The following is a 286747-nucleotide window of genomic DNA, read 5'->3' on the forward strand; positions in this document are numbered from 1 at the left end:
TAACAAAGAGAATGGAAAAGGTAGGTGGTATCTCCGGGCATGGAAACCACTCGGTAAGTGACAGTTTTTTGATCGATGGTGATCACCTCGATAGACACGTTAATGGGGATACGGTTGGAACGATAAAGGAAATGGGTACCTGAACAATGTAAAGTAAGTTTAAAATACCTACACAATAACTAAAATCGTAATAAACGAACTATAAAACAGCAGAGAAGTCGTGAATTAAATAAAAAGGCTGCAGTTATCAGCAGGGAGACGTGAATACCTTGGTGAAGCAAGGAAAGGAATGAAGAGACCGTAGCGACGGACAGCCTTATATAGGCAGGCAGCCAACAACGTGGGAGGCGTGGGGATAGGGGACCCAATGCTGCCTCACACGGCGACCGAGCTGCAGGCTATGGACGTATATATGTATGTAAGTAGGATTCAGTTAGAGTTGGGAACCTGCATACCAAATTTCTTGAAGATGGGCCCATAGGTAACAAAGACCATTGGAAAGTTCAATATGGCGGCCGACAGTGGTGTCATACAACCGAAATAAGTACGTACATCGGTTTCATTTAACACAGGGAAGCCGCCTACCAAATTTCGTGAAGATGGGGCCATAAATAAGAAAGTTTAACATGGCGGACGTTGTTGACCCTTATGACCGTTACACTTTTGTAAGTAACCTATAAGGAATGAGCCTGCCAAATTTCAGCCTTCTCCCTACATGGGAAGTTGGAGAATTAGTGACGTTGGAAAGTTCAATATGGCGGCCGACAATGGCGTCATACCACTGAAATAAGTACGTACATCGGTTTCGGTTAACACAAGGAAGCCGCCTACCAAATTTCGTGAAGATGGGGCCATAAATAAGAAAGTTCAACATGGCAAACCTTGTCGACTGTTACGCGTAGAATTTCGAAATGAAACCTGCTTAACTTTTGTAAGTAAGCTGTAAGGAATGAGCCTGCCAAATTTCAGCCTTCTACCTACACGGGAAGTTGAAGAATTAGTGATGAGTTAATGAGTGAGTGAGTGAGTGAGTCAGTCAGTGAGTAAGTGAGGGCTTTGCCTTTTATTAGTATAGATACCATTTTTTTATTATTTATCTATTATTTTAAACCCCTGTTTGCCAACCCTCCTCTGTTCTGTTGTTCTTCTTGGTAACTGAATGTGGCCCTTAGTGCCACTGCTCTCCTGCATTTGGAAAGGTCATCCTGTATAAAGGAGGGTTGGAATCATCGGATGTCACTGGATGGCCACCACAGACTCTACTTTAGAAAACCCAGGATCAGGTAGACTTCCAGTTTGCCGTGGCCTCTCAGGATTGTGGCTTTTTTTTCTTCTCTTCTTTTTTTGTAAATTGTTTTGTACTGTTTATTAATGAAGGTGCTTCTGTGTTAATTTCTGTCTTTCAGTATTTTATTGTTTTGTTTTTTTTTGTTTATAATATTTTTGTTTTAGTTGTTCATTTTGTAATTACTATATCTTATAATGTGTTCCTCTTAGTGATTGTATCGAGGCCAAAGGGTGCACCATTCCCCCCCTGCACTTTAGGCAAGAAGGTAACAGAGTGCTAACTGAGACCCTATTTAAGGATTCAGCAAACCCCTTTCTGCTCTGAATTAATCAGGCTAGTTTGCTTTTGTGAATTTTTAAGTTCAGTACTTTTGTTTTTCTATACTACAGTGATCCCTCGCTATATCGCGCTTCGACTTTTGCGGTTTCACTCCATTGCAGATTTTAAATGTAAGCATATCTAAATATATATCACGGATTTTTTGCTGGTTCACAGATTTCTGCTGACAATGGGTCTTTTAATTTATGGTACATGCTTCCTCAGTTTGTTTGCCCATACAAGGGACGCTATTCACGGATGGCTGAGAAGCTACCCAATCAGAGCACGTATTACATATTAAATAAAACTCCTCAATGATATACGATATGCTTCCCTCACGGTGCTTCGCACACTTAAAAGCTCTAACCACCCGTATTGATTTTTGATTGTTTGCTTTTCTCTGTCTCTCTCACTCTCTCTGATGGAGGGGGTATGAGCAGAGGGGCTGTTTGCACAGAGGCTGTTTGCTTAGAAGATACGGACGCTCCTCTAAAAAATGCTGAAAGACTACCTTCACGTTGATCCCTTCCTTGCGGCCGCTTTATCGTGGTACTTCGTATACTTAAAAGCCCAACAGCACTATTGATTTTTGATTGTTTGCTTTACTCTCTCTCTGACATTCTCTGCTCCTGACGTGCACTCCTTTGAAGAGAAAGAACAGCCATCTCTGTCTTGTCATGGAGCACAGTTTAAACTTTTGACTAAAGGGTGTTATTTAGTAATGTTAAAAAACGTGTTTAGAAGGTCATAAACAGGTTTTCTATGCTCTAACTGCGAAAATATTAGATTTATAAATAAAGAATCCTACTTCGCAGAAATTCATTTATCGCAGTAGAGTCTGGAATGGATAAACAAGGGTTTACTGTATTTGAATTCTGCATTTTTAAGCCTTTTTGACATTATCACATTTTTGCATTTTTTAAGTCTTTTTGATATTTTTATGCCAGTCAGTTTTAGGCTTTTGGACATTTTGGCCTTATATCTGTTTTGGGCCTTCAGCATTTTGGATGTTAATGTCTTCAGCGTAGCGTATTAATCAGTTTGTCTTATTTCCACTTGTTACTTTTACATTTCTTGTCTTAATCTTCTTAATTGTATTTTTGGATATTGATCTTTTTTCCTTTCAGGTAAACAAAGATTTAAATTTATATGCAGTTTGTTTAAAGTTCCCCATTTCTCCTTCTCTATCATTCCTTATGTAAAGAATTCATAGTAATGGCCTTCAAAAAATGTTTAATGTATGAAGCATTTTCTTAGTTTTCTTGGCTGACTCTCTCTTGTGAGTGGCAGGCGTTTTACTCCTGTCAGCCATCCAATCCACATTCTCCAAGCATTTTCCCCCCTGGCTAGTGTTCAAAGTTGTGTCTCTTCTTTGTTTTGTTTAATTGAATGCATTTTTTTCATATTATTGTTGATTTAATGTATTATATATGTTTTCCTATACGTGGATTGGTAAAGGGGAATGGCCTTTGCTTTGTGGGTGGTTCCCCAAAGGGCGGGGCCACCTGCCAATCACTGCAGGGAATGACCTTTCACCCTGTTTATGGGAGGACCTTCTATGGTTCCTCGTGGTTTATTGGACTCATTGTACACTTTTGGTTCTGAATGTGATAGACAGCACTTTTTAGTCTAAACCGGAGCTTTCAGCCAGCCAATCTCCTCCAGACATCAAAGATGGCATGTTCATTTACATTTATTGAATGATTCATTTATTCATTACTATGTTTTACAGGCGGTTGACTATTATTCGCTGTGAGGCTTGTGGTGGTGCTCAGTAAGCACAGTTTAAAGTAGGCATGTTGTTTTATATTGCCAGCTTTTGTACAGTGCCATTTAAGAGTTTTCCAGGAGTGTATTGTTTTTAACATTTTATTAATTTTATTAGAATCAAACAACAATCCATATAAGCAAGTCAAGTTTAACAAAACTAGGGTTTGAAACGGATCAACGGCACATGCAATCTACACTGAAAACCATACAGTGGATACTGAAACACATATACTGTATACTGCAGCTGTTGCACTGGGCCCAGAAACACAGAGGCAAATACAGTAGTGTTTTCACACAACCTGTGCACATCTCTTAATGACATTTTATTGGATTGACTGTAACTGACTTCAAAATATTTTGTTTGAAAGGTATTGACTTAATTGCTTCATCAACTTTATTAAGGTGTTTGACAGAGTCAAGCAGGAAATCCTGATGAAAACCATTCTGTAAAGAAAAGGTTAGTCTGATAGCAGATATATATAATAACCAACAAGACATTATGAAGACAGACACATCATAGAAGTGAAGAGAGGTGTGCGCCAAGGGAGTGTCCTTTTGCCTCTGCTGCTTAACGCCTTTTACAGATGAGGCTTTCCAAAGTATTTGTGAAGATATAGGAGTCGCAGCATATGAGGAGAAGATGATTCAAAAAATAAGTTATGCAGATGATATGGTACTGCTAGCGGAAACTGAAATGAAGTACTAAAAGAAGAAGCTGAAACAGGAAAACATTCTCAATCTAAATTAATATGCAAAAAATCAAAGCCATGGTAATAACAAACAAAGGGCACAAAGAGATAAAGCTGACACTTGACAATCAAAGAACTGAACAAGTAAATAACTTTTAATGCCTCGGAATTTGGATAAATGAAAACCTAAAGAATGATGTGGATGTTAAGGCAGGAACAATCAAAGCTGAGCAGCGATTCTGGAGACACAGGGAGTTGATGAAAAACAACCTAACTCTGAACACAAGGTAGAAACTGCCATATACACAAGTATGGTCCACTCTACTGTATGACACTCTTATTGGCACTTTATGGCATTACAGAAGAATACTGAAAATTAGCTGGATAAAGAAAACTACAAATGAAGAAGTGATGCCAAGATCTGGTATGACGAAACTTCTTCTGGTGGAGATAATATTGATGTGAAAAGCAAGAATCTTTGGTCATATTGCTAGGGGTTCATCTGGTGAAGAGCTGTGCAAAATCATGGAAGAGAACTGGAAAAAGAAAGGGAAAGGAAGAAGAATAGTGGTGGATGGTTGATGTAGAAGAGTTAGTTGATAGGCAGCCGAGACGTGAAAATTAATATCAAAATAGCTCGAGACAAAACCAAGTGGAAAGAAATGGCTGATGTAAGATTCCCAGTTTGAAAACGTAAAAGACCGCATGCGTTTGTGGTTGTGCAGTAGCAGTGGTAGTGGTATTGACAATAAATCAACAGTTGAAAACTGACGACATTCTGAATATCTGTGTGCTCTGCTTTAGGCTGTCTCAGTTTAGAGTGAGCCTTTTTTCCTATGGAGCCTCATAGGTGTCAGCCATAAAACTAAAATCTATTAAGTGTCAAGCCAAAAAAAAAAATATCAGAACAAATTAAATTAAAATGCGTAACTTATTTGAATGAATTAGTAACTTGTTCTAACAAATTACGTAACTTGTTCGAGCTAATTATTTTTACTTTCTGACCTGACTCTTATTTCAATAGTACAGATCCTCATTACATATTAATTTATTAAAACAGATTATTATTATTTTTCCCCTTGCAATCCAGTTCCTATTACAGAGCCCCATAAGATTTTCCTGGAATACAGTCCATTGAACCTTAAGGGGAACTAGTCGGAAGACCACCACTATTAAAGCAGTTCTTCTGAGGAGTCCTGAAATGAGTTTCAAGCTCAGGAGACGCTACAAGAATGTTTTTATGGAATTTTCTCAGAGAATGTGATATTCCACAACCAGTGATAGAAACATTAATAGAAATCCATAACTGCTTCTGCTTAAAAACATATCATTAGTAATCTGTAACGCATTTGAGGAATATTTTTTTATTTCATGTACACAATACCTATAAAGAGTATTTGCCTCCTTGGAAGTTTTCACATTTTATTGTTATACAACATTAAATCAGACTGGATTCATCTTTTTTGACACCGATCAGCAGAAAAATAGTCTTTAATGTCCAAGTGCAAACAGATCTCTGGCAAACTGCCTATATTCATTGCAACTTTTATAGGAAATATATTTTTTTGATTGTCCATCTGATCATGACATATGGCAGGTATTCACAAAACATGCTTCTCAGTGTTCTTAGGCTGAAGAAGTCTTGGAATGTGACAGTGAATTCACCTTACAGTAGTAAGTGTCAGATTCTACATGTCTTTGGTACTCTGTTGGTATCGCAGTGATGTTCCATGCCAGCGCAGGGTGATCTGAAGGAGGAAGGCTAATTTTTCATGTTTTTTAAACATTTGGTCCTAAAAAGGACCACTTGCTTAATCACTATGGATAGCTAACTGTGGCTGTGGCAGGACAAGCCTGACTTTTATAGCAGCACCAGAGCAGGCAGCTTTTCTGCATAGTGATTCCTCTGGTCCAAAACAGTCTGACATACATTTCTTACCCATGTTTTTAATAAGCTCAGGAATTTCTTTGTCAAGTTAGAACAACCAAGCTGGATGCCTCAGATCACTAGATGTCCTCCTGCAGGTCTGTTGTAACAAAAGAAACTTAGACTGAGCCCCATGCAGAGTGAGCGTAGAGTTATTATTTAAAAGAGCATTCATGAGACAGACATATTCAGTGGCCATGATAGGCTCTTCAAACACCAGGCTTTAATGGAGAACCTGTAGGATGATATGGTGTAGTAAACATTGACAATTAAGAATCTTCGTCCTAGCAACTATCCCGCGGTGGGGCAGGGTCCACTGTCAGGCATGTGTGTTTCTACTTGGCACAGTTGAGAGCATTTTTGGGGACTAAGCCGGTGTACTTCATATCGTTTTTAATTTGATTCATCCACCGGCGCTTTGGTCAGCTTCGTGTTCACCAACCACTTCTGCTGAGACAGAGCGCAGATTGCACTACTGAGTTGTTGGTGCAACGGATAAAATGGCCATACCATCAGAGCCTGGCTTTGCACATCTTCCCAGTGATGGGCGCAACACCTGTCATCTGTTGAACGTCCTCATTCATGACGCTGTCAAGTTTCCATGGCGTGAACATGCTCCAATGGTCACTAGGGCTCACCCAACTTGACTGCGTCATGAATGAGGATATCCAATGGATGAAGGGCCGGCAAGACCATCACCTCCTCCAAGTGGTGCCAGCCAGGCAACTAGGATCAAGTCAATCAATGGCTGACCTCAGCTAATGGCGATGGCTTCCATCTCACCAACATCAGATGGATAGGACATGTCGGTTGTCTCCTACAATAGAACACACCATCAGTCGTATCAAACAAAAATGGCATCGTCAATGATCATTAATAAGAAATCAATATTTAAGTGTTATTTGTGCCACAAGTAGCTTTGTAGGAATATACTATATTATCTGTCACACTCTGGATCAGTGCTGGATGGTTTGTGAGCAGCACCATTTAAGTTGTAACTACAACAGTCTGCCTATTAGGCCTTTATTGAAATCATGTCGTGTGGAGCCAGCTTGTTGACCACAGGAACACGCAGACTACAGAGCCAACATCAAAGTCTGAAGGTCATAACAAAGAGTTCAAAGCGTCACAAGTCAAATTCAAATAGAGTACAAACTGATAAGGAGAAGTTTATAAAATCTAAAAACTATGAGAGAGGGGCACAGACATCTTAAATAACAAATGAAACTGTTGTGATGCCTAAGTTATACCTAATGCCTAAAAGCAATATATAAACCAAAAATCATAAATGGAGAAACACATACAATTTTGTAGACAAAAGGGTTGGATAATGACTGACTGAAGTATGAAACACCCACCACTAACCCCGTGAATGCTCTGTTTGTCCAGAATCTGCAGAAAGCTGCACCTCTGACCTTTAACCATTACAAAGCTGATGTCATGCAGTGTGACTTCTTGTCACCACAAAATAACAACGAGACAAGTGTTGTGGCAGCTATGCTCCAAAGTGACAGTGAACAAACACATATAAAATGGCAGCACAGTAAGACATTAAAATAAAATAAGAATTATAAAATATAGTTTTAACCAAATATGTGATGAAATAGGCAAATTCAGTACTATGAAAAACCCCGGAGGGTAACAATATTTACAAGAATACATCCAATATAATCAAAGAAAAAATAAAACAAATATATAATAATTAAGGACACACTGATGTAAACACTATGAACGGATGGAATGCTCACTTAAACTTTTTAATTAGGTAGATGGAGATGATTACTATAAAGAAGAAGGCTAAAGCATTGTCCAAAACAAACATGAGTCATTATGTCCAAAGAGACTAAGAGAATAAATTGACTGAAAAAAATGAAGTCGAAATTTGTGCAAATCAATGGTCAAAACTATATGGTCGGACTTTGATGTAGCCAAAAGCAAACAAGAGTGCTATCCTGAGAGATTTTCAGAGTATCCAATAGCTTGCATACTGCTGCAGATACCACTCCACCATCTTAAATAGCCATCACTAATGACGAACAAAACAGACAAGTTTTTTTACATACAGTTTCATGAAATTGCCCCTAAAATGTTTTATATGTAATTTCACAATTATGAAATGCGTAAATCACTATGGTGAGATTTTTCTTTTTCTCTTGTTGGAATAAAAAGAAAATAATGTTAGTTCAAAGGGTCATTCTGCAGCCATAATTGCTGTCTCCTTCCTCGGCTGCCCTCCTACACTGTTCTAATGTTCCATGGCTCGAGGTACTCACTTTGCACAGCTCTATAAGTCAATTCTAGCAATTATACTTCCTGAAGCAACGACATATGCAGGTCAATACATTTTCGTGGAGTGGAAGCACCTAAGAAGTGCTAGCGGGTAAGTGCTCTCTAGCCATGACCTCCTTTCCATGATATGCAACAAACAAAATTTTGCCAGAGAACAAGGTTGCAAATGAGATGAACATAGACAGTATGTGTTCATGGCTGAAATTTCACTTCTGACAAAAAGTCCGTTTGTGTAGTAAAAACTCTAAAGTTTTAATGTGAAGTTGCTTTCATGCAAATCATTTTGCTCATCACTGATGACATCACATCCATGGCTTTGCAAAATTATCTTAAAATGATGGCACGTGCTTTGAAAGCCCATTCTAAAGTAACAGTATGATGACAAAATGGTCATAATGCTACAAGTAAACAACAGAAAAACTGCATAAATCTGCCTGCATAACAAACAAAAGGACAATCTTCATCTTCCTGATTAATTGCTTTTATCTTTAGGAAACAATGCAAAAGGCTTTTTTTAGCTATATGTACAAAAACGTTGGTTAGGTTCATTAAAGCACCAGCCCGACTTGCTCATAAAAGCTATTGTTTTCCTTTATCTAGCTTCTCATTGTGTTTGCTTGAAACTTTCCAAAAAAGCAATAATGATAACTGCAAACAGGGCGACACTGGATTTGGTTGAATTTGAGCTTTCTTACAATTGCTATTCTAGAGTAACACTCTTTGCCAAGACAATATATAGGCTGTTGAACGTAAGTGATACTAATCCTCCACATACTCTATCTGTATGTGAATCTGCCCTTTTAGTTGTCCCGTTATTTTTACATGCGAGGTCAGCTGTTCTCACAGTTTCATTGACAGCTATGCATAAATCATATCAGGGGAATTATTTTTTTACCTTTATATGGAGCAAATGTGCCACATTGATCTGGATTGGAAATAACATAAAGACACCTTTAATTGGCCCATTCGATGAGAGTAACTCAATTATAATACCCACATTTTAAATGTTTTAAATGTTAATTTGTGCACAACTGTACTTGTAATGTACTTTCAGATGGGATTTACTATAAACATTGTGGCTGCCAAAACAACTCTAAGCATTCAGTACCTGGCTATATCTATAAGCAATACAGTAAAACAGAATGAGTAAAGATTAAAATCCATCCATCCATTATCTAACCCGCTATATCCTAACTACAGGGTCACGGGGGTCTGGGTTTTGATAAATCACTCTGAAGGAACTTGATTATTTCAGACCCAAATCACATTCTACATATTGCAGTACAGGAGTAGCAGAGCAGTACAGTACAGACCAGTACAGAAATACGTAGCTCCATGGCCTTGGGTTTGAATTGAGGCCCGGCCACTTTTTGTCCAGAGTGTATATTTAGTGTTAGCTTGAATTTCTTTGGATGCCCTGATTTTTCTTCCACACATGATAGATTATGTGATGAATTTTAACTGGCCTGTATGTATGATGACATTAACCATGATTCCTACCTTGTGTCATTTCTCCACTGGCATGTTATGGCCATCGTGGATTCAGAAGTGGGTGGGTATTATTTAATATCAGGTACACTTCTTTTAAAATATATTTTGCTTGAGCATAGGCTACCTGTTGTTTTTACAATTGTTTTTTTTTTCTTTTTTTCCTTATACTGTCTCTGTATTATTATTATTATTAGAAATACAATTCACTAAGGAAAATTGGAACTGTTGCTCTCTCACTTTGCAGTTAACTGAGGCACTATAGTTCTGAGATTTTCAGGTAAGGGCGACAGAGGTGTTGAGGTAAGGTAGGTACTCAATAATCATTGTGCTGGAGAGGAGTAATATGTTACAAGCTGATTAGTACAAGCCATAAAAATGTCACAGTACTTTGTGCCTGTCACAGTAATACATCTGCAAATTCATCTACAAATACTCATTGGAGGTTCCCTGTGTATTTAAAGGCATTGGCACTGTTAGGCCTCTTAAATAAAAGTACATTTCCACAGTACCCCACTAGATGGTGCTGTGCAGTTCTCTACCCTGATGCTTTGATCCACACTCTCTGTCCCCCACTACTTATCATCTGCAGCTGTCTCTTTAGACAATCCAGCGTATTCTAGAAATTAACATCTGTACTCAATATTTTACTTCCTTAAAAATAAAACACTTCAAATATTGTGAAAAAGTACCTACAGCTTATTACTTTTTATGCATTGTTGTACATTTCCCTCAGTCAGTGGTAACACATTGTCAACCAAAGCAAGGGAAAAAATACACTAACACAAATGTTTGCTAAAGATTTAATATATTTATTAAGAAAAGGCACACAAAATCCAATGCCTCAGGTGAAAAATTAATTGTGCCCTCCATCTCAATAACTGGTTCCTCAGATTTACCACCAATAACTGCATCCAGTTGTCTTCTTGTCAGTGGAGTAATTGTGGCTCACTGCTCCCCACAGAGTAGTTTAATCTCTGTGACATTTTAGGGTTTTCCTGCTTGAACTGCTCACTTTAGGACCTCAGTGGTGTTTAGGTCTGGACTAATAGGCCATTCCACACTGTTGTTTCTGTCTTTGTTCATAATGTAGTACTAGCATTGCTTTGCTGGATGACCTCACCTTGCTGCAGTTTCAACTCTCAGAGAGATGATCTGAAGAATCTTCTGATGGAGAAGAGGATATTTGGTCTTTCATACTAGCAGGGGTGTTTTTGGCATGAAAATTCTGGTGGGGTTGTACCAGAATTTCCTGCTATGTAAGCAGACTTCTCTAACATTAGCATCAACTTAAATAACAAATAATATCCATTCCTGTTTTACTAATGAGTAAAAATACACGCAAGTTCACATGCCATTCATATCACAAAAAAAATTATCAAACAATGGAATGCTTGTCCCCCATCTGTCATGACTGGTGTCATGTCATTGTGGCACTGTAGGAGGAGAACAGGCATCCCGGGTGAGACCAGGAAAAATGCATTATACGGATGGGAGGCCAGTGTGACGACAAAAACAAATTGGCCAGTGGATCGGAGAAGTGATGGATGGACCACTGGAAGTTGAGATTCAGAAATGGTTCCATCCCCCATATGCCAGGTGACAGTGGTCCTCATATGGGAACCCAGTTGGAACAGCCACAGGGGTGTTTGAGTATTGGAGTTCAGAAATGCGGTCCTGTCAGGGTCCCTGGGTTTTGCTAGAGGGTGCTGTCGGGAGAGGGCCTCCCTACTTTCTTTATGGCCCAGAAGTGCTTCCTGGATGACAGGAAGTGACACCCGAAGCATTCCCAGGTCCTACATAAAAGGAGTCCACTGTCTTACATCAGGGGGCCAAAGTTGGGAGGCAATGGACAACACTCAGCAAACGTGGAAAAGTTAAGTGAATTGTTTGATTTATTGTATTATTGGGGCCGATCATTGGAAATATGTCTATGAAGAAGTGCCTGGAGAGACTAAATGCCTGTTATTGTATCCTAATAATGTGTGGAGCTTTGTCATGTCTGTGGTTTGGAGCTCTCTAGCTCCTCCTTCTGGTTACAGACACCTTCTGACTTTGTTATCATGTAACGAAATAAAGCAATATAGATATAAAAATTAAGTAAACTGAGAAGATTGCCACCACTAGGTGCCCACATATTGTGGCACTGTGTGGTGCTTGCCAGCACTGATGGGGTTTTTGCTCATTTTGTTGCTCTTTTACGTAGTTCATTACCTTTAGAATTGCTGCTCAGTTTAGCCACACAAATTTGTGATTATGTGACTTTGCCAGGTTTACCTTTTTATAGTGTACTGAATCTTCTCATTTTAATATAAATTGCCAGTCTACACTGCTAATAACTCAGTGGTCATTCATTTTTGGCTGATGCAATTGTTGGTACCATTACAATATAATGGCTATGAAATACCAAAGTTGAAACAGCAACATCCCAAACTTAGGGACTATGAGGTGAAAAAGAACAAGTCACAATAACATGGAAAGAATATGTAGACTGCACACACTAGATAGATAGATAGATAGATAGATACTTTATTAATCCCAAGGTGAAATTCACATAATCCAGCCACTACATCCACGACATGAGCATGAGACTCTGGGGCTGTCTAGTAGCAGCTCTAACTATCAATGGTTTGCTGGAGAGTGCAAGACCTGCAAAGAACTGAGCAAATGATTTTCTAAATACTCTTTCCACACCAGGCCTCTGTGCTTCGTTGAAACAGGGACTGATCACTGCTGGCTTCTTTTCCACAAAGCGTTAAGGAGCATTCTTAACAATTTCTCGCTGACTTTTCAAATTTAGTAACAATCAGAATTCTCCTGGAAATGCCGCTCAGCCCCATCAGCACAATGTCTTGTGCTCAATGCATTCCTAATATTGACCTTCTTTCTTAATTCCCTTTGATTGTATTGGACTTTTCATACCTCTTCATTGGCTGAGAAAAGATCGAATAAAAAAAAGTTAGTTTTAACACCAAGAAAAAGGGGCTCCAGTCTTGAAGCACCATCATTAAGATGGATAGTTCAGGTTATACACACACACCTAAAGGTTAACCTAGAACACTGCAGGGCCAATGGAGCTAACTCCATGAGTAGAACACACCACCCTGTACGAAGATAGTTTTACACGCCAAAAAGTAAGGTTTTCTACATAAGAAATTAGAGTATATGATGAAAAATTGAAAGAATGTGCTTACAAAGCCAACATGTAGGTTGTTATAAACATAATAATACATTAAATTACTGAGGGAGGCTTATTACTTATTTTGTACATCCTAAGGTGGGCCTGTGTACCATTTGCCTGTAATGCACATTCACATTCTAAAACTATCAATTACCACCACCGTGCTTGACCTTGGGTATGACGTTATTTATGTAGCATGCAGTGCCCACATCACCCAATGAGTCTAGTTTTGCTTCATTCAACAACTGAATATCCAAACTCTTGAAGAACTTAGAGATGCATTTTAGTATTATGATGTGAGCATTTGTGTTCTTATAAAGGAGCAGCTTGATACTCTCCTTGGATCTCCTTTTTTTTTTTTGTTAGAAGTCTTTCTAAGGGGGGGTCATGAGCAATATGAGAAAGGTCTTCATATCTCTGGATGTTGCTTTTGGGTCCTAGGAACATTTAACAATGTCTCAGGAACTGCAGGTCTGACATTGTGGTCAGCAGCACAGGAGCGCTGCAGGGGACTGTACTTTCTCCAGTCCTGTTCAGCCTATATACGTCGGACTTCCAATACAACTCGGAGTCCTGCCATGTGCAAAAGTTCGCTGACGACACTGCTATCATGGGCTGCATCAGGAGTGGGCAGGAGGAGGAGTATAGGAACCTTAATCAAGGACTTTGTTAAATGGTGTGACTCAAACCACTTACACCTGAACACCAGCAAAACCAAGGAGCTGGTGGTGGATTTTAGGAGGACCAGGCCTCTCATGGACCCCGTGCTCATCAAAGGTGACTGTGTGCAGAGGGTGCAGACCTATAAATAACTGAGAGTGCAGCTGGATGATAAATTGGACTGGACTGCCAATACTGATGCTCTGTGCAAGAGAGGACCGTGCCGACTATACTTCCTTAGAAGGCTGGCGTTTTTCAACATCTGCAATAAGATGCTGCAGATGTTCTATCAGACAGTTGTGGCGAGTGCCCTCTTCTACGCGGTGGTGTGTTGGGGAGGCAGCATAAAGAAGAGGGACGCCTCACGCCTGGACAAACTGATGAGGAAGGCAGGCTCTATTGTTGGCACGGAGCTGGACAGTTTGACATCTGTGGCAGAGTGACGGGAGCTGAACAGGCTCCTGTCAATCATGGAGAATCCACTGCATCCACTGAACAGGATCATCTCCAGACAGAGGAGCAGCTTCAGCGATAGACTGCTGTCACCATCCTGCTCCACTGACAGACTGAGGAGATCGTTCCTCCCCCACACTATGCGACTCTTCAATTCCACCCAGGGGGGTAAACGTTAACATTATACAAAGTTACTGTCTGTTTTTACCTGCATGTTTATCACTCTTTAATTTAATATTGTTTTAACAGTATGCTGCTGTTGCTGGAGTATGTCAATTTCTCCTTGGGGTTAAATCAAAGTCATCCAGACGATCTGGACCTGCATAATTAGATCTGGACCACCCTGTATAGTATGCCAACAATGCAAACCCAGCTCAGGATTCATTTGTAATCCCAGAATGTGCTTACTTGATATAAAGTACACTGGCATAGCTCAATGCCCATGTAAAACACGTCTTTGGGTGTCGAGCTGATGTCCACAAATATTGACAGACATCTTGCATTTCAGGGAATGCTGAGAGGCTGACAGTGCCAGACAGCTTCTAGACATATTTTATTTTAAGATACCTATTCATATTTAACAATTGCCTTCAAACTGCCACACCAACATCACACAACTTGCTCATCTGCTAGCCAGTAGGGTTAGGGTTAGGGTTAGGGTTAGTAGGTGTTAAGTCTCAAGATGAACAGACATCAGCAGCATGCAAAGTCAAGACAAGACATCAGGAGATGCATACTTCTGTTCTACCAGACGGTTGTGGCGAGTGCCCACTTCTACGTGGTGGTGTTACTTGTACGCGGTGGTGTGCTGGGGAGGCAGCATAAAGAAGAAGGACGCCTCACACCTGGACAAACTTGTGAGGAAGGCAGGCTCTATTGTCGGAATAAAGCTGGACAGTTTAATATTTGTGGCAGAGTGACGGGTGCTAAGCAGGCTCCTGTCAATCATGGATAATTAACTGCATCCACTGAACAGTATCATCTCCAGGCAGATGAGCAGCTTCAGCGACAGACTGCTGTCACTGTCCTGCTCCACTGACATACTGAGGAGATCGTTCCTCCCCCACACTATGCGACTCTTCAATTCCACCTGGGGTGGGGGGGGTGTTTAAACGTTAACATTATACAAAGTTACTGTCTGTTTTTACCTGCATGTTTATCACTCTTTAATTTAATATTGTTTTATCAGTATGCTGCTGCTGGAGTATGTGAATTTCCTCTTGAGATTAATAAAATATCTATCTATCTATCTTAACATCTTGACCATAGAGAGATACTGTGTGAACAGTCACTGCTGAGAAGAGTGACTGCTCTCCCACAATGCTTCATTTGAATAATATGACCTTGACCTCTGTTTGCATTGTAAGCTTTTTAAAGCTGATGATCAACAACTTTGATTTGAATAGCATGCCTCCAGAAAATGGCTGCTGAAACTCTTATGGTACATGACAAAATGATTAGATTGGAGCAGAGCTGGCCTGAACCGGGCTTGATAGGTAAGGAAAGTATTTAAGCTGCTCCTCTATGTACACCATTCATTTTTTTTAATTGATTAAGAAAGCATAACTTTTTTTTTGTCTGTTATGATCTTCCACATTAAACAATGAAAGAGATGCCAAGAATTGGCATGTTTCTTTTTTCAGAAACAGACTGAGTAAAATATGCAAACATGGAAATATTGTAAATGACAGCACTTTTATTATAAACCATAAACCTCATTTATACAAGAAGCACTGACAGTGGCCATCAGCGGACAGTCAGGCGGCAGCTATTCAGCAATCCTTCTGTCCATCCACTTCTTGAATGCACAAAATAGATCAACTTTGAGAATATCACAGGCAAGTACAGAAGCTACCGCATTTGTAATACATGTGGGCAAAATGATGCGACATATAAGCACTCTGACACAAAAAGAGAGAAAAAGAAGGTTCATTTCACTTATGTTCTTACTGATTGCTCAGAAACAAAATTGAAGGTAACAGCCTGCACAAAGCATTTTCAAAACTGTGGAGGCAGATAGAAAATAGGTGGGCAGAGCAATTGAAGCGCACTCAGTGTCAAGTGACCTCAGAAAGCCACTGAAACTGCCATTTTGGAACTAAATATAGACAAAGCACCCACATGCAGTTAGACAATATATAAAGTAGCATTTTACAGAAGGGCTCGACAGCACAAAACAGACAGAATGGCCTTTGAAGTTAAAGCTTACAAGGGAGAAGGGGAAAGAACAAGTGAAAGATTACACCAATTTAGCAAAAATGTTTAAATATGAACATATTATGTAAGAATTTGCTGCAACAAAAATAGAAAGATCAGCAAAGATTGGCCTGATTTGTCGGATGGTTCACACAATTTCCATTTATGCATATAGTACTAAAATAGGAAGAAGCCCTTGGCAAGCCCTTTTGGCCCATATTCACACCCAAGAGGCAACAATGACAATTAAAAATGGCGCCTTTCTTAACAAAGATAGTGAAGGCAGAATTAATCATAGGAATAAGACAAAATTTAAAATAATATGCAACTGTAATGAAAGCCTGCTGCCCCTGGGGGCTGACTGAGCAAGTTTTTTTCCCCCTTGCCCACATGCCCATCTGTCAGTAAATCACATAGCACTCCCTTTCTCATCCCCCTCTCTTTCTAGATCTTGTCCTCCTTCCTCTTGCCAGTTGAGTTTTCACTTCAGTTTATCTCCAAACTCAATGTGGCCCTGGCTGTGAGGATGCTTTTAAGTGGACCCTCTATACACTTTCAGCACTTTGCAGCCTCTAGCCGTACAAGGAAATATGGCCCGAATCCTGCCAATCTGAGGCTGTATGCTGCCACCCATAGTACTGGAGTATCACAGCTGCCGTCTTTCTGGTCCCATCTTTAAAAATGGCAGTATGATCCTGTTTCATTGCGCTTGGAAAAAATGTGCTGCCTCTTATCAGCCAAACCTTCTTGTCTACACTGGCTTGGTCTCTTGGGCTAGTGCCAATGCCTATTGCGTTTTCAGGGGAACCCAGCATGCTACGGTATGAGTTACGCCACTTGCTTGAGACCTCTTACTCTCATCTCCACTACTGCCATTGTGGCTGTCTCTGTTATGTGGAAGTTAGTCTTGCAGGGCCAATTCATTAAGATGTTTGTAGTGAGTAGCAGGAACAAATCGCCCTGATTTCCTCCAGTCCATGCACTTTAAAAGTTTTGGGGTTCCAGTATCCCATTTCTACTCATGTTTGAGACAAATTCTGTAAGATAACCACGAAAAGACATGGGGGTGAAAACCAAACAAGAAAGCTAAATAAGTTCTTCCTCTACCATTCTGTTTTTGTTTCCTAATTTGTCTGTTTTAAATTTTCCTGTATTATGTTATTGGGTCAGTTTAAAGGAGTATCTATAACAGTGTTAATGTATGTGATGCACCATCTGTTGGAATATGCATTGCATTTTACCACTGCATGTATTACAAAATACATTCCAATAAATGGTGTATGCCCAAAGTTACAGCTGAATATGCTTTTTGATAATAATATTGGCCATCACTCCATGAAGCCATCTTTCAGTGAATTGCCCAGTCACTGTCTGTTTAGGTGTTCATGTTACTCCCCAAGGTTTTCTTAATGTGCTCAGATTTCTTCCCACAATCTAAAAACATGCAGGTATGGCTAGATTAAGAAACCTGTTAGCAGCAAGATGGTCTGGTATAAGTGACCCCGGGCAGCTGTGTTACTGAGTGTTTGTTGGACTGGTGTGCTCTCTGTGGTGGTCCCTGCCTTCTTTGCAGTACAGTTGGGGTAGGCTCCAGTTCCCCATGTCCTTGAATGGGCTGAGTTTGGAAAACATATAAATAAGTGAATGAATGAGTAATAAAGTCTTTGATTGATCTTTAAAAAATAATATTCACAAGTCACTTTCAAAAATGTGAAATGGTTTGTTTTCTATGTTTTTGAACAAAAAAGTCTTTAAGTATACCAATGTGCTATAAACAGAATTATTTATTAAACAAGCTCTGTATGTACATGTTACCCTGCATTGACCCAAGTGGGCCTGTAAATGTAAGGATGGATGGATGGATAAATAAGTGCTGCTTATGTGCTGAATCTCCTTCACGACATTGTGTTATTTAAATTCTTGACAACTTCTCGAGGATCCTGCAGTTTTACGGCCTACAATATATGTGTGAAGGGTGTCCTCCAGGCTTGTGAAGATGCATTTGCATGTGATTGTCACACGGCCCAACCAAAACTACATGCTTTCTTGAATCAGAATATCATAGAGAACTCCGATGTGAGTCCACTGTAATGATTATCACAAAGACCCCCAGAGAGAATGAGAGAAAACCTTTAAAACTTTGGTAACACTTTAGTTTTGGTACTGCCCAAAATGTCATCTATTACTCATTCACTACTATGAAACAAAACCCACTAAGGCACAGCAGAATCATGCCAATTCTAAAGTTGAGGGCGTCAAAGGTTACATCTGAGTGCTATGAAGTGACGATACTGATTGTGGTGCCACTGGAACAAAACTAAGTCATAAAGGTTTATCTAATTTCATATTTGGAAATCATTCATTACAGTTGTTTATCACCTACCTGATAAAAAAATGCTCGATGCTTTATGGTCCACTGTGAAATGTTGACAAAAAGCATGATATCCTTGCGTATAAATATTACTTTCTTCATTTAATTTTCATTAGGGTTCTTTTGAGCAACAAAGTCACACACAGATATGTGGCGCTGCGTCAATGCACTTCAGCTCTTAGCTGCTGTGACTTCTATATGCACATGTCTGCTCTCCCTGTGTGTTGCAAAAACACACTGCTCACTAATTACCAAGGCAAAATGAAGTGCATTTAAGGCATTGAAGGTTTTAGGGTGAACAGGAAACTGAAAGCGAGAATGATGAGAGGTGGGGGGGACATAAGCCTTTGCTACCTAAAGAGAGATTTCAGCCTACACCCAGACGGAGAGAGATTGAGGTGTTGGACCTGGTGATGACCTCCGGTGTTGGTCTGGAAAGTCACATTTCTAATACAGCGAGTGAGGTTTTTCTATTAATGCTTTTGTGTAAATCTGTGGTCCCACACTGTGTAATGTCACCTTTTAATTAACTGCAGAGTGAACAGCAATAATGCAGGAGTAACAGCAGGCAAAAGGCCAGTAGGTTGCTAAGTTTGGATCAATGCATCGTCTTACTTGAATTTAAACTGAAGGACACTGAAAATAAAAAGGAGTAAATAAAATTCTTTATATAGAACACTTTTTAATCAGAGTATTGCATCACGTCAATGAAACTTCTGAGCTACTCATCAGGGGCCTCATGTATAAACGGTGCCTACACACAGAAATGTTGTGTAAGAACATTTCCACGTTCAAATTGCGATGTATAAAACCTACACTTGGCATAAAGCTACGCACTTTTCCATGGTACCTCATACCTTGTCGTACGCAAGTTCTCCACTCGGTTTTGCAAACTGGCAGCACCCAGCATCAAAGCAGTGCTACTGTTCCTGTGTGGTTACCCTTTATTTCTTAGAACCACATTTCTGACGCGGCTTTATAAATACACTGAAACTAACCGCATATTGTTTATTAGTGTAATGTATCTGATTGTAATTAACTCGTGACAATATAATGGCCCAGGGAACAGCCATAGTATTCCAAATACCATAACTGCTTTAGCATTGTTACTCTCACTGCACCTTCTTCTTCTTCTTCTAGCTCCTCCCGTTAGGGGCTGCCACAGCGGATCATCTTTTTCCATATTACTCTCACTGCACCACTCGGAGTATTTATATCACTGTATCTGAGTGGGGAATCACAGCAGCAGCTGATCGGAAAGAGAATTATCGGTAGACAGCTTTAAGGACACGCTGCCTCAGCCACGGCAAAACGTTTCAAAGCCTTTCCTGTACGGACCTCACGGTTCAGAAACAGTTTCATCCCAAGAACTATAAAAGCACTCACTCAATTGCTCCTTGTAGAACTGTTTGTACTTATAAGTACAATCACCCCACTGTAAACTTGCACTACAGTTATAATATCGCACAACCTGAGCCACTTTATAAAACGCATATTTACATATGATGACGATATCATTTTAAGATGAAATGCAGCAGAATATGTTGATTATATTATACAGATAAAACTTTAACTTAATTTAAATAATCTGTATGGTTAATAATTAAACATGTGAGGACACCGTGCCGCAGCACTAGCAAGTTCACGTATTGTTCCTGCCTCTCGCTGTATATTTGCTGAGGCTGGCGTGACACTGGAAGGATAGACGGATAGAATAATTAAACACGTATGAAGATATTTCAATGTTCCTTAAACGTTTTGAAGAATCGTCGTTGTAAGCTTACAGATGGCTTAACGTCTATTACAGAGCTGATTGTGTGGCAATTGGGTATCTGGAGAAAGAAAATTTAAGGACAGGAATTGGAGGTTAGTACGTTTGAAAGAGACAGTACTGCTATGGCGCAGCAGCATCTTGTGTGAGACATGCACAATCACTGCGCCACCGTGTTCCCATGTTTAATAACATGCTTTCATTCCAATCATCGTGAAAATGATATCACGTATACATCTCAGTATTTTAATTATTCAGAGAGCTGTAATATCACGAATGTCATGGATTCTGTGTCCTGTCGGAGAAAGAGAAAGAACGGAAGCACGTAGTGATTCACACACATAGAGCACATAGAAGATCAAATACAAAACAAAGCATTTAACATGCTACTTTAGTTACGATGGTATTGAGAAACTAGTAAATTAAAAGATTTTAAGATGAAGTTTATGATGTTCTACTTTAATGACAAAATAAACTATGTGATTAAAGTGGAAATTTCGTGCTTTTTTCCCCACAGTGTGACTATTTTTTTTTTCTGTACCCTAATAAGCTCAGACAGTGGGCTACGACTCCCTTTTCATGGTGACTTTGATATCTGACAACTTCTTTTTTATTTCCGGCACTGTGCGACTTTGTGAACGTGAGCTTTCGAGTTTCTCCGACACCCTATGTCACTCGATTAGCTTCCTTTTGTTGATTATACCACGGTTTAAATCAACAAATAGTATGTTTTTCCTTTGCCTCCACTTGGTATTCGCTGAAATTCTTATATTTTCCCCAGTGCCTTTCCCATTGTCTTTTCACAGAAGGCTGAGTTTAAGGGCTATTTATATTGATTTGCATATTCAAAGAGGCGTAATTCTGGGAGGAGCTGGGGCAGGACAGCAGGCGTGTGCACGAGCGTTACTTTTCACGCTGACCGGGATTTATGTAGCGGAAGAACGTGGAAGTTGGTGAACACACAGATTCCTGCACCTGGATTTTTCTGTGCGTAAGCACATTTTGGCTTGTGTGCTTTTGTCATGTTATAGAGTTCTACGCACGCCGTTATGCATGAGGTCCCAGGTCAGTTAAGTAGCAGAGGGGGTGGTTAATCAGTTTCAGCTGCTTTGGTACACAACAGGGGCAACAATGAGATGACCCCCAAAACAGGAATGAATGGTTTCACAGGTGGAGGCCACTGACATTTTCCCTCTTCATCTTTTCTGACTGTTTTTCCACTTGTTTTGCATTTGGCTACAGTCAGTGCCACTACTGGTAGCATGAGGTGGTACCGGAACCCTACAGAGGTGGCACAGGTAGTCCAGCTTCTCCCTTGGGAACAAATAAAGTATTATCTATCTATCTATCTATCTATCTATCTATCTATCTATCTATCTATCTATCTATCTATCTATCTATCTATCGATCATGCAAATGATGAATTTTTGGAAAGAAATTAAGCAGAAATGGTTTGTTGGATTATAAATCTGACTAGAAGTATACCCTTTCCAGGGAAGTTGTGTGGAGCTATAAAGATATTTAAAATGCAATTCAATGACATCTGTATTGATTTCTTCTCAATTTATGACATGATTTTATAACTTTTGCATTTTACTCTGCTAAAAATGTGTGCATAGACATTTTGTTTATTACATCTTAACCAAATTATCAGACCCTTTAATCCAATTCAGGATTGTGGTGATCTGGAGCCCAGTTTAACAGCATCAGACACAAGACGCAGGTCCTCCTCGGGACTCACTCACTCACACACATTCACACTTTGAAGGGGACATATTTGAATCAGCAGTTAAACTGTTACTCACGCCTTTGGGATGTGGCAGGAAAGCCTGAGTAACCAGATGAAAAGCCATACAGGCATGAGTATACAGGGGTGGGCAAAAGTCTGTTTACTGTTGTGCATATATCTTTGAGGTATTTTGAGCATTAATGAAATTGTAAGTGCCATTGTAGTGCATTCTTTTGAGTTATTAAAGTTAATAAAGCTATTAAGTTAGCACAGCTAATGTAATAATTATAATCTGCATATCTTTTTATATATGAACAAATGTAAACCTACTTTTGCCCACCCCTGTATATATATTATGAGTAAACCTAATACGCTAGTGAAGTGATGGAGCTGCTTTGTCTAAAGTTGCTTAAAATGTTTTCAGTCTTAGTACTATCATATATTAGAGTTTCCAATTGTGTGAGCTGACTTATTAGATATGATGGAAGCAAATAAACATTTACGTAGACTGTTTGAATAGATGCAGGCATAGATAAAAATATAAAATATATAATATTTATATCTACTCTCTATATATATATATATAAAATCCTAAGCCTAAAAGTGCAACGATTTTATGTGACTTTTTTTGTCACGCTTTAAATCGGGCTTATTTTAAAATCTACATATATATGTTTGGTATCATTCTTTTCAGAATTTATTGAGCTTTAATGTGATGTTGTTAGATTTTAAGATTTTTAAAATTATAAACTAAAAAATATCAAGAACTCACGTCCCACGAGACGAGACTTTGTGCCAAGAATTTTAAGCACACCCAGGGCTGGAAATAAAACACAAGCAATACAATGTTTTAAATGTTCAAAGCACTGCACGAGATGCAGATCACGCAGTATGGCAGCAGCAGCAAGCCAGCAGCTGACTGAGCAAAGAGGAGGTAAAAAAAACCAAAACAAAACTGTATTTATTTCCCATTGTATCGCCGTTTAAGAGGGGATTTCGGAGGCTGTGTCTCCTCTTCTCAATGTGAGCGGCCGAGATACGAAGTGGCTAGTGCATAGCGTAGGCTGGGGGGCTGGCGAGCAAAGCGAATAGGAGGTGACCCCCCTAGTAAAATCAATAAAACTATTGACTGCAGCTGTAGATAGAGTCTGATAAATTCCAATATCCAGACAAAGAGAAACCTGATTTACCAGATCCTTCCAATCATATTGTTTTTCGGTGTTTTTGCGTATATCCCGGCTTTGTGTTTTCTAGATGCCACTTGATGACTGGATGCTTTTATCACTGCCTAAGCCATTCCCAACATGTTTCGGCATCAAAAAGGTTTTTCAAATCCAACTGAGGGACAATTTTGAATGTTTGATCACGTGACTATAAAAATCTTATTGTCTAAAATTTTTTTTTTCATTTCATGTACTGTATAAAGCTTTGGCCCCCTTACCAAAATACTGACCATTATCACTATAGTATTTTTAGCATTTTAAAAATCAATACATGTTCTAAATGAAATACATCATAATTCCTGGAGCTCACACTCTTATTATAGGATTATGCTATTCAAGCTTGAGTAAGAACATAAAGCACATCCATCAATGAAACCGTAAAGACAAAAAGAAAGTATTCAACTAGTTTAAATAGAATTGTCACACCTTCACCATGATCATCCATCCATTGGCCAACCCGCTATATCCTAACACAGGGTCACAGGAGCCAATCCCAGCCAATACAGGGCGCAAGGCAGGAACAAATCCGCAGGCAGGGCGCCAGCTCACCACAGGGCACACACACCCCCACACACTAGGGACAATTTAGAATCACCAATGCACCTAATCTGCATGGCTTTGGACTGTGGGAGGAAACCGGAGCAAACCCACGCAGATCAACTCCACGCAGGGAGGACCCGGGAAGCGAACCCAGGTCTCCTAACTGCAAGGCAGCAGTGCTACCACTGCGCCACCCATCTCCAGTGTGCTGTTGGCATGTGATATGTTGGCATCTTTAGTTAGACTTCAATAAAAAGCTAAAAGCAGTGCCATGTAAGACTAATAGCTACCCAGTAGCCAGTTCAGGGTGGCCTGGACGGCTTGAGGAATCCTGCGGTCATTCATCTATATGTCCCTTTTCAAAGCATCTTATCTGGATCAGGGTCATGGAGAGCTGGCACCTAACTCAGTGTCTTTCCATGTACTAACAGCACAGCACTGGTGGCAGAGGTAAGAAGTTGGAAAATTAAATTGCAAGACAGGCAAGAGCTGATCAATCAAGCAAACCTGCATATGATAGAAAAAAAGAGAAATGACACTCAAGGAGCAAAGAATTATGACCAGAAGTCCTAAAAAAATATTTTTTTATTTTTCACTTTTGATTTTTAGTCTTCCCTTTATTTATGTAAAGCACAGAGTGTTAATTTCTGCAGTGCCTCCCTCTTAAATGAGATATTATTTGATATTATATCAACTGATGTATGTGCAGTGACAACACTATAATAGAAAATGGATCCCTCTAAACTCATTTAGCAGCATCATCAATAAAATGACTTAAAGAACAAACAATTAATAAGATTCATTTTTTTCATTCTCAAGTTGATAACAAATGACAAACTTTCCAAAAGTAAAAAAAAAAAAACTAAACCTCATAATAAAATTGACACTCAGTAGTATTGGATTGAAGTTGGGTGCCAGTCCATTGCAAGGCACACTCACCCACACCAAGCCAATTTAGAGTCAGCAGCAATGTTAACATGGAAGACCCAGTGCTGGACGTGTAAACTCCACACAGGCAGTGATTGGGCATAGGATTGTAATGTGGCAACCTGGCACCACTACAGTGCCACCCTAAAGTAACTCATTATAGGCTACATATGCTAAAGCATGACAGCACAGAGGAAAGAGGTGATAATAAAAGTATTATTAATGAATTCTGGTATGCAGACTTGATGTATTTTTACATATACACCTGCTTTGATTGAGGATTGACAAAAACTCTGCTTACTCCACAATTTCTCATCTGATCAAATACAATTCACAGATTTTTCACCAGATAGGTTTGTAATGTAAAAAAATCATAAAGTAGACTTGATGTCCCTTCTTCCAAAGATACTGATTTGGAAAAGAACAGGATGATGCAGTAGCATTTGATCCCTCTTACTTTTTTGAAGTAAATGCTCTACCACGTTATGCCACAGTGTGTCCTTCAAACCCCAAATGCAAAGCAGCTTATCCTTGTTGAATGGAAAAATAATTAAAGCTCTTATATATTTGCTTCCCTTTTTTGCATACTACCAAGGACTTAAAAGCTTCATGCAACTGTGACCATTATAAGGAACTCATTCACAACTTCAAGTATCTGCTTATTTTCAGTGCCTAAAACATGGTGCGGTAGTAAGCTGGATCTTAATCTGCAGCATTTATCATTTAATCACACATAATGTGGAAGGATTAAAACAATTTGTAGTGTGTCTTGGAACATGCAGAATTCAGGTAACAGGTAACAGTATAACCATAATCTGTGATTTGTTAGCATTTAAAACTGTACTGTATAATACAACTAATATATCCTAACCACTGGTTCCTTTATGTAGAATCTTAACAAAGCAGAACATATAAAAAGATCTTGGCATTTTTCACAAAATTCAATGAACCATTAAATAACGCTTGTAAAACTACCAAAACATGTTGCACATGAAAATGTGTTTTAGTGTATCCTGTCACTGCGTACTTTCATGGCTCCCATTACTCACTTCAACAGGTCCAGAATTTTATTTATCCAGCAAGATGCTCCTATTCTTGAATGAAGGTAAGATACAGAAAATGTAAGAGTCACAAAAATCTATCTATCTATCTATCTATCTATCTATCTATCTATCTATCTATCTATCTATCTATCTATCTATCTATCTATCTATCTATCTATCTATCTATCTAATCTACCATTGGCAGTAACTCATAATGTTATCTTGGAACTTCAGCCTTGAAGAGATTTCATTAGCTCTGTCATAGCACACCCCAGTGGTAAGACTGGAAATGCACATTATCAGCAGGTTTCTTTTATTTTCAGAGAAATGCACTCTTACTCATGCAGGAAGCGAAGATAAGGCATACTGTATGTAGACCCAGAAACAATGCTGCTTGACCTGTGGAATGTCATTATGCACCAGTCTCGTTGTAATATGTATGTTGTTATATTTTTCTTATATTTAAAAAATGTTATAAGTATTGTTCAATAAACCTTTATAAAGTAATATTTATTATCCAGGCATTTCTCTTCCATTCAGTTTGCTGAGTTTAGAGGTAACAGCAACACAGGGCACATGATGGATTTAGCCTGTGATGGGTGCCTAACCATCTCAGGAACTTTGAGTTCCATTTTATTATTCGTATTTACATTTTGTGGAAGCCTTTATCCAATTTGAATTACACATACTGTAATTCCACAAACATCCATCCATCCATTATCCAACCTGCTATATCCCAATTACAGGGTCACAGGGGTCTGCTGGAGCCAATCCCATCCAACAGAGGTGGCAAGGCAGGAAACAAACCCTGGGCAGGGCGCCAGCCAACCGCAGAGCACACACACACACAGCCACACACCAAGCACACACTAGGGACAATTTAGAATCGCCAATGCACCTAACCTGCATGCCTTTGGACGGTGGAAGGAAACTGGAGTACCTGAAGGAAACCCAGAACAGACACGAGGAGAACATACAAACTCCATGCAGGGAGGACCCGGGAAGCGATCCCCGACCCCCTAACTGCAAGGCAGCAGCGCTATCCACAAACATGGTTATATTTAATGATTACATTTATTTAAAGTACCCTTTTGCAATACACTGTTTTAAGTAATTTAATCATAAAATCACAGACTGCCATATTTACATTTACGTTTATTAATTTGGCCGATGCCTTTATCTAAAGCGACTTACAACATTGGAGATACAATTGGTTACATTTCTTTTGTTTTTCTTATTGGAGCACAGGCAGGTCATGTGACTTTCTCAGGGTCACACAGTGTCAGTGGCAGGAACTGTCAACCTCACGGTTTGAAGTCCCAAGTCAATATTTAATGCAGTGTGCCAGTTTTTCCAATTATTTTTATGTCCCTTTTTAGTATATGATATCTCTGGATAGTCGGAGTGCCTCTTTCTGAACACACATTCACCTATCCGTCTTTACTGACTTTAATAACCAAACACAGTGACGTGTCTAAACCATCTGAGCTTTTCTTCTCACCTTTTTATATCTTAGACTCCTCTCATCATTCAAGGGTCCATTAGTCTCTTGGTGTCACAAGTGATGCGTTTGTGATTCTTTGTTTCAACTTTGATAATTTGGTGGTTTATTTGTTAGTTGCTTTGCTCCTGGTACTGGATTAATAATTGTGTACTGTTGCTCTCCTTACAGTATGACTAGATGAATCTTGATGCACACACATGGAGATGAGCTGCAATGGAGAGTATCACATGGGTGAGTTGAGTGAAGATATTCTCTGTGTGGACGTGGACCACATTCATTCTACTGTGTCTTTACCGCATGTCGCTCATCTTCCATGTTATTTTTTAAATCAATCTTCCATTCTTCCTGCTTACTCAAAGCCAAATATCCTGCTTCCTTCTAGTGAACTTGCAGCTCAACTCTAATTCTGACTCCAAATTTGCTCCGCCAGCATATAATTATCACATTTCTTTCCTTTTTTTACTCACTCCATCTGCACCATTCTTTTTCACTTTCTCATTTTTTATATTTTATAGGAAGCAAAGTGGTTAAGTTTTTAGTGTTGCTGCCTTACAACTGACGGAAACTACATTTAAATCCCAGCTTGTGAGTATTTCTCATGGATACTTTGGTTTAACTGTCACATTCCGAGGACATGCAGATCAGATTAAAGAGCAGATTCAAACACTGACTGAGGATTTGAGTTCCTGCTCAGAGCCATCTTAATGTATGGGCACAATGGGCACTACGATGTTTCTGATGCCTATCTATGTTTCTGTTTTGCTATCACTACTGGAGCCCCAGTACCTTACTTTGCCCGGGAGCCTATGGTGCTGGTAAGATGGCCCTGTTCCTGCCTTGTGCCCAGGATAAATTCTGGCCCCTGAAATATGACAATTTTACTGATTTATTTTTCTATTGGTGAATAATAAGCTTGTTATATAATAGTCTTAACAAAAAATTTTACAATAAAAGAGAAATATAGGAAAAATTCCAAAGAAGGTGAGGGGTGACATAAAATAACTGAAGCATGTCTTCACAGAGGTCCAAGGCCCAAGTAGTCTCCTGCCAACTGGTGCCCCTTGTCATTCGTGTTTCCAAGAAATTACTGCCCCCTAAAATGTGTCAAGTACCCAGGAAACCCCTAAAGTGTTTGCTCAGCTTTTTCCAAACACATTTCTTGACGGTGTCTGTACTGAATTTTATAAGGAAGAGGAGAGGCGAATGGCCCTGCATGCTTTATGGGAGCCTCCAAGTTACAACATCCATCTGTACAGTCTGTGCATTTTCTTGGCCTCTGCTTTCTTTCCTGAAAGATCTGTGTTTTCTAAGCCTACTTGGACAATTTGGTTTTTGCCTATCTGGGTTGTCCACACTACAGTGGTTCCCCTTTGAGATACTTGAACCTAACAGTACCAAATGGCCCGCAGTATTTCAGGTAGATGCTCCTTTTAACATTCTAGCAACAGTTTATAGAAGAAACCCCATGGTCTTGAAATTGAGGCAATTCTGACTTACAAGGTGCCCATTTTCAACTGGAACGCCTCAAAACTGAGAGAACACTCCTTGAATTCATCATTCGCAAGTACAAAAGCCTCCAGACAGCACCCACGCAATAAAAAATATACCTTGCTGAAACTCATTTGCAAAACCTTTATGTGATTTAAAACCTTTCAATGGACAAATAAACCGAGCTGTAATTAAACTGCAGTGAGGCAAAGCACTAAGATAAAAGGACCCGTCTGTTGCCTACAGAGTCATGCCAAAGAGAAAATGAAGACTGGCAGTGCAGAAATGGTGACAAATTAGCCCAAGAGATCACTTAGCACATTGGCAGAGGAAAGGCAATCTGTAAATGAAATGGTAGGTTTCATGGAATGAGCTGAACAGTAAAAAAACATTGCAAGTGGATATGCATAGAAGGTGGAAAAAATCGGGCGTGTCGGAAGATCATGGGCTAAATTTTTGTAAATGACCATCATCACTTAAATGCATTTAGAGGGACTTAATCTGCATTCCTCTAGTAGTACTATACAGCAGATTAGGTTTGACAAAATGACTAACTAAAAGTGAAGAGAGGTTTGACTGTGTCCTAGCAGTGATGTTCTACCCACAACTTTCTCTAACTTAATTGTGATTTTCTGACTGATCAGAATGGTATAATAAATTCACAATGTATATGTAAAGCTCCTCTTCAAGTATTTCTAAGCCTCCTCAAATTCCAAAAAGTGTCTTAAGTCTAAAAGACATTAAGTTTATTATCCAAAATGTACAAGGTACAGAAGGACAGAGGAAAAACGCACAACAACTCCATCTCCACTCTACAAAGTCATTTTTCCAATTCTGTCCACAGAACCTTCAGAGCACCACCAAACATAGAGCTTTCTCATATCCAGATTCTCCTCGTGTGACTGTCTTCCTCTCACCTGTACATTTTCTGACTCTTGATTCAGTAGGCTTCTGGAAGATGTTGCACCTTAAATCCCAGCCTGTGGATACTACTGGAGCAAGGCACCTTTATAAATTATTGAGCTGAAAGATCAGAGCACCATCAGCTAACCAAGAATCCTCACACTTGGTTCAATTAGGTCTATAAGGCACCTTTCATCTTTTTAAGGTCCGTCTAGTCAACTCCCTCATCTTGTATCTAATGACCCAAAGAAGTTGTTCTGGCCTCCAGTCAGTTCCCTGTTTCCCTACCATGAAATAACTCCTCGGGAACTTTGTGTGCCTACAGGGTCCAAAGAGTTGAATTCCCATTTTACAAAACTCCTACATTCTGGTGCATTCCCACTGAAAAGGTGCATTTTTCTTTAATCTTCCAGCTGCCTTCCCCGTCCATTCTCTTACCACTGGCACTCCAGATAATCCCTACCAACTCAGTGAACCTCCCCACCTACTTTGTAAATGTTTGATTGAATTTATTGCTGTCACAGTTTTGTCTGTGTATGTTCTTCAGTCGTCTAATGGCATATGCAAGCTAATCAACTGCTTGGGCTTCCACAACTAATGGGGCCCTCCAACCCTGAATAGAACAGGATTAGGAAGGAAATGTACAGTCCTAAAAAAAGGTGTTCGCATAGGGCCTCAAAAAAGGCTGGACAAGTACAAAGTGTAAAGAAAGCAACACGATAGGACAAAAGAAAGAAATGCTACATACTGCACTTCAGAGACGAGGAGTCTGCAGGTTTCTATCATGATAGATAGATAGATAGATAGATAGATAGATAGATAGATAGATAGATAGATAGATAGATAGATAGATAGATAGATAGATAGATAGACTTTATTTGTCCCCATAGAAAATTAGAACTTTACAAAAGCTCAAGAGAGTAACATGCAAATAATATATAAATAATAAAACAAACAATAACTCCCTAAACACACTTAAGAACATCTGGCTTACAAACTGGAGAACTGCTGTAATCGATAACAGGACGATAACAGATGAAGTAATCTTAATGAATTTTCAGATCACAGTATGTCTGGATAAAAATTTTGCAAACAATCATACTAAAAACTGAAAATTACCATTTGAAGGATTATCAGTCCACCTCCAGAAACGTTTCCTTTTCTCACTACATTTTAGAGTGAGCAAATAGTACTAGGGTGTTGTACCGTGTTAGCCATTATGAATGTAGAGAAAAGCCAAGCAAAATGACACCTTTTGTTGGCTAACTAAAAAGATTACAATATGCAAGCTTTCGAGGCAACTCAGGCCTCTTCTTCAGGCAAGATGTAATACAGAAACTGAAGTTTCCTGTGTTAGCCTAAATGAACCTATTAATTTTTACATTTAAAAGTTTTCATTTAAAAATTTACCATTGTTGTTTCTTGTCCTAGTGTGTGGATATAAACACAGGAAACTTCAGTTTCTGTATTACATCTTGCCTGAAGAAGGGGCCTGAGTTGCCTCGAAAGCTTGCATATTGTAAACTTTTTAGTTAGCCAATAAAGGGTGTGTAAACTAATCTTACTGCCCTCTGCCATTATCCTTTCAGTTATACTTGACAGGAGTGTGACCTCTGAATTGCATACATTAAAAATGTCTTTCCACTACCTTCTGTGCATTGCATGAGTGTGATCCTGCCTTTCCGTCTCAGACGCAGTAATTCCCTCTCCGATTTCATTGTAGCTCATACTCAGGCTCTGAATTCAAACTCTGAGCAAACACAACAACTGCTTTGCTCCTCAGATTTATTATACTGGTAAAGGATGCACACGAGAATCAAGTTAAACTTAAATAACTGAAAATTCCAAAGCTCCATGCTTGTTATTTTTGCCCAAGCTCATCTGACAACAAACTTCTTGCTACCCAAAAACTCTGCCAATTTGTGGAACCCTCCTTTAGTGCGCCCTTCCAGATTACACTGAACATGATCTTCAAATTACATCAGAAAAACACACATTTTTTCTGTCTTACATTTTTATATTTCATTACTAAAGTGTAATTCTTTTCAGACCCACATTTTTGTGAAGACTCTGCCGTACTGTTAGGTAACTACTGTATATTCAGTAAAAATATTATATATTTTAATCATAGGAAGTTTCCCAGGCTCTCAATATTTCTCTGTATTTAAATTTCATTATAATGACAATCTATCCTGTATTGTGACCTTCAGTTGGTTTATATTGTTTTCTTGTTTGGCCTGTAAACTGCTTTAGGATGTTACTTATTGAGGCAGATACTATACTGCTCAAAAAAATTAAAGGAACACTTTTTAATCAGAGTATAGCATCAAGTCAATGAAACTTATGGGATATTATTCTGGTCAGTTAAGTAGCAGAGGGGGTTGTTAATCAGTTTCAGCTGCTGTGGTGTTAATGAAATTAACAACAGATGCACTAGAGGGGCAACAATGAGATGACCCCCAAAACAGGAATGGTTTAACAGGTGGAGGCCACTGACATTTTTCCCTCCTCATCTTTTCTGACTGTTTCTTCACTAGTTTTGTATTTGGCTACAGTCAGTGTCACTACTGGTAGCACGAGGTGATACCTGGACCCTACAGAGGTTGCACAGGTAGTCCAACTTCTCCAGGATGGCACATCAATACTTGTCATTGCCAGAAGGTTTGCTGTGTCTCCCAGCACTGTCTCAAGGGCATGGAGGAGATTCTAGGAGACAAGCAGTTACTCTAGGAGAGCTGGAGAGGGCCATAGAAGGTCCATAACCCATCAGCAGGACCAGTATCTGCTCCTTTGGGCAAGGAGGAACAGGATGAGCACTGCCAGAGCCCTACAAAATGACCTCCAGCAGGCCACTGGTGTGAATGTCTCTGACCAAACAATCAGAAACAGACTTCTTGAGGGTGGTCTGAGGGCCCAACGTCCTCTAGTGGGCCCTGTGCTCACAACCCAGCGCAGTGGAGCTCGATCGGCATTTACCATAGAATACCAGAATTGTCAGGTCCACCAATGGCACCCTGTGTTTTTCACAGATGAGACCAGGTTCACCCTGAGCACATGTGACAGACGTTGAAGGGTCTGCAGAAGCCATGGACAATGTTGTGCTGTCTGTAACATCATTCGGCATGACCAGTTTGGTGGTGGGTCAGTGATGGTCTGGGGAGGCATATCCATGGAGGGACGCACAAACTTCTACAAGCTAGACAAAGACACCTTGACTGCCATTAGGTATCAGGATGAAATCCTTGGACCCATTGTCAGACCCTACGCTGGTGCAGTAGGTCCTGGTTTCCTCCTAATGCACGACAATGCCCGGCCTCATGTGGCAAGAGTATGCAGGCAGTACCTGGAGGATGAAGGAATTGAAACAATTGAATGGCCTTCACGATCCCCTGACTTAAACCCAATAGAACATCTGTGGGACATTATGTTTCGGTCCATTAGGCGCCGCCAGGTTGCTCCTCAGACTGTACAACAGCTCAGGGATGCCCTCATACAGATCTGGGAGGAAATGCCACAAGACACCATCCGTCGTCTCATTAGTAGCATGCCCCGACGTTGTCAAGCATGCATACAAGCTCGTGGGGGCCACACAAGATACTGAAAAGCATTTTAGTAGCAGAAATTAAGTTTTTGAAAAAATGGACTAGCCTGCCACATCTTCATTTCACTCTGATTTTAGGGTGTCTACACAATTGAGCCCTCTGTAGGCAGAAAACGTTTATTTCCATTAAAAGACTTGGCATCCTTTTGTTCCTAAGACATTGCCCTGTTGTTATTTGTATAGATATCCAACTTCATATTGAGATCTGGTGTATCTAATGTGTTTCTTTAAAGTGTTCCTTTAATTTTTGTGAGCAGTGTATATAAAATATATAGTGTAACAGAGGAACAGAACAGGAATGAAGAGTTGGGGTGCCTTTAGGCAAAATCCTGATTTAATGAACTGGTTACAAAATGAAACAAAACAACAAAAACAAAAGGAGACCATTTTGGCTGAAATTGTGAGAAGCTGCTTCTGGAGATGAGCCTTTTTGCTCTCTGATGCAGGTCCAATACTGAAAACTGACTTTTGGTATTGTGGGTTCTTACATAAGACCAGAGTGGAAAAGAAGAAACTTCTGGGGAAGAAGAGGAAGTGACAGGAGATACCGACAGCTCCATGACTTGTGTTAAACTCAAATTACCCACCAGATAGGAACCCTGAAAATACCCTATAAGTGTAATAGATAATTTGGTTTATTAGCTAACTGGCTGGTTGATTGGCTTATTTAAAAAACAAAACCATGATTGTATATAACATGTGCTGCCCAAGAGAGGTAAATATCACAGTTTAGCAAACAACAAAAATATTTAAGATAAATTAAAAGCTGGGCAGCATGATGGCGCAGTGGGTAGTGCTGCTGCCTCGCAGTTAGGAGACCTGGGTTCACTTCCCAGGTCCTCCCTGTGTGGAGTTTGCATGTTCTCCCCGTGTCTGCGTGGATTTCTTCCGGGTGCTCTGGTTTCCTTCCACAGTCTAAAGGTTAGGTGCATTGGCGATCCTAAATTCTCTCTAGTGTGTGCTTGGTGTGTGTGTCCTGTGATGGGCTGGTGCCCTGCCCGGGGTTTGTTTCCTGCCTTGCAGGACTGGGCAGTCTCATGGTCTGGAATCCCTACAGATTTTATTTTTTCTCCAGCCGTCTGAAGTTTTTTTGTTTTTTCTGTCCACCCTGGCCATTGGACCTTACTCTTATTCTTTGTTAATTAATGTTGACTTATTTTCTTTTCTTACTGTGTCTTTTATTTTTCTATTCTTCATTATGTAAAGCACTTTGAGCTACGTTTTGTATGAAAATGTGCTATATAAATAAATGTTGTTGTTGAGCCCTGTGTTGGCTGAGATTGGCTCCAGCAGCCCCGTCCCCCATGACCCTGTAGTTGGGATATAGCGGGTTGGATAAAGGATGGATGGATGAAATTAAAAGCTAACTGTGAATTAAACCAAGGTCCTACAAGATTAAGAAGTGATTGTCCTGTGTTTTCCCTGTAAGCTTGAAGTGCAACAAGAGAAAACAACACAAGTACAACAATTTAATCAAAACCTAACTTTGAAATTAATTGTGAAGCAACAAAGTTGCTGGAAATTCCTGTTGGTGTTGCATCCATACACAAAACAAGGTAAATACAATTAAATAACACAATATAGAATACATAAGTAGTTGACAAAAAAAAAAGCTAAAAGAAGTGATGGCCCTTTAGAGACATGATTGCTATCCATCCATCCAATGTAGTGATTTATGTGTTTAAGCATCAGATAAAAACTTTTTACATATACTCCGAAAACTTTTCTTTTTTGAGAGGCTTAATAATTCCTTGCTTTTTGCTGCTGAATTTGAATGAGTTCTTTCTTAATATAATAGCCATACAACAAAATGTTACAAAAAGAGGGTTGATAATGCATGACTAGAAAGAAAGAAAGAAAATTCTAATTGATGTAAGAATGTCATTGGCATTTTCTTTAAAAAAAGAAAAATGTAGCTGAAAAACTCCAGGCCCAATACAGTTAACGTGAAACAAACTACTATACAATTTTCTTAAGAAAAAAATAATATTTAAGCATTGCTTGCTGTATGTGAATCTTTGCCATTTTAGTTTACCAAATGATTAAGATTAATGTAATATACAAAGCTGGATGTGTATTTGCGTGTTTGTATCCGTTGATCCCGTGCCCACCAAATCTGGCACACAATCCCCATTTGCATTGAGGAAGGCCTCGGACTGTTTCGTAAATGTTACTAGTGATCGAATCTGCGCTGTATTGTATAACGGAAGTGCCCCAAGGAGACATTTTTGGAACTTGACACAGAGATGCAGAGTTGCTCCCACCGTGTGTTTAAAGCTTGTTTTGGGGGTAAACAATTTCCCCGAGGAATTTGTTTAGTGTCCGCCCCGGCACTTCATCCCACCCCAGACAGCGCCTTGCTGCAGTATAAAATAGAAGCAATGTCAGAAGTGAATATCCCCCCATCATGCCGGCACACCCGATAAGGTTCCGGGTTTTGTCTCCCACACTTCCATAAATACATTTTAAAGTTTCCCCACGTCATCTTTCTCGTTTCAGGATCGGGGCGAGCCGCACCCTACCCTTGCTGCACTGGGCACAAGCAGGGCTCATTTTCGCACAGCCACTGACCCCGGGCATGTTTGGACTGTTCGGTGGTTACCTGAACTTCAAGTTGACGGAGCCCAGAGGAAACTGTGCGTCACATGTGCCATCTTTCAGAAAATTGTGGCGTTATTAAAATCAACGATCGCAAGAAACCGCGCTTGCATTTGCCCCTTAAAACTATCCCTGAAAAAATATGAAAGACAAAAGATAAATAACCCACCATTTGTAAACACTCGTATGCGTACAAAGCGGTCAATACTGTACTGTTTTTTTTTTTTCTCATAACATCTACCTTGCAGTTAAAAATGACTTCAGTTTGCTTAGTGAAAAGTGCATGCCGCTCCACGAAGTGCGCCTTCATGTCTCTAGGATGACTGGCTTTCTTACTGCGTACGCGTCGTGCCGCACAAAGACCATTATTACATCATTGCATTTGGAGCTTACACTTAGTCACATATGTATGTAGATTGGCCTTTTTGTAGGCATCACAATTATACATCGATGTATCATAACTTTAGAAATGAGCCAGACAATGAACGTTTTGTTTAAATATCAAAGCTCTTAAAATATGAAATCATCTTAGGTCGGCGCCTCTACACATTTGAAGATGTGTATTTGTTTCTAAGCTCTTCAATCTCTGCCCTGATTTAGACATATGTCTCTTCAAGATGCGCTTTCCTTGCCAAAAACTGCAAGTCGCCCCGGTGATGCCATCTGCTCTGAGCGCGTCCGGTGTTTCGGGCAGCTGTTGGCAAAGGCAGGGGGCGCAGTGTGGCGGTGTACCTTCCCGCTGAAACAAAACGTTTACCAGGCGTCTCGGGGCGACTAAACTTCTCGGTAGGGAAGTGCGGGGCATTTCACGTGAAGTTTCATTGGGAAAACAACATTTTAATTGCTCTGCGCTGCCAAAGGCAGGGAAAACATGAGAGATGATAACTTATTTCATTATAAGGACAGTCCGACTGCCTTAGATAAACGATTAACAAATGAATTTCCTTATTAAAAATCAGGAATTGTTGGCTCTTTTGATAAAGATGAGCATAAACTGTCATAAAACTTAAAAGGCATAGATATATTTTACAGTTAAGAAGTCTGAAAATTGCATACTTTTAATGCAATTGTTTCAAAACAATTAACGTTAAATTTTATTAAGTAATTTTGAGAAAATTTCTTTTTTTTTACATATAGTGTTAGAATTTACTGTGGCCGGGTCTGGAATGCATAAAGATACAACGCCTTATTCCAGTAATGTCTCTTTAGGTTGGAGAATATATGAGGATGGATGTGGGGCTATTTACCACCATGTTTATCCAAATTCTTGGAAGTCTGTTGATCTAAGCTTAAGGGGAACTCAGCCAGAACATGGATACACAGAAAGAAACTTGTTAGGGGAAGATTTTGCACAAATGGTAAAAACAAAAAAAAAAAGCATGGACACATTAAAACATCTACCATGTGCAGTGTTAAAGATGACAAAGTCGTTCTTCACAGTGATGCCACAGGGGAACCATTTTTGGTTCCCAAGAGAACCATCAACTCGAGTTTTCCAGAGAGAACCTTTATTTATTTAGATCTGTAACAGGTCCCATAAACTGCCATGAATAGATGACAACAGATTTATGTAATAGCAACAGTTTCCTGATTTTAAGAGGACTCTTACTGCACACAGCAATACAGGTCTTCTTGATTTATTAGTATCCTTCTAGGTAGCTCCACATTAGGTTTTCTGTTTTGTCCACACATTAGGATAATTTTCAAAGCCCAGAGAACCAATTAATATCAGATGGTTGTGGCGAGCGCCCTCTTCTACATGGTGGTGTGCTGGGGAGGCAGCATAAAGAAGAGGGACGCCTCACGCCTGGACAAACTGGTGAGTAAGGCAGGCTCTATTGTAGGCACGGAGCTGGACAGTTTGACATCTGTGGCACAGCGACGGGCGCTGAGCAGGCTCCTGTCAATCATGGAGAATCCACTGCATCCACTGAACAGCATCATCTCCACATAGAGGAGCAGCTTCAGCAACAGACTGCTGTCACCATCCTGCAACACTGACAGACTGAGGAGATCGTTCCTCCTCCACACAATGTGACTCTTCAATTCCACCCGGTAGGGTAAACGCTAACATTATACAATGATATTGTCTGTTATACTTGCATTTTTATTACTCTTTAATATTGTTTTTTATCAGTATGCTGCTGCTGGAGTATTTGAATTTCTTCTTGGGATTAATAAAGTATCTATCTACTGTATCTATCTATTTGTCTGTCTGTCTGTCTATGCAAAGCCCCTTCCCAGAATGAAACGGTTCTTTGTCAATCGATGGCTCTACAAGAAAGTACACAATCGGTAAAATGCCATTACAGAACCTTCATTTTTAAGAGTGCAGTGTTCAGAGAGCTTCAGAACTCAACTTGATGTTCTTTTAATCGAGGTGAAGAGGATGGACGAGCTTGTTGGGCTAAATGACCTGCTCTCATCACAATGGTTCCTATGTTCTAACTCAGGCCGCTGACTTCAGTCAATAAAGTCAAACTCTAGAGACTGAAACTGCGTACTCTCATGCTAAAAAGTCAACCAACTACTAAATCAGGTCTTCTCAGTAAAGGCAACCAATTTCTTTGCCAGACTATTAGGACATATAGCAGAGTTCGTGATGCCATTTATTTTAGCATACAAGAGTTAGTGACAGCTACATCATTAGTTTCATTGTGGCATTGAGGTTTTCTCTTTATGCTCAGTGTGAGTAACCAAAGAGTTTGATTTTGCTCTTGCCTGACCATAGTAGCTGGTTATGGTAAAATCCAGTGTTTGGCAAACTCAGCAGCTTCACATTTTTTATTCTGGTCAGTAACGGCTCCTCCAGAATGAACAGCCAGTCATGTAAGTATGGCATAATTGAGGAGCTGGAGATCTGGTGGCCCCAAGAATCTTTCTTGCCTTCCTCACCATTCATTTTCTACCTGATACATTAGTCACAGTTGTAATATTTCTGAGCTTTTTGATTATTGATGTAATAGTGCTAAGTGTCACAGTCATATTTTACTTTTTATTTGCAGTATTTGTTTTGTATCTGTTGTCAGATTTATGATGACCAACAATTATTTGTTTTTTTATGTTAGTTTTTTTAACTCTCTCTTTGGTGGTGAATGACAGTGGGTGCTTCTTCGTTTTTTTTTTTTTACCATTAATATAAAACTCCAAAGCAAAACATCAAGCTGTACTTGAATGAACAGAATGTTGTTGCAGATTTAATTGGATAATATGAAAAAATGGGGTAACTGATGATTGTGATGTTTTATTAAAAGAACTAATATTACATAGCATATGTGAGACCTTAATCAAGCTCAGAGCTGTGGGGGCTGCAGCAAGTTGTGGATTGGGTGTCCCCCCAGGGCCCACTCACACACCCTCACTCACATTAAACCAGAGCGCCTGGAAGAAAGAAAACTCATAAGACGATGGTGGGCTGTGCAGTCTGAAGCCGCGACTATCCAGTGTCATGACATTTTCTACCCCACTTAATCCAGACCAGGGCCATGGATGGGTTGGGGCCTGTTCCAGCCAGTGTAGGGCGCAAGGCAGGAAGAAACCCTGGACAGGGCATCAGTTCATTGCAGGGCAAACCCCCAGGCATACTCACAATTTACAGCCATCCATTCACCTAACCTGTATGTCTTTGGACCGTGGGAGGAAACTCATGTAGACACGAGAGAAGATGCAAAGTCCACACAGGGAGGACCCGGGACATGAACCCTGGTCTCCTCAGTGCGAGGCAGCAGTGCTACCAGTGTGCCATCCACCCAGTGTGCCACCTGAAAATATATCCCATTTTGAAATAATTGTATGAAAGTTAAAAAAAATTAACATGTTTTACCTATTATTATTGGTGTTATTTACCTTATTCTTTTTATTTATTTTTATATTTTGACAATAAGACTAACACCACTCTTTAGTAATGATAGAACTTTACACATAGGAAAAAATAATTACACATACATTATTACTGTTGTTGCACAAAAAATATAAAGAAGTGTTGCTCAATAAACACATAACAATACATCTGTGGGATGGAGTAGACCAACTGGCGGTAACGGCTGAGCGATCACATGAAGGTAAAGTGAGTTGGGTAGAAAGTTCAGGGAAAGCAGCCCCCTCACAAACTATGCCGGGGTGGGCAGTGTTGATCCTGGAGGGCCACATTGGCTGCAGGTTTTTGTTCCAACCCTGTTTCTTAATGAGAAGTCGGTTATTGCCGATGAAGCCCTTATCACCCAAGTGATGTTTTTCTGCATCATTTTTGGGGTCTCACTTGTTAAGGTTCCCCACCCTTAATTGCCTATTTCAGTCTTCAACAGCTGCATTTGCTGTTTTAATGGCTCCTTATTAGCAATAAGATGCAAATGACAAGGAGGCAGGAGTTCTCCATCTAACTTGTTTCCTTTTACACCTGTGTGGATTCATCATGCACTATTTCATTTAATAAATCACTTGAAAACTGTCTGTTTTAGGCTTCAAATCATTTGGATAACATCCTTGGAAAGTGTATAAGAACCTAACATTGCAGACTAATACGCCATAAAGTTAAATAAGGTCAGCAAGGATTGTTTTTTTAATTAAGCAATTGGGTTGGAACAGAAACCTGCAGCCACTGTGGCTCTCCAGGACCGACATTGCCCACTTATGAACTATGCACTCGTTTCTGAGGGGGTATTCCCTGGAGAGCCAGCTTCACAAAATGAAGGCATAGATGGATGGACAACATAAAAAATAAAAAAAGGAAAGAATCAGAACAGAAGTGAGGAGCAGTGCCAGAGTTACCCTACATTGTCACCACATGAAGAACAGTTGATAGGAATTTGGGGAGGAAACAAATGTGACGAAAGTGAAGACTTCAATGACATGCTCAACAACAACAACAACTCAGTGCAGGAATTATTTGCTATGAGTCAATTAGCAACATATTATGTGTGCAGTCCCTCTGGTTATTTAAAGTTTCTAACGAAGGAGTAAATTAGCAGAGTTTATTGTTCATTTCATGTGGTTAGTTAGGATAAAATATGTATGGTGGATGGGTGTCTGAAACTCTTCAGGCTGTTCACAGCTACTCACTTATGTTGCTGTGCTGAGTAATGTTGTGCAGATGACACTGTGAGGACAAGTTTCGTATACTTTTTTTTCTCCATATTGCAGGGTATTGTTTTAATAATGACACATTTTAATAAAGCATACAGTAGATAGATAGATACTTTATTAATCCCAAGGGGAAATTCACATAATCCAGCAGCAGTATATTGATACAAAAAACAATATTAAATTAACGAGTAATAAAAATGCATGTAAAAGCAGACAATAACTTTGAATAATGTTAGCATTTACTCCCCCGGGTAGAATTGAAGAGTCGCATAGTGTTGGGGAGGAACGATCTCCTCAGTCTGTCAGTGGAGCAGGACAGTGACAGCAGTCTGTCGCTGAAGCTGCTCATCTGCCTGGAGATGATACTGTTCAGTGGATGCAGTGGATTCTTCATGATTGACAGGAGTCTGCTCAGCTCCCGACACTCTGCCACAGATGTTAAACTGTCCAGCTTTATTCCTACAATAGAGTCTGCCTTCCTCACAAGGTTTGTCCAGGTGTGAGGCGTCCTTCTTCTTTATGCTGCCTCCCCAGCACACCACTGCGTAGAAGTGGGCACTCGCCACAACCGTCTGGTAGAACAGAAGTATGCATCTCCTGATGGCTTCTCTTGACTTTGCATGCTGCTGATGTCTGTTCATCTTGAGACTTAACACCTACTAACCCTAACCCTAACCCTACTGGCTAGCAGATGAGCAAGTTGTGTGATGTTGGTGTGGCAGTTTGAAGGCAATTGTTAAATATGAATAGGTATCTTAAAATAAAATATGTCTAGAAGCTGTCTGGTACTGTCAGCCTCTCAGCATTCCCTGAAATGCAAGATGTCTGTCAATATTTGTGGACATCAGCTCTACGCCCAAAGACGTGTTTTACATGGGCATTGAGTGCCAGTATACTTTATATCAAGTAAGCACATTCTGGGATTACAAATGAATCCTGAGCTGGGCTTGCATTGTTGGCATACTATACAGGGTGGCCCAGATCTAATTATGCAGATCCAGATCGTCTGGATGACTTTGATTTATGCGAGGATGATTCTAGTTCGGCGCAAAGATGATTCTTTGTGTCGTCTATTCGCACACTTCTTGATGGTCTGGGATTTTTCAGGTGATTTTCTATGTAATAAACTTAATAAGTTGTAGCGTAATGAAAATTGCATAATTAGATCTGGACCACCCTATAGATGTGTCTATGGCACCATCTATTGGCTCACAGTGGAAGTGTAAACTGTTTATGGCCAAATCACATGAAGACTGAAAGAGGGAATTAAAGGTGAAAATCTTAACTTATCAGAAAAACTGAAAAATGCCATTCTGTGTCAAACCAGGCTTTGACTTTTGTAAACTAAACCTATTTTTCTGCACAACATTCATGTATTTATTGATTGATTGATTGGCTGTATTATTTGTCTTGTGAGTCCGTGTCCTTGTTTTTTTTTTCTATTTCTACTGCTGCATGCACATGAATTTCCCCATATGATTAATAACGTTTATCTCATTTAATTTAATCTAATCTAATTTTGAATGAGTTACATTTTTAAGATGGCAGAAGAGAAACACAAGTAATAACCAAACAAATTAATAAAAAGCAATACAAAAGCAAAAGGAGACTGGACCTTCCTACTTGTCCTCTTAATGAACCTCAGCAAATAATCAGAAAGGTTAAGGAAATATCTGTGGACGAAATATAACAGTGTCTTGTTTGTTTGTTCACACTGGAGCAAAATACACTTAAACGCTGCATTAACGTTTATTTAAGTTCATCAAGCCATCCATTTACTTTAGCTTATTTATCACGTACATGATCAGGGGATGCTGGAGTCTCTCCAAAAGCAATGCATGCAGGACACGAGCAAATTCTATTAAGGTTGCTAGTTTAGCAGGAAATGGAAGTCCATGAATCATTGTATGCAGTAACAAGCTTGAATTTTGAATTTTGATTTCATCCTTTTTTCATACATTCTTTTTTTGAACATACTTTTTCAAGATTTAATAAGTAATGATAATGTATATATCTTTTTCTCTGTTACCAGATACAATTGTTTTTTAATTTCCTCATTGAACTGTGAATCTATAGAATTATTTGGTTGGTTTGCTGCTAGGGTAATGGAGAGGCACCCAGCCAACTCTCTGAAGACAAGCAGCATAGCATAAATTCTTATTTTTACCCACATAATCCAGGTTAGTGTGGCTGAATATTGAGTTCTGTACTGGCAGCATTGGCACAAGGCAGGAGCCATTCCTGATAAGGCAGTAGTCCATCAAAGAGTCCACTAATACACTGAGCCACATTAATGATCACCAATCAAAGGAAAAGCCACAAACTCACAGGACAACATACAACCTGAATAAAAACAAAGACCATTCAAAGCCACTGCATTACTGTACAGATTCAAATCAATGCTGCATATAGGTGTACAGTATATAACATCTTCATCAGATTTAGAAAACCCAGAATAGAAATTCGTCTTTCCTTATCTTTACAGACTTCTTATGTCTGGTTGTGGTAGATATGAACTACTTGCAGGATGAGATGACAAGCCATACAATATATACAGCGTCTGTCTTCAGTGAACTAAGGTACTTTACAAGAATAGAACACAGTACGACTGTTTACTTATGTATATCCACATCTATATACATTTCATTTTTTTTTTTTTTAACATTTGGTCATACAGACTAGACTTAATGATGGGAATTAAATGGACATCCTTGTGGTTCCGAGTCCAGCTCCTTAGTTACTTTATCAACTTACCCCATCGATCACACATGCTCTCTTATTATATTTGGATAATTCAATATATGCTCCAAATAATCTCAGACAACTGCAAACAAAATTGTGTGTCATTTTCGTGCCATCATAATAATATGTATTTTTTTTTTTAAATCACATTGACCTATAGTAATCATCCAATAAATATGTTAAACTGGCAGGTTTTTCAAAATTCATTCATTGTAAAAAATGATATTCGGTGTAATGAGGTGTCTAACAGTGATCTGATGCTCCACCATTAAAATCCAGTCCAGTCACTTTCAGTGTGAAATTGGTACGCTCTCTTCATGGCTTTTGAGTGGACACTCCTCTATGTTAAAAATGTACAGATAAAGGTGTTGGATTTCTTTAAATTGGCTCATGGTAAGTGGGTGTGTGAGTGTCCCCCAGATGAAAAGTTACTGCCTTGTGCTGCCCTGACAGGTAACAGAAGTGAAAGACATTATGTCATAAGGTTTATACGCTAGATTTAATCAGACGACTGAGTGAACGTTTGATTCTATCATACTTTTATTTTCATTTTATTGAATTTATTAAAAACAAATAACATTCCATACAATCAAGTCAAAGTTTACCAAACTAAGTTCTCATCAAATTAACCCCCACTCTATCATACTTATTAAATAAAACAAAAACTTTAAAGTAAGACAATAGTTTGCTTGCTTTGTTTTTTCGTTGAACACTTACAGTACGGTAACAATTCGTTACATTTCACTGTAAAGAGGATAGGTCGGCTGCTGGGCCGCTGCAAGGCACGCGCAAGCGTGCGCGCACCCGCGCTCAATTAGCGCTTTGCTAGAGAGCGGTGATTCCCGCGACAGCGGTGGGGTTCTTTGAAGTGTGCTGTTGTACACGGCAGAGGCTGCAGAGATGCGGGGAGAAAGATCACACCGAAAAAGGCATCTGAGGGCAACCTGCTGTGTACTCAGAGCACTCACAATAAGCACCCCTCTTTCTCTACTCTCTGATTTGATTTATTTATTTGCTTCTATTTTGTTAACTCTTTAGTAGTGAGCAACTTTGCTTTACAATACGAGCAGTTAATGGACGTGCAACCTTTTTTGGAAGTCATTTAGATTGATTGTAAAACGTGTCTTTACCGGAATTTCGTGTATATACGAAAATCCATTTCACAGCTTTGTCGCTTTATATTTATTAAAGTATTATACTGCGAAATTGCACATATATGGTGGGGTGCAAGGCAGAAACCAATCACGAATATGGTGCCTGTGACTACTCCCATCTTTGAGTTGTGGGCTATCACAGCTTATGCCAGGAAATTGACCTGCTGGATGTTAAAAATAGAACGTAATGAATAAATATAAAGGTGCTTTTGATTCTTTGGGGATTTTAGATTTCTGTGTGTTTATAGGTTTGTAGGGTCATTTCTGTCACGTGTGTAAATCGATTACTGTGGACGTCTTACTTTCATCCATTATCCATCCCGCTATATCCTAACTACAGGGTCACGGGGGTCTGCTGGAGCCAAACCCAGCCAGCACAGGGCGCCAGGCAGGAAACAAACCCCGGGCAGGGCGCCAGCCCACCGCTGGGCACACACAATTTAGAATCGCCAATTCCCCCAACCTGCATGTCTTTGGGGAGAACATGCAAAGTCCACGCAGGGAGGCCCCGGTGTACGAACCCGGGTTTCCTTACTACGACCCACTGCCGCCCGACGTCTTGGGGTAATCAACATACAACACGTTACCACTTTACGGAAATCATTAATCACTAAAATAAGGCTACCCCAAATTAATGTCATCGTGAGCAAGGGTATGACTTCTTCTCACGAACTGAACAATGAAATTGTATTTTCTAACGCTTTTGTAACAGACTTTGCCGGGGTTATTCGACGCATAGTCGGAGGAAACCCTGGACAGAACTCATGGGACCCATAGTACGATACGAGAAAATTAACTGATGGAATATAAAAATTAAAATAATTAAGACTATCTATCTATCACTTTAAGAAAAGTGTATAATGTTTCAAAAATACTCAGTTTAGTTAACTATTCTAAAGCTAACATATTAGTTATAAATCATTGTGTTGGTCGTTATTGGCGACTAAAATGAATGAAAGATGGTACTCGCAGATCGTTTCCTCTTTATCGCGCACTGTCCGTTTAAGAAGCGGATCATCAGCCTCCATTCCTCTGCCATTCGGAAGCAGCTCCTGATTTTCCGAGTAAAGCCGAGAAGAGCCGAAATGAGGCGCAGGGTCGGATCAGCTCTTCCTTACCCACCATTGCAAACCTCTCTTCTTGGGCTCCCCCACCCCTCTTCTCTTTTGGTTACGTTTTCTTTGTCATTATTTATTGCAACTGTCGCGGTGGATTCTGACCGCTTCGATACATCCCTTTATTTATTCAGCCTGGGCTTTAACTATTGAAACCTTTTTTTTCCAGGAAGAAGAAGCCAGCGCAGCTCGTTTTAAAATTAATATCCAACGCCTATGTGTGTGAGCGGAATGAGCGCCTGTCCACAGCTCGAGTGGATCGCACTGCCGGAGGCAGGAGGCGAGCGCTGGCAGCGCGGAGGTGCGAGCGGCTCGAGGATGTATGTGCGGCACTAAGAGGGGTTGACACCATGGCAAAATAAGGCTATGCACCAGGAAGTCCGAGCCTCCAAAACAGCCCAGCACGGCTGAACACGGCATTCTCTTCTTGTCCCTTTCTTTTTGATTTTAGTCGTCACCTCGGTTTGAGGCAGTGGTTGACAGAATGTGAAGCCGATTTCCACGCTGGAGACACGTCAAGGAAATACATATTGGGCTTGCGTTAATGTCTTTTTTATTGATATTTTGTAGAACCGGCATTTTCCTGTCCTATTGGAATATTGAAGTATGATGGTTTAAAACAAAATCCGAAGACATGACATGGGTTAGAAAGAAGAAGAAACGCTTAGCTTTGATGATTAAGATCTGCCAGTCTCCGTTAAGTTTCTCAGTATTGGCATATTTTTTAACTAATACCCCTTATAACGGGAAATAGCCGTTATTGTTTTGTGGGGTTCTTTCTTCTTCTCTTTTTTTTTTTTTTTTTTGCAGCTTTTAGTTGAGAGAGGATATATCTGACCCACCACCTATGAACACGGACTCATGTTTTTGTTATATGGTTTTGTTTTTTTAATCTTATTTGCTGTGTGATTTCATTTAAACGGAGCCACCCATTCTTTTTTTTTTCTAGGGAAATATATTCTTGTGGTGGGTGTTCATTTAATGAACTCAGATTTTTTTTTTCTGCTACCGCCACTAGCTGTAACTAAAATGGCCTGGAATTAAAACTGCAGCCTTTGTCTTCATCACAAAGGAGAGAGGTGGGTAATACCTTCTGTGGATTTTTGTGTTAGGCTTGTTCTTTCATACATGTTTCCAGTTTATGGGTTTATTATCTAATTTTTTTTCTGCAGGCATGGAATTATGTGGTACCGATTTTATTTGGCTGCACGGAATTACTCGTATTCAAGAGGGTATATGTAAAATATTTCTGTACAGTATGTCTGGTGTTGTGTATGCAAAGACACACACAGATGTGCATAGAATATGTGAGAAAAGGCTTTTATGTAGTTGCGGGTGTCTGAGAGTACATATACATTTATCTTATGTAATCATTTACTTGGCTGATTTCGTTCTATTATGCTGAATTGTCACAGTTCTGTACGCAATAATCTGTACACATCCCATTTTCTGGGCTTAATGTTAACTTGTTGGACGTATCCCCAGCTCGTTCAATGGTCATGTCTGTATTTTCAGTAAAGAATCAGTGAGTGCAAAGCGTTTCCTCTTTCTGCTCATGTTGGTGTGTTTGATAAATAAACGTTTTTTTTCCATGTTATTTTGCAGTGGAAAACATAAAGGACTCTATCTATCTATCTATCTATCTATCTATCTATCTATCTATCTATCTATCTATCTATCTATCTATCTATCTATCTATCTGCCCTGTTTCTTTTTTGAACTGCCATGTTTTCCTTATGTAATATATAAAGCTGATATTCTTTTTAAAAAGTCCAGTATTTCTACCTTCTATTTATTTCATAGTATCATACCAAAAACAAAATATGGTTTTGAAAAATAGTGTTTGTTAATGAGGCTAGCAATTGGGTAAATGGATTTTGAGTAATTGCTGTCTTCTTTAGCTTACAGTACTTGGAATTTTACATACATGAGTTTTCAGCTGAGGTGATTCAGGCTTGTGCGGTTGGTGTATATCTGGTCGCCCCCTCTCTCTGTATCCACGGAGATATATCCTGACTGTTGCTGTTGCTATCCAGCTCTCAACAAAAGCCCAGCCCCCCACTCACTGCCCCCCCCATCAAACACTCACATACACACGCACACGCATTTCTCTCCCACACACACATACACACAGGGAAAATGTAGCATAGTCCAACAGGCCTAGAGCTCGGGCCTGCAAACAGCAGAAAAGCATCATTTCTTTTACAAATATATTTAGCAAGGCTTGGTCTGTGGTACTTTATCTATCTATCTATCTATCTATCTATCTATCTATCTATCTATCTATCTATCTATCTATGTATCTCACATCTGGTCTTACATGATCATTTAAAAGACAACTTTACAGCTGCAGAACAATGTAGGAAACATTGAGGAAATATTCCTCTAGCATTTGAAAGGATCACTTCTTCAACACAAATGGTTGATGGCATATTTTATTGAATTAAAAGTGTAAAATTTTGTTAAGAGCATCAGAGAAAAGTGAAAAAGGAAGAGCTGCAAAACCAGTTCCTTAGGATGCTAGCTTCATGTTTATTTTGTCCTTGCTTTTTCTTGTATGTGCTAGGCAGAGGTTTCAAGTATATGTCTTGGTAGAAGAATAATCATATCATTTTTATTGTTTTTAATTTCCTATCAGTCATATATTTAAAAAGAAATATATTAAACAGAAGCACTTAATGTTCAATCCTAGTATAATGTTCATTTGTTAAAAATAGTGCAAGGTTTGAATAGAATTTCTGTGCCTACATGAACCTGTACCGGTTATCCAAAGTCAAAACTTTCTCACTAATTTGTAAATATTAGTTGTTGAAGTGACATTGTGTGACAGATCAGTCCTTTCTCCAGCCCCATAGTTCTCTTACCTATTTGATCATCACCAGCAGCTGCACCACACCTTGACAGGATTTTGCTCTTCTCCTTTCCAAGATGTCCATTTGATCGTTTTTCTAAGTGGGAGATCGTGTATTGAAGTTATGGTCAACTGATTGGGTACAAGTTATTGTACTCGTGAACATTTTGTAAAGATCAGTTGACTCATTACAAAATGATCAAGGATTCTGATTAAGGTCTCAAAAACCAGGGTGGCATTCTGAACTTTTTCGCTTACATCATTTTTCTTTCTAGTGTGGGCAGACAACGTGGGCTAGTGAGTCACACAAGAATAGGTAGAATAGCAGCTCACTTAGTGTGACTTGGTTTCCTTCAGAGAATGTGCTTAAATATGAAATGATTTTATGTTGCCGAAAGTATTAAACATGCTTTATAATTAAAGTAGCACTGCATTTTGAGTACTATTGTGTAGTTCAGAAACAATTGAAACATTAATGTGCAAAATTAAATAGCATTTTCACCGAACCTGTTTTACAGAGAATGTCTTAAAACAAACAAGTGAATTAATGAAAAAAGCTTAAGGAATAAGAGCTTGTGTTAATTTGTTAATTTGCATGTAACTCCCACACCTTGGGTGATTTTTGCTTCACTAGAAAAGACCGTTCGTGAAGCAACTATTTATTTTAGATTTTGTGCATTGTCAAGCTGAACTTCATTTCTTAGGTCATGTGATCTTCCTGTGATGCTCAGTGTGAGGAGGGTGTGATCCATCAGTGTGTGTTCTTTGTCGTGAAGTGATAGCACCCTTTCTCGTTGGTGTTCCTGTGTGTTTCCTTGAATTCCATCCATCCATCCATTATCCAACCCGCTATATCCTAACTACAGGGTCATGGGGGTCTGCTGGAGCCAATCCCAGCCAACACAGGGCACAAGGTGGGAAACAAACCCCAGGCAGGGCACCAGCCCACCACAGGTTTCCTTGAATTATGAACATACTGTATAATAGATTGTTTCAGTTGTTCACATTTGTTTATGCAGGAGGCACACCAAAAAGTAGCCCTCATATCACGGAGTACATGCTAACATGACCTTCTTGACATACCTGTCTGTTGAAATAATCACCACATGAACTTATGAAGACTTTTTTCCATGTAATTAATGTCACTGACCACCTCCTGCGGAACAGACTGAAGGGTTTCTAGGTAGCTCACATAATCAGTAGTGCATCACTTTTTCACTATTACCCAACTGTGCTCTGTGCAGGAGAACTTCCAATGGGAAATTGTTCCATGACTGCCCCACGTGTCAGCTTGCAGAAGCTTGTACAAACATACACTGTCATAATCGAAGTACGCTGTTTCAATGAATATGACACACGTCTTCTCTCCAGTAAGCACATGGATAGCACAACTAATAACTCCAAACGTGCACAGGGACTTTCTGCTAGCTTCACCAGACCATGTTTGCTGTCAGTAATACCAGGGTATGGCTGCTGTCTATGTAGGGGGCTACTTTATTGTCTACATCCTTCTTTTCAGTTTTAAATAAAAATTCATTTAGCTTCCATGATTGTTAAATGTATATCTATGGAAAAGATGGAACTCTTCTTTATTGGATAGGCCCAAATGAAAATTCTGGTTGTAGATACACAATATTACCTTTCACAGGTTACGTAACAACAAAACATCTTCAAGCCCACATAATACAATTCACAGATATGAGGGGCAGGATCCTCTTCCAGCAACACTGATTACGAGGCAAAAGCAACCTCGAATGGACTGCCATTTTATCATGAAACCAGCTCATGCCTACACTGAAGCAAAGGTAATTTAGAACCACCAATCAACCTAATATCCATGTCTTTCAGGATATGTGAGGAAAACCAGAGTATCTGGGGGAATCCTCATATAGACATGTTGACAGTGTGCAAACACTCCACAGACAACAAATCGCAGACTCTGGATCCATGAAGTAGCATTGCTAACCATTGTGACACCCCTGTTGTATTTAACTGTAGGCAGACACGTAACATAATGGGCAACATTCCCTCTTTATATAATTTGTACCGTACAGTACTTCTGTCCTTGGCAGTGGTGACTTTTGCTTTGGAGTTTGAATGTCCTCCTTTTGTTCAGATGTGTGTGTTTAAAAGACTCTGGAGGAAGATTTATACCACTAAACACTGTGTGCTATTACAGGTGTGCTTCAAATATGGATGTGACCAGCGATGGACTGGTAGATGGTCCTCTGGTAAATCCTTCCTTCAATTATATTGCTTCTGAGATGAAACTCATCATAAATTTGCTGCATAATTATTATTACATAATACTACTGCAGTGGTTTTCAGGTTCAATCCAGAGGTAACCTCTGTGGTTGTGAATTTTTCTTTCAACCAATTTCATAATCAGTGTGTCATTTTGTAATGAGTCAACTGATCTTTACAAAATGTTCACGAGTACAATAACTTGTACCCAATCAGTTGACCATAACTTCAATACATGATCTCCCACTTAGGAAAGCGATCAAACAGACATCTTGGAAAGGAGAAGAGCAAAATCCTGTCAGGGTGTGGTGCAGCTACTGTTGATGATCGAATAGGTAAGAGAACTATGGGGCTGGAAAAAGGACTGATCTGTCACACAATGTCACTTCAACAACTAATATTTACAAATTGGTGAGAAAGTTTTGACTTTGGATAACCGGTACAGGTTCATGTAGGCACAGAAATTCTGTTCAAACCTGACATTATTTTTAACAAATAAACCTTATGCTGGGATTGAACATTAAAGTGAGTTCATTTTTAGGCTACAATAATTAATTAGAAAATAATAACTGATAAATACTTGTATTCTTTTCCGTAACTTTGCATGCTTACATCTCTTTTTCCATTTTCTTTCTAGTTTATCACCTTCTGTACAGGTTGCTTACTTGTAACCAAATGCTGATGATTAACATCGAGCCCTGAAGAAGCATGCTAAAGGGAAGCAATGACTTCGTCATTCTCACTTGTCTGATCACTGGAAATCGCTTCTTACAAATGAGCAGATAACAGAATATGGTACAGAAGACATTGCTGCCCTTTAGCATTCAGTGTTGTTAGCATGTGGATACAATTAAGAGAGCAAACAGTCAGAAAAAGGTGAACTAAAAGCAAATGGCAAATGCAAGCATATAAAGCTTTGACAAATATTCAGAAAAAATAATGAGATTAATTAAAGTAAGAATGACACACTGATTCAGAAACTGGTTATAATAAAAACCTGCAGCCACATTTGCCTCCCGAGACTCTTAAACTTGAGAACCATTTCACTGTAGCAGTTGAAAGGTTTGTATTATTTTTTAAATTTACTAGGGGGCTCTGTGAGCTCGCTTGGCTCGCCATCCTCCGGACTTTGCATCTCTGCCACTCGCGTATTGGGGATTTCACTTTCACCAAACAACAAATCTTTTATTTCTCATGGATACGCCTCTTTATTGGGAAGAAACACTACTTTTCCCTGATGGCAACACGAATTAGATGATCTGTAAGTCTCCGACTTAAAGTTTAAAGCCGAACAATATCGGCATACTTCTGTCATATCACCTGTGTCCATATATTCACTCTCTTTTTGCAGTTCTGTAATAATAATTTCCGTTTGTTAAAGCTAATGCGATCTTTACTATCAGTTTTTTGAGACTTTTTAATTTTAGTACTTTCATAATCTCTAAATAACCTGCTCCGCATGAGTATCACATCGTTTTTGAACCTCTTTACAACATTCTACCTTGTCTTCTACTCTTTGTCTTTAATTTCCAACCCCGCTTGGAGCTGAGAGTGCAGGAACTATGTCTGCCAATAGCATTCACACAAATGAAAAGTGAGTGGACCGTGGGTGTGGTTGTAAATGTTTGAGTGGAGGATGTGACTTGTCAATATCTCTTGGCAAAAAGTTTCATCTCACGGGACCTGAAATGATCTCTCGCAGGAGTTGAAATTATCTCTGAGAAAGTCTCGTCTCAGAATTTCCTTTTATAATGGAGAGATATCAAAATTATAATAGTCATAAAGAATATTACATAGTAAAATGTATGCAGTAGAAATAAGGATATAAAGAAACATTACTACTGTATTTTATGATGCTACCGTTTGGAGAAACAGAGGAGTCACCAAGTTATGACTTACCTGTGTGGGAGATGAAGCTTCATGTGGAGGTGGACAAACATCCAGGCTGGAGAGCTATGAAGGAACTTTTATGCAGCATTTAAGTGATCATGTACAAAATGTATATGGTCCAGATTTCTTGCTTTTAAGGTTTAGAGTACAGTCCAATAATTAACTGCTGTCTCCATTCTTTATATGTGTTTTTCTTGCTGAATAGTAATTACACTTGATAAACATGAGCTGTGAAGCGTTGATTGTTGTAAATGTTGTTAGCATTATTTTTTTAATGAAAAAAAAAGCTGCTGACATACATTCATTATTGTCACACTGAATATTAAACAAATACATGTTAGCATTACTGTATCTTTTAAGGAAATGTCTTGTCTACTTTAGAAATTGAACAGTAAAATTGTGAAAGGAGCTGAATGTTGTTTTCCTTTTTAATGTATTCATGTTTTTAACTGTAAAAAAACACTTGGTAGTTCATACAAGTTTTTAATTTAAAACATCTTGCTGTAACCCAGATTGTAGTTTGAATAGTGCATTCCATTTCACTATAATAAATTCTACATATATAGCATGATGGCACACTTATGACACACACCGGCACACTGGGCTTTCCACACCTGGTGGTTGTCAGCATGGGGGTTTCATTTTCTGTGGGTGGCTATGTGTGTTTCTCGTGGAGGTTTCCAGCTTCCCTCCCATTTCAAACAAGGCTTACTTCACTGGCAGCTCTGAATGGATCACTTGTGAATGTGTGTTGGTGTGTGTTGGAGTGAGCCCAGCGGTGGTCCTGTGCCTTGTCCAGAGCTGGTTTAAGGCAGAAGCCAACTGTGTATGACATGTCGGTAAATTGCAAGTCACACTCGGACACATGTCCACTTCTGGTTACACCTGGCCAAGGAAGAATCACCAATCAACCTGACACAAACATCTTTGAGAATAAAGAAGAAACAAGTGTGTCCAAAGATGGCCAATAAAGTGCAGGGTGCACAGACACTAACTGGGTGGACATTTGAACCATCGTGCCTAGTGCAGGTGGGCAGCAACACTAACTACAGCACCAACCCAGTAAGATTTGTTTACTGTTCTGATTGCAGATTTATTTATTTCCTTATTATATAAATAACTAGCAAAATACCCGCGCTTTGCAGCAGTGAAGTACTGCCTTAAAATTTTTATTAAGAAGAAAATTAAACCTTTTTAAACTGAGGGAAAATATACCAATAATTATTTGTTAAGGACCTTTTTGTATACCACATTGTCATTTCGGCCCTCCGGTTGTAGTATGACCAAGCTGTGCGCTGAGCTTACTCTTGAGCATGTAACGTACAGTTGGCCATGTGAACAGTAATCTTGTTTCAAATCTCACAGCTTGGATTGCTGCTGTCATAATCAGTTTGAGTTTCGTGGTTTGTTTCAATTACGTTAGTATTTGCAGGACTTGTGTTGAAGAGACATTCGGCATCTGTCAAGCGTTGTAAGCATACAACCGGTTTCATCGATAACTTCACATCCAGCTTTTGAGAGTTTAAACATTCATAAACATCAAAGTGTCCACTACTCAAATCGTCACCTGTGAGTCTAAGATGTTTAACAGGCACTGGCAGTTGTCGAAAGGTGTAAAATATTTGGCCATTTCAGTACACTTGAAAGCGACAACTGAACAATTCAGCGGCAGCCATCAACTCACATGCAGAACCATAGGTGAAGGGCTTAAGCATTCCACTCTTATAGTGCTCCTGTGTAGTATAATTATCTTCTGTACCGTCATCAGTCCACACCTTGAACCTGTCCCAGTCATTCAATACATAAGACACAATGTTCCTCCGGATATCAAGAGTGAGCCTGATATGGCCGTGCAATATGTAACAAAGAGAATGGAAAAGGCAGGTGCCATCTCCGGCATGGAAACCACTTGGTAAGTGACAGTTCTTTGATCGATGGTGATCACCTCGATAGACATGTTAATGGTGGTACGGTTGGAATGATAAAGAAAATGGGTACCTGAACAACGTAAAGTAAGTCTAAAATACCAACACAATAACTATAATCGTAATAAATGAACAATAAAACAGCAGAGAAGCCGTGGATTAAATAAAAAGGCTGTAGTTATCAGCAGGGAGACGTGAATCCCGTGGTGAAGCAAGGAAGGGAATGTAGAGACTGGAACGACGGACGGCCTTATATAGGCAGGCAGCCAACAACATCCGAGCTTTAGGCTATGGACGTCTATATGTACGTAAGTAGGATTCAGTTAGCGTTGGGAACCTGCGTACCAAATTTCTTGAAGATGGGCCCATAAGTAACAAAGACCATTGAAAACTTCAGTATGGTGTTCGACAGTGGCATCATACCACCGAAATAAGTACGTACATTGGTTTCGGTTAGCGCGGGGAAGCCGCCTACCAAATTTCGTGAAGATGGGGCCATAAATAAGAAAGTTCACATGGCGGACTTCGTCGACCGTTATGACCATTATGCATAGAATTTCGAAATGAAACCTGCTTAACTTTTGTAAGTAAGCTGTAATGAATGAGCCTGCCAAAGTTCAGCCTTCTACCTACACGGGAAGTTTGAGAATTAATGACGTTGTAAAGTTCAATATGGCGGCCGACAGTGGCATCATACCACCAAAATAAGTACGTATATTGGTTTCAGTTATTGCAGGGAAGCCGCCTACCAAATTTCGTGGAGATGGGGCCATAAATCAGAAAGTTCAACATGGCGGACGTTGTCAATTGTTATGACCGTTACACGTAGAATTTCGAAATGAAACATGCTTAACTGTTGTAAGTATGCTGTAAGGAATGAGCCTGCCAAATTTCAGCCTTCTACCCACACATGGAAGCTGGAGAATTAGTGACGTTGGAAAGTTCAATATGGCGGCCGACAGTGGCGTCATACCACCGAAATAAGTACGTACATCGGTTTCGGTTAGTGCAGGGAAGCCGCCTTCCAAATTTTGTGAAGATGGGGCCATAAATAATAAAGTTCAACATGGCGGACGTTGTCGACCGTTATGATCGTTACGTGTAGAATTTCGAAATGAAATCTCTTAATTTTTGTAAGTAAGCTGTAAGGAATAAGCCTGCCAAATTTCAGCTTTCTACCTACACAGGAAGTTGGAGAATTAGTGATGAGTGAGTCAGTCAGTCAGTCAGTGAGGGCTTTGCCTTTTATTAGTATAGATTTAATTAAGAAAGTAAAGGGCTATTTGATATTAATGATTGTACAATTTCATATAGCGGATCAAAATAACATTTACAACATTAAACTTAGATGACAAGAAAAAGAGACATCTTTGATACTTTGTATTAGGCGAAGTAACCAGAAACACTTCAAAAAGTGTTTTTAACATTAGCGGCCTATTTAGTGTACATTTATATTTAACCAGTTTATATTTATTAAACAGATTTTTTTTATCCTAAGCAAAACTTAGGTATTTGAATACAAAAGTTACGGAGTGGTATGTGCACTGAACTCGTGACCATTGCAGTGTGTTAAGGCTAATCAGTGAAGTACAACACAGAAGGGAAATGATGATCATCATCTGAAAATCTGTCTAATTAAATGAATAAATAATACATTTTAAAATAATTTGTACCACAGAAAATGCAAGTAAAATTCATTTTTGGTATTGGGAGAGAGATACCCTGTAAATTTAACATAAGGGTGATTTTCAGACTGTTTTTATTTTTTAGTTTGTGGAGGTTATAAACAAAAGGTTTCAAAAACACTCTGAGATTAATAATGCAGGCATGTTTTTAAATGGCACAACTTATTACTGTATTTCTTATGATCGCAGTAGTTTATACAATTTTGAGTAAATACACTTTTTGAAAGACTGTTTGTTTTGTCAAATATAACTTACAGTCATAGCTGTCCAAAAAAAAAAAACAGACTTGCCAAGGAAAAAATGCACCAGTTGAAAAATACAAAAAAACTAGAGAATATAAAATAAAATATGCTATGAAAAGACCTTTTTTTATCAATACTGTAATGGTTTTCATGTCAGAGTATATTTTTTTGCAGCTTTAACACAGCTAAACAATCAGCATAAAGTTGTAAGAATAACTGTTGCTGATTTAAGAGGTTTTTGATATTTGTTGTAATAAAGTTAACAAATTTTTAGCTCTGGTGCCACAGTAGTTCCCACAGACTGGCACTGCCACTTTACAGGTCCAGTGCACTGCAGACCCTGACTATCTTTGTGAAATGTCCATGTGTTTGCTGTGTTTGTGTCAGTTTTTCTTCTGGGTGCTCCAGTTCATTTAAATGGTCCCAGTGTGAATGTGTGTGTGTGTGCGTGAGTGAACCCTGGGCTGTGATGGGCTGGTGCCCTGTTCGGGCTCTTTTCCTGCATTGTGTCCAGTACTGCCAGGATAGGCTCTTGCTCCCTGCTGCTTTGAACTGGAGTAGCTTGACAATAACTATGATTATTATTTGTTTTTTTTCAGTGTACATATTTTATTTTCTAAATATACATTTCTAATAGGCCATAATTGAATGTAAAGGTGAATTGTGGTATCCTAGGGAAAGTCCTAATTTTTCTGTTGAGATGTCAGAGTTAGAGAGGCGGCAGCTTTCCATAGCCATTTTCATAATGCTTGAGTTATCCTCGAGCATTGTTTGTAATCTATTTGTGTGTGATATTTACTTTTCAGATTCAGGTACACTATAAACATTTAAAAAAACTGAGGATTGTTTCTTTAAATTTCTCAACATAGTCATGAATTAGCAGCTGTAAGCTGGTCAAATAAAAAAGAATGAACTTGAAAATAAAATTTACTAAAAATTCCGAGTGAGTTTTCTGAATTGCTCTGTTATTGGTCAGCGGAAAATATACTTCAGTTTAACAAAGTTTAGTTGAGTTTCTTATAGCTTGCAGTTAAAACAAAGAACACCACAAACCCCATATCTTCGTCTCCTGCTGCACACTTGGGTAACTCCACTGGACCACCAATTGGTGAATTCCACAGCTGCACGTTTAAAAGCAAGTCAAACGGCAACTGCAACAAGAATGTGATATCCGATACATTCAACCAACACAAAGCGTAAACAGTGACAAAATAAATCAATTCCTAAGTAGCAGATCTGACATAATTATAAAATAGCATTTTAAAAATGCCATTGACTGTTCTTGCAACAAGTAAGAAGGAGTGCTACCAAAAAAATGTGTGGAAATTTCAAAAATTTGAATTTGTGGGAATTACCAGCTTTGTGCATGATGCGCACAATACAGTGCCAAATTTCAAGATTTAGAATGTCTTTTTTAGTTTGTGAAATTAGGCAGTGGCTATGCCTTTGTCAAAGACTATAGAATTTTTTATTAAAAGCAACAGAAATATACAAAAATATGGTTCCATTACTATATTCATATGTATGGGGCTATAGTGAAAGAATCACAAAACACAAAGGTAAAAATTTGGGGTAGCCACCCTGTATATTTGAAAATTAGCAATCAGAAGCAAAACAGTGGTGTCTTTTCAGACTGAGCTCAATACAGAACTGAATTGCAATGGAACAAGATGGTGGTTATAAAAAGCCACGACAGAAACTGAGGTCAGGAGAGCCAGGACAGGAAGTGAGGTCATCAGGTGGGATTTTTCTTCTGTAGGTCCACAGAGGAGGAAAGAGAGAAAGTATTCGCTTCCAGCGCCATCCCCTGGCCCAGTGTATAATCAGAGCACAGTAAAGAGTTCAGCCAACACGTTGGTGACCCTTATAATTGAACTGAAAATAAATACAAAAGATACACCCAATACTTGCAGAAATGTCTTTCCAGAACCGAGTTCCCAATTGAACCGTCTCAAGATAGCAGATCTTCTGGTCTTAAGTCCTTCTGGCAGTAAGAGGCAGGTCCATGTGAAACAGACACCAGAAGAGATGTCAATGGCGTTATAGCCATCAATCTTCAGGTCTGCAGAGGAAGGAAGAGAAAAGCCATTAGGATACCCCTGGAGCAGTGGAGAATTACAATCACCAGAGCCCTTAAGCTGTCCCCTATCGCATGCACATGACAATGCATATAAATGTTTAAAGATGACTCAACGGCCAGTGGCAAAAATATTTTTTGGTAAATAATTAGATCTAAATATATCTGATATTTAAACTTTTAATAACAATTTGAAACCTTTATGGCTTATTGACAGATATAATTATTTGTATAAGTACTTGGCATATCTTATGATTAAAATTAACCAGAGAAAGCAAGTTCTTCATTTTGACATAGTTATTATTACAGTATTGCTAGTCTCTACTATGAAATTTTTATTTAAAAATATTTTTTTCATTGTTTTTTCAAAGTATTGGGAGGAGGTTAGGAGCACACGCTGCTAGAGTGCATTGCTGCACCCACCACATGGCAAATCAACTCAGGATCCCAGATTAAGACCCGAGTGCAGCCATGCAATTGGTGACACCTCAGCACCACTGGATGAACAATAAATGTAGCGTTACAAGTAAGACTTCAGGTCTTTCATACCAAATTACAGTACATCTTAAAGAATTAAAGAAGCTATGCACAACAGAAACATCTCTGCATGAAGCATATGATTTGGGTTTTGTGACTAAGTGACACGTCTTCCCAGCACTTGGGTTTCTTAGCCATTAATTCTATGTTGTAGTCAGAAAAGGGGAGGACATATTTGTGTGTAAGTACTCAAGCTTCGGAGCTGATGCTAGAAATGTTGTAAACTGTACATTAGGCTACCTGCTTCAAAAATAGACCCCTAATGACCCCTGTGCCCTGAGTAATTTTCTAGCATCATATTAGTTTAACTTTGTCCACTCGCTGTCTAAAAATGTAAGTACAATTTTTCAAATTGGTCACTGAGAGGAATAAATCTATTACATTAATCAGAAATATTGCCTCTTGAGGATGTTTATATTAAATTTTGTTCAGTAGGGTGTGACAGTGATGATACTGCCTTGCAGTAAGGAGATCATGGGTTTGCGTCACAGGTCCTCCCTGAGTGGAAGCACTTAGAGTACAGAGAAAAGCGCTTTCTAAATGTAAATAATAATAATAATTATTATTATTATTAGCACTGCTGCCTCACTAATTCATTTTCTTAGGTTGGGTGCCTGTTAAATGTATATGTATAGCTTGATGCCCTCCCCTTATATCTGAAGGTGTTTTTTCTCTTTTTGCGCTCTGGTTTTATTTACACATTGCAAAGAAGTGTGTATCATGTTTTTGATGAATTTTAGATTGGGCCATTGTGCATGGTTGCATGTTTGGGCACTGCAAAGGACTGGCTTTCTCTCCAGGGTTGGATCAGACTTTTTGTCCAGTGCTGCTGGAATAGGCTGTGACTCATATCCCTGTCCAGGGTTAAGCAGGTTTCGGGATGTTATGTTACATTTTAGAATTTGCTTCCAAAAATGGTTTCAAATTAGGCCTGGGCAATATATCAGATTTTTGGTTTGATATTTAATAAAATCAATAGGCAAAAGCCAGATGTTCACTTACATTTGATTTTCCACAACTACTTGTGAATGTTAAATAAATCCTCAAAGTCTCACTGCTGTTTATAACTCTTTCCATGTTGCGTAGAAGAAATGAGCCGACAAAAAAGAACAAAGATCAGAAGAGGAAGAGTTTTGAACATTTAGGGTTAGCAAATGCAAACCTCTGAATTGCAAGGTAACTAACTAGGAGCTTTGTCTTTCCTAATTTAAAACAGTCAAACAGGGGCAGAGAGATAGCCATGTTTACTGATTGACAGACACTGACACCAGCATGGCAGGTAAGGTTTTGAACACAATACAGTATGTACATTGGAAATAGAGGAGACATAAAAAATTAAAATGGTTGGAAGAAGCATGTTATTTGAGATGTTTTTTGAGGCAAGACTATTCATGAAATTGGCAAATTTTGTGGGAAAAAACTGTTTTCTTTGCTAATATTTCATATTATTATTGTTAGAAAATATACTACATCTATGGAATATAGCGGTGATCTTCAGTCTTGTGTTGTGAGAGTATATCGAGATTTATCAAGTATGGCATTTTGGTTCAAAATAATCAAAATATTAATTTAAGTACATATTGCCCAGCCCAAATTCAGATATTTAATTTCAATTTATATATTTGATAACCAAGCAACACATTACCAAAGGCTAGTTAGTACAATAAATACTGTGATATTTATATTATTAATAATCAAGTCCTACTTAATGTGTGAATTGAAATTAATATTTGTAAATAATGAACAGAAGGATGCAGTTTTCAGATCAGACTACAGTCCATTATGATAAGACTTCTGATATTCAGTCTTTAATTGATTATACCTAACTAAATGATGACATATATTTTGAAAATATTTTCAGTATTGTAGGTTTATCTTTTGACTTACAGCTTAGGGACGTTCTTTCCTCACTGATTAATGGGAGGTGGGATGGGATTTCTCCAGCTGGGCAAGGTTTAACCATGCGCTAACAATGTACTGTAACTTATCGGGCTAGACTGTTAACCTATCCTGTGAGATTATTAGAGGATTTTATGAGCCCAATACTTTCTTAATAAGGTAAGAGCTGATGCAAAGAAGATCTGGTATAGGACATCGGAAAAATGGGTGAAACAGTAAAGCAGGGCCTGGCTTCATCTTTCATGATAAGGGTCTTGACCCAGATATATTTTGGAAAGTCAGGTTTAAGCAAAGGTTTGTGCAGTACAGTTTTGTGTTGAGCAGAATGAAGTTTTACATTAATTGTAAAGTATGTGTCATATCAAGAGCTGAACTCAGGTAAATATCTGAAAATCTAACTGAATGGTCCTTTACCCAATGATCTCTCATAATATTTAGCGGTGTACTCTTTGGAAAGCACTAGTATAGTGTGAAGGCAATACCCTTGTCATACAGTAGAAAGTGAGAGAAGGTTAAGAAAGTTGGCCAGATTTCTTTTAGCAATATTTATATTTCAGGCACAGGTGTACAAGGTATACATATCATTAGTCAATATCAAAATCAATAAGGGCCTCAAATCAATAACACTCATATTACATACATTCCATCTTGTATATCTTAGGTCTAGTGGAAATATATGGTTAACTTGTAAGTGTGTATATTCTACTCTAAGTGAGTGTACGGGCACTGAATTTCTATTTAGATGGTGGTAATTAGTATCTGGTGAACAGAGCAAATGTACAGTGCACACTAATTCAGGATTTCCTCTCTAAACTTCTCTCTAGACAAGGCAGTACAAATTGGTTTCTTTCAAATTCCATTCGGCCACAGACGTATAAAATGGTCCTAAACAAAATACAAAATAGTGCTGAGGTAACATATTTAATTGGCAAAAATAAATAAACAGCAAGTAGTACATTTATAAAATAAGAATTACACTGTATATATATATATACTGTATATATACTAGCAAAATACCCGCGCTTCGCAGTGAAGAAGTAGTGTGTTAAAGAAGTAATGAAAAAGAAAAGGAAACATTCTAATAATAACGTAACATGATTGGCAATGTAATTGTTTTGTCATTGTCATGAGTGTTGCTGGCATATATATATATTGTTGAGGATGCCACGATCCGGCCGGGATGCCTTGAAGGACCGGAAGTGGGCGTGTGCCCATCTGGGATCACGTGGGGGCTGCCTTCCTGGTTGCTTTGGGGGCCACGGGTTCAGGGCATGGAAGCCCCACCCTGTAGGGGCCCGTGGTCACCACCAGGAGGCGCCCCAATGCCTTGGGGACTTGTGACCTCAGCACTTCCGTCACACCAGGAAGTGCTGGGGGGAAGATTTATAAGGACACCTGGAGAGCTGCCGGGAGAACAGCTGGCACTTCCGCCACGCTGGGGCGTGGCCAAGAGGGGAATGCCGGGAATCACCTGGAGCTCATCCGGGAGACTATAAAAGGGGCCGTCTCCCTTCATTCAGGGCTAGAGTTGGGTGGAAGACGGACAAGGCAAGAGAGAGTGGAGGCGGCCCGAAGAGAGGCATTTTGTAGTCAGGACTGAGTGTTGGGGTTTGTGCACTGTATTCTGGGTCTGAGTGACCATATTATTTGTAAATAATTGTAAATAAACACGTGAGGTGGTGAAGAACAACATGCCCGCCTGTCTGTGTCCGGGTTGGCTCCACAATATATATATATATATATATATATATATATATATATATATATATATATATATATATATATATATATATATATATATATATATATATATATATATACACACACACACATATAGACATATATATATATGTGTGTGTATATATATATATATATATATACATATATATCCACATATATATACACATAGCAAAATACCCACGCTTTGCAGCGGAGAAGTAGTATGTTGAAGAAGTAATGAAAAAGAAAAGGAAACATTTTGAAAATAACGTAACATGATTGTCAATGTAATCAATGTAATTGTTTTGTCACTGTTATCTATATCTATATCTATATATATATATTGTGACAGATAGGGGGTGCTCTCGCTCCCTTGAACCCCTGTCCACGACTCCAGACACCAGGTAAAAGTCCACAAGTTGACTTTATTTAAATGCCACAGTGCACAAAGCACCGTCTCCTCCACAATACTCATATAATAAATCAATAATCACTAAGAAACAATCCTCCACTCCCAGACGCATTGCCACCCTTCCACCCAGCTCAGCTTGCCGACTAGGAGCTCCCACAATCCTTTTATATTCCATGACCCGGAAGTGTTCCAATCCCCAGTCCATGTGACTCTCAATCCCTTCTGGGTCAGGTACAAGTCCTTTTCTTCACCCCAGAAGCCTGTCATTCCCCTTGTCCACGTGTGCTTCCGGGGCGTAGGGAAAATACCCGTTTTTCCTCCCTGCAGCATCTCCCATGGCATCCAGCAGGGCTGCATATAAAAACTACATTGTCCATGATGCACTGCTGGTCTTCTGGGGACCTCCATACTGCAAGGAGGGCTCCACCTGGCGGCTTGGGGGTATTGGCCGGGATAAATGGCCGGCCATCCACTACTATATATATATATATATATATATATATATATATATATATATATATATATATATCCTTTGGGGTGCGAGCAGCTGTTGCTGGGGGTGCCAGAATCCATGAAGGAATAAAATGAAAAACATTATTTGTACAAAATCTTAATTTATTTATCCATTCCTAAATAATTAAATGGGCAGGCTATTTCGTATCAGTGCAATACGCTGCTTGTTAAAACGGATGACTCCTGCTCTTACGTGCACTTAGTGCTATTATGAACTATCGTATCTGTTCAAGTTCTATTTAAATTTTAAATATAAGTAATTTTATTTAGTCGACAGAAATATGTTTAGTAGGAATGTAAGTTAAATTTAGTCATCATTGCATAAATTTTTCTTCACCATAGAAATTTAAAGACTAAATTCAACTTCCATTCCTACCAAAGATATTTCTGGCGACTAAATAGAACCTACTTATATCCAAATTCGAGCTATTGAGCTGTCGCCTGCCTGCCTGAATAAGCCACCCTCGCTTCGCTCTTACTTTTTTACCGTTCATTTAATCATGGCTAGTGGCGGAAAAATTATAAAATGGAAAGAGGATTACACTGAGTATGGTTTTACCAAAACAATTATTGATGGCGAATAAAGTATCCATTATTCATAAAGCTTCAATTGGTGATCTGTTTTTTTGCGTTAACCTCATATTTTTTTCATACTTCTTCTCAAACCAAAGGGGTGCGAGGGTAAAATGAATCGGGAAGCACTGATATAAATATATTGAATATATTGAAATAGTTTTACTGTCAAATAATGCAAACAGTATGCGGCACATGTTTCGCCCTAATTCTGGGCTCATCAGACGTACACACTCACTGCACCCCCTCTCAGGAATCGAACCTCGGACGTCAGCGCTTGAGGCGAAGCCTCTCGTGTTGTGTCACGGCATGTGGTTTGTTTATTTGACTGTATGTAGATCGGGGTGTATATATATATATATATATATATATATATATATATATATATATATATATATATATATATATATATATATATATATATACCAATGTGAACAGCTGCTCCATGCTCTCATTCAGATTTTTCTGATGAAGGAAGTTAAGGACATCAGTGGGAGATTCGTCTGCAAAATCATCCATGGCATACATTACAGTCAGTTCTGTTTTTAGCCGAGACAGATCAAAAAGCGCTCTGTGGCTCTTGTGTTAAACTGGAGAAGGCTGCATGCATGAAATTTTTCTTGTATTCCCAAAACTTCTGGGGCTCGAGGAGCGTGACAAACATCAGGTTTTCATGGTCTTGAAATCTGGTCTGTGTCTGGCAAATAATATTGTCCAGAATCCTGCCATGGAGTCGGCCGTAGTGCACGCGACGATCTTTCTTTTGGAGCATTTGCAGTTCGTTCAATTGCCTCGTAGAGTCCCTCATATCGGCTTCTATCCAATCAATGGGTCTGAATATGGTGACGTTGCCGTACGCCTGCTATAGGGCCCTACTGACACCAACTCAAAATCTGATTGGTTGAAGCAACAGGTTAATCGACATTTATTCTGTGTTAGAGTGTCTCCACAACAGATTGTGAAAGCCTCTCTGCCTGGCAACAAATGATGGCTGAAATGTGATTGGTTAAATATTTTAATACGAAACTCCGCCTCCCATGGCCGTCGATCTGCATTCTATTACAGTATATGGATGAAAATACGTTCCAGTTATGACCATTACGCGTACAATTTCGAAATGAAACCTACCCAACTTTTGTAAGTAAGCTGTAAGGAATGAGCCTGCCAAATTTCAGCCTTCTACCTACACGGGAAGTTGGAGAATTAGTGATGAGTGAGTCAGTCAGTGAGTGAGTGAGTCAGTGACGGTTTTGCCTTTTATTAGTATAGATATATATATATAAATAGTATAGATTATATATATATATAAAATTTATAATAAGAAGAAATATAACAAGTCTCCAGGGAAATCATAACACAGATTCACAAAATTATGGAAGTAAAGAGTTTTGATTAGTAATATAAGACTCCATATTATACTTGCAGAAAGAGAAAGTTGGTGTTCAAGTCCACTTACAATTCCTTTAACTCTCTGGTTTACACAAGTAGATGCCAAAAGGGTTCAGTGGTAAAGATAAATAAGATTGGGAACAAAGAATATCTTTGTCTAATTCCACATTTTAAGACGAGGAGATCATAATTTTGTATCATTCAAAGTGAAGCTTATGGGCTTGGCTATGATAGTTTAATATATGTGCATATATTGGGTCCAGATCTGAATTTATATAATGTGTAATTCACCTCTATTAAAAGATAACACAGCAACACCTCAGGAAGCTCTTTTGGTGCGGGTATAATATATTTTATATTGAATATGCATTAAAGATTTAATAGTAATAGTCAGCACTTGATAAATGTTGCAAAATTATATAATAAAACACTTTGTGTACTTTTAATGAAATAACTTTGTCCAAAATATTAACATCAATGTCTAATAGGAAAATTGGTCTGTAGTGTGAACATGCTTTCCAATTCAGTTTATTCATTGAGTTCAAGTTGAGAGCATGTTCACATATTTACAACTAAGAAAAGCATTAACAGTAAATGAATAAACTATACAAAATTTATGTACACAAACACATTGTTATATTTGTAATAGTTGTCATTTTTCTTTGGGAAAACAGAAATGGATACTTGAAGAGTTTGTTTTTTTTTGTTTAGATATTAACTTTCCTTCTCTGGCTGCGGTAAACATAAATAGCATTGATGGAGACTTCATTTAACAGAGAGTATGTGTAAGATTCTACTGGACAGCCATCTGGGCTTGCATCTTTCCCACTTTGTAGAGATTTAACAGTGTCCTAGGTTTCTAATAGCATTAAATGTTTGTCCAGTTCTTTTGCATACTGCACAAAACTGTTGTATTTCTATTTTATTAAAAGTCTTCAAATAGATCATTATTTTCATTACAGTCTATCGTGAAGGAAGACCAGACAATATTTTTTCCTCGACATATATTCTTTTAAAGGCTAAAATGTTGGTTCAGCCAGTATTTATAAAGCTCTTAAAATTGTCCAGGATTTTGTTTTGCTCATTAGCTAGACTTTATAATCATTTATATGCATTCCTTGCATTACAGGTAGATATTTTAAGTTTGCAGAAAGCATAACTTGGTACTGTGTATACTGTATAGCAGATGCTGCTTGTCAAAACAAAGAGGTACATTTAAAGAACAACTTTGAAAGGCAGCTTGGCTTAGAGGACAGGGCAGAGCCTCATAACAAATGAAAACCAAAGCCATATGTACAAAAGATTCCCAATGATGCTGGCAATTTGTATTTCCTAAATGATGCTGGAAATCTGTGAATCTGTATTTCAGACCTGGGTGCAAAAGTGAGGAGCCCAATGTCCTATCTGTTCAGCTGGTGTGTATGTGCCTTTAGCAAATAATGACACTAGTGATGTAGAAGCTCATGTTCACTCTACAAACTAAAAAACTACCATTGAGTGAGAGAGCTTGTCAGCAAAAGTGACAGACTATTTTGTGAGACCAGTTAAAACAGATGATGCTGTAACTGCAGCCGCGGGTGTTGGCTTTTCATACGGTTAAGCATCATGATAGCTACAGATCAGTGGAAAGCCTAGTAGGTGTAAAGGGTTTGTGTGTGAGAGTAGCTGTTCTTATAGCCATGAGAAATAAAATATTTAACTTGTTTCATTATATTTCAAAATGTTTAATTAAACTTGATTATTTTTGCAATCAATGATGACTCTTCCTAAGTGAGTATAAATATCATTGCCTTAATTTTTTCCTCAGACTTTTGTTGTATTAAAAGGAAAAAAAAAGTTTTAAATTAGGTAGATGTTTTTCTGTTTATCAATTAAGTCAGAGAAATAGAAACCCTGCAACTTTTTAAACAAAGCAGATCATTTTCTTCCATATCTTTCTGTTCTCTGCATCTTGCTCTGTTACACCCATCACCTGCATGTCCTGTCTCACCAGATCCATAAACCTTCGCTTAGGCCTTCCTCTTTTTCTCTTCCCTGGCAGCTCTATCCTTAGCATCCTTCTCCCAATATACCCAGCATCTTTCCTCTGCACATGTCCAAACCAATGCAATCTTGCCTCTCTGACTTTGTCTCCCAACTGTCCAATTTGAGCTGACCCTTTAATGTACTCATTTCTAATCCTATCCATCCTCGTCACACCTAATGCATATCTTAGCATCTTTAACTCTGCTACCTCCAGCTCTGTCTCCTGCTTTCTGGTCAGTGCCACCATCTCCAACCCATATAACATAGCTGGTCTCACTACCGTCCTGTAGACCTTCCCTTTCACTCTTGCTGATATCCATCTGTCACAAATCACTCCTGACACTCTTCTCCACCCATTCCATCCTGCCTCTCTTTTTCACCTATCTTTCACAATCCCCATTATTCTGTACTGTTTATCCCAAGTATTTAAACTCATCCACCTTCACCAACTCTACTCCCTGCATCCTCATCATTCCACTGACCTCCCTCTCATTTACACACATGTATTCTGTCTTGTTCCTACTGTCCTTCAGTCCTCTCCTCTCTAGAGCATATCTCTACCTCTCCCGGGTCTCCTCAACCTGCTCCCTACTATTGCTACAGATGACAATGTAATCAGCAAACATCACAGAACACAGGTACTCCTGTCTAATCTCATCTGTCAACCTGTCCATCACCATTGCAAATAAGAAAGGGCTCAGAGCTGATCCATGATGTAATCCCACCTCCACATTGGATGCATCCGTCGCTCCTACTGCAGACCTCACCACTGTCACACTTCCCTCGTACATATCTTGTATAACTCTTACGTACTTCTCTGCCTCTCCCGACTTCCTCATACAATACCACAGCTCCTCTTGAGGCACCCTGTCATATGCTTTCTCCAGGTCCACAAAGACACAATGCAACTCCTTCTAGCCTTCTCTAAATTTCTCCATCAACATCCTCAGAGCAAACATTGCATCTGTGGTGCTATTTCTTGGCATGAAACCATACTGCTGCTCACTAATCATCACCTCACTTCTTAACCTAGCTTCCACCACTCTTTCCAATAATTTCATGCTGTGGCTCATCAATTTTATTCCCCTGTAGTTACTGCAGTCCTGCACATCCCCCTTTTTCTTAAATATCGCCACTAGTACACTTCTTCCCCTCTCCTCAGGTATCCTCTCACTTTCCAAGATTCCATTAAACAATCTGGTTAAAAACTCCACTGCCATCTCTCCTAAACACCTCCATGCTTCCATAGATATGTCATCTGGACCAACGGCCTTTCCATTTTTCATCCTCTTCATAGATGTCCTTACTTCCTCCTTGCTAATCCGTTGTACTTCCTGATTCACTGTCTCCACATCATCCAACCTCTTCTCTCTCTTGTTCTCTTCATTCATCAGCCTCTCAAAGTACTCTTTCCATCTGCTCAACATACTCTCCTTGCTTGTGAGTACGTTTCCATCTTTATCCTTTATCACCCTAACCTGCTGCACATCTTTCCCAGCTTGGTCCCTCTGTCTAACCAATCGTTACTGGTCCTTTTCTCCCTCCTTACTTCTGAGTCACCGAGTTTTGGACTGGGCTTTCAGCTTTATGATCAGTACGACATTTTTAGGTTACCTTCACTAATATGATGCTGTTAAACTAGCAAAGCATAATTTTTTTGTTGAGATAAATTCAGAAGTGGGTGGCAGAGTGGCACAGTTGGTTAGAGCTGTTGACTCATGGCTCCAGGCTCCTGGCCCAAACACTGTCTCTGTAGAGTCTGCACTTTCACCCCTGTGTCTGCCTGGGTTTTTCTCTGAATACAAATTTCCAAAGATGTGCAGGTTAAGTGGTTAAGTAGTGAATTCAAATTGGCCCAGTGCAAGTGTTTGTTTGAGTATGCTCTGTAATTCTGTAATGCCCCATTAAGGGTTATGATGGTGCCAGGAAAAAAAAAGGATTGGCTTTGCAATCATATTTTAATTTATTTAACAAAAGAGAAATGGAGCACCTTTTACTTAAATCATGTCATTCGTATTAAAAACATTTGGAAATGAGATACTAGTCCATCAAATGCATAACAAAGATGTCAGGAATGCTAAAACATAAATCAACAATAAAGAACTGAACAAAACATACTTAAAATAGAGAATTAAGTAATACACTTGAGGAATACTAAAAGTAGGATGACCATTCAAAAATAAAGATGAGGTTAACACAAAGGGTATATGACATTTGACATATTATTCTAAAGTAAAGAAACTTATTTATTTTTTCTGATTAAAATTTGAACAATTGAAACTTCTCAGTAAAGTGTTTAAACAAACCCAGCCAAAGGGGATGCACAAACCAGTGTGTTTCTTCGTGCCGGTCCCAAGCCCAGATAAATGGGGAGGGTTATGTCAGGAAGAGCATCTGGTGTAAAATTTTTCCAAATCAATATGCGGACAACAACACAAATTTCAATACCGGATCGGTCAAGCCTCGGGTTAATAACAACTGCCACCGATACTGTTACCCAACAGGGTGCTGGCAGAAATTGGGCTACTGTTGGCCAAAGAAGAAGAAGAGGGGAGAGACGTGTCCAGAGGCAGGAGGAGAGGAGGTAAGTAAAGATAGTGGAACTGAGGGTAGGGACTTTGAATGTTGGCAGTATGACTGGTAAGGGAAGAGAGTTAGCAGATATGATGGAGAGAAGGAAGGTTGATATATTGTGCATGCAAGAGACTAAATTGAAGGGTAGTAAGGCCAGGTGGATTGGAGGTGGATTCAAATTGTTCTATCATGGTGTGGCTGGGAGGAGAAATGGGGTAGGAGTTATTCTGAAGGAACAGTATGTCAAGAGTGTTTTGGAGGTGAAAAGAGTGTCGGCAGAATAATGATTATGAAGCTGGGAATTGGAGGTGTGATGATGAATGTTGTTAGTGCATATGCACCGCAAGTTGGGTTTGCAATGGGTGAGAAAGAAGATTTTTGGAATGAGTTGAATGAAGTGATGAACAGTGTACCCAAGGGACAGAAAGTGGTGTTTGGAGCGGATTTCAATGGGCATGTTGGTGAAGTGAACAATGGAGACGAGGAGGTGATGGGTAGGTATGGTGTCAAGGAGAGGAATGAAGAAGGTCAGAGGATAGTGGATTTTGCCAAAAGGATGGACATGGCTGTGGTGAATACGTATTTTAAGAAGAGAGAGGAACATAGGGTTACGTACAAGAGTGGAGGAAGATACACACAGGTAGATTACATCCTGTACATAAGTGTTGATGCGAAGGAGATTGAAGATTGCAAAGTGGTGGCAGGGGAAAGTGTAGTTAAGCAGCATAGGATGGTGGTCTGTAGGGTGACGTTGGAGATCAAGAAGAGGACAGGGAGATAAGGCGCAAGGTGAAGAGAGAGGTGGCGAAGGCTGAAGATAAGGTATATGATGAGTTGTATGAGAAGTTGGACACTAAAGAGAGAGAAAGAACCTGTACTGATTGGCTAGACAGAGGGACCAAGCTGGGAAAGATGTGCAGCAGGTTAGGCGATAAAGGATAAAGATGGAAATGTACTCACAAACGAGGAGAGTGTGTTGAGCAGATGGAAAGAGTATTTTGAGAGGCTGATGAATGAAGAGAACGAGAGAGAAGAGGTTGGATGATGTGGATATAGTGAATCAGGAAGTGCAACGGATTAGCAAGGAGGAAGTAAGGACAGCTATGAAGAGGATGAAAAATGGAAAGGCCGTTGGTCCAGATGACATACCTATGGAAGCACGGAGGTGTTTACGAGAGATGGCAGTGGAGTTTTTAACCAGATTGTTTAATGGAATCTTGGAAAGTAAGAGGATGCCTGAGGAGTGTAGAAGAAGTGTACTGGTGCTGATATTTAAGAAAAAGGGGGATGTGCAGGACTGCAGTAACTACAGGGGAATAAAATTGATGAGCAACAGCATGAAATTATGGGAAAGAGTAGTGGAAGCTAGATTAAGAAGTGAGGTGATGATTAGTGAGCAGCAGTATGGTTTCATGCCAAGAAATAGCACCACAGATGCAATGTTTGTTCTAAGGATGTTGATGGAGAAGTTTAGAGAAGGCTAGAAGGAGTTGCATTGTGTCTTTGTGGACCTGGAGAAAGCATTTAACACAGGGTGCCTCGAGAGGAGCTGTGGTATTGTATGAGGAAGTTGGGAGTGTCAGAGAAGTAAGTAAGAGTTGTACAGAATATGTACGAGGGAAGTGTGACAGTAGTGAGGTCTGCGGTAGGAGTGACGGATGCATTCAAGTTGGAGGTAGGATTACTTCAGGGATCGGCTCTGAGCCCTTTCTTGCAATGGTGATGGACAGGTTGACAGACGAGATTAGACAGGAGTCCCTATGGACTATGAGGGTTGGTTATGACATTGTGATCTGTAGCGATAGTAGGGAGCAGGTTGAGAAGACCCTGGAGAGGTGGAGATATGCTCTAGAGAGGAGAGGACTGAAGGTCAGTTGGAACAAGACAGAATACATGTGTGTAAATGAGAGGAAGGTCAGTGGAATGGTGAGGATGCAGGGAGTAGAGTTGGTGAAGGATGAGTTTAAATACTTGGAATCAACAGTACAGAGTAATGGGGATTGAAAAAGAGAGTGCAGGCAGGATGGAATGGGTGGAGAAGAGTGTCAGGAGTAAGTTGTGACAGACGGGTATGAGCAAGAGTGAAAGGGAAGGTCTACAGGACGGTAGTGAGACCAGCTATGTTATATGGGTTGGAGACAGTGGCACTGACCAGAATGCAGGAGGCAGAGCTGGAGGTAGCAGAGTTAAAGATGCTAAGATGTGCAATGGGTGTGACAAGGTTGGATAGGATTAGAAATGAGTACATTAGAGGGTCAGCTCAGGTTGGACAGTTTGGAGACAAAGTCAGAGAGGCAAGATTGCGTTGATTTGCACATGTGCAGAGGAGAGATGCTGGGAATATTGGAAAAAGGATGCTAAGGATAGAGCTGCCAGGGAAGAGGAAAAGAGGAAGGCTTAAGTGAAAGTTTATGGATGTGGTGAGCGAGGACATGCACGTGATGGGTGTAACAGAGCAAGATGCAGAGAATAGAAAGATATGGAAGAATATGATCCGCTGTGGCGACCCCTAACGGGAGCAGCCGAAAGAAGAAGAAGAAGTTGTTTTATTAATATTATAAATAAGTAGGGGGCTCTTTCCTCTGCTTGCTTCTTTCGCCAACCCCCATGCATCTCTGCTGCTCGTATATGTGTAAGCGGATGTACAATTTAAACAGATTGTTATTTTCATAGGAACTGTTACATATGCATATTAGAACTAACTTTTACAGTACAGCGAGTAATTAACCATAGTTCAAAATAGTAAAACGTAATAAATTGAACTAAAATTATGCTTCATGTTTCGTTAGAGGTATTCGTTGAGTTATGTGTTTTCGTTCTTTTTGGCTTTAAAATTAACACGCAAATACTTTCTGAACTTCTGACAATTCATCACATGTTGGTTTATTATAAATGCAACCGTGATGTTTCAGATTCATATAGAAATCCAAGAAAACTTCTTTGTCCGTGTTTTGCAGATAAATTTTGTGTAAAGTGCAATACTTTTGGACGTATGGATTTGTATCCATTATTGGCAGTAGAATTTCTAATATGTCTGATCGTTTAACTCTTTTGATTCTATGTTGCATCTCTTCTCTGTGATCATAAATATAAACCTGACTGAACTGTGGTTTCTTCGAAATTAAACTTATAGTAGTTTTAATTGTTTTGGGACCACGGATTCTCATAGCATATGGTCCTGAATTGTGTAAATCTACATTTTGAGCATTAAATGTCGCGATTGTGAACAGATAATTGTAGATTCAGATAATATTTTATACTGTATATTATGTAGTGTTTGTGGATTTCACTTTCAGCAAACAACAAATCTTTTAATTCTTGTGGATATGCCTTTTCATTGGAAAGAAACACTACTTTTCCCTGATGCCAACCTGAATTAGATGATCTAAAAGTCTCCAATTTAAACTTTGAAACGGAACAACTTACCTAAATACTTCTGTCATTTCACCTATGTCCATATATTCAATCTATTTTCGCTGATCCATTATTTCACTGAGTAATAATTTCTGTTTGTTAGTGCTAATGTGTTCTTTATTATCAGTTTTTTGAGACTTTCAAATTTTAGTACTTTCATAATCTAACCTGCTGTGCGTGTGTATAGCACCAATATCTTTGAACCTCTATATGACGTTCTACTTTGTCTTCTACTCTTTGTCTTTCATTTCCGACTCCGCTTGGACCTGCTAGGTTTTCAGTTCCACTTGGTCTGGGGTGATTATTACGTTCCTCATTTTCCGAATTAGCACTTAGATTATTACTGTTATTTTTTGGATTCTTTTCTTTCCAACGCTTTTGGACCTCTTTTCGACGCGCTGTCCTTTGTTCTTTGCTTAGTCGTTGACGAGTCATCAAAAACATATAAAATTATTGCCCAGAAAAGGACTACATCGATGGAAACGAATTGATTGTATGTCTAAAGATACTGTCCAGAAAATCTTCTTTAAAGGATGAAACTGAGGACTTTTCATAACGTAAAAATTTATAACAGCTGAGAATGCAGGAACTGTGTCTGACAAAATCATTCACACAAATGAGAGCTGTGTGGATCGTAAGAGTGTTTGAAAATGGTTTAGAGGAGGGCGGGACTTGACAAAACCTCTTGGCAGGAAGTCTTGTCTCATGATTTCCTTTTATAATAGAGAGACATTTCTGTCTGTGGTAATTTCCTGTGCAGTATACACCAAAATCACCAGTGTTAAATTAACACTTTAAGAGTATACTGTACATGGTTTTACTTTTTCCATATACAACACGTTTAAGGTTTACTTTGACACTATACAGTAAAATTTAATTTAATACTTGTAGTTTTTCTGTGATGTAAAAATCTTACTGTGCTTAATTTATACATTACCACCTGTGTTTTCCTTACATGTTGGAGACAAAATGCTTATTTTATGAACATTTCTTACTTCCTGGTTGGGTACCAGATACTTGCAATTTTATTGTGTGTAAATATCACAAAAGTTCAGTATGTTATTTTAGAGTTATGTGCCTGCATTTATTATCTGCATATTCCTTTATTAAAGCAATATATACATGTCATTTGAAGAAAAATGTATTTATACCGATATTTAATGATAGGTCAGATGTAGCTATACTCCCCTGTTAGATTACGTCCCAAATTTCAATCTTTATTTTCTTGCTCATTTCTGTTTACAGATATCCAAGAAGAAAGTTGTTTTTTTTGGTCTTGAATTGTGGGTACCCCTCCTATTATTAAATCTCGCATGATTGCTTAGTAAAGTTGGAAAATCACACAGTACTTTCAAAACAAAAAAATAAGCTTTCATTATTACTGATTTTATGCCAGTATAGATTATTCACTAGTCAGCCGCAGTAAAAGATTGAAGGATTGCACGTATCATCAGGTTGTGATGAGCCCACATATAAATGACTACAGTGTAGTATGTCCATCCATCCATCCATTTTTTGACTAACATCTCTAGTTCAGGGTCAGTGGCAGTCGGAGTTGGTGTCCATCTCAGCTATAACTAAATTTAACCTTAGACTGGGTGCCAATCTTGTGCATATAAGTCTACACATTATTCCAACATGAAATTTAGTTAGTGTTTCAAAACGTCCACATTGGCCAATCATTCGCTCATGTTTTAAGGCACAAGCCAAATCTCTCCAGTCATATAACATGCAGTGTGTTAATGGAAGTGCATAATCTGAGAGACTCACGATTAGTGTGGCTATTGAAATGGCATATGTAGCTCCTGAAAACAAATGAGCAAACGGTCAGTTCATATCATTTCCTTTTTTTTTGAAACAAAAGTAATGTTAATGTTTATTAGGTTATTAGCATATCAACTACAATTTCACTGAAGCACATACAACACCTATTTGGATGGTACCATTGGAGCGATCTCCAATGACGACTAATTTCTGCACTTACAGTCAGTCCAGTTCAATGACTTCTTCTACATTAATAGACAGGCATACGTAATACCAAAGTCCAACAACCTATGTGACATAGCTCTGAAAGGAAAATAACAAAGGCTGTTTTATAGAAAGTCTGAAATAATAACCTTAAAGTGCAAATGCTTCCTTGTGTTTGAGTATGTCCTAGAGCATTTCCTGGTAGTGTTTTATTAAGTTATTATTTTAGTAAAAATGCATGTTTTTTCCACATTGTAAGCACACAACGGGGTTACTTCATGTGGATTATGTGACATGAGTAACATGAGATTGTTTTTTGAGGTTTTTTGCTGTTCTCTACCATAGATGACTATGCTATTAGAAACCTTATCTCCATTTTGCATAAAAACATGAAAATAATTTTTTTCTTGAACTATACTCCAAAATATAATTTTTTGGTGAAGCATTTCTTTAAATAGATAAGTTTGATTTCACAAAGGTAGCCTTTTTAAAACCTGAACAAATTCAAAAAAAGAGAAAGATTTTAAAATAAAAGCATCAGATCTGTGGCATTTGAAATAATTTGACCTGTACATTAAATATCACTTTTCATAAGTGTTGTTAACTAGCTAATGTCTCCTCCGTGGACTGATATAGTCATAAATCTCACAAGAACAAATGTCACAAACCTAGTATAAAAGTGTAAAAAGAAAAAAATCCTGTATTATCTTGAAATTCAGTTAATCATATGGCAATGAAATAATAATAGATGAGGTTTTATTGTCAGTATTGATTTTAAGCAGTATTTATTTTTCATTTATTGGAGAAAAAGGGAATAAATTTAGTAGGTGCACACCCTGAGATAAATCAGGTATTCCAGGGTGATCATATCATTGTTTATAGACTCCATGCTGAAATCCCCCCAAAAACATTAAATACCCCCTTACTTCCTTTGTCATTTCACCAGTAGTAAATCCTCCTTTCAATTATCAATGAAACAGAAACCCTACCAAATTTACACTTAATGCATTTTTTGTAAATACAATTCTCCATTGTTTCCAGTAAAATGTTCTTGTTTTTTGGTGTCTAGCCACAGCGTGAATCTCAGTTATTATCAGCAACACAAATCATGACCAATTCTTTCAGCATTTTACATTATAATCAATCCTGGAAATGCTCTGTTCGAAATGCGACAACAGCAGCAGTCAGTTCTCTAGCCTGACCCGCCATAGTCAACTCATTTCACCCCAGGAAATTTCTAGCTTGAAACGAGTGGGTGAGGATAATTTTATAATTTATTTGTTTACTGAAAGAGCTTCTGCATAATTAAAAAAGTAAATCTTCTAAATCAAAGTGAATCACTGGGACCATCTAACTAATTTAGTTACCCACTCATTCAGAGATTTGTATGCAGCATCTCATCCAGTCCAGTACTTGATAGGTGCCGTGATAGATTTTTCAACAACTTTACATTTTGTTCCATATTTTCACCTCTTTCATTATGTTTTTAACCTGAAATGACCCACCTTGAAATTTCGGTGGTGTTTTTGTTGCAGCATTGTGTGATATGTTCAGAGGAACATAATTTGCATTTGAATGATTTTGGCTTGAATACTTGTATTTATTTATTGATTGATTGATTTTTTGATTCTCATGAATCTGATTGAACATCCAAAGGTGTTCAGGCTGCATTCTTGACAAAAAGTTAAATCTAATAAATCCAAGGAGCGTTTTTATACCCCAAAGGGAAAGTTTAACACAACATGCTATACACAAAGTTATTTTTTTACAGAAACTAAGTAGCAATAATTGTCATGTAAACTAATAGTGATTTTAATCTTTAAAAGTCTTTCTGTAACAGCCGTATAAATAAAGACATTGGCAGAATTTCATATTTGCCTCATCAGTGTTTTCTCTGTTAATCTAAAGTAGCTGCTTTCCAGATAATCACTGGAATAATTAGCCACAACTCAGACAAAACAAACATGTACCAAATGAAGACAAGCATCTATGTACTAGCAGTTAAAGATGGATGTGACTGTTTTTATTACTTTAAATCTTCACTTATGTGAAAAAGCTGTAAATCAAATTACTCTGGAATCTTTTTCTTTCAAATTGTGCTTGTCAAGCAGGACATCAAGCTCTGCCCAAAATGTGCTTAAAAACCCATGAGATGCTGACCATGCATTACAACCAGTGCTTTATAAACATGAACTGAAGTCATCAATGATGTATATGTTTAAATATTTATGTAAATAAAAATGTGTACTATTTTTACATATATACACAAGCCTGGATTAAGACTCTCAGGCCCAGGGTGCTTCACGGCTGGAGCTCCTTTATAGAGAGTTGATTACTGTATACTTTAAACAATGTAGCACACGGACATTCCACAATCGTTTCATCAAGCCTTGTCTTCCTTGGTGATTTCATTGGTGGTCCCCCCTGGTGGACAGTCGATTGTTGAAATGTCAATGGCCGAAAGAAGGGTTTTAACAAAAAGGTCCCTTGTCGTCAGAGTAAGCACCTAGAATGCCCGGGTGGTAGATCCTCCATTATATATTGACATATGATTTACTTTGTAGTTATTGGCACAAACTTAAGAAATGTTCATAGAAGGTGTGTACACAAATATTGTCCTACAATGGCTTTCCTGCAGTTTCCTTTGCTATGTGAAGACTGTTGCCTTATGACATCTGGTTTCTACTGCTGTGTTGTATAAAATAAAGCATGGGTATCATGAGTTGCTGCTATTTAAGTTTACTTTGATGTGTTTTGAATGTGTTTCCTTTGCTTTGTTTTCTTGAACTTATTTTTGATATGTTATGGTTATCACTTTGTTGATTATGCCATTAAGTTCTGGCATTGTAATGGTTTCCAGGAACGCTTACTTGTTGTGGTGCCGCCAGTACATGGGCATCAATGAATAGTACTGTAGACATCATTTTATTTAAGAGCAAAGCTATTAGAAAAATTCCGAACTCTACAACCAATAAAGGAAAAATGTTTTATATTCTCTGTAATAGCATGTGACATTGTATCAACGATGCAAAATGGCACCAGTGGTGATATCACTAACGGAACATCAGAAATAAACACAATTACAGTACTTAATTCATTAAAAAAACAGAAAATTATGTCAGAAGCAATAATAAGTGATGAAACAGTAAATATGAACAAAAACAAAATATCAAAAATTTTGATAACACAAGACGGAAAACTATTCATTTTTGACAGGGCCATGATCTTCCTGCATGTTGTGTTAATATGTTAATGAGTCAAATGGTAAAGAAATCATCCTATTTGAAATTTTAGGCTTTAGAGTTTTAATTGTATTAAATAAATAACAATACATTAAATACTTGCAATATCTTTTTATGGACAGTATCATTATTAGGGGTGTCATGAGTAATAAAGCTATGGTTTAAGGCAAACAAGCACAGATGAGGGTCACAGTAGGAAGTGTCATAAAGAGTCAGTGATTTGGGAGCATTTCGCTTTAAAAGAAAATGCGTTTTTTTCACAAAGCAGACAGTGTCCCTTGTTGAAATTTATATTTTAAAGATTTTTTAAGGGTGTACATAATTCCCAGTTTACAAGTCCCTTTTGAATTGTTCCCTTAATACTCCTTAGTTTTGTCAGTGTTAGGATTGGTAACAGTCGCTCTCTTCAGTCTTTGTCAAGTCCTTTTCCTGTTTGTTACCGCCATGTTTTCTAACACTCTAACAAGGAGCAACCCCTTGTGTACAGCCTTGCACAGTGTGCCCAATCTAAATTGAATTTCATATGATGAATGTGAAACTGCATTTAACACGTCTAACAGTGCACTGTGAATATCTAGTAATGCTTTATGGATTATATAGCACACCCCTGCAGTTTTTAGGAATGACTATTTTAGACGTATTTTGGGAGTTTGTATAGTAGTTTCCATTAATAACTTCCTGATTTCCTCCAAAAGAAAAGTGATCACATGCAAGAATTTTGCAAATTAGGGCTGTCAAAGTTAATGTGTTAATTAACACATGCGATTAGTTTCAAAGGCATAACAAGTTAATCATTTAGCACATGTATTATTTGATACTCCTGTCAGTCTGAACCAATGCCAACAGTCCTAGTGTGGTTGACATTCTTAAAAAAACAATTCCAATTCATAATAACTGGTATCCGAAATGTTCATAGTCTTATATCACAGTTATACATGAGAGCAGTTGTCATTAAACTGTGCAGCACACTGCCAGGTGGTATGCGAAGAAACAAAAAAAGTTTCACGTTGCTCCTCTTCCGTGTCTACTGACTGCTCCAAATCAAAGTCTTCCAATGCTCACATTAGCCCCAGGAACAGCTCTAGGGTTACCATGTCCTTCAAAAATGTATAGCCCAAGGACTGCTTAAAATATAGTGAATTTACCCAAAAAAATAGCCCAGTGCCTTTGGTAGACAAAATGACACATTAGAAATTAGGCAGGCCGTGTTGAGAGCCACAGGATTACTTACGTACCATCAAGATCTGCTTTCCACCTTACAGATATTTAAGAGTGATCTAAGAGTAATGGAGAACAATAAAATGGGCATGTACCACCACACAATGGGGGTCCCCCTCTGAGATCTTACTACCATAAAGAACATATATAAGTGTAAATAACAGGGGATTTGTGTGCCAGAAGGGTGAAAAAACATGGTAAAAATGCAAATGGTTTGAAAAATTGCCCAAAATATTGTGCTGTTTTTAAAAAAGTAGCCCGAAAAGTGCAACATGCAAAAGACCATTTTGTTCCCCACGAACACAAATCAAAATATCTAGTTGGGCAGAAAAAACATGGATCTCACAACACTGAACAGCTCGCTTTCACTGCAGACCTCCATAGCAGAAGACTGCCAGGGAACCACAAGCCAAGACCGATGTGTTTCTATGAGAGCGCGTCTCAGGTGAATTCTCTCTTTGCCTCAACCCCTCCACCTACTTGAACAGGCTGAGCAGCTTCTCTGTCTTACCAACATTACGAGATTTGTAGTTTTGGTGAACTTGTTTGGTGTACTGTCATTTTTAGAACAGTTTTAGAATTTGGCCAACTAAGGCAAAAGAATACACAATGAAAAACGTAGATTACATTTTTACAATTATTAATAATCAGATACACATGTCAAACATTTCATTTTAGCTTTATCAATTTTAATTAATCGCCATAAAACTTTTGTTTCCGACAGAGTTGCCAATATTTAGTAACCTTCATCTTTCCTTTAAGTACAGGAACAGGCTGAAGTTAGAAGCAGAACTCTGTGTAAATGATGAAAACTGGAACCTGACATTGAGAATAATGACCCTATAAAACACAAAAGCAATAATGACCCTCTAATACAGTACATCTCTCTCTCAGGCATCTTTAAAGTTTTAATTTCCTATTGGGACAAATAAAGTCTCTATCTATCTATCTATCTATCTATCTATCTATCTATCTATCTATCTATCTATCTATCTATCAATATCTAATAAAGAATCAACTTCTTTGTAACTGACTTTGAGTTGTTTTCCTCTTTGTTTTACCTGAAGTTACTTATAATTTTACTACTTCTTTTGATGTGGATTAATATGTAACAGCATATTGTTTGTAAACTAAAAATTGTGAAATTGTAGGCTTTCTAATTTTATTCCTTATCAAGCCATGCTACTGTTCTTGCATTAAAATAATTAATTGAAAAAGTACTAAAAAACTAAAAGAAGTACACAACCACATAAAAACACCTTGTAGTCAAATTAAAATCCCCAAGTGCAATATTAAGGGAAGCTTTGGAAGCTGAGTTGTCACCTTTAGTTGTGTCTAGTAAGAATTCAGTACTTAAAAATTTAGGACTGAAAGAAAATGATACTACTTCAAAATTTGTCAATTCCAGAAGTGGTACACCAAGAAAAAAGGTTGAAAACCTCTGGCTTAGAGATATTGTGTGGCATTTGATCACATATGTGTCTGTAATCTGCTGTAGTTGAGCATTTGCTTTCTTTAACAACCTCACCGTTATACAAAGTCACGCGGATTAAAACTACTGTTCGCAGTAGCCGAGATGTTAGAGTGTGCTCTTCTTTGCAGCATTGACTTTATACTATTGGGGTCCCTGACCAGATGATACAACATTTTGGGGGACCTTAACTTAAAGTTTGGGAACCCTTGCTCTGATTATATATAAATTACTGTTGCTCTCTTCATTTAAACAAACTAATTAACAACAATGCAGTTTTTTTTAGTCAAGCATTTGGCACAATTTCTTATCTAAACTGTGCAAACCATTTTACTACCAACAAATTGTTTTAAGTTTGTCTGCGGTTTGCTCATATTTGAGGATTTTTTTAAAACAGTGAAAAAAAACAGTCTCTTTTAAGTTGTATGGCTTTCTTCTATCATTACAGTTGAAACTAAAATGTGTCCAAACTGTTACATTTGGGTTTTGAAATAATATCAGTCTTTGATGTCAGTTCTGTGTTAGTATTCTTACATAAGTTTGCTAATAAAGGAGTGTCTTGTCGTCGTCTTTAGCTGTTGTGCCAAAAGGCACTTTAAGTGAGAGCACCTCAGAGCAGAGGTTCTGCCTGCCTCATATCATTTTATTTTGGAGGCAGGACTTCTGCGTTTTTCCCAGTTGATTCTGGGGTTCGTCAGAGGCGTGCTCTTACTCCTACTCTGCTCAATGCTTGTATGGACTGGGTGCTGGGCAAGGTTGTGGGGTCCAGCGGCTGTGGGGCATCTATCGGTGAAGAAAGATTCACAGATCTTGACTTTGCTGACGATGCTGTGATCTTCGCGGAGTCAATGGAGGCTCTGATCAGGGTGCTTGAGAGACTGAGCATGGAGTCTGAGTGTCTGGGCTTGCGAGCGTCCTGGATAAAAACCAAGATTCAGGCCTTTAATGACTTCTTGAGCACAGCCATCAGCAGTGTGTCTGTCTGCGGAGAGAGTGTCGACCTTGTTGAGAGGTTTACTTACCTTGGCAGTTACATTCATGTCTCTGGTGACTCTGTTTTGACTTTCTGTCGAATGAGCGGTTGCTCATGGAGTCCTGAATGAGGCACATTACCTGTATTTTGAGGGAGCGTCAGTTACGGCACTACGGCCATGTGGTGCGTTTCCCAGAGGGTGATCCAGCTCGCAAGATCCTCATTGTTGGGGACCAGGCCAAGGGGTCACACACGTAACACCTGGCTGTGGCAGATAGAGGGTCATTTCCGGTGGGTGGGACTTGACCGCATGTCTGCCTGGGGGGTTGAAAACCGGGATCCCGAGTCGTTTTTGTCATGTAGTGGGTGCGGCAACGCACTGTACCTGTGCATGCTCCCCAACTTGACTTGACTTGACCTCAGAGCAGAAACTATCCAGTCATCAGTCGGAAGAGTGTTTCTAATACAGCTGACTTTCTGAGCTTGTAAAGCTTGCTGAGACCAGGTGTACATTTGTTGGTCCAGAGTGGTCCGTCCACGTAGGATTGATGATACTTGTGGGTTGTTCACAGTTTGTAAAGTTCATTTACATATGTCTTTACAGCACAATTCATGTTTAAAATTAACATTTTAAATTGTTACAACTTGAATTCATTTAACCAATTCAGGATACTTTGATTCATTGTTCAAATTTTGTCTTGATTTAAGTTGTTTTAGTAATGGATGGATGCCAGTGGGAGTTAAGGCCGTTTCTGTACAGTGATTGATGTAAAAGCCAGACAGATACTTATCAGATACAGTACATTATAATGATTAAGATGACACAAACTACATGACTACTAAGTATGTTTTGATCTGACTGTCTCAGTATGGGTCTGGCATTGGCTAAACTGTGACATACTTTAAAGGTCTGTTTATGTGGTTAAAATGGAACAGCCTTATTTTTCTCCCTCTTTTTATAGTGAAAAACTATAGTGGGAGCTTTCAAAGAGTCATTGTGTGAAATGATGCAGCTGTTTTTGTAAAAATTGCCAGAAAGGAGTTGACGTCACTAATCTAGTATTAAGCTAGTGGAAGAAATCAATGCAGCAATGTGAATGGCAAGTCTGTCCTCTAATCCTCCACCTTAAAACGATCAGGAAGTAGCAGGCTTACGTTAATGCAATTGGAACTGATATGTTTCCTGAAAACATGTCTAAGTCCAACAGCTCATTTACTATACAGCTTCAGAGTTAAGACAAGTAGAAGACATCCATCCATCATCTAACCCGCTATATCCTAACTACAGGGTCACGGGGGGTCCGTTGGAGCCAATCCCAGCCAACATTGGGCGCAAGGCAGGAAACAAACCGCGGGCAGGGCGCCAGCCCACTGCAGGGCACACACACACACACACACACACACACCAAGCACATACTAGGGCCAATTTAGAATTGCCAATGCACCTAACCTGCATGTCTTTGGGCTGTTTGAAGAAACCGGAGTACCCGGAGGAAACCCACACAGACATGGGGAGAACATGCAAACTCCATGCAGGGAAGACCCAGGATTTTCATGGCAATAAATGCAACATATGTGCCAGTGTTAAACTGGATAAAGTACTCATCAGCTGCCATTCGTGAGTGGAACAGATGAAATTCAATTTACTGGTGTTACACCATATATGAGGTCAAGTTAACAATAGAGAATATGTAGACTGCAGCATACATGCATGTCCTGGTGAAGGGGTCCTGTAGTTGCTTATTATTTAATCACTTCTTACAGAAATCCCAGTGAAGATTTGGCCCTCCTCTGGAATTTTCATGTGGCATATGTCCCCTCAATGTGAATTCTCCACGAGGGAACCCAGATCTCTTCACACAGTGATTCACTGACTCACAAAGCAATTCATTATATTGATCAGAAATAAGCATCAATAAGATAATCATAGCTCAAGCACAAAAACTCCACAACTCCCTCCACTACTTAGGAGTTGCATTGAAAAGGGGGCCCTGAAATGAAACTAGCATAGGGCCACACACACAAAAAAAAAAACTTTATCCCTATTAATAAATTAGTATTGAATGTACCTGCCAAATACTTGGAATAATTGGCATGTTGTTATTTCGTTCAATAATAGCAATTATTATGTACATTTAAGTAAAATAAGTCAGATACCAGTACTTAAAATGTTATACTTAATAGTCTTTCAGGAACAAGGTAGTTGATGATATTTTTATCACGTCATTGCAAATTAGGTATTCTAGTTATTAACTGTATTATAATATTGTTGCCAAGGCATTTCCAAAAGTCTGCTGTATCTCCCATACATTTTTCTCTGAAGAGGTTCTGCTGTTTCACACATCTCCAGCTTTCCCTGCCCTAAGTAAGTTAGTCATCAATGGTGCTCATCCTACTATTCACCTGTGTTTCCTTGGAGGCTTTCTGGGTTCCTGATCAGCATGTTCTCCTTCTGCCTTACAGTACACACTGCCAGGGAAGAATATTATAAGTTATGAGTTGCCTCTGGGACTCTGTCTTCCTGGGCATGAGTAGGACTAGTGACCCCCTGGCATTAGCACTGTATTTGTAACTTGAAAAAAAGCTGAATGCTGTTATAGTGATACAAATATTTTACCTAAGCCTGGAGTTGGAACCCTTGAGGGTACAGCCATTGTGACAACTCGTACCTTTATTTTTTAAAGTTTTTATTGCCATGCTGATCTAATATGTGTGTTTCCAGTAAAATAAGATTATGAATGTGTAACAGCTCTTTTATGATATTTTGTTTTTTTACGGTAAATTCCAACTTTTTATTTATTTACTTATTGGATGTAGAGCATGCACTCGTTGTGTCCCAGTTACTTGAAACTGTTTTGCAGAATTCAATATGTGTTACATCAGCCCTGTTTTCTGTGCTTTAGAGGCATCCCATTATTACCTAACAGTTTCTTTGGCTAAAAATTAAACATTTTTATATTTTTTTTATTAGTTATTGTGGTCATGGCTGTCGCTCCTTCCAGGACACCTTCTATAAATAATATAATAAGTGAATGGCAAAATTGGCATGTCTAATGATTATGAGAAAACAAATTTTGTAAAATTAAGTTATGAAATTAAAAAATTACATCAACATTAAAACTCAATATTCCTTAAGACATACAGTATGTATATATTTACAAGTAGATCTTGACTGCTCCAATATAGCGAATATGTATTGGTAGTATTGCTAATAACAGGAAAAGCAGCTAATGCGGCATCTGATACATATCTATGGTTACAATCACGTTAATATTAGTCTTCCACTTCCTGTTTGTTTGGAGGGGCATGTTAGGTTAGGAAAAGCAGTGTTCCCATGAGCGTCCTCAGCTCTGCGTAATGATAGCTTTGTGGTTTGGGTCTCATGTTTGCTTAAGGCTGCGTGGGCCATTGCCGTAAGGTTTTTTCTTATTTTTATAAACCAATGCTTTCCTTTTGTTTTGGGATGGGCTAACCACACACAGCATAATTCATGCTGACTACATGCATTTTTGGGATTGCAGTTCTTCCATCAGCTCAATACCAAACATCACTGGTCTTCTCTTTACAGTGTTCATTTTGAAATTCACTTAGAGATCTGTACATAGACAACGTCTTTGCATCCTACGAACAATTACTCCAAATTTAACTTTCCAGCAACACATTTCTTTCACTACCTTCAAATTTGAAACTTTGTTAAACAGAACCTGCCCAATTTTCCTCACCTCCCACCTACCTCTATGCCAGAAAAATATTTCTCAGTCTTGAGGACTCAGACAGCATTTCCGTAATATATAAAACCATTTTACAGTCCCTCCCTTTCAAAGATCCAAGAGAACAGTGGGAAAAGGATCTCTTACTCAATATTTCAGAAAAGGAGTGGAAAGTAGCAACGCACAGAATTCACTCGCGCTCCAAATGCACAAAGCATACAATTATTCAACTCTAAATTATATATGGAGCGCATCTCTCTTGTTTAAAATGGTCCAAAATGTCTCCAGGGCAAGATCCAACCTGCGAACGTTGCAATCAAGTTCATGCCTCACTAAGTCGCATGTTTTGGGCCTGCACCAAATTAACATCATTTTGGACCAAAATCTTGACAGCTGTGTTTGGTGTACTCCCAAAATGGGCTTAAAGTGGAGAAGGACAAACAAACTGTAATCACCTTTACTACACTATTGGCACGTAGACTTATCTTGCTCAACTGGAAGAATCCTAACTCACCTATTCTATGTCAGTGGGTAACTGATGTTATATACTATTTGAATCTGGAAAAAATCAAATTTGCACTTAGAGGATCTGTGCAGAACTTTTTCAAAACCTGGCAGGATTTAATCAGTAACATTTTAGATTAAGCATTTAAATTGAGGTTCTCTCCCCTCTTTTACTCTGTTTATCTTTATTCATTTATTAAGTTATCTGTTTGCTTATTTTTACTAGCATAAAGATTTAACTACTGGCCTAGCTCTCTTTCTCAGGTGCTTAGAACCTTTTTTTTTTTGTAAAACCTAGTTATTTGTATGGAATGCTATTTGATTTTAATAAAATTAATACAATTATTAAAAAAATCTAATGCCAAACAGGTTTTTTAAACAAGTTTTTGTTTGACAAGCATAATCTTAGCATACCTTTTAGAAAAAGTTTTTTGAAAGGTTGAACTTTGTGTGACCAACTATAAACATTTTAAAATCAAAATTTGAATCACTTTGGACTTTAAAAGATTTGTCTGGTTATAAAAATGTAAAAAAAAGAGATGTTTGTTAAATTTTACTTACCATTCCATTTAAAAGAGAATGTTTTTATAGTGCATGTGTTCAATAACACAGTTGAGAGCAGGGAATGCAGAGGAAGTCCTTCTTTATTGGACCTACGTCAACAAGCACACACACGTTTTTATACAGCAGCCTCACAGAACACTATTGGCTACATATAGAGTATTTCGAAGTAAAAATTGCTATTGCAAAACATTTCAAAATAGTACATTATGATATTAATAACAGCCTAAATATAAAATGCATATAAATATTCTAATGTGGTGCTGTTATACAATTTCCATACCTCAGATTATGTATTTTACTGCAAAAGAAAGATAGATTTGTATAAAAATGAATAGAAATTGCATCACTTGTTTTCAGGCAGATTCATACTGTATATATCAAAGGCAAGTAAATTCCACATTTTAGACAAAATGTACATTCCCTTGCTGGAATCAGCGTACTAGAGTACAATGGACAATAGAAATCTAGATGCTACCTTTATTCCCTTAGGGATCAGCATACTAAATATGCACTGTTGCCTAAAGCACTCTCTTAAAGCGTCCATGAGTCCTCTGAAGCACAGAGCAATTGACATGGCAGCATATAGTCATGGTTGGCTTCATCTGCACCTGCACAAGTAAAAATACTTAGCGAAAATGTCATAATGCCGCATGATGATTGCTTTATTTTTCACATAGTGAAAGAAAAGTCTTTAAAGAAAATGTTAACGGAGTCTGTTGGTCCTATTGCAGCAGTAGTATGATTGCTTGAAATCCCCACATTTACTTAGCCTAACACATTTCGGTGTCTTGTATGTCTGATCCAGTACGGTGTTGTACCGTGTTAGCCATTATAGATGCAATGAGAAATCAAGGAAAATGACACCTCTTATTAGCTGCCTGAACAGATTACTGTATGCAAGCTTTCAAGGCAGCTCAGGCCCCGTCTTCAGGATACAACCTGCCTATTTTGCCATATTGTAATCTGTTCAGTTAGCCAATATAAGGTGTCATTTTGCTTCACATTTCATTAGCCTAACACAGAAATTTCAGCTTAGATTTCCAAATTCTGAACTTCCTTGTTTATTTTTGAAACTACAAGAACTTACGTTGCATATTTCATAATTCAATCCTGCATATTTTATGTGATGAATTTATTATCCTATATATAATAATCATATTGCTTTGATATATGTGTTTTATGTGGTGCTGCCCGTCAGTTGCATAGGCATTTGATTCTGACTGCCCTCACTTGTGTCTCTGTTTCTAAATGATATTGAAAAGTTAGATTTTCAGTACAGTGGATTCAGAAAAACTTTCAGACACTTTCACTTTCTGCAAATTTTATACATTTGCCACTGTTGCCCATCAATCTGCACTCAACAGCCCATAATAACAAAAGTAAAACATGTTTTTAGAAAGTTTTGCAAATTTATTAAAAATCTCTTTTATATACAGTAAGTATTCAGACCCTTTGCTATGGTCAGGTGCATTCTGTTCGCTTTAATTCTTCTTGTCTAGAACTTGATTGGAGTAAACCTGTGGAAAATTAACCTGATTGGACTGCCTTTAGAAAGGCACACATCTGTATATGTGAGGTCCCATAATTCACACTGCATGCCATGACAAAAACCAAGCTACGAAGTCCCAGGAACTCTCTGTAAACATCCACAATCAAATTATGATGAGGCCTAGATCAAGATATGGGTATAATATCATTTCTGAAGCTTTGAGTATTTCCAGGAGCACCCTAGCCTCAATAATTGTATAATGGAAGAAGTTTAGAGCTGTAAGGACTCTTCCAAGAGTTGGCCGTCCGGCCTAACTGAGCAACCAGGCAAGGTAGTTGTCGAAATACACAATGGTCACTTCAATTGAGCTCCAGAAGTCCTCTGCTGAGATGGAGGAACCTGTCAGAAGGACAACCACCTTAGCAACGCTCCATCAATTGGGTTTTTGGGACATAAAGGGGTAAACATAAGCCACACTTGAGTAAAAGGCATATAAAGAACCCTTAAGTACATGAAAAAATATTCTCTGGTCTGATGAGCCAAAAACTGAGCACTTTGGAAAAGAACTCCAAGCACTATGTCTGGCGAAGACCATGCACTTTTGTTCACCCACCTAATATCATCCCTACAGTGAAGCATGATGGTGACAGCATCATGCTTGGTGGATGCTTGTCAGTGGTAGGGACAAAGAGGCAGAATTGGGAGAAGGATACATGCAATAAACTCCAGCGAGGTACTTGAAGAACACCTGCTCCAGGGTGCACATGACTGGGTTGACAATGCACCTTTCAGCACAACAATGACCCAAATTATACAGCCATGACAATGCTATAGTGGTTTTAGGACAATTCTCTGACTGTGTTTGAGTGGCCCAGCCAAAGTTCAGACTCAAAGCCCTTAAAACATAAGTGGAGAGACCTGAGGATTGCAGTGTGTAGACACTTCCCATCCAATTTAATGGAGTTTGGGAGGATCTACCTAAAAGAATTGAATACACTGACCAAAAGCAGGTGTGCAATAGTGGTAGAGACTTACCCAAGAAGACCTGAAACTGTACTTTCTGTCAGAGGGGCTTCTACATGGTACTCAATTAAAGTACTGAAAACCTATATGAATGAGTGATTTCAGTTTTTGATGTTTAATACATTTGCAAACCTTTCAAAAAACTTTTTCATCTTATCATTATGGGTTATTGAGTGTAGGTTAATGGGCAAAAATTACAAATGTATCAATTTAAAATGAAATCTACAACACAATAAAGTGTGCAGATAGTGAAGAGGTCTGAATACTTTCTGAATCCATTGTATGTTAAGATATTCTTATGCTGATAACTTTAAATACCCTGACCATAAAAAGCTGGATTATAGAACAAAAATGCATTATTAAAGTGAAGTCAACCTGTGGGGCCTACTTTGAAATACTATGTTTTTTTTATAGTGTCTGATGCATAATGTCATTTTCTGTTTATTATTATGTTATATGTGCATGATTGCCTTGTTGCATCTGTATAGCCTGGTCTGTGTTGTTAATGTCTGCTGATACGCTTAAGAGGATCACTGTTACCTACCATCTTGTTCATTGTTGAATTTGGTCTAAAGCTGTACAATCTGTAGCTTTGAAAAAATTACCTACAGCTAAGGGAATAGTTAATTTGTTCATTGAATTTGCTTGTTTTGCTTATAGGAATTCCTAAGGGTGTTTGTATTTGATTACATACATCATTCTGTTTTGCATTTCAAGAGAGCATTTTGCTCTTGTGCTCTCTGTCAGTTTTTCTTCTGATACCTTTCTTAGTCATGCAGACAATCAGATCATGTAAGTCAAATTTATAACATTTTTCATTTAACCATGTTGTTTCATTTTACTGGCAAAAAACACATAACAAGCAGGTGAAAAAAACTGTTCTCTTTTCTTATTCAGACTGTATAGAGAAACACAGAATATGTGAAGATTTCAGTAAAATGATACTCAGCTGTACTAGCTGTACTTAGATTACGAGACAAATGTCTTCCTGTACCCTGTCAGTACCCACTCTAGTGCATGCTACCTGGCACACCAGATCATTGGAGGATATGTGGCGTGGCAAGCCAGGTTGACCATAAAGGCTGGACAAAATCAGTAAAATGAAAAAGTGGAAGGCAGTTGAAACATTAAACGCCCAAAGTCAGAGAGAAACTACCTCAGAAGGTATTTGGCTTAACAATACAAGAGAGGAAGGAAACTGTTTCCGTACTTTCGTGATTTGTATTAAATTGGCCGTAGATGACTGGTGTGTAATTGCCCTCATTAGAAATTACATGAAGTGTTAACAGTAGTTCAAGATGCATCTCAGAGAGGGCGGGCATGCAGGGTAGAAATTATTTTTTGCCGTGACTGAAGTCCAGGGACATTTTATAAACAAATAGAAACATTTTATACAAAATAACATTTTCTTATATGTAAAATAACCATTTTTCATCCATTTTTTACGCTTAGTAAAATTAGAAATTAAGTAGTGTATAGTTTCAATTTCATTTCTCTCTTATTAATAGTTTGTCAAAACATAAGCAGTGTAGGATTGATTCAATTTTATAATCATAAAAAGTTTCTTATGAGTCAGTCATACTAAAAGCGTTTCCGACTCTAATGGTATTTATTCAAAAGTACTGAATTTCTAACCTGGTGTTGCTGGATTTGTGTTTCAAAGATCTGGATTCCAGCCAGTCATCCAGAACAATCCCTTAGCCATGAAGATAGGGCATCAGCCAGACTGGACTGTTGCAGCCGAAGTGGTGAAAAATCACATGCTGCATATAATTAAAGGAATACAATATCTAGAGGTGGACTATTCAGGCAGACATCAAGGTGAATTTCGCAGGGAGACCTAGTATCTATCTATCTATCTATCTATCTATCTATCTATCTATCTATCTATCTATCTATCTATCTATCTACATAGCCTCTGAAAAAGAATGTACTAGAAAGGGACTGATCTGAAGGATCAAAGGAGAGAAGTAAGGAAACAACCACAAGAGGTAAGCAGGAGCAGGAAAGAGGAATAATACTGAAGTAAAAGTTTGTTACTTTAACATATAGCCACAAAACTCTGATTCTGGTGGCTCCAGTTTCCAGGTAGCTCCAGATTTTCATTCTAGCCAATTTCTTAGTAACCAGTTACAACAACAACAACATTTATTTATAGAGCAAAATGTAGCTCAACGTGCTTTACAAAATGGAGAATAGAAAAATAGAAGACACAGTAAAAAATAAAAATAAGTCAACATTAATTAACATAGAATAAGAGTAAGGTCCAATGGCCAGGGTGGACAGAAAAAACAAAAAAAAAACTCCAGACGGCTGGAGAAAAAAAATAAGTTACTGCTGCTAATGGAATATATTTCTTTTATTTGATCAGATTTTTAATTATACCAGTGCATTTGTGTATCTGTGTGTACGTTGCTCTCTGTCTTTCCAATATATGGCACATCACAAACATTTCTCTCTGTTATAATAAAAAAATCCTGGGACGTGACAAGACTTTTTAGCCTGGAACGAGACGTGACTTTTTCAGAGATACTTTCACGTCCCACGAGACAAGACTTTGTGCCAAAAGATTTAACCACTCCTGGGGCCGGAAATAAAAGAGAAAGGGTAGATGACAAAGTAGAACATCGTAAAGAATTCAAAAACGTTAGCGTGGTAAACATGCAGAGCAGGTTAGAGATAATGAAAGTGCATAAAATTCGAATGTCTCAAAAAATGATAGTAAAGATCGCATTAGCGCAAACAAATGAAAATTATTACTCGGTAAAATAACGGTACAGCGAAAAAGAGATTGAATACATGGTTCGGATTTAAACTTTAAGTCAGAGACTTGTAGATCATCTAATTCGTGTTGCCATCAGGGAAAAGTAGTGTTTCTTCCCAATGAAAAGGCCTATCCGCAAGAATTAAAAGATTTATTGTTTGGTGAAAGTGAAATCCACATATGCGAGTGGCAGAGACGCAAAATGGCTGGTGTGTAACGCAGGCTGGGGGTCGGCACACAAAGAGAGCAGGGGGTGAATCCCCCTAGGTTAGTAATAAAATGCAATGCATTGGTTATTCCATTAGATGATGAATCACAAACATTAACACTTCTTTTACGAATCCCATACCAAATAGCATATAACAGAGACATATGCATTACATTTGTCATTTCAACAAATAGCACATCAGAAACATTTGCCATAAATTATACTCCAGTCGATGGAGCACTGCAAATGTTATTGCCGAGGTGTACGTTGATTATTTCAAGTGCAATCTGACTTAGATAGATAGATAGATACTTTATTTTGGGTAGGATAACTAGTACATGTATAATTTGGTGATGTGCTGTTTTACTTTGGGAGGCCAAAAAAGTAATAGTACAGCTTAACTAAACTAGCAGGTTGTTCTTATCCTATAAGTAAAAACACAATTTTTGGAGTAATAAAACTGAGTTTGCAATTAAGTTTCTTATTGTGTATTTGTTTAAAAATTAATAACTTCACTATAAAATCAATGTAGAGCATACAATTATTATTTTTGTTTGCCTACATCAAGGTGACCAGGTTGCAATTTTGCTTTCTTAATTTTAAATAGACATTATGCTTTCATTTTATGTATGAGTTTCCTGTGTAATATTTTCTGAAGTTGTAGTGTATGTGTTTGTCAGTCTAACACTGTGCAGCCTAAAGTGACAAAAATAACAGCACAGAATTCTCCATATTGTTTTATACAAAATAGTCAAGTGGTTTATGTATACCAAAATTATAGACCTTGTGGTTTCTCTGGCAGTGCTAGTGGCTGTCTCTTTACTCGCATCTGGAGGCCATAACTATAGCTGAGATCTTTACAGCAAGTTAATGCTATATTGCATCCACTAGCTATTAATTCTTTGGCTCCAGTTGCCAAATTGCAGTGAAAAAATGGATGTTGGCCTATTCCACCATAATTTGGTTTCATAATAAAGCAGACTTAACAACCACAGCAACCTCCATTATATCCTGGGCTTTTCTTTGGAGTTCTAAAATAAGCATTGAATTTCTTCAGCTTGTTTACAGTGTTTAAGCCACACATTCTTAGGCTGTTCTTATCTGGTCCACTTCACATACCTGCAGAATGGTAAATGTTATGTAGCATGAGCAGTAAGTCTGCTGTCCTACAAATCTCCACTCAAGGGCATCCTCTTTTGAAATATGGCAGGATAGAGGACAGGTCTCCAAGTTTCAGTTGACTGACATCCGTGGCAAGCACTCACTGCACTTAAAGGGTCTGATTTGGCCATTAACCATACTGTGATGCAGAAGAAGAGAAGTGTTAATGCTGAGAAGACAGCAAGTTGCTGCCAGATTTGTTATTTAAATGTAATATTATTCATACCTATTTCCTTATATTTTATAATTAAATTAATCAATTTAACAAAGCTTAGTGTATCATTTTCTTAAAATGTCTATACTTATGGTTTTCAAGATTTTAAGGATAACATTTTCTTTTTTTTCTTTCTTTTGTACAAATTATTATGGGCACTGCCATGACACAGCATGTTGCTAGGCCAAAGTTTCATGTAATGTTATTTAAACTCTTACCCCATGTCAATTACCATTCGCATTTTCTACAAATAAATGAATTAGTTTGCCAAAGGAATAAATTCTTGAGCATTCTAGAAAGAGACACAAAACATAGTTAGATAATTTAAGGCTTGAACTGTGAATATCTAATCATGGAATTTTGACTTGTGACTGTCTCTTTTAAATTGACCTAAGCTCTGATAAAGAAATCCCTGATCCATCCTGTCCACACTGACCTGGACCAAATCACGGAATGTCCTCTTATCTCATAGGGCATCAGACGTTATTTATAAAATATAGGCTATATATATATTTTTTTTTGCATTACTCCTTCTGTGTTTCACTTTCTCATACATAATGTGCAAAACTACAGGAACCCTGCCTGTCTGTCTTTGAGAGGCCAGTCTTTGGCTGATGTTTCACGGTTTTTATGCATTATCACATTGATGTATATAATTTTTTTTTCCTGACTGTGTTAATTTTCTACTAGTAGTATCAGCAGTAGTAGTATGGTCATGTGTTCAAAGTATAGTGAAATTCTTACTTGCATGTCGTGCCAACATGCAATTTGTTACTTCATTTTAGCTAATGCAAAACACAAATCAGCTTATCTAATGCACACCTTACTAATACATTTACCATTAAAAAGATTCTGAATGTTGTACCCTGTAACAAACAGAATATACTTTAGTGACCCTTGTAGGAACCACAAAGGAAACCAGGTAAGCTTTTCGTGGATGGCAGTGCAGCTAATTAATACAATGCAGTAGCTACCATGTTTTCCCTCTCATCAGTCCGATGTTAAGGTCCAGGGCACATCATCAAAAGAAGAGAATCACAAGTGCCTACGGTGTCACCCACTACTCCACTCTCCTCTGTTTTTCACTATTCTGCCTCTGCTATCCTCCTGAATTTCCTGCGCTCCTCAGCTACTTGTTCTTTTTGTTCTCCAGGGCTCTGCCCCCTCTGCTTTGCCACCTCTGACAGGCTGCAGTTCAGATGCTTCTTTTCCGCTCCTGCTGTGGGCGCGAGGCGTGGGGAAGCCCAGTCAGCATTACAATACTTCCAACAAAAGAACCAGCAGACTGACGGATTTACAGGGAAGTGAAAAGGGTGGTTGGTTACAAATGCAAAACTGAAGAAGTAGGATAAAGCTGGATGAACTGTAATTGAGCACAATATGAATTTTTTTTTTTATTTAGCAATATACAAAGGTACAACATGGTCCTTTGCTCATTAAGGAGCAGATGATTGCCCTATAGGTTGCAGTCTTTAGAAAAGCCACACTTGGGGTTCTAACGAACCCGGCAAGTGGGTGTTAAATTCCAAAGTCATTTAAATTGGATTGTGTTGGGCTTTGATTGATAACAGCCTCAGTATGAATTTGCTTAATGATTTTTATATATAATACGCTACCATGGCTGTTCATTTGTCTGTCCAGGATTTTAAATCAACTGTAGCTCACAAACCGTTTGACATATTGATCTATATATAATCTGATTCAGCTACTCTGATATTACCATACTGTGTAACCATTGTCTACCAATTTATGGATCGTTCTATTAAATTATGACAGTGCTACTGAAGTGGTTTACTGAAGCTTTGGAGCAGTGGTCAGTGTGCAGTAGCAGCTTAGATGACAGCATCTGTCAGTCACAACAGTGACAGCAGCAATGAGCTACTAGTTTGTAGACAGTGTGACAAGACAGTGCAGGCTGTTGCATGGAGTGAGAAAGTCAGTTATGGGCTGCAGTGTTAATAGTGAACATACTGTAAGTTGTAACACTGCCACCTATCAGAAGTGCACAGTGGCTCAGTGTGTAAGTGAATGGCAAACGAAAAAACATAAAATATATCATTGATATAGGTGGACTCCAAATTCAGAACATTACTAAAGAACCACCTGAACGTTTTTGAGCCCTCCTTGACTATCTTTCAGTCATGTCACGTTACAGTGTAACCTAAATCCTGTACTAAACTGTACTGAGAATACAGTGGAAACCAGGATGACTGCTGTGGACACACGTGTGACTTGCTATGGTATAAAAAGGACCTTAAAGATCACACCTGGAAAAGATCTCTTCTGCTTTAGAGGAAGTTAATTAATTTTACTTGGGTATTGGTTCCTGGTGAATCCCAAACTTTCTTCTCTGCTGGAGTTGCACTCAATGTCTCACACAAAATAAAGAAATTAAGTTTGCACTACATGCTGCTATGTTTGGACCGATTGCTATCCATTGACCATTTCATAAGTACCAAATACATAAAGCATGGTTAGATGTTATTTCCTGTTATGCTTATGCATGATTATATATTGTGACCAGTAGAAGGCATTGCAGCTCCACAAACCCCAAAAGCAACCACACAGACACAAGCCCTCAGTGAACATGTAAGGTTTTTTATTAACAATTACCTAACAAAAATACTTTTTTTCATATAGAACACCACCATTATAAACTCTTCCTCTTCTCCCTCTCTTGCTCCTCTTCCACTCCTCTCAGGCGAGTGTTGCCTGTCTCATTTCCCTGACTCACCTGGATGCAGCAGAGCAGCTCCTTTATTCTTGGACCCAGGAGTACGTTCGGTGCTAGGGCACTGGCTGACGGAAGTACTTCTGGGTGTTACAAAGTGGGGTTTACTAATCACAATAGCTCCCACTGGTGGACCCCACAGGACTCAACCAGACTGCTCCACAAGAATACAACCCCCATTATACCTTGCGGGGAATCTGTGTGGGAATCTTAGCCTGGGTGTGCTGCCATCTAGTGTATCGTGGGAGCCACTACTCTGAATACAACATCTACCCATATTCCTCAATTACGTTGGCCTCCCTGCCTGGTAATGGATCATGTCCTGTCGCATATAAATATGTGTGTGTGTGTAATTAAAAAAAAAAATTGTTAAACAAAAATCAAGGTAAGTTATGCTCAGTTTCTGAAATACACTGAGACTGCATCAGGATGACAGCTTGCATTTATGGTCACACTTGAAATTGTGCAAAGGGCAACAACCTAGTGTACTGTATTTGAAGACAAGAGGGGCTCTGAGAGACTCATAGAATTAAATTTACAAAGTGTTAAGTAGGGAAGACTATGTGAAAACCTAATCAAGTTCTTCAAAATACTCAAAGGTAACTATAAAGTTGATCCAGCAGAATTTATTCAGTGAATTAGCAAATCACAAACTCAAGATCACTGTTGGAAAATAAAGGCAAGAGTGGAGTTGTTGAAGTTAGTATCAATGTACCAAGTTATGTAATTGAAGTAGAGGCTTTGGCCACTTTTAAAACGTATCTGGATGAGATATTGGCACAAGTCAGCTGTTACCAACCAAGTGAGCTTGATAGACTGAATGATCTCCTCCCATTTTTCAGACCTCTTAGGTTCTTTCTGTATGTATTGAAGTAGAATCACAAGAGTAACTGGTGCAAAAGCGATTGTTTTATCCAACCATGTGGCCTTTGGCGTGGGCATCAACAAGAGCTTTTTTGAAGTTACTGTGTTTGGTTAATTTTTTGCCAACATTATCATCTTTCAGGTTTTGACCCAGTTGATGGGACTTATATAAACCAAGAATTACAAGATATATGATGTCCACAGTATGTACCTTTTTTCTTTGCTGTACTTTATTTTGTTAATAACATGAAGATTTCCAGATTTGCCAGTGATGGGGTGATAAAAACATTGGCAAAGTGGCTCAGTGGTTAGTGCTACTAACTCAGAGCTTCAGTGTCCTGATTTTAAATCCTAGCCTGGGCACTGCTGTGTAGCATTTGTATGTTCTCACTGTGTTTGCATGGGCTTTCTTCTGGATACTCTGCTGTTGTTCTTACATCCCAGAGATGTGTATGTTAGGTTAATTGGTAGCACTAAATTAAACTATATGAGTGAGTGTGAATGAATCCCTAGCTGTACATTGTGATAGACAACCTTCCTGTTCAGGGTTGGCTCCTGCTTTGGCACTTGTACTATACCAGGTGCCCATGATCCTGAACCAGATAAACATGTCAGAAACTATAGATGGAAAGATGATAAAATATAGTGATTATAACAGTCAAATATGCAATATTATTGCAACATCTGCAGTTACTCCTAAATGATTTTTGATCCCTAACACCCACAGAACACTTTCACAGTAGAAAGGAAAATTGCAAAATACGTACTTGTTAACATTAAACTTTTAATTGTGAAAGCTTGTGTTTAAGCTTTGAAGTATCTCTCTTGTAAAGTAAAATGTGTGTGAAGAGTTTTATTAAATAAGTTCTCATATTTTAGGGATATCCTTTAAACTCCACTGAGAAATTATGAAAAACGTTTTTATGTAGCACATCATCACAAGGTATCAAAATCAAATGAGACCATAATATATATTAACATTATTGAATACAAGATCATTCAATACATGATCAGCTACAAGTAACAAACTTGTAAAAAGAGTCTACATGAGTAAAACTGAGCTGATAATAGTCATTTGACAATATGAGCGGACGTTAAAGTAGAATTGGGATCAATGGGTGTTATGATTTATGATCATTTTTAATTGATTACTTATCTCTTTAAGCTCTGGTTGTTACATTATATAAATTGATATAGGTTTTTGAGGTCAAAGAACTCAATCTTGGATCAGTTTTTGGATTAGATATAATTTTTCTAATGGTTTTATATGTTTTGCATTTTTTTCCAGAGCCATATTTGTTTTCCTAACCATCACCATTTTGAGCAATAATTGTTATGAGGTTGCTTTGCAATGACATTTGGACATGTGTGGTGTTGCTGGTATCGCTGGCATGGGATAAAAGGTTGCAGAGTTGGCAGATTAATTTAAAAGAAATCCCTGCACGTGGTGGTTAGCATTCATTATTCATTTTGCAGACTCCTTCTCTGGCTTCAAATTTTGATTCTTTGGTTTAATAGTTTGATTTAGATGAAAGATAGAACAGATTCTCAGTATTAAATTTCTTTAAGGTTTTTTGACATTTCTCCTCCTGGTCACCTGCGTTACTTTTAGTTTACTTTACTTTCTTTTGGTACATATAGCGATAGATATGGTACAGAAAAGTTAAATTAGAGAATATCTTTGGTGGTATATCTGGTTAAAATACAAAAAGTGTATTTAAGTGTAATTTGAATTTTGTGTAGCCATAAAGTTAAATACGTTTTTGTTAAGTGGTACATAACAAGTGTTTAGACTAGTGTGTCAAGGCGATTTTAGGTGTCTAATAGACTGGCATGAAGCAAGCAGTGAGGAGGACATGTAATTTGTAATTTCGAGGCATGATCATGTATTTATTATGATCGGTCCATGTCAGGACCCTATGACTTGCAGTTTTAAACTGAATTTAATTGTAGCAGGCATGAAAACTGAATTTTGTGTTATAAAGTGATAATGTGACCTAGCATATGCTATGAAAGCCATGACACACTAAACAAGTGTTTAATAGTGGACTTAAGGTATATTTTTTATTTTGCTTTTTTTTGCTAAAGTGATAGATAGATTTAGATTTTTGAGGTTGGAATAATACACTGTAGCTGAGTTGTGGGAAAGTTTGTCTTTGTCTGTCCTCTATTCTTAAAACTGGAGCAGGACCCTAATTTTATGACACTGATTACTGTGCAGGAACAGCATAATTGGTGCATTATGTTCAACAGGCTGATGATCTTCTTTGAGCTCTATGACTTTGGAAAAGAATTGGAGCTAAACAGATTATATCAATGTCTTCTTTAATGTCCAATATATCTTTTGCTTAGAAGCAAAAAGGCTTATCAATAAGAGGCAGAAATGCCCACAAGGGCAACCACTCAGGTGATTCTATTTTCTTTTATGTTTTTTGTGTATGTCTTTTAAGATTTACAATTAAAAATGAAAATACATCCCCAATTGCCTGTACCATGTTTTGCTACAGGGGATACTGGTACATGTTACATCATTAACTTCCAAAGAAAGTTACAAAATCAAAGAAATGTGGCCTAATCAACTTAATAAATGATCAGTTATCTAGCTATTCACCCATAGAGAAATGTGCATTCAGCTGTGCCCTTGAAGATGCCGTCAGCAAACTTCAATTCAGCGTCTCATTCTGTGGCATTTTCTGGCAATCAAGTTGATGTTGAAACATATAAAATATTTAAGCGTTTCCAAATACTAAAGGCCAGTCATTTTTATTCTCTACTTTATGCATATATTTTCGAAAACAACAATAATTATCTGCAAGTGCTACATGGGAGTTTGTTCTTTTCTGACAAATAACTATACAAGTTGGGAAAAATTAAACTAGTAATGCAGGTGAACCTGAAATGAATTAATCTTTCACTAAATGGATTCATAGAAATGACACAAGTCATAGAACTGAAAATGTTAAAGTAAATAAGAATGCAGTAGATGTCTTGTATTTTATAATCCATATTATAATGACTCTTCAGGTTAGACCATAAAACTAAAAAATTACATTGCTATTCTAGAACAAAAAAAAAAATCAGTTCTTTAAATGACCACTTCAAATTCCACCAATGCCATACTTAGGGTTTAGCTGGATAAAAAGAAAGCACAGAATATGTGTTCTATAGAGTAAAATCTATCCATCCACCCATCCATTATCCAACCCGCTATATCCTAACTACAGGGTCACGGGGGTCTGCTGGAGCCAATCCCAGCCAACACAGGGCGCAAGGCAGGAAACAAACCCTGGGCAGGGCGCCAGCCCACCGCAGGAGTAAAATCTATTTACTATTTAATGTTGGTCCAGATATTGTCACTGGGGTCAAGTTACTTTACTTAGCCCAGAAGCCTCTGTGCAGGTAAACAATAGCAACTTATTATTTCCGAATAGAACATGGATTCCAACAAGGCACACCGCTATCTCCAGTGTTATTTGTAATTGCTATTGAACCCTTGGCTATTTGTCTTCTACAAAACTCAAAAATAAAGGTAATACTAAGGGAAGGAATGGTACAAGACAAGATAACTCTATGAAGATGATAATGGTTCTGTTCATCACCTATATGTGTCATTGCCAATGTTTTAAATGTCTTTTACAAGGTCTCCGGATTTAAAATTAATTTAGAAAAAAGTGTGCTTTTTCCTATTAAACTCGTTATAACAAATAGAATATTAGAAGGATATCCTGTTACTGTTTCAGAACAGTTCAAGTGTCTGGCAGTTATGTTACAAGGAAGCTTAAATATATTTTTGAATGCAATTTTGACAGTTTGATGGAAAGCATTAAACAAGCAGATGGTTAACTCTTGACTTCTCTCTAGTGGGCAGAGTTAATATAGTGAAAGGAAATATTCTCCCCAAATTTGATTCCTATTGCAGAGTATTCTTTAAATCATTAATGTATTTTTAAACATCTCTACTCCCTTATTATCTAATTTTGTTGAAGGCAAAAAGACCACTTAGTAAAAAGTCAGGACTACAAAGATTGAAAGCAGAAGGTGGCATGGCGCTACCTGACTTTCAGCTGTACTGCTAAGATATGAATATTTAGAATTTAAAACAATGGAAAGAAAAAGAAAGTGCTGAATATGCACCAACCTGGTTGAACCTGCAGAGAATTTCAGAACATCTTGAAAAACGTCCTCTTTGTTTACGGTCTACTGCTCCATTGCACGATAATTCGTCATTCAAGTCCTTCCTCAGTTTCACAGTATTTATGTCTTGCAAGAGACAAGGAATCTCACCCTAGAGAGATAGTGATAATGTGTTTACACCTTTTTGTCAACACATTTTGTAAATACAGAATTCCGGCAGCACATTTATTTTTCTCTTTATAAGTTGGGAACCTTGTAAACAAAAATCCTAACATCACTAATCCTCTACTAATGCTTACACTTGAAAATATTTTTACTAGTAATGGGAAGAATATTGCATAATTTCAAGACTTCAGCAATTATTATAATAGTGCTCAGCTCTAGAACATCTACGGGAATCCTGGAGAAGAGACCTTTCTATCAATGCCTTGGGCAAGGTGTGAAAATCAATTATTCTATTAATTGTTCAACAAAGCTCTGTAATTCAGTTGAAAATATTATGATGGGAATGCCTCTCACTCTTTAAAAATATATATGGGATTAGACCCCAATTATGAATGCTCGCTCAGGCATTACTTGAGACTGTCTGTAATTCCTAGCTAGTTGAAGTATAAGATTGTTCAACTCCATTGATGGAGATATTGCGTATGAACAACAAGTCATCATTTCTGTACACCAAGTAAAGCTTCTCCATTGGAGCTGAGCAACTGCGTGCTCTGAATTCATTGGCTATATAATCCTGATGATACCGTCTAAGGGTTCTGTTATATGCAGCTCTACTTTGAGGTGTCCGGGCTGTGTGAGGATATGTGCCTCAGTAGATACAGTATGTACCTCTTAACATTAAAGTGAAAGTAGGTGCATTGGCGATCCTAAATTGTCCTTAGTGTTGATTGGTATGTGGGTGTTCTGCGGTGGGCTGGCGCCCTGCCCGGGATTTGTTCCTGCCTTGCGCCCTGTGTTGGCTGGGATTGGCTCCAGCAGACCCCCATGACCCTGTGTTAGGATATAGCGGGTTGGAAAATGACTGACATGACTAAATGATACCGATACAAGGAAATAAACCGATTCCTGGGAAAACATCTGTGAATTCTTCTATAACTGATTTGTTTTATGTTATTGTGGTAGATACAGATAAGATTAGTTTAAAGAGGTACATGTCCAACTATAATTTCAAATTTAGCAGTAAAGTTGGACATGCGTCTACAATGGAGATGCCCTGAAGCATTTCTTAATCATTGTTATTTACGTTTTAGCTTGCATGCACCTTTAACTTCCAGTCTGCTTAACACCAAAGTAAAAATGAAACGTTTTGCACCAAGCTGCTCACTTGTTTATTTCTATAGTGTTACATGTTTTAGTGCCTAATGCAAGGCCCTTAACCTGCAATTGTTCTGTCCTGGGTATGACGTTAATCTGCATCCAGCCCTGCATGTAGGCCCTCCAACCCACATGGGGGTTGGTGGCAGGATTGGCACTCCAGCCACTATAAAAAACCTCACATTGGTTCCGTTCCATCTGAGCTAGTGTGGTGCTGAGAGTGTCACCTGTTGCATGGCGGCACCGGGTCCTAATCTGAGATCCTGAGTTGGCTGGTCAAATGGTGGGTGCGGCAATGCGCTGTATCACTGCGTGCTCCTAAGTACACATGCTGATTTGCATTCTTTAGTGTACTACAAGCAGGCTGTGATTATCTGGAGATGCTTAAGAACATGGAGAATGTTGCCTTTTCAGAAGAAACAATGGCTGTGAACTAAGGCACAGGGTCTGTTATGAACATTTCCTTTTAGGGTTTAGACATGTCACTTGCTGCCTGTTGTCCATCTGAAGTAATAAGGCAGCAAAGGCAGAATATGAGGTCAGTTGCTTTCTCAATGCTTATCTTTAAGTGGACCTCTGGGGATCATTGCACGTTATTGGAAATTGGTGAAAAACCGCAAGGAGTCTGGCTATTATGGGCTACTTTAAAGACCGTGAGGTAGCTGCCTGCTCCAGGTTCATTGGAACACAGACCTATCCTAAACTGTGCATTGCTAGTAGGATGCAGTTTTGTTCTTTTTGTTGTATATTGTTTTGTCGTTTTCTCCTGTAGGTTATATTGTATAGCACAAGGGCTATCACATTCATAATAAATACATTCCAGTACATATTACAGCCTGAAATTTAGAAATAAGTGGATTTATCAGAATCATTAAAAATGTAAAAGAGTGCTCATCTTTTCACCTTTCAGCCCCTATATCTAGCATTGCTGGCTAACAATGTTTAAGTCTGATTTCCTATTTTGAGTATCTTAATTAGTATTTAACAACTACAGCACTTTGAAAGTATGGTGAATTGTGTTGCTGTTTGTTTAATAAACAAACTACGCCGATTACGAACTTGTACACTGAAGCATTTCAGTTTTTAGGCTCTGATTAAGAAAATTTAGTAAAACTGAAAGGGAAGTCAAATTGTGTGAAAGCAAATTTGCATGTTGCAAGAAAACAAACATTGTAATATTAGATTTGAAAAGTGCTCACCCATCTGAAAATATGCTGGCAAGAAAGGAGGCTGAATCAACAAAACAGTAAAATCAGAAATCATATTTTCCTCTACCCCCTTTATTTTCTTAACCTACTAACTGCCAAAACTCTATTACTTCAAAGCCTGCATTATTCATTTGCTGAGACATGTGTCCCTTAAGTACTGTGAAAGGAAGCAGTTTCAAAGACTTCTGGCAGGAAATGGAAAAAAGACAGAAGATGCCATGCAACACAACCATTATAAAAATAAATTAAAAACACTATGAGAGCACTTGTGAAAAGGCAAAGAGATTTCCCTAACAACTAATAACTGGACAAATATGGTGCTACACGCCTATGTTACAGACACAACAAAATGTGCTTCTGATAAATGGTTATGATTAAAATGTGTGCTTAAAGTAAGACATGCTCAGTTGAGAAGGTAGTGGCAATAATTTTGGCCATATTAAGAGACTATTGGAATTGTTTGACATCCACAATGTTAATTGAGGGCTGAAACATATTACCAGTGATTCTGTAAATATTCTGTACCATGTATGACACAGTCTTATTATTCAAAAAGGTCTTGGTTTTGAAGGATTTAAAACACATCTTAGCAAGCTAAATGAGCACCAAGTCATTTTAGACAATCACTCATTTACCAGTCCATCTTACAGGATTAAGTGGCATTGATTTAGACCGACACGATATGGTGCCATAAAAGGTAGTGGAAGCGTTCACATTTTATTATTATACAATACTAGCCGTACCCTGCAGCTTCGCCCACATAGTAATGAAACAGGACAAAATTTAAAAATCAATAGACGTTGACACTATATCTGATCATGTTCAGCTCTGACAGGAAAGCATTCCCCGTGTGGGGAGAAAAGCACATGGCTGTGATATCTCTGGCAATCAGCAGCTAACTTCTAAAACAGATGGAGCTCTGATCTCTCTCTCAAAAACGTCAAAGTTACTCCTTAACGATCTGTAGATGATAATGTCTGTTGAACAAACAGATATCGCTAGCTAAGCAGAGGCAAGGTGCAGTGCAACACATGGCGAGACATAGACTCGAACAGAGGCTTTCGAGTGAATGAGGAAGGCCCCGCCCCCTGCTCTTGGCCCACAGCCACTCTGTTGGATTTGCATAAATACATCGGTACCGCAAGTGAACTATGGTACTTAGCATGATGAAAGAAGTTGCAAAAATCAACCGGGAAGTTCAAGTAAATTATAGAAAACATCCAGATCTAAATCCGTTAAATAATTCTCTTGTGAAAAGCGGACAGAAAGCGCTTGGACTACAAAATTTTTAAAACCGTTTCTTAGCAAGCACCTATGGGCCAAGGATAACCTGCATTCCAAATTTCAAGTCCCAAGTCCTCAAGGTTCGGGAGATTTCATGATGAGTGAGTCTGTGATATTTGGGTTTTTACACATGTACCACACACCCTCGTGTAAGACGCTCACCCTAATTTTTACAAAGAAAATCGCAAAAAAGATTTTTGCCCCATGTACGACGCGCGTTGTGATTTTATAGGAAGCGGGTGAGGTTGGAGTAAGGCACCGATGTGAATAACTGTAATGGAGAATAATTATGTCTCATTTTAATTCTTTCTGCACATGATACATTATATTGTATTGGAGTACTAACTGTAAGCAGTACCCCTACTGTGTTTGTCGCACCATGCTGCGAAAGGTGGGAATGACAAATGACCTTGTGAAACGAGAAAAAAAAGAACCATATAGAGACAATTGGTAAAGGACTATAACAACATGTGGAAAATTATTGTGCTCACCAGACTATCCCAGTTTAATCATCATCTTCCGATTCGCTGCTGGATTCGGATTCGCCACCGCTACTGACATTGTCGTCGTCGCTTTACCATAAGGTGTCGTCTTCGCTTCCATCGATGCTGTTGGGTATGCTGCACTTTTTGAAGCTTTTCACGACCAAATCCTCTGGAATAAGCTTCCAAGCAGCGATGATCCAGGCACACATCTGTGCCAATGTTGGGGCTTTCATTTTGCCAGTTGGCATTGTGTCGTGTACAACTGTTGCAGCCCATTCGGTATACATTCTTGATACATGAGCTTTAAACGTCCTGATTGATGCAGAGGTTGGAGGAGCGAAGTCATCACTTGATCTGTTTTCCCATCTTTCAGTCTTTCTTTAACACCTTCAGTTAAATGGTCACGAAAGCTGTCCATGACCAACATGTTTGGCATTTTCAGGAGACTGCCCGACTGACGTTGCCACACACATTTCAACCAATTGATTACGAGATCATTGTCCATCCAACCCTTTTGTTGAGCTCTGACAATGATCCCAGGAGGAAACTTCTCATTTTTTGGCAAGGTCTTCCTTTTAAATATTACGTACGCCGATAGTTTCTTTCCATCCACAGGAATCGTCAACATCACGGTACATCATCGGTTGTCTCCGACTGCATTAACAGTAGTGTTTGAGGGGTTCTCAAAATAAACTGGCGTTTGATCAGCATTACCAATTTGCCCCATTAATTACGTTTTTGCTGCCTCAACTGAATAATGCGTTTTTGGAAAGCTAGTAACTTTTCTTCATATGCGTCTAGTAGACACTGCGAAATGGTCGTGCGGCGTCTTATTGTTAAGCCATTCCTTCTCATGAAGCTCGTAACCTATCCGTGGCTTGCTTTGAAATGAGTGATGGGTATTCCACGTTCTTTCGCTATATCACAAGCTTTCATCTGAATCATTTCCATGGACACTGCATATCCAAGCTGACGCCTGTCTTGAATGTAATCAGCGAGTGCAACTTCAGCTTGTGGGAACTGGGCACAAAAATGCCCTTCTGTTTTTGTTGCATGACGAAAGTTTTTCTTTCTTCCGTCGCCAATCTCGAACACATGACTCTGGAACACCGTACTTGCGACCTGCTGCCTGATTTCCTATCTTCTCTGCTTCTAAAATCACTTTTAGTTTCTCTCCCGCCGCGAATGAGCGTAAACGCTTGCTACTATCCATGCTGAATGACGATGCCAAACTGATCCTCGTGTATGACGCGTGCCTGATTTTCTAATACTAATTTTCGTGAAAAAATGTGCGCGTGGTACACGCGTAAATACGATAGATTAAATCTCAATGAATTTAATTGGACTTTTTTGACACTGATCAAAACAAAACGACTTTTTAATGTCAAAGTGAAAACAAATCTCTGCAAAGTAATCTACATTAATTCTAAATATAAAACATTAAATAATTGATTGCATTTCATCCCATTTATGTGACACACATAAATAATCTTTGAAACAGCCAATTTATTTCAAAAACCACATAATTAGTTCAATGGAGATGATCTGTCTGCTGTTAAGGAGTTGCAGTTGATTGTAGTATAAATGGACTTTATCTGGAAGGTCCAAGTTGTCGTGAGTCAGTATCTTGGCCTAACCGACAAGCAGCTATGTGATAATGTAATATAAAAGCACAATTTAGTGCAGTAGTGGGTAGATTCTAATGGAACTGTTCAGAAATATGATTCTGTCGAGGAATTACTGAGGGTTCACATCCCCTTACCCCTGCTCTCAACCCAGAGACAGCAGAGAGGATTGAACTCACATTGTTGGCATTGAAAGCAGCAAGTGCTATTGCACAGCTAAATGGAGAGGTTCATTTTGCCAGCAGCTAATCTGACTGCTAGCTGTGACAGAACATAGCGCGTAACAGCTAATGTCCCTCTCAGCTTCAGTGTGTGTGCCAGTTACATGATATATTAAAACCACTCAAAACAGCAACTAACTAATTATCCAATAACAAGTATCTAGTGGCATCTGCTGTATTACCATTGCAACATGCTCTAATGTCACATATTAGCATGTCTGTCAGGAAAACAATGCCTGTTTTAAATAGATGGGCACTAAAATGGGATGGTTTTGGAAAAGAGGTACAACCATATTGCTCAGTACTACAGATACATGTCACTGAGAAAGGCAGTGATCTTAATCAGTGGTTTTATTTTTTGAGTTGTTTAGAAGAGCAGCAGCAATAACTGGTGCATGTCAGCATAATGAATGAAATTAAAGATAAAATTGGGATTGTTAAAATGGGACAGCACTGGAACGAAAAAAGAATCTAAAAGAAAAATAGGGTTGACTGAACCCGATCCTGTGTTTACTTTGTTTTAGTTTCATATAACACATCAGCTGCTTCTACATTTAGGTTCAAATCCTCATCAAAAGACTGAGACCCACTATCACCCACATTATGATCACACAGAAAAAATACTCCCCAAATATAATTAACTCAAAATGTAAAATGCAAGAAAAATTATAAAGACGGAGTAGCTACATTTCATGAAAAGTCAGATAATAGAATAAACTAAAAAATATTTGATATCTCCTGCCCTCCATGTACCTTCAGTGAAGTTCCATTGCATCCTTGTCTGCCCGACACTCTTTTGTCCAGCTCTCCCTCTGTCGAGCACGTTCCTGTAAAGCATAAGATTGTCAGACTCTGCAACCTGCTTTTATACGTCTTGTCTTTGAAGGTGATTTTCCATGTGCCTCCTAAGCCATTACTCTCCCTTGTGTGTCTCACAATCGCATTTCTTCTTTCGTTTGCATCACCAAAGCCAAACTGACCAATCAGATTGTTCTGAGGGACCAGACACGCATACAGAACATAGTGTCTTATCATATTGTAGATTGTGTGATTATGTACAAAGAAGACTTGATGAAACACATAAATATTTATATCAATATGTACAATTAGAAAACAAGCCAGCTACACACAGTTACAAGATTGTTCCTTCATGCTGTCTAAGTATATTGGTTAATTACAATGCCAGCTGGGTTTGCGATCAGAAGAGTTTATTGAGTGTGGTCTCAACAGGGTACCAAGGAATGCACACAGCTTATCTGATCCTGCTCTGGGGCAGTCCCTTCTAAATGTCTCATTCAATGTTCAGAAGGCTCCCATAAATGGATGGTCATTCTCTATAGAACTGTTACAAATGATCACTTCCTTGGCTGTTAGACACACATGACTCCAGTTGCTCTGTTCACTCTTTCCTCATAGCCTTGACCCTCTCTTTACAAGCATGTATTATATGTCCTGCTTATGTAGGAACATCTGGTATTCAGGCTATCAGATACATACTTTGTAAAATTCTAGTTTTGTTTCAATTTTATATTCTTGGAAGAAAATTGTTACATAAGAACAGCAGATGCTAATAAACATAAATCATGAAGTTTTCTTAAAACAATGATTTAGTTAATACATATATATGTAGTATCACTATAAGTGAAACCTTCAGGGATTAAGTGGCTAGGAAAGTCAGGAGAATGTGCGGCAGCAACAGGTGTCTTCATATGCTTAAGAGAATTCATGAGCATGAGATACTTGCATTTTGCAAAGATGATGAAAAAGTATTTGAGTATTCCTGTGCCACATGTACAATATGTTAAACATTAATAAATACTTTATTATGCAGACAACATATTAATGATCTTCTTGCTAATGCCATGTCCCTCACAGATGAACATATTTTTTTAAAATCACATTCAAATACATTTATATTACAGATGTTAAATATCAACTATTTTTCCAGTTGATGTGAAGAGTTTAAGCGAAGAACTCTTATCAATTATACCATTAATCTAAATTTGCTTCAGACAATTGATTTACATTACTGTATTTAATGCCTAATACAGACTTTCTTTGATACGTGTTATGTTAAATAGACACATGAGGGTAATACTTGAGGTATGTATGAGATAGTTTTAGATTGGGAAGCAGAATGGAAGCCTTCAGTAAAAATGAAATGTGCTCAACGTAGTTTTGAGCAAAATTGCTTCAAACTGTGTAATAGTATCATTTTGTCAAACCTGCTTAATCCCAATCTGGGTTTGGAGGCTGGAGCCTATCCTGGCAACACTGTGTTCAAGAAAGAAAGCAGCCCAGGATGGGATGCTAGTCCATCTCAGGGCCCACTTATGTACATACCCACATGCACACTTTGGTTAATTAGAAATCATCAGCTAATCTAACCTGCCCCTTTTTAGGATTATGGTGGGGATACTGGAGTATTTGGAGGAAATCCCACACAGACATGGGGAGAACAGATAAAGTTCATGCAGATATCTTCTAAGCATGATATTCCAACTCAGTACACTGGAGACGTGAGGAGGCAGTGCTACTCAATGCATCAGATCTCTCAGAAGGAGATCTACATACTTTTCTTCAGATTAAATACATCATCAGTGACCCCCAAGCAAACTGGTGTTTTTATATAGAAAATGTGATAGTGACTTAAGTGTTGCATAAGCAGGAGTGCAATTAGTTATAAGCTTGTTAGGACATGTGGAAACATGGAGCATCCAATGCACCAGAATCTGAAAACTCTGCATGCAGAGTTTACCTTTTTGAACTAGTCTAAGGCAGTGGTCCCCAACCTTTTTGACACCAAGGACCACCTTACTAGAAGCCAATTTTTCCAGGGATGGGGGGGTTGTGTTCGTAGGGCAGTTTTATACACAATTTACATTACATTTCTATTATTATTAAGTTATAATATCGTAATAGAAATTATACAGCTTACCATAATGCAGAATCAGTGGGAGCCCTGAGCTTGTTTTCCTGCAACCAGACAATCCCATCTGGGGACGATAGAAGACAGTGACACGTGAAGTGTATTGCTTATATTCAGTCTACTCCGTAATCTCGTTTTGGTTGTTGTCACTGCAGAAAACGCTGCCTCACAAAGACAGGATGTTGGAAATGGAAACAGCTTGAATAGCTTCTTTCGCGTTATTTTAATCTTCTCCTGTCTACAAGTTATCCTGATGAGAATTTTTCTCAGCATTTCCTTGCGATAATACACTTTCAGGGTGCGAATGATGCCCAAATCCAATGGAATTCAACGCGAACATTATCTAAATGTGGAAGCATGTTGTGGGCAGCACAGTTATCAATCAGAAGCCGAGTCATCCTTTTCTTCTTCTTCATATTGTGAGGTTTCTGAACTCTTTTGGGATCCCCCACCCAACAGGAACGTCACGCTGAAGTGCGTCCTGAAGCATGATTGTCGCATCTGTGTAAGATTGTTTGTCCGTTGCCGGGGCAGGGCAACAGCAGGCTCACAGTGTGTTGTCCAGTTGGGGGAGGTCCCAAGAGAGTTTAAAAACCTCACATTTTCTTGAATGAGTGCTGCATTAATAGGAATGTTTCTTGAATGAGCATCACTGAACCAGATAAAAACTGCTTTTATGGCATCTTCAAATGCAGTAGTTTGCATACATTTGCAGCCTGAGATTTTTCTTCTTTCTTTGCATATAACAAAGACATATGCATTGCATTTGTCATTCCAACAGATTGCACATCACAAACATTAACACTGTTATCGTTTTTCACTGAAAAGCACAGAAAACAAAAACAGCAAAAAAAACAGTATGAGTAAAGTTCGAAGAAATAATTTTTTTTACAATGTTTCTGTTTGGGGATCGTTGTTAATAACTGAGCTGCGACCACAGAACTAACTGCCCTGTTAATGATTCATTCAAGCATTTCAAGGTCACTTCGTTGTAATGAAAGTATCTGCTGAGTGTACTTCGTAGTAACGAGATTTCTATAGACTCGTGTCATATGAGGAAATTGTCGGGACCATAAAAATACTTTGTTGTAATACTCAGTCTCTCTCCTCTCTCTGCACCACTGCAAATCCCCACCCGCCTAGCGTTCTGAAAAGTGTCCTCAGTGAAGGGGCAGCCTTTTTGCTGTAGCCCTTCACTCAGTGAGTCTCCGTTGCCGGCCATTCTCTCTCTGTCAGATGGCGGTCCGTGGTCCGGGGGTTGGGGACCCCGGTCTAAGGTATCAGCTCACTAATAACTAATGCTGTCTTTAAAATGTCTCTGCTTCAGCAGTAAAAATATAAATACAGCATTTACATGCATAAACCCACATATCTACAGTATTTAACTAAAAGATCCACAAACTTTGGCTGAACATTTTTTCTATAAAAGGTTGAAGACAAATGTAGTAAATAAAATAAAGTACAAATTATTTAATAGCCATGGGTACAAAAAATTGGGTGAACGAAATTCTTGGAGCCCCAATAAGCAAAAGGGGTTGAACTTTGATGTTGCTAAATTGCAATTACAAATTAATTTGCCAAGGTGAGTCATATTAGCCTGATGGGCAACAAGTACTATAAAAGGGTTGTAACAATTTATACTTTGATATGCAAGTTTCCAAAGCAAAATTAGGCAGTGAAAGGGTTAGAACAGTAGATGTTCAAACTACATATGTATTGGTGACACAGTCTCATAAACAATAATGGCATACATGGACAAACTGCATTTATGAAGAGAGACAGCATTCGCATATCAAAGCTTACCAACAGCGATAGATGGATACTTCACAGGATGGTTGCTAAATGTCGCAAAAGTACAACCTCAAAAATTACCACAGAATTGAATCAGCACCTCTGTGACCTAATCACGACAAAAACTGTGTACTCAGGGTTTCATAAAGCTGGAGTTTATGGTTGAGCTGCTATACAAAAACTGCTTAGATAGAAGTGGTTTTTGGTCTTGGATATAAGAACAATGCACAAAGGTGCCTAACCTGGTGTAAGGAGCACAAAACTATAAAAACATATATATTATAATCTGATAAATGATACTTCTCCCCATTGCCTGTATTCAGACAGTTTTACATTTGGAAAAAGACAAAGGATGCCTTCGTCTTATAATACTACACTAACTGTTCAGTATGGCGAGGGATTCGTAATGGTTTGGATAGCAATTAGGATCAATGATTACTGCGCATGGTTGTATAATGAATAAGGATTATGAGGCCATTTTGCAGTACAAGGTGCACCCTATGGAGTGGTTTTGTGAACACCAGGATGAACCCAAGCACATCCCTGGCTTTATCAATCACCATATCTTAACTTAATTGAAAACTAGAGGCTTTTCTTCTTGAATAATGGTAGCATTCTTAAATAAGTCAAATGTTTTCCCTACCCTTTATTGATATTAATATACTGTTACACATTTCTTTTATTTTTGTCAAGCTTCAGCATGGTGCACAGAATAGTTCTCTATTTGTAATGTGCACAGTATATTTTACCATAGTCAAAAATGCACACCCATGACTCTGTAGTTAGGATGTAACGGGTTGGATGATGGATGGATGGAAAAATGCATATCAATGCCACAAAATCTGAGGAAAGCCTGAAAGTGATGATTTGTACTGAAGTACTGTGGAGGCTATGTATAATCTTTATGTTTGTGTTGCTTTCAATGAATTACTGTATATTGTATCTATTTGTCCTTTTTTGGTATGGTGCTGGTATTGTAATATTATCACTAGTCTGTGGAAGACATGCACATCTGAATTTCATTGTACAGTGTACTCATCACAATAACCTTGAATTTGAACTTGGTAATCTTTTTGGAGATTCTGGCATTTTACAGTATCAAACGGTCAAATCCGTAAGGATACCAAGACAAAAACAGAATGAGAAAAGGTTAGATAGGAGTGGTGGTTGCCAAAATTATATTTAAGACAAATAACAGCTGTTTTTGCCATATGCACAGCCAGATCAGTAGTGCTAATAAGCGCATGATTGATTAAGTCATGCATCTTTAACCTGGACTTAAATACATCCCATACATTAACAGGCATAGCATTCTAAATGTTGCAGGTCCTATAGCGAAAGTCTGTATGTCATATATCAGTTTTATTTATTCTTAGAATTTCTGGAAGGTCTGTCTTTTGTTGATACATTGTTTGAATGGCTGCATTCATTTTGTTAAGTAAAGGGGCAAATGCCATTTACAGCATTTTATTTTACAAATACTGTATAATGTAGAAATCCGATTTAATATTAATTGGACATCACTTTTTTGTCATACTTCCCAGGTTTTATTAATGATCCTTGTAGCAGCATTTTGTACTAATATTATCAACAGTTTGTGAATATAAATAAATATCTGACCTACACTTTGCAACTTCTTTAACCAATGTCACGTTATGAGGCTCCTAGTCATGGGGTATGTCAGACTTGCAAACCTCAGTCACTGATCTTGCTGCTGGACCATGTCAATTTAAACAACTGAAAATCTCTGGGCATGTCACCCAACACACAACCCCTCCAACACAGTTGTGACAGCCAATAGCGTGCTGTCTGATGGAGTGTGTGCTGTAGGAGGCGTTTACAGGTATGGCGAGTTCTGCCACAATCTCTGTCCTTTTTTTCCTTTTTCCATTCTGTTGTGGTACTTAAAACACGAGATGTCAGACAGAGGAGCTTCTCTTTTGTTCGTCAGGACCAAAACATCAGATTTCCTTTGTTTTCGTCACTACATTATATGCATTATAATTTCAGATAAGCATTCATTGATTGTCAGCTTTTGTGGACACAAAACCTGTTTGATTTTATTGGAGTTTGTTGTAGACTAGTTGGATTGAGTCGCTGCGCATGTAATATTAGGTGAATGGATTCATGGGAGCATGCTGACAACTGTGTCTGACTTGACTAAGATTAAGTAAATGAAGGCTACAACTGAAAATTACTAGAAAAGCTGCATAATTACCATTGCCATGATTTTTCTGTCTCAGGCTGAATAGACACAAACTTACAAAAAAAAATTGTTTTTTTGCAGTGAAGCAGTGTCTGCTGTTTGCAGGGCAGTGTGCCCTGTTTTCAATTAGCTGTTTTCCTCACTTTCCAAATCATCTTGATCAGTCTATTGATACATGAGTGTTTTCTCAACATTATTTGTTTTGAGCTGCCTGTGGGCTCCCAGCCATTGTCTATGCTGGAATTACAAAAGGTTGTGTGGATGTACCGCTAGGTCAAGAATTAGTTCCGACTCGATGCTTCTCTGTTTCTCTTTCACGTCTGATGTAGTTATTTAAAATACATAGCAGCCCCCTAACCATCTCATCACTTTTTATACGACGACTGACTTTTGCAGTCAGAAATGCATGGAAAGGATTACTAACTCCTTCACTTTCTTCCAGTGTACTCTCTGTATTGTGAAAGTATGCCTTTTTTTTGCATTTCATACACTTCAAAGCGACTGTGATTGATTTTTAGCACCTTTATCTTCGGACTTTCAGAAGCTTTTCCTTTGTGTTAACCCTACTTTCCCCCAGCCATGAAAGAAAATAGTTACTGTACATTTCTTATCATCTTGTCTTTTATCTAAACAGACCAGATAACTTTAATTCTTTATGTATATTAGGATCTTAAACCGATAGCATTACATTATTATCAATGGTAAAGTGACTGTAACAGTATTGGTCATGTTTTTAAAGGCAGTTTTTACATGTACTATCTGCTTTTTTGAGTCCTATACTGTGCCACATTGTTTTAGTCTGACACCACTATTATGTTTTTCCCACATTATGCAAATAGTGACTTTAAGGATACCAGTGTTATATAAACAAATGTTTTTATTCATCAGATTCTATTTACATAGACAATATTGTTGACCATGTTTACTGATGCCTGAATATTTACACTATGCCTGTTTAAAAACTCCAAACACCATGGTGTCCTCTAGCTGCTAGTGTGACATTCGTTGGTGAATTGTCCACTTTAGATAAGTCTTTAATTAATGTCCATCCTGTTGCTACAGGAACAAAATAAATCACCGTGGCCTGAAGGGGATCTTTTGCAATAACCCTGAAACCAAAATAAATCTGAGAGACTTAAATGATAAAGCAGTGTTTACTAACAAAGAAAACATACAAGGATAGGTAACAAAGACTAAAAATAATAACACGATGCAACAAAACAGTAAAGGCCTGCGAGCCTCTGGATCTGCCTAATCACTAGTAAGGTTCCCAGCAAGCCCTTTGGCATGGCCCTACCACTTCTTGTCACGCTTGGATCTCAGAATTGCACAGAAACACAGAAGATTGCTGAGTCAGGAACTTTTATTCAAAAGTAAAACGAGCTCCGTGTGAAGACAGAGGGGACAGATCCGGCTCTCAGTTAAACGTAAACACCTTAAACACAAACATCGTCCTCTTCAAAGGGATGCGCATCGGGAACGGGACCCTCAACACTAGCAGAGGACGTCTGGGGGAGGACAGAGAGAGAGACAAAGCAAAGATCAAAAAAGGCAGGTGCTGTTGAGGCTTTTAAGTATGTGAAGTGCCGCACGAGAAGCATATCACGTGACGCCGCTGCAGCAGCAGCAGGAGGTGAAGGAGAAAAGAGGAGGTAAACTGTATTTATTCCCATTATATCCATGTTTAAGAGGGGGTTTTGGAGGAGCGTCCGTGTCTTCTAGGGGTGTGTTCTGCCCCCCTGTTCACATTCTACAGTAAGTATCAGTACACTTCTTATCTCCCCTTCCTTCCCCCTCAAAGCAAACTGGTATTCCTTTCTCCCTCTCTACATCCCTGCTGCAAGGCCCTTGCCAACAATCCATATCCAATTCCATGCTCCAATGGCCTCTGAACAGAATGTCATTTTAAACCCTACCAAATGAAGAACTTCTGGGTCATCATAAGACTTACTTCCTGGACTGAGATACATCTAAAACTGATGGGACTGTTCTTTTCACCCATTGCAACCCAAATTATTCCTGCAGCCCTATTGACCCATTTAATATTAAAGAACCAGGCAAACCTGCAGAGCCCTGAGTAAAATTGGATACAGACCAGTACATCATAATATTGTCCCTAACTAGTTCTAAATTCATATCAGTCAGCCAAGGTTCATCCTAAAGTGCTTTGTTTCTTAAACATGGTTATAAAAATCATGGGAATAATGGACTAATAATGAAGTGCCTTTTTTAACTTTTCTTTCAATACAATAGCCAAGACTGCAAAGATACAGTAAAAGGGAGAGAAAGAATCTTTTATTACCCTGAGGATGTTTAACTAATTTATGTATATTCATGCAGATCTTGGCATATTTTTAACACAATGTTTTTTTTACCATTTTACTTGTACAGAATCTTTCCCTGTCCTTCTTTAAAGGTTAGTTTAGCTTGCAAGGAGCAGTTAATTATTACATTTAGGCTCTTTGCCCCAGTTGGACACAGTTTCTTTCAGTTGCTTCACGTAGCTTCCCTTTTTAAGTATCCATTGACCTTGTCTTAAAAGTGTTACTTTTATTTGTTGTTGTTGTCTCACAAATAGCTTGCCTATTGTTATATCACTGAATTTTTGTGAATTGGTTTCTATGTTTATGAAAAGAGTATGTTAGCTTTGAGTTGACCTAGGATTTCGCTGGACATTATTAGTTATTTTCAGACATCCTCTTTGTGGAAAAAAAAACAACATTGTGTACAATGTGTATTAGGGTTACAATGAAATACTTCCTTCTTAGAATAAAGTGGTGACTTGAGCTTATATTTATCAAAAATGAATGCTTTAACAAAAAAAATGTTTATGGAATAAGCAAGTTGCATAATTCAGGTCACTTTGTCAACTGTTTTGAAAGTTGGTGCATTGTTAATTTTTGTGATATTGATTACTTTTTGTTTGTAACAGTGAGTCATAATAAAAGATGGAAGTGATACTAGAATGTAACTAATATGTAAGTAAAGTATATAAAATGATTTTTAATAGCATTATTCAATATCACACATTTAAACATTGAGCCTATTTAGGCTTAGTTGTGGTAGCTGAAATAGCTTTTATAGACACCAGACACAAGTGACATACAGAGAGCATTAATTGATGTTCTGTTGTTAGTTGTAGGTTATGGAGGGCCTCCGACATTTTGTAGTTCGTATTTCCTAATCCTTACGTTTTTTTTTAAAAAGTAACCAACAGAGAGTTAACATTTATCTTGATGTCCACACATGCATCTGACATTTGACAGTGAGCTCCCAGGCACACACAGCTCTGTTGGTGTTTCAATAACTTATACTGTTTTACCCAGTTGTCCATAAAGCACCAAGCAAATCATGTTCATTCGCCTTACCTCCTAATAACAGGTACTACCTTTCTGCTAGAGAGCCTTCATCCCAACAAATTGGCTTCCAATATTCTCAGCTGATTTATTTAAATGCTATTTGAGGAGTGTAACTGGCTGTACTCTATTCAGAGACCAGCTTTGTAGTCACAAGAGGAGGGCAATAGAAGTCTGTAAGAAATATTCAAGACATGACAGCAGTGTCCTTTGGTGGATGCCTGCTCAGGAATAAACATGTGTTCAGATCCTTGTTTTGTGTAATTTTAGCCCATTGTTGAGTTTTTGATTTGTGGTAATGTTACATTTGTTTATTATTTGCTTAATTATTTATGGTTGTGTTGTGTTCCTTGTACTTTGTATGTGGTTCCCCAAGAGGTTTCCTCAGTCCTATAAAGGTGCCAGAAACCCACAGTCCCTTGCGGTTCATTTGTAAGCACTTGGGAGTCATGAGTTCTTGGATTTGTGATTATTCCTTGTGCTTTGTGAATTTCTGCATTTTTTTCCTCTTTGCTCTGTATTTCAACTCCTCCTTGGATTTGTGATTTTGACTTTGTTTGCTTTTGATATTGCTTTCTGTGCCTTCATGGTCCTCTGAACTTATTTTTGGTTCTACAAAGCTTTTGAATCCTAAATCTTTTATTTATAAAGATTATATGTGGTCCTCTGTGTTACTAGCCATAGTTTTCGATGAGATTTCCTCCTCTAGTTGGCATTTTTGGAATTGTTCAGGACTTACGTGCTTGGGAACTCTTGAGCTCATAACAATTTAAAGCCATCATTTTTACTGTGCCCACCTCTGCTGAAATTCAAAGTACTGTGTATTTACTCTCTCATACTCCTGAAAGATTTGGTTATTCCCATTATGCTCAACGATTTATGGCTTTTCAAAGATAAAATAAATACTCCTTGCTACTTTCTACTAATTAAACATATAATAATAACATTACAGATACAACCATTTGCTTTTAATTACATACAGTTAAGGTAAAATAGAAATACAAAGTTTAAAAAACAAAAAACATAAAAAAAGAAGGTTTGAATTACTTTAAGTTGCCCTTATTTGGAATGTTCATGAGAAATGTAATGATTTACTTCATGAGGTAAAGTACATAATAAACAAGAACAGCTGCATAAAATATTTGAAATATTAAAATATTTGCTTTAGTTTAAATGTTTAAAGTCTGAATATTCTCGATTGAAATAAAAGAATTTGTCATTTTTCATCCTCTGATAGAGGTCCAGAGAGATCTAGATCCCTAGTGAACGATCAAAAATAACATTATAATCACAGTCACTAACCCTCAAATTGTTTAGAATGTTATTTGAAATTGTTCATTTTTAACCTTCTGAGAAAGGGTCTTAGAGGGCTAAGACCACCAGTAAAGAATCAAATCTCAAAAATGTCATATTCGTGATCAGCAGCCATGAAACTGTACTATAAAACAGTGCTCCACATGTCCATATTACTGATCTTCATTTTTTTGAAAAGGTATAAATCCCTTGTACCCGATAAGGAAGTAAACCCCTGGGGTCTGTGGATGAGGCATGCTGAACTTCAAGTCCTTCTAGTCATTTTTGTTGAAAACACCTATTGGTTTACTTTTTATCATAAGGGTATAATTTCCTGTACAAAATATGGCCCAAAATTGCCACCCAAAGCACAAGCCCAAACTTGACAATGCAAGTTCTGATTGAGCTGATTAGTTTTTCTTTATTTTCTACTATATAATAACACAATGAAGTGAGAGGTCTGTATTTATATCATAAATCAGTGAATTCAGCTAACAAATGTATCACAGAATACTCTAACTGGAAACTATCCCTGAGAAAAATGCTTTCAAACTAAAAAGCTTACATTCTAAATAGTTTCCATAGCATTTGAACACAGTACATTCTTTGTATAGACACCCTAAGTCATCTCACTAAAACAATTCAAATCTTTCATATTTATCCCCAAGCCGACCCCTCATGGAATTATTCACAGTACTAAAGTACAAAGTAAAATAAAAGTGAAAAATGTTTACAACTGAAATATATTTTGTTTTAGCACAAGTCTGACAAATTTACAGTATTTTTGAAATACATTCCCAATGTTTGCATTGTTTGCATGTGTTTTTGTGTATTATTAATTATTTTTGTGGTTTGTTTTTCTCATGGGCACTGGTATTTATCGGTGAGAATAAGGTCAGGTGCCAGATAAAGTGTAGCAGGCGAGTCCAATACATGGTTTATACAAAGCTCTGTTATCACAGACAGTAGAGTAACAAAACATTAAAGTAACAACTTCAGAAAAAAGTTGTCTTTAACCATTATAATTAATAATGGAGGATTTTGTTTTTGACTTTTGTTACAAATTTGCATTTGATGGTAGACTCTGTGTTTTGTTTACAGACCCTACTTACCTTTTTCCAACCATTTTTTTGACGTACATGATTATTGTAATCTGTTCTTTGCCACTTTTCAAACAACTACCCGATCATGTCATGGTTGAGGTTCTACTAAACTGATGCAAAACCCTGTTTGGTTTAGAGCAATATAAAAATAGTAGCTTTTGATGACAGTGTCGGGAGAATTTATGGTAGATAAATTGATAATAGATAAACAGATAATGAAATAAACTGTTAGTGAACAAAAATATGGTAGCTCAAATCTAGATTGCAGAAATAATTTAAGTGCTTATTATATGTAGAACTAATTATTCTGCGTACTAATTTCTTAATTGGTAGTAAAACTCCAAGAAGTTAGGCAGCTCACTACACTCAAATATCCAGTATTTGATCATTTGTCTTGTTCTAGACTTTCCTTTTCTTGCGCATAGAGTAAAAAGTTAGTTTAATCCAAAGAACAAAGTGTTTTTCCTTCCATGCTCCAAAGCATACTCTGTGGTTAGACAGTGTATTGCTATGGTGTGTGTGATGTATCGAGCCGCTTATAAATTAGCGCCATTGTTTTATAATATGACTGTAAAATAAATAAAATGGCCTGGAGAATATTTCAGACAAGAAGACTGCTACAATAGCTTACTTGTGGCCATTCTGATTCCGGTCAAATGTTTGTGCCTATATAGTTTGAGGTATTTAACTTTTGTTTTAAGACATGTGATGATGTTGCTATATTTCCAGAAGGGGTAGGATGAACATTTGGTTTAGGTCATGAAAACCAAGACTTTTGTCACATATAAACAACCGGCTGTGGTCCCCCCTGTGGGATGTATTTTCTTTTTGAATGCCTTAGACTGGAGTTTCTGTATTCTTCTTCTCTAGTCTCATCTTATATTTCTGTTTTAATTTTATTAGACTTTATATTGTTATAATATGTTTTTGTCTTGCAAGTCTGAAAATGGTATGTTATGTTTTGTTACATTTACACACAGTTGACCCTAAGCAACCCAAATGACTGATAAAACTAAACTAATCTGACATACCGTATAACATAAATATTCATACAGTATAAACATTCCCTTGAAAAAACAATATGTACACTGCATAATTTCCCTCCATTAATATCACTGACATCAGTTCACTATTTCCTAAAAGAGATGGCTGATTTTTTTCAGGAAGAATTCTGGTGCGCTACTTTACAGAATTGTTTCAGCTTTGTCATTTCTTTGATCCCATTATGAAATTCAATTATCCATCCCCAAAATCGTAATTGACTTATTTTTTAACCTTTTGGTTCTACATTGCTTTGCATGTTTTTGATCATAGGCTGTTTGCATGACATTGTTTTGGATCACCATTAGCCTTTGAGCATCCAGACGTTCCATTCATTTCCTGAACATACTTAATGCAATGTATAATTCCAGGGAGCCATAGTTTATATTCGCATCTTCATGCACACCATTGAACCAAATTGGTTAGGGTGCCAGTCAGACAAAGGGTGCATTTAGATTCTTCAGTCAACCTTAACAACAAGTATTTGGAATGTGATAAAAAACAACACTGGGCCAACATACAGTTCAACCATGTTTGGCTCGATCTCCCAAAGATTTTCTAGCTCAACATAGATCGGCTCCTCACCTTTTTGCGTCATGGTGTTCCCGGGAACCTGTGGACTCCTGGTTTGTACCTGTTTCTGGTTCGGATCAGGCGATGTCACCCCCGCGGCCCTGCCCACTTCACCTGCGCTGGCAAGGAGTGAATCTCCAGAATTTGCAGCCTCTGGGTCTAGTGAATGCTAGATCTGTAATGAACAAAACTTGTTGCCGTGTGGCTGCTCATATTTTGATTCCCCGTGGCTCTCAGGTCGTGGTGGAGGTTTAGCGACTGTCTTCAAATCCAATTTCAATTGTAAACAGCGGTTTCTAGCTGTTTCTTTCTCCAGCTTTAAACTGAGTCTTTTTGAGTTGGGTCGTTCTCCTGTACTGCTTTGTGTGGTGGTTTATCATCCACCAAAGTATAATAAGGATTTCATAAGTGACTTTTCTGACTTCTTGGCAGAATTTATGCCAAAATATGACCAAGTTTTAATTGTTGGGGATTTTAATATTCATGTCTGTTGTACTAGGAAGCCTTTGGTGAAGGACTTTTTAGATTTAATGGATTCTTTTAGTCTAATTCAGTCTGTAACTGGTCTCACTCAGGAATGTGGGCATACACTGGATCTTGTCTTTTCTCGCGGTGTATCTGTTCTTAATCTGGAAATTGGTGATGCAGTATTTTCAGACCATATGCCCGTTTTATTTGATTTTGTTCCTCTCTGTCAATTTGCTAAACCGTTTGCACCTGTTCGGCGTTGCCATGCTCTTAAATTTTCTACTGCTGCTCAGTTTTCTGCTGTTTTTATTTATGAAGTGTCTTCCAATACTGAGGAGCTAACACTTCAATTTAATTCTGCTTGCCAAACCGCTCTGGACTCTGTGGCACCATTAATAAGCAGGCAACTAAAGCCCTACTCCGAGCCATGGTTAAATGCTAATACCCGTGCATATAGACGGGAGTATAGGACAGCTGAGCGAAGGTGGAAAAAGGACAGGTTGCAGGTTTCCTTTGAAATATTGAGAGAAAGCTGGTTATGTTATCAGAAAGTTTTGAAAGCTGCAAGATCAAAATTTTTTTCTGAAGTTATTGGCTCCAACTCTCACAACCCCCGTGTACTTTTTAACACATTGAGTTCTGTACTTAATGTTCGTGAACCTGTTTTTCTGGATGCCTCTAGGGAAACTTGCGACAAAGGTTGTAACCACTAGGGCCCTCATTTCACCTCCTTCTCATGATCCATCCATTTTAATACCCTGTTTGGCTGTGTTTGACCAATTTGAGCCTGTCACTCTCCCAGCGGGACCCCCTGCATCAACCTTTCCACTGTGGCTCAATTTGAGAAAGCCATCCATCCATCCATCCTCTTCCGCTTATCCGAGGTCGGGTCGCGGGGGCAGCAGCTTAAGCAGAGAGGCCCAGACTTCCCTCACCCCGCCACTTCTTCCAGCTCTTCGGGAGAATCCCAAAGGCGTTCCCAGGCCAGCCGGAGACATAGTCCCTCCAGCGTGTCCTGGGTCTTCCCCGGGCCTCCTCCCGGTTGGACGTGCCCGGAACACCTCACCAGGGAGGCGTCCAGGAGGCATCCTGATCAGATGCCCGAGCCACCTCATCTGACTCCTCTCGATGCGGAGGAGCAGCGGCTCTACTCTGAGCCCCTCCCGGATGACTGAGCTTCTCACCCTATCTTTAAGGGAAAGCCCAGACACCCTGCGGAGGAAACTCATTTCAGCCGCTTGTATTCGCGATCTCGTTCTTTCGGTCACTACCCATAGCTCATGACCATAGGTGAGGGTAGGAGCGTAGATCGACTGGTAAATTGAGAGCCTTGCCTTACGGCTCAGCTCCTTTTCACCACGACAGACCGATGCAGAGCCCGCATCACTGCGGAGGCCGCACCGATCCGCCTGTCAATCTCACGCTCCATTCTTCCCTCACTCGTGAACAAGAGCCCGAGATACTTGAACTCCTCCACTTGGGGCAGGATCTCTCCCCCAACCCTGAGAGGGCACTCCACCCTTTTCTGGCTGAGGACCATGCTCTCGGATTTGGAGGTGCTGATTCTCATCCCAGCCGCTTCACACTCAGCTGCAACCGATCCAGAGAGAGCTGAAGATCACGGCCTGATGAAGCAAACAGGACAACATCATCTGCAAAAGCAGTGACCCAATCCTGAGTCCACCAAACCGACCCCTTCAACACCCTGGTTGCGCTTAGAAATTCTGTCCATAAAAGTTATGAACAGAATCGGTGACAAAGGGCAGCCCTGGCGGAGTCCAACTCTCACTGGAAACGGGCTCGACTTACTGCGGCAATGCGGACCAAGCTCTGACACGGTTGTACAGAGACCGAACAGCTCTTATCAGGGGTCCGTACCCCATACTCCCGAGCACCCCCACAGGATTCCCGAGGGACACGGTCGAATGCCTTTTCCAAGTCCACAAAACACATGTAGACCGGTCGGGCAAACTCCCATGCACCCTCCAGGACTCTGCTAAGGGTGAAGAGCTGGTCCACTGTTCCGACCAGGACTAAAACCACACTGTTCCTCCTGAATCCGAGGTTGACTATCCGACGGACCCTCCTCTCCAGAACCCCGAATAGACTTTTCCAGGGAGGCTGAGGAGTGTGATCCCTCTATAGTTGGAACACACCCTCCGGTCCCCTTTTAAAGAGGGGACCACCACCCGGTCTGCCAATCCAGAGGCACTGTCCCGATGTCCATGCGATGTTGCAGAGACGTGTCAACCAAGACAGTCCTACAACATCCAGAGCCTTAAGGAACTCGGGCGATCTCATCCACCCCGGGCCCTGCCACCAAGGAGTTTTTTGACCACCTCGGTGACTTCAGTCCCAGAGATGGGAGAGCCCACCTCAGAGTCCCCAGGCTCTGCTTCCTCATTGGAAGGCATGTTAGTGGGATTGAGGAGGTCTTGAAGTACTCCTCCCACCGACATAACGCGTCAGTGAGGTCAGCAGCGCACCATCCCCACCATATACGGTGTTGACACTGCACTGCTTCCCCTCCTGAGACGCCGGACGGTGGACCAGAATCTCCTCGAAGCCGTCCAAAGTCGTTCTCCATGGCCTCTCCAAACTCCTCCCATGCCCGAGTTTTGCCTCAGCAACAACGAAGCCGCGTTCGCTTGGCCTGCGGTACCTATCAGCTGCCTCCAGAGACCCACAGGACAAAAAGTCCTATAGGACTCCTTCTTCAGCTTGACGGCATCCCTCACGCCGGTGTCCACCAACGGGTTGGGGATTGCCGCCACGACAGGCACCGACCACCTTGCGGCCACAGCTCCGGTCAGCCGCCTCAACAATAGAGGCCGGAACATGGCCCATTGGACTCAATGTCCCCACCTCCCTCGGGGCGTGGTTGAAGTTCTGCGGAGGTGGGAGTTGAAGCTACTTCTGACAGGGGACTCTGCCAGCCGTTCCCAGCAGACCCTCACAACACGTTTGGGCCTACCAGGTCTGACCGGCATCTTCCCCACCATGAAGCCAACTCACCACCAGGTGGTGATCAGTTGACAGCTCCGCCCCTCTCTTCACCCGAGTGTCCAAGACATATGGCGCAAGTCCACGACACGACCACAAAGTCGATCATCGACCTGAGGCCTAGGGTGTCCTGGTGCCAAGTGCACATATGAACACCCTTATGCTTGAACATGGTGTTCGTTATGGACAATCCATGGCGAGCACAGAAGTCCAATAACAAAACACCCTCGGGTTCAGATCGGGGCCATTCCTCCCAATCACGCCCTTCCAGGTCTCACTGTCATTGCCCACGTGAGCATTGAAGTCTCCCAGCAAAGCGAGGGAATCCCAGAAGGTATGCCCTCTAGCAACCCCTCCAGAGACTCCAAAAAGGGTGGATACTCCAAACTGCTGTTCGGCGCATACGCACAAACAACAGTCAGGACCCTTCCCCACCCGGCGGAGGGAGGCCACCCTCTCGTCCACGGGGTAAACCCCAATGCACAGGCTCCAGTGGGGGCAATAAGTATGCCCACACCTGCTCGGCGCCTCTCACCGGGGGCAACTCCAGAGTGGTAGAGAGTCCAGCCCCTCTCAAGGAGATTGGTTCCAGAGTCCAAGCTGTGCGTCGAGGTGAGTCCGACTATATCTAGCCGGAACCTCTCGACCTCGCGCACTAGCTCAGGCTCCTTCCCCTTCAGAGAGGTGACATTCCACGTCCCAAGAGCCAGTTTCTGTAGCCGAGGATCAGACCGCCAAGGTCCCGCCCGCCACCACCCAACTCACACTGCACCCAACCTCCTTGGCCCCTCCCATAGGTGGTGAGCCCATGGGGAGGAGGACCCACGTTACCTCTTCGGGCTGTGCCCGGCCGAGCCCCATGGGTGCAGGCCCGGCCACCAGGCTCGCCATCGAGCCCCACCTCCAGGCCTGGCTCCAGAGGGGGCCCCGGTGACCAGCGTCCGGGCAAGGGAAAACGTTGTCCAAAGTTTTGCTCTTCATTGGAGGTTTGTTGAACCGCTCTTTGTCTCATCCCTCACCTAGGACCAGTTTGCCTTGGGTGGCCCTACCAGGGGCATAAAGCCCCGGACAACATAGCTCCTAGGATCATTGGGACACGCAAACCCCTCCACCACGATAAGGTGACGGTTCAAGGAGGAGATTTGAGAAAGCCATGATCACAAATTTAGGTGTGAAAATGGATCCGACTTTAAAACTTGATAGCCATGTGAACACAGTGGTAAAATCTTGCTTTTTGCAGTTGAGGCGCTGTCAAAAATCTAGCCAGTGTTGACTAAGCGCAACCTTGAAACAGTGATACATGTTTTTATAACATCTCGTCTAGATTACTGCAATGCGCTTCTTTTTGGAATTAGCCAGGCCTCCATTGCTTGCCTACAGCTGGTACAAAACGCTTCTGCTCGATTTTTAACTGGCACAAGAAAGCACGTGCATGTAACCCCGATTTTGGCTCCCCTTCACTGGCTTCCAATTCGTTTTCAAATTCATTTTAAGATCCTTGTACTTGTTTTTAAATCCTTTAATGGTTGTGCCCCTCTTTATTTGTCGGAACTGCTGCACCCTTATGTACCATCTCGCTCTCTCAGGTCAGCAGACCAGATGCTTTTATGTGTTCCCAGATGCAAACTCCGAGGTGATCGAGCTTTTTCTGTTGCAGCCCCAAAACTATTTGCCGTTGCACGTTAGGCAGGCTCCTTCGCTAGCTGCATTTAAATCATTTTTAAAAAAACATTTTTACTCTCTTGCCTTTAACCGAGTATGAGATGTTGGCTAACTGTATACTTTTTATTAAGAATCTCTTCAGTTCTTAAGTGTTTATGTGTTTCTGTTTCATTAACCCTTTGGTTTTGTGTGTCTGATATGCTGGGTTTTTATTGTACAGCACTTTGGTCAGCCTTGATGTTATTTTTAAAGTGCTTTATAAATAAATAAATAAATAAATAAATAAATAAATAAATGAAATAATAAATGATGACAATTGTTTCATCTTGGATATAGGATATAGTGTGGAATTTGGTGTACATTCAAAGTCCTCATTTAGCAAAAGAGACTCAAATCATTACCATTCTGCCATAGTGCTTGATGACTATTATGAACTTTCTGTTTACCTAACTTGATTTTTTTGCATTATAAACAAACACTAAATGCTTTACTCATTAATACCACCAATATTGATCCACAGTTCTCAGGTTTTATGCATTCATTTAGTTAACAAAAGTTGTGTGACAATACTCTTGGAGAGCATTGCATTTCTGACGGTTATCTTTCCATTAAAACCACTTTTTTCCTAATGGAGGTCTCACGAATGTTGACAGAGTTGTTTATTTCTTGGAATGACATCTTACTAATTATTAGGACAAGTCAAATATGCCCAACTTTAAAAAATTAAACTTTCTGAAAGGTGTAAAATCTCTTGTATATATACGTACCCTAAATTATTTCTGTAGCCCTCTGGTAAAATCACCGGAGTCATTTTCTGGTTTGGCCTTTTTCTTGATATAGTTTCACACAAAGCTTAAAATGCTTTTATTTCTCCATTACTTCTCCATTCAACCTGTACTGACTAAAAAAGGATTTAGTAAGTATTCCTTGGCTGAGCCATTTTCTGCATAAGTTTACATTAAAAAAAAGAATAGTGCAGTACTTCACAAATCTGGAAAAAACACTCTTGACAGCTCAAATGAACTCTATAGGTCAGGAGGTAGATTCAGAACTATAAAAATCAGCTTTGTCTCCATAGTTTATTTGTAAATGATTTTGTGTACCACAATAAAGTAGTTAACTAAAGCCTAACTCAGTATTAGACTTTGTGAATTCTTGCACTTGTTTTTGAACCCAAGACGAGGACAACACAATGTGTTAATATATGGATGAAGTTCATCGTTCCATTCAGAGATTTGTCTTGTGACCTCCCATAAGTGTGAATATACCATCTGTGGACTGAATGTGGAGATTTTGTTATAAAGTAAAGACTGTAACTGTTGTTAATCAAACAGATTTATATAAAACAATATTTTTGAAGTATGATTTTCACTAGGAATTTAAAAATGTAAATAAAGGTCTGAACAGGAGGATATCAAGTATTTTGATTGCTCCATAATTAGCTATCAACAACAGGCTTCTTTTTTCACAGAGCAGTTCCAAACAAGTCATTTATTTACCTCCTAGCTATTGTTTAGAAGAAAAGCTCACAATGAAAACATGACATGACACTTTCCTTAATATAATAAGTTTCATCCAAGCAAAAATGTAATCTCAGAGAATATTTTGCTTTCTTCCATTTGGACACTGATGCAAGTTACAAAGGATTTATACCCTACAACTGTCTCATAATTCATCAGATGGTATCCACGGGATTACAGTGCTCATGCATCCAGTCCCTAAGAGATAACCTCCAGGTCATAATATTTCTGTTTCATAGTCCATCACCACTAGCCTCCAAGTCATGATGCTCCTGTTTTATAATCCATCACTTCTAACCACCAAGTCATTATTTCATGTATTACAGTTCATCAGCTTTAACCACCCGATCATGATGCCTCTGTCTTACAGGCTTTTATTAATAACCACAAGGCCACAGTGTGCTTCTCTCCCAAGGATATTAGCTTTAACCCTGAGGTCACAATACTTCAAGCTCCTCAACTGTAATTTCTAACCTTAAGGTCACACCATTTATTTGGTCTTGTGCACCATTTCTTACAATATGGTTATACTTTTTAAATCTTCAATTGAATTATCTATCGCCACTTTACTGCAATACTCATGCATTCATCAGAAAAAGGCACTAGGGTGATATGCGTCTTTCATGCAGCATTCAAGGTTTTAAACTATTCTGCCTGTTTCTAAAGTTATTGCTAACCTACACTGATCTACTAAGTCTGAGAAAAGTTCCCTGAAAGCCTTGACAGCTTACCAATTTCACTTTTATTTTCCTAGCATGATTTTTCAGACAGGTAAACTGAGGACTTGTGATTTATGTGCAAGGTATTAATTACACCTGATTCTGGTATGAGCCCCACAAAATTCTATTTCTTATTTGCAAGTCTCTCCACACTCATCTCTATCAGCAATTAATGTGTTATAGAAATAACTCAAAACAAAGCCACAAATCACACAGTTCATTTTTTTTATCATCAGGACAATTCTATTATATCGTAATTGCATGATCACAAACTGGATATAAATGAGAATGTGAAGCTAAGTGCCATTACAGCTTGGGTAACTTATTTAAATATGAATATTAAGGCAACAGGCCAATATTAAGATCTGGTCTTTATTACCAACAACAATGTTTATTTTTTTTATATATCACATTTTCATACGAGAGGGTGGCACGTTGGCACAGTGGGTTGTGCTGCTGCCTCGCAGTAAGGAGACCTGGGTTCGCTTCGCGGGTCCTCCCTGCATGGAGTTTGCATGTTCTCCCCGTGTCTGCGTGGGTTTCCTCCGGGTACTCTGGTTTTCTCCCACAGTCCAAAGACATGCAGATTAGGTGCATTGGAGATTCTAAATTGTCCCTAGTGTGTGCTTGGTGTGTGGGTGTGTGTGTGTGTGCGCCCTGCAGTGGGTTGGCACCCTGCCCAGGGTTTGTTTCCTGCCTTGCGCCCAGTGCTGGCTGGGATTGGCTCCAGCAGACCGCCGTGACCCGGTAGTTAGGATATAGCGGGTTGGATAATGGATGGATGGATGGATGATGTTATTTATAAAATTGTGCTTTATAAAATTAAGAAAGAAAAAATAAAAAAATAGGCAATGCTAATTAACAAAGAATAAAGTAAGGTCTGATGGCCAGGGAGGACAGAAAAAACAAACAAAAAAACCTTCAGAGGGCTGGAGGAAAAAAAGCAAAATCCAAAAAGCAAGGCCATGAGACCACCCGGCCCCCACTAGGCAGCACAACATTTAGCACTGTTGACTCACAGCTCCCTAGGCTCCCTAGATCTGGGTTTCTCTTCTTCAGGTGTTTTTTTTTTCTCTTCCACACCCCAAATATATGCATGTTAGGATAATTTCCAATATTAAGTGTATGTTTGTGTGTGTGTGACCTTTAATAGACTGGCATCGCTGCCCAGGTTTAGTTTCTGCATTGCCCTTAATGTTGTCAGGACAGTATCTGGTTCACTGTGACCTTTAACTGGAGTGTGCAAATTCAACAAAGCCTGTCTTTTTCTTGACTAGGGGTGCACTGATAATAGTCATTAGTACTCCTGTCTAGAAGATGTCACCCCCTAAATAAGCTTCAGTACATGGTTTTCTTTAGTATTAAATGAGTAATCTGCCCTGAAGTGCAAGCAGCAGAAATTAAAAAATGAAGGAAGGCAAAAAAATATCAAGGCATGGCAGCTGATAACAAAATATTTCGTACAAACGGGGCAGGAACACATTCAAAATGAAAGAAGAGCACTGATTTGTGAAAAGACTTTCTGATCATTACAAATACAAATGTTTTTCTTGCTGTCTTGCAGAGAGAGCAGGACACAAGCTTGTATCCTAGAATTGAGTAGGAGAGACGAAGGGGCTAGTCATGAAAAACAGTTGTTCTGATACATACACTCCTATTCTTCTGTTAAGGTGGTTACAAGCAGATCTGATGTTTGAAAATATTTGAATGCTTTGTGGAGTTTGAATTTTCAAGTCTCTCCACTAAGGTTCCTCTCACTGCAGCCACCACTATATGACCTGGAGGCTTGAGGGGGTATTTCCAGGTAAGAGAGCTATGGCTGTACTTCCTGAGGAAACATCTCTTGAAGTGTTCATAATTTGTGTGCTCTTAGTTAAAGTAGGTGGTCCAGTCCAGATGAAACCTCACACCCTGTAGTGGTCTTGCACACAAACTACTAGTCGGTACACTGCAGTGGTTTAATGTGCCCAGTCACTTTATATGTGAAGCATGAAAGAACAAAATATATATCATTTATGTAGAAGAGATTGACATGCTCTTAATGAAATATAGATGGAAACTATAACAATTCTGAAAGGCTTGGTATATATAATATTGTTGACTAACTACAAGATAAGTCCACTCTGCCACTAATTCTTTGACATATTACATGTGATAATGTAGGAGTAACCCAAGCAACATGCTCCTGTAATCACTATAGAGCCATTTTCTTTTCATTTCTTCTACTTCTTCTATGCACTTTAGAATGGAAATATAATGAGAAAATTAAAGCCAATGCATGTGGAACAGCCACAGTCGATAGTATAAGTTAAATATATATGTATATATAAGCTAAAACAAAATTTGAAAATAGGTAATTTAACATTAATAATGCTCATGTTAAAGTTAATTTAGCTAAACAATTCAATGATGTTGTTTGAATAGTTTGAATGTACTTAAACACAGAGAATGAGAGCCTTTCCCCAATGTTCTCTATATCCACAAAGTGTTAGCAATGTCAAAGGGATGCTGTTTTGTATCGACTGAATGCCATAATAAAAAAATTAGCTGGGCACAAAAGCTACAAGATACATTACTGTTCTCTTAGATGTTTGCCACAAACACACATTTATAAAGATAAGCGTCTAAACTAGTACAGGTAGTTTCTGACTGAGTTGGGAATTACAATTTAGGCCTCATTTGTTGAAATAGCCTTGGAAATAAAATAAGACAGTGTTTACCTGAATTCAGATGTAATGGATGGGAAGCCAGAGATCACTTTCATAAAACACTACTTTTCAATCAGTGAATGTTTTTTGATTGTCCTGATGCAAGTACAAACATTACAACAGGGGAATATCAGGTATGTCATGAAGTGACTTGTTGATAGATGTGGTTTGAAAAATAAAATGCACCTTGAGAGTCGGTAGCTGAAATAGTATTTCACATGGCACTCCTATTATAATTTTTGAATTGTGATGTTACAGGTGTTTATAAAACATTATTTACTTTTCTTTTACTGAAATGAAAATGGCAAAGAATATGTTTAGAAAATTAACTGATTAAAATAAGTTAACAAAATGATGATCACATTTTCTAATGCTGTTGTTGAAATCCCCTGTTTATCTCTACATGCAAGGAATTTGCCTGCCATCAAAAATTTATCTCAGCCCTGTATTTACAGATGTTACTCTTAGTTAATTTTAATAAATATGTTAGCATTAGTAAGTGGCAATTCTTTCAAAAATAAGCAATCAAAATACTTTGCATGTTACACATTGTGTCTTAATTGATAGAATTGTAATGTGTTCTTTTCTGTAGTTGATAATCCAATGTAATTCTTTTCTTTTAAATCAAAGTACTCATATTAGTACTTTGCATTGATATATACTGTGTAACAATGCGCCTTCCTGTGCCCGACCCGACACAGACTCACACGGAGGCACATATAAAAATAACACAAAAAATGTATTATTCTTCACCTGTGAACCCCACAGGCACAACACAGTCTCAAATAAAGCACAAACGTCACAATCACGCCATTCTGGCACCACCACTTCTCCCTTGAAGCTTCATCCTCTCCTCCCAACTCTGGCCCCTGAGTGGTAGTTGCTGGCCCCTTTTATAGTCCTCCCAGAAGTGTTCCAGGGGCTTGATCACCTGTTTCCAACTGCACTTCTGGGCAGGGCTACAGAGTCATCCATGCAAGCTCAGGGACCCATGCAGCACCCCCTGTCGGCCACTCTAGATCCCAACAGGGCTGTGGAGAACTCCATCTCCCATGGAGCCCTGCGGGAAACTGAGGCACCCTCGTCAGCCTGGGAGGCTGCCACCAAGCGTCCCAGGGGAGGTACTGAGTAGCCCATGGTTGCTCCCCCAGAACATACATTGAAGGGGCATCCCAGCCGGGCGTGGGACTTGGCCGCCCGCCACAAATGGTATCAACAGCCTATTCAGCATCAGTATGAGCTGACAAAAAAAATGGCAAAAATGTTCCCTTTATCTGAATTATTATTATTATTTTTAAAGCTATGATCGTGTGTCACTACAGCCTCTTAAGCCTGTGCATGGCATAGTGAAAGTTGTGAAAACAAAGACATGCTTATTGTTTTGAGCCAAGTCCCTAAGTTGCTCTTTGCTGATCTGTTTTTCTAATATTCAGCAGCACTCAGGTAAAACAACATTTTCCCCTTCTAACTCAGCAAATACTGCAAATGCTGTGTTTGTTTTACCATGAGAACTTCTAGTAGCATTTTACCAGTTTGTACTCTATGTACTATATGATATTCTATATATGCATAATTTGCACTCTGGCATTTGGAGTTTTCTTCACTGGTTAGACCAGTTTAGTGCAGATGTGTGTACGACATAACCATTTGCACACCATTTGCCCCAGAGCAATCATACTGCTGCATTTAATAAAATACTGCATGCTGGGAAAAATTTGCTATTATTACTTTCAATGAGCAAAATCATGGACTAAGGTTATGCAGTATACCAGTACTGAAAAGCCCAATTTTTAAAATGGTATGATACTAGCAGTTTAGTACTTTTGCTGCTGAAAGTAAATGGTAGGTTTCAAAGACCTTGTGTTCAGCACTTCTCTCTTGCACTCTATGACATCCATCTCTTCAATACGCTGGGGACGTCATGGAGGAAACCCAACAGCAACCCCCACTCTTTGACATGTTGGAGACTCCAGGAGGGGACAACCACTCTCTCAGCATAAATGGCCAGTTCGACACATAGGAAAATTTAAAAGGGGAATGCGACAAGCCAGGGAGGCACAGGACATTTATAAGGCAGGACAGGGAAGAGCGAATGTGTGGCACACTGTAAAGGCTGGAGTGAGACTTTATCTTTTATTTGCTTTAGTACCTGTTTCTTTCAAAATTGTCACAAGTCAAAATTTTAGCACCGATTCAGCACTATAATAGATCTATCTAAACTGGAGTCTGGCTTACCCAATCATTCAGAACAATTTCACATTATATGTTTATTAGATGTTGTTACTGTTAAAGAAATACTGAATCCCCTTAGCAAAATAATGTTTTTTAAATGCTATTAAAATTGGTCTTACAGTTTAAAATTGTTCATGGACATCTTGGCAGTTGACATTTTTGACTTTACATAGGCAGTCAAATGGTACATCATATAGCAAATATTTCCACAAAAAACCCAACCTAACGTATCGCTCAAACACAAAGTAGTACAGTAATTAAAATGAGTCTTTTGTGCCTGCTAAAATATCACAACATCCTACACAGTTTTGTAAAAATGGTCAGAAAGAATTGCCCCGCCATTAGATCTACCTGTGATATATTAACAAACCCCTCAACGTAGGGTGATATAAATTCCATATAAATTACAATGCTCAGAAAAGCGTACTATTATTCCTCATGCTAGTATGCAAAGCACGGCTTATTGTAATGCAGCATAGAATGAGAAGAGACAACTCAACACTACACACTGGCGATTAAATCTCATTCATTAACCTGATGAGACTTGCTTGATCAGATTCATGAGGTCATTGCACACTTCAACATCAAGAATTGTGATTCAGAGTAGAGATGGCACCAATCTGATTTTTGGTATCAGTATAGCGCCGTTACCAGCAAAAAATGCTGGAAAAAAGTAAGTAAAAATTCAATCCGATTTTACAAAGCTTGTAGCCATGCTTAGAACAACATACTGTGAAAGATAAAGTAGGTCAAGTGGTAACAGCAGTCATGTGTAGCCTCCTAATGCTAACATGAGAACAATATGAGAGATGCACTTACTGTATGCAGGGAAACTGTAGGCACTTTATACCTTCACTCACACAGCCACCTTCTTCACACTTAGAGGACGTTCAGATAGAACTGAATATGCTGCCAAAACCTCTCTACCATTTAGGTAAAATAGGTGTTCACCTGGGGCCTACAAAATTTCAGCTGTACCATTTTTTTAAACAATACAGATCCTGACTTATGACCAATACTAATGTCCAACTCCCATTAACACAAATATATTGTTTTAGATTATTTTCACATACTAGTAATGTTTGGCCTTAACATCTGATGACCACACAAGCCCTTTTATGGGTGGTCTTTCCTCTCAGGACAGGCAACACTCAGCTTCACAGAGGATCTATTTATGTTGCATGTCCTCGTTTCTTTATTTTCTTCAGGAACAAGTTCATACTTTTAGTTATACTCGTGCTTATTTCAACATTGGGTCTGATGCAAATTTTAGATACACGTACATTGTTAACATTTTGGCCATGCTGCACAGCACTTCAGGTAACACAAGGCAGCTGATATTATAAGATGACTTGGTGAAGCATTAAAAGAGCTGTCTGCATGACAGTATGTAAATTTTGATAGTTAAAATGTTTGGGGGGCAGCAATCTACACAGGAGACTATTTAGAAATGGTGAAAGGTGAGATATGTGGTCGGTCGCTGTGGTAAAGAAGCTGTTTCTAAAAAAACTGCAACAGGAGGCACTTATTTATGAGTAGCGTGGTGTAGAGCAATAGGTGCTTCTGCACAGACTGAGGGTGTGCTCCGGGGTCAGAACATTAGCGTAGTTTGGAAGGACAGAATTAGCGTGCTCTATGGCTTTAATACCGGAGCAATTTAAAAGAGCTCTGGGACCTTAAAACACCTGAGCTCATTAAGGAATATCTTGGTTTCTGCCTTACATTATAATAAAAAAACTAAGTGTAAAAAGTTCTGAGCTGCTGTTTCATTTTGTTTTTATATTACTGTCTGTGAATAAAGGGGTCATCAGCTCAGTTGCAATAATTCTCATTACAATATATTTTTTACCATTCCCTCCTTTATTGTGCAAGCACAGTGCATTAACATTACTAGACATTTTATATATAAAAAATGGCTATTTTATAGTAGTATAACTTTAAATGTTATTATTCTGTTTCACAACATGAATAATTTTCAAAATTAATGAAAATAACAGAAAAAAACATTGTTCAATGCAGACAACAGTTTTTCCATTTATATATACCATAAGGATTTTTATAATTCTTAGTAAACCTTATCAGTATAGGCTAAACTAACCCAAAAAAAGGGATTTAGAAGAAATTGTTTCTAAGTGTATGAAGATAAAAGCAAGAAATCAGCAGAAATATAATTGAAATTTCAATGATTTGTATTTTTGTAAATGTAAAGAACTTTAATTAAGCATGTTGTTGTTATTATTATTATTATTACTTTTGTTGTTGCAGTTGCTTTTATTTTTAAAATGGATGTTTACTTTCCAAAATGAAACTACCATTATAAGAAATTAGTGTATTCTTATATTTATATATTTTAATACTTTACACATTTTATAAATACAATGGAACCTCAGTTTGCGAGCATAATTCATTCCGGAAACGTCGCAGTCCAAAGCACTCAAATATCAAAGTGAATTTCCCCATTAAAAATAATGGAAACTCAGATGATTCGTTCCACAACCCAAAACTATTCATATAAAAATGATTAATGCAAAATATAAAGTAAAAATACATAAAACAAATTAACCTGCACTTTACCTTTGAAAAGAATCATGGCTGGTGTGAGTTTCTAAACTCTTGTGGGATTCCACTCAATGAGATGACACGCGTAAGAGCGCCCCAAAGCAATCACAGTCTCCCAGCGCTATAGCAGTTTGCCGTAAAAGCAAATCCGAAAAGATCGCGGACATGCTATAAGCGCCTGCCGTCGATGGGTGATACAAGGAACATTATAAATGCGCAGGGCACAGTACTACTTGGCCACAACCCTGCCTGACTGCTGTGTCTGTGTATAGGAGAGTGGCAGATCCCACTACAACAACTAACCACGCTGTTGTTGTTTCAAGCTGAATAAAGCTGGTGTTGTTAAAGTACTGAGACTCGGCTTCGTGTTTTGGGGCGCAAGACGGGGAATCGCATGTCACAGCACACACTTGCGCGTGCGCACACACACACACACACACACACACACAGAGTCACAATGCTGTAGTAAACAGTATACGGATGATGACTATATGAGTGAGGCACGCCGACTCAGACGGAGAATAGGAGACGATTGCCCACAAGATAGTGAGAGAGAGACACACACACACACACACACACACACGAGAGAGAGAGAGACACACACACACACACGAGAGAAGAACCATCAGCTCAGCTGTGATCACATGACACTCAGCAGACAAAGTGTATCCATACTACTTGTATTGCAAGACCTCGCTCGTTTATCAAGTCAAAATTTATTAAAAAATTTAGCTCGTCTTGCAAAACACTCGTAAACCAAGTTACTCGCAAACCGAGGTTCCACTGTAAATTGTACTTAGTTCCAAAATACTAAGTACAATTTACATTGATTTACCTAATATCTGTAGTGCTCTTTGGCATCATTTACCAAAAATGGTAAAATTGATCTAAATAAATATATACACTACCTCTTCCCCACATAAAATGCATATATGAATTACTTCATAATCTGTTCAAACTGTCAGGTTACAAAAAAGTGTCATATAGGTAATAATATATCGAATGGTAATACAGCAATAATTTGGGGGGTTGAGGGAAGTGGCAATCTCCATTTACAGCTTCACCTAGGGCAGCAAAAATGCTCAGGCCAGCCCTGACTACACTGCAGTTTGTATATTTGGCTGAAACAAATAATACAATAGAGCTGTAAAATTAGCCATAAATTATGGTTTGAATATTCTTGTTAAAAAAAGGTGTATATTATAAATGAAATAAATAGGAGTTAAATGAATGTTTTATATTTTTGGTGCTTGTTATATTTATTCTGTTATTAATATTTAAATTTTTCTCCTTGCAGATCATTTGTAAAGCATGAAGTGCTTATAACTTATGCATTGTGGAGAAAATGAAAACTCAAACAAATGTGATACTTAAAAACCTAACCCTTCACAAGAATGAGATTTTTTTTATGTGCATGAAGTTTTGAAATGAAAGAAAAGGTGGCACAGAGAACCCTTTGCACTGAGCATTAGAAACCAACAAGACATTTTTCTTCCCTAGATGTGCAATTTTTTTCTAATAGAGGCCAGAAGACATTATACAGTGGAACCTCGATTCACAAACGTCTCTGAACACGTACATATCGGGTTACGACCAAAAAGTCTGCCAAACTTTTGCACACTCGGTATACGAACAAGCTAGTTTCCCATTCCGTTTGTGCGTGCCGATGATTTCCGTACATGTTCAGTCTCTCCCTGTGCAGCGAGCGAGCGAGCGACACACATACACACACGCGAGAGAGACACACACACACACACACACGAGAGAGAGACACACACACACGCGAGAGAGAGAGAGAGAGAGGGGCTGGCCACATAAGGCTGAGAAGGCAGTTAAAGAATGCACCGGGCTTGTTTTTAAAAAGACAGATTCTAGCATTGTTTTAACCTCGTGGTATTTATTGAAGAATTTTTCTATTGGATTTTAACCTCCACTTCTGTTTACAGCGATCGGTTCATAGCGTGCATTGTTGCAATGTTAGTTTTCTTGGTGGTTTATTAAATTACAGATTTTTCAAATGTTCATTTTTTTCCCTGTGCTTAAAACTCATTAAAAAAAGTGTTTTTAGAGAGCGGTTCGTAGCACTATAGAGCAAACTCTGGCAGTGTTAGGGCCGATTTATACTTCACGCTCAGAACACGTACGCGCCTGCATCATGGCTGCCACGCGTTCCCAGCGTTCATTTCACACATCCTCTGAGCAGGTCCTCAGAAATTAGCGCAACGGGTGCGCGAGTTGCAGTACCATCAAAAAGTCAGGGGGCGCATTGTGCTAAAAGTCAGAACGTGACGTCAGTGTCTCTGTTTACTATCTACATGTGACAGAAAGCCTCTATGCAGATCCTATGGGATGAATGCTTCGATGTGGTGAAGCAAAATGCCGACATACAGATGCATTCGTGGTGCTTTTATATTCAAGCGTCACATATTCCCGAACGTAATGATACGATACATTTTAAAAGTCTCATATACCATCTTTTGTGCTGTCTTTTTTATTTTTTTATTTTTGCAACTTAACAACAGCGACATAATGTATAGCGTTATATTTGAGCCACTGAGAAAAAAATAAAGGACTTGTGCTTTGCTTTAAAGTTTTGCTCTGTATTGTTTGTTAACATCACAAATGAAATAACATATTGTTCTAAATATCGCAACACACATAGGCTCCTAGGCACCCACACTACATTTTCTGGCCTGTAGACCCAAAAAGGAGGACAGCTGGGGGAAAAAAATATTAATTACTGAATATAATATGACTGAGCAGTCACATGTGATTTTGTCTGGGTTTCTTATGTGCATTAGAAGTGCTGCGAGGTATCATCAGCTCCCCCTTTTTTTTTGCTCGCATAGAGAAAGCCAATCTTGTGAAGAGCTTTGTCTTGAACTGTCATTTGGAGTCTTCATGTGCTTCTTTGGAGCAACAGTACTTGAGTCATATGCACTCCATGCTTGCAAATACAGTGTGAGAAAAAATAAAAATATTAAACATAAGATAAATACAAAAAATATGTAAACTACAAACATACAACTCACATCAGCTTTTCAGCATTGCTTCTAATATAATTGATGAGAAAAGGACCACATTGACAGCTGGGAAAGCTGAAGTGTTAATTTTTTTTAAAGAGGAATTTGCCCCTAATGAAGCAGTGAGTAGACAGTGGGATCAGTAAAAGATGAGCCAATAAGTATTAAGTTTTTGCATTTAAACTTGGTAAAGGTGAGGCAGCTACAGTAAGTCAATAAATTAAACAGCTGTACATATAAGTTTTTTTTAACCTTTACATTACTTACTGTTAAAAGCTCACTACTTACAAAAATATTTTTTCTTTGATTGCAATGTTATATAAGGAAAGTTATATGTACTTTTTTTGCTTATGTTGAGGTATGTAAAGATTTTTTTGTTATGAATTTGTATGTACAGTATATTACTACAGTATAGTACAGTACAGTATATACTAGAGATTTGATTCCTGTATTAAAATGCTCTAATTTCAAACTCGTTTACACAATAAATAATATATATTTGCAGGAGTTCAACTATATTAAACAGAGTACCAGTTTAATATAAGTCATATTATTGTGTTTCTTCCTGCAACATAGAAGGTTTATTTGAGCAGTTTGTGCTTGGGGGTTTCAGATGGCCATCGTAAATTAAGTTTGGCGACACAAATTAGCTAATTTAAAGTTTAGTAATTGCCAGTTTGCCATTTTCTAAACTGGAGCTCATCCTAGGTAGCATAGGACACAATGCAGGTACAAACACTTGACAGGGTACCAGTCCATTGCAGGGTGAACACACACACACACAGAGACACACGCACAGACACACCCCAATCACACACAAAGGCCAATTTAGGATCGCCAATCCACCTAACCTACATGTCTTTGGACTATGGGATAAAACCCACACAGACATGGGGAGAACATGTAAACTCCATCCAGGAAGGACCTGGGACGTGGACTCTCATCTCCTTACTGCTAGGCAGCAGTGCTTCCACTGCGCCACCATGCCAACCTAAATAATTGTTAAAGACAAAAGTTATATATTGGGAGATACTCAACATATTAATATTTTTATCAGTACTGGAAAACTAAAAGTAGTAGTGCATCGCTAATTAAGACCTTATCTGTTCTTGCCAATGTCTACAAAAATGTCCCAGGACAAATAACTAGACTTGGCTGCATTGAGCCGTAGTTTTTGACTGACGCTGGTTCTCCAAATTTGCAGTTATGGTTTATTTATTTATTTATTTATTTATTTTACATTTTCATTTGAACAGATTTCTTTTTCACATTGTAAATGATCTGATTGTAGTATTTATTAACTGTGTAAAATTCTTCCCTTTTCCCTTGTCAGGAAGCAGAAAAAAGTCTGAAAAGATATAAAATCAGGTTTAGCAGTGCTATCAACTACTAGATACCTTATCTTCCTCAACAGAAGAAATGTTTATCTGTCCCCGTCACTTTTCACCTAGCTGACATTCAGCTTGTGACAATGCGGGTCGGCTCCATGCTCCCTCTTCCATTTTGGGAGCATCTTGAACCCGAAACAAGTCGATAATGTAACCAGATGAGCTTGGCACATGAGGGCAAACACACCAAGCAAGGGGATGGTGAAAAGTGCTAGAGTGCTTTTATTAAAATGAATCAAAACATTGTCCTAAAGTGCAGCGCAAAGTTCTAAATAAATAGATAATCCAATTAACAGAAAGTGTCTGTGGAGGTTAAAATCCAATAAATAGAAAATCCATAAAAAATGTGGTTAAAACTTATGCAGGAAACTGTCCTTTAAACACAAACCCTGTTGCCATCCGTCAACTCTCGTCTACCGTCTATCTCCTCGGCTTATCTGGACCAGACCTTGCAACTAAGGAGACGCCTACCCAACAGACACAGCCTTCCATCATTCTGTGGTCAACAGGCCCGGGACCCTTCCATTTCTGTGGTTCAACCTTAGGGCCCACAATCTGCAGCCAGGCTAAGGTCCTTCCCGTCCATGGACACAGAAAGGCTCCCCATCCAAACCTCTGTCACCCAGTCCTGCTGCCTACTTGGATTTATGCTGCAAGCAGCACACCTCCTGGTTGCTCCAGCTCTCTGAATCGCTCAGCTGGAGCAGTCCACCACCGCAGCTCCAAGTGCCAGCCACACGCTGTCCCCATGGCTCACACTTGCTTGCTCCTGCACTGGCTTTTGCTTGCATCCTGCCTGCTTCATGCTCCTTCCTTTAACCTTTGCTCTCCCTTTCGTTCTTCTCCTTTTTTCCCCCTCAATTTCATCCTCTCTTGCTATCATGCGCACCCCTTTTTATATGCTGGGGAGTAGTTGCAGTTGCGATCTCCGGATTGCTGTCCCAGGCTCATACTGAGGCAATCACACCACCCATACATGCCAGCAAGGCAACACATAGTTAGCTGACCACCTCGCACCAACCCAGAGATGAAGGTGTCTTCACAGCCGATCACTTTCACCTGCTCCACTCCACAGCACAAGCACAACCAATTATTTATTTATTAAAACGCCTGCTTTTCTGAGCTGCAGACCTGCTATACCACATACCCCTTCCCCTTTAAGCCAGCAGTTGCACGGGAAGGCTCCATGTCTCCACCAACCCAGTGCACCTGGTGGAACAGGTCTGCAGTTTGGCCCTGTCACTGCACTACACTATAAACAGCAATAAATAATAAAAGCACTAAAAATCGACCCTTAAAATCAACCCAAGCCCCCTTGTGAAACTAGGAAATTAAAAAAAGCAAGAACTTTAAAATGTCATTAAAACAATCAATAAATAAATGTCCATTAATAAGTTCAGTTTTTTAAAACGTCCTCCTCAGGGTTGAGTCCCGTGGGTTCTTTAAAAAAGTTAGACACCTATCCCATTTGCTGCTTTGTCTCCTGTTCTTTGGTCTCCATCGGCAGCTCATCCCACCGCTGCCACCATTTGCAATGGTGTCGGGTTAAATTTAAAGATACTCCAAAAATGAAAGAGGGACCAATGATCCGACCCACACTGTCACACATCTATCAGGTTTGGCCGACTGAGTCGCTTCCATACACCTAGTCCTGGTAAAGTCTGTCAATTTTGCCAATCTTTAGAGGCATCAGTGCCTTTTTCCTGATTCCCAAATATATGAAGGCAATCATTCCTTTTCCCAGTGCAAACCCCTCTGTCCTAGTTTTGCTACAATATCTCTTTTATAAAAGGTTGGTTGCTCACCTTTTTAAGTGTGTTTATTTACATGATAAACTATTACTGGGAGATATTGGACCAACCAATAGAAAGAAGAAAAAATGGAGTCACAGTAGAGGCAATTGAAGAAAAAAAGAAAAAAAATAAGACAAAGGGGAAAACAAGCACCACTGTGACATTTAGCCTGGCCTTCAGATTAGACGTTTGCACACTCTGTGCTGTGTTAGATTTTACAGTACTGTATGTTGTTGCTTGTATTGTAGGCTATTGTTAATGATGTTTGACTTTGTGCAGTATGTAATAATTGTTTTGATTTCCATTATAAAGAATGTGTAATTAGTTCACTGTTATAAATTGCACAGAACAGTTTAAATATACATCGAACATTAAAGAAATTGTTCAAATAATAAAACTGTCATTACAGTGTTAATATCTAAAGCAGAAAATGTGTTAGTGTGCTTGCCATGCCCATATTTGGATTTTGAAGCATCTTTATCTTTGGACAGTATTACAACCGCAATTAACCTAATTAGTTGCAGAATGTTCCTCCAGCTGTTTCTTTTTAGTACCACTTACTTTTCCAGCCTTTTGATGCCCACATCCCAACTTTTTTGAGACGTGTTGCTGCCATCAAATTCAAAATGACCTTATTCTTTTCTTAAACGGGTACTTTTTCTCAGTTTAAACATTTGACTTGTTTTCTATGTTCTATTGTGTATATCAGTTTATGAGATTTGCAAATCATTGCGTTCTGTTTTTATTCACATTTTACACAGTGTACATAAAAGATGTTGGTGCTTCAATGCCATGTCAGTGCCAGAAGTTATAGTTACACTAATGTTGTACCAAAATCTGCCTTTATAACTACATTTTATAACAGAGTGTTTTGTCTGGTATTCTAATCACAGCCTGCTTTTGATGTATAGTTCCGGGTAATTTGGACAGCAGTCAGTTGTTGTGATTTGTTTTGGGTCCTGGCATTTTACCCTTTGTCCTTATGATTTCTAGGCTATCTCTTTATGCCTTCAACTACTCTGCTTATATTACTTCTCACTTTTATAACACCATGAAAAGATCCTGCAGTGGTAAGTCAAGTTTCGAAATACATCCTTTAGGTTAGCTGACTGAGTAATTTGCTTATTTTATGCTGCGTGGGAGAGGTGCTCTTGGAACATATGCTAACAATATATATATAGAGGCTGCTTTCCGATGAAAAGGGTGATCACGCTGCCAAAGCAGTAAGCCCTGCAAAGGAAATAAAAGTAGAAGATTGATTTTCTTTGGCGCTCATATGGTCCAATTCCTGTTGCATACATGAATATCTCACACGGTTATTCTAAAGCTGCTGTGTCTCTCCTAATCACCACTGCCTGCTCTCTCCATCTCTCTCTCTCGCACATTCGAGATTTGTTTCCACCCACACATGCAGTCCCTCATGCACATACTTTCTCCTAAATAACACACAGCAAAGATGCAGTGTTCTGTAACCAAGCAACAAGCTAGGTAATTACTGTGACAGATCAGATTTTGCATGCACGATAGCATGTAGCACAACAGCTGAACCGATTTTTGAGGTGACGCATTACATGCGATTGATATTTGTGTGGAGAAGAGCAATACGCATGCTTCATTTTAAAACTGTTAATCTGCCAAACACCACAATTTTAAAGTGTACTTTTTTACCTCACATAGCCTTTCTAGCTCTATTCACTTTACCAGCATAATCTGAAGTGATTATTATCTACTTGATAATAAATAATATTGAAATAAAAACATTCATCATTTACTTTAATAGTGCAGTCTTTGTCTCTAATGACTTAGCTGACTTGTGTTGCTGAGTTTGTTTGTTTTAAATTATATTGTGATACAAATAGTGGTGGAATTATTCAGATTTTTCAAATGTATACAATACATCCTGTCAAACTGTAATACCGTTCTTCTGTTGTAAAATTACTTGTTCATTTTTACACAGAATCTCATGACAGCTTTATTAGCTTATTTTTTAACTGAGTCATTGAAATTATAGGCTGTTCTTCAGTAGTACTGTACATTTTCATTCCTGCTACCCTGAACTAAAAAAGGGGTCTTTTTCATTTTAAATCAGGGGTCATTACCAAAGAATTGTCTAAATTTGAACTTTTACAATTTAGTATTGTCTAGTAAAAAAAGTGGACTTGGAATGGACAAGTAAAAATCTAATTATTTACCTTGCTCATCAAAGTACATTAGTATCATCATCCTGGATAATGAAAATATAAGCCGTGAGTTACCTTCTCACTACGTAACTGAACTTTCCAGTAATTCAACTTTAAAGTGCATGCTTGTTACGTGTCACTAAATGAGTTCAGTTTGTACTTTTTATTTTCACCTGGGAATGAACATTAAACCACTGCACAGTACATTTATAAATACTGAGGGACAAAACTGCAATATAGTAGCAATATTCCCTAACAGGGAATTACATTTTGAAGGAGTAAATAGACATTTGGATTCTTTTATAAAATCACTGTTGGCTTTCGATGATGAGTTACTAGAAGGCTATGATTTCACCCAACCTTTTCTAATGTTTTAATTTTGCAGGGCATTTAAGGAATACTGAACTGCATTGATACTGAATTGTTGAATAGCATTTTTTTTTATCATTTGAACCAATGTTTAACATTTCTGAAAGGAATTTAAATCAATTTTGTGTAACAGCTTTTCTGGAAGCTTCCTATCAATATGGATAATTGGGGTATGGAATGCATTCATTTTTTACCATGTAATTTCTGCTCACCATAACGGTTATTCTGTCATTATTTTGTTTTCAGAATCATGCCACACCAACTACTGTATGTTCATCTTCAGCATAACTATTTCTCAAAATTATAGTTTGTCAGCGACTACAATTACTCTACTATCACATTACCTCTGAGGTGGGAATATTTAAAGGTAATTCCTGCCTAGTTGAATTATTTTCTTATTTTTTCAGCCTAGCTTTTCTGCCAGACCTTGCAAATTTTTAGACTCTTGATCTTCTGCCTTGATTTTGAGTACAGTAGAGTCTGCTCCTGCTGACATTGTGACATTGACAGTTTCCTCACACTTCTGGCACAAGAGCTTGTTTACATGCATGATAGATAGATAGATAGATAGATAGATAGATAGATAGATAGATAGATAGATAGATAGATAGTTTTAATGGCTGTATGCTGACAACAGATAAAGGAGTCATCAAGTCAAGCCAGTGTTACTTTAGCTTACTCCTTCAATAGGCCTAAGGATGGAAGGAAAGTGGTAGGAAAGTTGCAGCCATAGCCAGTAGGGAGTTTGCAGTTCTCTTAACAATTCATATCATTATTGCCCCTACAGAAATCCACTTTTCATTTTAAAAAGCGGCTAAGCAAGAAAATATTTGCAGACATATAAAAATAACACAGCATAACATTCACACCTCTAGGTCAACATTTTAATGCTTTGATTATTTGAAAAGAATGATCAGAGGCAACAAACCACACTGTCTCGTTATATTATCAGATATTCCACGAACTAGGTAAAGCGCAGTGGATTCACAGAGTATTCAAATCCATTTTCTCTTTGCTATGTTGCAGCCTTGAGTTAAAATCATTTAAATGTATGTTTCCCCATATCCAGCAACACTCAATACCTCAGAATGACGAAGTGAAAATGGGATTTCAGAAATGTTTGCAAATATATGAAAAACTACATATTGAAACAAATACTAAGACAAGTATTCAGACTCTTGAATCAGTACTTAGCTGAAAGACCTTTGCTATTCCTGGGGATGACACAGAAAGCTTTGTACACCTGGATTTGGGGATTCTTCTCGGCAGCTCTTCTCAAGCTCTGTCAGGTTGGATTGAGGGCATTAGTGGACAACTATTTCAGGTCTCTTCAAAGATGTTCAACTGGGTTCAAGTCCAGTCTATGGCTGGGCAACTCAGGGACATTATTAGAGTCGTGCCTAAGCCACTACCGTGTTGTCTTTGTATTGTGTTAAGGGTCGTTGTCATGATGAAAGGTGAACCTTCAACCCAGTCTGAAGTCCTGAGTCCTCTGAAGCAGGTTTTCTTCAGGGATGTCTTTGTACTTTGCTCTGGCCAGCATTTCCTCAACACTATCTAGTTTCCCAGTCCCTACAGCTGAAAAACAACCCCAGAGCATGATGTTGAAGCAATCATGCTTCACTGTTGTAATGGTATTCCACAGGAGATGAACAATACCTGGATGATGACGCTAATCTTGGTTTCATCAGACCAGAGAATCTTGTTTCTCACAGTCTCAGAGTCCTTTAGGTGCAAATTTAGGGTGGGCTTCTATGTGCCTTTTACTGAGGTGAGGATTCTGTTTGGCCTGTCTGTCATAAAGTCCATATCAGCGTAGTATTACAAAGATTGTTGTCCTTTTGGAAGTTTCTCCCATCTCTACATGGGTTCTCTGGAGCTCAGCTAGAGTGACCATTAGGTTCTTTGTCAGCTCTGATTCTGTGGCTTTTCTCTCACAGTTTGACTAGGTGGCCAGCTCTATGAAGAGTTTTGATTGTTTCAAGAACTATGAAGGCAGCCGTTCTCTTGGAAACCTTCAATGCCACAGGATTTTTTGGTAGCCTTCTTCAGATCTGTGACTCAACACAATCCTGTCTGTAAGCTCTGCAGGCAATACTTTAAACCTCATGGATTGTTTTTTGCTCTGATACACATCTGTCAACTGTGGGGCCTTAAATAAACAGGTCTTTGCATGTCCTAGTCATGTATAATGAAATGAACTGACCACATAAGGACTACAAACAAGGTGCAGAAACATCTCAAGGATGATCAGTGTAAAGGAGGCACATGACCTAGATATCAAGTGTCATAGCAAAGGGTCTGAATACTTGTGTCACTGTAATACTTCAGAGTGGAATTGATCTTGTCCATTGGTCAGGAGTGGACAACTAAGACAGCCTTTCCTCTGGAGGCAGTGCTTAAATTGTATTATCTGTTAATTATTTGAAATGACCTGCATTCTGATACTACTGGTAGGGTTTTTTTTTGTCATTTAGAGCATAGTATGTCTTCAAAATTACAACATCTTAAAGTGCTACTAAAGCCAAAAAGAGTGGCACGATATGGCTCACTACAAGGTAAGAAGAGAAAGCAGACATAGACCTTGATACAGGTGTAAGATAAAAACTACTAGACTGAAACAGTTAAACCCAATCAGAGGGACAGGATGAAGGTCTAAGTACAGAGAGGAAAAAAGGAAAGACTGGTCATCAAAATCCTGAATACCATAGAGCAAAACAATCGTCAATGATACAAAACAAACATCCTAAAATTAAAACCTTCTTAGATGTGTCTTATAGCTTGACAAAATCTAGCACAGATGTGGAAAAATGGTAGGAAGTTCAAAGTTAAGATGCTAGAAGCTGTGCCGTCTTATATAGGAAGAGCATGGTGAAATAACATATCACATGACCTGTAGCATGCACAGTAGCAGTAAACAATTACATGAAAGTGGACATAAAGAATACAAAGGAAGTAGAATTCTTAAGAAAACATTGCAAGTGCAGAAAATGAACACAATTCTCTCCAGTATAAATCAATGGACTCTAAAGTGAAGAGAGACAAATAGAGAATTCTTGACATGCTGAAAGATCTAGAAGCTGGATATCCTGCCCAGTTCATGTTTCAGCACATTGCTTACTTAGTAAACATCCTTTGTAAGCTTTTTAGGAAGAAGAAAATTTGTTTTGCTGTGGTATGGATTAGCAACCTCTCTGACTGCAGATTTTAGTTCCAACCAGTTTCACAGTAAGTTAGTCATTTTCCCTCTAATTAACTCATTGTTTAATTTGCTGGTCTTTTTTCTTCTCTTATTCTGTTTTCATAAAATCCTATTTGTGTAAGATTTATGTTTATAAGAAATTTAGAAATTATTTTATGTTTGTTATAGCTTTAGGTGTGTATGTCACTTTTGACAATTTTCCGTTAATTCACCTCTTTTCTGTGGAGTTTGCTCCGTTTATTGTGTTCTAATAATGGCGATTAATGTATGGTAGAGTAGACACCATGGTACAGTATATAACAGTGATTTTTGAAAGGCCTCAGCTACAATACGTCAGCATCATACTTGCTGGTGTGGTGAATACGAAATAATGACTTAAACAGCCAGAGCTCCTGGAAAATGATGACGATAAAAATTTTCAAAACTATTGTAAAATAAAATGATCAATGTGTAACAAACATAAAGGCTTTGTACATTCCAATTAAAAACTTCCAAGGCCAAATTGTTATTTCTGGATTGACCCCAAATATGAAGATGTGGAAATGACAGCTGACTTAATTAAGGTTAGAGTCAACCTAAAAGCTGAAGTTGCTTGGGATGAAAATGTAATCCACAGTGGACCCCAAAGACTGAAATTGAGAACCGCTGATATATAAAAGAAAGAGAGTTTCTTGAAGAACAATCAGATGTTTATTTTTCCCTCCATTTCTATGTTGAATCCTGAGAAATGAGAGATTGAATCTAATGGTGTTTAGCAACAACTATGTGTCAAAGGAATCTGAATATGTTAAGCAAACAATGAAAAAGATAATATTAACAGACATGAAGAAGTAAGAAATGTACACCACACTGTCACAAAGAAATGTAAAAAATATTTTAACTGACATCTTTCCAAATGATTAATGACTATTAAAAGTAATATGCAGTGCATTTGCAGTAAATGTCTTTTATCTGATTTATTGTAATCATTCATCTGTTTAGTGTTATCATGTTTGTCTGTGTTTGCCATATTAGTTTTATTTTTCTGTTTTTTTTTAACCATTTATTTTCCTTTTTCTACTTGAACACTTTATTTCTATTGTTTTCTGATTGACTGGCGTAGCTTGTCTAAGGCTGAGACCTGTCTTGCTCACATCACTGCCAGAATTGACTCCAACTCTCACAACGCACAGTTGGATAAAGTGGGTTTCAGAATGATGATATTGATATTTTTATTGCATTATTATTATCTCTGCTATTATCTTCATTAACTTGTTTTTCATTTTACCTTTGTTAGCAACAACGTTTATACTTAAAACTGTTATACAGTAATTAACAGCAATGCTTAATAGTTTGGGTGGCAGAGTGGCAATGCTGCCCTGCAGTAAGGTGACCAGGATTCACGTCCTGGGTCCTCCCTGTGTGGAGTTTGCATGCTGTCCCCATGTCTGTTTTGGTTTCCTCCCACAGTCCAAACACATGCAGATTAGGTGGATTGGTATTCTTAAATTGGCCCCAGTGTGTGGTTGGGGTGTGTGTGCTTGCCCTGCGGTGGAGTGGCACTTTGCCCAGGGTTTGTCCCTCTCTTGCACCCTATGCTAGCTGGGATGGGCTGCAAAATAAATAAAATTACTCTGAGATGCAGGACTTTCAGCTATAGTGCCCAAAAAGTCTTTAATATTCTAACTAGTATACGAGATCATCTATTAGCCTCAACGTTCAAATAAGGTCAAAGACCTACTATATTATTTTATCTTGGAATATTCTCATTAGAGATGCTGGTGTGACTGTTCCAGTTGCTCTTTAGTAATTATGACAATACATTGTAATGCACAGAAATTTTGTATTTCTAATATTCTTTCTCTATCTATGTCCTGCAGTAGCATGTGAAATTATTTCATTTTTAATTATAGTGTACCTAACCTTGGAAATTTACTAATAATAATTAATAATTTATTATAAGAACAACGCAGGGTCATGAAATTAAAGATATGCCTAAGAAAAGTAAAATTAAGTAGTATGTATGTTTTCCCCACATGAATATTTAATAATATAAGCAGGTTCTTAAGAGGGATACATGGATATTCATTCATATTCTGTCTTGCAGTTTTAGGGAATGTGCCATGATTTTTATCACAAGATGCCCCAAGTAACATTTAGTTAAAAGTTCTTTATTGTATATGCTTGGCACACAGCAACATTTCTAATCACTTTTGAAGGGGTTTTGAGGCATGTCAGAGAAAATAAAATTGGTTGCATTTCAGTTGCTTGCAACAGGCACACAAATGTAATGTTCTTTTGGTAACGTTTTCTGTCCTTGAACTCCAACTGTGCAGCTTGAGGCATCCAATTATTAAGTTACAGATTACCAGGTTATAATGCTTACTTTAAATTTTATAAAGATACTGTATGTAAGGTTTTGTGTAACATGTAGTGATAAAAGTTTCCTTGTATCTGATTGATAAGTAAATAATTTAAGTTTGTGAGCTTTATACGATGTACAAAAATAGATGTTTGAGGCAGTTCACTTAAATATATAAAAGTGTGTTTTCCAAATCCAATTCTAATATGGTAATATTTCATTAATTTTAGTTGAAGTGTGAACAGTATGTGTATTTTGTACTCTATTTTCAGTTTTAGATGCAGCATCTTGCGATCCTGTAGTGAGTGGAACATGTTTGATAACAGAAAAATGGATTCATAATTTTTTGATTTTGCTCATAGAATTTGTGGTTGAGTAAGGAACTGCATGTCACCACTGGAAAACGTTGGTGCACCAACCAGTTTTCCCATTTAAATCCAACAAAGAAAATACTGGAAAGACAAAAATAAAACGGGGCACCAGTACAACAGTGTTCAAAAATAAGATTGCTGCGGGATTTATAGGTGGGAGAACAGAAGGGGCAGAGACAGTTGCCCTTACTAGACATTGTCTTTGTGCTTTCGAGGAAACAAAAGAGGAGAAGGTTAGTGCCAGCGCCCCCTCTCAACCCGGTGTGGTAGTTCATACTTCAGATGAGCCCAGAGAGTAATCCATAGGGTTCACCGACAAAAGCGCGATAGACATATGTGCCACGACAAAACCGCGACCGACAAATGAGCGCCGACAAACCCGCTAACTGGTTTTCGACAAATGAGCGAGAGAGGCCAAGAGAGTGGGACCCCCTTGCTGCAATTCTTCCTACATATGCAGGGCGTGATCTTAAGGACTATCTGCGTGCCGTGGTGATGGCATGCCGCGCCTCAAAATATTTACTTCTAAAATAAACATTATTATATATGCATTAAACTAGTAATTCATATTTAATGAAACTTTTGCGATTTTGTCGGCGCCATTTTGTCATCGCACATATGTCTATCGCGCAAATGTCGGGTCACAATTCATAGATATACATGTGTGACGCCTTCAATTTTCTGAATCCAACATCACATCATTAATTTACAGGACATGCTCGTGTGCACACCTATACTCAGATACGCCAGGCCATGAGTAATTTATATAGACCACAGAAATAAAAAAGTGTTGTTTTACTACTATGCCAGAAAACATAATATAGTATAGCATTCTTGGAACTGCATACACCAAATCAGGATCACAGGAGGTTGAAGCCTGTCTTGGCAGCATCCCCTGCAATGCACTATTCAAAATGCTAGTCCATCACTGGGCCCAAGTGCAGGGTTGGCAGATTTGACAGGCACTTTACAGCCCAATTACAGTCAAAATCCAAACCATCCCTAGTATATAACCCAAAATTAACACCCAAATAGCCGCAATCAGACCAAACTGTAGACATCTAAAAAGCACCTGATTGGTGCATTGGTACTTGATTTGAGATGAGTGGGAGGGGCTATGTAGTTACATTTCCCCCAAATGGCTGAAGACTGCTAGAGGGTACAACATAACAGTGCAAAGCCATTAAATGGATTTCTGTAAATAAATATAATGTACAGTAGTAAAAACTAATGACAAAAGATCATTTGTCTTTAATCATTGCATTTTTTTCTTTCAGATGAAGCAACATAACAGAAAGTTAAGGTCATTACCACGCTGAAGAGGAAAGAAGTTAAGAAACGCAACGTTTTGGCTGTATAGCCATCATCAGGTGTGTCACTTCAGCGTGGAAATAACTTTTAACTTTTGTTTTTCTTAAGAGAAATGTATGACACTGCTAAAAGCCAAGCAAGACAATTACAAACATTATAGTAAAATGCCTTTAACCTTCATGTCGTCTCAAAGAACTGAACAACCAATTGTTTTAGACTTAGATTATTTTCCCAATCCTTCCAATACATTTTATATTTTTTTATATTTTCACCACATATGTACAAAATGTGGTTTGACAGTAATAGAGTTTCTGTACTGTAGTTATCCTACCTTTGAATTTTTGATTTGGGTGTTTTATCAGCTGTAATTGGTTAAAGCCTGCAGTAACATTCAATTTTATCATTAATTGGCTAGGAGTAACTGTGACTACAAGGTCATTGGTTCAACGAACTGAAATTAACTGTGAAACTGACAGGTTTTAAACTTTAAATGAAGGGAGTTGTGTGAGATTTAGTTGTCATAGGTTGGAAAGAAAAAGAGTTGGATTCATAGGCTGATGGGGCAAAGGAATGCAAAAAAAATGTTCTCTTTACATAATCCCACACAATTTAAAAATACCCAAAAGCCATTTTTTCAGGCACAATGGAGTTAAAAGTAGCACACTTGAATGTAAAACCACCCAGTCTGGCAACTCTGTCCATGTGTGAATACTTAAAACTCTTAAACTCATTTGTATTTGACCAATTTAGAAATGTCAGTTCACCTAAAATGCACATCTTTGGAATCTGGAAGGAAAATAAAAAAAATCCTCATACACAAGGAAAACATCCACAGTCCACATAGACATTACATTTTAGCAGTTTATTTGCCAGCGTAATATTGGAATTAATAAGACAACCTAAACCAAATGCTGTAGATATCATGTCACATTCTTTGAAAAGAATGTTTCTTCTGAACTATTTGATTAATGGAATAAGTAATTCACCAAATATATCTATTTTCACAGCCCCGTGATGGACTGGTACTCCACCTTGGGTCTGTCTCCTACCTTGTATCTGTTGTTTGTGGTCCTTGTCTTTATCTTATTTTAGCCTTTCCTGTCTGACAAAAATATTGTACATTAGACACTCTATGGCAGTATCGATCTCCAGTTTTTCAGTAATGATAGTAGAATTTTGGAATTAAATCAGTTTCTAAATGTATGCCATGGTCTACATAATTAAGCTGGACTCAAAACTCTGTAGTCCGCAGTTTTTCTGTAATTTAACAAAACACTGTATGTTAAGGCCACTGTATGTAGAGGAGCAATAATCTAACTGAGGATAAATGAGAATTTGGCAAAATAGGATTTTAGTGGTAGAGAGTAAAGTCTTGTGTTGTCTCCTGTAAGACAAGCTATAGTCTTGAACAGAAATGAAACGTGAGAGATGTCTGTTAAGTCGAAGCTACTCACTGACTTTCTGAGCGGTACTTGAAAAAGGCATATCCATAGTCAAATTATTATTATTATTTATTTAGCAGATGCCTTTATTCAAAGCAACTTACAAAGCAAGTTATAATACATACAAGAATGAAGTTTCCAGGATCAAAAGCAGCAGAGAACAAGATAAAAGAGTGAAAATGAGAGGGTAGAACTGCTACATAATTATACCTGCAACTAGACCAAGACAAAGATCAGTATCCTAAACTCTCTGTCATTTCAGCAGCATCTGCTGTCTTGAAGGAGAGAATCTAAGAATGACCGAAGTATTCAATGAAGTGGTGTGTTTTCAAAAGAATCCTAAGCACAGGTAAAGTGGGTGCTGTTTGAATAGATAAAGGGCGGTCATTCCACAGCTTAAGAGCAAGAACAGAGTCGTCTCGGCACGTCTGGTAAGAGGGGGGGATGATCAGCAGAAAGGCAGAGCCAGAACGGGGACTTCTTGAAGGGCCATAAGGAGAGACCAAGGGTTGGAGATATGGAGGAACGCAACCGTTCAGAATACTGTAGATCAAGACAAGAGTTTTGAACTGCATCCTTGCAGCATTAGGAAGTCAGTGGAGAGATCGAAGCAAAGGAGTAGCAGGAGTGAAACAGAAAAGGAACAGAAAACACTGGAGCTGCATTCTGAAGGAACTGGAGAGGTTGGAAAGCAGCGGAAGGGAGAGAGTTGCAATAGTCCAGAGAACCAAATATATTGATAGCATAAATTGGTTGTGTTCCTGATTAAAGTCACCTAGAGGAAATACATGTTGTAGAGGTTAGATAAAAGCAGGCCAAGTATGTTATAGGTACTCAGTTTTACCAGAAGACTGACTGCATAAGATATTCAAAGTGATATTAATTTTCTGTTATTTAATATACAGCTATCAGTGCAAATAAAAGATAATGTAAAATTCAATAAAAATGAAAATACCTTGCAGTAATACAAGAAATACAATTTAGAACATAAAACCACCATTGACTGTATACAGAAATATGCATATAACTGAGCTTTTTTATTTTTTATTTTCTAAAGCTCTTGTTAATAATAATATAAGTGAGTAGATATTGTGTACATTTATGGAGGTATTTAGTGAATATCTGAAACTGGGTATGTCATTGGCGATGCTTGCATCTCCATCCACTTTGAGGTCCCATTCCAGATTTAAGAGAGATGAATTAATCAAAAAGTCAAAGGGCATCATAATGGGAAAAAAGAGTGCGGAAAACATAGCTACAGCCAGTCTCGGTTACTTCCACAGTAAAAAAGCTTTTTGAATCATCCTGGATTTAGTAAGAGTTGCTATGATAAAAATAATAGGCCTTCAACATTAATTAAAACGCTGAGGCCACTTACATGCAGTTTTTTTCTTATTGGCAGGTAAGTCTTCATAAAGCTTTAATTGCTTGTGGAATTGTGAGAAGTCCTCCTTCTTGTGATCACGGCATATGTTTCGACATAAAGACATTAATAAGCTGTCAAAGGCTAAGATGTTTGCAAAGCCATTCTCTAAGATAAACTCTAAACTTAACTGGAAACTAGATGTACAGACTTAATAGATGTGCAGTTTTATGATAATAATTCCAAGCTCTTGAGCTTTACCGTGGTGTTTTAAAATAACTGTAGCATAATATGTCAATTTAAATAGCCTGACAGTAAAGCATTACAATAACCATTTCACTTAAAATGCATGCATTAACTAAGTATTAAGGAACCACCTTAATTGTGTACATGTTTTCTGTTCTCTAGAAAAATTTTGGCACATAATTTTTTGTATTTAACAAGTGACTAACTTAATCTTGGTACCATTATTGACGCGGGACTTCATTACTGAGAACGGGATTTGTAGCAGAGTTTGGTGTCATTATTGCTGCAACCATTTTGGATGGTGATGCAAGGACACTGGCTTGCACATTTTTGGATTAAGAAAAAACAAACAAATCTTGCATGTGCGATAGTTAATTGGGGAAAGGAATTGAAGGCAGTCTGGAATTTTGCTTGTTTTTTGTTAAAAACAACATTTGAACATTTTGCCAAATGTTTTGAACTTTGACTGTTGACTTTTTGTTTGGCTTTTCTGATTTTCAGCTCTGCCTATTTATCATCTCTCTTTTGTCTACTGTTTATGGCCTTGGTCTTCCTGCCATTTATTAAATCATCTGTCTTTAGGGACAAGCTTTTTTTCTCAGAGCATACAACTTGGATCATTAGTATGTACCCTGAGATGGAGTGTTTGATTAAAAAGATATACGCAGATGAAACAAAACAAATTAGTCAGTAAACTGGACCATGCAGTGTTATTTAATATTTGTATATTTAATAATTTGCCTATCATCAGTCCCTCTGGATGAGCATGTTTTCAATCAGAATAACACAATTTCTAAGCTTGATGAGTATATTTTTAATTGTGGAAACATGACGACTTAAAATTAGATCAGTATCAAAGTTAATGCCTGCATGTCTTACCAAGAGCTAGCAATATTTTATCTGTACGTTTTCCAACCTAAATGTTTTTCTGAATTTAAGAGAACATCATTTTTGCACATCTTTAATTTCACTTTATAAAGGCAGTTAATAACAAAGACATATCTTTAGTTTTATAGAGTTGTCATCAGAATACAAATGAAAGTTAATATCATATATCAAAATTACTTATATCAACTTAAAACAAATACGCTTAGAGAAAAAGAGCTGATTGGAACACTAAGCCCTGTAGACACAATCCTTAGCTTTGAATATGATAGATGGAATATTGTGCTCAGACGTCTGTACATATTGAATATGATGTGTGAACTCAACCACAAGTAGAGCATGGATTGGGTGTAGAGCAAATCCTCAAATGTGAGTTCTACTTAGTCTGTTCACATAATTATCTGACAGCCCCACTTTGAGGAAAAATATAGTTTCATGTTCTTTAAGTCAATCACATTCATTAGTTGTACTTTTGTTTATTAATCTTTTTTCTTTTTTTTTTTTTTTTTTACTTTGGCAGGTGCCGCTGAAGAACATGGGGCACTGCAGATTTAAGACGCCCAACCTCAGCTGCTGAAAACAGAAGAGGGGAAAGCAGGGCTTAGCCCTGAACACATTAGAGTAAGAAAAGAAAGTGGAGAGAGAGAACAGGAAGCCAAGGAATGGCCAATGCAAGTGAGAGCAGTGAGGGACCCAACCACCCCATGGTGGCCAGTTCCTCTGCAGTTTCCACGTATGTTAAGCTGGTTCTTCTTGGATTGATCATTTGCATCAGCCTGGTGGGTAACCTGGTGTTGTCCTTGCTAGTTCTCAAGGACCGAGCACTCCACAAAGCCCCTTATTACTTCCTCTTGGACCTTTGTCTGGCAGATACCATCCGTTCAGCGGTCTGCTTTCCTTTTGTCCTTGTGTCCATTAAAAATGGCTCTGCTTGGACATACAGTGTTCTTAGCTGCAAAATTGTAGCCTTCATGGCAGTCCTCTTTTGCTTTCATGCTGCCTTCATGCTGTTTTGCATTAGTGTAACACGTTACATGGCCATTGCTCATCATCGTTTTTATTCAAAGCGAATGACCTTCTGGACTTGTGTAGCTGTAGTTTGCATGGTTTGGACGCTGTCTGTGGCCATGGCATTTCCTCCTGTTTTTGATGTTGGCACTTACAAGTTTATCAGAGAAGAGGACCAGTGCATTTTTGAGCATCGCTATTTCAAAGCCAACGACACTTTGGGTTTCATGCTGATGTTGGCCGTTCTAATCCTGGCCACCCATGTAGTTTATATGAAACTCCTGCTGTTTGAATACAAACATCGGAAAATGAAGCCAGTCCAGATGGTGCCTGCCATCAGTCAGAACTGGACGTTCCATGGGCCAGGAGCTACCGGGCAAGCAGCTGCCAACTGGATAGCAGGTTTTGGACGGGGGCCCATGCCTCCCACCTTGCTGGGTATACGGCAGAATGTCCACAACCAGAACCGACGACTTCTAGGAATGGATGAGTTTAAAGTGGAGAAAAGATTGGGAAGAATGTTTTATGTGATCACCTTGTTCTTTTTGGTTCTCTGGTCACCATATATTGTGGCCTGTTATTGGCGAGTTTTTGTTAAGGCCTGCACCATACCCCACAGGTACCTCTCCACTGCAGTGTGGATGAGCTTTGCCCAGGCCGGGGTCAATCCTATCATCTGCTTCTTCCTCAATAAAGACCTGAAGAAGGGACTTCTAGCTCACCTACCCTCCTGCTGTAGGACTAAACCGCAACTGCCCCGGGAGCCCTACTGCGTTATGTGAGGGCTTGTGCAAGAGTGTAAGTGTGTAATGATGTGTGCATACAGATGTGTCAAAACTTAAGAATATTGCCCTCTCCATCAAGATCTCCATCGAGATGTTGTCCATTATTCCTTTGTTAGAAAGGTTGAGAACCAATGTTAGGAACCTTTTTATAAAAAGAATGTCAGATACTGATATCTTTAGAGCCTTAACATTTAGGGTTGGCCAGACCATATTCTGACATCTTTACTGAAGGGATAGCAAGGGGTTTACTGAGAAGGAGCACAGGACCAAGTTATTATTATTGGCAAGTCTGTTTAGTTAATCCAACACTTTAACTAGTTGTGTTTTAATACACAAGGTTTTATACATTTGCTATCCTCTTCCATTTTTTTGTCCTGTAATATGAAGAAATAACCTGGCAAAAGCAATCTGTTTGAAGGGGATCTCTTCTAATTTACAATCTATAAACATGTTCAAATCAGAAGAGATGCTCCTCTTCGCGACTGTTTCTGCCTGTAGAACTAAAAGAGCTATATCAGTATTGGCAATCTAAGATGCAAACAGTTGCATGTTAATTTATTGCCCCAGCCTTCCACTGCAGTGTTTCTGTACCATTATATAGCACTGACGTTCAGCATTTGCTCTTACACAGTGGGCTAAGGCAGCTGCATTGCTGCAGTAACACTGACGTCCCACCCTGGCCTGATTTGCACAGTTAAAATCCATTTGTCTTGTGTTTAAGACTAGTGGACACAGATTCTTAATACGAGTTTTCATTGCCTACTTACATGTTTGTTTTGAGTGAGCCTGCCAATTTCTTAAATCATTCATACCCCCAAAGTGCTTTTTTTTTTTAAATAGTGGATAAAGGTAAAAACTATGTGATAAAAATCAGATATTTCCAGCCCCTCAACAAATAGTGCTGAATTTGCCATAAGGATGAAATTAAAAACCAGTATTAGAAATATTTTGGAAGAACAAATTATAGAAGTGACATGGATTTGTTTTTAAATTTTGAATCTCTGATATTATTTTCAGGTCCAGTCTCTGTCTGAAACTTTGATTGTATTAGAAGCATATCGGTCCACAGGTGTTGGAGGGTTTCATTGTCTAAACAGGATAAAATTCTCTTCTCTTGCAATGCCTACAGCAGTAAATAGTGTGACAGAGTCTACATGGAGTTTTATTCATAGTAATTTTTTCCTAAACTGCTATTGCTGCAAGGAGAAATATGCAGCTTTAAAATAAGCCACACGAAAGCAAGAGGAAAACAGTAGTTGTGACATTTACTACATGGGTGTTTTTTATCAGATACTGAGACATCAGGAATTGGTTTGTTGCCTGACAAGTTCGACAAGAAGTGGCCATAAAGTGTTGTTTGAAAGTGTATTCAGTCCCTGCCAGCTACAAAGTACTCAGCTGGACCCTCAAAATCGCAGTAATGGTGGGTGTCCCCAAAGCGAAAACAAGCTAATGTGGTGTGAGATTCACCATTGCTTGTGTTTCAGGCTTCATAGTCTTATTTATTTATAAATGTATACATTTATGTATCTATTGCCCTTCATATTTATTTATTTGTTTGTTCGCTATAATAGATTTGTGAGGGAGGCTTATACACTCAGTACGAAATTGCAGGGAAATAAATGTGTGGTGTGCCAAAGAAAAATAAGTAGATATTGTTTAGAGCAAAAAACAAAACTAGAGTAATTTTAAACTTGTACTCAGCCCAACAGCATTTATTTGATAAATGAAATCCATATATATATATAGAGAGAGAGAGAGAGAAGATAAACTCCAGTCGAAAGAGATACTCGCTCAAAAGTAAAGCAGAACCCAAGCACCTGAGGTGGCACCGCACCAGCCAGTGTTATGTGTGGAGTTCTAAAGGGTTCACTTTATGTGTGTTTTTAATACAAACTATCTGTTCCCATATTCATGGCATATCTAGAACTGGATGTGCTTTTAAACAGTAGGGCTTTGGCTTTATAGATAGCGTTCATCTCACTTTACACTTGCTTTAGAACATAATGCAAGAAGGCAGGTGTTCCAGTGACATTTCAACAACACAAGTTCATCTTGAAGTGTTACTGCAAATTCAAGAATTTAAGTGACATGTAAATATAAAGATAAGAGAGGCTGCAGTTAAACTTCCAACACTCTAGGAGGTCTGGCTCAACTGCGAGGTGTGGAATTGTGCGGTGTAACACCAGTTTACATGACTGCCAGTGCTGTAAGGTGAAGCACAGTAGCTCAGTTCAGTGGGCAAGTGTATGACACTGCTAAGTGCAGAGTGCAAGTGGATAGAAGTTTAGTGGCGTGGTTCAAGACAACAGTGACTGCAGATCTGACACAGTCAAGTTTCACTTTCTCTATGAATGTCAAAATAGATCATTTACTGCCAAGTGTATATAGTATATACATTTTTAAAATGTGTTATTATCTTTCTGTGGCCTGCTTATTTAAATATTGAAAAATGTATAATGGTTATCAATGGTTGGCATAATCACTAAAACTTTCACTAAGGCAAGAATTTGCTGAAAATATAGCAAATAAATGAATCCAGGAATATTTTAATATACCTCTTAGAGGATCATATAGTAAAGGTCTTTCACACTCTCGCATCGTTAGGTTCACAGAAGAGCAGTCTTGACATCTACTGGAAACACAAGTACAGATTCTAGTCTAAATTATGAAAACTTCTTTTCATTTTAAACCCTTTAGACCAGAGTCTGCATTGTGTAATTACGTCTGAGTTTGTAGTGTCTTCCTTTATAGACAAAACACAAAAGCTTTGGGCATATATGAAAAACCACCTATATCAAAAGCACAAGTAATGCCAGTATTTATACTGAAGAGAGGCTCAAAAACAAGGGAAGACTGTCCATTCTGTCTGGCTCATTTGGTTAGCTAATGGCTATTCCCAGTACATCATCCAGCTGTTTCTTTAGATAAACCGCAGGTTCCACTTCAGCAGTGTAACTAAGTAGTTTTTCTCTTCCCGTATTAAAAGACGATGAGGTCCTTTACCATTTTAAGTAGCATAATTAATCTCGCTTGACCAAAACTTGAGTTCCTTTCTTTTTGCTCAATATCGTTTATCCCGCTTAAGATATAAAAATATGCTTGCCATAGCTACAGGAACATACTGTAATTATAATAAGCAGACATCAACATGTGAGGCTTCCAAAGAGAGAAATGTGATTCAAATAAAAAGTGTGACTTTAGAAGCAGGTTATATTACATAAATTACAACCCTTTTGATATTGTCTCATTCTCCCTGATGAATGGCCTATTACTTACTTTGCTACGAGTGAAAAATTGGTAAATTATTTATTTTTGCAGTTTTTTTACATTTGATGATAACATGAACCAAATGAACATTATAATCTCTGTTGATAAGCAAGAATTGAAAGCCTAGTTTATATTCAGAAAGAATAAAAGCAAAGTAAAATAATCATAATGCCACTACTGCGGCACTAGCACAAGAAGCCCTCCCGTTACACGTCCTCAAAGTCTGGCCCCTTTGTCCTGCCACTTTCTCTGTGCTCATCGCTACCATTAGAACAACATCTGTGATTCATGGCAGATGCTCACTTGACAGAAGTAAACAGTGTTTAGACATTTGTTAAGTGCAAGACATTTCTGCTGGTAATTTATTAATTTCTTTGTTACTTAAAAATGGTAGAGGATTTTAAAAACTTTCAAAACAGATGTAATAGATATTTTTTATTTCCAACCACTTTCATTTGAAGTGTCTTTCTGAAAAAACATGACCTTTTTTTACAATAAAAGTAAAATGAAAACAGTAAAAGAAATAACTAAAAACCCTGTAAAATTATTAAGCCAGGGCAGACATTCAGTTTAATGCAACTTTATTTGTAACATTTTGCTACAGTTTCAGCATCACTTCCAAAGCAGAAAAGGCAAACATATCAGCTCAGTTGGGGTCTGACATTTCAGGATTACAACAACAACAACAGTTTATTTCTTGTATAGCCCAAAATCACACAAGGAATGCCTCAATGGTATTTAGGTCCCATTTTTTTTTTTTTGCTAGCCCCCAAGCCTTGACTTTCAAATAAGACAAGAACCAGAAAAACCTTGAAGCGAAAAAAATGGAAGACATCTTGAGAAAGGCAATTCAGAGAGAGACCCCCTTTCAAGTAGGTTAGGCATGCAATGAGTGTCAAAAAATGGGATAAATAAAATTCACAAAACAGAACACAAGTAATCCTCTTCATGTTTTCTTCCTCTTAGGATGTAAAGTTCCATATTTGATTGTGACCAGTTCATTTGTATATGTGTTAACACATGTCACCAACAAACAGACGCGCGCACACACACACCCCATAGTGGAAGTGGGCAAATATCGTTCAGGAATACCTAAAATATGAATGTTTACATTATGAGCCCATCCAAATGTTCTAGCTGTAGATTGGCAGATAAAGTGAAAGGGCTCCCTAGATTAAAATATTTTTGGGCAGTAATGGGATGAAGAGAAGTATAGGATATTAGAACATTTCATTAAGACTTGACATTTCGTGTCCAATTTCTGTGTTTGGACATATTACTATCCTTGGCTATAATAGTTTTTCCATGTTCCCTTAAGCACTTTATGCTAGATGAGCCTTAGTGTCGAGTAAAGTGAGACGCTTTCATTTCTACACCATAAAACATCAATATTCTTTTTGGAAGCTGCCCAAGCATTTGTGTTCATTACCTGATTTGTGACAAAAAACATTTGTTCATATAGATACCTGGACCTAGTTACTAAGCAATGAAGTAGATACTATCCCCTTAGGGACCTTCACATCTGAACACATTATTTTGTAAGCACTATAGGACATTGACAATGTTAGACAACTTAGCTTGAATTTGTGAAAACCTTTTCTTGTATTACTACTTTTTGTGGACTATTTGTATCTCTCCAAAGCAAAATTTGAGATCTGACTTCCAAATGTTTCAACTTCCCTCAGTGTTATGGACGTAACTTATTAAACCTTTATGTATGTACACACGGACCAGCATGTTCAGGGCTATAAAAATAAATTTAAAAAATTGAAATTACAGTCCACCACGTTCTAGAATAGATTATGACTTTTTCTCTAGATGTTGTTTCAACTTGAACAGTTAACACATGCATCTCTTATGTTGTGTCCATTACTACTTTACTTAAACAAGCTTGTCACATTGAATGAAACATTCAGTAATTATATAAATATTAGCTGTGCTACCCGACGGGTTTAAGTTAGTGTAACCCTTAGTGTTAACGTTTGCAGCGCACCATGCAATGTCCATGTCTCTGTTGTATGCCATTTGGTATGGAATTTGTAAAAGCCGTCTTACTCTTTGTGATGCACCATTTACTGGAATGACAAACGTAATGCATTTTGGACACACAAACAAATGTTTGTGATACTCCATCTTTTGGAATGACAGAGACATATCAACCGGATGGACACACAAACAGACACTTATCCCTTTATGAAGATGGATAATATACATATATATATATATATATATATATATATATATATATACAGTATACATATATATATATATATATATATGGTTGAATAGTTCACTGTCAAATGATGAGTACGCGACACGTGTTTCACCCTAATTCTGGGCTCATCACACTCACTGCACCCCCCCTCGAGGATCGAACGAGCCCAGAATTAGGGCATGTACTCTTTGCATTATTTGACAGTAAACTATTCAACCATTCTATGAACTGCTTGTCGCAACTGAAAGAGGGCACCGTGGCAGATGTTTGCCAACTTGCAAACCAACCTCAAGCGTTACCTGGTAGGTAACCACCCATACAATCAGATTTTGATTCAGACTACGAATGCCATGAATATATATATATATATATATATATATATATATATATATATATATATATATATATATAGATATATATAATATATAGATTTTAAATGAGATGGCCACAGAAACAGAATGGAAACAATCTTTGGTCTCCTGACCAGCCCCCTCTGTAACGTGCAGAGCATCCTTAAAGCTGCAGAGATGATGAGCAGTGGCGTCACACTTATACAGCCCTGTGGAATTAGGAAAGGAGTTTAATATTAGAGTTTTATTTTTTCATTTTTTCTTATAAAGCAACTAGCAAGATACATTGAAAAAAAAAACTGAAAAGAAAGGGTTTACAACCAATTGTTGCCAAATTTTGACACAGGAGTGATTGTGTTATTTGCGTGTATGGAAGGCTTTTTCTTCAGGTTGGTTTCTTTTGTGTCCTTCTTTCTTGACCTTCAAGGAGCCGGGATATTCAAATTCCTTCTTGGAACACATAACCTGAATGGATTACCTAAATGGATTAATTGATTCTAAGCTGACAAGAAATAAAACTGACAGTTTTCTGGAACACTATGAGACACTTTTTTGGGGGGGTGGGGTGGGGGTGGGCTTATGGGTAATGGTATCTCGAAGTTAGGAGGGCGAAAAATACGGGCTGATTGGAATCTTTCAGGTATCGGGCTTGGGAGGTGAAGTTTGGGACATTGGGTTGTGTGGGGGGGGTGGTTCTTCTTCTTTTTTTTTTTTTTTCAAAAAAAAACAAACAAAAAAAAAAAATGAAAGAATGCCTGCCTGTACTTTTTTGTATGAAAAAGGTAAAATGATCTGCAGGCATATTATCTTTTGTAAATTAACTGTGACCTCTGTAATATTTGTTGTGTATTATATAGGCAAGGGACTACAGAAATATGGGGATTCTCTGAAGTTAATTTTGTTTTCCACGCATGTGTGTGTGAGCGCGTGTACGTTTGTGGGAGAGGAAGCAGGGTCCGAGGGAAGGGGTGGGGGTGGTACTGCTCCGCTTTGGGTGAAACTTGCTGGAAATTTACTGTTTTGTTTAAAAAAGCAGCTATGATTTTTTTAAATCTGTTTGCCAGTCTTTGTATAACTTTGTTATTGGTTTAGTTATTTTGAATTTGAATTTGTATTTATTTTATGTAAGTCAAAGTCTCTGCTTTGGGTCAGCCTACATTAGCTGTATCTACCATGTGCTATGGCTTGGGGCATTTATGAACGTAATTGTCCGAGAAACATTTCATTTTCGCTTCTATTGAAAGAAAGTCTTTATTCCTTTTACTCCACAAGTGCAAGGGTGTTTATTGTTGAACCTTTGCCAAGTCTGATGTCAACAGGATTTTGTATGGCATGCATCAAGCAGAATGTCTCTTCTAAGCTAGGTAACAGGGAAGAATCTGTGGTTGCTATGACAAGATTTTCAATAGATTGTTCAGAAATATCCATTTCTAAATTACAGTTTTACTGTTTTTCCATTAACTTTTTAAGATAGGAAATATTTTTTTTACGTCTTAGTCATTGTGGCAGGAAAAACGTTACATTTAATGTAGATATGTTAAACTTTTGCTCCTCTTCACGAAAAATACTAACCATTTTAAGCTGAGTAGAAGTAAAGAATAGATTTCAAAATGTTGACAAATGACTGATCTATGTAATACAAGCTTTAAAGAACAACATGCACATTTTCTAGCTCATTAGCTGTGAAAATGATCTCTTGTAGTATGTCCATTTGATCCAAACCAGAGGCTTTGAAAGTTCTTATGATGCATCTTTAAGGCAAACAATACTCGAAGAGGAACAAAATGATGATAAAGCTAAGCAAAGCTTTAATTTGGACTTGGCGGTGTTCACCTGCAGGAGTAAGTGCGCCAATATTAGCAGAAAAGACTCTCAGGTGACGCATCTGTACGAATTGGAGGTTAGTACAAAACATGGTGAAGCATGTCAAACTGCAGAAATGGCCACAATCTGGGCCTGCAACTGATAGTTCGTACCCTTGAAAGCCACAGCTTCCACTATTATTCATTTACATCACTTAAGTTGCACGTTATTTTGAACAAAATGAAAGTGAATGCCTGCAATAGTAAGAAATAGGTTGACGTGCCTAAGTATGCTTAATGTCCTGAAGATCTCAAGAGGATATTCCAATTACTTTAGTCCAAGGCTAAGGCCTCTTCAGCCTCAGAGCAAGTTGGCCTGCATTCTGTAATCCGTCAGTGGTGACTAGCTTTTGACTTTTTGCAGCTTGACATAAATCTGAGTAGAGCAGGCTGGGATGTCTCTATAAACAGATGGACAGCCCCATGCTTTTTGTGGGTGAAGAACCCCAGCCTTGTGTAGACATAGGACTTTCCTCAGGTTCCTCTAATTCTTAGGAAAGGTCATTTTACTGTTTTGGAATAACAATGGTACATCATGAAAAGATGTCACAAAATAAAAAAAAGAAAACCTTTTTTTTTCTTCAGAATTGGTGTAAGCCAGAGCTTGATTCATCTCAGTCCAAATAGGAGCTACAAAAAGTTTCTGGACATTATTGTCAGTTATCAACATATTGCAAAGTATGATGCTTTGTTTTGCAAGTCATGGGGTTTACTACTATAGAGGGATTTCTGGCTAAAATCATTTCAATTCAGTCTTTCAGGAAAATCAGTATGTAAATTGCTAAAGTTCTGGCATATCCATATCCAGCAAAGGCAGTGGATTCGTACTGTATGCCTACAAGGGAGGGAAGGTGTAAACGCCATGCAGTGTTTCAAGTAAAAGACTCCACCGGCCTGACAGCTAATATTGACACATTGTACTGCTGCAAGGTATTTTCAAAGTTCAGCTCAAGGATAACAGATTTCTTAAATTGGATCCTTCCTTGTCAAATTCTGCTTTCCTGCATAGCAAATCAGTGTGAAATCTGCTTAAGGATTTATTTTCATTGAAAGTCAAGGCACTTTTAGGCCCAAAGAAAAAAAAACTGCACTCATTTAACTTTCTGGCCACAAATTAAAATCAATCTGCTTGATCACTCAGTCATTGTAGCTGCAAAAAGCCAGTCAGTGGTCTCAGTGTGTGTGTGTGTGTGTGTGTGTGTGAGTGTGAGTGTGTGTACTGTAGGCCCTAGTTGTTCTCATTGGGAGCCTTGTCAATACCTGCTGAACATAACAGGTGCTTTAAAATCTTTTATTTTAATTCATCATGTAATAAAGAGCTTCAAGTGTTTATTTTAAAGTCTGGGTTTCAGATCCCATCCACTTTGTTTTCTGCTCCATTTTCATTTTTTTCTTTTATTTATACAGCACTAGCAAGGCAAATTAACATCCCATAGAAAAATAATCAAAGTTCGCTCGTTTTTTTTTTCTTGCTTTCTTTTACATTTTAATAGATTTGATCTAATTCCTTTGTGTTTGCAGAGCCTTGTTCTCGTGCCCAGATGAAGACAGAAAAATGACTCCAATTTAATTTGAATTCTGTCAGCCCAGCATTTTTCCAGTATTTACAGTGCATGCCATCAGCTGGCTTCCTGCCGTACTGTGTTTCCAAACTCAGTCTACTCAGCTTATGCCATGGCTGCTTGTCTTGCTGCTCTCAAATGAAAACTAATCACTTCAGATACAGTAAATACAGCAAGCACAAAGGGAAGTCAGAAACTCTTTGTAAAAGGTAAAATGGACTGCACGTGTGCGAGAATGTCTGCCTGCCTCCAGTACCTGTTTTTTACTGATCAGAGATACAAAGCATACCGGGTAGCAACAGGATGCCTGCCAACATGCAACATCTGTCCTTCCGTCACAAGCGTTCAGCACAGAGCCGGTCTAGAGACACGAGTCCATGGAGGAAATAAAAGGAAGCACAGGGTCGACATGACATTTCCAGTCTAGTTCTGAAATCAACAACACTGCTTGCCATGCTGCTTCATATGTGAGGAATTGAAATCCATATTGTATTTAATCATAAGCACAAGAAGCAGTCGTGAACCTCATTAATTCCATTCCTCATTTCACCCTTAAGAAATTATACAGCTAACTTGTTTGAAATGTTTCATCTTTTTGAGGTGTTAAAAGCAGCAGGGCTCAGTAATGGAAAATAGTTACAGGAGATAATAAGGGAGAAAAATAATCCTGGCTAAACAGCATTACTGCGGTGGGCTGACGCCCTGCCGGGGGTTTGCACCCTGTGTTGGGTGGAATTGGCTCCAGCAGACCCCCGTGACCCTGTAGTTAGGATATAGTGGGTTGGATAATGGATGGATGGCTAAACAGCATTCAGTCAAGTCAAGGCTGTAGTTATATGGTTAGAATTATACTGCAGGCTAACGGTGACACATGGAGCCTCTCATTTGACTTGTAAGTAGCATAGCAGCACACGCATAAAGGGCTTTAACCGGGTGTTCACCTACAAAAGCAATAGCCCAGGCTGAGCACACCTTATATTCCCATCGCCCTAGTACAGAAAAACTGAACCCACTAACACAGTTCTGCTTGCCCCCAAGTGACACAGAATGTTCTTTACTCTTGAAAACATTTGGGTGTTTTGTACAGCAGCACATGGGATAACCTGGAGAACAGTAAGGGACCACAGCAGTTAATGTCTATGTATGCTATGCTGAAAGCACCCCCATATGCGTCCAGTTCCTTGCGAAGTGAAATGCTTTTATTTGAATAAAAAGACTTCTGTAAATGAATAAAGTCTGCGGCAGTGACAAAGTGCCCCTCTACAACACTGCGTGCTCTCAATACCAAGATGTTAAACGGCAGGTGATCATTCTATCCATTTTCTGAACCTGCTGTGTTGAGGTCAGAGCCATGGAGTGCAGAATATCTAATTACCCAATATCCTTTACTTCACTTGCGATTTTGAATTATGGCTTCTTTAGGCAGTCATTTATCAGAAAGGCAAATCGTGTAGAGTGTCCTGTGCTCATCCGACTTGCTTTAACATTCCTGAAGGGAGAATTGTTTTAGTTCCTCAAACTTTTTAACATCCAGTCATGTTCTGAACCTGCTTTTCATATATGATGAATACTTTTAGTAAGTTGTGTTTTTATGAAGTATGGTTACTTTTCTTTTTTTTGTTCAGACACATCACTTGACTTTTTTGGCAGGTACTGATACTTTTTCTGTTTTTATTGGCTCTGCTGGAGGTTTTTGAGACTTTGTCAGACTTCTACAATGAATCTGGTGAGTGCTTGAAGGTGTCATTGTGAATGACAGGATGGGTCATGATATCTACAAGGAGAAAAGTGCTCTTGATATGATGCCGGAGCAGGTGAAGTAGTGATGTGCTATGCAGAAATAATAAAGGAAGTGAATGGCTGATTTATCCATGTAATTTAGCTCTACAAACAAAATCAGTTCAACACAAAACAAATGGACGTGTCTGCTGTTGGCTGTAATGTGTAAGGTGCAAGTAGCTGGTATAGACATGTTGGAGAAGTTAAATGATTTCCTGAGAGTTTACTGGTTTTATGCTGTAATTTTTATTCAAGACACAAATTGACACAGCTGCTGCTGTAAAGTAAAGAAGACATCCACGTCTCCCCATTTCGAAGATCAGGAGTTCCTTCCTCGTGTTCCTTTCAGTTATTGGCCTATGCACCGTCTGAACATTTTCTTCTCAATTCCACGTGGCTCCGTTCATTTTGACTCCACCTTGTTTACCCAGCTGCACTTTTGAGGAGATTTTCTCTTCTGTGTAACAGGAAAAAAGACAATTTTAGTTCAACAGAACCTGGCTGACGCTAAGCATAAACAGGAATTGTTTCATGTCTTGAAGACTTTTCTGTATATTTACAGCTTTTTTTCATCTTGAAAATTAAAAAAAATGTCTACTTTTGATGCATTTTCAGCTCTGGTCATGGTGTTTTTTTGTTTTTTTTTAAGATTTATGTGTTTTGCTCTTTAATATCAGCTGTCTAACTAGAAAAAAATAATGCAGTATTCCAGACAGAGTACTCATTGAAAGAAACATTTCTGAGCTTTCATTTATTATAGACACAGTATTTCTGGTTTTTTTTTCTTGTCTGTATAAAATTTATATTTAAGTTTCAGCTGTCAGGTATTTAAGATGTTTTGTATTACAACATCTGTGACTCTTTCTTTTTTAGTAAAAATTCAATCACTATGCCAGAGGACGCCATCTTCAGCAGAAAGGATGAACCCATCCTGAGGAGACACAGCCTGGATTGGAGGTCTCTTCTTCACAGGACACACGTACACTTTTGGCTAATTAAAGTTTGTAAATTGTATGTGTGTCGGTATACCATTTTAAATCCAAAGGGTATTTCAGTAAATACAGTAGTTACAATATATACAGAAAGTATTCAGAGCCATTCAGTCTTTAGAAATTTTGCTGTGTTGCTGCTTTATGCTAAAATGATTTAAAATTAGTTTTTCCCTCATCAAGCAACACTCAATACCCCAGAATGACAAAGTGAAAACAAGCTTTTAGACATGTTTACAGATTTATTAAAAGTAAAAAAAACTGAAATGTCCTATTGATACAAGTATTCAGATGTTCAGTACTTAGCTCAAGCACTTTTGGCAGTTGTTCCAGTCTGGAGTCTTCTGGGGTCTTGACGCAGTAAGCGTTTCACGCCAGGATTTGTGGATTTTTTGTTATTCTTCTCTGCAGATCATCTCAAGGTCTTTCAGGTTGGATGGAGACCATTGGTGGACAGCTATTTTCAGGTTAGTCCACAAATGTTCGATTGGATTCAGTTCTGCATTGTGACTGGAGCACTCAAGAACATTCACAGAGTTGACCCCCAAGCCACTCCTGTCTTTGCTTTGTGCTTGGAGTCCATTTTTTCTATTGGAGGGTCTAAGGTCCAGAGTGCTCTCTGCAGGTTTTCATTAAGGGTACCAATGTACTTTGCTCCATTTAGCTTTCCTCCACCCCTACTAGTCTCTACCGCCATGCTTCATCGTGGAATATTTTTGCACCAGTGAAGAGCTACAGTATGCTTGGTTTCCATTGGCTATGATGCTTAATTTAGTGTTTCAGTCAGACCGAAGAATCTTGTTTTTCATAGTCTAAAAGTCCTTTCAGTGCCTTGCAAACTCCCAAGAGGGTGTTCATGTGTCACCTGGCTAGTCTGCCTTAAAGCCAAGATGAGTGGAGTGTTGCATTGGTGATTGTCCTTCTGGAAGTTTCTCTCATCACGACACAGGTTCTGTAGAGCGTAGGGTTCTGCTGCCATCCACAACACTTTAATTACATCTTTCATCACACGGAATTCAGTCAGGACCCACCTGATTGGCAAAATGTTCTGTTGGGAATGTTTTAAGTTAATACCTTGTGGAGTAGGGTGTCATGTTAGTGCTACAGGTGGGATCGAAGTTCAGTGTCTTAAGTAGGCAGCAGTGGAATAAAACCCTTAGAATGCAGGAAGAAGTAGGATTTAAAAATCAGGCCTGCACAGCCCTCTAGCACAGTGTGTGCCAAGTTTAGTCCTGGAAGGCCACTGTGGCTACAAATCTTCATTCCAACCAACTTTACTTTTATATATTCCTAACTAAATTAAACAGGCTGTTATTTTCCAGCCCTTATGTTAACAAAAAAGTCAAAACTGGATTTCTACATTCTTGGTAGTAAGCATGTATGTATGTTACAAGAAGATACTTTAATGTTTTTTTTTAAGATTATCGTCATCCTTACCATGATTTTTATTACTCTTTTCAAGGTGGTCTGTCTGTTATTTACTAATGGGCACACTAGTGGGTCTGAAACTCAAGTAGCAGCAGCCTTTCACTATTCTGTGTTGTCTGTCCTTGGGTCTGCTTCATTCATTGTTAATTACCATTACAGGAGAAAAAAGATGAAATAGTAAGAAAAATAAAAAAGAGATACATGCAATGGCAACAATTCAGATGTTTCTAAATTTATTATTAACTTGCCATCTCCCGTGGCTCTGCACTCGAAGTAGTGAAACAGGACAGTGAGGAGGGCCCTGCCTGACGTCATGTTTCCCCCTCCCCTCGGCCTGCAGCCTTTGTCTCGGATTAGCACAAATATATCGGTCCCGCAAGTGAACTATGACTCTTAGTGTGATGAGAGAAGTCACAAAATGAACCGGAATGTTCAAGCAAATGATAGGAATAAACCCGATCTAAATCCATTAAGTAGTTCTCTCATGTAAAGCGGACAGACATACAGACAGACGTTGGATTTTATATATTTATAGAGATGTAAAGTCCACACTACTTTTCTTTTTTGAAAGCAGGATGAGAAAGGAGTTAAAAAGAGTAACTAATTAAACAATGAGATCAATTCAAGGTAAAATGACAAACTCATTTTGAAAGAGGTTGGGATAAAAACATGTAGCCACAGTGGTCGTCCAGGATTGAACTTGGGAGCCATTGCTCTCACATGGGCCACGAGTTAGTGCTGTGCTGTGAATGCTTGATGTGTGTTCTTTGAACTTCTGAATTTGGATGTAACCATCAGATGTGGCCATGAGGGTCAGAGCTGGCAGACAGAGGCTAACTGCTGTCTCGTTGATGGAGGAGGTGAAAGAAATACCCAGAGAGCGTCCTTTTTTAGCACCAATTTAATCTTGTTGATTTTGTTTCTTTGTTTTCCTCTATAGTCATTCATTTTTCATTAGTATGGAAGGGTAAATCTTTTAGATTTATAACTCTTCAGGTGTTTTTTATATCAATCGTAGTGTATAAGATGCATACCTGGGATAAGTATCTTTAAGATACTTATTCAATGAAAAGTATTACAAGAAGGGTGGGTGGGCTGCAGTGTCATTTTGCCCTTAAATGTGTCAAGTTAACTTTTCAAATAATTTAAACACAATGATTCAGCAAAGCCTCGAGCTTACTACCAATTAAGTCCACTCCACTCACTACCCATTTAACTCTGATGGATGCTAAGTCCATAGCTCTTAAGTACAACATTCGGTGTAAGAGTGAAAGAGCAGGGGTTTAAAGAACAAACTTCAACTTAAACCTAACCATTGGAAGGCTTCTGGGAGCAGGAAGAGATGCACAAAGGGCAAGAAGCAGAAGTCAGATTGTTCCCCAAAAATATGGACAGACGGCAACATCCAGTTTATTGCGTATATCTGCTCATTAATTCAAACGGGGTGATCCTCCCAACAGTCCACCATAGTAAAATAAAACATCCAGTGAGTGCCAGTTGTGTAATAGAAAACGAACTATTAGGGAAAAAGATCATAGAAGAAGGTCAGACAAATTCAAGCTAAGAGAATAGGCTCAGATAGTGAAATACCAGGGCTTTACCACAGTTGTGGGCCTAGAGGTGGATGGGCTACCACTTGCAACTACAGTATGCTAAAGTCTGCTTCTGTCAGCTAAGACCTGCCCTACTAAAAAAGGGAAAATTCTTTGAAAAGCCAGAAGAAGATAGCTGGCAAGATTCATAACCAGATAACCAAAGCACAACCCTAATTCATAGTCAGGTTGATTCAGAATACTTGTGAAAAGCCATGAAAATCAAACCACAAAGAAAGCAACAGAGGGAAACGTTTTGGAAATGCATGATCATGGGCAACCAGGACATGCCGAACACTGAATTTTATACCTTTGACACACTCACAGATGTCATGTGGTGCACATTTCTGCTTGAGTTTACTTAGCATCACCATAGAAATGATAAACAAATGACCACAAAATGGTGGTTCCCTTCCAAAATCAAAATGTCATCACGATAAAACCTGAAATCTTTTCTTAATAAATGGAAACAAAAATTAAACAAAAAAATAATAGTAGAAATATATTCCTTAAAAAATCCTGACACTGGGCAAGAGTAACTCTGGTGTCAACAACAGGAATCATGGGAAAAACTGGCAGAGGTCAGTATCAGCTGGTGGTGGTAGGGCAGTGGTGTAGGAAATTAGGCCTCCTACACATTTAAATGCCCCTATTGTTGACCATATGTGTGCCATCATGGCTGTAGTGTACTCCTTTTTAAATAGATGCTTCCAGCAGGATAATGTACCATGGCACAAAGCACACATCATCTACTTACTTCAGTAGCCTTTGCAGTCTACAGATCTCAATCCAGCAGAACACAGATTGGGTGAGGTGGAACAGAAGATTCGAAACATGAATGCGTGCCTGAGAAATCTGCAGCATCTGTGTGGTGATTTTAAGCCAAAATGGACCAAAACTCCTAAGGAGTGTTTTACACACCTTATTGAATCCTTGCAGACAAGCTGTAGTTATTCTGCAGCTAAAAGAGGTCCAACCCAACACTTCATGCTTGTACCTAATAAAGTAGTCAATAAGAGTATGATAGGTGCATAACACTCCATTTCACAAATGTCCATGCCTCTACTGAATTGTTCTTTCAATACAAATTGCTTAAAAAATGAGAATGTAAAAGCTGAGTTATTAAAAAATGACCAGTATGTGTACATCTTTAGACCTAAAGGGCTGGAAGTTGTGTAAGGGCCTAGGATCAAATCACTGAGGTGGATTAGAGGCAAGAATGAACAATTCCAAATATTCTGAGCTGAGTGTTGATTAGCCTAAGATCTGAAGTATAGTGAGGCCTCAGAAACAGGTTTCAAACATCAACGTGAACTAACAAAAGGGAAACCCATTTGAGAAGAATGACCCTATCATGCGTGAGGAGTATTGCCAAAAAGAATTCCTGACATGGCTCTGTTGTATTAACTCATGAAAGAAACCATTAACAGTCATCTAAGCTGAAACTCTCCTTGACTTTACAAGCTGAAGTAAGCACAACCAGTAGAGGTGGATTGTAGTTTTGGTGTAGTGGAGAAGTTTCTCTGCAAAGGTGATCCTCATTGCTACTATATGCTATCTAGTAATGATTTCTCTTATTTGGGTTACCCGTGATTTATGGGCATAAGGGGTGGACAAAGAAAATCCCAAAAATGACTCAGTTCTATGTATATCTATGCCTAAATCATTTTAAGTAAATCATATTAGAACCTTTGCAGGGATAGTAGGCCGATTTCTGGATTTCTGGTTAACTGATGTTGGCTGTCAAGCCTGCACAAAGTCTTAAGGTGCTGTAAGAAGGTGTCAGGTGGGGACGTGAAAAGTGAGGAAAAGCTGTGATGCCAGTCAGTTGGCAGGCAATAGAGGGGAAGATCAAGTCATACTAGATCTTGGCAAAGGCAACTGGCCCTTTGGACGTTAAACATCTCTTGCTTTGTTGTAAAGAACTCAGAGCTTGTGTGAGTGTTTAAAAATTACCATCTAAATGCTTTCAGTACTGGCTCTGGAAGCAGACTTTCCAATCAGAATGCTCTTCCTCCTGCTTTAGTGCCATCCAATGACAGGCTACATTTGGGTGAGTTAATACACACAAGCCCCAACTGAGATAAAGTTTGTCCACCTCAGTGTGACTTAGAGCTGCAGATAGCAAAACTATGTTGTTCCCCCCGTATGTAGAAAACATCTACTTGGCATTTTCTGCTTTTGTTTTAGAGATGTTGGATTTGATGTGCTACTGATGCTTTTGCTCCAAACAGGGAGACTTCAATACTCACATGGGAAATGATGAAAATATCTGTGGGGTGAAAGTGAAAGCAACATTCTCCCTGATTTGAATTTAATTGGTGACTGACTTTTTGCTGGATTCCTATATTAGTCATGAATCATCCATAATACACACCATGTTAGAATATCAGGTTGCACATAACTGTACCTGGTACCTTGCACCAGAGGTGAGTGATCAACTTTGTAGACTTGGAAGTCCCACACAGTAGTGAAGTCAGGTCAGGTCAGGTTGGGGAACATGCACTGGTACAGTGCTTTGCCACACCCACCACACGATAAAACAGCTCAGGGTCCTGGTTGGCAACCTCCCAGGCAGACACACAGTCAAAGTCCCACCCTCTGGAATTGACCATCTATCTGCCGCAGCCAAGTGTTACATAGGCATCCCCTTGGCCTTGCTCAGCCATTCAGGTCCTCAACAATGAGGATTCTGTGAGCTGGACCACCCTCGAGGAATTGCACCACATGGCTGTAGTGCCGTAACTGATGCTTCCTCACAATTCAGGTAATGTGCCTAATTCTGGACTCGATGAGCAACCAGTCATTTGACACAAAGTCAAACCAGCGGTACCCAAAGAGACAAAGTGACTGACCGAGTCCAGTCTTCATCTCAAGTCACTGGATAGCGTCCATGTCTCGCAATCATACAGCAAGACAGGTAGCACTAGGATTCTAAAGACTTGGACCTTCGTCCTTTTGCAGAGAGAGCCACACACCTCATGACCCTCCATGCTTTCCTAATCCGTCTACTGACTTCATAGGAAGAGTCACCAGAGACATGAATGTCACTCCTGAGGTAAGTAAACCTCACAACAAGATCGACACTCTCTCCGCAAACAGACACACTGCTAATGGCTGTGCCCAAGAGGTCATTAAAGATAGCGAAGGCAGTGAAGGTGAAGTGGAAATAACTAATGCATTCTTACTGTTGGGAAAAAATCAACTCTTATCTCCAGAAGAGCTTCTAATGCACCTCAGGAGATGTCTGAAATGTGTAGTCTAAATACATATTTTCAAGACCCTAAAAGTGCAGTCTGCTGTAATGAGCTCTGGCCAAAAAAGTTGTTTCAGCAAGTCATGGCAAATCACCCAGAGAGTGATAAGAGAAACTGTCATATAAAAGAAGAGGGCCTTAAAGATAATTATAAAATTAGGATCTCCAGATTTGACTGAGATGTCCCAGTAGTCCAAAACCTAGCAGAAGCAGTTGTAGCCAAAATAAAGGCCTGTCTGCAAGGACGAGTTTGGTGAGGTCTTATCCTTAAGGAGGTTATGGAAAATCATTCAAAGACCCAGGAAAGGTGGGCAGGAAGCCATGCAGGCTGTTCTCAGCAAAGTAAGGAGAGTGTTAATCTTTTTCAACCCAATGGCTACGCACTCCATTAAGAAAGGAATGTCAGAAGCATTGGTTGGGGCTCACTTCACTCCTGTCTTTGAGGATGGTTTGCTAATTAAAAACTCTGTAGGTTTGACATGCAACTGGAATTGTTGAAAGCACAGGGTATTGTGGAATAGATTTAGCAAGCAACTCCTCTTCCAAAGTGCGTGGAAGGCAGGAACAGTAATGGTCCCCATTTTTAAAATGTAAATCTCTCTATTATAATAAAAAAGTCTTGGGAAGAGTGGCAGTTTCACATCCCGCAAGACGAGACTTTGTGCGAAGAAATTTAACCACGCCCGGGGCCGGAAATAAAAGACAAATAGAAAATGACAAAGTAGAATATCGTAAAGAATTCAAAAACGTTGGCACAATACACATGCAGAGCAGGTTAATGATAATGGACATACAAAAATTTGAAAGTCTCAAAAAAATTATAATAAAGATCGCATTAGTGCAAACAAACGGAAATTATTACTTGGTGAAATAACAGAACAGCGAAAAGAGATTGAATATATTGTTCGGATTTAAACTTTAAGTCAGAGACTTGTAGATCAACTAATTCGTGTTGCCATCAGGGCAAAGTAGTGTTTCTTCCCAATGAAGAGGCATATCTGTGAGAATTTAAAGATTTGTTGTTTGGTGAAAGTGAAATCCCATGAGGCAAGACTAAATGCATAGAGATTTGGAAAAGTCCTGCCCACATTTAAAACATTTACAACCACGCACACGGTTCGATCATTTCTCATTTGTGTGAATGCTATTGTCAGACACAGTTCGTGTAGAGAGAAAGAAACGATATTCACTCACAGGCAGTTATATGTTGCATTGTCACGATGTAATTCCAAACACAGAATCAAAATTCAATGAGATATTGACGAAAAGGTAAAAGCAAAAAGAGATCGTATGTATGGACATAGGTGATATGACAGAAATATGTAGATATTGTTTGGCTTTAAACATTAAGTCGGAGACTTGTAGATCGTCTAATTCGTGTTGCCATCAGAGAAAAGTAGTCTTTCTTCCCAATAAAGAGGCCAATCCGCAAGAATTAAAAGTTTTGTTGTTTGGTGAAAGTGAAATCCATATACAGTAATCCCTCGCTATATCGTGCTTCGACTTTCGTGGCTTCACTCTATCGCAGATTTTAAATGTAAGCATATCTAAATATATATCACGGATTTTCCGCTGGTTCGCGGATTTCTGCAGACAATGGGTCTTTTGATTTAAAGTACATGCTTCCTCAGTTTGTTTGCCCAGTTGATTTCATACAAGGGACGCTATTGGCGGATGGCTTAGAAGCTACCCAATTAGAGCATGTATTACATATTAACTAAAACTCCTCAATGCTATAAGATATGCTTCCCGTGCGGTGCTCGATTGTTTGCTTGTCTCTGCCTCTCTCTCACCCTCTCTGACATTCTCTGCGCCTGACGGAGGGGCTGTGAGCAGAGGTGCTGTTTGCACAGAAGCTGTTTGCTTAGAAGATACTGACGCTCCTCCAAAAAATGCCGCTTTATTGTGGTGCTTCGGCAAACTTAAAAGCACATGTATTGATTTTTTGATTGTTTGCTTTTCTGTCACTCTCGCTCTCTCTCTCTATCTCTCTCTCTCTCTCTGAAATTCTCTGCTCCTGACACGCGCACTCCTTTGAAGAGAAGATATATTTGCATTCTTTTAATTGTGAGAAATAACTGTCATCTCTTTCTTGTCATGGAGCACAGTTTAAACTTTTGACTAAAGGGTGTTATTTCATGTCTAAAGGGCTCTAATAATGTTAACAGTGTGGTAGAGTTTATAAGGGCTTAAAATATATAAAAATAACCATACAAACATATGGTTTCTACTTTGCGGATTTTTTGCGTTCCAGAAACCCCCGCGATCGAGGAGGGATTACTGTACACGAGTGGCAGAGATGCAAAGTTGCTGGTGGATAGCGTAGGCATGGGGGTTAGCGAGCAAAGCCCCCTAGTATTGTAAAAAGTAAATGTTTTAAAATTACCAAGGGATCAAACTCTTCAGCCTTCCTAGGAAATCTTATACTGGGACCCTGGAACAGAGATTTCATTATATATAGTAGCTGAACTTCCTCCTGGTCAAGAAACAGTGAACCCACCCTCTGTTCTTGTATGTATGTTTGAGAGGTCATGAGAACTTGTCAATTGTATCTACATATGCATTGTAGACCTTGCAGAAGGTGCTGAGAGAGTATATAGGGTTCCAGTGTTGTGGCCATTAAGAGACAGGTAGAACCAGAAAATATGCTGATTTGGGGAAAAAAAAATACTAGTCGGGGAACTTAACTGGGTGACGGTCGTTTGAAATTGCTAAAGAGAAATGAAAAACATTAAATAGGAAGAACCTTGAGTTAATGTGTGCAAGTATGAAAATCAAGGGTGTCATTTTCCAGTATTCAACAAAAACATTGAGAAAGAATTGCCCTGGCACCATCATTTCATGTGCCCACTTCTAATTCAAATTGTAAGGAACAGTTTGGGTAATATAAATGATGGCATCAGAAAGGTTTTTTTAATCTTTCTATGGCTTCTTTGTGACTGTGCTAACCAAACAAATTGCCCTTTGTTTTTCTTAATAAGGTTACAGGAGGGACAATTAAAAGGAAGTCATTTCTGTAATAATTTGCAAACCTAATAAATGTTTAGAGGTCACGGTGACTGCAGAAGGTGCATCGGGGATGTGGAGATTGTCCCCTTTACCCTAATGGCAAAACAGCCTGGCAAGAGGCTTAAGGGGGTGATACGTTGAAGTTTTTCCAGGTAGGTTGAAGCCATACAGGGAGCGTAGCAGTGTCCTGATTAATTGTTTTCCTGCAGAATGTCTTTATGGAGGTATACAATACATTTTGATTTTGCTGTGCTGTGTCTAGTAAACTTTTATAGGATTAAGTTAAAGTAGCAATGCAACGCATAGCTGTTTATTACTGTGTATACTGTGTGGAGGACTGCCGGCTTCGTGTTCCGGTCCTCACCCCCAGGCCACCAGGAGGAGCTCTCCCGACAGCATGATCGTGCCCCAAGGTCCAGCAAGGCCTCATGGACTATGTAGTGTTTATACACAGCCCTGCTGGATACCTTGGGGGCCACAGGGAGTCGCTGTAGGGGGGCTTGTGGGCTCTTATGTGCGTCATGGTCACGTGACAGGAAGAAAAGGTTGAAGAAAAGGACTGTTTATACCCTGACCCGGAAGGAATAAGGAACTGTGGACTGATTGGGCAGGAACACCTCCAGGTCAGGGGCTATAAAAGGACTATGGGCCAGTCCAGACACTAAGCTGAGCTGGGAGGTAGAGGGGCGAAGTGTCTGGGCGAGGAGGAGAGATTATTATTGTGGTTGTGTAATTCATGAGTAGAGTGGAAGGTGCTTGGTGCACTGTGCTAAAGAAAAATAAAGAGTCTGGGACTTTTACCTGGTGTCTGGCGTGGTACCTGAGAGTTCAAGGGAGCACTAGTGCCCCCAACTGCCACAACTGATATACTGTAAATTAAAAATATAAATGTAATTATATTTGCATAGATGGTCTTTTATTCATTGTTATTGGTGGTTGTCAGCTACAGGGTATATGAGAGTGTAGCAGGATCCATATTAGTCCCTTATTTATTATATTATAACACAAAAATTGATTGAAAGAAATGACACTTTTCCAGCACAACAATTTATTATGCTATAGTCTTTTTAGAATTTCACAGATATGCTTAACATGTGGAAATAGCAGCCATAACACCTGCACTTACAAAGTAGTCATTGACCTGAAGCTAAGCATGTTTGGGCCCGGCCATTACTTGGAGGGGAGATCATCTAGGAAAACAGCTTGGGTTGCTGCTGGAAGAGCAGTTGGTGAGCCCAGCAGTGGCCACTTTCCCTGTGGTCTGAATGTGAAGCCCAATGCCCCAGTGCACTGATGGGAAGACTGTGCTGTAAAAATGGATAAGACGTAAAACCGAGGTCTTGACTCTCTGTGGTCACAAAAGGTCCCTGGGCAGCCTATTTAAAGAGCAGGATGTATCCAGGCTAAACAACCATCCATGGCCGGATCATTCTGGCCCCCTTGACCACCCCTGTTTCTAAATGGCTCTCTCTCTCTCACCATTTCACCATTTAACAGCTAATGTGTGGTGTGCATACTGGAGCACTGAATTTAGAATCCCCTACACCTCTTGGGGTCTCTCAAGTAGTGCTCAGCTGGTGGTTGTCAAGGCTCTTTATGCTTTTGAACAGGAGCTGTTGCACTCTGTAATTGTGCGTCCCAAAGGCCTTCAACCTTTTTGACTGCACTTGTAAGTTACTCTCACTTGTTTGCATTGTGGATATTAATCCAGCAAGTCTTTTAAGTGGCAGATCACTGAGTCTATACAGTCTTATCTTTTTGTGAGCAGTCAATAGGCTGATCACTAAAGTAACTAACGACAGCAAATCATGGCTTCAAAAATCAAAAACATAAATGGGCAGGGGTCAATACATGAAGAATCTGTTCTTTATTAGGCATAAAGAGCAAGCAGCTGCCGGCAGCATTATTAAATAACTTTGCATGTACACATATCAAAGTGTTCCTAAAAACCAGAGTGATGAAATGAATAATGAGGTGAAAAGGTGAGAAATTAAAACTTATTTCAAAAATACAAGAAAAAATATTCAAAACACAAGAAAATAATCCTAAATAGTTGCAGACCCTGAAAAAGTAAAGAGTTATGTTAGCATTCTTGACATGAAGTCAAGATTACTGAATATGGACAGCATCCTCCACCGAGGGTGCCTCGTCTACTCTACCATTTACTTGTCACAGGTAAGATATCAAGTTGTATTCCAGGAGAGTACTGAGTTTGGGAACCCAAGGACTGTATCACTGTTTGAAGACGATGTTCTCTTCTTGGCCTCATCGAACTGTTTTCTCCAATAGTTGACTATGATCCAGCTGGGATGTGAATTGGGTCATCCATATCTGAAGTCATTGCCTTATTCTGGAAAAGAGTGCATTGTTCCTTGCAGGTGGAGGGTGAACAGACGTTTGTTCACAAGAGATGATGTAAGACCGAACAACAAGTCAGGGCAGCAGCAGCAGTCATATCAGATGATACTGTTAAAGAAAAAGTGAAGTCCTCAGTTTATCAGTCTACTGGCATGTTCTCACCAATGCTCACAAGGCTGGTAGAGTAAGCAAAAGAGGGAGATCACAAATTTTAACAGCCTTAATGAAGTCCCAGAGCAAGGTTGCTGAACTTGGTGTTCATGATAGGGTGTGGAGCTCAGCTTTACAGGATAACCTTGGAGAAGAACTGCTGCTTTTCCGGATTAAGAGACTCCACATGAGTTAGGATGGCTCATGACTGCCCCCCATGTATCTAAAAAACAACTACAAGGAGACCTAAGAGGAAGCCAAGTACACTCAGGACTGACCTGGGAGTATCTGAGAATTCCCTGGTGGACTTGGACAAAGTTGCTAGGGATGCCTTATCTATTTGGCTTAGCACGTTACCAGCACAACCATCAGCAGGAAGTGCAGAGTGAAAAAGAAGCTAAGTGAAGAAAAGTCAATAAAGCATCATGAAATAGCAGCCTAAAAATGCAGAGGGTTACCAATGAACTGGAAGATACAAAACAGAAGCTCTGACTTTGTTTTTTTGTTTTTTTTTATGAGAACATTGAGAACTGCCCAGTCCAGCAGTGAGAGATCACGATGCCCACTTAGAGAGACTTACATGGGGCAAGTGGCTATTTTTATTTTTAGATTAGTGCTTCTTCAACTTTGCTTCCAGTTCTATGTTTATATTTAAATACAATATATTTCTATATTTCAGGGGTGGCCAACTTCGATTCTGGAGGGTCACAGTGGCTACAGGTTTTTGTTCTAACCCAGTTGCTTAATAAGAAGCCAGTCCTCACTAATAACAGATCTTATTTAATGTCATGGCTTGTTAGTGGTTTAACTCTACCATGTCAGTTCATTCTTAAATCAGAGATTTTTCCCTTTATAATGATAAATATATCATTCAAGTGATTTGTAGCCTAAAACAGATGAACAGAATTTTCAGTTCTTCACTTAGGGTTGGTTTATACTTCACGCTCAGAACACATACATGCATGCACCATGGCTGCCACACATTCCTAGCGTTCATTTGATGCTTCCTCTGAGCACGTCCTCAGAAATTAACGCGATGTAGAAAGTCAAGGGCGTATTGTGATCAAGTTGGAATGTGACGTCAGAGTCTGTTTACTATCAACATGTGACCGCAAGCTGCTTTGCAGAACCTACAGGATCAATGTGCATGCTTAGACGTTTGTTCAATGTGGTGAAACAAAATGCTGACATACAAATGCATTCATGGTGCTTTAATATTCAAGTGTTGCATATTCCCTAACATAATGACATGATACATTTTAGAAGTCTCACATACCATCTTCTGTGCCATCTTATTTTTTTCAGAATCTATGGAAGCGTATTTGAGCCACAGAGAAAAAAATTAAGGACATGGTGAATAGGTCTATTTTGTGATTAAAGTGGAAATTTCTGCTTTAATCTTGAAATGTCCACCTTGATGTCATAGTTAATTTTATCATTAAAGCAGGTCGTTGTAAGCCTCATTTTAAAACCAACAAAGTTGTTAATCGCTACATGCGTCTGGGGCTTCCTCCTGAACTGACACCAGCAATCGCCTCATACAGAACACACTCATTAAATTTATGATATTCCAGTTCCCTGCACATTTAAATTCCTTAAATGTATACTTGATATCACTTTCATGATGAAATGCATTAAAGTATGTATATTACATTTTACTTCATTTAAATAATGAATACTGTTAATAATTACACATGCGGGGTGGCACAGTGGCAGTGTGGTAGCGCTGCTGCCTCTCAGGGTGTCATGTCCCTTGTGTTCCCTGCCTGGAGTTTTCATGTTTTCCTGGTGGCTTTCCACAGTATGCTCTGGTTTCCTTCCAAAGACATGCAGGTTTGGGGATTTGGTGACGCTAGAATAATGCAAGTGTATGTGTGTGCTTGTATATAACCTTGTGATGAGCTGATGCCCTGACAGTGTTTCTGTCTCGCACCCAATGGATGCTTGCTGGAATGGGTGCATCCCTGGATTGGTGGATGTAATCATTAAACATCCTTTTCAGAGATATTGTGGCAAGGTGTTCTCAGAATTTAATGGGTGTTTCAGGCAATTCACAACACAGCAAAGCCGAAAGTTTTCTCACAGTAATGATATCTCGCACTGTCACCTGGTGGAATCTTCCAGATATATGTAAAGAACACGTGGAAGTATAAACAGTACAAAGCATGCTTGGCAGTAGCATCCACTGGAGCACATGTCTCTTCACGTGAAGTAGAAACCCGGCCCTAGTCTTCAGTTTCCTTCTGAGTATTTAGTTAAACCAAATAGTGAATGGTGAATACACACAGGTGGAAATGGAGACAAGCTAGCTGTAGAACTGATGGTTCCTTTGTCATTTGCATCTTATCTATACTAATAAAAGGCAAAGCCCTCACTGACTCACTCACTCATCACTAATTCTCCAACTTCCCGTGTAGGTAGAATGCTGAAATTTGGCAGGCTCATTCCTTACAGCTTACTTAGAAAAGTTAAGGTTTCATTTCGAAATTCTATGGGTAACGGTCATAACGGTCGACAATGTCTGCCATGTTAAACTTTCTTATTTATGGCCCCATCTTCAGGAAATTTGATAGGCGACTTCCCTGCTCTAGCCGAAACCAATGTACGTACTTATTTCGGTGGTATGACGCCACTGTCAGCCGCCATATTGAACTTTCCAATGAAAATGACGTGTCATGGTTGAGGGAGAGAGCTATCCTGACACCAAGAAATGACATGACTACGACTATAAACCACATTTTACTTCAAGAACTACCTTCACAATTGAAAACATATCAGTCTGTGGATTCAGTTGTAGAAGTGGAAGATGCGGTGCACTATCTGGTAGAGTTTCTCCACACTCTGAATCCTCCAGACACTCCTGAGCATAATCTGATTTTGAAGGTTGAGGCACCAATACTGTTACTGAGAAACTTACAGCCATCGAAACTTTGTAACGGCACGAGACTTCAGGTCACGTGTCTGCAAAAGAACCTAATTGAGGCAAAAATGTTTACTGGCAGTGGCTCATGGGAGAGAGTTTTTATTCTTCGCATCCCCGTTATACCCTCTGATCTCCCATTTCAATTCAAACGCCTCCAATTTCCAGTAAGGCGCTGCTTCGCAATGACAATTAATAAGTCTCAGAGACAGACCCTACAAAAGGTTGGCATTGATTTAAGACAAGATTACTGTTCACATGGCCAACTGTACGTTGCATGCTCAAGAGTAAGCTTAGCGCACAGCGGCCGAAATGACAATGTGGTATACAAAGAGATCCTTAACAAATAATTATTGGCATATTTTCCCTCAGTTTAAAAAGGTTTACTTTTCTTCTTAATAAAAATTTTAAGGCAGTACTTCACCGCTGCGAAGCGCAGGTATTTTGCTAGTTACTAATAAGGAGCAGTTATAACAATGAATACAGCTGTTTAAGACTAAGATAAGTAATTAAACAAAGAAAATATTAACAAGTGAGACAACTAAAATGCACCAGAAAAATGTCACTTGAGCAGTAAGTGCTTCATCGCTAGTGAATGACTTCTCGTGAAGCAATTGGGTTGGAACAAAAACCTGAAGCCACTGTTGCCCTGAGACCAACGTTGCTCAACCACGATTTAAAGGGTCTTAAAGAACAAATCCATTAAATGAATTTAATCAGCAAAAATTAGTCACTAATTTAGAAAATGATTAGCATGAAAACCTGTGGCCACGGTGGCTCTCCAAGATCAGAGTTGGCCACCCCTGCTATATTTTATAGCCTGTTTTGCATTTCATCAGATTTACAAAAGATTTTCAAAAAGAAACATACTATTTAGCTGTTTGAAGTGGAATAATGGAGGAAGAAGAGTTTACACCTCAGCAAATTTAACACTGGCGTCAAGGGTAGCTGATAATATCTTGCAGACACAGACTCACAAAGCGAGGCCCTCCATGTTGTAAAGCCTTTTAACAAATTAAACAAAACGGCAAGCCAGACAGGAGTAGCCTCGAAAAGGAGGTCAGTCGAGCAGCTGGAGCTCAGAGTCTCTGACAAAGTTGTGTTGGTATTGAGGCTGCTACTGAGCAGCCAGACGGTTTGCATTACAATGAGCTTCTTTTTTTTTTTTAAGTGTTTTGAGGATTAAACGAATGATCCTCTTGATGTCTGTGAGAAGCTGGCAAGTCACAGCCTGACTAGCGGGCCTCTCTTGTAAATCGCAGCCTAGAAGCTTGGCCTTGACTTGGAGGTCAAGCATCTCAGTTGTCAGTTGGGGTGGATTTTAACCATAAAACCTGAATGGAACAGCAAAGGAAGACCAAGTCCCTTTTCATGAAACCCACCCAAAATCATAATGGTTATGTAGTGTCCACCATACTGGGTTTCCTTCATTCTTTTATCTCCCAGTGAAAATGCTGCAGTTAACCAAAAAAGGGGAAACTAAGTGGTCTACTTCATTGCCTCTTAAAGTTCAAGTCATAAGTTAGGAAAGCCCACCATATTTTGAAAGTCATTTGTACAAACTGTAATCTGTATAAACTGCATAGAGCTAACAAATAACAAACTTACAACAACAACATTTATTTATATAGCACATTTTCATACAAACAATGTAGCTCAAAGTGCTTTACATGATGAAGAAAGAGAAAAAGACAAAATAAAGAAGAAGTAAAATTAGGGTACACGATGGCCAGGGAGGACAGAAAAAACAAAAAAAAAACTCCAGACGCCTTCCGAAAAAAAAAATAAAATCTGCAGGGGTTCCAGGCCACGAGACCGCCCAGTCTCCTCAAGGCATTCAACTTAACATAAATGACCTCAATCAGTCCTCATTGTATTCAGGGTTCTCTTGGAAGAATTTGATGATGACGGTCATGTGGACTTCTGGCCTTTAATCCATCGATGTAGTGTTCTGGGGTTTGCTTTTTAATCAATTACAGATAAGCCTGTCACCAGTGAGGTGTTGATTCCTACATTATATTCAGAGTATATTGCACGGAACCACATTTAATTTTGCTCATCACTTCGTTTGAATGTGCGCGTCACCTTAAATGTGCACGTCTCCTTGTTTAATTGTGTGTGTCACATCTTTACATTTTTTGTCACTTGCCCTTCAGGGCCACTGTAAAATGGTCACTCAGATGAAGTTGAGCAATTTGCATGAAATCAGTAAAACAAATCAGTTGACAGGGTTAAATCATGGTGCCCTTAAAATGCATGTGCTCTCGCTAAAGTACACCAAAAACACAACGGTATTCATCCAAATAAGTTAAGTCTGATAGGTGTGAGACATCGGGTGGACTGGCTGGTGTCAAGAAGATGTTAAATTACATAGCACAATGTATGAAGCACAAGGAAGGTACAAATTAAACTTTATAATACACTGGGGATGCCTCATCTGGAATACTACATGCCGTTGTGGTCTCCATGTTACAAAAAAAAAAGAAGTACAAAATGGAGAGCAGTCCTCTTATGGGACCACACAAAAGGCTCATCCCGGCTTGAGCTACAAAGAATAGGCCTCACCACAATTAGCCTAACCCCTACCCAGAAAGCAGGCTTCCACCTGCACAGGCCCAGAAATATGGCAAAGGATGTTTAAAAGTTCAAAAAATGTCCACAATATCAAAATGAAGAGGAAAAAAAATTCTCTAGCCAATAAACCAAGAAAAGTTAGTTCAATATAGCAAATATTAATTTTAAAGTATTTCAAAAATGGAACACAAAAAGGCAATCCAGAAAAAAAGAGCAAAAACGGGTTTTCCTATAAATGCAACAAACTAAAGCAAACAAATCCAACAAGCAGTAAGCTTTAATAGGTACCTTATAATAGAAGAAGGAGTCCAAACCAAGACATCCAAACAAGAAACATCAATCAAAAATCAGACGTCACACACCAGCAGTGCCAGAGCGTCAGTACAAATTGAAGCTTCTCCTTTCGTACATCAGGGGCTGCATCATCAGGTGGCCCCACCTCCTTGGGCTCCACTGTAAGGAGAGAGAGCAGATAACTAAAACTAAACCATCTGATATTAACATAACAGAACACGGCAAAGCAATTTATAAACTGAAAGTTAATAATATAATATAAAAATAAATACAACTGCAGAAAAGTTAACACAAAAAACACAATTAGTACAAAATAATACTCAAACAAACAAAAATTTATAAAAAAAAACAAAAAACATACTTGAGGATAGGGATGAGACCCTTCAAAGAATATAACATAGGTTAAGATCAGAAGAGAGCAACCAGGCTGATTCCAGAACTGCAAAGTATGACCTGTGAGGAGAGACTAAAGGAGTTGAAGATTTTTTGATTTTAACAGATAGAAATTAAGAGGAGACATGATTGAAGGTCTTCAGCAAGAACACCCTGACACAGATGGAGACTTATAAAGGGCAAATTTCACACAAACCTTTGAGATGTTTTCATTACAAAGAACACCATAGGCAAATTGAATAAATTACAAAGTAGTGCAATAGAGAGTAGGATTTTAGAGACCTTTAAAATTCAAACTTGATGTTACTCAATCCTAGTCACCGAATTTTCTAAAATAACATCCAGTTGAGTTTTGAAGATCCCTAAAGTCCTCGACTCTACCCCACTACTTGGCAGTTTATTTTTACGTGTATGGTTCTCAGTGTGAAAAGAGCTTTCTAAGATGTGTGTGAAAGTTACTCCTAACTTCTCTTAGTGATTGGCAAAAATGGATATAGTGAGGGTATTAGAAATAAACTTGATCCATTAGGCTTGAAAGTTAAGACAGAGGTAAAGAATTTAGGTTTAATTATTGATTCTGACTTGAATTTTAAATCACATATTAAATTAATCAGATTACTAGGACAGCATTTTGTCACTTAAGAAGTATAGCAAAACTTAGATCCCTTATAAATTTGCAAGATGCTGAAAAATTAGTTCACGCTTTTGTTTTCTAGTCGACTAGATTACTGTAACCCACTCCTCTCAGGACTACCCAAAAAAGACATCAATCGATTGCAACGAGTGCAGAATGCAGCTGCCAGAATCTTAACTCGGGGAAAAAACATCCGAGCATATCACTCCAGTTTTGATGTCACTACACTGGTTACCAGTTTCATTTAGAATTGACTTTAACATACTGCTTATGGTTTACAAAGCCTTAAATGATCTCGCTCCATCCTGTATTTCGGAATGCCTCTCACCTTACACTCCAAATCGTAACCTTAGATCTTCGAATGAGTGTCTGCTTATACAGTAATTCCAAGAGCTAAACTTAAAAGAAGTGGTGAGGCAGCCTTCTGTTGTTATGCACTTAAAATCTGGAGTAGTTTACCAATAGAAGTTCACCAGCCTAATATGGTGGCACACTTTAAAAAAACTGCTAAAAACTAATTATTTTAACATTGCTTTCTCATAGCTACATTTTAGTGTAACCCTGATAGGCTGTATATACATTTAATTATCATTTTTTTCATGGCTCACCCCTACTTTCTCTGCTGTTCCCTTTCCAGTTTTCTGTGGTAGCAACATGCACTACCATCACCTGATCAAAGCACCATGCAGTCCCTATATTGATGGATTTAAGGCCAGATGACCATCCACATGACCATCATCATCTAATTCTTCCATCTGAAAGCCATGAGGACTGATTGTGTTAGGTAGAATGCACAGTGGGTGCAGGGTGGTCTTATGGCATTGGAACCCCAGCAGATTTTGGTTTTTTTTTCTCCAGTCCTCTGGAGTTTGTTTTTTTTTGTTTTTTTCTGTCCTCCCTGGCCATCGGACTTATTTCTTTTTTCATTCTTCATCTTGTAAAGTACTTTGAGCTACATTATTTGTATGAAAACGTGATATAGAAATAAATGTTGTTGCTAACAAATCTCCGAATGTATCTTTGTTTTCTGGTTGAAGAACTTATTTTAAAGCGACAGCTGATATTCACTAGTAATTTCTTCTGTAATTGTAAACACTTCATACATACAACCTCGCAAATTCAGTTTGTTTAAACAGTCAGCATCTTCAATCATTCTCATAGCTCCTGAGAGTTAACACGCTAATATGTAAGGAATTTAATAAAATGACCAATCAATTTAATTAAGCAAAGATGGTTGAGGTAAAAAATGTAATGTAAAGAATCTGGTAGTCATTGTCATTGCCTTTATGAGGACTTTTCGTCACATTTGTCACAATCCATCCATCCTAACCACAGGGTCACAGGGGTCTGCTGGAGCCAATCCCAGCCAACAAAGGGCGCAGGGCAGGGCGCCAGCCCACCTCAGCATTTGTCACAATTCTAGTAAAAAAAGGCTACACTATCCAGTGGTGATTTTACCATGAAAATTCTAGAGGGGATTTGTGTCTACAAACAGTAAGGAGGGCAGAAGCCAATCATTAGAGTGCAGAGGGTGTGCGTGTTGTGTGTGAGAGTCTGAGAGAGAGTGAGACCAAGAGTGAGAGATGTGAGAGCAGCACTTGTGCCTACAACAAGATGCACACATCTACTTAAATCTGTTGGATTGGAGTGTTGGTGGCCTTGGGAAGCATCATGGCTTGGACTGACTTACGGAGTTGTAAGTGCAGATGGTGTTACCACTGACCCCGATTAATGTTTACTTAACAAAAATACAGAAAGGCTGGAACTGTACTCTTTTAAAAGCTGGATGTTTCTGTACCAGTATAATATGAACATATAATTTTGTCATACAGTACGATCACTAAAGGACAGTACTAAAATGCATCCCGTCATACATCAAATACTGAAAGCAGAAATGCAGATAAATATTCATTCAAAAAATGGCAAGCAGTGTGGTAAATAAAAACCGTCAATACTCAACACATTCATAGTGTCATTCCAAGGACATAGAACATAACCCTTAAGGCTGATATCAGTCAGTCAGTCATTTTCTAAACCGCTTAGTCCTGCACAGGGTCGTGGGGGGTCTGCTGGAGTCTATCCCAGCTAGCATCGGGTGCAAGGCAGGAACAAACTCCTGACAGGGTGCCAGTCCATCGCGGGTCAAACACACACACACACACCAAGCACACACAAGGGCCAATTTTGCATTGCCAGTTTACCTAACTTGTGTGTCTTTGAACTGTGGGAAGAAACCGGAGCACCCGAGGAAACCCACACAGACACAGGGAGAACATGCAAACTCCATGCAGGGAGGACCCGGGACACGAACCCCAGTCTCCATACTGTGAGGCAGCATCTCTACCACAGTGCCACCCAATGCTGATGTGGTTCCAAAAAATTCACTTTCAGCATTTTTTTCAGTAAGCAAAATATTGAATAACACTGTAGTGAAATAATTAGTGTGATTCATGATAATGTTCCATCCATCCATCCATTATACAACCCGCTATATCTTAACTACAGGGTCGAGGGGGTCTGCTGGAGCCAATCCCAGCCAACACAGGGTGCAAGCCAGGAAATAAATCCCGGGCAGGGTGCCAGCCCACTGCAGGGCACACACCAGAGACAATTTAGGATCGCCAATGCACCTAACCTTCATGACTTTGGACTGTGGGAGGAAACTCACGCAGACACGGGGAGAACATGCAAACTCCACACAGGGAGGACCCCCGGGTCTCCTAACTGTGAGGCAGCAGCGCTACCACAGTGCCACCCAAGGCTGATGTGGTTCCAAAAAATTTACTTTCATCTTTTTTTCAATAGGCAAAATATTTAATAATACTGTAGTGAAATAATTAGTATGATTCATGATAATGTTGATAATGACATTTCCAGTTCAATGAGATGTGAAGTTTCGCACGGCCATTAAACTGAGGAAAATCAAAACAATGGTTGCGTGAATGGTCCTTATTCTTCAAGTCCCAAGGCAGAAGTGAAAAGACCAGACTGCTGCACAAGTGCATCTACACAAAGTTATGCCAAAATTCTGTTGGCGACCAGTATAGAGCCCACTAGCACCAGGAACAAAGAACATTTCTTAAATTTTAAATATAATTTTGTTTACATAAGAAATTGTATTGAGGTAATCAAGGAAATGGGAACCAAATTCTTACGACAAATCAGTTGGGTTTGCTCCTAAACATTTGGGCAATACGTTAAATTATTCAGATAAACAGCATCATCTGCTGGAAATCGTGTTGCTGCCCCACTTGGCCGTAATGTAGAAATGCCACTGATATCATCTTGAAAAGGCAGCCCAGTTTTCTTAGAGTTAAATTGGAAAAGTTTAACAAATATCCAAGTACCAATGTCTCAAAAGAAGGCTTATCGATGACAATCATAATCCCAGAAATGATTTTCATCTGGATATCCTCAGCACATTTACAGAAATGTAAAGTCATGCAGACAAAACGAATATCCCAATGGCAGCCTTTACACTGTATTTTAGACAGAAGTCAACCAACAGGGGAGAAAGCCTTTAAATAAATGATACGAATTGTCTGTGAATTATCTGGCATTGTTAATGTAATGTTGTTATTTATTATGGAGGTGTGCCATCCTCTGCACTGAGATCTACTTAATGGCACCTTTATCGAAAACCATTATAAGAGAGTTGTGACCACAGGGAAAGCACCAAAGTAAAACAAAAGAAAGAAGAGCACCTGCTGTCTCCCAAAGCCTGACAACACAGATCTTGAATCTTGTGAAGTACCAGAAAACATTTCCATTTTCACTTTCTGTCTCTCTCTTCTCTGGCCCGTCTTCTTCTTCCCGTTCCCTGATTCTTTACGTTAACTCAGCATCACAACTATAGACTCAAACCCAGTCAGGTCACTTCAAGAGTTATGAGAGGCTCCACTTCTGCTACAAGAACACCAGGCCCAACTTGCTCCTGTGGCCTCCTGTCCCTCTGCACTCCTCATCAGCCCTAAATGTGCTGAGTCTCCAAGGCTGCCTCTCAGGCACCCGTTTTCTGCAAGGGTTTCCTTCAAACTACTAGACTAAAATACCCGAACAGACTGAATATCAGGGGCCTCTACTGCAGATGGCACACAGTCCTCCATGTAAGACAATCCCTAACCAACTATTGATCTTGCAGCCCTGTGGCCCATCAGCGTAACTAGAGGTGTATGTCACCAGGGCTCAGTCTCAGCCTGGTATGCCATGCTTACCAATAAATGAGTTAGAACATTTAGTAAAAGTCATTTAATGGAAGGCAAAAAATGTGGTTGCATTGCAAGCTCCTTGTCTTAGTTCAACTAAAAGTAAAAATCACAACAAACTCTGACCACAGAGAAACCGCCTAGATAGGAAAACAAAAAGAACTAAAGGAACAGCCTGCAGTAGGCCTCCGTCTGGCTCCTGCACACGGCGTGAACATCAGGCAGTGAAGAACTTACCAGACACCGCACCTCCTACGATGTACCAAAATCCTCCCACGTTTTTTTTTCTTTTTTGAAGCACGCTCTGTGCATATATTATGGATGCTGTTATACCTGCTTTGAAAAAAATAAATCTCACTGAAAACAGGAAGACTCTAAAGCTCAAATACTAAGCAGCCCTCATGTTTTGGCTTCCAGTCAAAAATATTTTTAACCCCATAGATGTTCTTTTACACTCTAAATGACCCTCTGGACAAGGAGTTATTGAATTATACTGGAAGATGTTCTGAGCTGATGAGGCAAAAAAAAGGCAAGTAGTAGAGGACACAGCCAGAAGAAAAAGCACAGGATGAAATGTTGAGATACGCTGTGAAAAATTACGTGGTGCAGTGATTTGCACAGATCCGTCGTCCTGTGTTCAAATCCGGTGGATGGCTATTGTCCATGTAGAGTTTGCACACTCTCCCTGTGTGTCCGTTAGAAGCCCTGTGATGGAGTGGCGCCCCATCCAGGGCTCCTAGGATGTTGTGTACTCTCTTTCTTATCTTTCAGTTAACAGGGAGAGGCCTTATTCTTCTTAAATAATTAACAAGGGAAAATACTCTTTGGCCTTTTAAGTACAACTGCTTTAAGTTAACAAAATAGTGCTTCTCTTTACATCTTAAAGGTGGCCTGAAGTAGTCCCTCATGAAGAACTCTTCCTTCAGCATGTCAAATGGAGTCATGTGATTGGAAGGGGTAGTTCTCTTTATGACTTGACCTTCCTGGACTGGTTTGTCTCCTGGGAACTTCTAATCCCCTTCTGATCAAGGAACAAAGCAGAATCTGAGTCATGTTTAGTTCTCAATCCCTTTTTTAGTAGCTTTCCAGTGATTTTATCCAATGGTTTGTGAAATATAACAATATGTTTAAAAATCTATTGCTGTATATAATAGAGGACATTGATATAATCAAGATGAGCTCTTGGTTAGGACAAGCTGAGGAGAATATGGATGGATGGATGGATGTTGCCTTAGTAGCCCCATAGCTGCTATAACTTGACCTTATGCAGTCTCAAATAACAGCCGCTGTCCGGTCCCCTCTGCTCTTGTATGGCTAAGGCCCAGGAGGACTAGAGAGATGCCACTCATACTCCATTCTGTTAGGTGGCAGCACACGGTACCTGACAGGATGAAATGAGATAATGTTGCAATTTTAAATTAGACACTTCAGAAGCTACCTGAATGACACAACTCTTTCTAAGACTTGTTTTTAAGACTTTAGGGGCTAGGACATCGGGGGAACTGCTGGAAAATATTGAACTCTGGTTTTAAATGGTCAAGTTGTGGGGAAATAAAGGCAAACATGATACACTTGAGAACTGGATTGCTTTAAAGTGTTTGTTGTACCTGAATAGCTATACACGGCTTGGCATACTGTACGTGTTGCCATGGGAACCAAAGGCAAAAGACATGTGATGCGCTGAATTTATCATACTGAGCACTTTCTATCATCCGTGCATCCACTTTCAAGGCTGTTTATCAAGTTCAGGGATGCAGGCAGTGCAGGAACTCGCTTTGAATGTGCCATCATCTTGTTGGATGACACACACTCACACATATGGGCACTTAACCTAACACTCCAGATGTATTCATGTAAACTGTACTATGAAACGTCTGGGTGTATAGTAGAGAGCTCACTTGCCTGATGTGTGTAATGGCAGGGTTTGTACTTACAAGTTAACACATTTCAGAGTTACAATGCTAAACCTGAGGGGCAAATACCATACTTTTACGACATATTGTGCTCTGATCCTAGAGTGGTCTAATGCAAGGCTCAAAGACCCCTTCCTCCACACCAGTAATCTTTAGGCAAAAGCTATGGCGTCACTTGGTGTCATTTAAACTGTAAATTATTTAAATCCCTTTTAATTTTAATCATACTCTGGCTGAACCCTTTAGGAACAGTGGGGAAGTACACATCTCTCATCCCCTCTTGTCCATTTCTTGCTTTCTCTATGGTTTAACCCTTCTTATATTTTTTTCATTTTGAAATGATTTATTCTTGTCTGCTATTCTACATGTAATGTAGTGCTGTAAACTGAGAATTGGTGGTAGAAGTGGGATCTGTGCAAGCTGAATGTCTCTTAAAGATTCCTAGGTATTTCATGAGCAACAGTTAATAGAGTCATTGTCATTGCCAAATCACAGAAGTTATTAATCTGTTCACCATTGTTTTCCAAAGCAAATCAAGTCACAGATAAAATTAGATCAAAATGCACCACACCCAAAACCACAAAATGTAAAACAATACAAAATTGTAAGCAACAAGAAATATAAATGAATAGAATATTCACACAAAATGGAAAATACCAAAGTTCAAATACTATTGTGTTACTCACAGAAATGAATTCATTTTGCCCCCTCCTAGAACTGACTTCATGCCCTTGGGCAGATCACATGCTGTAAATGTGAAGCCAACCTGAATGATAATTTAAATATCATAAATATAACATCATTAACCTGCACATTATCCGTCCATCCATCCATCCATCCTCTTCCGCTTATCCGAGATCGGGTCGCGGGGACAGCAGATTGAGCAGAGATACCCAGACTTCCCTCTCCCCGGCCACTTATTCTAGTTCTTCGGGGGGAATCCTGAGGCGTTCCCAGGCCAGCCGGGAGACATAGTCCCTCCAGTGTGTCCTGGGTCTTCCCCGGGGCCTCCTCCTGGTTGGACGTGCCCAGAACACCTCACCAGGGAGGCGTCCAGGAGGCATCCTGATCAGATACCCGAGCCACCTCATCTGACTCCTTTCAATGTGGAGGAGCAGCGGTTCTACTCTGAGCCCCTCCTGGATGACTGAGCTTCTCACCCTATCTTTAAGGAAAAAGCCAAGACACCCTGCGAGGAAACTCATTTTGGCCACTTGTATTCACGATCTCGTTCTTTCGGTCACTACCCATAGCTCATGACCATAGGTGAGGGTAGGAACGTAGATTGACTGGTAAATTGAGAGCTTTGCCTTATAGCTCAGCTCCTTTTTCCCCACGACAGATCGATGCAGAGCCCATATCACTGGGGACGCCGCACTGATCCGCCTGTCGATCTCATGCTCCATTCTTCCCTCACTCGTGAACAAGACCCTGAGATACTTGAACTCCTCCACTTGGGGCAGGATCTCTCCCCCAACCCTGAGAGGGCACTCCACCCTTTTCCGACTGAGGACCATGGTCTCTGATTTGGAGGTGCTGATTCTCATCCCAGCCGCTTCACACTCAGCTGTGAACCGATCCAGAGAGAGCTGAAGATCACGACCTGATGAAGCAAACAGGACAACATAATCTGCAAAAAGCAGTGACCCAATCGTGAGTCCATCAAACTGGACCCCCCTCAACACCCTGGCTGTGCCTAGAAATTCTGTCCGTAAAAGTTATGAACAGAATTGGTGACAAAGGGCAGCCCTGGCGGAGTCCAACTCTCACCGGAAACGGGTTCGACTTACTGCCGGCAATGCGGACCAAGCTCTGACACCGGTTGTACAGGGACCGAACAGCTCTTATCAGGGGGTCCGGTACCCCATACTCTCGGAGTACCCCCCACAGGACTCCCTGTGGGACACGGTCAAACGCCTTTTCCAAGTCCACAAAACACATGTAGACTGGTTGGGAAAACTCCCGTGCACCATTCAGGACCCTGCTAAGGGTGTAGAGCTGGTCCACTGTTCCACAACCAGGACGAAAAACACACTGTTCCTCCTGAATCCGAGGTTCGACTATCCCTGCACATTATAAAAGGAAATATTTGTATGTTAAATTTGCTATATTTTTGCTAGTATGACCTCAATATTGTTTTCCTTTTGTATGACAATACATGAAGATGGCACCCATTCAAGGGGCTCTCATTCTGTTCATCCTATCCCTCTCTGCTTATGCTTATGTTCACATTTACAATTCTCATCACTTTTCATCTTCGGTGCCAACATGTTATGTTAGGATGACTGGCATCTGTGTTCTGGAGTGGAGCGTTTGTCCACTGTCAATGACATAAGCCCATGTTGGCCGCACTTCCAACCCAGGTACAGAAATGGAAGGACAGTGGCCTGTACATTTACTGTTTTGATATTCCTCTTCTGCCAGTTGTGAGGGCTATGAATTGGCCTTCAGGTTTGTTATTAAATGAGCTGACTTGTCACAGAAGCTCACACACCAGCCCAGAATAAAGGCTGACCCTTGTGTTGTGACTGCCCTCCGGAGCCCCATGAAGATACTGCGACCATCTGTTCATCCCTCTTTAATCTCAAACAGCTTTTCTCACCACAGTTTCCCTTACTGAGGGTCTGATCCCCTGTAAACCCTTTAAATCCCATTACCAGGTGGTGAACTTCAAGCAGCAGACATGCTAGTCTGACCAGAGTGCCTTTCTCAGAAAGATCTGCCAGAAGTTTCTGTCTCCATCACTTTTAGGTCATGCAGGGATGTTCAGTCAGGGCTTATCAGTTTAATTGCCTCTGCTAATTTAGAGGATGACTGTCACAGGAATTTGTTCTGAATTATTTCTTGTCAGAGGTTTGTGACATAATGATATGATTGTAGAATCCAACATAAATTGTCAGACCGGATTAGAAATATGACAGACTGCACATTCACCCCAGTGGCAGGCATGGATGGGCATGGAGTGCTGCCCTCTACAGGCTAGTTTGTTCATTTTAACCTGCTGCTCTGTGTCCAAAAAAAATTGCAAAAAGTGTACTTCTCCTCCGTTGGCTTGTGATTTGTATTCGTAATTTGCTATTTTGTCTATTTTGTGTCTGTTTGACTTAGCATGCTAACTAATGGCTCTGTGTTTGGTTGTTTGAACTATTGTGTGCCAGACAAGTCTGTTCCTTGGTGCCGAGTAGCTCTGAAAAAATGGAAAAGAAATCAAATGTAAGCTCTTTACTTAAGTGACAGCGTCTCTGATTACAAGGTAACTTTATATTTCAGGCATAACAGAAGATCACTATGTTGGAAAATGGCAATTAACCAAGAAATATATGATGAATGTGTTTATTATTTAAATAAAAGGTATGGATAAGAAACATGAAAAAATCAAAATAAAACACAATTAGAGCTCCAGTGCCCTCTCACACACATTCAAGTCCTGTCTGCTTGGTGGGTTGGCATTCCTACTTTCCTACCAGCTGATTATCCAACACTTGGCAATGGCTTCTTTGCTCCAATTGTCCTCCTGAGCCCAAACTAAAAGTCACTGCTGTTAAAGGTGGCCCTTAAATCTCATCCTGAGGTCACTTCTGAGGTCAGTATCGGATATCCGGGCCTTGACCTTCTTCGGGTGTTATGATTTTAAAATTTGCACAGTTTTGAAGGGGACGTCTTGTGAGTTGCTCTGAGGCCGCATCAAAAGAGTGCTGGGAACGTGTAGCCGCCATGATGCGTACGCATAAGCGTTCTGAGCATCAAGTATAAATTTGGCCTTAAAGGCCAATAAAGTCCTGTTTGTTCCAAAGAACAAGTATGTGCTGCCATTTAATGGCCAAGAAGAATTGCACTGCTATGCCATTTTCTGTATGGTGCACTCCAAGCAAGGTCAGGAGGGTATTATTAATTTATTTGTAGTGTTGCTCTCTGTTTATAATACATTTTTAACTTAATATTTTTGTGTTATTTTGGTGACATTATTTCATTGCCATTTTGTGTACTTGTCATGGACGCCGTTATTTTCTGCATTTGTCTTCACAGATGCATAAATTTTAGATCTTCAGACAGTGTGTGTTGTTTGGACGCGTTATGTGATGTTATGACTGTTCTGCTATAAAAGATCGTTACGCACATTAAGAGCATCTGAACTTTAAAGGAAACACTCAGCAAGAGACTAGTGCTTGAGCTAACTTCCAATTTAGGATTCCGTTCTGTTGATTAGGTTTTGTGCTTGACATTAAGTTAGTGTGGCCCCTAAAATGATTCAATATTTGCATACTGACCCTTGCTAATGATCTTGACCACTCTCCTAAAAAGCTGTAAAAGAAAGACCTTTAGTGATCTTAGCCATTTTTTAATAGACGCTGTCTGAGAGGACTTCAACTTATTCAACTTTGAACGTGAGAAGCATAAGTGTTGATGACTATCCCATAGCATTTCGGATGAATAATGTCTTCTCCATCCCAAGGAGGTCACTCTATTTTGAGTATTAGGAGACATTTTATATCAAGTTAGCAGTTTGTCACACACGTGCGCTTAGGAGGCAGGCTAAGGACTTAACTGTGGGCGGAAAACAAGCACAGGTTTTTTCGAAATGCACTAAACTTTCCTCTCCTTCTCCTACAGATCCCCCAAAGGGAATCCAACCTAAAGTACTTCCAGCTTCCCTTACATGATCCCACCCCCTACTGAGGTCACGTCCGGCTTCAATCATTGGACCCCACCTCTTCCTCCCTGGCTATTATAAAAGCCTAACTCCTTCTTTCTGCAGTTGGCCCTGTTTTGGTCATTGCTCTTGAGCCATTTTTTGAATGCTTCAGTTATTTTGATTTGTATGCTGTACAATATAGGGGGTGGTTCCCCAACCCTTTTTCTGCCTTGTTTGTGCTTTATTACACGCTTCTAATGACAATCTGTTGACGCCTTACAGTCTTTACCTTCCGAAGTTGATGTGCACAAGTGAGTTGTGACCATATATACGGTTCTCTTTCTCTTGGCTTAGTTCCCACTAGAAGTGTCCTCTGCATTGTGGTGGCACAGATGCCCCTAGTAGTTGAATTCAACTTCATGTTTAATTTTACTGTCATGTACCGGGTACTGAGCGTTACACATGTCCTGAGCAGAAGACCACTGATAATATTTTGTCTCACCTTCAATAATCATCTACCAGACCAGAGACATCTCAACAGGGAGGCAAAATGTAGACCACCAGGCAGGAAATGCTTGTTGCTTATTTCATGTTCTCCTCATTATCTACAAGCACTTGCTGTCTGATCTACATTTTAACCATAATCTTACAATTAGAAATGTTTTTCATTTTCATCTGTCAATTGGTAACAAATTGATAGAGATTTCATTTTTGTTCTTGCATATCAGTAAAAAAATAAAATAAAATAAAACAGGAAAAAAAATTCTTTAAACTAACCATCTATGAAGTATAAAGTCTCTTCTGCTAGGGTCCATTTAGGCATTTTCACAACATCGACATTTGGTCTTTAATCCCTATCATGGGATATTGAAAGAGAAGCTCACTTTATTAATCAAAAAGAATGGATAATACTGCTCAGCTTATCCACTCCAGAAAAGTATTCATTTTTTTAAATAAATCATGAAAAAAATAAAATAAAAAGACACCAGAGACACAAATGAGAATGATCAGTATTCTCCGATCTATGTGGCTGCTGACAGTCTGGCTATATAAGACGAGATCAGTGAGCTAGCAAAGTCAGAAAATGATTTGCCTTTATGTGATGAGCTTCGGTGAAGCACTGCATCTCAAGAGTTTCCTCTTTGAAGCCTGTAATCACCGTACTTTAAACTCCTTTTCAGTTCTTAATTGATACGCCTTAATTACTACCACGTGACTGACAAAGGCGTCTATTGACATGGGGAGGATGCCGGCCTTTCTAGCAGAGCCCTGGAGATGCTGCACGCTCCCTGGAGGAGTCTGTTTGACCAGCAACCGTCTGGATAGGCAGCTTTAAATTAGGCTATGGCTTCAAGGCGGTTTAAACATACAATTTCAGCAAGTAATAGTTACAAATTTTTGAGATTTTGACATGGGGTAACCACTAAAGGTACAGTACATGTAGGCAGTTTGGTTGCGGAGGGGAAACTCTATGGAAAGATTTTCATTATTTTAACAAACAAACATTACACAGGAATTGCACACTGGTGATCTTCTAGGTATTTATGTAATACATGTCAAATTAAAATAAAAAATGAGGCAATTCTTTAATGACACAAGTTTTATCAAAACAAACACATGAAATCTCTGCTATTCTACAAAAAGTAAAGACACAATAAGGAATTGGTTTTGCAAATCTTCCTTTGTCGCTTTCCCCTGCTTCAAACAAAATGAAAAACTTTTAATTTAAGAAAATATGCCATTAATATGGTTAAAGGAATATTTGATTAATGTTTCCTATTTTGTTTAGCAGCATTTAACTGTAAAATTGTCTTTTAAATGATTATGCATGATCAATTGTCTCATACATAGATAAATAGGTATGAGAGGTGCGGTATAATAGATAGATAGATAGATAGATAGATAGATAGATAGATAGACAGACAGACAGACAGATAGATAGATAGATAGATAGATAGATAGATAGATAGATAGACAGACAGACAGACAGACAGACAGACAGACAGACAGACAGACAGACAGACCGACCGACCGACAGACAGACAGACAGATAGATAGATAGATAGATAGATAGATAGATAGATATCATTGTACAAGATCTTTTCAGAACTGAGAGTAACTGATAGATGGACTGTCTGTCTAAATCTCTCAACTTTTCTAGGCGTCAATCAACCTACTTTGTGGCAAAAAAATGTTTACACAATATATACTTATTAAAGTATACTGATGACAAACCAAATGTTTAGAAAGAAAGAAAAAAAGAAACTTTGAAAACTTAGTACCCCCTTGTGGCAAAGATAGAATATTACAGTCCAGACCTCGCCATCCTAGCTAAGCTTCTTTGAGTGTGCAGTTCTCCTTTTGACTGATTATATATTATATCATTTCCAGTGAGTTTTTCTGGTTATCGTAAATAACTTATTATAAATAAATGAAAACTTTTAAGCAAGTCTGACAAGATGCTGAGCACTGACTCTTTAAAAAGACATTTGAAATCCAATATTACATTTTCAACCATTGTTTTCTGCTTTTGCATGGGAAAAACTATGCTTTAAAAAAGTGGTTTATATTCAACATAAAAAAATGGATAATTCTGAAAACTATTGTCAATTTTAATTGGATCAGCAACCGTTTTACAAAGCATAATTATTTTCATCAGGCTTATGAAGAGAAAAACAGTAATGCAACATTGGGTAACATGCTGTAACATTCCCAGAGTTTCCTTCATCCAGTTCATGGAGGTGCCTCTGGAGGCTAACCTAGCAGCATTGTTCACCTTTTCTGATGAATACCAAGCAGAGATATGTGCCACCACTTTTTACTGAGCTGGACAGCAAGTTTTGGAGCTGCCCTGCGGTGTTCCACTTGGAAAAGTCTGGAGGCTTACTCTTAACAAGCAGTGCACATTTTTTGCTTTTTCCTTCTGGCATGTCAGCTTTGCACAAGAGCCACCACTGGATGTGCAGTCAGAAATTATAGGAAAATCTACTCAAAAATATTCAGAGTATATCCATCCATCCATGTTTTAACCCAGTTATCCTTTTCAGTGTCAATGTTTGTCCCAGAAATATTAGGTACAAAAGAGGAGCTGTTATGGACAAGACATCAACAACTTGGCATCTTCATACCGGGCCACTTTAAAGGCACTGATTAACCCGGCATGCAGATCTAAAAGATGGAATGACTGATAATTGAGAATCCATTGAATCATCATAGATGGACTTGGATGTCATACAGGCCTGGGCAGATTTGTGGTAGATGAACTTGAATATAAGTTAATGTAAAGTATTATATGAAAGAAGAAAAAAATATTAGATTTTAATACACAATGGAAGTTCTGAAACTTGAAAGTACACTGCAGTAAATGTCTAACACCATATTTTATGCAAAGACCCATAAACCTTTTCTCAATTACTATGCTGTTAAATAATTGGTATTTTATAACACTAGCGGCTCTACCTAACTAAGACAGGTTGAAATCTAATTAATCAACGTAAACTTCAATGTATTTAGCATTAACATGTGCAGTGCACCATCATTTGGAATGAATTTGGTAATGCAGGTACAGCAGTAATTAAATGTAAAACATTTTTCATTCCAACAGATGGCGCATCACAGATATTACTGCTTTTGACTAATCTCATATCAAATGGCATATAACATTGCTAATGTTATGGTTTAATGACATTGACTGAAAATTGTATTTTACTAGTAAATTAATACATGATAATTAATGCTGTGCAGTATTTTTGGAAAGCATTAGGATTCCAGTCACAGACAAAGCATATTCTGTCTGATGCTATCCCTAAATTGGCTATTTCTTTCCTTCAGGGAATTAAGCAAATAATCATTCACTAATTTTTTAACATATAACTTATTACTGAATGATGTTAATAAGGAAATGAAATAATAATTAAATATAAACAAATTGTTCATTTACATATATTCCAAATACATCTTAGGACTCAGTTTGAAAATACTAATTGGCCAAAACATTGAAAAATGGTTAGCATGTACTTACTACTAGCATGTACTAGCTTGTTCTTACCAATAAAAGAATTAAAGAAGTATCATATGTAGGAATCTATCCAACTTTTGCAAACACTGTTAACTTGGACGAAAGACAGAAGGGTGCATTCAGATAACTGGCATTATGGGAATGAGCTGGAAAGCAAAAAGAAAACATAAATGCAGTTGGAATTAAAAATCCTTAAAGGCGACCAAGCAAGCACCACCACCTTCAGCATACATGTAGCTCTTCTTGCCCCATATTGAAGCTGGTCACGCAGTTTATGGCTGCCATTTTATCATCTGGATATCTCATTTGTTTTTACTGCTGTCTGCTTTCCCCATCATTAATTGTCAATATCCATATAAAATTAACATCCACATCAAAATCCATTTAAAAAAATATAACAAAAAACATTTAAGCATTTAAAGATACAATGAAAATACAAATATTATACTTAATTTCTAATTATTGAATTCTAATACTACTGTATGCTTCGGAATGCAAAAAAAAAGAAGGGCAAAAATGGCAGCTAATTAAACAATGCAATCAATGACGAACCAATCGTAAAACTTGTCGGCACAAAAGCCTGCAGCCACAAGTGTCCCTGGGATTGAACTTGAGGAGCCCTGACCTAACAACAACAACAACAACATTTATTTATATAGCACATTTTCATACAAAAAAATGTAGCTCAAAGTGCTTTACATAATGAAGAATAGAAAAATAAGAGACACAGTAAGAAAAGAAAATAAGTCAACATTAATTAACATAGAATAAGAGTAAGGTCCAAAGGCCAGGGGGGACAGAAAAAACAAAAAAAAACTCCAGACGGCCGGAGAAAAAAAATAAAATCGGCAGGGATTCCAGGCCATGAGACCGCCCAGTCCCCTCTGGGCAATCTACCTAACATAAATGAAACAGTCCTCTTTGTATTTAGGGTTTTTACGGAAGGATTTGATGATGATGATGATGATGATGATGATGATGATGATCACGTGGACTTCTGGCTTTTAGTCCATCAATGCTGGGGCATCATGGACCTAAGAAGATGTGGATACCCCTCCAAATTACTGACTTCAGATATTTCAGCCATGCCCATTTGTTAATCAAGCACAGGGCTATGCAATCCTCATTGGCAAACTTTGGCAGTAGAATGGCTCATTCTGAAGAGAACAGCGACGCTCTCATAGAATGTCACCTTTGCCACTTTTCGACTCTGCTAGATCTTCCCTGCTCAACTATAAGTGTTATCATTGTGTAGTGGAAGCATCTAAGGGCAGCAACAACTCCGCCACAAAGTGGTAGACCACACAAACTCACTGTGGGGACCGCCAAGTGTTAAAGCGCTTACCACCTATCCCCTGTTGTATCCCCCTCACAACAAAGTTCTGGAAGCAAAGATGGCACAAGAGCTGTGTGTCGGGAGGGTCACGAAATGGGCTTCCATCGCAGAGCAGATGCCCCCAAGGTTAAGTTCACTATGCACAATGCTAAGAGTTGGGTGGAGTGGTGTAAAACACAGCGCCATTGGATACTGAGGCAATGCAAATATGTCCTCTGAAGTGATTAATTACAATTCACTATCTACAATCTGATAGATGAATCTGTGATTGGCAAATGCCAGGAAAACGTTACCATCCGGACTACATAGTGCCTGTAAAGTGATAATAGTCTGGAGCTGTTTTCTGAGGGTTCCAGTGATGCGCACTGTTAATGTTACAACATACAAAGACATTTTAGACAATTGTATACTTCCAACATGGTGGCATCGTTTTTTGGGAAGGAACCTTCTGTTGTAGCGTGACTGTGCCCCCTCTGCACAAAGCCAGGTCCATAAAGATTTTAAGGAATTTAAATGGCCTGCTTAGAACCCTGACCTCATCACTAATGAACACCAACTGAATGGTGTTGCCACAGAAATGAAAATAAATGCAGTCGCCTTCTCTCTTTTAAGGATGCAGCTCAGTACAGCAGGTCTTGCCTTCAAGTTCAGCTCCATCCTCTGAGTTGGCTCGACTCAAAGTGAGATTCCTCTTTCCAGGGATTCCCAGTTTTATAGGACCAGGCCTGGAAAGGGTGGAGTCACTTGCACTCACTGAGCTTATTCTGACGAGCCATGGAGGCAGAAACAGGTGACAAGGTTAGTGACAGCGCTCCCTCTCACTTCGGGGTGGTACTGCATGCCTCAGCTGAGCCTGGAAGGCAATCCACTGACACATATATGTGCCACGGCCTTATGGCTTATAGCAGTTGGGTCGCGGAGATGCTTGCAAAGGGTCATCATACAAGTATGTGGCAACACTTTCTGTTCTGACAGCCCCCATTCAGCTTTCCTTCTGCCACAAATGCTGTCCATCACTATGTGCAGCTCACTGAAGATTGGGGAAGAATGACGTTTGGGATGCAGCCCAGGGGGGACGAGTTATCTCTGGAATAACGGTAAAGAAGTTAGAGAGGACTTGATCTACCAATCTAGTGAAAAAATGTTTTTGTTTTTTTGAAAAAAAAAAAGAACAAATAGTTTTCATGCATCTCGATAAATTTTGCGAGCCCTGCAGCCCATGTTAGCCAGAGCAGATGTTCAATGCTGGTGGCACAGTGTTTTATACTAAATGTGCTGTCAGTGACCAAGGTGTTTATTCACTGTTATAGCATAAATCTCTAACAAAGCTGCAAATACGTTTTGGGCTTCTTGTAACTTTATTTTAAACTGTTTCAATAAATCTCAGTCTTATGGTAGTGCAAAGGATGTACACTCACCTAAAGGATTATTAGGAACACCATACTAATACGGTGTTTGACCCCCTTTCGCCTTCAGAACTGCCTTAATTCTACATGGCATTGATTCAACAAGGTGCTGAAAGCATTCTTTAGAAATGTTGGCTCATATTGATAGGATAGCATCTTGCAGTTGATGGAGATTTGTGGGATGCACATCCAGGGCACGAAGCTCCCGTTCCACCACATCCCAAAGATGCTCTATTGGGTTGAGATCTGGTGACTGTGGGGGTCATTTTAGTACAGTGAACTCATTGTCATGTTCAAGAAACCAATTTGAAATGATTCGAGCTTTGTGACATGGCGCATTATCCTGCTGGAAGTAGCCATCAGAGGATGGGTACATGGTGGTCATGAAGGGATGGTCATGGTCAGAAACAATGCTCAGGTAGCCCGTGGCATTTAAATGATGCCCAATTGGCACTAAGGTGCCTAAAGTGTGCCAAGAAAACATCCCCCACACCATTACACCACCACCACCAGCCTGCACAGTGGTAACAAGGCATGATGGATCCATGTTCTCATTCTGTTTACGCCAAATTCTGACTCTACCATTTGAAGGTCTCAACAGAAATCGAGACTCATCAGACCAGGCAACATTTTTCCAGTCTTCAACTGTCCAATTTTGGTGAGCTCATGCAAATTGTAGCCTCTTTTTCCTATTTGGAGTGGAGAAGAGTGGTACCCGGTGGGGTCTTCTGCTGTTGTAGCCCATCTGCCTCAAGGTTGTGCGTGTTGTGGCTTCACAAATGCTTTGCTGCATACCTCGGTTGTAACGAGTGGTTATTTCAGTCAAAGTTGCTCTTCTATCAGCTTGAATCAGTCGGCCCATTCTCCTCTGACCTCTAGCATCAACAAGGCATTTTCGCCCACAGGACTGCCGCATACTGATGTTTTTCCCTTTTCACACCTTTTCTTTGTAAACCCTAGAAATGGTTGTGCGTGAAAATCCCAGTAACTGAGCAGATTGTGAAATACTCAGACCGGCCCGTCTGGCACCAACAACCATGCCACGCTCAAAATTGCTTAAATCACCTTTCTTTCCCATTCTGACATTCAGTTTGGAGTTCAGGAGATTGTCTTGACCAGGACCACACCCCTAAATGCATTGAAGCAACTGCCATGTGATTGGTTGATTAGATAATTGCATTAATGAGAAACTGAACAGGTGTTCCTAATAATCCTTTAGGTGAGTGTATATGTTGTATCATTGAGAACTGTAAGAACACAAGAAAATCTCAGACACTGCATAGACTCCTTGACAAATCAGCATGACGTCAGTCAGTAAGGCAAAATATTTCAAAGTAGACTGCTTGCTAGATTATCAGGATTTATCCTGTCACATGTATGAAATGCAAATAACAAACAAAACTTTATTAGTAATAATGTAGCTGTGTCACTCAGGTTTCATACAGTTTACTGAATTGTCATATTTAAAACCAAAATGTTCAACTAATTGCAAACTTGTTCAGAAAAATTTACTGTTAATGATGAAGCTCTTTTGAAAAACATTATTTAAAAAAAACAAAAAAAGTTGTTTAAGGTGAAGTAAACAAACAGTATCAATTAATAAATTTTTGCCACTTTATTCCTTATCTGGAATTATGATTCAACTGAGCGGCCATTCACACTGCACTTCCAGGAAATGAACACATCCTCGAGCTGCACCCATTATGAAGAATTAATATTTCTTAGCTTTACTAAAGCTTAACACTAAGCCTTCATACTCTGGAATCTCATCCCTGTTTTGAACAGTAACTATTGTTTTATTAACACTATATTTATGCTTTCTGTTCACACCCTGGGTCCTGCCTGCATGGAGTTTGCATGTTCTCCCTGTATCTGTGTGGGTTTCCTCCAGGTGCTCCAGTTTCCTCCAACTGTTCAGAGACATACATGTTCGGTGAATTGGTGACGCGAATTTGGCCCAAGTGTGTGTGTGTGTCTGTGTGTGTCCTGCAATGGACTGGTAGCCAGTCCAGGGTTTGTTCCTGCCTTGCATCCTATGGTAGCTGGAAACGGCCCCCCAAATGTGACCCTGGTCTAGATTAATTATGTTGGAAAATGCATGACATGATATATTTACTTTCCACTTTTCTCTTTTAGTAATATTCATTTAAGAAACTAGAGGGCTTTGCCCCCTGCTTGCTTCGCTTGCCCATGCCCCTCCAGGATGCGCTACGCGCCAGCCACTTTGTTTCTCTGCCACTCGCGTTGTGAAGGGGGGGCTGAAGGCACGCTAAGGAGATGCGGTCAGATAAGCTGCTGGCTTGCTGTTGCTGCTGCCGAACTGCGTCTTCTGCTTGTCACGCGTCGCGTTGATCATGTAAAAGCCTGTACAGCAGCTGTCCTTTTGTCTCACTTGTCTGGCAGGACGTTAAAGTGTGTCTGAGAAAATCATGTATCTTCTCCTTCCAAGCCTTCCAAGTTTTTTTTTTATAATAGAGATATGCCTGAATGGAAAAACAACATTCACTATTTTTTTGACTCTATGGCCATTATAGTTTGTTAATTTGTAGTAATGATCCTCTTCTTGGGTCCTGGTATGAAACTGATTTTGCTATTTGGATGCTCTGATTAAAAAGTTTAAGAACCCCTGATGACACAAATAAAAACAATTAAGGGTTTATGGCATTGCGATATTATATAAGCTTAGTTGGAAAAGTGATCCTTGGCTGTAAAAAGGTTCGGAGATACTGTATTAAACTTTATCTACCCAGTATTTCTGTTCCAACAGTATTCATCTGCTAAACTGTTAAATGTTATGTCTTTTGTGAATTTAATTTCATATTTTTATTCAATGCATTAATGTAAGAAGAGCAGGTGCCCATGTAGTGCACAATGGCTCAGTGGTTAGCACCTCCAAGATGCCAGGCTTGAATCCCGGCCTGGTTGCTGTATGCATGGGATGGGTGTGCGTTTTCCCCGTCTCTGAGTGGTTTTTTAAAGGTCCTGTTTATTTGCCTATCTAAAGGCTGTGTATTACAGGTTATTTGTTAACTCCGGAGGCCAGTGTGTGTAGTTGTGTGCAGGAGTAAGTCCTGAGATGGAGGAACGTCACATTCTGGGTTAGTTCTTACATTTTACTCAGAGCCGCTGTGGTACACTGCAATTCCACATGACCTTTATGTAACAAATAAGTGGGTCAGAATGCATGGATGGAGGTGTCCCTGCACAGCTTTTGACATTCTAATTCAGAAAGAAAATTCCTTAAGAGACTCAATGTTTTTTTTTTCTTTATTATGTACATTTAGGGTTTTTAGTTGTAATTTAGTTGATTAGTCAGTCATGGGGATTCATTATAAATTTTTGTTAAGCGATCCTCTGATAAAAATGTTTCTGTAATTGTTTTTCCTTTTGATTTTATTTTGAGAAATTTTCTGTTTTTTAATGTCTTAGTTTTGTTTATTCTGAAATCTGTTTTGTTTTTCGTGGGAGGTGCCATTTTGTGTCTACGAACTGAAGAATTAGCCAGTAAAACAATCTGAAGTCAAAATGTCCAGAGATAGTTTCCATTGACAGGAGTTATAAAAAATATGAATCGCAAAACTGCTGTTTAAATCAGTCTCCGATAAGCTAAGAACGCATGCAGTGACCTTTATACAATCACATCGATGACATCACCTGTCACACACTCTCAGTGCATCATGGGAAAGATTGTCACGGCAATGACCATGTAAGTATCCCCAAAATGGTGGCAAAACAGCAGTAAATGATACACTTTTCAGAGAAACCTCTCATCTCAAAATAAGTTGCACCATTGAATTGTGTCACAAAACATCTAATAAGAATTCAAAATGAATTTATTCTTGGGCAGGAGATGCAAAACAAAATTAATAAAAGGTGCTTTAATCAGGAGTTATGTAACATTGTGGAGTTTTGTTCACTGTTTCTACCTTGGCTGCTATGTTTAGATGAAAAATAGTGTGTGATGCAGGCCAGAAAACTTTGCCCCCTTGCTAGGCAAATGCTTCACTGGATTTCCTTCTGTCCCTTAAATTATTGACCTTTAAAAGTAAACTCCACCCAGAATTTTTTTTTTTTTTTTCATAAGCTGTATATCCCATGTAGTTTGTAGTGGTGGCTGAGAACATTTTTTAATCTCATGTTTTTGTAGATAAAAAACATAGAAGTTTCTAATATAACAGGATCCAATGGTAACCAGTTCTGGACATTAGCAAACAATATAAAATGTTTATTTAAAAATCTCTTGTTACTTGTGTGGCATAATCCATACATCAAGTTATCCAGTCATATGCTCAGAACGTGCATTTTTTTGCTAAACTTTGTTAAGTAAAGAACTCTGGAAAATGAAAGAAGTTCACAAACAGGAACCCTTTTTAAGCATTCATTGGTCAAGAGTCCTGTATTCTATTCAAAAGTCTGACCCCATGTGGCGAGGCTTTCTGTTTGTGGACTACTTTTACTTTCCAGAGTTACTTATTTAACAATTTTTTAGCAAAAAATACACATATTTTGCAAGTTATAAACATACAATTGGATGACTTGATTGTGTAACACTAGTAACATCAGATTTTCTCATGGTCTTTTTATATAGCTTGCTATAGTCCAGCGCTGGTTGCCATGGGTTCCCGTTTAATCAGAAACATTGATATAACTTTCCACATGAAAACATGAGGTTAAAATTTTTTCTCAACCACCACTACAAACTTCATGGGGTAAGTAACATAAAACAAAAATATCATTTTTGCATGGAGAATTCTTTTAAGTACTGTTCTTCAGATGCAGACATCTTTCTGGGTTTTCCATTGTGTTCTTCAAATTTCAGGACAGCTTCAACACCAAATCTTAAAACTCTGGTTAAATTGGACTAGTGTTCACTAACTGGAGCCCTCTGATTTTGTATATGTGTGTTAGCTTAGCCATCTCCAAACCTCTCAAAGAGGCACCTCCGGGATCTGTGCTCACCATCCATTACAGCCACTTATTTAAAATAAACTGGGCCACTAGCACACCTAGTTTGGTTCATTACTGCCTTATACATTTGAGCCAGAGTTCTATTAGTGAAAATTTAAAAATACATGAAAGGTGCTTCAAGGAGAGGTTTGACATCCAAACTGTGTCATCCTAGATATCTCCCAAGACATCAATATTTCTTGTTAATTCCTTATGATATAAATCTCTATTTGTAGATATTCCAATGTTATATTTTCATTCAAACAAAACGCTCACCGCATAGTATGCTTGCTTTAAAAATAATTGTCTAGGGTGACCTAAAACTTTTGAGCAGTACTACATGCATAGAAGACAATTTATTTGAAAATTATTCATTTCTAGCAATGTAGTATTTCTCTCATTCTTCATGAAGGTACATGAGTTCTCAATGTTATATATTGTGAAACTGACAGGCTTCTGTCAAAGATACGATTCAGTTTTTAAATTCTGCTTTAATAATGTGTCTTCTTTTTATTTTGTAGTCTATTCTGACATCTAGAGGCAATGTATTATAGGTGCCACCATTTGGGTTAAACCACTTTTTGTCGGCTCCCCTACAGAAACCCATTCAGTATGTTTTATGTCAATATTTGCATTTGTGTAATACTGCACATTCATTTAACAACATGTCAGCATGTTAAATAGTTTTATCTGTGGTTTATTCCTAAAAATGCTTCCTATATTTCAGCTACACTTTTACATTTTCATTAATGCTTCAGGATAGTTTCATTTTAGGCCACAAGTGCACCTAATTCCAGTTGTGGAGAATAACAGTTACATCTGAGGGTCTTTTTAACCATCTTGTTTCTGTGGATCAGTTCTCATCTTTAAGTAATGTTTCTGCTTAATTATGACAGATATTTTTAGTTTTTTGTAATTGACAGTTTCTGGGTGGTTCCCCAGTGCCATGCCTTGGTTGGTGGTTCACCCAAATTCCCCTAAGTGTGTATAGCCTTCTGTTAATGGGACTTATTATCCCAAGGATTTGAAATGTTACTGGAAAAATGGCTCCCTGAAGTTATTTTAACTGCAATATGGGATTCCTGCTGTCTGTGGCATAAGGCTGATTTGGATTATGTTAAGAGTTGACTCTTGGGAATATGCCCCAGGTTCAATACAAAGGAACATAAAACTAATTTTTAAGGAACATGCAAAAATAAAACTTGCAAAGGGTGAGATACCCCAGAGATTGATATCTATTGCTATGATTTGGATGAGAACACAGATTTTGGAGACTAAATAGATGGCTGCCTTTATACAACAAAAAGTCACACACCATCCCACTACTGTCTAGCTACAGGGGCTATAAAAGACAGGCAAGGTTTACTTTCAGGGGGATTTTAATTCACATTAAACAACACAAATACTGTATGTAACTTGAGTGGTAGAAAGGATTAAACCTTTTAAGTCTCAAGCAGAGGAGATTGCATGTGGGCCTAATCCAGGTCTCCAAAAGTTTTTGAAAAGCAGACCCAGGTAGACTGGATGGAGGTATTACTTTCACCTACAAATGTCACTTTCCTGTTTACGCGACAATAAAAATGACCATAAGAAACATTTAAATTAACCAAAGACCTAAAGACAGTTTTGCTCCATATGCGCAAAGCATACAATTATACAACTCAAAATTATATATCGAACACATCTGTCTCCGCTAAAACTCTCCAAAATGTATCCAGGGCGTAATCCAACTTGCGAACGTTGCAACCAAGCCCCAGCCTCACTAGGTCACATGTTCTGGCCCTGCTCCAAATTAACATTATTCTGGACAAAAAATTTTAATTCCCTTTCAGATAGCCTTGGACTCACAATCCCTCCTAACCCATTAACAGCTGTGTTTGTTGTTCTTCCAGAGGGGCTTAAAGTGGAGAAAGACAAACAAATTGTGATTGCATTCACTACACTTTTGGCACGCAGACTTATTCTGATAAACTGGAAGAACCCAAACTCTCCTCTTTTAAGTCAGTGGGAAAGTGATGTGTTATATTATTTGAAATTGGAAAAATTCAAATACTCAGTTAAGAGGATCTGTACAGACATGGCAGGATCTAATCAGTAATATTTTAAAAATAAGTTTATGAAGCATAGAGAATTTATTAATTTAGGTATGTTTAAAAGCTGTAAAATTTTTAAGCCGTTTGGCTTGCTCTCTCTCTCAAGGGTGGGGATCAATCTGTTCTTGACTCTATTTTTCTTTTTGTAAAAACTTGATTGCTTTGTATGGATTGTAATAAAATTAATAAAAAAAAAATAAAAATAAAGACAGTTTTGAGACCTTAGCAAATAAATTAGAACATAATCCCAAATGCAAATGTTCTGAGGTCACCATAATTAAAAATTAATAATATTATAATTATAATAATATATTAATATTATTGAATTAAAAAGAGAACTTTACCTCTGACTTGGAAAATACTGAAAATGAATGCTGTAGATGGAGAATTGGGCAGCCAAGGTTTTTATCCCATGGAGCACATTCAGAGTACGAACTTCATGTACACAGTCTGTCAGCAGACACCCAAGCTGCCAAGCACATCATGTAAGAATATGCCACCAAAAAATAACCAATCCTACGACAATACAGTGCCCTTGCATATTTGTAGTATCAGTATATGATAAACACACAAAAACTGGCACCATCCAATATGAATACGACACACACACACAAAAAAAAAAAAACAGCTGGTCCACTACACTGTATAAAAATTCTTTCTTTCCAGTAATTAAAATAAATTGCCAGCTATTCTTAACTGAGTTGCTGCTTAGTTTCTATGTACTTTGATCAACATTTACACCATTATATTTCTATACTTAGGTAAGAATATGACCATGTCAGTCATCACTTTGCTCATTGACATTAGACAGATATTAATACAGGGCTACCATGAAAAGACATGCCGGCATTTTATAAACACCTTTTGTTAATACGCTGGATTTTAAAGAGGCATCAACAGATCAGTCCAGTCCATAAAAGTTAGTAGCAGCAGCAAAATGAGATGTTACAGCCTATACCTGTACTATTGCAGCAATGTATAGCAGTGCAGGATGAATTAATCAGCTGGAAATTACAGAAAATGAATTACCACTGAGTGAATCGTGAACTCATTTCACTATAAATGTAGGAATACTTCCACAATTATATCTAATGTACACATGGCTTTTGGTTCATTTATTCTAAGAAGTTCTCTGAGGAAGCCATTTTCAAAATTCATCAAGATAAAACAATATGGTCAAAAAAGCATGTGGCATAGGATTATTGGTTTATACTGTATGGTCATTATTGTCATGTGTAGAATACTTACTGTAATTAATTAAGTAATGTAAGTAATTCTTACTTGCATTTACTTATCAACATGCAACAGTTCATCACTCAGCAGCACTATGATTAGTGAGTAGGACAACCGTACCTCACAAATTCTCACTTCCTTATCCGAAAAATCTTAGAGCACATTTGGCAACAATGTGAGTAAAATCCCAAAACCATTAAAACATCTATATACTTGTAAATATGACAACTGTGATGTTTATGACTTTTCCAAACAGTGGACAATATTTTAGTCACAAATAGATGGAAAGGAAAATAAATAATGGTAGAAAAAATGACCATAGCCATTGAGTACTTAAGGTCCCCAGCTCTGCAGAAGCAGCATTGTATGGGGCAATTGCCATCCCTTCAGTTTAAATGAAATAAACATCATGTAAATGTGTTGCTTGCACTAGCCTTTGATTAGCATGGACAACAGAAATGCCACAACTGACTCAAGATCCCAAGATCTGCTCCTTTGTCATTTTGTTTTTTTCTTCAGTCCATCTGGAGTTTTCCCAGACATTAGACCTTACTTCATTCTTTGTTATTTAGTATTACCTAATCTTATATTTGTTTTTATAAACCTTTCTTTCATCAGCTTGTAAAGCACTTTGAGATACACCATTTGTATGAAAATGTGCTAAATAAATAAATGTTGTTGCTGTTGCTGTCATTGTTGTTGTCTTCAGAAATTGCAGAGAGTCATATCAGGAACAACCTGAGAAAGTCATCATGTGACTATGGAAATAAATATGACCATGACTGTCAAGAACAAATATCAATAGACTTGTTTACCTGCATAGGATGCCAAAAATCAATGAGGTATGTCAACAGGAGATTCATTTGATAAGCTGCTAAAATAGAAGAAGGAGATCAAGCATGTTTTGTGTTGAGGGCACATAAAAAGAACAAAGAAAGCATTATCCAGCATTACTGGTTTTTGGATAAATTCCTGGTTTTGCTCTGTCATGGCCATTTAGCAGTCACAACAGGACCGGGTTTTTTAGAACATTAGAACACTGTAGACGAGAACAGGCCATTCAGCCCAACAAAGCTCACCAGTCCTATCACTTACAGTGGGATGCAAAAGTTTGGGCAACCTTGTTAATAGTCATTATTTTCCTGTATAAATCGTTGGTTGTTACGATAAAAAATGTCAGTTAAACATATCATATAGGAGACACAGACAGTGATATTTGAGAAGTGAAATGAAGTTTATTGGATTTACAGAAAGTGTGCAATAATTGTTCAAACAAAATCAGGCAGGTGCATAAATTTGGGCACCGTTGTCATTTTATTGATTCCAAAACATTTAGAACTAATTATTAGAACTCAAATTGGCTTGGTAAGCTCAGTGACCCCTGACCTACATACACAGGTGAATCCTATAATGAGAAAGAGTATTTAAGGGGGTCAATTGTAAGTTTCCCTCCTCCTTTAATTTTCTCTGAAGAGTAGCAACATGGGGGTCACAAAACAACTCTCAAATGACCTGAAGACAAAGATTGTTCACCATCATGGTTTAGGGGAAGGATACAGAAAGCTGTCCGAGAGATTTAAGTTGTCAGGCTTGATCTATACCTAATCTATCCTCTCAATCTTTATAATTATAACTATCAACGTAATAATAAGCTGCATGGCAACAACTCTTGTGGAAATAGGAAATTAAGACCTAAACTATCTCACTTCCAGTTAAGACTATAAAATGACATCAAAAACTCAGAATCAGTGTCTCCATGATGGGACAATTATCTTCGTAAGCTGGAATGTTAAAGGCCTGAATCACGAATTAAAGAGAAAGAAAGTACTTTCTCACCTAAAAAGTCTAAATGCTAAAATAGTATTTTTACAGGAAACCCACTTACTAAGCAAGGATCAGTCCCGGCTGCAAAAAGACTGGACTGGCCAAATGTTCCATTCTAGCTTTACAAAGAAAACTAGAGGTGTGGGAATTCTCATACATAGAACAGTACCATTTGTAGCATCAGATGTAGTATTGGATCCTGAAGGAAGATATGTAATGGTCATGGGAGACTTATCTAACTGTAAAATGATGTAGATAAATGTTTCTGCACCTAATGTTGATGATAAGGAATTTATACAGAATTTATTTGCATCCAGTCCCAATCTGAACACTCATAAAGTTATAATGGCTGGGGACTTCAATTGTGTTCTAAATCCACTTTTAGATAGAACTTCCTCCACATGGGGAACGGTAACTAACACCGCAAAGATAATTACAAAGTTTATAACTGATCACAACTTATCAGATCCCTGGAAAAAAAAAAAGATTTAAGTTGTCTGTTTCCACAGTTAGGAACATATTGAGGAAATGGAAGACCACAGGCTCAGTTCAAGCTAAGGCTCGAAGTGGCAGACCAAGAAAGATTTCGGATAGACAGAAGCGACGAATGGTGAGAACAGTCAGAGTCAACCCACAGACCAGCACCAAAGACCTACAACATCATCTTGCAGCAGATGGAGTCAATGTGCATCGTTCAACCGTTCGGCGCACTTTACACAAGGAGATGCTGTATGCGAGAGTGATGCAGAGGAAGCCTTTTCTCCGCCCACAGCACAAACAGAGCCGCTTAAGGTATGCTCAAGCACATTTGGACAAGCCAGCTTCATTTTGGAATAAGGTGCTGTGGACTGATAAAACTAAAATTGAGTTATTTGGGCATAACAAGGGGCGTCATGAATGGAGGAAAAAGAACACAGCATTCCAAGAAAAACACCTGCTACCTACAGTAAAATATGGTGGTGGTTCCATCATGCTGTGGGGCTGTGTGGCCAGTGCAGGGACTGGGAATCTTGTCAAAGTTGAGGGACGCATGGATTCCACTCAGTATCAGCAGATTCTGGAGACCAATGTCCAGGAATCAGTGACAAAGCTGAAGCTTCACCGGGGCTGGATCTTTCAACAAGACAACGACCCGAAACACTGCTCAAAATCCACTAAGGCATTCATGCAGAGGAACAAGTACAACATTCTGGAATGGCCATCTCAGTCCCCAGACCTGAATATAATTGAAAATCTGTGGTGTGAGTTAAAGAGAGCTGTCCATGCTCGGAAGCCATCAAACCTGAATGAATTAGATATGTTTTGTAAAGAGGAATGGTCCAAAATATCTTCTACGTTTAGAGGCTGTAATTTCTGCAAAAGGCGGATCTACTAAATATTGATTTCATTTCTTTTTTGTGGTACCCAAATTTATGCACCTGCCTGATTTTGTTTGAACAATTATTGCACAATTTCTGTAAATCCAATAAACTTCATTTCACTTCTCAAATATCACTGTGTGTGTCTCCTATATGATATATTTAACTGACATTTTTTATCGTAACAACCAACGATTTATACAGGAAAATAATGACTATTAACAAGGTTGCCCAAACTTTTGCATCCCACTGTATTTCTTCCAAGAAAACATCAAGTCGAGTTTTGAAAGTCTCTAAATTCTTACTGTCTGCCAGACTACTTGGTAGCTTATTCCAAGTGTCTATCGTTCTTTGTGTAAAGAAATTTACCCTTAACAAGTTTCCAACTGTGTCCCCGTGTTCTTGACGAACTCATTTTAAAATAACAGTCTCGATCCACTGTACTAATTCCCTTCATAATTTTAAACACTTCAGTCATGTCACCTCTTAATCTTCTTTTGCTTAAACTGTAAAGGCTCAGCTCTTTTAATTTCTCCTCATAATTCAACCCCTGTAGCCCTGGAATCAGCCTAACCCTAACCCTAACCCTAGCGCTGCTATGTCCTTTTTGTAGCCTGGAGATTAAAACTGCACACAGTACTCCAGGCTGAGGCCTCACCAGTGCATTATAAAGGTTGAGCAGAACCTTCTTGGACTTGGACGTACTCCACAGATCGTGCAATATAACCTAACATTCTGTTAGCCTTCTTAATGGCTTCTAAACACTGTCTGGAAGTCGATAGCTTAGAGTCCACTATGACTCCTAAATCCTTCTCATAAGGTGTACTCTCAATTTCGTGTATTCAAACCTAATATTTTTACTTCCTATGTGTAATACTTTACATTTACTGACATTAAATTTCATCTGCCACAAATCTGCCCAATTATGTATGCTATCCAAGTCCTTCTGTAATGATATAACGGATTCCAAATTATCTGCTAATCCACCTATCTTGGTATCATCTGCAAACTTAACCAGCTTTTTACTTATATTCCTATCTAAATCATTTATATATATTAAAAATAGCAGCGGCCCTAGCACTGACCCCTGTGGAGCACCATTCTTAACATCGGCCATCGGTTTTGCGACAGACTTCATTCACTTGTATACGGAAACCTAAAGGAAATTTAACTTGTCTTATGTCCTATTACAGCTAACCAAATAGTCAGGCAAACCTAAAAACAGAGGAGGAAGCAAAGAGTCACTCAACAACAACACACTATAATCTCTCCCAACCTCCAAGCTAGTTAAGCAGCATCAATTGTTTCAGCACTAACATATCACACTGTTAATATAAAATAGTAAAAAAAAAGAAAATTATATAAGCAAACACACATGTAATATAATCAAAATATATATTTTACAGGAATACAAAAATAAAATACAGTGAAACAGAACTTACACATCACTAAAACTTGACACCTAGATCTTTCCACAATTATGTTATAAATGTATAACATTTCTACTACTAAATAACATAAATCTGTTATCTATAATCAAGGTATTAAAGGGTGAAAATGGATTATTATTATAATGCCTTATTAAATTTTTAGTTTAGAAATAAGACAAAGATTTTGAATTCAGCAAAAAGGAAATAATAGCAAAAAACACAATTGTCCAAGAATTTACATTTACAAAAGTGATCTGTGTCATAGCTTAAAAGATGCACAGTGACGTTTAGATGCCTTAATCTACTTGAAAACAAATATATACAGCACAGACAATCTCAAGGTAACAAATAGCTTTTGAAGGCGATCTGCCAGGAGGTCAGTTCTGTCCATAACTGGCCACAAGTACTTCACAGAACAAGTTTCAGAAGCTGAAAGAGAAGAAAGGCACAAAATCAGAATCTTACATCATCCCATTTCTGTGAGGTAAGGAGACTTCACTGAAGTGTTAATAACGTTAAACCAAACTTATAGGTCATCACCGAAGTGCTTACTAAATCACAACAATTACATGGCTAAAGATGTACTTTTGGCTTTTCTTATGGAACTGTTTGGTGCAGTGTACAGTTTATAACCAATAATCTACAGTATGTGTCATTCTGATTTATGCCTTCAAATGTTAGGTAGATATTGTGAAGATGGCCAATGTCCTTTCCCAGATGGAATGCCCTTGGAATAGAAGGACCAGGGGAGAGAGAGAGTGTACACAGGGCATTATCTCCCCCAGAACACTAGAAGGCAGCCCCCCGGGTTACAGTGGTGCCTCGGATTCCCACAAGGAAGCATGAGTTCTTTAGCTTAGCCCTTTTTGGTTCCGTGGGTGCCACCAGGAGGTGCTGCAGGAACTGGGAAGCCGGACATCAGGGGGTTTCCATCTCACCTGGACGTGCTTTCAGACCATGTGTATGGAAGACAGGAAGTACATCTGGGTGGAAGATAGGAGCTGCCTGCCTCACACAGACAAGCCAGAGTTGGGTGGAAGGTGGACAACGCTTGCGTGGAGGAGTGGAGAAAGGAGTGACAGAGAGGAAGAACACAAAGAGTTGTGCTTTTGCTTTATTGTGCTTGTGGTTGTAGTGGTGGGAAATACTTGATAAGGAAGAGTTTTCCACAATAAAAGACTCTTTGTGTTTTTAACTTGAATCTGTGCCTGCTTGTGTTGGGTATTTGGGGAGCTGGAGAGCCCTCTGGTGTTCACAATATATATGTGATTTTTTAATATGAACATAATTTGTCGCTTCTTAGCATTAGGAAACAGAGAGGATGCCTCAGAGTATGCTCTTCTCTCTCTTTTCTGGGGAGGACCAGAAGGATTGCAGCGGTGATACACCACGGAAGGACACAAGAAGTGTTCCTGGATGATAGACTAGCTCTGAAATGTTGATAAGACTGCTCATTAGAACTGGAATGAAAGGAGCCCAAAGAAGTGCGATCCTTGGTTCAATTCAGGCAGCAATTAAAAAAGAAATTGCTCTTGTGAACTGTGCAGGCCTTCTTGTGAACAGAACTTTGAAAAGGTTCACATATCCTACAAGACTGTATTACGGACTTTCAACTTTTGATTACTTTACTTTCTTCTTGTGCTAAAACTGGAAATGTCTCTGAAAACCCCAATTATACTTTGTGTTTATTCTGTACTATAATCAGGGGTTCACATAACTTTTTCAGTGAGTTACTCAAGTGAGTACCATCAGATGGAGTTTGGTATGCAATTCAATTCAAAGAGCTTTATTGGCATGACCATAAACAGTTTTGCCAAAGAAATTGAAAAAAATAAAATAAAACAATTTCTATAACAGATTTAACAGTAAGGTAAAGAATTAGGGTAAAAAATAAATACAGATACTACAACAATAATAATAAAATAAAAATATAGCAGCAGCTTAAAAAGAGGTAAGAATCAGAAATAACTCATCATTCCATACAGAGTAAGGTTTTAATAAGTGCAACCTTCCTCACTGTCCTCCTCTCTGTCTACCTCACAATCCTCTATTTTAGCTTCCTGCATGGTAGATGATGATGCTGCAGATGCATCTCGCTCTCCTTGGTTAAGCCTCCGCTTAGCTGTCTTCATCCACAGGTCAACCACTGGTTTTGGGTCAAATGTCTCTGTGGTCTTCTTTGACTGGTGGATGTCCATTAGGGCCATGAAGCGAGCATGTGACAGACGAGATCTGTGCTTGTTTTTTATTATGTTAAGATTTGAGAATCCCCTCTCACAGGCTGCACTGCTCAAAGGCAGTGTAAGAGACTGTTTAACCAATTTGACAATGTTGGAGTAAAGATCTGGATTGCTTGTATTTATTATCTAGACCAAGTCATACACAGAGGATGCTGCCAAGTGTTTCCCTGTTTGTTTTAAGCGCATCCATTCTGTGACAGTTGTGTCTTTGTCAAGACTCAGTGCGGCTTCATAATTCTGAACAATGGTACAAACTGTTGTGTTGCCAAAACAATGTAAATCTTGTATTTCCTGAGGCCAAGTTGAAGGATCAAATATTAAGAAATGGTCACATGACTTCAGTGAGTCATATCTGATTCCAAACTCCTCAATTAACCCCCTGAGTAAGTTTATCTTATCCCTGTAAGCATCAGCATTAGAAACAGTATATGCTCTGTAGTGGCCTTCAGCATCAAGCAAAAGTGTAAACTGTCTTATGGCCACCATGAGTTCATCACATTCTCCAATGCTCAACTTTTCCTTCTGAAACACAATGGATTTGGTCTTCAAAATCTTGCCAGTGTCAAGCACGTTGCCCAGAAAACACTGAAATTGGTCTGTGCGGATATGCTGCAAGTCACTGTTGTCACTCATGGCCAGTTGCATTTTAATGGCTGGCAATAATCTTGACATTTTTAGCAGTGTGTCATGCCTCCATTGCAGTCCATCTGATATTATGAAATTTACCGAATTTCACAAAGGAGATCCCGTTTTCTTCACACAACTTCTTAAGCACAGCCCTATTTTTTGTTCCACCTTTTTGTAAATAAAACTGCAGCAGCTTGCGGTTAAAGGTCTCACAGTACGGAACATTGCGATCAGCTGATTTTCCGCAGTTTTCTAGTGTGTGAGCGGTGCAGAGAATGTGCACAAGGGAGTTTCCTACTGCTGTCAGTTGCCGTAGTTTCGAAACACTGCCGTGGTATATTCCAACGTTAGCAGCAGCCCCGTCTGTGCACACAGCGACCAACTTTCTCTTCCAGTTGTCCAAGCCTGCTTCCTGGAAAAGTTTTAACGAGTCCGTCTGCTACAGTCTGCGCAGATCGGTCAGCACCCAGTTCGATTAGGCCAAGGAACTCCGTGGTGAACTGCCCGATGTTGGACACAGGCACAATGAAAACGATCTCCTGCTCGGTTTTAATGATGTCTTCCGATCCATCAAAAATCAGTCCCCAAAATGCAGCAGACTCCAACTTTGCTTTCGACTCCGCGCTGATAGTGCGCGCGATGGTCTGCATTATCCGTGTGGCCGCCTCACATGAATGATACGCAGTTTCGACATTTACTCCTAGCCGCACCAGTAAAGGAATATCTTCAGCATAGGAAGATAGGGAACGAACGTGGTTAGCTTTATGAAAGGCAAGGAGAGCTTACCGTGGTTCTTCATTTACCTTTGTCGGCCATCTAGCTAGAGGGCGTGTGGAAATTTCTTCCCAACTAGCTTGTTTATTAGAAATAGCTTGTACTACAGTCATGTGCTCCTTTGCTCTGTTCATGTTTATCAAATAACGGATTACTGAAATTCATTGAGCCTGTGTAAAAGTCACTTGTTTTATCTGGGATATGTGGATGCGAGCGGCACAACTTACACCACATTTCAGTGCGCTCATCATTAGCTTCAAGCCACAGCACATCTTGGAGTCACATTTCAGAAAAAAACTCTTTTTTTCTGCCCTGGCTCGGCTTGTTTCTTTGCAGGTGGTGAAACGCCAAAGTAGCTGCTTAATGTCTGTTGTCTTTTAGACATTTTGGCAACATGAGAGAATCAAAACCAAAAAGAAAACAATGTATATTAGCAACTAGAGGGCCCTCTCTGACCGTCAGGTACGCACTGGCGCCGTAGGGATACAGATGACGTTAGGCATTTACAATTTTTGTCGCGCATGCGTACCAATTATGTGCACCCCTGTACATATATATATATATATATATATATATGTATGTATACACTATATGTATATATTGTGGCAGACGGCTGGGGACCCTGCCTGGCCAGGACACCTGGATGTTCCACGGGAGGGACAGTGCCTCCCCTGGGCCACAAGAGGGCAGCCGCCCTGGTCTGCATGGGGGCCATGAGAACGGAGCTAGGAAGCTCATCCCTGTTGGGGCCCGTGGCGATTATGGAACCCTGGTTGGCAGCACTTCCGCCACACTTGGAGTTGCTGCCAGAAGGAATTCTAGGGACACCCGGAGTTGTCATAAAAGAGGCCGCCTCCCTCCAGTAGACGAGCCGGAGTTGGCAGGAAGAACACGGTGCTCGGGAGGACAGGAGTAAAGGTGGCAAAAGCATGTATAGATTAAAGTAATGAAGGGACTGAGTTGGTTGATTAAGACATTGTTGTGTTGTTGATTATAATAAATGTGTGTGTGTCTGTCTGTATCCGGGGACTGTCCTTCCACAATATGTAAACAAATACTTTCATATGTATATTGTATACTGTATATACTGATTGTGTATAATTGTATAGATTTCTCTAATGGTAAAGTTTTCAACTTTTGACTTTACTCTCTAAGGCCTACTGATCTGTTGATGCTGTTCTAGGTTTCTTTGTAATTTCATGAAAGATCTTACACCTAGCACTTGGAAAAATGATGACAGGTTGGCCGTTTTAAGAAAGATTGACTACTGTTCCCAACTTTATATGCAATATAGAGGACTGACTGTAGTTGATATAGTTCATGAGTTTCAAAAATAGGTTTCTAGGACAATAAAGACACATAGACATCAGTAACATTTTTTTCCTGATATTTATGGCAGTTTTTGAACCTGATATGATGTGCCTCTAGAATCAGTGTTGATGAAACTTCACTCTGATGCTGAGGGTCAGTTTAGTATTACATTGGTTAGGCCTAAATTTGCTTGACTGATACCTAAACTGTTCAGACAGCCAATGCTCTTTATTCCTTTAACCTGACTGAATTCACTATGATGAATAAGATTTTAATTCCTGATTATTATATGATTACCTTACACACTAAATGAATGAAGCACCAATGGTTTCCTGTAAAGAGTTTTCTACGTAGCAAAAATGCCTGACTAGATTCTCTATAAAAAGACAATAATGCAGATAATCAGGCAGAGGCAAGTGCTTTTTACTTGCTTTTGAAACACAACTTCCAAACAAATGTTTTTTAATGTTCTAATTTCAGTTTAGGGTTGAAAGGATATGGAGTCAAGAGCTGCCCCTTGGTGGGATATTAGTTCATAGCAGGACAGTTTAATATACACACACACTTCAAGGGGTTAATTTAGAGCTGAAAGTCAGCCTACTGTATAGTGCACTTGAAAACTAGCAGAATACTGTATACAGATTACACATATAGTAAACAAGCCAGGATTCAAATAAACCCAAATTTATACCAAAAGCACAGAAATCATTTGTATAGTAACATTCAAAAAAGTACAAAAATAAATCTATGGCATGTACAGCACCAAAGACTGTGAGAGGAACCCAGCACTCTGCTTTATGAAATTACATGCTCATGTCATTGCTTGGTGATGCACAGTACTTACTTAATGTTTCGGAGAGCGGAGTGCTCTCAAGAACCTGCTGGCTAAAGTTACACGGCTCAGGGCTGATTTTAAATTAAAAGACTGGCTGCTCCTATCACAATTGTCCAGACTGCGGAAAGGAGAAAATGTGTTAATTATGTGAAAAGTCACATTTACTCTGAGAGCATCTTCTTTTAATTATGTTCATATATATCCAGAAACACATCGAGAGGACTTGACAAAGCCTAAAAACTGCAATGGACCATTGACATTTTAATATGCACATAAACAAAGGACAGCTGCATGAGTATATTAGGATAAGTAGCCTGGAGAAGAACACATGAAAATACACTAACCCAAGATCTTTAAGTCGAGAACTGGGGCTCTTCTTGGACTGAAACAATTTCTGCACTCCTTCATCAGAGAATTTGTTGGAGTAAAGATGCAATGTGGAGAGTGTGCCTTTTTCAATGAGGGAGCAGATGGCTGGGATACACATGTCAGACAGAGCATTTTCTATTAACCTTAACAAGAAAAAAAAAAAAGAAAAATGTTTGCAACCTTGAGCTTTTCATCCGTATGGAAAAATCACACAACCAAGCATCCAGCCTTTGATTCATCACTTTTTTATATTCTTTACTTGGAATGTGTTTGGTCTTCAACTTTTAGCTGAACTCTCTTCTTAAGTAGATGGGTAATGGAATGCCAATGATCTGTCTGGCGTTACAATAGCAGTGGAAGCTGAGTTTGCACAGCGGCTTCACTGTTGTACAGCATAGGACATGTAAACGCGTTAACCTAGGACAGCCCCTTGCTGACCGTTGAGACCCCTTCTCTGCAGACGGAACTATTAAAGAGTGGTGCCATGAAGAAAAGTGAATAGAAATAACCACTTATAGGCAGAACTATCTAATGAAGATCAGCCAATATCTTAATTTCAGAACAGAAGTGGGCCCAGGAGGCAATTTGTGGACATAATGGGCAATTCCCAGGGACACCCTTATCATCTCTCCGAAAATGATGTCATCAAGCTTAACTGCAGCAATTTTGAGCTGATTATTTAAGAAACTGGAAATCAATTCTGGGCAGGTGGTAGCGCTGCTTGGTGGTCAGCTAGTCAATCAGAGTGATCAGTCCACCTAATTGGAGGGCCTGAGCAAATCATATACATGGGCTTTTAAGGCTGCCACAGGAATTCAAAAACTATAAGGGCAGTCCGATTTCATTTTAAGTTTGATTGGACTAGGCAGGCATTGTGGGTGGTAGAAAGATATATAAAGTACACCCATTTAACACACATTTAACTGCATAAGCAAGCTGCTGTATATTCTGTAACTGAAACTCAATTGCAGGCTTCCTTTTCATTCTACCTTTACACCATACTCACAATGCACCCTTTTTTTTTCTACACTTAAATAAAATCTCCTTGAATGTGGCTGAAACATAACATGGCTGTTTAATTTGGTATAATATGAACCTCTTTGGAACCTGGGGGAAACCCACCCAAGCAGACAAGAATTGTAAATTCTGCACACAAATACTGACTGGGTGAGGGATTGAACTGTGACGCAGCAATGTTATCACCTGCTCTGCTGTGTTATTCAAAAGTAATAAACAGCTATATGGCTTGAATGCAAATGGCAATTAAATAAAACTAAACCATAAATATATAAAACACTTTGAAACCTTGTGTCATTCATTTTAAATGTAACATCTTCAATGATGAAATGATATAATCTTTACATTATTAAAATAAAGAAAATAAAATGTTTGACTTGCTGACCCTAGTGTGTGGATCTTGGTAGTCTTTAGTCCGTCACACAGTTGACTTGCCAGGTTGTCCCCCATTTCACAATCTTCTAGGTCCAAGTCCACAAGAGTGACCATGGTCCCTGCCAGGTCCAGGAGGGCGGTCACACACTGCTCTGTTATGACATTGTGCTTTAGACTGTTGAATGACACAGAAAGGAAGAATTAAACATTACGAGGTGCTGGGGGGCAGGATCTGCAAAGAACTGATAACATCTAACCATCAGATGATATTGAAACATTAATGAAAACTGGACAGTACACTTTCTATTAGCAGAAAGGTACATGGGCTGTCTTTAAAATAGAAACACAATTGTTTCCTATTGTTAGATTTGAGTAACAAAAATTAATTTGATACAACAAGAGAACTCTTCCAAGATGACTGCCTGATAGCCTTGCACTGCCTGTGACAGTGATGCACAATCCAACTCTGCATTCAATCTCTAATGAGGTTGCTTCTTCCATTTTGCTATCATGTCTTTGAATTAGAAGGAGCCACAAGGGCAGAGTTTAAAGTATATTCAACCTTCAGTTCAAAGCATCCTTCACAGCACAGTACCCTTCATCTGGCACTACATTTCAAATGAATAAAGCTTCAGTATATTTAAATTACTCATTAACATGCTTGGGTGGTTCGGTATTAGCATGGCTATTGCCACACATCTCCACAGTCCTGTGTTCAAATGCCACCCTGATCACTGTCCCTGGTCCATGTGGGTTCTCTCTGGGTACTTTGAATTTTTCAACATACTTTTTCCACAATATGCCTGGGGAACTGCTGGGCCTATCCTAGCAGCATCAGGCATATACAGTCACTTAAACTAATACTCAGGACCTGTGGGGTGACTGGAGCGACTAAAGAAAACACAAAAGAGAAAAGCAAAATCAATGCAAAAAACTGAACACAGGTCTATGCTGCTTTATCTAGTAAATCAGCTAATGCAAAGAAGATTAAGCAATAAAAAGCTAGCTCCAGTAAACATAAGTAGATAAAATCATGACAGGACTGTTGTTTTCAGTTGGTGTGATTCACAAGAATGCCGTATTCTGAGAAATTCAGGACATCACCACGTGGGACTCACCTGAGCACTTCTAACTGGCACTGGACTTCTTTGAGTATTGTGCACATTTCAACCACAACTGTGTCGTGCAGCTTATGGAAATAGAGCTGATTTGGTGAGCATTTGCAGTCATGTAGAAACCATCTGAGGAAGACAATGCTTTCTGGCACATTTTGAATGAATATGCTGAAAGATAGATAGACGCTTGTCAAACATTTGGGATCATAAGCAGTACAATCTCTCAGAAGTACATAATAAGCTATAAGAAAAAAATGTCAGAGAAGAAGCAAGAACAATTTCTTGGAGTTATAGTCAACAAATGTACTGAATGAATACATGACAATATTAAAGAACATTGAATCATCAACAGTCAGAAAGCACGCTGCCAGGCAATACATGTTGGCAGGCAATATGTGCACAAACGTCACTGTAATTATAGATTGGATTGGGCAGGAAGTTAAACACAAAGCATTTCACAAAAAGTCAGAGTGGATTTTATCTGCTGTCCAGAAGTAGACCACCTAAGAGTGAGATGTCTAGATACTGTATAACTTGAGGAAGGCTTTAATATGAAAGGGCAGTGTCACTAGAAAAACTGAAAGCCATCATTACATGAGACAGGAAATGGAAAACTAACAGAGGCCATATTTCTACTTTGGTGTGAACATGTAGATACTGTACTTGTACATGGAATTCAGCTACAAGAAGTGACTGATCTGGCTAAAGGTGATGTGGTAGCAGCTGGAAAAGAGCACCCACAAAAGGAATGGCGTAGAAAATGAGAAGGAATCGTAAATCAAAGCAAACACGATAATCAGGTAGGACTAAATACTTTCATCAAAATCAAAAATGAGCATTGAGAATCATGGTTAAAAAAACCAGAGTGAAAAAGTCTTTATCAAGAAAATATTTTCAGAAAAGGGTTTTGACAAAAATTAATAAGAGTTCTCCACAACCTTGGCTAAAAGACTGAACCTCCCAAACCATGTTCCCACAACCGTGAGTTGCGTCTTGTTAACAGCACTGAAAAAGTGGTGGTGCCCAATAATGAAAAACAAAATGGTGTCAAAAACAATGCAAAATCTATTTCAACCTCTTTAAGTACATTTTCAAATTAAAAAAATGCTGTTTAATTTTGGATTTGCCTTACACCACACCTGAATCAGGTGCAAAATATTAGTACTAAACATGCGGAAAAGCCTGCAAAAATATAAAAACAAATCCAAATCACAACTAAAAATGGCAATCCCTCTACTCCCTGAAACCAAGACTATGCACAAGAGATTGCTGAAAAGATATTGTGGGTAGGGGAAACACAGCAAATCATTTGGGTTAAGCTATCGGTTTTTTATGTCTTATAGGGAACTCCTGTTGAGGTACTGCTGGCAACTCAACTGGAAGGCTATGGAAGTAACAAGAGCAATTATTAAGGGCCTGGGGCCTCATGTAAAAAACCTTACTTATATTCCATACTAAAATTTTGCTTTTGCTGAGGGGCAAAAACGATTTATAAAACTGTATATACGCTAAATGCCATACCAAGTTCCTTCATGGATCCAAAATCAACTTAAAACTATGTATTCATGTGCATGCTTTGCTTTTAGCCAGTCATCTCCTTCAAGTAACCAAGTATGGCAAAAAAATAAACACCCTTTCTGAATATTCATGATCTAATCACCATAATATTTGGTCATATCCTTGAGTGACGTCTTTGAAGCAAACCACAGGACTACAATGGAGACAAAATTTCAAAGAATGCAAATCTGAGGTATTACTGACTGAAATGGAGACTGTGAAATCATTGCTTTTGCTCGTTTCTCTGTGGAAGTCAGAAATAAGAGCCAAAAAAAGGAGTGTTGGAGCAAATGACCACAGCTGTGTGGTGAGAGCAAAAATAAATAAATAAATAAAATCATTTTAACAAGAAAATGTAAATGCTGCAGTATGTTCAATCTCTATTTATATAATGTAAAACATCCAAATGCCACTGCATTGATGTCCTGATGGAGAGGGTCTGGGTAATCTGTGTGCTCATCCTGGCCTATTTCAGGTGGCAGAGGCAGCCCATGTTTCAGCGGTATGTTAAGTGGTACTGCACAACCCAACACATCAATGTGGCAAACCTTTGTGGGTCTGTACAACAGTGTGGCAGGCAAGGAGTGAGTTTTTGGCTCATGATGATGACTGATTTACAAGCTAATGTAGACCTCTTAAAGTTGTCCTCTTGGAGTTGTGTGCTGAACTGGAGCTTGCATTACAGCAACCATCCTGCAGTGACGGCACTTATCAGCATTAACTGGCTGACCAGTCAGGAATCTCACAGTTATCACTGAGCCATGTCTGCCATCAGTATGGGATGGTATAATCAGTGCTTGAAGCTACTGATTGCAATACATTATAAAATACATATAGCTAGTCTGGGGTTCCTGGTTTGTAGTTCAATCGAGATTAAACGCATGCAAAGTCAGAGGGCATTGTGCCACGATGCACTGGTACGTGTTTACTATCTGCTACAAAAGCAGGGAAATGCTGATTATCCTAAAGTAATCACCCCATTTGACTTCACACATGTAACAACAAAGGCACCATCACAGAATTAATTTGCTTTATAAACAGACAGCACTTTTCATTCAATTGATATACAAGTAATATGTGATGTTCAAATCTGTCTAACCGACGTTGTTGTGAGGTGGCTTAGCTGAAGTGACGACTAAGTTATTTTATCAAATCGTGGCATGGGAAGCAGACTTCAGAGTCATGCTGTGTGTGATGGTTGACTTTGTGGTAGTGCTGCCATTGCCAGTTATATCATACAGCACAGGACCCCCATTTTATCGACAAAATAGATAAGCTACACACTAAGGCAATTAACGCCCAGTGCATACTCCTAATGTTATTACCAATGTTAAAGACAGCTGTATTATGAGAACATGTCAGTTAACTACAGTGTAATTAGTTCTGGAACATCAGAAGGGGACTGGTGCATCACTGACATGTGCAATAAACAAGATTTTCAATTCACTTCATTGTCCTGCTGCCTGGAGTCGCTAAAATGCCAACACAAAAACGTCGGCATAGGATTTTCAGGTGCTCAAAAGTTTCCTTAAATTTAAGCCAGTTTTGATGCCAAGTTCATGTTTTGTAAATCCAAACTTTTGGGATAGAAATAGCTTACACATGTTTTCCAAGCATAAGCAAGTTTTATACATGAGACCCCTAGATAAGAAAATAAGATCTTCAAGTTTTAAACAATAAACATTGCACCAAAGAGAAAGCTTCTTAAAGAAAGAAAACCTATGCTAAAATAAAATTATGAGGGTTCTTTTGAAATTTTAACAAGTCTGTTACTGTATGAGCTTGTTGACCTTTACAATCAAACACGGCACATTCTAGAATTCTGGGGCTCCCCTGTTAGAAAGTGGTGTGTAATCTAAGCCTGAATGTAATGTAGGTGAAAATGTTAAGTCATAGATTTTGAATTATTGTGTTGGACCAGGAGATGAAAAAGAATGGGGTCTCAAAAAACAATGCATAGGTTAAAAACCAGAAAGATAGAAATAATAATTGTGTGAGCCAAAAATGTTAACTGAATATCAAAGCCAATAACAAACATGTGAGAATCCTAATCAGATTGCAAATACGTATCATCTGAAGGCAAAAAGAAACTTGGACATCAGGATTCTTTTAAATTATGATTCAAAATGTCACATGACTGGCAACCTATAAACAATATGGCTATGGTCATGCAGACAGCCACAAAATGGTTGTGAGCATCCACACAAATAAAACATAATATAGTGGTTACCACAATAAGCAACATATAAAATGGAGGCATAAAAACAACACAAACATAATAATAAAATGTCTACATAATCAAAAATGATGTCTAAAGTAAAAAACAAAATGCAGAGAGAGTAAAATTCTGTAAATCTCAATCCCTCAAAATCATACCACTAAGTGACTAGTTATGTGTGATGTAATGGATGGGACTGTCAACTCTTTCTATTAAGCCTCTAATATTTCGATGATCTCCTGACTGAAGTATAAAAAAGACTATCTGGATGGACTATAGGTCGATTAGGTCTTTTGTCTGTTATCCCCCATAAACTCACCCATTAACTGTATGCACTTGGCCTGCACCCTATTCTCGGTGACTGGCTCCTAGACTTTCTGACTGGCAGGCTCCAGTCTGTCAGGACTGGTAACAGGATTTCCGCCACCATTATCACACACAGGCACCCCACAGGGATGCATTCTCAGCCCCATTCTCTAAACCCTCTTCACCCACAACTGTGTTGCCTCCCACAAAGATAACATCGTCCTAAAGTTTGCAGACAACACCGCAGTGATAGGATGCATCACTGGTGGGGATGAGGCGGCCTACAGGAATGAGGTAGACAGTGTGGTGTCATAGTGTGAGGACAACAACGTCACCCTCAACACAGACAAGATGATGGGGATGATAGTGCACATGAGGAAAGAGAGGAGACCTCACGGGCCACTATTCATCCGAGGGCTTGAAGTGGAGAGGGTGAGCAGCATTAAATACCTGGGCGTCAACATCAGTGAGGACCTCACTTGGAAACTTAATACCACACAGCTGCTCAAGAGGGCTCAACAGCGGCTGTACTTTCTGAGGAGGCTGAGGAAGTTTGGTATGTCGACTAAGATCCTCGGCAACTTTTACAACTGCATTGTTGAGAGCATCTTGACCAGCTGCATCACCGTGTGGTACATCAACACTACTGCTATGGACCGCAAACGCCTGCAGAGAGTATTAAAGACCGCTGAGAAGATCACCAGAACCCCACTGCCCTCTCTGCAGAGCATCTACAACTACAACAGAGTCCGCAGGAGAACTGCCTCGATCCTCAGGGACCATACTCACCCCCAACACGAACTGTTCACACTTCAACCCTCAGGCAGGAGGTATATAAGTATGAAATGCAGGACTTCCAGGCTAAAGAACTCTTTCTTTCCCAAGGCCATTAGATTCCTGAATAACTGACTGGAGTTTATAACCATGGTTCACCTCATTCTATCTACCTCATACAACTGTATTTGACTTGCCCATCACACACCTACCTGCATAATTACACTTTATGTTTCTATTCTGTTTTTATACTTTATGCTGCCTCTGTTACTTATTATCTATCTGCTACATATTATTTATGTTTATCTTTATACATTGGTTTTGTCATTTGGTGTGGACAGCAAAGAAAGAATTTCATTGTTCAGGGAAATGTGTTTCCTTACTGTGCACATAACAATAAAATTTGAACTTGAACTATGTCAGAAATTAAATGAAAATAAAGTTACACTAAGAGAGAAAATGCGGAGCCATCTTTGGCATGCAAATGTCATGGATATCAGATATATGACAGGTTCTTTTATGGTTTCTCATTTTGTAATGATTTTTCCAGTCAATTTACTGTTATTATTTTTTTGTCATTATGGCAATGACATCATTATACTGCCATTTGTTTTTTCATATCTCATACAGTATCTCCTGCAATTTTGTTCCTGTTGCCAGGCACTGCCGATGGTCACTTGATCAGTGTCAGCTTTGTCTGATGTCACAACACCACATGTACTTAAAATGGCAGCACACACGATTTAGTGCTCCAATTTTGAACTTTTCTCATTCTCAGGTCTCTCTTTCTACTGGTTTAGTGTGAAAGGTAGCTAAAAAGGCACTACCAAGCAGACTTAGTGTTAGTTTCCATTTGCTTTTTCTGACTTCTGTTTTGCATATTGGGTTTTGAAAATTGTCTTTCAAACTGTTTTTCTGGCTTTATGACTGTCTTCCTATCTGCACTTCTACTCATTTCTTTTTTTACTCCAGGCTGTTGCTGCAAATGGAATCACAAAGGAAACAGGAGATTTGCCCTCTTTAGTACCTACCTCTTCATGTCTTCTTCAGATGAGCTGCATTTCAAAATGAGTCCATCGCTTACTGGTGTCTGGGACAGGACCAGCTTCATTGGTTGACAATTTCTTGTAATTTCGTGGCTCAGAAGTTTCACTGATTCTTTGCTCAGTTCGCAGATTTCAATGCTAAATAATAGTAGTTGAAACAAAATGTCAACTGTTGCATAAACAAACATGTTCCACTCATGCATACATAAAATTAGAATAAAAGCACATGTTTCTCAAATAACTAGTGTCAGGGATGCCAGGGGCAACGACCCGGCCGGGACGCCTTGAGGGACCGGAAGAGGGTCAATGCCCACCCTGGATCACGTGGGGGCTGCCTTCCTGGTTGCTTTTGGGGCCACGGGTAGAGGGCTTGGAAGCCCAACCCTGTAGGGACCCGTGGTCACCGCCAGGGGGCGCCCCAATGCCTTGGGGACCCTGGACTTCAGCACTTCCGCCACACCAGGAAGTGCTGGGGGGAAGAAGAAGAGGGACACCCGAAGAGCTTCCGGGAGAACAGCCGGCATTTCCGCCACACTGGGGCGTGTCCAGGGAGGAATGCCGGGACACACCTGGAGCTCATCCGGGATAATATAAAAGGGGCCGTCTCCCGTCAGTCGAGGCTGGAGTCGGGTGGAAGCAGGACGAGGCAGGAGAAGAGAGTGTGGAGGCGGCCCAAAGAGAAGGCATTGTGTGGCCAGGACTGTGTTGGGGTTTGTTGTGCACTTAATCTTGTAAATATTGTTGTAAATAAACATGTGGGGGTGGAAAACAACATGTTCACCTGTCTGTGTCCGGGCCGGGTTCACACTAGTCACTCACCAAGCACCACTGAGCATCAAGTTTCCATTCTGTCTTAAATGTACCTTTAGGTTTGCAATCACTAAGATTATTATTGTAATTGTCAAAGTCAGAATTGTACTACCAAAAATGTCAACAAAATGTCTACACATGACAGGAAATAAATCCTGTGATCTCTTTTTTCTTGCTGGAGAACTTTATTGAAATATTAAATGACACATGGACCTAAGGGATTAAAGCATCAAAATGCTCCCAGAAAGGACTAAACACCTTACTTGTTATGTCAATGGCATTAATGTCATTGGAACACAATTTGTAAATTTATGGGCAAAGCAAAACATCAGGTTTTACTGCAAATTGTTTCACTCATCACTATCGACCATATATTCTGCCAAGGCATGAAAAGTGACAGCTTGAATATTAAGGGACAAGAAGACAAAAGATGTTAAACAACCAGGAAATCAATTACATCAAATGTCAAAGCTAAATTAAAGGATTATAACTGGGAAGCGTAAACAATAGAAAAGACATGCTAAGTTTTGTGAACTTGGCAATCTCAGATAACCAGAAAGTGCATGACACTGTTGCAATGCTGATGGTTTGTTGTGAGGTGGCTTTATTCTTCAGTTTTTTTTACTCTTATTCATTAACATTTTCCCATTTTCTCAAAGGCATTTAAGGGTTGCTAGATTTACAGTAGTTATTTGATTTTAGGGCTTCTAAAATTTATTTTACAACATGCATATTTACTATTTGTTTTGACCACAATTTGTGACTTCATTAATATGATGCTAGATGTTTTTTAAATGGGTGTGGTCACGCAGGTCATGACCTCAATGCTGATTATGAAGAGGGATTAAAGGGGTAATTTCTGTCTGTGAACATATCCCAGAAGACTACTTAGCATTTGCTAAACATCTGATCCCCTTTTTGTTAATGGCTGTTCCTGGTACCTTTTTGACTTTGATTTGTGTTTAGTGCTTTTTGGTTCCTCTGAAAGTGTGGCTTGATTTCTTGGTTATGACCCTAGTGTGATTTTTGACAACATCTTATCTCCTGGTCCTCTGCTTAGAAAAACTGTGTCTTTTTCTTCCAAAACAGTAAAAAGTTGTTTTGTCACAGGCAACCATGACACAAAATTTCAGCAACCACAAAAAAATAGGCTTTGGAAAAGGTGTCAATTGACTTTGACTATTTAAAAACCTAAACCATCAGTATACCAGAAATGGAATCTGCAACTCAAAAGATCAATAAAAAAGGTCTTCACCAGAGCTCAGAAGAATGAAAAAAAAACGTAAAATGAAATCAAATCACAACACCACATAAGTAAAACTTTGAACCACATACATGGTGGGGATTTCTACCTGAACTATTAAGTATAATACAAGCATCTGACAAAATATCACCCCATCTTTAAGCATGCAATAAAAACTGGTTTCATTTCATGCAGATTAGGAATAGAAGAAACAACAGAAAAAAGACTGAAACATAATTTGAAACAAGCAGAGGTTAATTCAGAAACAAGGATAAAACATAAAAAGACAGAACTACAAGCTGACAAGCAACAGAGAAACCTTTATTTTACAATTCAATTAAAGGTGGACAAAGTGGGAAGGGTGTCCTCATCTAGACAGTCAGAAGGTAGATACACGAGTAGTTAGGCCAAATGCACCAATACGGGCTCTATTATTTCATTTTCATTTAGTATAATTTTGTCTGTTCTCCACTTGTTCATCTCTCCTCTGTGATTACTCATTAAAGTATTTTATATCTTAGCTTAACCTTTTGGCCCATGTATGTATTCTAGAGAATGTCCTTCGGGGAATCCTTCCAGAATAAGTAAAGTAGTTATTTACAGTAAGTTAAGGAAAACAGAGGCTTAGTGGTAAGGAAGTTCCACTCACTAATCATGACGCCAGAGAGTGGCCTCATGTTGTGTGTTAATTAGCGCATGCAGGTAACAATTTCACTGCACGCTGTATGTATCACAATATTGAACCTACAAACCTACAATATAGATACACGGAGATAAATGTATTTGTGTAAAAAAGAATTTTCCTCAGATATATTCAAAAATACATATACTAATCATTTCATACAAGCATAAATATAAAGGTGTCTTCTTGGGTCTTTGGTAAAAATGAATATGAACACACACCTTCGTGTTGGCCAACCAACTGAAGAAATTCTACTTCAATTTACAATACTGAATTAGATTATTACATGCACTTTAAAAGCTTTGATGGGCCAATACTGTGCAGTTAATTAGCTAACAGAAAGGCACTCATGGCAGGATGGTGCTTTTGAAGTGGGATAAAAATTTAAAAAGTAGCAGTAGGCGGCCTAAATCAACAATATCATGACAATTTCTTAGAAACAAATATTATCATATTTTGTGAGGAACTGGACAAATTTAATGTTGGTGTTGTTTTGTCATTTTTGTTTTCTATGTACAGTATATGTTATTCAGATATTCATTTGTATTTTTATTTTGTTTATGATTTCTTGCAGGATGTCACTGGCTGATGACATCTCTGGCTACTGCATTTGTGTTTTTTATGGTTCCACCAGGGATCCATCCCTGGCTTTAGTTTATTTGTCAGTTTATTGTCATTATTTTTAAATGGTACCTTACAGTGTTGAATCTCTTCATTATTAATAGTAAGAACTGAAGGATTACAATGTATCTAGTTAAAAGAAGAATACAGGGTCACAGTGATCAAAGAAAAAAAGTTTGTTCTTAAGGATTATACTTAATAAAATGTCAATACTCACGTGAACTGCTGGACATTTCTAAGGTGAGGCAGCAATGTTTCCACGTCATTACGTCTCATGTTACAATTTGCCAAAATCAGTTTTTTGAGAGACTTGGCATTTTGGAGACAGTAGTTTAACACCAGGAAATCACGCTTGTTCAGGGGAATGTCATACATTTCAACCATCTCAAGTAAGCCCATAGTACTCTTTGTTAACTCGTTATCATTTAACTCATAAAGGCAAAACATTATGTCTTGGAGTAGATGACTATCCCGTGGTCTCTTTTTAAAATACTTCACAGCTTCTTTTATCCAGCTGCACAGCTGGGACTTCAGCTCAGTAAAACATTGGAGGTTGAAATTCTGAAATGGTTCCAAAGTGTCACCCTTACAAAGACCAAAAAGGTATATAATGGTGTCCCGCTGGTGAGGTGAGGAAAGTGACTTATTTAAGAAATCTCTACATAAGACTTTATTGTTAGCAATGAAAACTGCAGCCAAAACTTCTTGAACACTTCTGTGGACAAAGGAGTATTTGACTTTCTTTGAGACTCCATATTGATAGGACTCTTTATTCAGGAAGTTGGTGGGGAATGTCAAGTTCTGGAATTTGTTCAGTAGCTGTTCATTATCAAAATCCCACTTGTTATTCTCAACGCCTTCCTTTGACATCTCACAAAGGATCATAAGAATTGTTTTGGCTTCTGCTTTATCTAAAGTAGAATTGTGGTATTTTAGCAGACTATAGATATAATTCACAAAAATGTGTGTCAGTGAATCACTTGTCACTTCACAGGATTTGGAGAGGGCACAGACCACCCAGCAAGTGAGAGGAGTCTCACACATGGCCAGTAATTTTTTGTTGGCCTTAACTTGTTCAACCACTGCAGTTGCCTGCTCAGGTTCATCAAAATTTTTGTGGAAGTATTCTTCGATACTTTCTTCAGGGAAGCCCAGGATTTCAGCCCATTGGTCTATATTCTCTTGGTCTGGAATCTGGTCCGCAATAGCAGAGCGAATCGTTATTATTAAGTAGCAACCTCTTAATTCCTTTCTTTGAAATAATTGTAAAATGTGAAGGGAAGGCGATTTTGAGCGCTGTGTAGTTTTAATCTGACAACTATCGGAAGTAAAAGTTAGTGCATCGAAGCCATCAATTAGAATCAATACATTTTCTGGCACTTTCTCAATTTCTTCATTCATCAAATCTTCACAATCTTGAAACAGTAATTTATCAAGGCTAATGCCTTCTTCTATGTTCATGAGATTTTTGCAGTCCAAGTAGAAGGCATAATTAAACATGCAGTATGCCGTATTAGAAGCCCATTCTAGCATGACTTTGCGTACTGTATAGCTCTTCCCCATTCCTGCTGAACCCTTTAGCACTAGATTTTTATTTCTTTCAGGAGCTACGAGATCTTTCAAGTTGGAATCATTGTCCACTGTCTTCTGCCTAACTAATTTTGGCCTGATGCTTCTAGTGCAACCCTTTGTTTGTATCCGAAGTTGAGTATATTCTTCATCAAGAAGTTTGTATTCTGTCCAGTCACTGTTATGATCTTTAACTTTTTCAAATTTCTGTTTGATTTTGTCCTTGTATCTTCTAAGAGCATCTAATGAATGAAACAGACAATACACACCATTCAATGTTTTTTTCTGCAACAAATCCTGGAATTCACAAAAGAAGAAAATGATAAAAAATACAATTAAACAAAGGTTTGTAATGTCATAGATAGACTGACAGTTGGTTTCTAACAGCTATTGATGGTCTATTTCCATTTTGCTAAAGTTAAGAAATCTTTCTGATCCAAATAAAGTTTAATAATCAGAGTATGTTGCATTAGAAATATTAATTTAATCATACATTTACAGAATTTTTTAGTTTAGTTTACAAAGTAAGGGGAAATTGAACACTGGTAATGCCAAGTAACTTATCCAAGCACAGCCATCAGGAACACAAATAATCTTTAGATGTTGTGCATATCTGAATTTTATCCACTATTCACCTCCTTACATTTGTAAAGCTATAATGTAAGTCAACGTCTTGTCTATGCCCTCAGCAGCCATCAGTGTTTTAGGGTTAACTTGGAAGCATTTCCATTTGTGTGATTATAGCCGATAGTGGGTTTGCTCACACTGCAGCCACTGCTAAAAAGACAGAAAGATGCACATCTTCTGCAAATGGCAGGTACACAAACCTGTGTAATACTGGCTATGATCAGTCAAAAATAAATTACATATGAAGTGGAAACTTTATCATGGATGAAAAAAATGGGTACAAATTGTACTGTAAGGTGAGAGGTTTCTGATTTGGTGACAGAACAGTTCTTCAGGGATTTATGACATGAAATTGGGCTTTAACCTTCAAATTAGAGCTTTAACTTGAATATAAAACTAGAAGTTTAGATTAAACTGTAGTTCCAATACTTAGACAGTTTGGTTTCTTTATTTATTACAAACTGTTAAAGTGAAAATATGGAACAGAACAAAACAACCTTTCTTCATGAAGTATAGAAGTGCACTTGCAAATAGGAAGTGCCTCGCCCTAGCCTTGTTGTTATCTGTTATCTCTAGGCTCAGTGTGGCACAGGATGCACATCTAATAACAATTCTAAGATCAGAGAAGTTGCTGTCTCTTGATTCTTCAATATGACAAGTCATTTGTTGCGACCCTTTGAATATTTAGAAAGTGCTAATATTTACTGGTAAACTCCGGAGAGTGTCTAAACCCAAAAGATTTTTGCAACTTAAAACTTAGTGTGGAGAAAAATCTCTGATTAGGTCCACATTATAATATCAAAAGTATAAATAGCCAGCAAGCAGTTTATGCTATTTCAGGTAATCCACAAGCTTTTACAGCTGTACAACATGTTTTGCTTGGTCTGTCATTCAACACAAGTAAATAGAGTAAGATCCCACATTACCTGTTGCCCAAACCAAATCTTAAGACATTCATTTGCGTTTCTGTGTGTGGACAGTTGTCAATGTGGATTTATGATTTATGACTTAATTCAATCTTAGTTATGAGAACTGTTTTAATAAAGAATTGATGTAAACAGAATTTAAATTGAATGAATGGCAGCTGTGCTGAAGCTGTAAAAAGTAAAGCACTAGACTGAAGAGATGGTCTTAACAAGACGTTGGTGCCACTGTGGCCTGACATCCTGCACCCTAGCAGATGAACTACCATTAATGGAATAGATCTTTTATTCAGAAATCTCACTAAAGTTATCCAAAGTACAGGACAAAAATAAAACCAGACAATGAATGCTTTAAACATTTTGAACATCACAGTTGATGCTGTATGTATAATATAAACAAATATGAGTTAGATATCATATTGAGAAAATAATATATATTAATAACACACTCAACACCAGAATAGAAAATCACCAAAGCAGGCAAAACATGTACATACAGCATAGCAATACTAACACCATGGTGGCCGCAGATCGTGCACACAAGCACCAAAACGATAACTCCCCACGCGTGGAGCTCCCTCAGTATGTATTCAGTGTAATCTGGTTAGGATTGACTGTGCCCACATCATCCATAGTGGAGAAGCGCAACACTTCTGACTTGGTCTGACTCTGTTTGGCACCCCCTTTGTGGCTAATATTAGCGCAAGCCCTGTTCCTACCACTCCTACCAATCTGTCATCATCAAGGTTTGCTATAATAATGGATTCAGTGGAAGAGTTCTTTCCTATCTTGTCTGTAATAAAAGTTGCAGAAGTGATTTTATTCATAGTGTAATATACATATTGTAATTTTTGAAAAATGATTTACATTAATGACTTTGCATATATACACAAGTTCCCACTTAACGTAACGTTGGGTTAACCGCAGCACCAAATAACCAATTTGGGCAAGAATCATGATCATGGTTGCCAGAAGAGTGCCTTTCAATAGAAAAAATATTTATGATTAAAAATCATTAATAAACAGGGCTAACAGTCTGATAGGATAGAGGTGGCCCCATTATGCCTCCTACAAAATGACAGGTTTACTCATGCTTAACGTACATAAAAATGCTGGGTAAGCCTTGCTGCATCTACTGTAATTATGACAAGCATGTCTAGAAGATAAGAACTCTTTGACTTTGAACTTGAGATAGTGATGGGTTTCTAAAATTGGAAGCTGATCTTCTGATAGCTCCTGATGATGGCTCAAAAATGCAATCAAAATGATGTCAGATCAGACCTCAGGAAGGACATCATGAATAAAGCACAAATGGAATAACAAGCAGGTGACTCTATGTTGCATAACTCCACAGGTAAACATCACTAAATTAAGTATAAAAACAAAAACGAAAGAGTCTCCAAGCATAAACAGGCAGCTTTTTTATTACTATCTCAATTGAAAAGGAAAACATATCACAATTGATGAATGGTTCACTTCTCTAGCTAAGAAACGGATTAATATGTTGTCCTCATACACTTTTGACAAATATCATATCAAAGGACTCTCTTTTGTAAACTTTCACAAGAAAGCAGGTTTGTTTAGGCAAATAGGAGACTTACTGATCGCTAAAGAATGGCTGCTATGAGCAAGGCCCAGCAAAGAGTTCCCCTCATCTGACTATGTGTGAATAGGAACAATCCAAAGAAATAAATTCTTAGCAGGAAGTTCCTTAATACTATAATGTGCTTTTTAACATATTGTGCAAAATTCATTGTGACTTATTTTTATTATTGTCGTGATCCAAAAATCAAAATACATACTTATCAAATAAAGTGAAATTAATCTTTTTTACAAACCTGATGGCATGTTTAAGTTTAGAACATGATCAGAAAGATCCATCATAAACATTTAGAGAAGAACTCAGCACAGCAAGTCTCCCGTTGTTCGGTGCAGTGCACCTCTCTTGAAACCTTTTAGAATAATGTAGTACAAACTGTACAGACAATGGGGCTTTCAGACCAATCAAGGTGGACTGGCAGAGAGTATAAGACACCAGTTTATACAAACAACACAATAAACAATAAAAATAAATTAGTTCACAAAGATGAACTTCAGCTTTCCAGTATGAATGAGACTATATAGACATACTATGCCAACAAAGAATCATTGCTAACTTAAATAACAAACTAGAGCTCTCGATTCACACAAAATTACAAAGGACTTACCATCACGCCTTCCTTGAATCATACTTCCGTAAGCTATAAAAGAAACAGCATATTAAAACTTAACAGGTGTTCTTCATTTATTAGCTTTTACACTTACACTCTATGAAGATTGTAATCAAGTTGGTTCCCTTAGAATGAACAGAGAATAGTCAGAAATTCAAACGAGTACTCCTCTGAAGACACTTTTATATATTTAAGAAATAAATACAAAGGCAGGACAGAGAACAGGAGGTAGAATTTCCTTTTGTAATATTCTTTAAGTGAAAGCCAAACTCACATCCTCTCAACCCCAATTTAAAGTTTCATACTTTCTTCCATTTCTGCAGGTGTTACATGCCCATGTTAATGTATGGCAGTCCAGGAGAGGGGGCATGATCTTCTAAATGCCGGATATTTAAGTATAGACTGAAACTTATAATTAACTGAAGGCATTATTGGTGACATACAATAAAAATAATAAGGAGTTAAAATCTAGGCTTGTTCTTAATGTAACCAAAGATTACCAAGGATCTTTTCTAGTATAAGTTGTCCTCTTTATGTTATTGCCATTTCTTGTTTGTGCAGTCCCCATGCAGCAACATTATGACATATCTTCACCATACTGTTCTCACTTGTCACTCAGTAATAGACCCTGGCACTGCTGATCATATTTCAACTTTGATTCAATCCATTAAATAAATTACTCACAGCTAAAGGAGAAGCGGATGCTCTCATTGAACATGTCTTTAAAAACATATTTTATTCTGTAACAGGCATTGTAGTAAAGTACTCTGTGGGAAATGGTCACACTGAAATTGTAAATTGGGTTCTACAACCCAATAGTTATGAAGTTGATTTTCCTTAAATTAAAAATAAAGTGGTCAATTGCCCTACATATGTCCAGAATGGACTGGTGTTGCTCCTGGCTGTTTTTCAGATATGAATGCTTGAGATGACCTCTTCTACAAAATCAGGGGTTTAAATTTGGAATTCTTTAAATATCTGAGATGCGACTAAAAAACCATTTGCCAGTACATAGAGAATTACTTTATACTCATAAAGGCTTGTAGAAGTATTAAAAGCAGTCTTCCATTTATTCACTTCTGTTATTCTGATTAGATTATTTGAACTTCTTATATTTAGTTTAGTAAAGGTAACTGACCTAATAACTTCATTAAGGAACAAGGAGATTAATAGATTAGGACAGTCAATTTACATAGTGATTTCATTAAGCCCACTGTAAAGTGTACAAAGCCTCAATTGTCCATCTTTCTTCTCAACAGAAAATAAATTCTGCCCAATTGGACTATTATGATGTGTTGTAAACCCATTTTTAAGATTCTCCTGGATATAAAGTATTTCTCCATAGCTTTGCTTTCTGGTTTAGAAAAGGCATAGGTGTATCCCTTAGGAATTGAAGCATCACACTAAAGACCTATGACACAATCAAATTTACAATGTAGAGGCAACATTAATGAATTCTCATTGCTAAATATAACTTAAAAGGCACTATACTCTATTAGCACTGATATTTCCTCCCTATTGACAAACGAGGGAACCAGTGGTAAGTCCTTACAGGGAATTTGACAGTTTTTCATAATTTTACCATGGTCATTCCCTTGCTTGAACTTCCCACTTTTTCCTTTAGTTGCTAACACTTCTTTTTCTAGCGAAACAATAACATTGAATATGTTATTATACAGTTGAGAATTAAGTTCTGTTATCATATTATGTACAGTATGTCCCCTACTTCACTCTGTAAATTGCGAATGTCACGGAAAACATGTCTCATCTCAGGGTTATTTATTGAGATAGGACAGAAACTCGGATCGCTACACTCACAGAAGGTAGTATTTTAAAGAGAAGGAATATAAAATAAGACATAGTCAAAACAAAATGTGCAAGAATCAAAGGGTGGGCTATCAAGCTGTTCTTTTGCAAAGCCCAAAACAAAAAAACAAAACCCAATGTCAAAATGCCATCACCAAAAGTTTGTTATCTAAATAGGTCTTTTAGAAATAAAAACATTGAGGAAAGTGTTATTAGATTTTTTATTCGCAAACCCAGATTTCAAAATGGTCACCAAGACGTCCTTTTAGCCCTCACAAATTAACTCCTAGAAGTTAACTCTCCAATATACATAAGTAGATCTGCTAGACAAGATAGTTCATTTACTAAACTCCATATCAATTGGCAGTGCCAGGTTTATTCCTGCTACTATACAGTCGTCCCTCGCCACTTCGCGATTCGACTTTCGCAGCTTCACTCTATCATGGTTTTTTCTCATACACGCTTCTACGTCACTACACACCGGAAGCATCTTTACTCTTGTAAGTGTTTGTGATTTCTGAGAACTTTTATCTAAGCCCCACGATGGCTCCTAAACGTGCTGCTTTTTCTAAGCCTTCTGACAATGAAACTAAGCGCCAGAGGAAGATGCTTACCATCCAGGAGAAGGTGAAACACTTGGATATAATTAAAGACAGCAAGAACCCTACAAAAGCCTCCTCACGCATATGAAAAGACAGCACCAGCAACTGCCTATCAGGATGTTTTTCAGCCACGCACCCAGACACCCACTGCCTACTCCTAGTACTCCTTCAGCGGAAGAAGACCACGACGCACCTGCAGAAGATACTGCACCACCTGAAGACTCTCCTACAGAGGTCATGCCTTCAGAGGAGCAGTAACCTTGCTCTTCTTTGCTGTGCAGTACATCTCTTCATCTTCATCGCTTCATCATCGAATAAGTTGCACTATTTTCATAGGTTAGTGGTTGTGTGTAAGAACTGTGTGTGTGTAATTAAATGTACCATACAATAATAATAATATGATATTTGCAACGTTTAATATGTCTTATTTTCTCTTATTTTGTCTAATATATTGGGTAATACGAGTGTAATGGCGACTAAAGGGTGTTATTTCATGTCTAGAGGGCTCAAATAATGTTAAAAAACTTATTTAGAAGGTCGTAAACAGGTTTTCTAGGCTCTAACTGCGAAAATATTTGATTTATAAATAAAGAATCCTACTTCGCAGAAATTCATTGATCGCGGTAGAGTCTGGAACTAATTAACCGCGATCGCGATAAGGGTCGACTATATAGATTTTTGTTCCAACCAGATTCTGTTTTTAATTGGACTCCCGGGCTAATTAAGTGAACTGTTATTTCCCAGATTCTGTGTTTTTAGTATGTGTAATAAACTAAGATTATGATTTTTTTGTGCTTTGTTGCACAAAACCTCCTAAACTTTATCCCATACTTGTTGATAGACATCCTAAAACAAATTGCAAAGATTTCTTGACTCTTCCCAAGTAGGGTGCCTGTTTTGCGGAATGCAGAATCTGTTTTGCTGAGGAATCAACAGAGATGATTTTCAACAAAGCCTGATGAAAGTTTCTAGAGATAGCACCCTAGAAGGGAAGTTCAGTCAAAATAATGTGTGTCTAAAGGTGATGACTCAGGTAGTATGCCATCCAGGTAATAAATTGTGATGTTTTGGCTAGATGTGCAAACATCTTCTGTTTGTGCTGTGCCTTTGAAGTAGCAAGTCACAAAGATGTACTTAAAAAGGAACTGAGAGATGAAGTGTAGTCAGAAACCAACCCAATGTTTGTAATCAAGAAATAGTCCTATCATTTGCCAAAACCTAAATCAGAAAACAAAAGTCATAGTTAAAAAAAATTCTATGTGAGAAGTCTTCAAACTGCATAATAAAGTAATTTGATTTCATCCTAGATGATCCAGGGGTGCACTAGGTGACCTTTTAAACCATCACACACAAAGAACGCATGCCTGTGACTACAGTATAATGACGAAAGAAGCAAAACCGACTTCATGGTTAGACCAATAGAAAAAAAAAAAAACGTGAAAATATACAGAGAACCTAAACAATCAAAATAAAATAAAAACCAAAAAGGTGCATAATTAGAAGGATCAGTGTAGTTTTGAAGCTTGTCCAACAATTATTAAATAAGTCAAACCTTGCTACTCTGTCTCTGTGATCTAAAATTTATGAAATAGATTGGCTGACTCTGAAACATTTGAGATTTGGTATATTTTAAAATGAGGCAAGCCCATATTTGGTCAATATAGAAATCTTTGGAGTTAGTGGTTAACCCAGAGTTCCTAAAAGAATCTCAGATAAATAAAGAAAGATCATGAAAATCCACACGTACTGTTAGGTAACACTGCCATCTGCTTTCTTATTAATAATCAATGCATTAAGTTGCAAGCAACTTTTATGAACTTATTTCTAGAAAGTCTGATTATCTTGTACTGTAAGTGCACATGCCCTACGGGTTAATGAGATCTAACGTGTGGGCTGATAATACAAACAATGAATAAACTTGTCACTGCAAAAATATTTTTATGTTTGTTTTTTTCAAGCTCTTCCAATGAAATGATTCTTGCTTAACAAACCTGCTAAGCAAGAATATTTTTTTCAAAAGAAATCATTCCCTGATCTGGTGTTTTTAGGATTAGGAAAGAGCAAAACAGTTGAGTAAATGTTTTCATTTTTTATCTTGATACCATAAATTATTCCATTTATTTAAAGCCTTGTGAAGGCTTAGCCAAAGCTATTTTTTACTTTACTAACCAGATTGACTGTAGGACTTCTTTAACGACTATGCTGTATGGACACTTCTGGAGTCATCCACTATAGCTAAAGAGTGTCCTCACTAACCTTGTCTGTTTTCCCTCTGTCTTATCATGAGCTTTGAAATATCAACTCACACTTGTGAGCATACTGTAGAACTGAAAGGCCTTCAGAAATGACACCCTCCAGTTAAGCAAAATCTTCCTCCAACCAATCAACCAAACATTGAACATCTTATGCTAGTTCAATTTCTTACCGTGCATTTTAACTCATCCTGTATACAAGTCTTACAATATGTGCAGTCTGCCCTTCATGAGGTTATTTCCATATTTCAATTACTGTATACATTTTTTAAATAAAATCACATAAAGCAAAGCTTCGTTTTTCAAGGAGAAGAAAAGGTTAAACGGCACAAATGAAGCAGTTTTCAAGTTGATCTCAGAAACTTCCATAAAATCCACTTTTTGGAATGGGTGAAAGTTAACATAATTAGCCCTTTTCACATTTCTGGTTTTTTTCTTGCAGGAGAAGAAGAGATACACAACGATGGAATCACAAAAGAATAGCTCCTATAATTCCTATAAATGCTCTATGTTCATATTCTAAACAAAAACATCCTTATTTGAGTTCCCACTGGTTTCCTGTTGAAACCCAGATTGAAAATAGATCCAAGACACCAAAAGAGAGATGAGGGACCAACTTTCATTACAACCCTTGGCAGCATGTATACATGTAACAGGCACTTTAAATATGAGGACTACACACAGTACTTTGAAAAGTATTCACCTCCTTTCTGTTTTACATGTTTACAACAATGAATGGTCTCAGACCTTTATAGAAAATGCAGTATTTATGAAAGAGAACTAAGTGAACACACAATACCACCTCTAAATCACTGCTTCCTTTGTTCAAGGAATAAAGTTTTTGAATACTTCTACCACCCTTGTGAAAAGGTAATTGTCCTGAATACTTGGTTGCAGAACTTTCAACAACAATATTCTCAACTAAATGCTTAATATAATTTGATATCAGTGTTTCAAGTCACTATTGAGGAATCTCAGCCCACTGCTCTTTGCAGAACTGCTTTAATTCAAAAATAATGGTGGGTTTTCAACTCATTTCAGGCAATGCCACAGCATCTCTGTTGGGTTCAAGTCAGGACTTTGACTAGGCCACTTCAAACTTTAATTTTGTTTCATCTGGGAAATCTAGATGAAGACTTGATTCTGTGTTTTGTATCTTTGTCCTATAGCATAACCCAATTATGCTTCGGTTCCAGGCCACAGACAGATAATGGACTTCAGAATATTTTGGCAAAGTGCAGGATTCATGGTTCCATCGATAATCTTTCTGGTCCTGGGCCAGAAAATTATCTCCAAGCCATCAAACTACAACCCTAATGTTTTACTGTAGGTATGAGGTTCTTACTAATGAATGCTGAATATTAGCTTTATGCTTGGTATTATGGGACCCGTTTCATCTGACCAGTTCTATTTCTGACTCGTTCATCCATATAACATTATTTCAAAATAATGGGCATCATCCATGTGTTTCTTTGTAAATCCAAGACAGCTATACTTGGATAGCATAGGCTTTAACCTTGCTATTCTCTAATGAATGTCATATTTACTCTCTTCCTTATCGCTGAGTCATGAACACGAGCTGGTATTAAAAAGGCCTGAATTTCTATGGATGTTTCTCTGTGATCTTTGGTTGCTTTTTGATATTCATCTCTTCTCTATTTGCTTTGATTGAGGCATAATGTTCTTTTAGAAACCATGTGGTGACTACTGTATATACTCGCATATAAGTCAGGTCTTGAAACCTGAAAAATCAATCATAAAATCAGACCCCGACTTATACAGCTGTTGAAAAATGTGACGATTAATTTGTTTTTTTTTTTACATCTTCTTGCTTACCCCAGTCTTGCACCGGTTTCTCAGACACATCAAATTTTGTTGCAGCAGCGCAGTTACCAATTTCTTTCACCACTTCAACGACTTTTGATTTAAAACCAGCTTCATATTTTCTTCTGATCGAACACTCCATCGTATATAATGGATGCTCTTACAATTAAGGTGTATGAAGATGTGAGATACAAACAACACAAAATAGTGCAAATGTCACTTCGGAACAGTTCGGGTATTACCGTGTGGTGTTAGCATATCATCATCTCTTGGACCAATAGCATGAGTTTTCCGCATTCGACTTATATGACCAACATTATAAAATACTGGAAATTATACAGTAAAATCAAGTCCCAACTTATCCGTGGGAGAACTTAAACACAAGTATATACAGTACTTCATCAATATATAGTGAGATTTAGATTCACAGGGGCAAGCTGTGTTGTGTTCAGTCAGCCGTAACTTTGGCTAGCTTGTTGAGTTGGTAACTAAGAGGGCAACTACCACATGTTTTGGATACCTTGATTCATTAGTACATTAAGAAACAATTTGGAAATTATGTATATTCTGATTCCATTTACCTAATATCATATGTTATCTAAATATGTGAAGCCTTTTACTATAACAGATACACAAAAATAGAGGATATAAAAAATGGCATAAAGTGATTAAATACATTTATTACTGACTGGTAATATAAACTGAAAGTTTAAAACCATATTTAACTCTGCATATTTGTTCGTTTCATGATGGGAACTTAACATTTACTTCAAGCTTATAATGACTACTTTTATAATCAGCATGAATTTTGTTAGTCATAACAGCATATCTGTTCACATTTCACAAGTTGACAGCTAAAGCAAAATATTTAAGATTAAACTGAAGTGTATGTGGCATCTCATCTTCCTCATTTCTCTTTCTCCCTCACCACTAATTATAAGAGGAAAACAGTAGTAGCCAGTGAGGAAAAGCACACAGATACAAGGATGAAACATTTCACACACCAAGGAACTAGACATGAGACTCAAACCCAAGGTAGTGAATCAGTGAAGCAGCAGTGATATCACCTGTACCTCTGTGCTGCTCTCTGAGATAAAAATGGTATTCTAGTAAAATATTTAGTCTAATTCAATTTTAGTGCCTGTCTTTCGTTAAAGGTCAGCCTAACCTTGATTCTATGGAATTACTGAACTAATGGGTGATTCATTATAATTGAACCCTGCTTTGCCTCTTTTGTACAGTTTTTTTCAGTTGGATTCCTCTTTATAAGTTGGTGCATGCAGCTTGTCAAGTCATAAGGCAGGGGTGCCCACATTTTTTCGTCTTGCAAGCTACTTTTAAAACGACTAGGTTGAAATGATCTACCTACATTAAAAATTATATATATATATATATATATATATATATATATATATATATATATATATATACTGCTCAAAAAATTAAAGGAACACTTTTTAATCAGAGTATAGCATCAAGTCAATGAAACTTCTGGGATATTGATTTGGTCAGTTAAGTAGCACAGGGGGTTGTTAATCAGTTTCAGCTGCTTTGCTGTTAATGAAATTAACAACAGGTGCACTAGAGGGGCAACAATGAGATGACCCCAAAACAGGAATGGTTTAACAGGTGGAAGCCACTGACATTTTTCCCTCCTCATCTTTTCTGACTGTTTTTCACTAGTTTTGCATTTCGCTATGGTCAGTGTAACTACTGGTAGCATGAGGCGAAACCTGGACCCTACAGAGGTTGCACAGGAAATCCAACTTCTCCAGGATGGCACATCAATGTGTGTCATTGCCAGAAGGTTTGCAGTGTCTCCCAGCACTGTCTCAAGGGCATGGAGGAGATTCCAGGAGACAGGCAGTTAGTCTAGGAGAGCTGGACAGGACCATAGAAGGTCCTTAACCCATCAGCAGGACTGGTATCTGCTCCTTTGGACAAGGACAAACAGGATGAGCATTTCCAGAGTTCTACAAAATGACCTCCAGCAGGCCACTGGTGTGAATGTCTCTGACCAAACAATCAGAAACAGACTTCTTGAGGGTGGTTTGAGGGCCCAACGTCCTCTAGTGGGCCCTGTGCTCACAACCCAGCGCAGTGGAGCTCGATCGGCATTTACCATAGAATACCAGAATTGTCAGGTCCACCAATGGCACCCTGTGTTTTCACAGATGAGAGCAGGTTCACCCTGAGCACATGTGACAGACGTTGAAGGGTCTGCAAAAGCCATGGAGAATGTTATGCTGTCTGTAACATCATTTGGCATGACCAGTTTGGTGGTGGGTCAGTGATGGTCTGGGGAGGCATATCCATGGAGGGATGCACAGACTTCTACAAGCTAGACAAAGACACCTTGACTGCCATTAGGTATCAGGATGAAATCCTTGGACCCATTGTCAGACCCTACGCTGGTGCAGTAGGTCCTGGTTTCCTCCTAATGCACGACAATGCCCGGCCTCATGTGGCAAGAGTATGCAGGCAGTACCTGGAGGATGAAGGAATTGAAACAATTGAATGGCCTTCACGATCCCCTGACTTAAACCCAATAGAACATCTGTGGGACATTATGTTTCGGTCCATTAGGCACCGCCAGGTTGCTCCTCAGACTGTACAACAGCTCAGGGATGCCCTCATACAGATCTGGGAGGAAATGCCACAAGACACCATCCGTCGTCTCATTAGGAGCATGCCCCGACGTTGTCAAGCATGCATACAAGCTCGTGGGGGCCACAGAAGATACTGAAAAGCATTTTGAGTAGCAGAAATTAAGTTTTTGAAAAAATGGACTAGCCTGCCACATCTTCATTTCACTCTGATTTTAGGGTGTCTACACAATTGAGCTCTCTGTAGGCAGAAAACTTTTATTTCCATTAAAAGACTTGGCATCCTTTTGTTCCTAAGACATTGCCCTGTCGTTATTTGTATAGATATCCAACTTCATATTGAGATCTGATGTATCTAATGTGTTTCTTTAAAGTGTTCCTTTAATTTTTGTGAGCAGTGTGTATATATATATACTGAGTATACTTTATACATAAAAAGTATGTTGTCATACCTTGCATAACTGAACAACCTTTATGGCATAATAAGAATTCAATACATTTATGGTCACTACAGTATTTGGATTCAATAATCTTCATGTGGGAAAAGGCTGACTCGCATAAATAAGTACAGCCGAATAATGCAGTCAAGGAGCTTTTGATTTCGGCCGAGTGAAAAATGACGGCTGTCCGATTAACTGAGATTTTAGTTCCCTCTCCTTTCTCTAGATCGCTTTTCAGAAGGAAGTCAGTTTCGTAGTTTTTATGAACAGTTCGAAAGTGCCTTTCCACATTTTCCTTCTTTGGAATATCAATGATAGATTGACAGATCAGACAAACGCACTTCGATTGTGACATTGTGAAGAAAAAAAATCCACTTCCAATTCCATATCCAGCCCATACCCTCCACAAACAATTTTTTTTTTAAAATCCCTTCTTTAGTCGATATAAATTGGAAGGTTAACTAGATCACAACTGGAGTTTTGCAGTAGCTTGCGCGTTTGATCGTGCGTGCGGGATGACCATTGTGTTAGGAAAGAGATCTCAGACTGGCCGCCCTGTATGTCAATCAAATGGCAAATGCCATAGGGAGGATATATGATAAACTAACATTTAACAAAATTTTTTTTTGAATTAAATGTGATCTACCTGCACTATCTTTCGACGCATTGGGCACCCCAGTCATAAGATGTGTAACTATGGTGCAGGCATCCTTGGTATACGTGTGTGTGTGTCAAACACAAGACACCACCACCTTACCATCTTACATAAGGCACTTGACTAACACAATAGACTTATCTGAAACACTGACATAATTGTTTCAGCTAGGAAACATAAAAAAATAGCTTATATCATTGAGCAACACAGTGTTTATTTAAAGTAGCAGAGTTTTTTTTAATCTAGATGCTAAGACAAAATCATAATCCAAATTACCAAAGTAGCGGCTGTGCACGGTAGACCTATCTAGTCTAGATATCATTAAGATAGCAAATGCAGTTCTTAATCAGAGTTTTGTGCTTCTTATTTATAAGTGGTGATAGGTTTCGTGGAGGTTATCCAAGGGAGTAGTCAGACAAACTAGTTCAGTAAACACTGCACTGAAGTGATTATGTCTTAAAGCGGGTAAGAGATCAGGACAAAAAGAAAACCTGAAAACAAATGAGACTGTTTAAGAAGCTAACTTTCTTGTGTTGTTGGTTTTATTTTTTAAGAAACAAACTGCAAACACTAAACAATCTGATTCTCAATTTTTTAGAGATGGCTGCCATGACATCATGTACACATATTTTATTATACACTTTTGGTTTTCAATAATGCCATGTTTTTCTTTACATTTTATGGCTTTGAAACATCCTTTGAAGCATGACTGTTGTTATTTTTGACACTGGATTTGTTTTCTAATTGTTAATTTTTTTTTCACCTTTTTATTTTGTTTTGGTGCTGTACCATTTTGTTTTCTACAATAGATAGATAGATAGATAGATAGATAGATAGATAGATAGATAGATAGATAGATAGATAGATAGATAGATAGATAGATAGATACTTTATTAATCCCAAGGGGCCATTTTGAGGATTTCTTTTGTTAGTAACACTGCTAGCACATCACTTCTGGTACTGACTATTTTAATGTCATCTTTCTGTCCGTATACAAGAAAGTAGGAAGTATCCAAGTCTATTAATAAATTCAAAACCGAAAGTGTTCTCAGTAGATACAGTAGTGTTAAGAGCTTCTGTTGTCAGGAAACTCTGCTTGTTTTCAGAACTTTGATTTTTGGGTTTTGTTGTTTTGGTACTTTCAGTTTTTCTAGCTTTGACCTTAGCTTGAAGATAAGCTATTTTGATTTTATTCTACTCATTTACTCCTCAGATTCTACACTCTGCGTTTTTAAATCTGCCCGTTTCCATGTTTTTCATAGATGCACAGCACTCTAACATCACATTGCAAATGTGCAACATTAGAAACAAAAATGGCACCAGTGTTGAGTAACTGATGGAATTTCTCAAACCAGTAAAATGTGAACAAATAGCAAAATGGTAAAATTGCTTTATTTTTGATAAGGCAAGCCATGGCACACCGCAGTGGATCTTTTATTAGAGTGTTTCTGAGGAGTGACCATCAAACTATAAAACACAGACAGGTCAGAATTGAAGCTAGACAGCAAAGACCAAAATCAGAATCCTCCTATTGCTCAAATTAGATTTCCAACATTCTTGGTTAAATTTCCCTTTTACTTTTCCACAATGTTAGTAGTTTCAGATATAAATCTTACTAGACTTTCTAAATATTAAACACACAAGTTAATTGGGGACTTTTACACATACCAAAGCCCACAAAATTTTTGATTTCCTTCACACTTTTGACATTCTATTCACTTCACCAACCATAGTTTTTGTGCTTCAGGCAATCAGGTCTGTCACCCATTTAAGCTCCACTAGTTCTACACACTCCTCAGCATCTCCATTCACTCTCACTAGCATTTTCTTTTGTTTTTTTTTGTTTTTTTTTCCGAAAGGGCATTTTCCCTTGTTTCTTTCTTTACTAAAAACAAGAGAAAACTATACAAAGGAGCTAAAAACACTTTGATAAATTCTATTCCCTAGTTTAGTTTGCCTAAGTTAACCAATGACAGGTAATTTATGTAAAATTGGATGAAGCAGTGTGAATCCAGATGGAATGTGGGCCTATTTTCAATATTTTTAGGTGCCTATGTGATCAAGACTTCCACCAAACATATTATGTCATGGAAGGCCTTGGACCAGCAGAGATTTTTTTTTTTTCTTTGATCCTGAGTTTTGATTAATTCAATTTGTGTATGTGGAACAAATCACATAGATGAGTTGATTTCACTTAAAAAACAGAAGGTGTTTGGCCTTCTTATGATGGTTAGAACACAATAACTAAACAGCATCATAACTGCCTCACTTACATTAATAATGGCATGTTAATTCCCAAGAGCATTTTAGATATACTGCTTTACTGCTAATGGCATCTCCTTACCTTTATGTTCAGCTCTAAGTTTTTGAGCCACATTCCTATTACCAATATGATCCAGGATTTTCACAGACTCATCCACAGCATCGTCCTTAAAACATTCAACTATTTTATTAACTGTGTCGTAATAGTCAGCCTTTTCTAGGGCACTCCATGGAATATTTGACCCATGCACTTTATGTTCTCTCAGTTTCTCACGAAAGCGTTTGAAATCCTGTTCACCAAGCTCTTCCAAGTGTTTTAAAATGATATCTGTGATGCTGGGCTCCATTGTTTACCTGGGTGATGATTTAAAAAAAACAGAGATGAGACACTTATAATCAGTTAAATCACAATCTGAAATTAACCAAATAAACTTGTATAGAAGGCTACTCAGCTAGAGGCCTTCAGGCTTTCTGATAAATCAGCCTTTTATTTTCACTGAAACCAGGAACCACAAGAATCCAGAAAGGGGCTGATGGTCATGTAATCAGGTGTCTTCTGTTATACTCTACTCTAAAAAAGGTAATATTCGTATTTTGCGCACCCAAAGTTATACCTCTCTTCCCAATACCGCACATAGCTTATATTTTAACTTGCACCAACAGCAAGGCACACCCAAAATTTGGTCAAGATCAGTTCAGCTGTTTTTGTGCACTTAGAGAACAAATAAACAGACAGACAGACAGATCCAACTTAACACAGCTTATGATTTTATTTATATAGATTTTAATATTTTTTTCTTAGCACTGATTTTAAGTTTGAGGTAAAAAGTGCATTTAAGTTAGTTAAATTATTTTTGCATTCTTTCCAATGCCATTTAGTTTTTGTCACTGGTCCAACTGGCGCATGACTGGGTGGCTAGTTGCTAGCAGCAGAACAGTCTTCTGGTTCATAGTTTTGCCCTTTCTTTCCATTCTCTATTTTCCAGGCCCAGAATTCTTTATCACCCTTCCTGAGAGCAATATGTACTTTGTCATTTAGATTTTCCCATCTATAGTTATCAAATGACCATTCACTTACTGTTCATGGGTGCCAGCGACAGTGCTCAGGTTTATCGTTCTTAATGAGAAGTTTCTTTGTTATTATATTACAATTTGCAATTTTTCTTCACAAGAAGAAGCAAAAGCCTGAACAGTAAAGACTTAACGATTGTTCAACAAAGTTAGTCTTTAAAAACAAATATGTAGTCAAATCAAAACTGAAGTCAAAACCGGAAGACTTTTCCTAAATTATTTGATAGTTTGCTTCCTTGTGTGTGAGTCTCTCACATGTTCTGCCTTTTAATGTTTGTGAACTGTTAAATGTGGATGAGCAACTTGTATGTCATGGCCGCCATGACGTTACAGGTGATATGGCATGTGAATCATGTTCCTATCAAATCTGCAGCCTCAAAGAGATTAAACATACATTATGACAGCATCCATGAATTCCAAAGACACATAGCTGATAATGATGCCATGATGATATCACTAGGAAAATAATAAAAATGTAAACAAATGAAAATGTCAAATTTGTCAAAACAAAAGGCAGATGCTGCATCTAAATAATAACATGTTCCTGGCCATGAGAGGAAATAATCCTGGTAGATTTGTTTGTTGATCAGTCTAAATTGTGAAGTGCATTTAGCCACCTAGATTACCTGGCTGTGCAACCATCAATATAAGGTGACTTCAAGCTCTAATGAAGACCTTGAAGTCTCAACATCTGTAGGCCTAACATTGTGTTACCTGTTATGACCAATCATATCCAACTGCAAAGCCAGAGCACCATACATTACCACAGGTCTACACCACCTGTTCCTGACCAGCAGTTACAGGACAGAACTTAAGGTTAGGGGTTAGTATGGGTAGTATGTAAGATAAATGGTTAAGATTAGGGTTCAGTTAATGTTAGGGTTAGTTTTGTTAAGGTTAGAGTTTGGTTTGGGTAGCGTGTGAACCAATTTGATTTGTGACGATGCATAAACATTTATTATCAAACTGCTGGTCTAGATATGCAGTGATCTCACTTCTGCCCAGAAACTGCTGGCAGACACCTGTAAGAACTCCATGCAATGAGCTGCAGTGAGAGATTTCTGAATTTAATAAAAGCATCCTAACATAGTCAAAAGGCTCTAGGTCATAATACTGGGCTGGTGAGAGGGCAACATCCACTGACTTGTTAACATTGAGGCTGGAGTGTGTCCAGTACCATTAAAAGGATTTGCTACACAAGTGAGAACCACTGGAGGTAACTGTTCAGGTGTGTCAACTTAATTTTTGGGTAACAGAACTCTTGTGGTTTTCTTTTAAAAGCATACATGAGAGAATGTGAGGGAAACACAGTCCACACCAAATATTTTGCAAGCTGCATCACATTCAATGGAAGGCTCTTTGTTTTTGAGCTTTTTCTTTTTTGTGAATAGAGCCATCGGTATTAATGATTTCATTTCATTAGCCCTGCCATGTGTGCTGAGAATCGATACCCTTAGGGGATATATCCAGTTTCAACCTGTACTACTTTGTAATGATTTATCCATAAAATCTTTGTATCAGCTAAATTAAAGGGTTTTGGCTTTGCTATGAAAGTTTGCTATGAAAGTTATTATGCATATTTAGCCAAGTTGTTCAACCCACATCTGCGAATAGCTCTACCCAGAGAGACGGCAGCACTTACTTTGTTGGAACATGACATAAAGAAAGCTTTCAAGAAAGTAAATGCCAGAAAGGCAGCAGGTCTGGATGGCATTCCAGAGTATGTTTTTAGGATATGTGCCAATCAGCCCACACCAGTGTTTATAGTAAAATGTATTCTCCCTTTAACCAAGTTTGTCATACCAACATGCTTAAAAAGATCTACCATTGTCCCTGTGCCTTATAAAGCAAGCCCAACTGGCCTAAATGACTACTGTCCTGTTGCACAAACACCTATAGTAATGAAGTGTTTTGAGGGGCATTACAGTTTACATATCGCTCCAGTAGATCCATGGAAGATGCCATCACCTTGATCCTCCATACGGTATTAGCCCACCTGGACAATGTCATTTTTAGACTGTAATTCTGCATTTACCACAATAACCTCTCCAGCTCAGGAACCCACATCTGAGCACTTCACAGTGCAGCTGATTTTTTAACTTCTTGATAGGCAAACTTCAGGTGGCCACACTTTTATCATCCCTCACCCTCAACACAGGGGCTTCACAGGGTTGTGTTCTGAGTCCTCTGCGGCACTCCCTCTACACATATGGCTGCACATGACTCTAAGATGACTGTCAAGTTGGCTGATAACACAACAGTGGTGAGGCTGATCTCAAACAGCAATGAGTAGGCTTACCGAGATGATGTGGAGACTCTATCACACTGGTGTCAGGACAACAGTCTACTTCTGAATGACAGTAAGACAAAGGAGCCGATTGTGGACTTTGGGGAAAAACATCAGAGGAACTACCACTTCCTCAGTATTAGCAGCACTCAGGAGGAGAAGGTGGACAGTTTCAGATGCCTTGATGTCCACATCACAGAGTACCTGATCTGGTCCTTGGTGAAGAAGGTCGAACAATGCCTTTACCACATCAGATGCTTCAGGGATTTTGGGCTACCCTCCCTGGTACTAAAAAAACCTTTACTTATGCACCACTGAATGCATCCTGACCAGAGGTATCACCTGTGTGTCAGCAGCATAACACCGATGAGAGAAACCATTGTACTTAAGGATAGGACCTTCTTTTGACACATGGAAGCCAAAGTCTTCTTGAGGTATTGGGCTCTGGGCAGAAAGTACAGGATAACAGTCATTTGTAGGACACACAGCCACCCACACCAAAGTAATATACGAGGGTATGTCAGTAATTAGCCACACTTTTGTGATAATGTTGATTGGGCTGCCTGTATAGCATTCTCTGCGTACATACAAAAACATAATAGGTCTGTTGTCACAGTGGCAAAGCATCAACCTTGATCAGTCAAGTTTCTCTTGTTTTTTAGAAGTAAACATGGCCGCTCATCTCTCTGCTTGCAGCAAAGAAGAGCACCAAGTAATGATTTGCTTTTTAAAGGATGAAGGTGTACCAGACACCGAATTTCTCTTTGGTTCATCCAAATCAGCGTACAGACTTGTCTAACGGTGCCGTCAGTAGTATACATGTATGGGCACCCTACTCATTCTTAATTCTTTACACTTGTCTGACCATTTTTGATCTTCTCATTAGTAAACACTTCACTGTGGTAAAACACTGTCTCCATATTGTACAGAAGCCATCTATGGATTTACCACTGACACACAATGTTTCCAAATAATAATGGGGAAAGCTGTAAAGCCAGCTCAAACAAAATTATCACAAAAGTGCCAACTTACAGCAGATATTTGGGTTGTAGAATCAATCTCAGGTGGACACTGGGGGGACAAACACCTAACCTACAGCCTAAGCTAGATGAGGTGGAAGTTCAATGCCAATGCCACCATGTCAATACCAACAAGTTTTTTCAAAGAAGTATCGGGCGTGGTAATTGATAATATTCTTGACATAGTAAACTCGTCATTAGATACGAGGGTCTTTCCAGACTGTCTTAAGACTGCTGTAGTTAAACCCCTACTCAAGAAAAATAATCTTGGCTCCTTTGCTTTTGAAAATTTTAGACCTATTTCTAACCTGCCTTTCTTAAGTAAAATTCTAGAGAAGGCGGCCATTATGCAGCTAAATGACCACCTCAATAAACATACTATTCTTGATAAGTTTCAGTTGGGTTTTAGAACAAATCACAGTACAGAAACTGCACTTGTTAAAGTAGTAAATGACTTGTGGGTAAATGCAGACAGAGGCCATTTATCTGTTCTCATCCTCTTAGATCTAAGTGCCACATTTGATACAATTGATCACAATATTCTTAGAAATTGTCGTAGTCAGTGGGTGGGCCTCTCTGGCAGTGTCTTAAATTGGTTTAAATCCTACCTGGCAGGTAGAAAATTCTTTGTTAGTTGTGGTAATTACAACTCAAAGACACATGATAACCAATATGGTGTTCCGCAAGGCTCTATCCTGGGTCTGCTGCTCTTTTCGATCTACATGCTTCTGTTAGGTCAGATTATCTCGGGGCACAACGTGAACTACCACAGCTATGCTGTAGACACGCACCTGTGTTTATCAATAGCACCTGATGACCCCAACTCTTTTGTTTCACTAACACAATGTCTTACTTGTGTTTCTGAATGGATGAATAGTAATTTTCTCAAGCTAAATAAAGAGAAAACTGAAATTTTAGTGATTGGCAATAATGGATATAATGAGGTTATTAGAAATAAACTTGAAGCATAGGATTAAAAGTCAAGACGGAGGTAAAGAATTTAGGGGTAACTGTTGACTGTAATCTGAATTTTAAATCGCATATTAATCAGATCACTAAGACAGCATTTTTTCACCTAAGAAATATAGCAAAAGTTAGACCTCTTATATCATTGAAAAATGCTGAGAAATTAGTTCACGCTTTTGTTTTCAGTCAACTAGATTACTGTAACACACTCCTCTCAGGACTACCCAAAAAAGACATCAACCGATTGCAACTAGTGTAGAATGCAGCTGCTAGAAGCCTAACTAGGAAAAGAAAATCCGAGCACATTTCTCCGGTTTTGATGTCGCTACACTGGTTACCTGTGTCATTCAGAATTGACTTTAAAATACTGCTTATGGTTTACAAAGCCTTAAATAATCTCGCTCCATCTTATATTTTTCGGAATGTCTGACACCTTACATTCCAAATCGTAACCTTAGATCTTCAAATAAGTGTCTGCTTAGAATTCCAAGAGCTAAACTTAAAAGAAGTGGTGTGGAAGCCTTCTGCTATTAAAATCTAAAATCTGGAATAGCCTGCCAATAGGAATTTGCCAGACTAATCCAGTGGAGCACTTTAAAAAACTGCTAAAACACATTACTTTAACATGGTTTCTCATAGCTTCATTTTAGTTTAATCTTGATGCTCTGTATCAGTCCCAGAGGGGACTGGGCAGTCTCATGGTCTGGAATCCCTGCAGATTTTATTTTTTTCTCAAGCAGTCTGGAGTTTTTTTGGGTTTTTTTTCTGTCCTCCCTGGCCATCAGACCTTACTCTTATTCTATGTTAATTAATGTTGACTTATCTTATTTTCTTACTGTGTCTTTTATTTTTCTACTCTTCATTATTTTAAGCACTTTGAGCTACATTTTTTGTATGAAAATGTGCTATATAAATAAATGTTGTTGTTGTTATATTCAATTAATTAATCATTACTATTCATGGTGGCTCCAAAATCCGTACTAACCCCTACTGTCTCTTCTGTTCTTTTTCTGGTTTTCTGTGGTATTGATCTGCTCCACCACCACCTAATCAAAGCACCAAAAAAAAAAAAAGTTATGGGACAAATTAACTAGAGACAGACATTTGGCCAGGTGGGAATGAGTGAGTGTGTGGGCGAATTGGGGTTTGAATGGGTGAGCTGTGAGGGCAGGATGGTGTTGTGTGCCCTGTGATTAAGTGGAACTTGATCAAGGACTTATTCCTGACAGGATAATCTCCAGTAGCTGAAACATTTGAAACGAAGAAAACACAGAATTGCATTCTTACCTTCAGAATGCAGGCAGATTAAATGACTTTCTTAGGATCACACAAGGAATCAGAGCTCAGGTTTGAACCTGCAAAAGACACGTTAGAGGCCGTGTTTATGGCTGCAAACTGAAAAATATGTTGGCCATGCTTCAGACACACACAGATTTAAGGTATCACCAAAAGAAAATGTTAGCACATTATTTCCAGAAGGAAAGGTTAGGAAGATCTATTCACAGAAATATATTCTTACAGAAAAAAAAGCTAGAAGCTTAAAAGAAACTATCTCACATTATTATTTTTCAGGCAAGTTTCTCTTAGTTCAGCTTGTTTAACCCAGTTATGAGTGCCAGAGCCTTCTCCTGTAAACTCATTCAAGGGAGACTACAATCCTCTCAAGACCACCGTTCTTTCATGAGGCACACTGTGGACGGAGAGCCAAGGAAAACAACAGACACAGCTCAGAGCTTCTGAAATGGTTCTCTATGGAACATTTTATTTAATAATTAACCCAAGATCGGCAAATTTTTGGTTTATATAATCACTCTCACTCTCGCCTTGTCTCAGCTGATATGCAGATGTACAAGGCAGTCAGTGTAACCAATTCACCCAGCTTCCAATTTTGACACAGAATGTTTAAACATTTCATATTTACATTTGACAGTTCAAATTTGCAAATTTACATTCCACATGGTACATTAACACAATCAACTTGCCATTAATACAGAAAAATGACCAGACACAGACTAATCTTGACATTTAAGTTAGATATTTAGCATTTAAATTAAATATTTAGCCATTAAGGTGTGACATTTAGCATTTAAGTGTGGCATTTAGCCATTTAAATTGGACATTTACCATTCAAGTTCAACATTTAACCGTTTAATTTGAGCATTTAACATTTAACTTTGACAGCATTTAGCAGAGACATTTACCATTTAAGTTGGACACTTACGTATGAGATTTAACCATTTATGTGGGCCATTTACCACTTCACAAATGCACACATTTGAGAAATAGTGAATTTTTGCATATGCCATGCTGTAGATGTATACTAAATGAAGGTACAAAAAACAAATACACCATTTTAAAAACACCACCTTACAGAAATCCATTGTTAATGATAGGCCTTTTAATTTTTACTTTATTCATCTTTTAGAATGAAAACTGTTAAATTATGACACATTCTAGTGAGATTTTATGTGAATGATTTTAAGAAGTTTATGTTACAGTAAACTACTGATACTGTGCTGGTATTTACAGTAGTTTACTGTAAACTATACTGGTAGTATCCTGTGCAGTGATTAAAGTAAACCACTACTTTCATGTACAGTTTTTACTGTAATATTTACAATACTTACTGGCAACTCTGCTGCCAGTCATTAACTACCAAATTACACAGCAATATTTTTTTTCAGTGCTACATGATGTGTTTGTAAGAGGCAAATAGTACTTTAATGTTAATGGTAAATTCACATTAGTGTTTGCTTAATTTGACTAGAATGTTAAGTTTCACATAGCTGATAACGGCAGATTCTGTTTTACCCCCTATATGCTAACATGTTAATAGACCGTGGAACTTTTTGTACGCGATAAATGCGAATTGCTCGAGTCTTTCATTGAGTTGTCTTTGAAACTATCGTGGAAATCCTTGACATGCGCATTACAATACTGTTACCCGCTTGATTAAGAATTGTTATACTGTATTGATATTACACGGGCTTTGCATACACAGTAAGCGCAGTTCCAACAGAAACTTTGTAAACCCTTTTTTCATGTTTCGTGTAAAGCGCTAAATAAAATACCATCGAATTGCTGAGCTCGCACAAAGACGAGTATCGATGCAGTTGTAGGGTCACCTTCACGATTTGTGACATTCGTGTTTCAGATTGGTGTGGTTCAGATTCAAATGCAGTTCTGTTTTACTCCTTTCTAAGAGCACGTCAATTGTTGGACAAAACTCATCCTATGGCGTTTACAGAGACGATCAATTGACTTCAATCCGCTGCACTTTCTCGTTTAGTCCTACAAGCTATCGCAAGGACTGTACAGTCTACCATATGCGACCCACTAGGGCAGAGGTCACTAACAGGCGGACCTCGGTTCTCATCCGGACCGCAAAGCTGTCTCATACGGACCTTGACTTACAGCCAAAACAAAAGGTTATCATTTAAACATGATGGGGCGCTTCTATTTTTACCAGGCGCAGCTTTTGTAATCTTTACGGTAATGGTGAGGAAATACACAGTATACGCGCTAAGCCATTTCACGTGATACCTCTCATCCAATCAAGTCTGCGGATTCTAGTCGGTGAACGTTGTTTTACGAATCCATGTACGCAAACAGAGGAGGGATTTTTCAGAGATACGGTCGAAAAGAAGAAAGATAGTGAAACGTGTGTTAGAGGCAAGGTCAGGAACCGAAACGTTCGAAAGAAATGTAGCGATAAAAATAAAGACTACTGAGAGATACTGTGAGACTGTGCTGGATAAAGAAAGGGACAGAAATATACGGAGCAAATGGCGCTCTCTAAAAGAAGGAACATAATAAAAACTAAATATCGTTCCAGGCTCAACAATGAACACCTCCACATGTCTATGAGAATGGCTCTGACTCCATTCAAGCCCAGGTTTAAAACCCTGGCAGGACAAGCTAGAGCTCAATTCTCTCACTGAGCAAAAAAGTGTGGCAATGAATATAAGAGGGGAAGAAAATGGGCATTTAAACCTGTTACATTGTTAAGATGTGTTGAGATTTGTTATCTGTGAAATTGGTTGAGACTTGAGTCAAAATGTGAAACAGAAAAGGGGAAATGTTAAGCTTTTTCTCCATTCCTTTTGTATTCTTCTGAAGTTTAGCACTTAATTTAAGCATGCACAGTTTTCATAATTTATTTTTGTCTTATTTTGAAGTGCAGCCCTACTTTTGTTTATTAAATTAAAGAAGAAATTATACACTGACAGAACAAAAAAGTACATATTTGCAGTCATACATAAATGTTCAGTTCTGTGTTTGAAAATAAATATTGTCAAAAGGATTATGAATTGTACTAAACTAATTTGATTTGAAAGTCTAGTATTAATTACATGCAGATGTTGATACAACTACTAGGCTACTTAAATAGACATGATACTAAATAGTTAGACAACATGATCTTCAGACGGACCGGACCTTTGCTTCAAGAAATTTTCTCTGACTGGACCTCGATAGATTTTAGTTGAAGACCCCTGCACTAGGGGAACCGGTAATCTTCCCCCTTGTATGATGAGTGAGAATAATTTGAAAATAGGAACAAAATACGAACGTTACTGGAAGTCAAGCTACAGCGGACCTATCAGACTAAGTATTATTTAACGTACTGCTTCACTAATATTTTTTTTACCTCAGACTGAATCAACTATTAACAATAAAAAATATTTGCAATAATATATATATTTATATATATATATAAATATATATATATATAAACTAATCACAGTGAGCCCAGAAGTGTACTAATGGAATTCTGAGACAATCGCAGTTTCCAACACTTTGTGTTGTCGCGGGTCCCTCACTCTGCTGTGGTGTTACATAATAGTTAAACATTTTGAGACCTCAGTGCTGCTCCTTACTTAATTCTATTCAAAAACTGCGCGACGTTATTTCTGTATGCGTCTGGGGCTGCCAGGTTGTTCGGCACATTTTATAAGCTCGTGGGAAGAAGAAGGCAGGGAGGACAAGACGAACAAGTGCCTTCTGTCGAGCTCGCCACGGTTTTGACACTCGCAGTTCGCTCTGATGGTTCAAGCACATCATTACCTTTGGTAAACTTCGGCAATGGCTCGCTCTACTAATTGCTTGCTTCGAGCCGCGCTTAGATGTTTTCCTTTTCTTATCTTGATAAATTTTTTTGTAGTCTGCAAATATCGAGGATCATCGATCTGTTGCCTATACTGTCAAGTGATGCGACACAAAAGTTCACTGTTTTGTTTAGCCTAAAAATGCAAAATAAATAAACAAATAAAATGAATTTATGTTTTCAAAATTTAAACACATACTTTGTAGTTGGCACTTGCGGGGGCGTCCGCTGCACTAAGGTTCTCAAGCCCAGTTCTACAGCCTTTAAATTCCACAATTACACAAAAATCATAACGCAGTCCCCTCTCCGCTGTAGTTCCATATATCATATTATAATATTAATTACACGACATTCTCATACAGGCAACTTCATTTTCATGAAGTAAATGACGATATAACACGTTTAGTATAACCGGGAAAAGGCTCCTTCAACGTAAAAGATCTGCCCACTCACGCACGAAACTGCGCCCCTAGTTCGATCGCGGCGTGGTGGACCTCAAGCGGTGGGCTGCTGAATGTCTAAAGGCTTCAATCCGCCCCCCTCTCTCTCTCCATCTCACAGTAACGCAGTTAAAGAAGAGGAGGAAGCGCCCTGGGTGGTAAACTCCAGGACAAGTGACGGATTCAGTGTCTGGAAAAAAGGCTGCGACCCTCTGACAAACAATATACGTGAACGTGAACTTGAATCGCCAAGTTAGGAAGCTCTCTAGGTGTTGAATCCATTAACACAACTAAAGTAATTTCAGTTAAGAGCACACCTGACTGACATCATCACAAATTTATAAACAGCAACTTGAAACAATTTAATAAAGCAGAATTGCACGGTGGATAAGCAGCATCTTGTTATTCCAAACAGTTTTATAGATTACGTAAATGAATGTATTAATGTACACATGCAATAGATAATAACTCGTTTACATAATGTACACAAGTGCATTATGTAAATTAATAAACCAAATGAATCCCGTTGAGGGTCGCGTGGGCACCATAAGTCGTCGGTGAATCACGAACATACCCACTTACACATGTAGAACGCCAATGCATAATAAAATAAAACGCTGCGTTTTGAGGTGGGGGTGGGTTTCCTGTCCAAAGTTCAAGTTTACTGTCATGCGAAAATAGTACAGTGGAAAGTCTCCTCAGAATACTGACAATGATATAATGCCATCAGAAATAACATTTTTAAAATTTACAGAATACAGAGTGCAACTTTTTATTTTTTTAGCTATACCAACTGTATTGAAAACAACAAGCGCATAGATAAATAACCTCCAGGCACAAGTGCGAATGCCCCTGTACCACTGCACAACGACAAGGTAAGAAGCACACGCACTTGCTACTCGAGCTCCAAACAGTCGATAACGCCATGTGTGCAAATCAACGCAATCGTTACTAACGGCTCTCTTCTAGAGTTCAAATATGCCTCCAACCGAACTCTACAATATGGAGGAGGAAAGTCTATTTAAGTATGAAGGCAAAGTTTAGTTTTCGGCAAACGAAAGAGCAGGAGCCGAAGTACAGTACTTCATATAAACTAAATGGCTATAAATCAGAGTCGTCACCACGACTAACAGCACCGACCAAAAGTCGCTGCATCAGCAGTTTCCCGTAGAAGCCTTTATCCGTGAAATACACACCGTGACCCACGAAACGATAATTACTTGCATGAAAGCGATGCGACTGGCAGCCGAAAATCTCCGTGGATGTCGTGTCTGGACGGAGCTGTGTGCACGATGTCCTTTTGGGGGTGTCTTACGAGAAGACGGGGAGGATGGGCTGAATGCGCCGTCTGTAAAAAAAAAAATAAAAGAACGGAAGTTTGTGAAATTTGAATCGCTTTCCCGATGAGAATCGAAAGTGATCGACTCCATCGGCCATTTCCTGCTTGCGCTATTGTGATTTCTATAATTGTGTAAAAAAAAAATCTGTTCCCGCTTTACTCTGAAAATAAAATCCCTTCCTTCTTTATTTCTTTCTGGTCTGGGATAGAAGAAGACCATTTTCAGCAAGCTTAGTTCATCTTCATTCCAGAGGCAAAACTCCAGCGTTAGCAGAACATCGCCAATGGTTACTCTAGACAGACGTTACATTGTTCTGGGGTAAATTAGGACAACTTTGTTCAGATGCATTTTTTGTTTGTTATAAATGTTGTACTACTGTCACTAGTCACTCGTGCAAGTTGTGCATTTCACGGTAACGTATACACATTCATTTCAAGTCTAGTCAGCTTATTTTGAACAGCGGTGATCACTGAGGGCAGGCACAGAGCGCTGTGACAAGAGCTCACATAAAATACAATTATGCATTTATCAGGTTTGTTAAAACACACACAAACGAAGAAGAAACTGACCAACATACGTGAAAACCAGTAAGAATTGTCCATTAATTATTTGTTGAACTATGGTCAAATAACACATGGACCTAAAAGTGGTATAATGAACTATAATGCCCTTTAGATTTTAGTTCAAGTTTAAACTCAGCAATTTAAAAGAAACTTGTGCTTACAAGATGTAATCACTCCTTAAAATTATTTATTTTATCTAACAAATAACATTAGGAGGCGCGCTGTTTGTAATGATGACAGAGCATTAAATAGTTTCCCTACAACGCACATCGAGGCTGAAGTTACGGGAGCTGCTTATCGGCGGTTTCTCATTCGCTCTCAGCCGGCTACTTATTCACACCGTTTGTGAAAAGCAGCCACTTATTCAACGTTAACAACAAGACAGGTGCCTTTTGTTAAACTGCACTTGAGTTATACCCGAGTAACGAGGGTAATTGGGTCAAATGGACTGTCCAAAACTGGCATATTATCTAACCAGTGATCTCAAACTCCGGTCCTGGAGGGCTGCAGTGGCTGCAGGTTTTCATTCTAAACTGTTTTCTTAATTAGTGACCCGTTTTGCTGCTAATTAATTTCTTTTGAATTAATTTTGACTTGCTCTTGAAGACTCAAACCCATTAAGTTGATTTTTTTTCCTTAATCAGCAGTTAAACCATAATGAGATATAAAATTAACCAAAACATGACATGTAAACTGCGTCCATCATACAATATTTGAAAATAAGGAAGGATGAAGGTCCATGTTAACAGAGCTTATAGAAAAGAGAAAATCAACAATTTAGGAAATGTATGCTATTGCACAATGAGAGCAGCAACAAGCCATGGAATTAAAGAATGGGATTAATTAACAAGAAGAATCAGTGCCTAATTAAGCAACTGCTTGGAGTGAAATTGGTTGCAGTTTGAGACCCTGACTTAGATGGTCTTCTGTTAGCTCACTCACTTAACATTTTATTTCTGTTTAAGTGCCATTTAAGGAAATAAATGAAGCGATTCAGAGGAACAAATTTTAAAAAACAACTCAATTAAAATGAAAGGAAAAAGTTAATTAGCAGCAAAAATGGTCACCAATTAAGAAAAAGTTAGGATGAAAACCTGAGTATGACACCACTGGCCTAATGAATGGCACTTACTGTGCTTTCTAATGGGCACTGTAAAGGGTTAAACGGTGTCGGGCCACCCTAATTTTCACAGTTCTGTGACCAGGTGGATGCGTTTTAAAATGAGTTTAAACATTACAGTAAATAACTGCAATTTTTAAAAGGCAACTGTCTTGTTACAAAACTTTGGAAATGATGGTACCTGCATTGGGCTGAGCAAAACTCAATAGCAGCTTAACAAAAACATTAATCTGTCTTGCTTGTTAAAGGATAAATTCAGTATTTTTCAAGTCAAAGTTATTTCTTCGTAACTTCACAAATATGGTATACTAGCAAAATCCCCGCGCTTTGCAGCGGAGAAGTAGTGTGTTAAAAAGTTATGAAAAAGAAAAGGAAACATTTTAAAAATACCGTAACATGATTATCAATGTAATTGTTTTGTGACTGTTATGAGTGTTGCTGTCATCAAGGATTTGATTATCATTATTTCTTTCAATCAGGTTCGTATTTGGAGGATGTGTTGTGTTCAAGTTACATTCCGTGTTTGTCAACCGTTGTAAAGATAACAGGTTTCATTCATCGAAGTGATCACTACCCAAATCAGTACTCATGAATCTAAGATGTTTAACGGGCATTCCCGGTATTAAGTTGTGGATTTGCCTGCGAATATTTAGCGGCAGCATGTCTATGAACTTAATTTAGACTTAAGCTTTACATCTTGCTTTCCTATTGATGTGTCTACAAAGGCTTGTTCAGATTCAGAGGGTTGTTCCTTTCTTACTACATCAATAAACAGCTTGTCTTCCTTTTTATCTGAGACATCACACACTGCATGCACGGGTTTACATTTCCCAGTCCTGCAAACTTTAGTGAAGTGGTTCAATTGACCACATTTTTTACACTGTCTTCCTTTAGCTGGACTTTGACTTTTTCCACTGTGTGCTTTGTTTCTGCAGTAGCTGCACTTATGAATATGCTTGTATGTGTCACTCGCTTCGTATTCTTTTGCTGCCTTCTCAATTGTGTAATGCAGGCATGTCAAACACGCGGCCAATCTGTGCGGCCCGCATGACAGATCCTAGTTAGCAGTGAACTTGTACAAAATGATTACTATCATTTGTGATTGAATCATTCTGCATCTTTGGCGTTATTTATTGACTTTTCTTACTTCTGCCTTCTGACAAAAGTGCGTTTTCCCATGGCATTACAGTACCGGAAACATCATCTGCTAGTATAGCCACAAGCCTTGACCAAAGTTAATGAGCCACAACGTCACAACTGAAGTGCTAGGCTGCAGCAGGGGCGGCCTTAGACATGTGCAAACTGTGCACCTGCACAGGGACGCCAAATCCCAGGGGCCGCCACGCCAATATACTGTATATTGACTATAAAACAGAAAGAAAAAATAACGACACAGCTGACGGCACTGTGGCTGAAAAACATTGTGTTTCTTGTTAATTAGTACGCTGTATTTACTAATGTCGCTCGAGTCGGAGCAGTAAGCTATATGTAGTATTATAACGTTCTGCCGTAATGAGAATATCATGGGCTGCCACTTGGTTTTCAAGTTACGGACACTCGGATATAGAAGTGTGTCATAAGCACGAGGCGGCTATGTTTTCGTTAATGAAAGCTACCAAAACCCCACATCGCTCAAGACTTCCTGTCGAGCACCTTTCATCCCTCATAAAAGTTGCAGCTGCACAAGATTTCAAGCCTGATATTGACAAACTGGTCACTAACAAGAGATGCCAAGTGTTGGGACAAAAGAAATAGATCTCACACTGTAAGACTCCTATATAAGATAATGAATATAACATAATAATATAAGGACTAACTAAGAGACTAAGACTGTAATTGCACGCTGTTGTACGGAGCTTGTATGGAAATAAATAGCTTTTCTTTAAACTTTAAGTGTTACATTTTTTAAAGTTTTCAGTATTGGAAAGAAAGCTACAGTAACTTTGTATAATAGTATAATAGTATTTGTTACAGTGCGTCCCACTGACGCACGTATGGCAGTCGAAGCATCCCACCAATAGTAGTGAGTTTGACATGCCTGGTGTAATGTGTTTTTTGTTCAGCGCTCTTTGGAGCTCTTACTTGTTGTCTGCGTACTGTGTTCATAGTCAGTTCACATGAGCCGCTCGGAGTACATGCATCGAAGGTTCTCATCTGTGCTTGTGCTATCTCGTGCGATCTTGCAACGTCCACGGCTTTATTTAATGTTAGCTCAGACCCAACACTTAAAAGTTTCTGTCGCACTTTTGCTGAGTTTGTGCCAAACACTATTCTATCCCTGACCATCTCATCTTCGTTTGCATAAGCACAGTCCTTCACCAGCAATTTTAACTCCCGTTACAAAGTGATAAAAAGTCTCGTTTATACCCTGCGTCTTCTCATTAAACTTGTATCTCACGAATATCGTATTCATCTTAGGCATGACAAACGCCTCAAAATGGTCATAATAAGTTTTCAGTAACTTGGCTTCCTCCTGGGTGAGAGTCCATGTGTTAAAAATGTCTCTTCCTTTTTCCCCAGTCCACAGGAGCAGGTATCTGCATTTCTCACTCTCGTCTTTGCCTTTTAGCGGACCAGAAAACATCAGCTCCACGTGCTGTCAGAACTTTTTCCATTCTCCCAGCAGGTTAAGAGAATCCCAGTCAATTCGTGGCGAGGGAACTCCAATAAAATCCATGACTGTCCTCTATTCTGACGCCATGTCTTGTTTTCACAAATTGTGAAAAATTAAATGATGGCGAGACTTTCTTTTAAAGTATGCAGGGGAACTTTATTTATTACAGCTCTTACATTCACGGCATCCGTTCTCTAAATTAACTTCCATAATAGTAACCTTGAGGTCCCTTTTTCTGGTGCCTTCCTGAAGACATAGGTGCCTAAACCATGCCTGATAATAATACATTTCAATGACATATAAATATTACAGTGATCACCTCGATAGACATCTCACCACCCAAATCGCTACTCGTGAATCTAAGATGTTTAACAGGCATTCCCGGTATTAACTTTTTGATTTGCCTGCGAATATTTAGCGGCAGCGTGTCTATTGGATTGCTGCTGACGGACGGCGCATATGGGCAGGCACTCAATTACATGGGAGGCGTGGGTATGGGGGACGCAATATAGGCAGGCAGCCAACTACATGGGAGGCGTGGTGAACGTAACTCTGCCTCACACGGCGACCGAGCTGCAGGCTATGGCCATACGTAGATATGTACGTCAGTAGGATTCAGTTATGACCGTTATGCGTAGAATTTCAAAATGGAACCTGCTTAATTTTTGTAAGTAAGCTGTTAGGAATGAGCCTGCCAAATTTCAGCCTTCTACCTACACAGGAAGTTGGAGAATTAGTGATGAGTCAGTCAGTCAGTGAGGGCTTTGCCTTTTATTAGTATAGATATATGCATTTGCAACACAAAATTGTGTTCCAAAGTGCAATGTTTTCTATAAATTCTTTAAAAGAATCAAAGTTAAAAAACTTAAAACTTACTGAATACATCCATTTTACAAGCCAAGACAGGTGTCAAGTATTGCTCCGCATCTTGTGATTACACAATTCACAAACATTGCTTATATGTGTCATTAGGAAATGAGCTGTGCACGCTGCCACAGCGTTTGTTACCTTCCATGATAACCATTCACCCCTGTCCCATCCCCCAGCATGGTTTTCTCACGAAGGACCAAATCACAGTAAACTGCTCGTGGCACAAGGCTGATTTTGTTTTGATTTACTGCCATACATAATATGAGAACTCACACAAATAAGTAGAAAATGTATCCTTACCTTGAGCGAAACAGTACTAGCAATATACATCTAAATGATTATTTCCAGATCCCTTTCGTTGTCACAAACATGGAAACACTGAAGACGTGTTTTCTTAGACTTCTGTATTCCAGTTGTGCTTTGTGCCCTTTTGTTACCATTGTAAAGCATCAATGTGAGCAATACTGTATATATTTTTAAAGCTTATAGAAAATACAGAACTTTCAAACACAATTTCACGTGGAAAATGCATGTTCATGAAGAAACAACTTACGCTTGAAAAATACCAAACGTATCCTTTAACATTGAATTAGTTAATGGTCTGCACAAGGTGTATGGATAAGTAGCTGTCTGGAAGAGAGCAAGTAGTTAGACGCATAAGAGTGTACTCTGCCTAAAAATGAAATGGAAATATTGTCTGTGTTCTTAACAGTCACCATTAGTCCACCATTGTTTTTTTATTATGATACATAGAATAAGTCATAGATATACAGTACACACCACATCAGACATTGTTCCAAATGGTGATAAGACGGCTACATGTTTGCCATATTGGTAAGGTCAAGATCTGCCTGTCAACATAGTCATGTGTTCTCATGCCAAAATTATTCTCGACTGATTTTCATAAAGTTTGCTTTTATATAATTGTTAATAATAGCAATAAAATAATAGAAGTAGGAGGAGTGAAATGAGGAACAGAGAACACCAGGGGCCTCATGTATAAACGGTGCACACACACAGAAATGTTGCGTAAGAACGTTTCCATGTTCAAAACGTGATGTATAAAATCTAAACTTGGCGTAAAGCCATGCACATTTCCATGGTAGCTCATACCCTGTCGTTCGCAAGTTCTCCACTCAGTTTTGCAGACTGGTGGCACCCAGTGTCAAAGCAATGCTACTGTTCCTGTGTGGTTTATCTTTCTTTGTCAGGTCCACATCCCTGACGTGGCTTTATAAATACACTGAAATTAGCCGCATATTGTTTATTAGTTTAATGCATCTGATTGTAATTAACCTGTAACAATATAATGGTCCACAGAATAGTCAAACTATTCTAAATACAACAGCTGCTTTAACGTAGTTACTCTCACTGCACCTTCTTCTTCTTTCAGCTGCTCCCATTAGGGGTTGCCATAGCGGATCATCTTTTTCCATATTACTCTCACTGCACCACTCGGAGCAGCTGATCGGAAAGAGAATTATCGGTACACAGCATTAAGCACACGCTGCCTCAGCCATGCTTCCTATTTGAACTGTTTCTCACATGGCAAACGCTTCAAAACCTTTCATTTACGGACCTCGCGGTTCAGAAACAGTTTCATCCCAAGAACTATAAACGCACTCTATCAGTCCATCAACTGCTCCTTGTAGAACTGTTAGTACTTATTAGTACAATTACCTCACTGTAAACTTGTGATACAGTTATAATATTGCACAACCTGAGCCACTTTATAAAGCGCGTATTTACATATGATGACAATATCATTTTTAAGATGAAATGCAGCAAAATATGTTTATTATATTATACAGATAAAACTTTAACTTTATTTAAATAATCTATATTGTTAATAATTAAAGGACACGGTGTCGCTACACTAACAAGGATCTGGCGCTCCGTTCACGGATTGTTCCTGCCTCACACTGTATGCTTCACTGGGACTGGCGTGAAGAATAGAATAATTAAACACGTACTACAAAGATATTTCAATGTTCCTTAAAGGTTTTGAAGACTCGGCATTATAAGCTTACAGATGGCTTAACGTCTATTACAGAGCTGATTGTGTGGCGATTGGGTATTTGGAGAAAGAAAAGGAAGGACAGGAATTGGAGGTTAGTACGTTTGAAAGAGACAGTACTGCTGCAATAAATTATTTCATCGAAGGTTGCACACAATCACTGCGCCACCATGTTTCCATATTTAATAGCATGCTTTAACTCCTATCATCATGAAAATGATATCACGTATACATCTCAGTATTTTAGTTATTCAGAGAGCTGTAATATCACGAATGTAATGGATTCTGTGTCCTGTCAGAGGGAGAGAAAGCCGGTTTAAGAAGCACGTAGTGATTCACACACATAGAATATCAAATACAAAACAAAGCATTTAACGTACTATTTTAGTTACGATGGGATTTGAGAAACTAGTAAATTAAACAATTTTAAGATTAAGTTTATGATGTTCTACTTTCATGACAAAATAAACTATGTGATTAAAGTGGAAATTTCGAGATTAAAGTTGACATTTCATGCTTTTTCCCTACTGTGTGCCTTTTTTTTCTCTATACCCTAATAAGCTTTCATATGACACTCAGACGGTGGGCTACGACTCACTTTGATATGTGACTTCTTTTTTATTTCGGAGACTGTGCGACTTTGTGAACTTGAGCTTTCAACTTTCTCGGACATGCTATGTCACTTTATCAGCTTCCTTTTGTTGATTATACCACTGTTTAAATCAACAAATAGTATGTTTTTCCTTGCCTCCACTTGGTATTCGCTGAAATTGTTCTATTTTTCCTCGTGGTTTTGCCATTTTCTTTTCACAGAACGCTGAGCTTAAGGGCTATTTATAGTGATTTAGATATTCAAAGAGGCGTAATTCTGGGAAGGGACAGCAGGTGCGTGCATGTGCGTTAAGTTTGCGTACATACACAGATTCCCGCATCTGGATTTTTCTGTGCTTACGCACATTCCCGTTTTTGTGCTAATGCCATGTTATAGTGTGAGTTCTACGGCGTTATACATAAGGCCACAGGTGAGCAGCTGCATTCTGGAGGAGCTGATAATGGTTGAAGAAAGTCTTGTCAGAAGAGAGTTGCAATAGTCCAGCCAAAAGAGAACCAGTGAATTTTATAGCATAATTAGTGAGGAAGAATCAGATCCTCTGAATATTATGAAGAAAGAAACAACAGGACCGGGTCATTGATGATACAGGGTCATGCCAAGATTCCTGTCCATGACTTATGGTGAAAGGGTTACATCTTTAAAGGTGATGTTTAGAGACAAATTTGAGGAAGCAGGATCAGATGGCAATTAGTAATATCTCAATATGAAAGCTTAAGTTTAACGGAATGATCATTCATCCATCATAAGATGGCAGGGAGACAGCTGGAGATCTTGGCTGAAACCTGTGGGTTGTAATAAAGAAATGAGAGGAAGATGTATGCTTCATCAGCATAGAGAAGCCAGGACAAGAAAAATTGTGCCAAAGGAACAAACTTAGAGAGAATAGAGAAGTGAACCCACTATTGATCCTTGAGGCACACTTGTAGGAAGTTTCTGTGGAGAAAGACCATGGGACACAACAGGATCAGCCATAAAGGGAGGACTTGAACTGGTCCAAAACAGAACCATGGATTTTGTGTTTGTCAAGGGAAAAGATAAGCAGATTGATGCAGATCTAGTACTGTAGATTGATGTCAAAGAGAGAATTATCAGTGGACTATGTATTCTAGAGTCTTAGACATGACGGCAGAAGGGAGACAGGAAGGTAATTCTCAATGGGAAATGGGTAGAGAGAGGGTTTTTGAGAATAAGGGTTACATGAAACTTCCTGAAATCAATAGGGAACTGAAAAGAGAACAGATGTAGGGGATCAAAGAAGGAGAGATGGACTGAAAATGATGTGAGGGAATAGGGTCCAGGGCACAAATAGTGGATATGTGGTTACACAGCAGATCTGAAATGTCAGAGTAATTTCTCTTACAGTAGAGAAGGAGTAAATGGGAGAAAGGCATGGAGTAGAGTGACAGGATGTTTCTGGATATTGGTGACTTTGGAAGAGAAGAACAAACCAAAACTTTAAGCGAGAAGCACAAAAGTTGTGAAACAGCAGGAGAACTTGAAGAGAGAATTAAAGGTAGAGAAGAGGCATTGAGCATTTTATTTTCATAGGATGCAATGAATTTTTGAAAGAAGGATTTCTTGGCAGATAGCAGAGATACAGAGAAAACAGGAGAGACCTGTACCTATCCAAGAGGGACGTTTTTTTTTCTACTTAAACCAAGCATTTTCAACCAAGTACAGTTTCTCTGTGAGCAGAACGAGAGTGGAAAATAGCCAGGGCTTAGGAGGAGAAGTATAGGCAGAGTGAGGAACAACAGGACAGTGGACATCAAGAGAAGAAGAAAGGGAAGAAAAGAGAGTGCTTGTCAGAGAGTCTACTGAGAGCTAGGCAAAGTAATCAGGCAAAGGGAGTGCTGACAGAACAGAAGCAGGAAAAGTTGGTAGGACATACAGAAGAGAGATTTCTTAGCATTGTGACAGCTGGGCATGAAGGTGATGGAGGAGGAGAAGGTTTAACAACAGTAAAGAAAATTAAATAAATGGTCCAAGATATATAAGGAAGCGATGGAAGGTGGGGGTGGTTGCATGTGAAAACAAAGTCAAGTTGATGACTACCTCAATGAGTTGGATGAAGAGAGGAGGGTAAGGAAATCAGATGAGCTGAAAGAGTCAATGTTGATGTTCCAGTCTCCTAGAAAGATAACAGGATCTGAGCATAGGGAAACAGAAGAGATAAAGAAATCGAGTCCATCAGGAAAATCACAGGTGAACCTAAGATGATAGATCGAGATTAGAAGTAAGTTGTAGGGGAAGATTACTTGAACAACATGACATTCAAAAGAAGAAAACAAGAAGGTGCTAAGATAATCAGGAATCAGTAAATACCCAGTTAGGGGACAAGATAAGACCAGTAGCACCATGTTATTCAGAGGCACGTGGAGTGTGAGAAAACCTGGAAGAGGAGGCAAGTGCAGGAAGAGTTACAGAGCTGCAGGAAGTCAACAGAAAGATGGGCGGCATGGGCAGTGATGACATCAGCATTGTTGCAAATTGAGTGAAAGTTCCACAGTCAGCCCAGAAATCAAAGACTTTGAGAGAAGAGGAAGAAAAAATAGGTTAGATGGAATGGATACGATGGAGGGAAGAAACAGCAGGAATAGGGAGTGTAAGGGAGGAAGACATAACTGGAATAACAAATTTGAGTGGTAAACAAGAACTGTAGATAAGCTGGATATTGAGGACTGTCACAACTTCACTTGACTGATCAACAAACAACTGAAAAACTCTTTGCATGACAAAAAAGGACCAAGAAAACCTCTTGACAAACACAGATTTTACTAGAAATTTCTTAACAGCTGCTTAAATAGATAAATCACTGTACTACCAACTAGCCCCATTAAACAGCTAATCACCATATTTGTACCCTTATAATAGAATACAGCTTTTTTTTAAAGCTACAGATATTATGCCTATGCCACGGGAATGCTTGTTGTTCCTGTGAAGATAAAGCCTCTGTCACAACTCTTACTTTTTTTTCCCCCTGACAGTGCAGAAGACAGAAGAAGGACATGGTGGTCAAGTACTCTGAGTCCATCCAGGAATGCAGTTGAGAAGTAGGAGGGGCACATTTCATGATTAGCTTGCATAGAAGAGCAAACATTATGTGGAACTGCAGAACATCCTCAAACATCTCAGGAGGAGCACATATGGCTGCAGACATCTTGGATCAGCTTTGTCAATGCTACTATAGGATGCCTTGTTGAAAATGTGGGTTCTTAACACATTTATTTCCTACTTTGTTACTGTGGGTTCTTTGAGACTTTATATGTCAAGACATTTTAATACATGGGTGCTAACTGAATTACAAGTTGGTATAACTATATTAAAATTTTGTAGTGTTTTGTTACTGTGTTGCTACGATGCGCTAGACTATTGCTAAGGACTACCTTCCAGTAGGCACTATGTACCACATTTATTCGGCTTTATAACCCTGCATGGCACTTGACACAGCGTTCGAGATTATGGATTAAACCTTTGAACAACTTTAGTCTTGTGCTGTTACGACAACGTCTTCCTTATGTGGCCCCGTTTGCCTAATGTTTAACTTTTTGGTGCGCATCCCCTGCACCACGGGATTAAGAATTAATATTAATAATAATATTTAATAGGCAGCAGGGTGGTGCAGTGGTAGCACTGCTGCCACTCAGTAAGGAGACCTGGGTTCGCTTCTCGGGTCCTCCCTGCGTGGAGTTTGCATGTTCTCCCTGTGTCAGAGTGGGTTTCCTCCCGCAGGTTAGGTGCATTGCCGATCCTAAATTGTCCCTACTGTGCGCTTGGTGTGTGTGTGTCCTGCGGTGGGCTGGTGCCCTACCTGGGATTTGTTCCTGCCTTGTGCCCTGTATTGGCTGGGATTGGCTCCAGCAGACCCCTCTGACCCTGTGCTAGGAAATAACAGGTTGGATAATGGATGGATGGATAATAATTAATATTAATTATGTCATGCGTTTGTTATGTGTAGCCATGCCCATGCAATAAAACCTGATGTTTTCAGGCACTGCTGATTGGCAAATGAAAAGTGCATTACATTGAATCAGAGTACCTGAAAACCCTCCCTACAGGGCACAGTGAGCAGGTGCCCAAACACCACTGACAAAGAACATCCAGCACAGCTTCTGACTGCCTCATACTTTAGGGTTTTTTTTTTTTTTTGAAAAACGAGCTGATATCTGACTAACACCTCTTTAAGCATACCTTAAAACAATCAAAATGTTTAGTTAATAAAAAAAAATAAGTATCCAGTTTAAAGCAAGTTTATCATTTTTATTTTTTGCTGGTAAAGGCATTTGAGGTGACTCCCTAGCACTTGGGGTGGATGAAGCGCCACTGATTTTATGTCTTCTGGTTCATGATTTGATTGCATTACATTTCTCAGCTTTGTTTGGTGATAACACATCTTCTAGATAATGACTCCTGGAAATCTTTGTTTCTACTTCCCTTATGGTCTACCTCTTCTACTTCTCTCATCACAGTTTCTCCAACACATGTATCTCTGTGTCTGGTTAACATCATTCATGCGGGTGCTCACATCCCCTTTGCCAACAAGCGTTGAGGTGGGGCTCAAGAGGTGGGCTTGAACTCAAAAGGGCAGGTGAATTTTATCTATGCTGCGGACCAGCCAGTCCTGTTTAAGATCATTTGGACTGGCATAACGACATCAAGATATAGAACTGAGAAGGGCTGGTAACAGTTCAGGATGATTGCCAAGGTGTTATTATTGAGCAAGATAATGATCAACTTAATTGTAAGCAGGCACTAAAACGATAATATCTAAGGGATGCCTACAACTGCATGACTTAACTGCACTGGATTTTATTTTGTTTACCTCACTTTGGGAAGCATCCTCTTTTTAACAAATGTTTTAAATAAATATTACATCCCAGAATTTGCTTGTGATGGACTTGTAGCTCATCCAGGGCAGATTTCCAACTTGTGGCCATTGCTACCAGGATAAGGACATCTTGTTGAACTGGATGAGCAGATTAAAAAATGGATGACTGGATGGACAGTCCAGTACAATTGAAATTAACAAGATAAAGCAGAAGATACCGGATATATGACAAAGAAACAAACATTCAATGGACCAAGTAAGTAGGAAAAAACTCCTAGTCAGTGGAAGTTAATTGGCACCATACGCTGACATTACCATAGTAGAGACAGAATCTTAACAGCTGGGACGGAAAATTCAATTTATAGGATTCAGTTGAGGGTAAAAAAGCAAAAGAGAAGCATTGACTTTCATGAAGAGACCTAAGGGGAAAGCTACAGAGCACTGGAATTACAAAACACTGTTACAGCTAGCTGTGAGTTACAAAAGGTGCCTTTGGAACAGTGAAAAGGCCAGCAATCCAGGGCTGGTGTGTTAGATGTTAGCTTAATATGCTAGTTGACTATCTGAAATGGAATAAATCTCACATGACATCATCATCTGTCAGGATCTGGTAGCATTTTCTGATGATCGCAGAGTCTTATTTCTGAATTAAGATCTGACATTATGATCACTGGGTTTACCTGTGGAGTTGAACATTCAATGACTCATGTAACAATTCTTTGACCTTTTCTTCAACTTTATTCAGAATTGGGGGTAAGGGTCCAGCACGGCAGTGGGAGGCATTGCTGTTTAATATGATATCCTCTCAGCTGCAGTTTCTAAGTCACAATCCTGCTTTTTCAGTTGATGAAGGGAAGTTTCAGCCTCTCCGTTTAAGATTGTGAAGCAGAGGGGACCAGGACCCTACATGACCTACCAGTCACAGAATTAACAGCAGTCTCCTAAGAAACTGAGCTCCTGCCTTAATTATGTAGGCTTATCTGCTTCACTTTCAGCTTCTCCATACCTTGGAAGATGTCTGGATATTGGGGCTGCAGCATGGCATAAGGTTGGATCTTCATTTTCTTCAATGCCAATAACCTCTGCCTATTCAGTGTCATTTACTGTTGTAATTCACAGAGATATGTGTAACATTTAATGTGCTGACATTTTGGTCTTTCCGATGATATTACTGGCTGCACTTGAGTCAATAAACACTTTCAAATTCACACCACCTAGGGAAACCTTCAGTCCTTCTGTTACACAGTTGTCAATACCTATTGTTTAAGCCATTATGGCCAGAATTATAAGTTGTTCAGGTAGCACCATAGACTGGATGCAGATTGTACTCATTCTGGCATGGATGCGAACATTATAAATAAGAGGATACTCAGAAATGATTCCAGGGATAACTGGTTAGCAGAAGGACAACTGGGGCACAAAACTAAGAAACTTCAAAAATCCCACAAGGGAGAGGTGGGTCACATTTGGTCCCCCTACTGCCTGTGGTATTTAGGCTCCAGCAGAGTTGGCTATGCCCGTTATAAGTGGGCCTAGATGCTCAAAGAGTTCTCACAGAGTTTTACAGGTCCAAAACATACCTGGAAATGGTTTTGTGGGGACTAGAAGTGACCCCAGAAGGTCTGTGAGATGAAGATTAAATGTCACCCTGGCCTGTAGACAGACAAGACTGGAGCTGGGTGGGCAGTGCTGGCAAGGTGGAATGGAGGCAAATGGAGTTGTAGAAGAAGGAAGTGTTAACTGCGAAAGTGGAGCATCCACCCCATGGGGCAAGACATGGTTCCTATTGTGTCCTGCTTTACTCCTTGTGCAATGACCAGCCCTTATGCATCTATTTCTACTTAGTAAGCTACCTCTGGTTATTATTTGGGACTCTGGTGTGTCATTCAGGGTTTGTCCCTGATTCAACATTAGTAATTATTTTCTTAACTTCTTTTGTCGAGAATGTTTTTAAGAAATTACTTTGCCGTGTTCTGTATTTCCAACTGTACAGTACTGTTGTTTTACTAGTTTTTCCTTCACAATCTTCTTTTGTGTAACACAATTAATATTTTTACTCCATCACTACCAGACTCAAATTACATTTTTTCTCAAAAATTAAGTAACTTCTGATACATAAATGAACTTACTCAAGAAGCCAGCAACAGTCCTAAGGGGAGAGATATGCTTACAACTGACTCAAAAGCCGAACATACAGCACTCAACTCAAATTGTAAAATGTTGCACAGTCTCATCTGTTTTCTGTGAAAGGTTCATGAAAAAATTTTGAGAGAACAGTTGTATCTTAGCAGCCATACTGGACAGGAAATTTGGCGAGACAGTAAAATCTTCTTCAGACTTGATGCATACAGCCACAGAAAGTTTGACACTGCAGCCAAATCTCACAAACACAGGCAGCAAGAATGTGAAAGAAAGTATGGAACCACAATAAAGCATAGCTATCTGTTCACTAGTCTTAAAGGGTAACTGACCAGTAGGACTTGGCAATGTCCGTTATTTCGTAATACACTGCTGGCCTTTAAAATTGTAATACCAAGGCAGACAAGGGCTATCAAAGTGATATTTACACCAATCAACCACAACAATCAGATCACTGTCAGGTGAAGTGCCTAACATTGATTATCTCATTAAAATGTCACTTGTTAAGGGAGGGATATGTTAGGCAGCAAATGAACAGTTAGTTTTTGTAGTTGATGTGTTTTAAGTAGGAAAAGCGGGCAAGCATAAATTTCTGAATGACTTTAATTAGGACCAAACTGTGATGGCTAGGCAAGCACGTCCAAAATGGCAAGTTTGGTACGATGTTTCCAGTATGCAGTGCACCTACCATAAGTGGTCTGAGAAAGCACAACCAGTGAACCAATGACAGTATCATAGGCATCCAGGGCCCATTGACCGATGTGGGGAGAGACTGGAAGCTCTTCTGGTCCGATCCCACAAAACAGATAATTGCAGTAAAAATTGCTGAAAACACTTAATGCTGGCCATGAGAGAAACGTGCCAAAACACACTAGCGGCAAATGGTTCAGAGTGCCTATACTGAACCTTGTCCAACCCTGAAAGCACCTACAATGGGCACAAGCATCAGAACTTGCCAATGGAATAACAGAAGAGGGATGCCTCATTTTATATATATATCTATATATATATCTATATATATATATCTATATATATATATATATCATATATATATATATATATATATATATATATATATATATATATATATATATATATATATATCTCATATATTAGATATATATATAGATATATATATATATATATATATATATATATATATATATATATATATATATATATATATATATATATATATACACACATACAGGTGCTGGTCATAAAATTAGAATATCATGACAAAGTTGATTTATTTAAAGTGAAACTTGTATATTAGATTCATTCATTACACACAGACTGATGTATTTCAAATGTTTATTTCTTTTAATTCTGATGAATATAACTGACAACTAATGAAAGTCCCAAATTCAGTATTTCGGAATATCAATTAAGACCAATGCAAAAAAAGGATTTTTAGAAATGTTGGCCAACTGAAAGGTATGAACATACAAAAAGTATGAGCATGTACAGCACTCAATATTTAGTTGGGACTCCTTTGGCCTGGATTACTGCAGCAATGTGGCGTGTCATGGAGTCGATCAGTCTGTGGCACTACTCAGGTGTTATGAGAGCCCATGTTGCTCTGATAGTGGCCTTCAGCTCTTCTGAATTGTTGGGTCTGGCGTATTGCATCTTCCTCTTCACAATGCCCCATAGAAAATCTATGTTAATAGGTTAAGGTCAGGTGAGTTTGCTGGCCAATCAAGAACAGGGATACCATGGTCCTTAAACCAGGTACTGGTAGCTTTGACACTGTGTGCAGGTGCCAGGTCCTTTTGGAAAATAAAATCTGCATCTCCATAAAGTTTGTCAGCAGCAGGAAGCCTGAAGTGAGCTAAAACATCCTGGTAGACGGCTGCGTTGACCTTGGATCTCAGAAAACACAATGGACCAACACCAGCAGAAGACATGGCACCCCAAACCATCACTGACTGTGGAAACTTTAGACTGGACCTCAAGCAACGTGGATTCTGTGCCTCTCCTCTCTTCCTCCAGACTCTGGGACCTTCATTTCCAAAGGAAATGCAAAATTTACTTTCATCAGAGAACATAACTTTGGACTACTCCGCAGCAGTCCAGTCCTTTTTGTCCTTAGCCCAGACAAGATGCTTCTGACGCTGTCTCTTGTTCAAAAGTGGCTTGACACAAGGAATGCGACAGCTGAAACCCATGTCTTGCATACATCTGTGCGTGGTGGTTCTTGAAGCACTGACTCCAGCTGCAGTCCACTCTTTGTGAATCTCCCCCACAGTTTTGAATGGGTTTTGTTTCACAATCCTCTCCAAGGTGAGGTTATCCCTATTGCTTGTACACTTTTTTCTACCACATCTTGTCCTTCCCTTCGCATCTCTATTAATGTGCTTGGACACAGAGCTCTGTGAACAGCCAGCCTCTTTAGCAATGACCTTTTGTGTCTTGCCCTCCTTGTGCAAGGTGTCAATGGTCATCTTTTCGACAACTGTCAAGTCAGCAGTCTTCCACATGATTGTGTAGCCTACAGAACTAGACTGAGAGACCATTTAAAGCTTTTGCAGGGGTTTTGAGTTAATTAGCTGATTAGAGTGTGGCACCAGGTGTCTTCAATATTGAACCTTTTTACAATATTCTAATTTTCCAAGATACTGAATTTGGGACTTTCATTAGTTGTCAGTTATAATCAACAAAATTAAAAGAAATAAACATTTGAAATACATCAGTCTGTGTGTAATGAATGAATCTAATATACAAGTTTCACTTTTTGAACGGAATTACTGAAATAAATCAACTTTGTCATGATATTCTAATTTTATGACCAGCACCTGTATGTGTGTGTATGTGTATATATACAGTATATATCATTCTCAAATGTGCTGTTCTTGCAATCATTTTCACACTATGCTATGCTGTATTACTTCTGCAAGTTTCACAGCAATATAACATGTTTTTCCCAGTGTTGCAGTGTTAATGGCCAGCAGTGTATAATTTTGGTTTCATAATACAAATTGCCTTACTTGTTGTAGTAGGATTGTCACATGTAGGTAATAATTACCTATGCTCTGTACATGTCCAGCCAATAAGCAATACAAAATCACTCATGATATAATCACCTCTCTCTAAGTCTTCATATGGTTTGGGCACCAAAGGGAAGAGCAGGGGCAAAATGCAATGCTGTATATTCTGGCAACGAGAACATGTACAGTATGTGCAAAAGGGATGTTATCGGGCAGCTAAATATGCCAGTAATTAAAATCACAGAGATGAACAAATAAGTCACATTAGAAAACATTAAAAATATGCAGGTACTATATATACAGAAATAAACAGGGGACAAACTGGGCTTTTGTCCCCTAACTTTGTTCTCATATTTGAAAATCTCAAATAGATAAGGAGCAATTATGAATTGCATAAGGTGGCATTTTTACAAATTTGCATATGTACATTTTTAATTTTATCTCATTAATATAAAACTGACAACGATTTAGAAATTAAGATATCTGTTATACTTATGTGTACAATAAAATTTTATTTACAACATAAATTAGAGAAGGAAACACTTCTGTTTAAAATGGTATGAAATATCACATTGAAACAATAGCACACAATGGAATTAACAAAATTGCAATCACCCACCCATAAACAACCCCGGCACCTTAAAAACCAAAAAGTAACATACCCTGCCTTGAAATAACAGCTAAACACTGCATGAGCTCAGTGTTGAAATATTAAAGGCCTTCTAACATCTCATTACCAATGAAGGGACAGTTAGATTTAGAATATATG

The 286747-nt window shown here is 38.7% G+C and overlaps 2 protein-coding genes across 9 annotated transcripts; one reads left to right on the forward strand and one right to left on the reverse strand.

Moving 5' to 3' along the window:
* Nucleotides 1–46867: 46867 nt before the first annotated feature.
* Nucleotides 46868–171237, forward strand: gpr173 (G protein-coupled receptor 173). Of its 3 annotated transcripts, XM_039774713.1 has the most exons (4): nt 46868–47129; nt 153508–153600; nt 157998–159283; nt 171182–171237. In XM_039774713.1, exon 3 carries the CDS (start codon nt 158140–158142, stop codon nt 159265–159267), a length of 1128 nt encoding a protein of 375 aa, XP_039630647.1. In that variant the 5' UTR covers nt 46868–47129; nt 153508–153600; nt 157998–158139; the 3' UTR covers nt 159268–159283; nt 171182–171237. The 3 variants fall into 3 exon arrangements, with proteins under 3 accessions (XP_039630647.1, XP_039630646.1, XP_039630648.1); XM_039774712.1 differs by lacking the exon at nt 171182–171237 and having other exon boundaries at nt 157998–164635; XM_039774714.1 differs by lacking the exons at nt 153508–153600; nt 171182–171237 and having other exon boundaries at nt 157998–164635.
* Nucleotides 171238–220249: 49012 nt separating this feature from the next.
* LOC120543268 (NACHT, LRR and PYD domains-containing protein 3-like) lies at nt 220250–268308 on the reverse strand. 6 transcript variants are annotated; one of them, XM_039776275.1, is made up of 12 exons: nt 268105–268308; nt 262898–263030; nt 262628–262695; nt 256080–256351; nt 243548–243580; nt 238439–240032; nt 234851–235003; nt 228968–229132; nt 227860–228024; nt 226433–226600; nt 226098–226206; nt 220250–220730 (listed from the first exon to the last, which is right to left on the reverse strand). In XM_039776275.1, exons 4-11 carry the CDS (start codon nt 256342–256344, stop codon nt 226098–226100), a joined length of 2652 nt encoding a protein of 883 aa, XP_039632209.1. In that variant the 5' UTR covers nt 256345–256351; nt 262628–262695; nt 262898–263030; nt 268105–268308; the 3' UTR covers nt 220250–220730. The 6 variants fall into 6 exon arrangements, with proteins under 6 accessions (XP_039632209.1, XP_039632211.1, XP_039632208.1 ...); XM_039776277.1 differs by lacking the exon at nt 262898–263030 and having other exon boundaries at nt 268109–268308; XM_039776274.1 differs by lacking the exon at nt 262898–263030.
* Between the last annotated feature and the right edge of the window lie 18439 nt (nt 268309–286747).

This window comes from Polypterus senegalus, chromosome 13, assembly GCF_016835505.1.
Source record: "Polypterus senegalus isolate Bchr_013 chromosome 13, ASM1683550v1, whole genome shotgun sequence".
Taxonomy (NCBI): Eukaryota; Metazoa; Chordata; class Cladistia; order Polypteriformes; family Polypteridae; genus Polypterus; species Polypterus senegalus.

Coding starts and splice junctions, on each gene's coding strand:
- gpr173 (XM_039774713.1), top strand. CDS start 158,140: ATGGCCAATGCAAGTGAGAGCAGTGAGGGACCCAACCACCCCATGGTG.
- LOC120543268 (XM_039776277.1), bottom strand. CDS start 256,344: ATGGAGCCCAGCATCACAGATATCATTTTAAAACACTTGGAAGAGCTT. Junction 229,133..234,850: donor TCTGAAGAAGACATGAAGAG/GTAGGTACTAAA, acceptor TCTATCTTTCAG/CATATTCATTCAAAATGTGC. Junction 228,025..228,967: donor TGCCAGTTAGAAGTGCTCAG/GTGAGTCCCACG, acceptor GTCATTCAACAG/TCTAAAGCACAATGTCATAA.